The sequence below is a fragment of the Lynx rufus genome, unplaced genomic scaffold, assembly GCF_022079265.1.
Source record: "Lynx rufus isolate CCGP_SWC_20201006 ecotype Redwood Valley unplaced genomic scaffold, mLynRuf1.p SCAF_17, whole genome shotgun sequence".
NCBI classification, from domain to species: Eukaryota; Metazoa; Chordata; class Mammalia; order Carnivora; family Felidae; genus Lynx; species Lynx rufus.
The window spans coordinates 13169194-13417179 of record NW_025814831.1 but is presented as its reverse complement, the minus strand read 5'-3'; the positions used below and the strand labels follow the sequence as shown (position 1 = coordinate 13417179).

Genomic DNA, 247986 nt, shown 5'->3' with positions numbered 1-247986 from the left:
TTTTGTGGCTTCACAGCTACTACCACCTCGCTAGCAATAGGTCTGTTGGAAGGTGTCTACTACAGTGCCCGGGCCCCCATATTATGCTAGAATCCACTCTAGCACCCTGGCAAGGAGTGGGCTCGCCCTTTTCTTTTATGCCTCCCACGGTGGGAGTCTCAGCCCCGTTCCTGGAAAGTTGTTGAGTGGATTCCTAGATTACCTGTTGATGAATGGCTCAGCTTTTGAAAGGCTGAGGAAGTACGAATTGAAGTAAAGGTAAGCCTTTTCTTCCCAAGGAGCAGTCTGTCCCGAAGGGGGTAAGTGGGTTCTGCTCATCTCCAGGCCCTACAGATGCTGGAGTGCAGGTGGAGGGGGGGCTAGATCCCAAGATCAAATTAATCTGGGAAACAGACACAGTATAATTACTCTCCTTGAGAGTCACGGGCACTTAACACGCTTAAGAACTGTGTTTTGCTTTGTATCATCCTGTAGTTCCCAACTTTATTTGACTTGAAGGGTGCTAGGCCAAAATATGCCACTTTGACATAAGGGTTCTTTTAAGTTAAAGGCACTTGAACAACAGCAGATACAAGAAGATCACTCTGACCCTCCTTTTTCTTCCTGCAAGTGGAAGATGAAACTCCCGAGTGAAAGATGTCTTCCCTATACTGGGAGGCAAGAAACATTCTTATCACCAGGGAGTAGAGGATAAAGGAAGTCTATACGCACAAACCTTGTGAAACTAACCCTGATCTTCCTAGTCCCTTCACCATTATCTGCCCCAGCTCAAGCCCCTTTTCCATTATTTAGCACCCTTTGTTCAACTTAGTATATAATGTTCATCTCTAACTGCTTCTTTGGATCTTCATTCTCCCATAAGGGCTGCTGTGTCCATGTGACAGATCTGTATGCTTCACTCCTGTTCATCTCTGCCAATTTAATTCTCAGTCCCAGCCAGAAACCCTAAAAGGGTGGCGGTAAAGTTTCGCCTCCCTTACACACCACACAACTCTCTTTCTGAGAGATGCCTGTTGCCATCCTGGGGAATTAGTGTTTCAACTCACACACTTTGATAAACACTGCTTAAAAGTCCTCGTACATTCACCTTCAATCATTTCTCTATTACAAATGTTTGCAAAGTTCTGTACTGTTTACACAAAGCTTTCACATGAGTCATCTCATTCGACCCTCACAATTATGATGTAACTGTTATTATCCTTGTTTTACAGTTGAAAATACTGAGAGTCAAACAAATGGTGGTTGCCTGAGTATAGAGTCAAGACCGACTCTGGACTTCAGACTCCAAGGCTCTTAAATATATATTATATAAAATGTGTGCGTGTGTATATACACATATGATGTGCTTTATTTAAAGGTCAAATGAGAGAGAGAATGTGTATATTTTCTCTGACACTTTGTATTAGAAAAACTCAGTTTCCCACCTGTTGTAGGGGAAAACCCAGTTCTTTCCTCCTGCATTATCTCTTGCCCGTGTATCTCCTTTACTCCTCATATAAAACATTTCATTTCCAGCATTTCTGGTCACTAAATATGTGGAGGTTTTCCCCCCACACCAAGTAATTCTCTGCAACATCAGATAGATGTCCCACAATTCAACTCAATTCTGACATCACTTTCCTGGAGAGAGCATCAGATCCCACAGGTGAAGCGTTCAATTCCACAAGACTGTCTTCCTGCACCCCCACCCCACCCCACCCCCACATCACATGCCAGGTTATCACCTGTGCTTCAGACCAACCAGCTATAGGTCAAAGTTTCCAATGAACCGCCCCCCACCTTGGGTTCAAGTAATTTGTTAGAGGAGCTTACAGAACACAGGGAAATGCTTACTTAGTTTTACCAGTTTATTACAGGATATGGTAAAGGATGCAGGTGAACAGCCAGATGAAGAGAGATACATAGAGCAAGGTCTGGGAGGGTCCCCGTGGAGTTGGGGTGCATCATCCTTCCAGTGTGGATGTGTTTGCCAACCTGGAAGGTCTTCAAACCCTGCACTATTGGGATTTGATGGAGGCTTCCTCACATCGGCATGATCACGTATTAGCCCCACTTCCATCCACTTTCCCCTCTGGCAAGTTTTTAATCGTGGTCTTTCTGGTGACCATTCCTCATCCAGGAGCCCACACAGAGTCACCTAGTGCTCTTAGTACTTGGAAATTTACAAGGATTTTAGGATTTCCTGCACCAGGAACCTGGGGCAGAGACCAATACGATAGATGATAGATAGATAGATAGATAGATAGATAGAGATATATCTATAGATAGATATAGATATAGATATAGATACATATATATTGTTTTTTATTTTTGAGAGAGAAAGAGAAAGAGAATGCGAGCAGGGGAGGGGCAGAGAGAGAGGGAGACACAGAATCTGAAGCAGGCTCCAGGCTCTGAGCTGTTGGCACAGAGCCCGATGTGGGGCTCCAACTCATGAACCATGAACCACGAGATCATGACCTGAGCCAAAGTCAGATGCTCAACCCACTGAGCCACCCAGGCACTCCTAAGAGACCGATATTTATTTTCTATCATCTCACACCCTTCAATAGAGCACATCCTTGGCTAGAAACCTCTAGCTGCACGTGTTAGTTCTCAAGGCGAGGGACCTTCACCTATCCTTTACTCTCCTGCAGCAACTGACATCATAATGTAGGGCATAAAAGTGTGGCTCAGATGTGCTGAAGGAAAAAAGAATGAGTGAATGCTTAGTAATACTTATTAACTGGACTGAGCCCTTGGGTCCCTAACCGAACAATCTTACCAACCTCCTCGCTGATGCCAAAGTCCCAAGAGAAAGCGCTCCCTGAAATGTTCTTCCTTTCCTTCCACCTTCCATCTAAAAAGGTGTCCTTAAAAGAACACTTCTGTTGACAAAGATAGTTCTTTGAAAACAATGAAACCGTGTCCTTTGTTTTCCTCGAAATGGGCCTCCTTCCTGTTCCAGAGGCAAGATAGGAATAAAGGATACTATATACCTTTCTCTGTGCCCTTGTGTTTTAAACTCTCCCCATAAAGTGATGGTTCTTGCAACATTCTGAGTGGCTTTTGTTGGCTTAGTTTTAATGTTAAATGTTAATGTTTAATGTCTTATACTCTTTGAAGCAGATCTGAGGAGAAAAATATAACCAGGTTGGTGTGGATAACATTGCTGCTTAGATTTTCCTACTCATATTCTTTCATTTGAGAGAGAAATCACCTCATCCCTGTCCCAATCCCTTTTCATTCATCCTGCATTTAGTGCAGTTTATAAATGATGAATGACTCAGTCCAGTCCTACCCCTTCAGCCTCCCCTCCACTACCCATTTTGGGGTACATTTTTGACTTTCTGAACCAACTGTTGCTCCCTCAATTGCCAAATTTGCACTACTGTCTCCCTTACCTCTATTGTATGGGTCTCAGTTGGCAAATTCACGTTCATTCATTCACGTTCGTATCACCTCTTCTGGAAGATGAAACGCCATAACAGCCATCCCAGAGCGGATTAGGTGCCTAACCCCAGCACTCCCACCACCAGCCATCCGTATTTCGATCATGGCACCTACACGATCATTGTGATTGTTGGCTTCTTTGCCCTCCTCCTACTAACCTCATCCTACGTGAGTTACCAAATAGACAGGAATTATAACTTCCTGAGCCTAGCACCTGACCCATAGAAGGCCTTCAAATATTTGTTGAATGAATGAGAAAAAAAGTCTTTAAAAGAATATGAATTCCTAGAGTGCTCGTGAAGTAATATCACAAATACAAATGGCCATATGAATAAAATGGAAGTGGCAGACAGATTTCTGCTTCCCCCCAAATTATTTTCTTCTCATTTTCTGCCTTAGAAAAGCAGAAGCCTATACATATTCATTCATTCATTCATTTATGTACTTGTTCAACTAACATTCTTGAGTACCAGTGGTACATCAGGAACAATCCTAAGCACTTGCTTCAGAGGGAAAGTGACATTTCAGCAGAGCCATGAATGCTCACCAAACTTCCTTTCCTTTTCCTGAACACAAAGCTGAATTACTTTGTCCTTTCCCCTTCACATGGGGCCAGTTCTCACCAATAGCATTTGAGCAGAGGTAGAGTTTTACTTCTGGGTCTAGATAATTAAGAACTGGTGAGTCTTCTCCCCACTCTCTCCCTGACCACCTTAGACCATTGCTGAAGCTGAAAATGTGACCAGATGGGAGGCCAGGTCCCTGATTGACTTCACAGAACAAAGCTCTCCCCACCACCCGCTAATCTTGACGGGATTGTGATGGGAGTGAAAAATAAACTTTATGGTGTGAACTCCTAACATTTAGGGATTCTGCTCCCCCCCCCACCCCCACCAAGCAGGTAACTTTACTTACCCTGATTAACACTGTCAGAAATGATGGCATATAGATTACATAAGACACCAGAAAATGTTGTCTCCTGCTCTAAGCATTGCATGGGAGACACGGAACATGAAAATTTTTCAAAGGTACTAAGGCCACAGACTTTAAGTTTGTCCCAATTGGACAAATAAATATCTTTATGAATCCACAGCTCTTTGTGCTCTCTTTTGGGTGGCCACCTGATCAGAATGCTGACATCTTGACCTGAACACTGGCATAGAGTCACCATCACTCAGCAGCCCTTGTGAATCTCTTTCCTGCACGTTGAAGAATTTCCCTGAGTGAGCTTCAGGAGGTCTGGTGTCACTCAGAGAATATAGTTGACTTTGAACAACACAGGTTTGAATTGCCTGGGTCCACTTACACGTGAATTTGGTACAGTACAGTGCTGTAAATGTATCTTCTCTCCCTCATGATTTTTAGTAACATTTTTTCCCTCCAACTTACTTCATTGTAAGAGTACAGCATATAATACATATAATATACAAAATACATGTGAATTGACTGGTTTTGTTGTCAGTTAGGCGTCCAGTCAACAGCTATTAGCAGCTAAGGTTTTGGGGAGACAAAAGTTATACCCAGGGGTGCCTGGGTGGCTCAGTCAGTTAAGCATCCAACTCTTGATTTCGGCTCAGGTATGATCTCACCATTAATAACATTAAGCCCCGCCTCAGGCTCTGTGCTGTTAGCACAGAGCCTGCTTGGGATTCTCTCTCTCCCTCTCTCTCTGCCCCTCTGCTACTCTCTCTCTCTCTCTCAAAAATGAATAAACATTAAAAAGAAGTTACACCCAGATGTTTGACTGCCCAATGTGTCCTATCCCTAACCCTGCCTTGTTCAAGGGTCAACTGTATATTGAGAGATAGAAACTAAGTGTGAGAAGTTGGCTCTGAAGGCTCTTGAGTATCCCACCAGGGAGTTTGTCTACTGATGAATAAACCAGGACTGTTTGCGATGGAGTGAGCTTCTTTTTTTTTTCTTTTCCTTCCCCCATCCTCTTCTTTCCTGGATAACTAGTACCCACCAAAGCTAGGGAACAGTGGGAAAATGGCTGGTCATAGATACTCCACCAAGAGACCTAGCATGATGAAGTCCTCTTTTCCCAGTGCCCTCGCCCCAAAGCCCTTCCCCAACACATCACCATCCTCCTCCTTCTCCAAGCCCCATTAATCAATGAAGCTTCAGAGCACCAAGAGGCTGACAGTTTCACGGAAGCCTAAATGAAAATTATTCAGCCCCTAGGACAAGAGGCAATAGCACCGCTGGGATCAAAGGAAGGTTATAAAAGAGGAAAAGAAGAGAGGATTCAGGAAAAAAAAAAAAAGGAGGATTTTCTACCAACCACCTCATCAACTCACCCAGACTGGAAAGCTGGTCTAAAGAGAAGGAAAGACGCGTGGAGCACATCATGTGGAACTGCCCCAGGATTCCAGAACAAATGCCCCCAGACTCCCTTAATGAAGGAGAGAAACATCTAAATTCCTACTTCCTGTGAACTTTGTACGGATTGGAAGAAATGATTCAAACCTAAAGTAAATGTGTCTGCATTCTTCTGCAGTCCCGTGTACAATGGCTTAAACTGTGTCAACTTGCTTAAGCTGTAACTACATCTCCCAAAATTTCTTTCCCTATGTATGGCTCTATGTTAGACTGAGCGCAAGAGGAATGTGGACAAGATCTGGAAAGTATAAATGAAACAGAGCTATTCCTCTTGGAAGACCCCCCAAGATTACAGTGGCAGACCAACAGAGATGCTGTCAGTTTCCACAGCCAGTCCTCCCAGGCCCTCCTCCAAAGCCTGGCTGAAGACCTACAGAGCTGAGAGCTATCCCTAGATTTTTCCACAGTTCTTCCGTGGAGTCTGCTTGTGCGACCAGGTGTGCCCGGTTTCCTAGATGCAGATTCTGAGCCAGTACGTTCACCTGCACCAGTACCTCATAGGGGGCCGTTTAGGCTTTGATCCTTCAACCCCACTTCCAGACCTTTATTCCCCCAAGTTTCTCCCATAACTCTGTAAGATCCTGTTCTTGTATCAGTAACACTTTAGTGCTTCTGCTTCCCCGGCTGGAGCCCTCTGGTTCGCCAGGCATGTCCTTGGCTGCCCAACAGGATGATTACATGGGTTATACTTTTCTTCCCTTCCCCTGTGAAAGAAAAAGTCCTGGTGTTATAAGCAGGAACTACAAATATTTGGGTAGAATCATACACCAACAGGGGTCTCCCCAAGAGAGGGTAGTTATTTAGTTGCTCACTGGCTTCACAGAATGACTTTACTGGAGTATGGAAACTGACTTTTGACTTTTCAAGCTTAGAAACTTGTGTCTTTTCACCATTAGCATTTTAAGCGAAATTCTGTTGAAGAAGAAGGCTCAGCCAAGCTCCCTAGGGACTGAGGTAGACAATAGATTCTACCAATATTAATAGGGCCTGTCTGTGAACAGAACATGAGACAAACAATCGCTATGGGTCCCAGATGCTTCTAGCTCATGGTCCAAACATTATACTATACCCTACAGAAACAACCGTATAGGAAGCTGAGTGATAATCAGAGGGTTGCCCAGGGAGAGACGTGGAACCAAAATTAGAGAAATTAGGAGAAATACTGAGGGCTTAAAAGCACCAAGTTATGATAGCCATCATCACTGCCACAGAACAGACTAGCATGTCCCAGTTGCAGGCGAGCAGTATGGTTTCACTCACCAAGAGTAGTCATAGAACTTCTTCTCTGTGACCGTTTACAGAATCAGCCCCAGCCCTTCATCCCTCACTGTACCCATACTCTTGGCCATGACTTTGAATTTCCTTCCACTCAAGGAGTGGACTAGATTTGCCTAGCCCTTGATTATGGGTTCAGCCATTCGGCTCGCTCTGGCCAATAGAGTGATACAGGACCAAGAGTGTTACATGTCAGCGCTTAGCTGAAAAGGCCTTGTATGTTGCTGCTTGCCCTTTGTGCTTCTGCCAAAGCCATGAGGAGATTTCGCCTGGGCCAAGCCAGGTGGTCCAACGAGGATGAGAGACATGGAATGAGAGTCATTCCAGATAAACCCAGACGAGATGAGCTAATCTCCAGCTGACCAGCAGACACATGAGAAACAATAGATGATTGTCATTTCATGCCTCGGCGTGTTGGGACCGTCGCAGGGCAATGGTTTCCTGACACACCCTCCAACCATGATTTTCTGTGGTGAGGTGGAGGAGAGCTCCAAACCAGTGTGCCCAGACCCCCTCTCGTGCCACTAGGGGGCTCCCGTTGGGCCAACGGTAAATCAGAGGATTCAGCCTCAGTAAAACTTTCAGTAAAATTCTGTTTAACAATTTTCTATCCTTTTGGTCAGATATGAAATCAAAATATGTGTCACAGCAGAAAAGAGAAAGATTTAAAAACTCTTTGTACGACTACATCTGAATATTAGTGGTTGTTTACAAATGCAACTCAAACTCACTATCTGAAATAAAATTTGAAGGCTATTATTTGTGATTTTTGCTTTCATCAGAATTTGAGGAAAACTCATACGCCCAGAAAAATCCCCAGGCAGTTTAGGATGCCAAGACTTTCTTTCCTTCTCTTTAAAACTGCTCCATAAGGACAATTCACGAATAAATGTGGTTTGCAGGTGAGCCAAATATCCAAAGACATATTCTTACGACAATTGCATCTTAATTTGTTAGTTTGAAGTACGCATTGATCTTTTTATTAATTAGAGGCATCGGTTGGGGGAGGAGTGTCTTCAAAACACTTTCAGTCCTATTTTCTCGGGCATTCCTTTCCCCTCCATGACTCCCTGCCTGTTGTTAGCTTCCCCCACCCTTCTAGTTTATGAGGGGACGGATGAAGTTGGGATCTTTCTTGAGGAAATGTGGGAGGTCTGCAATCCATTTCCTACTTGAGCCTCATTTACCAGAAGAAAAAAGAAAAACAACAACGCAAACACACTTCCAGCAAAACTGGACAGCAGCTCCGCACACTGGCTTTTAAAGAGCTATTGTATCACCCTGGGAGGTGACAGCACTCCGGGGACAGCACGGGGTCTGTGAGGGCCAATGAAGCATACCCTTCCATTCCTAAAAAACATCCCCTCAGGAAACAATTTGGCGTTTCCTGCAAAACATGAGCTTGCTTGGAAGCCCGACCAACTCATCACCGCTGTTCGTCTCATACCGCAAGCCTGATTAATAACAATAACTAGTCGGAGAACATAGTGGATACAACTTCAGTGGGAAAGAAGGCAAGGGGAACAAACAATATCCTTGCCAAACAGACACGCATGCCCACATGCCCACACACTTGCCCCCAGCGTACAAAGCCACTTAAAAATGTGAAGAAATGTAGGGCGCCTGGGTGGCTCTGTGGGTTAAGCATCTGACTCTTGGTTTCAGCTCAGGTCATGATCTCACGGTCTGTGGGTTCAAGCCCGGCTTCGGGCTCTGTGCTAACAGCACGGAGCCTCCTTGGGATTCTCTCTCTCTCTCTCTCTCTCTCTCTCTCTGCCCCTCCCCCACTCAAGCTGTCTCTCTCAAAATAAATAAATAAACTCAAGAAAAAGTTGAAAAACATAAAATGCCTCAATCAAAACCACTTTGCATTCCTGAGAACAGGGTTAAAAATTACTTCCCTTCTCCCATCCAAATACATTTGGAATGATAATAGCTGCCATTCTCTGCTGACATGCCAAGCAAGCACTGTTAATGGTATGTATGTGTGTGTGTGTGTGTATACACACACACACACACACACACACATGAATAGACTTATTTTTAATTCTTCCAACAACACTGCAGAGTGGGGATTATTGTCTAAACGTTATAGATGAGTAACTTTTCCAAGATCATAAGGAAGTGATGAGGGAGTCAGGATTTGACCTTAAGGCTGTGTGTGTGTGACTTTAAAGGTCAAGCTCCTTTCATTAAATCACAGGCTCGGTCAGCAAACTGGAAAGTCCAGACATAGGAGTTATGTTTACATAAATCCAATTCATAACTCAAGGCCCATTGAAATCGCCATCTCTTCTACGAATTCTTGACTTGTTCTAGACAGAGCTCCGATGGTTACAAGGAACAGAAACCCACTCAAATTAGTTCAAGTAAAAGACAGAGCATGGCACTCTGGGCAAGGAAACAAAGGGAACATACTTTTTCAGGAATCTCGACAAGTGAGCCCCAGGAAGAGCAGAACCCAAGGATGTCCAGACACCCTGTGGCCCCTCATCTCCCAGAGGCTGCTTCTTTCTGCATGCCTGCACACCCGAACCCGCATCTTGGGGTCTCTGACCCCTCAGAGCTGCAGCCTGCACCAGAGTCCATGATGCATGCCTTGGTGGCAAATCTGCTAGAACTTTGAGCTTAGGGCCTACCGCCCAAAAGAAGACACTGCGGCTCCCTTCAGATTCCAGCAATCTGATGGGCTCAGCTCAGACGTTCCAGACACAAGGCACAGGCTGCTGGCCGGTCTTCCCAGCACACAGTTGGGCACACTGGGTCAGATGTTGACCTTGGCTCAGTCAGAGGCAGCAGGGAAGGGAGAATCACATGATCTGCTGCTATACCTGGGCAGGAAGCACCCTAAAATCCAAGAAGTGCTCAGCTCTTATTCACTCTCCTTTTCTTTACAAGGCTGGCTTATGCACCTGGTTTAATTTTAAGTTGCTTCCTCTTGCTCTCCAAACGCCTTTCACTTTCTAGTTTCCTAGAGAACCACATCTTATCCTTATACCTGCAATGCCTAGCCAAGTGCTAAGAACACAATGGACACTTAAACATTATTTGCTTTGTTAGGGTTCATCGCGGGGCAGGACAATGCAGATGACCGAGAAGAATGTCTTCATTCTTTTTCTTGCCCACAGAAAGGCCAAAAGAATTAGATAGAGAATATAAAATGTGATCACAAGTCTTTAACCCCACTAGCTTAGCTGCAGCATAATGGAGAAGAAAAAGAATTTGACCCTAAGCACACAGATTATATAGAGTTTCGTCTCTCTCTCTCTTTTTTTAATTTTTTAACGTTTTATTTATTTTTGAGAAAGACAGAGACAGACAGACAGAGTGCAAGTGGGGGAGGAGCAGAGAGAGAGGGAGACACAGAACCCAAAGCAGGCTCCAGACTCCAAGCTGTCAGCACAGATACTGACGCAGGGCTCGAACCCATGAACCATGAGATCATGCCCTGAGCTGAAGTCAGACGCCCTAACCAACTGAGCCACCCAGGCACCCCAGAGTTTCTTCTCACTCTTACTAAAAGAGGCATCCAGGCCAATGGCCCTCAACCTAGAATAACGCTCCTATGTACCATATCCTTGTTCTGATTCTATCCCTTAATTACCCATTCAGAGAAGTCTAATAGAATTAAAATATATGACGGTTCTGCTATTATAGTGGTCAGCTTGATTCTGCTCTGATTTGCAAACAGAAAAAAAATCATAAATAGTTTCGAAACCTTGTTATTAAATTACTAGTAACAAATTATTGGAAACCATGCTACAATTGGTATTGTACTTGGAAGCTGTGAATTTAGGACACTCTACTGCCAACAGCTGAGATGACACTAACCGTATCAATGAGGATACTTATGGCCACCAGTAACAAAAAAACCCAACTGAAGTAGTCATAGAAGTAAGGAAATGTATTAACTTGTGTGGTGACTTAAATCATGTTCATAGTTCTTTGAAACTCCTCTCAAAGGTTGGGTTCTATATCCCCTGTCCTTTATGTAGGCTAACCATAGTGACTGGTTGACCAAGAGAATACTTCGTCAATTACAGAATGTGGAAATAACGAAATAGGACATCTAAGGCTAGGTCATAAAAGGCAGTACAACTTCTATTTGGCTGTCTTTGGGTGCTTGTTCTTGGAATCCAACCACCTTTGCTCTGAGGAAGCCAAAGCAGTTTGCAGAGAAACCCACATGGAGATGCCCACATAAAAAGAACCAAGGGCCAGGACCCTCTGATCCAACAGAGCCAGCACCAACTTTCCAGCTATGTGTGTGAGCCACCTTGGAAGTGGATCCTTCAGTTCCTGGTTGAGCTACCCCCACTGACACCTTATGGAGCAGAGATGAGCCTTCCTCACTGAACCCTGCCCATACTGCGTTTAGGAGCTAAATAATGATAAAATGTTGTTTTAAGCCTCTACATCTTGGGAAGGTCTGTTGCACAACCACAGATCATTGAAAGGAAGTGCAAAGGTAGGTTGAACTTCCAAGTCACTGTTTCCCCAATCTGATCATTTACCACCGAATGTTTTCTTCCCCTTTGCTCTGTTTGAGATTATGTAAACGTTACCCTAAATTGACCTCCCTCATGTTTCTATAATGGCTGACATGGACAATCAGACCTTTTTTCTTCAATTCAGATGAGGGGGGATAGAATGAATTCCCCAGAACCAATCTTGAGAGATCAATTGTTCCAGACAAACATCTCTCTTCCTGTCCCTTTGGTCCTCTACACCCTGTCCTCTACTCCAAACATGGACTTCCAGCAGCAGCTGCTATATTTTCCCATGATTTCACACCCCCCCCCCCGTCAGAGTTGATTGGCTCATGAGAAGGCACCTAAACCCCAAGGAACGTCCATCATCTTTGTCTAGGATATTTTTTTTCAAACTGTAACCAGAAAAGAGCAGTCAGTCCTCTGTTTTGGTGATGGAAGACCCTTTGGGGGCCATATCTCCAAGAGAGAAGTCAATATACAATAAAGGAGATATGCCAAGAGAAGCAAAAGTGGTATAGGAGGTTTCGTGGTTGCATTCAGTCCTTAGGGAAGATTCACCCTGTTTTTACCACTGTTCTAATACATAAGCCACACCAGTTATAAACCCACAAATTACATCTTTGCCTAAGTTAACACATGTTTGGTTTCTGTCACTCGAACACGAGACACTTAACGGGAATTCTCCAAAAACTAGGTCCTTACAAGATTCTTTGGAACTGAGTCTTTGGCATTTTCATTTGGTTGTCATGCGCATACATTTTCATTTGCTTTGCATGATGCTCGCCTCTCAGTATTGGTTTAAGGCATAACGTACTGGAAAAAACATGGGGTTTACAGGCGGAAGACCCGAGTTTAATTTCTGGCTCTTGTACTTTTTTGTGACAGTGCGAGAACCTGAGCCTCAATCTCTTTCCTGCAAAGTGGGGATAATAGTCTTTGCCCTAGCAACCTCTCAGGGTCATTATGATGCTCAAAAGAAGAAAATGGGGAGGGACAGGCCATATTTGTCCTTGTACTCCTAATGTCTACCAGAAAGTATTGGGACAGTGGTGTAGATACTGAACAAATATTCAATGAGGGAAAGAAAAAAATACAAAGCATTTTGTACACTAAAGCACTATTTAAGTGTGAATTAAAGTGATTAAGACCATGTTGCAATGGTGGAGTATATGTATAAAGATGTATGTTGGTGGGGCGTCTGGGTGGCTCAGTCAGTTAAGCATCCGACTTTGGCTCAGGTCATGATCTCACGGTCTGTGAGTTCGAGCCCCGCGTCAGGCTCTGTGCTGACAGCTCAGAGCCTGGAGCCTGCTTCGGGTTCTGTGTCTCCCTCTCTCTCTGCCCCTCCCTTGCTCATGCTCTGCCTCTCTCTGTCTCAAAAATAAATAAAAAACATTAAAAAAAATTTTTTTTTTTAAAGATGTATGTTGGCAGGTTAAGTTAATCTTTGGGCTGAACGACAATTTTGTACCTTCCATATAAGGTTCCTATAAACAAGATGTGAAGTGAAGGGAACTTGTGTCCGGTACGCCTCCACCCTCCCTTTGGTTATTCTCCCTCTTTTTGGTCCATGCAGTGTGTCAAAGTGTCTCTGGTCCCCAGTTCTAAATGTGGCCAATGCTTTGGAGCTGCTGGATGGTGTTGCAGAAGCATCAAGACGGAAATGATGGTGAAGAAAATGGTTGTTAAAAGGATCCAAGGCCCTTTTGCTTATGATTAGCACATAGAGCTTACCTCTCCCTCTGAAGCACCAACACAGCTAAGTCTCCCACAAAACTCTCAGGATGGAAATTGCCCATTTGTGACTCCTTTTTCCCTTCCTACATGCCTATTATAAAATTATACAAGGAAGACATGGGGATTTAAGAAGCACCATTGCCTGGGACCATTCAAGGTATGGACAAACTGACTTATACACCAATATTATAATACAGCAGAGTGTAGCCACTAATGTTTATAATGATAATCCTGAATCATCATCAAGTAAAACTTCCCATATGGCATAGTCCGGCTACCAGGACAAGAAAGTGGACAATATTTTATTTTTAAGATCCATCAGAATGACTACAATTATTTCAAAGTTTTAGTGCTTTAAAAAGTGTATTCTGAATGATCTGAAACACATCTCCCAAAATGATTTATTTTCCGGCTATTTAAGAGAGCCTTAGTTTTTGGGTATCATTGCTCATTCATTGGTTCAGTATGTTAGTTGCAGGTACTAAATGCCCATAACTTAAAGCTCCCAACCCTTAACATTGCACAGTAGGTGAAATGAACAGTCCCCCAAAACTAAGTGTATGCTGTTGGGACAAAAATGCTTTGCCCCACTAATTTTAATTTTTTGTATTTATAAGGGAAACTTGCCTTTGGCCAAATTTCCTATAACAAAGATTGTTGAAAAAATGTGAATTCTCGTGGGCTTTAGATATTTTTTTTAAATCCCACCAGTAGATCACTAACTTATTGTTAATTGAAACAAATTATCTTCCACTTTCCTTAATAGACGTAATATTATATGTGTGCTTGAACCTCTGCTGCTCTACTGAGCCATCCAGAAGAAACTTGCCTGGCATATCTGAGGAGCTGTAAGAGGGCCACAGCAACTAGAATAAGAGAAAGAGAGGGAGACGGGGAAATTAGGGACAGAGGAGCATAGGGTAAGGTTTGGGGCGAGAGAGATAGCATGGGCCATCAAAAAGACATTTGCTTTTATTCTGAATAGGCTGAGAAGACATTGAATGGTTTGGGGGTAGAGGAATGACATTAAAAGAGTTAACTTTTATTTGGATCACCCCAGCTATTGGGTTGAGAAGAGATGGCAGGGAGCCGGGAGGAAACGGTGGAAGCAGAAAGATTAGATAGTCAACTAATTATAATGGAAGCAGAACAGGAGGGTGGCTGGGACCAAAGTAGTAGGTGTGAAGGTGATGGGTGTGAGGGTTGAATGATACAACACGAGCAAAGACACAGCACAGTGATTGGCACAGTCAGCCCCCAGTAGATGCAGGATATTATCATGTACGATGGCATTCTGAACCCCGAGACTCATCAATACAGGGTTGGGTGATCACATGGCAGACCCAGCTGTGTGGTTACAAGTAAGAGTCAACATCAGGATTAGAAAAGGAACTTTTTGAACATTTCTGCATAGAGCAACCAAAATAAACTGAAAATGAGTCAAAACTAAAGAGTTTGTGCTCTGGGGTGCATGGGTGGCCCAGGTTAAGCAACCAACTTTTGATTTCGTCTCAGGTTGTGACCTTGTGGTCATGGGATCAAGCCCCACGTTGGGCTCTGTGCTGAGTGTAGAGCCTCCTTGGGATTCTCTCTCTCTCCCTCCCTCTCTCTCTGCCCCTCCCCTGCTTGCACTTTCTCTCTCTCTCTCAAAGTAAATTTTAAAAAATAAATAAACATTTAAAAAAGAGTTTATGCTTCCTCTCCTTGAAATGTTTGCTTGGATTGTTTAAAAAAATTATACACACACATGCACGCATGCACATACACATGCACACACACACACACACACACATGCATACACATGCACACATGAAAAACCTGTGATCAAAAGGTTGTTGAAATGATGCAATTGCCCAGAGTCCAGCCTGGCTTTGCAGAGCTCTTAGATATTAAAAATCATTTCTATGGTCTTACATTTTTTAGTTTAACAAGCACAAGAGGCCATGAACTCCAATATCTGAAGCAAACGTGTTAAACATCTGGGATCTGGCGTAAGTTTCTCCTGTGGGATGCATTGTTTGTGCAAACTTTTATTGAATAAAAAAAAAAAAAAGTAAGGGCTGAGTTTCAAAATATTCGTGTAACCTAGTAAGAATATTTCTCTGAAACCGGAGTCTAAACACAGAGTTCTTCAAACCATTGAATAAACTTAATTTAAAATCAGGCTAGAAATCAGTTCTTAAAACAGAGAGTGTCTAAGTGGAATCAAGCTTACGGATCCAGAGCTCTCATGCTAATGAGAAGATGGCTAGTCTAAATTAAGTAGATTTTTCCAGGCTAAAAAGGCTGAGGCTATCAACCACTCTCAGAAAGTGATAGCAAGCTCTGTCACATAAACACAGCTGATCTTGGACAATTTACTCCATCTCTGGGCTTGGTTTTCCTTATCTCCTATAAAAAATTGAAGAAAAACAATACTGCCCCCAGGTCTTGGAAATTTACAACCATAAAACAACAGAATACTAAGGGTGACAGAACTTTTAAAGCTGTCTAATAGTAGGCACATTGGAGAACTGGAAATACAGAGGGGGAGGGGGAAGAAGTAGAAGGTAAGAGATTGTTATCAGAACACGGGAGAGATTGAACCAGCTGAACAAAGCTCTGAATAAAGAAAAGCTAAGGGTGGTCTTCTGGAATGTTCCTCAAGGACAGGATAACCTCTTGTGTTCTTTGAATGTCTCCCCAGAGTGCCCAGAGCAGCGTCCACTGACTGACAGACAGACAAGTCCCTCTGATTTCTACAACCCACACCCTGAGCATTCTAAAGATGGGTGCAGGTAAAGAAGCCTAACCCACGGTCTCTGGCAGGCTGCAGAACAGGAAGTAGAAAAGAAATATGTCTCCCCAAAGGGGAATAGGTGTGGCTTTTTTCAATCCACATCTCCCTTCTAAGAGGGGCTGCTAGTCCCTGCAAAGTATTTTCATACAGCTAAGTGTCGGGAAGGGTTTGGCCTCAGTGGTGGGCTGGGAGCCGAGTTTGAGACCCAGAGTTCTGCATGATAGGGTAAGATGGATTTGGAATTTGGGGACTTCATGGGGAGAGGCGATGCAGAGGCAGGTTGAGCATGGAAGAGCGAGCCAGCAAAACAGCAGGCACAGAGAGCTACAATGTGCCTTCCTCTCTGCTTTGTCTCCACTCTCACGTCCTCTGTAAAGCTGACTGCACACCCAAATGAAAATGGTGTTTGTGTTAGTTTCCCAGGGCTGCCATAGCAAAGTACCATAAACTTGGCTAAAAACAATAGAAATCTATTCTCTCACATTTCTGGAGGCTCAAAGTCCAAAACCAATGTGTCAGCAGGGCCAAGCTCCCTCTGAAGTCTCTAGAAAAGAATCCTTCCTTGACCCTTCTAGCTTCTGATGGCTCCTGGAAATCCTTGGTTCTTTTTGATCTGTGGCCACATCACTCCAGCTCTGCCTCGTCTTCGCATGGCCGTCTTTCTGTGTATCTTTGTATGTCCTCTGTTTTTCCTAAAAGAACATCAGTCATTGGATCTAGGGCTCACCTTATTCCAATGCGACCTCCTCTTAACTTGACTAATTACATATCCAAAGACCCTATTTCCAAATAAGTTCACATTTTGATGTTCCAGAGGGACATGAGTGGGGGTGGGGGGGCAGACACTGTTCAACCCACTGAAGTGTTGTTTCATCTTGTTTTTCTGGAAATCAAGCAAGAGGCAGAGTTTTGTGTCAGGGTCAACTTGGCAAGGGACTGGGTTGGTAGTGAGACGGCCTATGAACCAAGCAAATTCAAGAGAAGTTCGGTGTTTGGAGTCAGAGGTGACCATGAAAATAAAAGCCCTCTCTATGTCCCATGGAAGTTTTCAGAAATCAGTGAGTGCTTTGGAATTCCATAGGGCATGGAATGAGAAGTTCAAGGCAATATTATCTAGACCTGGTAGACCAAGGAGACCACAGCTATCTTTTGGATTACCGATGAAACAAAGACCCATGGGAAAAGGAAAAACAGAGAGGTGGAAAAGAAGGAAGAACAAAAGAAAAAAAAAGTAGGGAGATGAGTAAGAAAGATGGGTGAGTCTTTGAAGGACAATCAAGGAGAGAGAAGCGTAAGTTCTTTAGAGTCAGGGTTAAGGATCTAGCACAAGACCTGGTGTATAAAGAATACTCAAGATAAGTTTGCATAAGAAAGAAAAGAAGAGAGGGGGAGGGAGGGAAAGAGAGAGAGGGAGGAGAGAGGGAGAGGTGTGCGTGGCAGTCCTCATGCACCGTCACCAAACATCGCCTCCACCATCACCCAGAGCTGTCCGTACGATGGTTGCCTACTCATGATCCTCCATGAACTCCAAAGACCAGAGCACCACATGGGAATGTTTTCTGCTTCTCTCTCTGTATCACAGATCCTTAGACTGAAGAGGCAGCTGTCCATTTTCCACCCAAGGCTTGTGAACTCTTGCCTTTTCTGATGATGAGTATTCTACCTCAACTCTAGCTGGAGCTGCACACACCTCTGGCCTCTATGTGTGTGGTTTCTGCTGTCCCTCATGGTGCCAGAATTCACCCTATTGAATCTCAAGAAAGGACACGAAAATGTCCTCAATTAGTGAAGGTCCTTCAACACAAACGAACAAGGAGAGCCCTGTGGATTAAGGAAATAGCTTTCCGGTTACTCGAGATGTAAGCAGTTAAAATAGTTTAGGATGAGACCCATTCTGTGGTCTAAGGGGAAAAGAACAAGACCAACAATCAAGAGACCTGTATGCCCATCTATCACCAGGTCACCAGAGCTAGTCAACCCCCCAGCCCCACCTCAGATCCCTCATTGTACACAAAGTAATTGGCCCACATAGCATAATTTCTAAATTGTTTCAGATCCATATGGTCTCTACAGGGCATCATCAATAAAATGCAATTAAAACCACCTCCCTGGTACATCCGTAGGGCACTGGAAGAGTGGAAATGTTGTTAGAAACCATGTCCCCAGTTTGTAGAACGTGTGGATGAAATGGGTCAGATTTCAAGTCTGAAGTGAAATGAAATGGAAATTGCTGAGGGTGTGCTAAAGCACATGGGGCCACTTTGGTCCTCCAAGTTCCAGGAATTGTTTATAAACTGAGTCATGGCTCGGGTGAATCGTGGCTTGGATATTCAGAATATTTGAGGCAAAGAAAGGCATGGGGCAATTGCTGTTTGCTAGAAGAGAAGCACCAAGCATTTCCACGCGTACCATCTTATTTCTCAAAACAACAAGGAGGTATCATTATCTCCATTTAACAGATGGGGAAAGTGAGGTTCATAAAACCTGAGCACCTTCTCCAGGTCACAAACTGCTAGGTGGCAGAATGAGGACCCAAATCCAGCTCTAGTCACCTCCAATCCCAGTGTTCCTCCCGCCTCACCAGGCTGACACAATTACATCCAGGGATCTGAATTTTATAGAATAAAATTCCTATGAAGAACCCAAGTGGTGTTCAGCTCACTTTTCCATCTGCTGGTATAAAGAACGCAGGCTGCTTTTGAATGGAGAGAGAAGGGTTATCTGGCCAGGGGCCAGAGCAAAGAGTTGTGAGAGCAGGGATTCTTAACCAGGTCAGAGCCAGGGCCAGATGAAAGCTGGATAAAAATTGAGGAGTTGAGTCAACACAGGATTCAGGGTTAAAATGTTCTGCAGGTCACAAAAGAAAGACCTTAGGCTCTGAGGGGGTCACGTGCCTTGCCCTAGGTTAAGAGAACCTCGAAAAATTCTCTTTCCCCAGAGGGAGTTGGCAAAAGAGCCAAGGATGTCTAGACTTCCAGACTAGCGCTCTTCCTACCACATTGCCATAACTCCTTAGGCCAACAGAATTTTTCCTATACATTTAATTAAATACAGTATACTCTGGGGGAAAATAAATGCTAGCCTCCAACCAGGAACATTTATTTGCCTAATAGGATAATTGGAAAATGACTCCGCTACTTCAAGAAGCTACTAGGTGGCATGGTTAATGCAATTTTCAATTTTCATATGCGGCTCTGAGTCACTTTGGTTTATCTTAGCATTCTTTCCTCGTATGTGGTTTGTACAGACCATGAGGATAGGCGTCCCATCACTCACTCAAGGAAGTGACTGGCTCTGTGACTGCTGTCCTAAGTGTGTTTGGTCATCTAGGTCAAAGACTGGATCCTCAAGTTTCTCATCTCCAAGGGGCCACCTCATCTACATCTCCATGGTCACTTCTCAGAAGGACCCCCAGGGTCCAATCTCTAGCACCAAATTTCTCTCTTTCCACACATGCTTCTGAGCATCTTCAGAATACCTCCAGTTGGCTTACAGTCATCGCAAGTTCAGCATAGTTTTCCTGTCCAAGATATCTGTGTAGTTGAGATCTATGCATTTATTCCGCTGTATGTAAGTTATACCTCAACCGAAAAATAGAACTAAAGAAGCAGGTTTAAAATGGAATTCATCAGGGTCACCTAGGTGGCCCAGTCAGTTAGGTGTCTGACTCTTGATTTTAGCTCAGGTCATGATCTCATGGTGGTGAGATTGAGCCCTGCATCGGGGCTCCGCACGGGTGTGGAGCTTCCATGGGGTTCTTTCTCTCTCTCTCTCTGCCCCTCCCCCGCTCATGCATGCACACACACACACACACACACACACACACACACACTCCCTCTCTCTCTCTCTCTCTCTTTCTTAAAAAAAAAATGGAATTCATTTAAAAAAGATATGTGTGTTGGGGGGAAGGGGGTACCTGGCCAGCTCAGTCTATAAAGCATCTGACTCTTGATCTCAGGGGCGTGAGTTCCAGCCCTACGTTGGGTGTGGAGCCTACTTTTAAAAAATGGAATTTACCTTTCCCCACTACCCAAACTCTTCTTCCTGAAGTATTCTTTAGCCTGGTTCAGGGTGTCTCTTAGCCTCCACACCCAATAAATCACGGAGACCTACTGATTCCATCTACTGCAATTCTCTTGAATCTTTCCCTTTTTCCTCCATTTTTTCTTGTCAATTTCCATGATCATGTTCAATCAAATGACACTGACCGCCCAGTTTGTGCCAGGCACTGCGTTAGCCCTTTAGTCTATAGTGAGAAGCAACACACCATGTCCTGAAGGAGTTTGCATTTTGGAGCTCCATGTGGTGACCACAATGCTGGAGATGCAGGTCATGCAGAAGGAGTGATTTACTCCACACGGGGGGGAGGGGGCGGGGGGGTGGCAGTGCAGTTGGAGTGTCGGGCATGGGTCTGGAAAGCTCCCAGAGCACCTGACCTGTGAGGGCAATGTTGCCAAAAGGCATTTGCCAAGTGGGTAGAGAGGAGCCAAGGAGGACAGCTCTAGCAAGAATAGCTGGAGAGAATTCATAAGCCTTTTCAGGTTTGTTTCGTTCGAAATGGCTTATAAAGGAGGGGCAAGAGGTAGGAGACGGAGCTGGAGAGGTAGGCAGGGGCCAGACTGAGGAAGGTTTCGTCAACCACATTCAGGTGTTTGAACATTCACCTGTGGGCAGAGTGGATGTCGGTAAAGAGTTTTAAGCAAGAAACTAGCCAGCTTCACTCTTTAGAAAGACCAGTTTAGAGATCATGATCTCTTATGTGAACAACTGCAATGATTTTCTTGACTTCTGCCTCTCCCATCTCCACACACCATTTCCAAAGGGATCTTCCTACAAATTAGACAGTGTCCCTTCCCCTAATTAAAAAGTAAAACAAGATCAAATAAGAACCCTACCATAGCTCCCCACAGCAGAGACAGCAACTCTCAAACTCTAAAGAAGATTGTTCCTGGCGATGTTGATGGTTGTTTTAGCTGGGGGGGTGGGGGGAAGGCAGACGTATCCCTTGTGAATAAGTTTGGTTAACCTTCATACAAAAGTAAACATGTTTCCTTTTATTGCAGAACTTTTCAGAGCCTTTCATTTTCTAATGTCATTTGCCAGTCTTTAAAGAGGAGATTCAGATTCCTCAACTTATTAAACAAGTGAATTCTTTTGTCTTAGAGTCCTGGTTAGCACCTCTGTGGACTAGTGTTCTGTGAAGTGTTGGCCTCCATAACAAAGTCCAAGTTCAGTTAGATGAACAGGGACATAAAAAATCTGACCTCAACTTCCATCGCTTCCTGCCATCCACATGCCCCTTTATCCTCTGCTCCAACCACACTGGTCTCCTCAGTGCCCTTCCCTCCCTATGCTTGAGGAATTCTTTAAGTCATAGCCAGATATCAACTCCACTGTGAAAAAGTGGTGTATGGGTGATCGTTGCAAGGATATATATTAGCCCGACTAAAGGCTACTATCCATAAAACCACACTATGTACCATCTGGGAGTAGTCTGGGTGAATGATTCTGCAGTCTGTGAATCTGTGAAGAGTGCTAGACTATGTTTTACAAAGAAAGTGAAGGGTTGTTATTGGCGCAGAGACTCTGGTCTCTGGAGACTGTGCACCGTCCCATATTTAAAGGGACTCCAGTCTTTCCCAGCCTCTCTGCTCCAGATTACATGAAGAATATAGGTGCTATGTCCAGCTACTAGGTGCCATGATGAACTAGGGACCAAGAGAGAGATGGAAAGATTTTTTTTTAATGGGAATGAGGGGGGTAGCCTGGCTCCTGGACAGGGGGTGTTGGAATAAAGGAGACTGACCCTAGAGTGGAGAGACTGGAGATGAAGAAGGAACCCTGAAAATGAATCCTTATGAAAAACAGCTGCAAGAAAGACCCAGGGTCACATCACCAGATGAAGATGCTTTCCTTTTTTTGTGCAGGGACAACAGGAGGAGAAGAAGGAAAAGGAGATCCCGGTTCTATTCAGGAAAGGGTGTTCTGGAGTCTGGGAGAAATTCTGTGTGCTGGGAAGAGAAGTCAAGAGGAGCTAGGTAGGAGGGGTACCTGGGTAGCTCAGCTGGTTAAGCATCTGACTTTGGCTCAGGTCATGATATCGTGGTCCATGAGTTCGAGCCCCGCATTGGGCTCTGTGTTGACAGCTCAGGGCCTGGAGCCTGTTTCAGATTCTGTGTCTCCCTCTCTCTCTGACCCTCCCCCGTTCATGCTCTGTCTCTCTCTGCCTCAAAAATAAATAAACGTTAAAAAAAATTTTTTTTTAAGAGGAGCTGGGGGGTTGCAGTGCTTTGCCCCCCAGACCCCGCTGTGCTCTCACTGGACAGGACCTAGCCTCGGCCACTTCCTTCCAACTTTGGATGGAGATTCAATGGCAGGGGTGCAGGGACAAGTCAGAGAAGGGACAAGGGGAGAGAAGAGAGGACAGGGAAGAATTGGGAAGAGAAAGTGGAAGGGCAAAGAACTTCCCCAAGCCTATTACCTCACTCAGGAGCATGGCAGGCCTGCCCCATCTAGACATGTTGCTCCAAATGAGGCAATCCACTCCTTTGTAGTGTCCCTTATGGTCCCCGAATTCTTGCATTATACCTGAGAGCTCTTCACCACCTACTTGTGGAAAGCCCTGGCTTTTAGGAGGAAAAATGATGTCACAGAATTTTTTTTTAATGGTGCAGAGAACCCTAAGAAGATAATACATTCCAAAGTCCCAACAGGAAAAAAGCAAAAAACAAAAAACAAAAAAACAGGCAGCAAGGGGGTCTATCTCTCCCCAACTATGCATAAATTCTGAGCTGAAAAGATCCTCTTGACTAACCATGGTTTTACTGGAAGTAGATTATAGTTTCAATAGTGCCCATGCACATAAAAATTCAGCAGTGTTATTGGACCATACATAGGTCTGCTTTTCAGAAAAACTGGCAAGAGGCTGTGTGGAAATGCCAGGCTTACAGTGGAAACCTCCATGGGGTATTTTTCTATGTGGAACTAGACAAAAGCAAAACAAAACAAAAATGTAAGACTACAGGTCTCTGTAAGGAGCTAGGTTACTTGCAAATGCCATAGCCTGGCCTTGTACCCATAATGGCTTTTTTGATAAAATTCTTAAGAACAGGGTATATTATATTTCACAAATATAACAGCAATCCATGCTCCTCTTGACAGATAAATTATAAATGGTTTGCACATTAAAACACAGAAGAACTCAAGGTACGTGTTTTAAAGCATAGTTTTTAAAATTTTTTAAGTTTATTTATTTTGAGGGAGACAGAGAAAGTGAGCTGGGAGGGGCAGAGAGAGAGGGAGAGAGAGAATCCCAAGCAGGCTCCACACCATGAGTGTGGACCCTACTACACAGGGCTCGAACCCACGAACCTTGAGATCATGAGTTGGATGCTCAACCGACTAAGCCACCCAGGGCGCCCTAGAGCACAGTTTTTAAGTACAGTTGCTCTCTTGTGATACAAGTCAGTTGTGCAACATCAGATACCTTGTGTAGAAGGGTGGATTGCAAGAATTAGAAAAAAGGCTGGGTTGAAACCAAAACAATCCTCCTGAAACAAAAACTACTTTTAAACGATATCAAGCTGTCCCAAGACTCTCTGGCTCTAAATCCGTAGTGATTAATTAATTAATCTTGACAAATTAGTATCCCAATGACCTTGATGTCTGCATCTATGTACAATTTACCTCTGCCTTCATTTTATACCATTGCTCAAGAATATGCCAAACTCCTCAGAAAACAGTGCTGTTAGTCACTGCCTGCAAATATGGAATTCCCTTCCATGGCAATTTACTGCCATACCCATTTGACACCTGTTTTCTTGCCCAGATGGTTTTTTTCACTGATGACTGGAGGCAAAGATTCATAAGGAGGAAGCATTAGCAAGTCAAACATTCTAACTGGAGGCTGTCATCCCCAAGAGCTACCAAAGTGATAAACCTTGCCTCTATGGCCTCCCTTTGTCCTAAAGCCTCCTGTTTTGCTTTGTTTGTTTGCTTTATTTTTCTTTAATCTTCAATTGCTCATGGATTCTAATGAAGATATCAGTCATTTGTTAAGTAAAGACACTAAGAACTTCAAGAACAAAAATATCAGTAAGAAGGAACAATCTGTGTATTTGTTTGTGGTTGATGAACATTGGCCAATTCCAAAATAATGAAAAGCTTTAAAAATTTTTTGCTTTTTTTTTCTCTTCTAGAAAAGAAAACATTGAGTTTCAAAGTACAAAGCGTATCAAAAAGAAAGAATATTTTCACCCAACACTGATTCTGTGTTTTCTTGCCATGTATGTAACAATTGTAAGCAGAGGCATTTTATACTAAATGTCAAATGTGTATCTATAGATGTTCATAAGAACTTTTGTTGTGTAAGCAAAAAGAATGAAAGCTTGCCATTTGCAACTACGCGGATGGAACTGGAGGGTATTATGCTAAGTGAAATTAGTCAGAGAAAGACAAATATCACGTGACTTCACTCATATGAGGAATTTAAGAGACAAAACAGATGAACATAAGGGAAGCAAAAATACTATAAAAACAGGGAGGGGGACAAAACATAAGAGACTCTTAAATATAGAGAATAAACAGGGTTGCTGGAAGGGTTGGGGAAGGGGGGTGGGCTAAATGGGCCAGGGGCACCAAGGAATCTCCTCCTGAAATCATTGTTGCACCATATGCTAACTTGGATGTAAATTTCAAAATTAATTAACTAATTGACTCATTTTAAAAAGAAGACTTTTTGTTGTGTAAAGTAGGTATGTCTTAGTAATTATTACATTCTTTTTTTTTTAATTTTTTTTTTAACGTTTATTTATTTTTGAGACAGAGAGAGACAGAGCATGAATGGGGGAGGGTCAGAGAGAGGGAGACACAGAATCTGAAACAGGCTCCAGGCTCTGAGCTGTCAGCACAGAGCCCGACGCGGGGCTCGAACTCACGGACCGCGAGATCGTGACCTGAGCCGAAGTCGGCCGCTTAACCGACTGAGCCACCCAGGCGCCCCAGTAATTATTACATTCTAATCAAAATCATTTTGTTGACACCGCTAAAAGGTACCTAGCATATTGTATTCCAGTTTTGTTCCACAGGCTGCGTAACCCTGGGGAAACTCTCTTATCCATGGACCGGACCGGATCTGTCTTGTTCACCTCTCTGAATCTAGAAACTAGAGGAACCGAAGTTGGGTGGCTCGCCCAGATGAAGCATTTGTACCCATTACAGTAAACAATCAGGCCACAGAAACACACCTAAAACCACCGCAAATGAAGTAATCAGACCTCCTTAAATGTTTTCACCATCTGGAAAAATCACACCCCAAGGGCCAAGACAGTTACCTAAGAACATTTCTAAGTACATTACCCAGGCCTAGAGGCAACAGGTAGGTGGATTCCGTGCCAATTAGAAAATGTTATGATTGGCAAGCCACGATGAAACTCTAAAATTGCAGTTTAATGGAAATGCTGGCTGTCATCCCCAAAGTACATTTCAAGGAATCACCAAGCTTTAGAATTAGAGGCAGCTAAATGGAAGTTTTCATCCATATCGAGCCCAGAAGATTAGGAGGTAACACAAGGATTGGTGCAGGTGTCTACGCTCTTAATCCGGTGCCGCTCCCACCACAGAACCCTTCATCCTTCAGGACCCGACGGAGCGGTCCGGAGCGGGGCTCATATAACAAGTTCTCAGCACCGCTCGGGGATGGGTCAAAGCTGACGATCGACCCCGATGGAGAGCCCAGGTATCTGAGCCGGAGGGAACAGCCAGCCCCATCAGACTCCAGAGAAGCACAATGCCGTGATTCAAAGAGCAAGCTTATCCCCAATCTTGTGAAAATAAGATTTCCCAAGGGGTGGGTGAAACCGACAGCTTTTCAGGTTCTGGGAGCCTCTAGAACGGTTTCCCAAATGTTTGGGGTTGGGCCTTACAGTCAATATACACTTTGCCCCGGGGCGTTTTTTTTTGTCCCTTAATTTTTAGGCCCCGGTGTATTTGAAGGTAAATTGATCCCACATGCTTCTGATTCATTTACACTGAATTCATCAGGCCATGTTTGGAAAGAGCGATCTGAGGTCCAAGAAGCTCTTTCAGCCTGCTTTTATGAGTCTCTCCGTGCCTTTTTTTTTTTTTTTTTTCTCAGAAGCAGGAAGCCACGTTTTGACGTGGACAAATAAAATGCGAGCCCCGGAGACTCGGGTCCGGTTCCAAATGTGGCACCTTTGACACCATTGGGTCCTCGAATCACCAAGAGACAGCCTTCCTGCCTTCTTTTTCTGACATTAAGGAAACCTTACCCTTGTGCTGTGTCGAGCCGAAGCGGGTAATTGAGAGCTGCCCGGTGCTGAGCTCACATAAACTGTCAGTGTTCTACACACACCTTTTCCTCGTCACCTAAGCCGCCCACACGAGCGGAGTCCCAGGCTCGGGGCCACCTCCTGCTCTGCGCTCTGCAGGGAGCTGAGCCGGGCCTGCATGCTGGCACTCTTTAGGAACCTGTTCTGATTCTTCCGAGCTCTGCACCCGAGGCATCGATGTTGTTAGTTAACGTCACTGGAAACCGGCTGCCCAACGGGAAGGAGCTTGGTTGTGCTTCGTTTTAATTAAAAAATAACCACAGCTGGGCGGCGACTGGGTCGCTCAGTCGGTTAAGTGTCCGACTTCAGCTCATGGTTCATGAGTTCGAGCCCCACATCAGGCTCTCTACTGCCAGCACAGAGCCTGCTTCGGCTCCTCTGCCCCACCGCCCACCTCTCTGCCCCTTCCCTGTTGGATCTCTCTCTCTCTCTCTCAAAATAAATAAACTTTGAAATTAAAAAACAAAAACACAGCTGGGAGCAAAGTCAGGTGCGCAGTACGGGTGAGAGAAATGCTCTCTGGGCAAGGGAGCCAAATATACTATTTCCTCTGCTAAAGAAACTTTCAACTAATCCTAGGAACATGCACAGTTCCTGGCACCCAGTAGTTCTTTAATAAATATGCTCCCAACGAGTAGAATGGGAATATCTGTCCATCTGTGTTGTGGACTGAACCTCATCAGGGAGTACATGCCCTCCTCCGGAAGCCTCAGGTCAACCCCTGGGACGCGACACAAAGGCAGCTGTCCCCACCTGTTCTCTAACCCGTGACTTGCACTGTTGACTCTCTCTGTCCCCTGCCTGGGGTTCTGACTCTTGAAAGGAAAGCCAGAGTCCCTGATCAGGAAATGGGCAATGAGCCCTGCAAATAGCTGAAAAGATGTTGAGGGCAAGGTGACCAAGGCTGGGCCATATTTGTCCCCCTCTCTTTATAGGGCTTATAACAGTGCACTCTGAACTCTGGCTGTTTACTACAGTTTTTAAAAGTGTCAATGCCGGGGGGCGCCTGGGTGGCTCAGTGGGTTAAGTGCCTGGCTCTTGATTTCAGCTCAGGTCAGGTTTTGATCTCATGGTGTGTGAATTCAAACTCTGAGTTGGGCTCTGCACTGACAGTGAGGAGCCTGCTTGGGATTCTCTCCCCTCTCTCTCTGTCCCTCCCCCTGCTCTCTGTCTCTCAAAATAAATAAATAAACATTAAAAAAAAAAGTCAGTGCCCGGGCCCTACCAAAGACCAATGAAACCAGAATTTCTGGGGGCAAAGCCCGAGACATCAGGTTTTTCTCTTAAAAGTTCCACAAGTCATCCTACTACACGGCCAGGGTTGAGGGCCACTGATTATAAAGTAAGGTGACTACATTTCGGCTCTGGAAGGGTACCTGGAAATAATCTACATGACAGAGGGAACAGTTAAAGAACAACTGTTCTCAAATGAACGAAACAGGATTCAGGCTGACGCTTCCTCTTACCTTCCCCACCTCCGTTTCTCTGCCCCCTACTCACCATCAGGTACCTGAGTTATAAAGGACCACGGGGCTCTCCAGGGAGTTTTCAAACCAGTGCACAATAAACGGGTTCAAAGAAAAGCCAGCCCCACACGCTGAATCATCTACGATGTCAAAATGAAGCAAACACAAGATCTCTTCAAATATTTAATCAGTTTAGAGACCTCTGCCTTCCAGCCCAGTTGGGTAAAAATTCTAAAGAAAACATGAGTAGGGGGTCCTCGAAGAAAACACCGGGGTAGAATGGAGAGGAGACTGGGTTTGGGAAGTCAGAACATAACATGTGTCTGAAGGCCTTCTTAAGGAATTCTACCACTTATTAAAAAAAAAAAAAATACTCAAAATGCACAAGAAAGGATTAGACAGTTATACAAATGTAAGGACAACTAAACCTTCTCTCGTGGCTGAAAATACCACACATGGTTTTGAAATAGACTCTGTGAAAACCCTTAGATCCTGCTGTGGTTTCTTTCCGCAGCCTTCTCTGTGCATACAAGCAGCAGCTAGCTACACCCCGCGTCCCCGTGAGCAATCCGGGCCTGGGCAAAGAAGCAATCAGCGACAGACAGCAAGAAGGCGTGGAAGAGGTGACAGGAAGCCGTTCACAGTCTTTGAACGCGGACTCAGACCCCAGCGAAGCTAATCTATTTCCTTTGAAAAATATGAAAATAAACTGACAGGCCTTGAAAAATCACCGTCGATCTCAGGTCAGGGCGCTGATAATACTTTTCGATAACTGCGTCGTAAGAACTGGGGAAGCATGTCCTTCAGAGCGACGGGTCTACAAGGGGACAGGCAGCGTCAGGACATTCGGGGCCGACTCCTCGGGAGGCGGTCAGCAAGAAAAGCGTAACATCTGTCCCACGTCACCCTCCCTCTCGTTTCTTCTCTTCTCCTGTCCCTGGGTGCTGCTGAGAGGCAGTGTCAGAGACCCCAGCCCGGGGCTCAGAACGGGTACTGGGACACATATATCCGCAGTCGGATCACAGAGCTGCCTCTGAAGTTGATGACCGTGTTGACCGTGATCATTTCCAAGTCCAGCTGTATGTCCCGCGGCCCTTTGATGGGGCGTGTCATCACCAGGGTGGCACTGATGGGGCCCGTTTGCTGTGGACAGAACCGGGGATACTGGTTAGAGAAAGGCTGGCCGGCGTTAACAGGGCAGGTGAGCCGGACTCCAGAAGCTGTCGAGCAACAGCAGAGAGGGTTGGGGACAGCTGTGGGTCGGTCGTGCCCCACACGACCACCAGGGCAGAGGGCCGAGTGGTCCGGCGGCAGCCTCCACCGGGGCGCCCCTCCCCCCCACCAGAGCACTGCAGTCGGACTGGCATCCCCTGACGCCACGCTCTCCCCTGGCCTCTGCCCACGTCCCACCCGGCTTTTTCCTGCCGACCCTTCAGGTCCCACCCGAAATGTCACTTCCTGAAGGAGCCTTCTCTGCTTCCCCCAACTGCACCCACTCTACTTTCCATCGCCGTCCACCCTACTTGGTCTACGTCTGCTGTCTGAGTCCCCGCCAGACTGTGAGCTCTGTAAGAGCGAGGACGGGGGTCAGGTTTTTCACCACTGAGTGCCCCCAGAACCTGGCACGGTTCCTGGTACAGGGTCAGTGCTCAGTGAATAGATCTGGAATGAAAGAAGGAATAATTGATGGAACTAACTGCTTGTCACAGGGCTGTCACTTCGCTTCTCCGGGCCTCATCCTCTAAAATGAGGGTTTGTAGGGGCACATGGGTGGCTGTCGGTCAAGCATCTGCCTTTGGCTCAGGTCATGATCTCACAGTCCGTGGGTTCGAGCCCCGCGTCGGGCTCTGTGCTAACAGCTCAGAGCCTGGAGCCTGCTTTGGATTAGGTGTGTGTGTGTGTGTGTGTGTGTGTGTGTGTGTCTGCCCCTCCCCTGCTTGCACTCTCTGTCCCTCTCAAAAATAAATAAACATTTAAAAAAATTAAAATGAGGGTTTGTACCAGATCAGTAGTTCTCCAGTCAACACCTGCCAATGCACCCAGAACACTTTTTCTTAAACCAACAATTCCAGGGACCCATTCCAAGATTTGCTGCTCAAGTGGGTGCTTGGATGAAGCCTGGGGAAACTGGTTCTGATGTACAGTCCGTGCTGGAGCTCCCATTAGACACTCTAGTCCCTTCCAGCTTCAGCACTCTGTGACCCTACTGCTGTAGTCCTAACGATTCCCTCCACTGAATCTCTCTCTAAAACTTTTGAACAGCTAGGGAGGGAGGACTGACATCCACTGAGCATCTACCACGTGGGAGGCACAGTTTTCAGCAATGCACTTATTTAATCCTTATAAACGCGCTGAAAGGTTCTGTTACTCAAAGGGTGGTCCCTGGTCCCTGGACCAGTACCACAGGCATCACCAGGGAGCAGGTTAGAAATGCAGGATCTCAAGCCCCACCTCTGGCTTACTGAGCCAGAATCTGTATGGTAACACAATCCCCAGGTGATTTGTGGGTACATTAATAATTGAGAATGGCTGGGACTCCTGATGGCTTAGTCGGTTGGTTAACTGTCTGACTTCAGCTCGGATCATGATCTCACGGTTCGTGAGTTTGAGCCCCTCATGGGGCTCTGTGCTGACAGCTCAGAGGGAGCCTGCTTCGGATTCTGTGTCTCCTCTCTCTCTGCCCCTCCCTGCTTGCTCTCTCTCTCTCTCTCTCTCTCAAAAATAAATAAAAGTTAAAAAAAATTTTTTTAATAAATAAATAATTGAGAAATGCTGATCTAAAAGCACAGGACCCAGTCTGGGGACCCTGCCTGTCCTACTAAAGGTATGTCTCATTATTTCCCCATTTTATAACTAAGCCAACCAAGGCCCAGTGAGGTTAAGTCATGACATGGGGTCACCCATGACAGGTAAGGGGAGGGCTGCGGCTTGACCCCAAATCCCAGGCCTCTTTCACTGCACAACAATTATCAGAAGAGGCTGCTGTGTGTTTCATTTCTTCTCCCTGGAACCATCTTTTAGGAGAGATGCTCATGGGTCAGGGCAGTGGCCAGAGAGTGGGCTCCTGGGGAGGAAGTAGCGTGAGAGAGCACGGAGCGGCCGGACAATCGCTCCCTATAAGCCGCAGAGCCCAGCGCTGTGCCCAGAAACTGAAAGCAACAGGCTTGCAAAACCAAGCAACTTGGCCTAGTTCAAGCCACACCAGGAATTTTATCTGTCTCCATAAAGGGAGGGCTCCCCATAAAGATCCGACATCCCCAAGAGTATGACAAGGGCGGGACGGGCAGGCAGGTGCCAGCCAGGTACCGGGACCTCCCCTGTCCCCTGGACTATCAATACAGCCATGCAATTTCCTCTTGGCATCCGCTCCCTCTGTTCCCATCAGCATCAGCGCAAGCGGTGCGTCCTCACACAGAAGATCGCTCAGACTTCCTTGTCAACTCTTGCAAAACCTGAGAGCACTGGGCCAGCACTTCAAGGGACAGCCACACAGGGAAATGCCCATGGCATTTACGTATACGAATATCTCACCAGCTTTCACTGTTTGCATGAACAAAGGCCAAGGACTGAAGACCTTGAGCCGTGGGCAGCCCTTGGGAGGGAGGCCTGCAAGGCTCGTGGTAATTGGTACGAAGCGATGACGGGGGCAGTGGGTATGAAAGTAGGCACTGGGCTATTTTGTACATCTCTTATTTAATCCCCATACCCTACAGTGTGAGTAGGTGACATACATTACATCAGGTCACCAAACTAGCACACTAGCCCCCCACTCCTGCTCTGACCGCTAGATCCTATGACAAGGTCTCAGTACATCTGAATTTCCGGACCATTCCGCTGCACTTACTCCAAGGAAGAATCGCCACTTTGCATTGTCAATGTTTGCCTGGTTGTTTGTCCCCTCTCCCCACCAGGGTGGGCAACTCAAGGGCAGAGGTCACATCCTGTTTGTTCCTGAACTCTCGGCGCCTGGCCCAAGGCTGCATACGTCCTGGTGCTGAATTTATGTTTGGTGACGGAAGAAGAACGAGTGCCCAGCACCTGTGCAGCCGACCGCAATGGTGGCAGGTGCAAACTGACCACCGGATGTGTGTTTCCTTGGCCTTGCTCGGACACATGCAGGGGTCTGTTCTAAGTCAGCCTGTGGGACAGCATCGTCTGACTCGCGGCCAGCAGGTCAGCTGCCCGGGGACCTGCCACCTGATCACACATGTCTCATGGAGTAAATATGCTCCTCCTTCCGGCCCTAATTGCGTCCTCGAGTCACCTGGCCAAGGCCAGTCACCAGTCCAGGGCTCAGGGTGAGGCAGGCTGCCGACTGTGTTTGTGAAAGGCACGTGTGTGTAAGCACACGTGCCTGTGTGTGCACGGGGCCACGTGTGGCTTGCCCGCTGTGTGCTCGCGACACAATCAGTGACCTTCCGCGTGGAAGAACCTGAATTCTGGCCGCCAAGCCGCACCTCCTGCATGATGCTCCTGTCACCAGCTCCAGAGCCCAGGAGCTCACAGCGTCCTGAAAACAGCGGCCGTCACAGCAGAAACAATGCTATCAGTCCAAAATAACTAACCCTTCCTGAACACCTTCTACTATTACTAGATGTTAAAGCAGCCCTTTCCTGTTATCTCAATTTCTGACCCCACATCCTAAAGAGAAGGTAAGTGTATGCATGGATTTCGATACCGGCCTGCCCAGGTTCGAATCCTGCTTGGCTGCTTCCTGGCTATGAGACCATGGGCACGTCCCTCAGCCTCTCTGTGCCTCGGTGCCCACGTCTATAAAATCGGGACGGTCACGCAGGTGCCGTGTCACAGGACTGTTGGAAGGATGAAGGGAGCGATATATGGAAAGCACCTGGCGCATGCCGAGCGCTATATAGGATTTGCTGCCGTCCGGGTAGTTCCTGTAGCTGCCATATCGGATTTGCAGAGCGGTGGCCCAGCCAGACCCGTTTCTCTCACCTTCAACATCATGGGGCATTCAAGACACTCACCAGCCCCCACCTCAAGCAAGAGGGCGGTTTTGAGAGAACCGTTCAGGGATGTGGGTCCTTTAAGAGTGCAGAGAGAGAGAGAGAGTGGGGCGCCTGGGTGGCTCAGTCGGTTAAACGTCCGACTTGGGCTCAGGTCACAATCTCATGGTCTGTGAGTTCGAGCCCCGCGTCGGGCCCTGTGCTGACAGCTCAGAGCCTGGAACCTGCTTCAGATTCTGTGTCTTCCTCTCTCTGCCCTTTCTCTGCTCACGCTCTGTCCCTCTCTCCCTCTCTCAAAAATAAATAAACATTAAGAAGAAAGAGTGCAGAGAGCAGTGGAGAAGTCTAGAGACGACAGCCAGCCCGGATACCTTGAACCATGGTGATGTAAGGAGCTGCTGGGGACCTGCCTGTTGGTGCCTCTGCTCTGCCGAGGCCACAGCGGCCCCTCCCCACCCGCAGAAAGTCTGTGTGAGACACATCACTGGAAAGAGGGTGCAAAGGTTCGGGGCGGCTTGTAGCCAACAAGGGGCCCTACTGGCAACAATCCAGTAAGAACCCGGTCCCGTCACCCTAACGCTCCCCTCCGTTATCTGCACCCCCCGCACCCAGTCCTGGAGAAGGAGCCTAAAACAGCACTGTCAGCGTGGGGAGGGGAAGAAGAAGCTGGCACAGGGGCCACCCCCACCCCACCCCTAAGCAGAGGAAGGGGAGAAACATTAAACACTGAGTAAGGGACAGAAAGGTGGACATTTCCACTGAAACCAACTTATTAGACTTGGTATGAGAAGGAGACAATTCAATAGTAACTCAAAGAACCTGTCAGTCCGAGGGATTAACCTAGATATCACCCAGGTGTGCACAGGTTGGAGCCAGCAAGGTGAGAAAAAGGTTACTGAACGTTTCACCTCTGCCAAATCCTACCTGTTTGATCAAAACAGTCATTCTGTGTTCCAGGCACTGAGCTAAGCAGATGATCTCATCTAATCCCAAGGTAAATACTATTATTATCCCCTGTTTACAGATGTGGAAATTGAGGCCCAGAGAGGTTAGGTAATGGGCCCAAGGTCACACAGCTGGTGAGTTGGTGAGTTGTAGAACCCGAATGAAGTGGACCAGCCTGGCCCTGGAGCCCACGGAGAACAACGACGTGTGGCCTCCTGATGATGGGGCCGTGCCTTGGAGGCTGGACGTGTGGAAGGCCCACCTTGTCCAGCAGATTTCTCCTTGTCTTCCTGCCCCATGCCCGTGGCTTCACAGGGCACCCAGACGGACCCTGTTTTCTCTTCCCGGGTGCAGCCAGGAGAGATGCCAGGAGCCACCTCCCTGTCCCTAAGTTCCTTCAGCCTCAGAGTCCTGACATCCTCTTCTGAATAAATAGTAAAGAATTAGGGCCCAACTCAATGTCCTGAGAGGGCGCAAGCATACAGCTCGGCTTTGTGGGTTTCAGGGGTCCCCCAGGGGCTGTGTCAACCTGAGTCCCAGAGGAAGCCTCCAGGAAGGATCCTCCCTCCCATCCACGCCACCTGTAGGACAATCTTCTTCCCCCACCATCACTGGCTTTTACAAGCCAGCCACCCGGGGAACATTTGGGTCTATAGGGATTTTAGCAGGTGGTGTTCCAGTGAGCGACACCTCACCCAGGGAAGGCCACCTTCTGAGGATCTTGTTTTCTGCGTGGGAAAAGGAAAAACGCGAGGCAGGTGGTATCAGTGATGGAATTTTAAATCCCCCAAAGGGGCATCTCTGTGCCCTATGATTGGGACCCGCTATGTCTGTACAAATGACAGAGGCCAAACTGCAGGAGGCCGGTGGGCTAGGCTTGTGCTCCCGAGGGCAGCAAGGCCACAGCAGCTCACAGATATGGGTTTCTGCTGGACAGCGGAGAAAGGACAGACATAAACACAGCTCTGTCTTTCTCACCTCACAGAAGTCCCTCTGCCTTCAACTCAGTCCATCTTTTTCCAAAGCCTCTGACCCTGTTGCACTGGCCTACAGATGCTGGCTCCGCTGACTGTGTTACACATGTGACCCGGTCCCGCTGGGGTCTTGCCACAAACTATCAGTGAGGATACAGGCATGATACCAGCCCCTGGAACCTTTTCTAAACTGTTCTCACCGCTGCTTCTGAGACGTCCCTGTTTTTAGACAGTCCCAGCCCCAGAAGCAAGGACTGGAAGGTTCGGCCAGGAGATAGGGAGAGGGAGGTAGAGACCTCAGATACAGGGTCCTTTCACAGGACTGCGACCGGCTCCCTTCAAAGTGGGTAAACTTCCATGGGCCCGTAGCTCCCCCACGATGCCCCTGGAGGACCACAAGCTGCATTTGTTACAAATGCAGATTCCTGGGCATAGTGGGCTGAAGGCTCCCAAAGGTATCGGGCCCCAATCCCTGGAACCTGTACTTGTTACCTTATAAGGAAAAGGGACCTTTGCTGAGGACATTAAGTTAAGGATCTTGCCATGGGGAGATTATCCTGGATTATGTGGGCTGGCCTTAAATCCGATCACATGTGACACACAGAGCGAGACAGGGAGGGTTGACACCCACAGAACCTGAGGCAGTGTGACCACTGGAGGCAGAGACTAAAGTGACGTGGCCACAAGTCAGGAAATGCTGGCAGGTGCCGGGAGCTGGTGGAAGCAAGGAATGGCTTCTCCCCTGGAGGGGAGATGGCTCTGTGACACCTTGGTTTCAGCTCGGTGAATGTGATTACAGGCTTCTGGCTCCCAGAACCCTGTGAAAATAAATTTCTGTTGGGTTAAGCCACCGAGTTGGAGTAATTTGTCATAGTAACCACAGGAAGTGGATACCCTAGGCCTCAACCACGGTCTTCTGAGATAGATTCTCCGGAGAGGAAGCTCTGGAATCCACTTTTTGGACAAGTGCCCACATTCACACTGAAATGTAAAAAACATTGCTCTAAACCGGGGGTATCCAAAGAGGTACATTCACCCCAGGGCTGCAGGAGATGAAGTGCAATAACATAAGGGTGCGGGATTATACGCGTATAACACAGAAGTGAGGGGCGCCTGGGTGGCTCAGTCAGGTGAGCGTCTGACTCTTGACTGTGGCTCAGGTCATGATTTCGCAGTTCGTGAGTTTGAGACCCACGTTGGGTTCTGTGCTGACAGCGTGGAGCCCGCTCGGGATGCTTTCTCTACCCCTCCCCGGCTCGAGCTTGTGCTCTCTCTCAAAATAATGAATTTAAAAAAAGAAGGGGCAAATACATTTTAGGATGTGTATTCTAAAATATTCTCCTGATGTGGATAAGTCAGTCCTATCCAATCAAACTTTCTACGATGATAGAAAGGTTCTCTGTCTGAGCCGATACAGCAGTCACAGGTGACCACTGAGCCCTTGAAATGTGGCTTGTGCTACTTTTTAATCTTATTTCATCATAATTCATTTAAATGTAAAGAGCCACAGTTGCACAACACAGGTGGGGCCCACTTCCGTGAGGCACGCTTTCATATTCACCACAACATAAGTGCTGGGAGGACAGAGATCTGGGGAAGCTGTGCTCACTGCTATATTCTCAGTTTCTGGAAGTGCGAAGTAGGTAATAAATACCTTCAGATGAGTGGATGGATAACTGGCTATGTGAGTGACTCCTCCAGGCAGGAAAACGATGGAAGATTGCATCTTGGCCTAACTTCTCATTGCACTGATGAGGGTCCTGAGGCCCACGGGGGAAAAGCAGCTTTTACAAAGCCATCTAGAAAGTAACAGGAATCTGAACCTTGAAGTCCTGACTCCCACCCACCCTCTCTTCTCTCTTCATACCCGCCCCTCCTGGCTGCTCTCCGAACTGTTTCTAGAAGCACGTGCCAGGTTAGACAACACAAGCATCGTTAAAGACGGTGACGATGCCCTCTTACCCGCATATAGAATTCTCGGCCCTCATTCCCAGACTTGATCTGGAAAATGTAATAAGCCCCAGGGTAGCGGGTCGTTGCTTGCATTTGGAAGATGTCAGCAGGAACGGAGCGTCCCGATACCACATCCATATCCCGGTACAAGATGGTAAAGGGCTGGTCTCTGCAGCCAGGATTCTCGGCAGGACACATACAGCGGCTGTTGGGAAGGGAAATCATTTGAGAATGCGATAAATCCTTTCCAGATGCTCGTTGTACCTACTTCCTCACTTAAAACGTTGAAAAGAGGCCACCCCATTTTTATCATCTGAATGCTGTCACTGATCCTCTCTGCTCCTCGGTCTGGTGTAAAAACTCACCAGCGTGTACGTGAGCGGTTTCCTAGAGAATGGCCTATTCTGACCAATCAGATCTTGTGGCTACCAGAATATAAACCTTAGATGTCTGCCTTTCAGAACACTGGCACGTTCTCTAATGTGCTTCACATCTGTCATGTATTTATTTGGCAAAATGCGTCCCTGGTCACATAGCCCTTCACTTCCCCAGACGTACACACTCATGAAGAAATTTTAAAAAGTGAGAAATGCCATTTAGCTTGACAGGATTTGGGGGGTCCTTGTACATTCTCTATGGCACTTAACACAGTCTGGGTAGAACGTGACTTAATCTTTCCATTTGACAAACAAGTTAGAACTCACTATGTTTAAGGCACAACATCAGACATTTTGGAACTGCAATAATAAATACGATCCTGACCTCAAATGGTTCACCTTCTAGTAGGAGAAGTAAATCACGGGCACAAATATCTCTAATACAGAGCAGCTAATTTGGAAGACTAGTAACAGTGTTGTTCATCATATGAAATCATGGACTCTCTTTACCAAGGAATGCCTGTTGTAGATACCCATTGATTTCTCCCTAACCACCCCCATCTCTCACCTCATCCCTGAGACTTCCCCTCTAGGAGTCAGAGCTGAGGAGAATGGGGAGGTCTATAGATATGTGCCTTGCTGGGCGGAACCGGGAGTCAGTCTTGTCTTGTTTCTGCTGCTCTCCCCAAACTTCTGATCTATCTTCAAAACTTACTGGTTGGTTCGATCTCCAAAATATAGTCCAGATCCAACCACCTTTCACCATCTCCTCTGTCACAGAACTGTCATTCAGGCCACCACCATGTCTCTCCTGGACCTCTGTGATGGCCTCCTAATAGGTCCCTCTCCCTTCAATCCATTACACAGCAGCCAGAGTGCCCGTCTTTGAACAAAGATCAGATTCTGTCTCTGTCCTGCTTGAAGATCCTCCGGGGGCCACCCCTTATAACTTGAGTAAAAGCTGAACAAAGTCTGGGGCGCCTGGGTGGCTCAGTCGGTTAAGCGTCTGACTTCAGCTCAGGTCATGATTTCACCGTCCATGAGTTCAAGCCCCGTGTCAGTCTCTGTGCTGACAGCTCAGAGCCTGGAGCCTGCTTCAGATTCTGTGTCTCCCTCTCTCTCTGCCCCTCCCCTGCTCGTGCTCTGTCTCTCTCTCTCTCAAAAATATATAAACATTAAAAAAAATTTTTTTTTAAACTGAACAAACTCTGGCCTCTGTCAATTTCCCTCAGATCACTGCCCACTTCACTCACTAGGCTGCAGCCACTGAAGACGTTCCTTGAAGACGTCAAGTTCACCACCACCTTGTGGCCTTTGCACATGCTGTTCCCTCTGCTCTTCCAGTCTCTGCCAACATCGACTCATTTTCCCATCCCAGCCCAAATGGCATCTCCTCAGAGGAGCTTTTGGACTCCCCAGTCTAGACCAGCTCCAGCCCTAATGTTCCTTTTATAAATTCCCGTTCCTCCTGCTCACAGCACCCATCCCAATCTACGATTATGCATTCATTTACGCGACAACCGGCTGAATGCCTTTCTCCTCCGCTAGCATAAGAGCAAAACCATCACGCCTGGTACTGTTTGCCACGTGATAAGAGCTCGACTAACGTTTGATAAAGGGGTGTATAAAAATCATTTGTAAAGTTTGGCTTTCTGAAGGCTGATCCAAATAGCCAAGTCAAACTGTCCCAGGTGCCCGAATGGCCCCTGAAAATGTCACGTGTCACACAGAAAAGAACTGCCTCCTAAATTAAGAAGCCCGGAGGAGGGCGTGACGGCTGGCAGCTGAGGAGGATCACAGACAGCTGGGGGAGATGGCACTGGAGCTGAGATCTGGAAGATGGGGCGGATCTGTCCCTGTGGCGGTGGAAGAAATGCCTTCCATATGGCAGAAAATGGGTGCGTGAGAGGCGGGAGGCTGGACGTTCCAGGGTGTGGGTAAAGGTGAGGGCGAGTCCTGCTCAGGTTGGCAGGAGCACAGGACCATGAACGAGGAAATGAGCTGGAAGGGGGTGGCTGGGGTCAGCCGAAATGGGTCCTGGAGGCAGGCAGCTTGCAGCGGCACGCCAGGGACCTCACGGGCAACACGAGCTCAGTGCTGTCATTGAAGCCGTCGACTCCCTGGCTCCAGACAAGCGCGGCCTGGAGGACCCCAGAGAGAACCAGAGAGAGTGGACACTTTGCTCCGCCACGTAGGACCCTGGAACCAGACACCAAAGGGTTGCTAGAAGCACGGCTCTGAGCAACAAGCCGAACTGTCCGTAACGGACCCGCCTGCCCCTGCTTCGTCCTCTTTGTCCAGTTTTTGTTCAGAGCAGGAAGCGCACGGGTAAGCCACGAATTGCTCTTAGATGCTGTATTCCTAGAGGCCACGGCAGGTGTGTCTGGTCCATCCCTTTGTCTCCAGCGCAAGGAGTGGGTGTTGCTCAGGGGGGAAACTGTGTGACTGAATGAGAGGAGGGCCCGGGGCGCCTGGGTGGCTCAGTCGGCTCAGGTCATGGTCTCATGGCTCATGAGTTCCAGCCCCGCGTCGGGCTCCGTGCTGACAGCCGGGAGCCTGGAGCCTGCTTCGGATTCTGGGTCTCCCTCTCTCTCTGCCCCTCCCCTGCTCACGCTCTGTCTCTCTTTCTTAAAAAAATAGAAAAAAAAAAAAAGGAAGAGAGAAGGACAGAAGGTGTGTGTGTGTCCGTGTGTGTCCAGCAGGCAAGAGGCTAAGTATCCTGACTCCCTGGCAGGGGCACCCTCCTTTCCCACCACACAGGCAGCTGAACCAGACCCCTCATCACATTCCCATTTCCCAAATGACTTACTTATCGCTGATCCGAAGATAAGGCTCCTCACAGCGGATGGGGTCAATGCACTTGAAGCCCCCTTGCAGATTGTAGCAAGTCTGCTGCAGGTTACACGTGTGGTTTCGGTGCTCACACTCGTTGATATCTGAAATGAGGGGTAGACAAGGGGCTGAAGCAGGACAGTGCTTCCAAGGTGCTGGGCTCCTGGCCAGGTGTCGGGGGTGGGGCGGCCTGGGTCTTTACTAGAGAACCGCTCTGTCCACCACGATAGCGACTGGCCACGTGTGGCTACTGGGCCCTTGAAAGGTGGCTAGTCCGAACTGAGATGTGCTGGAAGCGGAAAATACACACAGGTTTTGACAACGCAGTACAAAAAAGAAAGTGATATCTCTTCAAAAGTTCTTACATAGAGTACATGTTGGAATGATAATATTGTAGATGTATTGCATTAAATAAAATACATTCTTATAAGTAATTTTTCCTATTTTCTATTGCTGTACGGCTCCTCTTTGTAGCTGACTTTATATTTCCATTGCCCAGCCCTGGCTATGGAGAATTCTTGCCTGGTGTTCCAGTAAGGTAGATTCAAGGAGCTGAAATGGGTCAACGGCTCAGCCACCAGCCTCTCCATTGGCCCCATGGGGTGACCATGAGGCTGGGAATCAGCCCAAGTGGCCAATCTGAAGAGTAAGACCTACCCCTTCACCATCTGGGGGTCCTGACCCTTTGGGGGACACAGCAGTCTGATGTGTGAAGTTCCCCTGCCATCCATTTTCTAGGAAATCAGTAGAGAAACACTAACTGGGCTGCCCTCCAGGGCCCATGAGAAGGGCTGGACTGTGGTCCGTGAAGGGGGCCAGGCCACAAGGAGTCTTGGGGATGCAGAGATCTGCCTGGGGGTGGGGTTGGGCCACACAGCCTGACCACAGCCTGCCACTCTGGGAGCCACCAGAACCTACTCCTGCCCTCATCCCTGCCACCTCCCCCAGGGGAAGACCTCCAGGTGACCCCTTGAGCCAGCCCCACCTGACACCTCCCCCAGCCAGGTCCCCCTGGACAGCCTTACCCTGGCAACTCCGGTTGTCATCCAACAGAATGTAACCAGGGGGACAGGAGCAGAAGTACGTGCCGGGCTGATTCACACACTCATGCTGGCAGAGGAACTCAGAGAAGCTGCATTCGTCCATGTCTGGGGGTGACAAGTCACACCTGCTGTTTATAATTAGACCACCTGGGCGTGGGAGCTTAGCGGTTGTCTCCTCCGACTCCCACACACTCCTGATGCATATGACAGCTTTGTGGCTACCAGGTTGCCATTTTACTTCTTGCACACTCAGGTGACAGGGAGCTCACTACCTACTGAGGAAGCCTACCAACAACTGGACAGCTCTAGCTGCTAGAAGATTCTTTCCCCCAGGGAGCTGAAATCTGTCTCCATCAAGCTTCCATCACTCCTCCCTCTGGCTCGGCTACGTCATCTACTCACTACCGACTCGTTTTGCCCAACAGGTACATGTAACTTTCACTTCTGAAGGGGGGATTCTTTTGCCCATCGGAGTTTTCTACCGGCAGAGCTCTTTCCCCAGAGCCCCCAAAACCCCACATTCCCTGGCCCCCAGCCTTCTGCAAGGGCAACCTTACCAGCGCTGATTGCCCTCTAATCACCCCGAAGTTGAGAAGCAATATGCTTCCGAAAATCCCAACTCAAAGGGACACATCCGGGAGGCCGGGGGATGCGCATTACGGCGAAAGTTCCTTGTGTTCAAAGACCTCCTTGAAAGAGAAAGCTCTGGAGGGGCGTGGGGTGGGCCAGCGTACGGCCCCTGGCTGGCCCGCCTGCCTCAGGAGGTGGTCGGCACGTGGGAACCTGGAGCTGGGCCGCTCCCGGGCTGCAGAGAGGTGGGGACACGGAGGAGCAGCCATCGAACACGTAGGCCGGGGCAGCTGATGCAGAAGAGGGCGTCTTAGAAGGGCCAGCCCTCCTCACACACGGAGTTTGGCAGCAGAGCCCCATCTGAGCCTCGTTCGTCGAGCGCGCCAAAGAAAACATGTTTTTCTTTCATTTATTGTTTCCCGAAAACTTGCTTTCACCAGCTTCCCCATGTGACATGTCCTCGGATTGCTCTCTCGCTCACAGACCGCCGGTGGCCGGAATGACCCAGGGAGGGTGTCCGGGCAAACGAGGCGGCTTCCCCACCTCGGGATAATCCTGGTGTCGCCTGAGCCTCTCACATCGCAGGAGGAACAACTCCTTCCCAGCTCTCCCAGGGGTCTCCGGGCAGTGGGCTGGGAGCCGGCAGAACCGGATGTGCATGTGGAAAGTTAAAGCACGCTCATGAGGTAGGACGTGCTTCTGTCCGCCCCACCCCAGCCCAGCCCACCCCACCCCTGCTCTCCCGGGGACCTCGTAGGGTCCCAGGCCTCGGGCCCCAGCCCAGCACAACAGACCGTAGATTCTGCTCATACCTCTGGGAGAGGCGGGAGTAAAGCCTGAAGCTGTCAAGTGCTTGCTATGCACCAAGCGCTGGCTTAAATCCTTCCCATGTCTCATCTTACTATTTTTTTTTTTTTTAAGATTTTACTTTTAAGTAATCTCTATACCCAACGTGGGGCTTGAACTCACAACCCAAAGATCTGAACTCACAACCCAAAGATCAAGAGTTGCACGCCCCGCAGACCGAGCCAGCCAGTGCCCCATGCCTCATCTTATTTAATCCTCACCTCAGCCCTATGAAGGAAGTGTTATTATTAGCTACATTGTACAGAGGAAAAATGGAGGCTTACCGAAGTCAGGTAACTTGACTAACGAGTTAGGTAACAACTTACACATAAGGAGGAAGCAGTAAATCTCGGACATGAAGCTAGCCAGCCAGCCAGCCTCCGTCCGGCTCCTACACTGGTCAACACCATGCTGTGGTGTCTCCCTGAGCGATCCCGCTCAGGACTTAAAATCAGTGGATTTGAGGGGTCCTAAGGTCGGGGGCCTCCCCTGAGCAGGACTGGCCCCAGGGCAGATGGAGAGGGCAGCACGTGCCCCCACCTCCTGTTGGCTAGGGAGGGTCCCTAATAGGCCCACTCAGTTTATCTTGGGGTCTGCAATCCCCAGACTTTACTAGGGCTGTGGCTCCAATCTCCACCAAAAAAGCTGAAGTCCAAGCCTGGTTTTTGGCCAGGAGCACCCTTGAGGCCATTTTTCACTCATGCGAACCCGCCACGGTTTCCAGGATTAGCTCAGTTTAGCAAGTCCCCAAGAGATAAAGGGACACAGCCAGGAAAGGGCTGTGCTGTACAGAGGGGCCACACTAGCTGTGACGGCACCGGGAGTCACAGTTCCTGGGGGGAAATGAGAAGGAAGGAAGGAAAGAAGGAAGGAAGGAAGGAGGGAGGGAGGGAGGGAAGGACGGAGGGAGGGAGGGAGGGAGGAAGAAAGAAGGAAGGAAAGAAAGAAAGAAAGAAAGAAAGAAAGAAAGAAAGAAAGAAAGAAAGAAAGAAAGAAAGAAAGAAGAAAGAAAGAAGGTAAGTAGGAAGGGACAGAAAACAAACTCCCTGTGTCCCACTGTTATCCCGAGCCAACCTTAAAGCCTGAGGTGGCCAGGAGTCACTCTAAGTCTTAGGAAAGTGGGCACTTCATGGTGAGTGTGGAGGAGAAGACGGCCATTTAGGGTAAAATGAATCAACTGAAAATCCCTGCCAAACCACCGAGGATGTAAACTCTCTGAAAAGCCAGAAGTCTCTTACACTGACAGAGAAAATAAATTAATATGGAACGATGCTTAGGTACACCAGTTTTTTTTTTTAAGTTTATGTATTTATATTGAGAGAGAGAGAGAAAGAGAAAGAGAACCAGTGGGAGAGGGGCAGAGAGCAAGGAGGACAGAGGATCTGAAGCAGGCTCTGTGCTGACAGCAGAGAGCCTGGTGTGGGGCTCGAACTCACAAACCATGAGATCATGACCTGAGCTGAAGTCGGATGCTGAAATGGACTGAGCCACCCTGGTGCCTCGACGCCAGCTTTTTTAATCTTTAGGACCGCATGAGTGACGTGGCCAAGGAAAGCACTAAACAGCAGAGCTAGAATTTGAACCCAGCTCCATCTGGCTGCAGTCGCTCTACCATACCCCCTCCAGAGATGGTCAGTATACACCTGTGGATGTGCAGGGACTTTTGGAGAAACAACGAATCCCATCTCATGATGCTAAACTTTCTCCCTCTTAGTCCCTTGGCCCAGATTCCCCCAAGGAGTGCCATAGGAGGAACTGAAATCTAGGAAGAAAGTAGCTTTTCATGCCTGAAGGTATTTTATTAGTTTCTGGGACTGACATTTAATCCGTCTGAGGCTCTCTGTAACTGCCTCCTCACGGCTCTGGCTTTCCGGGCCCCAGGGGGAGGCTGCTCGTTTGTTCAGAGTACTCTGTCCCTAGAACACCCCGGACCTCAGTGAGGCTACCACACAAGTCCCATTCATGACCTGGGTCAGTTCCTGTCACAATGAAACCCGGGATTAGGAAACTTTCCATTCAGCGGGACAAAAAGATTTTCACGCCCTAGGGTATGGTTCGCTTACTTTGAAGAATACGGCGAAGCAGCGTTAACTTGAGCCGTGCTAATTCACAACGGCTCATGATGCCAACAGTCGATGCGATGGAGTTTACTTTAATCCAGTATTTACCAAAAAACAAGGAAAGAAGAAAAAGAAGGAAGAACGAAAGAAAGAATGAGCACATACGTGGCTCTGTGCAGGACGCTACATGGATTTATAGGAGTAAAATGTCATCCCTGTTCTCAAGGAGTTTGCAAGAGTTTACAACTTTCTTGTCCCAAGGTTTTAGGAAGAAAATTGTAATGGAGTCCGCAAGAAAGCCCTGGCAGAGAATCGCAGCTTCTGGGTCTTGGAAGGAACTTGTAAAAGGTCAGCGAAGTCAGCACATCTATGTTCTCACAAATTGTTAAGAATTAATTCATTCAACATTCAATCATTCATTCATTGATTTGAGGACTCTTGATTGTACGCGTGCTATGTGCCAGGCCTGGAGCTAGGAACTGATTCGTTACTTGTAGAGATTTTAGAAGTTCGCAAAGCATTTTCACTTACGTATATGATCTCATTCACTCAGTGCCCCTGCCAACCCTACCCTGGGAGATATGCTATTATTCCAAGTCACTTCACTCTACAAGTACGATGTATGCGATCCCCAGGACTTGTCAGTGCTGGGTAGGGATAGATACTTCAAACCAACACACAACATTGGGTCACTCTTTTCCCTCTTCAACCCCATGTCAGACCCTAAAAGGCAGCTCCGTCAGATTTTGCGTTAGGGGTCAAATGACAAGGGAGGGGACTCCACTCCACCTTTCAGGAAGTGACTCATCTCTGCTTTGTGTGGTTGTGACCCCACTGCTCTAAGAAATGTCCCCAAACTGGATATGGGTCTATGAAATGAGAGGAAACACCTGTAAAGGAAGCCCTTGTCCTCTGACCCCCCCCAACCCCTGGACCCCTAATACAGATGGAAGTCTCCAAATGGCAAAGCCCATTACCACTGCAATGAACACCGTCATCCTCAAGTTCATATCCTGGGTCACAGCGGCAGATGAAAGAGCCATAGGTGTTGACACAAGTTTGCACGCATGGGTTCTCAGTTGCACATTCGTTCACATCTACGGGAAAAGAAAAGCACGTCACTGAGCATTCCCACAACAGAACATCCCCAATGACCAGGCAGAAAATGCACCGGCAACAAAATCTACCGGCGCTGGGAGACCAGATTCACAGGGGCCAAGTATCTCCACCCAAGATCTCTCACATTCAGAGCTCAGACCCCAGAGCTTTCACCGAAGGACCAGGGTCTCCATCCACATGCCCCTCCTTGCTCACAAGTTGGGAAGGGCAGAAGCAACTTGTACATACACCATATCCATGCATATGCATGTACACACACACACCCCTCCTAGTCAGTCTACTCCCCAAGGCTCACCCACAGGAATTTCCAGGAAATATCTGCTTTCCCCCTCATCTCCCGCATTATATCACCGATTCCCTCTTCTCTCACTACTGACTCTAAACTTTTCAGTAAACAGGTAAATAACCATGACAACTCTAATAATAACTCTGTGATTGCTACGGACCTTATTATGTCCCTCCCCAAAATTCATAGGTTGAATCCCTAACCCCCAATGTGACTATATTTGGAGACGGGGCATTTGGGAGGTAATAAGTTACCTAGAGGCGGGGTCCTCAGATCTCACACTTACTGAATCCCTACAACAACCCAGCTTCGGGGCCACTGCCCCATGTTACAGGTTCAGGGGGTTAAGGAAGGGACCACAAAGGAGCACGAGGAAACTTTTACATAATAGAATATTTCATCACCTTGAGCGTGGCGATGGCTGCATGGGGGGATACATACATCAAAGGTAATGGAATAACGAACCTTTAATAGCGCAGGTTATTGTACACCAATTATACATCAACAATTTTAAGGTTCTTTTAAGGTTAGGAGATGCGCCCAAGTTCCCAAGCTAACAGGAGCACAGCTGGAGCCGGAACTTGAGTCAGAGGGCTTTCCATGATATCAACAAACTATTCTGCACAACTCATCGGGGTGAGGGGAGGGGCAGGCAGGAGCCCTTTTCTGCACTGGCACTGGCTGACTTGATTTAAGCACACCCTCTCCCAAGCCCGATATGCCAATGACCAAAGTTCCAGCTGAGAGCATTTCTATCCCCTTCAAAGTCCAGGTAAACCTCTCAAGGCTCTGAATAGAGATTTGAGTGTTTTCAGAGTGAAAAGCCTTCATCGGCAACAGCTTGAAAAGCTTTTCTTAACGGGGAGGGCTAATCCCATGCCCACACAGCGCCTGCTTCCTGGTATCCTCAGAGCTTTCAGAGGGGGAAAAACAGGGCTCTGCGGGGAGGGTCCACAAGGTACCATTCTCCCCAACAGAGCTTGGAGGCTCTGTGCCCTGGCAGCCTGGAAACACCATGGCGGTGAGTCTTTGAGTCAAGTCCAGGCAGGACGGCACCGCCGAGTATTAGGGCCGGTGTCCTTGGCTCCCGGCCACTCGCTGACCACGCCAAGACGAGTGAGCTCGGGTCTTGTCCTCCTGCAGCTCTCAGCTGCCTCTGCAGAGCAACAGGGCCCACAGGACGCTGCCCCCTGGGCCCCGGCTGCACTTGCCCGCCAGCCCCCGGGATCCACACGTGCACAAGTGCCCCCGTGAATCACGTGGAGCAGGCCACACCCCACTCTGACTTGCGGGACGGGGAGGCTGGAGCCTCGGTTCTCTCAACTCTGCCACCACCTGGCTGCGTGACTTCGGCCAAGTGGCTTCACGTTTTTGAGCTTCGACTTCCTCATCTGCAAGGCATGGCCACACACACCTGCCGAACCTGTCCCCTAAGGCTATTGCTGGGGTTCAGTGAGGTTAACAGAGGCGTCACTGCTTTGAAGAGCGCACAGCAGCCTTCCTCGCGTGAGGCGTCAGGACGAGAGCTCAATGGCGTAGGTAACATCCTGTACACCCGTGGCCCCTGCTGATGCAATATCCCGGTGGCTGGGTGCCCGTGTCCAGGCTTTACCACACCACGGCACCTGGCACGTGCCAGGTGTATTATCTGCTCCTTGTCACAGGCCTGTCCCTGAGAGGCCCTTTTGGCTCTGCTGAGCACGGCTGTTCCTTACGAGATGCTGATGCACCTTGCCAGCCTCTGGGGGAAACCTGGGCGGGCGCTACCACCCCCCGGTCTGGGCACGGAGAAGCCCGCGGCTGCCTTATGTCACTCGTCGCAGCGGCAAGGGAGCCAGGCGGCCTGCTCTCTACTCCGGTGGGAGAGAAGGGCCCCTGCTCTGTCGGGAGAAAATTACCTCCCCTGGCAAGAGGAACACAGCCGAGACTTCTTGGAACAATTAGCAGAACCAGTTCTGGAGAGAAAGACTTACAAAGAATCCAGGATCAGACCCTTTAAGCGCTGAGGCCTTCCTGTTTACTCAGTGATTTAGATATGATTAAATGAATGGAAACATGATATCCCCCGACTAGCTGGCCAGGAGCCTGCCCGCCAGACCTCAGATGGTGTGACAAGGACATGGGCCCTGCAAAACCTGGTGGCGGGCTCCAAACAAAGACCTCATTCTGAGGCCCCGGCACCGCCTCCACCCTGGATGGAGGGGCAGCTGCCAGGGACCGGAGGCCTGGGTGGGGGCCGGGGCGGGGCCGGGGGCCGGGCAGGACTTGCGCTAATTCCTTGGGCCTTGGGCCCCCAGTCACTTCCTGAGCAGAAGAAACTGCAGTAGGCATGCAGCTTGTTTTTCTTATCAGTATTTGAAGGGATCCTATAAAACCCAGAAAACGCCTTTGTTTCATTCCGGTTTTGTGCGAAACACTGCGTCGGAGGAGGAAATCATCATCCCCCCTGGACTCTCTGCTAAGGAACAGGCCCTCCCAGCGTAGGCTGTAGGCAACATTGGAGGGAGAGGCATGAAAATTGCCTGTGAAAGCCCTGCACAGAGTATGCGTCTATATGGGAATGCATCGGAGGTCAGATGCCCTTTCTGACCACCCCTCTTGCACATCGGGAACTGAACTCAGGCCACCGGACATGCGTGAAAATTTCTGATTAGCCTGGAAAGCTGGCAGGCCAACTTCTGGGAAGTAGACGCACAGAGAGAAGCAAATCCGTGAAAGCACAAGCCCCAACTGATGGATGACCGTGGTTCTCATCTCAGCCATACTCAGAGCACTTTTTGAGATATTTCCCATAACCTCCGTTCGGATCTCAGGTTCCTGTAAGCACCCAGGAGGGGCACACGGTGACACCAAGTAGGAATATGCGCCAACCACGTAAACTGTCAGATTCCGAAGAAGACAGCGTCTCGTGCTTTGCATCGTGTGCAAGTTGTCATCTGCATCACTTACCTTGGCAAGACCTTCCATCCTCATTGAGGGTAAAACCGGGGTTGCAGGTGCAGGAATAGGATCCAGGAACGTTCGCACACAGTTGCTGGCAGTAGCCATAGCGACATTCATCAATGTCTGGAAGGAGAAACGCTAGCAAGGTGAGACATCTCTCCTCAATCACCAGTGCCACACCCGGCATCACCATTGGCATCATTATGGCCCATCTCTCCTGGAGCAGGACCGCCAAGGGAAGGGAAGGGGAAGTAAAGAGAAGACAGTACCGACCGACTGAGTGTTGGGGGTGGTGATACCCTCCGGGGCTAAGGCTCAATCTACCTTTCTAACCTTTCCTGCCCCATCTCAGTCCCATGAACACCTGAACCCGAAAAGCTATAGAAGAAGTATCTGCTTAGGCTGGGATGTGGGGCAAGGCAAGCTCCGAGATTTTTATCCAACTCCAACATTCAATGCTAAAATGTATCCAACGTGGAGAATCAAATCTAGGATTCTATAGCAACCACCCACTGCCCTGGGAAGAGACAAGTTGGCTTCAAGTGTAAGAGGAATCCATAGCCTCGCTCCCATAGGCTGTTTGCCAGCTCTATTAACGATAAATCTGTCTCGGTGTGCCTGGGTGGCTCAGTCAGTTAAGCGTCTGACCCTTGATAGCGGCTCAGGTCACGATCTCATGGTTCGTGAGTTCGAGCCCCACATCGGGCTCCGAGCCGACAGCATGGAGCCTAGTTGGGATTCTCTCTCTCTGCCCCTCCCCTACTCACGTTCTCGCCCACCCTGCCAAGTAAATAAATAAACTTAAAAAAAAAAACCACAATGACTCTGTCTCCCTCTCAGGAACAAGAGTGAGTGTAGGCCAGGAAAGGCAGGGCAGCAGGGCCGTCTAGAGACCTATGAATCCAGTAACACGAGGATGCCAGAGTTCGCCTTGGATCTCCTCCTTGCACCAGAGCAGACATAAAACTCTGGATAAACATGCCCCTTCCGAGCCATGGCTGGCCTTTCCTGAGCAAGCGGCTCTGTGGGTGAATGGATCCTTTTAGCAGAGCTGGGCAGTATGCCCTCCCTGCTGACATGTACCAGTCAATGGGGAGCCTGATGTCATTGGGAAAGCACTTCCCAATACTCCAAGTTAATGGGCTGATGGGCAAGAGAATTCCCTCCTGTGAGATGGGACGCCTTGAAAGAAGCCTATAGGTGGAGACCAAGTCCCCACCTATACAATACCTGCTGGGACCAGCTGATCTGACTGTAGCCGTAACTGGTCCTTACTTACCCCCACCTCCCCCAGATGTTCTCTCCTGGGACCCCAGTTCCTTTGGAACCATTGTCCATCCAGGGCTCTGGAGACCAGCCCAGAATCTGTCTCCGTACCTGGTTTCTACCACCTACTGCCAGAAAGGACCCCATCTCCATCTTACCTATTGTTCAGCTGTTCAGCCCGCCTCAGAGCCTGTGCCCTGCCCTTGTGACTGAGTCATCTCTGAGTCGCAGCTACTTCTAACCTGGCCCACCCCACTGCCCATGGAGAGCGCTGCAGATCCTGCTTGGAAAGCACACTGACTTGTGCAGTTGCTGGGCCCAACTTTCCCAGGGTGCACTGGGACACACCGCCAAGGCCAGGGAGGCAGTGGTGGGGGTTAGGGAGTGGGGAGGGCATCCTCTGCCCAGGGGTACCTTGGAGGAAAGGCAGCCCCCAGCCCCTCATTTTTCTGCAAAAGCAATGTCTCCAAAGGTGCACAGGATGGGTGGTATATGACTGTGGAACTTGGGTTTGGAAAGAGAAAGAATTTGGCCAGGAGGAGGCATGAGGTCAACCACAAGTAGGAAAGGCCTTCACTTCAGATGTGAAGTGTGAGCGGGTTGCACATGTGGCACCACGTTAGGCCCCCAGGAGCATGTCTCCCTAAGCTTCAGGCCCTGGTGGAAGAGAACAGCTCTCCCAAGGAGATAAATGTCCCAGTTACCTGGCCCCAAGGGCTCTAGGACGGGGCTTGTGTTCCCATCACCTGGGCCTCTCCAGCGCCCCCTTGTGATGGAAAAAACTGGCCTGAGAGGAGCCAGATTTTAGACCCAACTCGCCTTGTTCAAAACGTTCCCCCTCTTTGAGTCTCAGTTTCCAACTCTATAAAAGTTGGATGACATAATATCTAACATCCCTTCCAGCTCTGAGAGTCGACATATTAAGTTCCTGTACAAATAACTCACTCACACTGATCTGCTTATGTTCAAATCAGTGGCATCAAATTTTCCAGAATAGCTGAGGTTGGTTAAAACACACAGCGACCCCCATATTCACAAATGCCATGTGCTGCCAGCGTTTTGGTGCACGGCTGGAAAAGAGAACAAGCCAAGTCCAGTCTGGCTTATCGGCCCCAAAGATGCTGCAGACGGAGCTCTAGAGCAGACCAACACTCAAGTCTTAATCAAGAGAGTCTTGGAAAAAAGAACCCTCTTCTTTTTTTTGTTTCCATGATGTTGTTTGGATTTGCTTCTCAGCTCCTCCAGGACTGACTTTTGGGCAACAGAACAGTGTCTTAGAGAACTTAAACTGGTAGGGCTTTTCCAAGAAAACACAGCATAGAAATCACACCCTAGAAATAGAAATTGAAGTGACAGCTAGAGATTGCTATGAATTCATTCACTTGGCTAAACCAAAAAACCAGAGCGGAAGAAAAGAAAATCACCCTCCAGTAAAAATAAACAGAGAGATCACAGAGCAGATGCCAATGGCAAGGGACAAAATTCTCAATTGGTGACGACTGAGTCCTTAAGAGTAGAAAGACCACAACTCGTGGGGTGGGTATTGGGAGGGGGTGTTAGAATCTACCGAGCCACATTTGAGACCTGGAACATTTCTGTGACTAAGAAGTGTTCCCTTCCCTTAGCAGGATCTCTAACTAAAATAGAATAACCCTCACTTCCACAAACTTCCTGAAGGCAGGAGGCAGGTCTAGGTGAAATGAATACGAGCCCTTAAACATTACAGTCAAAAACTCTGATAATGGCATTTGACCATGATGATCACAACTGGTTTGAACGGGCAGTGCTACACGCGAGCTGAATAGCCTTCTACCTCTCCCGCCCCAAGAAAATCCCACTGTCCGTGGACCACCCAGTTAGGCCCCCATTTCACAGTACCCCTGGCAACCATTCACTTCCAAGAGTCTCTGTGAGCCCCAGAGAGCCGTTACCTAAGCACTGGCCTTCCAGAAGCCAATAGCCATCGGTACAGGAGCAGGTATACCCTCCTTCGGTGTTGATGCAAATCTGGGTAGGATTGCACTGGTGAGAATCCGTTGCACACTCGTCCACATCTGTAACACAGACATATTCCAAAGAATGTCACCTACGTTTATCCAGAGCTCTAGAGCCACCAGAGTTGCCAGCTGCTTGCTTGTCCTTCTGGGAAGAAGGTGATAATGTCCATGAGTTACATCCAAGGAAAGGATGCACCTCCCTGATGGATACCATTAGGAGACACTGACCCTTTTGGAGGGAGTAGACCTAGTCTTCTCCCCAGAAATCCACGAAAGAAAATAGCCAAGAAGAGACCACACATCCTTGGGGACTCTTCTGACATCCTGTCCCATCACTTTCTGAAAGCAAGTCACCTTGATAATAACCATTACTTGATTTGGAAACACATTTTGTCTGGGGCACCTGGGTGGCTCATTCGGTTGAGCACCCAACTTTGGCTCAGGTCATGATCTCGCCGTTTGTGACTTCAAGCCCCACATCGGGCTTGCCGCTGTCAGCCTGTCCGTGCAGAGCCCACTTCCGATCCTCTGTCCCCCTCTCCCCACCCCTCCCCACTTGCACTCTCTCAAAAATAAATAAAACATTTAAAAAATCAATAAAAAGGGGTGCCTGGGTGGCTCAGTCGGTTGAGCAGCTGACTTCAGCTCAGGGCATGAACTCAGGGTATGTGAGTTTGAGCCCCACGCCGGGCTCTGTGCTGACAGCTCAGAGCCTGGAGCCTGCTTCCGACTCTGTGTCTCCCTCTCTCTCTGCTCCTCCCCCGCTTATACTCTGTCTCCCTCTCTATCTCTCTGAAAAATAAATAAACACTAAAAAAAAAACTTTTTTTTAATCAATAAAGAAAAAAAGAAACATTTTGTCTTAGGCTTATTCATGCATGTGTTAAACAGGGGTCTGTTGTGTACCTGCGCGAGAAACACCTCTGAGAACAGAAGAAAAACCAACATCTCCTGTCAAAAGAAGCCAGTAGTGGAACCACTTGATTGTATCTATCCACGAAAATCCTTCGGCCTGGGGCTCCTGCACCTTCACGAAGCTTCACGGAGGCTTCCGGCCTTCCCTCCGCTCCAGAGCTCCTGGGACTGATCTCTTGCTGCCTTCGGCTCAGCACTGGAGTTCCCCGCATGGCTACATGCCCATGGCTGTCCGTCTGGCAGTGGGCAGTCAGCCCCTTCTCCTTAATCAAGAGCTTCAGAGCCTAGAGAGCAAACTACATCCACGGTCACATCCCTCAAGACCTCCGACGTACACACTCAGCACTCAAAACTGTCGTAACTGCAACAAATCCTCCTGCCCTTTGTCCCCGCGCTGCACTTTAGAGGGGAGCGCTCCCGACGCCACACTCTCACTTGGATCTGGAGAAGGACACTTTCCCTAAATATTCATCTGTGCATTCCCGGCACAGGATCCACCGCGCGCCCTGGATCCGCCTGGCCCAGCACCAACCCCTCTCCTCGGTCAACCTCCCCTCCCCGTCTGTACCTTCGCAGGGCACCTTCCGTTTGCTTCCCTTATTACTGCACTTGGGGTTTGCTCATCCGCATCTTCCCCTGCCTCCTCCAAAGGGACCACGCACGGTTGGAAATAATATTAAAAGGTACTCACCGAGCACGTGCGTTGTGCATATGTGGTATACATATGTTACGTATGTCGTGCGCACATGTAGTCGGCGTGGGTCATGTGTGTACGTCATGTACATACGTGGAAGGCAAATGTAGTCTGTATATGTCGTGTGAGTGTGTATTGTATTATGTGCAGATATGACACCTCACATACACTACCGTATTTATTCTCACCATCGCCCTATGAGGGGGCCTCATGACGCCCATCTCACACATGGGAAAACTGCACTGATAGAGCAGATAAGTACCAAGCCAAGAGCTGAGCCCAGCTCCCTTCCCACCTGACTCCAAATCCCTCTATGCAGCTATGGCAGCGGTCACACTACCCAGGCCCAGGCAGGTTCAGAAGGGAGCTGGCAGACTCGGAAGAGGAAAAAGGGCTGGGGAGAGGAAAACTGGCTGCCTCTTGACATTGCAGACTGCAGACTGTGGGGGGCGCCTAGGGCCCCAAAGTGTGAATTCCTTGAGGACAGGGTTTTGTGTAGGACAGAGCTTTGCCGGCTACAAGCGCGGAGAGTGGGCACGACTGACTCAGTGAAACCTTCAGCCAGGTAAGCAACAGTTTCTCAGGGTCAAGCGACACCACCGTAATCCACCACCCACCTGAGACAAGTCAACCCCAATGACACCAATCGATCCCCACCCTGCCCCAGCCCGCCAGGTGTCTGGGCATCACGTGGATTCAGGCTTCAGGCCGCTGAACGCCACGGCCTCCAAGAACCTGGTTCCAAGGTGGTGGCCGCCTCCACTCCACCCCAACACGTTGACGATGTGCAGCCTCCGTGGCAAAAACCCAGCTGTTCTTGGCTGCAGGAGCTCATGCCTCTGCCCTTGGCCTCCCTTCCACCCCCAGCTCTGCCCACCCAGCAAAGCCTCCCAGGGAAACCAGCGAATAATGCTTGGCGAGCAGCCACCCCTGCTCAAATCCGCATCGAAGACTATGATAATAAATAATGCCGCTATCGGCCAGTGCATATTTACATTTTTTCTGGCGAGGAGTGATGGATGGCAATTGTACCCTGGGAACAACATCGCCTTAGGAATTCTGCTCTCTTTTTCCTGCCTTGAGGGGATTAAAGGGTGAGCGAGACCCAAGGGGAGAAGAGCCATTAGACTTGGTGGTAGCAAGTTCCCAAGACTCTGTGTTTGTGCGGCTCGCGACGCACACAATGGGCCGGCAGACTCCCCGCAGAGAGAAGCCGAACACTCGCCGGGGGACCAGACGGCTCAGAAGGGCACGCGGCACCTGAACGCGCACAGGTGCGCGCATGCGCAGGCACGCACACGGGCATCCGCAGCTATGTTGGCCGGAAACTACCCCTTTAAAGTTCATTGTCTTAACAAAAAAAAAAAAGAAAGAAAGAAAGAAAAAAGCAACTCCACCACTTTTACTGGGTTAAAGAATTAACTTCGTGATGCTCTACTTCTGTTGATGTACATTCGAAAAACTGTATTTTCAACTTTCACTCGCTCACTGAGTGGATTGTCAATACATGCGTATTTTCGAGAACCCTATAAATCCCTGGAGCTCTTGGAGGGTGTGTCTTGTCTTTATACGCTCAGAACATACCTGGTATAATTCCGTGTCCATAGTAAATGTTCAGTAATTATCTGGTGAATGAATGAACGAACACACGAATAATGAACATCAATGCCTTTAAGCCCCGACAAGTTTCCCCAGCCAGCGGCCGATGAGACCATTTCGGTGTGTGGACTGTAAAGGCAATCAGCGATCAACCCCACCGAAAACCCCCATCGGTTTACACACCTGGTGGAGCAGAAACTAGAATGTTCTCGCTGTGAGGTTCCACCCGAGGCTGAAAGACTCATCACACATTCCAGCTCACAGCTGAATTGCTTACATTAAATACATTTGACTTAAATAACAGAAGGAAAAATACGTTGAACCACTCCAAGGACATTCTTTGGCAAAGCTTCCTTTTCTGCATCAGTGGAAAAGTACAAGTTACAGCAACCTGAGTAAAGTGTCATTATCCGCGGATGCAAATCATGCCTGCTATTTCCTTTCCTGTGTGATATTCAGGAAGAGACTCCTAAGAAAGAACGCCGGGTCCATTCAGCCATCTATTCACTCATTCACTCATTCATTCTTTTTTTCTGCTGTGGCTCTGTGTGTGTGTGTGTGTGTGTGTGTGTGTGTGTGTGTGTCCTCCCAAACCTCCAGGCTATTTGGGAGAGCTGGCCTTGAGTAGAGCCCTCTAGCCCCGGCATTCCCGGAAGGAGACTCTGCTTAGAGGCCTCTGTGCACTCTCTGCCTCACTCCTGGGAGCTGTGGGCCAGTCAGCTGCCTGGGCACCAGGAGGATTCCACCAGATCAACCGTGATTCGTCCCTCCCCAGGCGGGGCAACGTCCACCACTGTCCAGGCAGCCCGCGCCCCAGCCAGTGGAGGAGAGAGCTCGCTCACCTCTCCAGAACCTGGCGGCAGTTTGAAGCCCAGAACTGTACCTGCCCGGGAAGCAACTGTCCTCTGCAGTGAGTGGCACAGCTCTGCTGACCCGTGCAGCTTTGTCCGAGCCGTCGCCTCTTCCTTCTGACATCCCCGGAGTGGCCTTCAATGAAAACATCCTCAATCTGAAACCACTGCTCACTTGGGAAAGTCACCAAAGTCAGTCACCCCCTTGACCCCCTCTCAGGAGGCTGCAGGCTGGACTGGGCTCCCAGGCCTTAGGACAGAGGCCCGCATATTAGGGACACTCACTGAGGACTTCATATGGCCAACTATGTCCCACGTCCCCAGCCAGCCAGACAGCTTCACGTGGGCAGGTGTGCTGAGACAGTGTGAATAAAGGATGTCTGCCAAGTAGAATCGAGGAAGCGGATGGAGGAACTGACCTCAAGACATCAGAAGACCACTGGCAGACGACCCAAATGACAAAACGAATGCGCTCCTTCAGGCTGACTCAAGAAACACCAGGAGGAGGAGCCACAACTCTTAGTGTTAACTCGCAGGTTATTATATAAAGAGATCTAAAGGCAGGCATAACAGGCTAAATGTACTGCCATAAATTGTGTAATAAATCGGTTTGTGTACAAATACTATGCATATGGGAGCATCTGGGTGGCTCGGTCAGTTAAGCGTCCGACTTCAGCTCAGGCCATGATCTCACAGTTCGTGGGTTCGAGCCCCACGCCAGGCTCTGTGCTGACAGCTCAGAGCCTGGAGCCTGCTTGGGATTCTGTGTCTCCCTGCCCCACCCCAACTCTTTTTCAAAAGTAAATAAACATTAAAAACATTAAATATGCCTATGTATGCCAGCTATTTATTGCTGTATATTTATTACATTTCCACATTTATTCCTAAAAGTTAAAGGGAAAATACTTAAACTGTGTTCATAGTACATGTTCTAATTGAAATTAAAGGTCTGTTAAAAAACTGGAAGACAAAACAAAACAAAACCCAACGATTCATCCATGCCCACGGGGAGAACATTTCCTAAGCCATTCTGCCCGCACTAAAGCCGAAGAGGAAAAAAGACCGAAGGGCCGAGACCTCCCCAGAAAGGGCTAATGGGTAAAAAAATAACTTCGGGGAGAGGCAGAGCTGGATGTAAATCCAGGCTCCTGCACTTGATAACTAAGTATTACTGAGCAAGTTCATTAGTCTCTCACATCCTATCACCACTGGCTGGCACATAGCAGGTGCCCAGGAAATTCTAGTTTCCTAAGTGAGGCGCTATTTCTAACAACTGTGAAAGATAGCGGGGAAGCATGGCTCCTGCCTCCACAGGCTTTGTTCTGGGATCCACCAAAGACACCAAGATGACAGCACTAGGGCTCAGTAAGACATGATTAGTCCAATGGTTCAACCATAGCCACAGCCGGGGGCCTCTCCCTGGTAGGCACATGGCAGGCGATTGGGACAAGAGTGAAAAAAGGTAGGGTACATTCCTTCATGGGGTCTCAGCCTCCACCTCTGCACTTTGGCATCTGTGGGTCCATCTATGACTCCATAATCGCAGACGTCCAGAAGCCTAGGGTCTTTGTGTCTTGCTGAATTCCACAGCTAACTATGACCAATCTCTACACCATCTACGACTCTTCCTTCTTTCCATGTCTTCTGTTCTCCAATACTGTGGACAAGCAATGGGTCATCCTTGTGAACCTGTGTATACAACCACAGAGGAATGTCTCTGTTCTTGTGTGAGAACGGCCATCAGCCAAAAGGAAACATTCTCACTGGGTGACACTGGGAGAAATCGTCCAAAAGAGTTTGGAAGACTACACCTTTTCAAAGGCCTTTTTTGGAAACGGCAAAATCATTTCCTGGGTAGTAAATTTTTACCCAGTGAAACAACATGTTTTCCCAGCCCATTTTTGTTCCTTCCTTGCTCAAGCTAATGGGGCTTGATAAGAAAGAAAATAACAATGGCACATTCCTACGCCTCCGATTGAAGCCAGTTTCAGGCCTGCTGCTGGGCTGGGTCAGTGCCATTTTTCAGCAAGACAAGCCCAGCCAAGGCTGGAAGCTACACAGGACCTACTTCCCAAACACCTGCTTAATTAAAGACCTCAGCGTTTGAGAACTCGCTTGTTGAAATCCAAGGACATCTGCACTCCATGTGTCTTATGGGTCCTGGGCAATAGTTAGGAACCAGATCTCTCTGTGTTTACAGCACTTTTCCCAATGCTTGATATTAAGCTTAGAATACAAAGCTTGCTCGTAGGGCGCCTCTAATTAGGCAACAGATATGTGCTCCGTTTTTCTAAACGACAAAAAATCCTTTCCTCTTGGATGAAACCAGCTAGAAGGCAGGTTTCAACTTCTCTGTGGATTCTATTTTTCTACCCATAAAGTGAGAGCTGGGAGGAGAGTTCTGGAAGGCCCCTTCTAGCTCTGACCTTCTACAGAAAAAAAAAAAAAAAAACAACTATGCAACTAATGGAGATCATATTGTTTTGGTCTTGGGTAATTATTTTCATCAGAGTGCTTGGAAAACATCAGCTGACTTTAGCTGCTTTCAAAATGGGCAGTGAATTGGCCAAGCCCATTCACCTTTTGCCAACGTATGAATGGTCACTGCAGTTGTGGGGGGGCAGGGACCAAGCAAGGGATGACACATATCTTCCTTCTTGAGTGCCATGCATCGAACTGTCCTGACAGTAAGGAGCCAAGACTGCTTACTACCAGCCTAGACGTGGTATTTTTTTTTTAAAGGGCATGAGGCTTTAGTTATTACCATGACTGTAAACCAAACAAACATGGCGCTCAAACTAGATTTCCACAGACTAAAATTCGTGCCATTTGCCCATCAACAGAGAAGTACTTTTGAACCCGTACAAGCCAGCAGTTCCCAAACCTAGCTACCCAAGAGAATCACCTGACTCGATCAGAATGCCTGGGGTTGAGGCTTGGAAAGCTGTTTAAAGTAAGCTATGTGATTCCAGTGCAAAACCACGTCTGGAACTTGCCACACCAGACCAATACTTCACATACTTTGATGTGCGTACGAGTCAGCGAGGACCTTGCTAACATGCAGGTTCCAGTTTGGCAGATTCTGCATTTCTAACATGCAACCAGGCAATGCCAATGCTGCTGCTGGCCCAGGGCACTTCGTTCTGTACCCGTGCAACCTGCTCAGAGTTTAAGAGGCTGTTCAAGAGAGGCTAGGAGAGAATTTAAGTGTTCAAATATCAAGCCAACAATTCCTCACTGGATATTTCTCTAAGATCAACCCTGCGGGTTACTGTAGTATTGTGATTTTTAGAGTCTTATTAAACAAGTTCGTAGCACAGTCTAAGCCAGGCAGGATGCTTTCCTGGTGTACAGAAACATCCATGATTCAATTCCACCCTGTAAGTGCTGGAGCGCCTACTGCTGCGATGCCTTGGGCGAAAGCACTGTGCGCCTTCCAAAGTTCTTCCCCGCTTCAGTTTGCCGGGGGTGCATGATTTCCTAGGAGTAAACTCAATTTTCTGAATATTCACTAAGTTCTTAGAAATAGTGCCCCTAAAGCGATGACAAAAAGTGCAAAAGATGCCAGTTAGAACAAAGGACGGTGGGGGACCTGGGTGGTTCAGTCGGTTGAGCGCCCGACTTCGCTCAGGTCATGATCTCACAGTTCATGAGTCTCAGCCCCGTGTGGGGCTCCGTGCTGACAGCTCGGAACCTGGAGCCTGCTTCGGATTCTGTGTCTCCCTCTCTCTCTGCTCCTCCCCACTCATGCTCTGTCTCTCTCTTTCTCTTTCTCAAAAATAAACATTAAAAAAAAGGAGAGGAAGAAAGGACGGTGTCTTTCCTCCAATGCAGACCATCCCTTTTCCACTGTCTAGGAATCACAGCTCTTAAATCTTAAAATCTCCATTGTGTCCTCCCACAGTCTCCTCCTCCTTGTCCCCTCTGAGCCTACTCCTGCCCCACACCCTGACTTCCTTGTCACCCTCAGTGTCACAGTCCACGATCTCCTTGTCCCTGAACCTCTTCCAATGCTGTCTCAGTTAAGGGCATCACTGTTTTCTAGTATCCTGGGCTAGAAACCTCAAGCATCCCTACAATCTTTCCCTAACTCCCTATTCTCACACAATTCTCCTTCTGGAAATCTTTCAAATTCTCCTCTTTCTTTATGTCACCTCAAACACTTCAAGGCTTCACTGTCTTTTCTCTGAATGATCGAAATAACTTCATTACTAGTCTGCAGGCTTCCAGTCTCTCCCCCTCGACAGCAAGCTAAATGCAACCTCCAGAACCATCCAAGACACAAAAATGATCATGTGGCTATACTCCTCAAAATTTTATATCGCCTCCTGAGAAACGTCAGAGCTTTCTTTTGGCACCTCAGCAACATAGCACATGAAGCCTACTTTCATACTCAAACATGTGCTAAGAACATCTAGCTTTATAGCACTTCATATTGTATTACATAGTTAGCTGTGTATGGCCCAGCTCCCTCCACTAAACCACGAGCTTCTTGAAAGCCAGAACTGGGTCTTATTCACATCTGTATCTTAAGCTCCCAACACAGTGCCTAGCATGATGGAAAGTATGGAAATGAATTCTATTTGAGTGAAGGTACTTCGTTTACTTAGAGTTTCCTGAAAGCAAGAGGGGAAAGTCAGTTAGACCACAGGGCATCAGAGGAAACCGGTTCCACCATCCATTCCTCTGGTGACTTGTATCTCATTCCCACGGGTTGAAGGATATCTGGCATCCAGCTTCAACTCCGGCAGAGCCTTAGGCCTCAGCCTGTAGTGCCTGGGGCTTTATTCCCATCCCAGTCTTTGCCCAGGGCTGATTTGAGAGCGTTCTCCACCTCTAAAGGCTTTGACATACCATGCGCTTGGCCCAATGGAGTAAGTTACATTTCCTCTTTCCTCTTAGAGAGCTGGATGTCTGGTCAAAGACAAAGTTTATTTTTAACCATCACAAGAAGGAGGAACACCAGAGAAGGGAAAAGATACATGTTCATTCTGGCCTGAAAATGGGCACCAAGCTCTTAGGGGACAACCAGGAAATCCTATCCATTTTTCAGGCTTGGGACAAAATCCTCAGCCTGGCTGCCTATGAGAATACCCAGGTGTGCAAACTCACCCCAAGGAATGAGTCTGTCGTCAGCAACACACATTCCCTGCCAGGTCACGTTCAGAACACGATAACGAAATCTGCATGTGTTTTGTTCCCCACACCTGAGGTCAGGAACCCTGCTACAGCTTCTGACATTTGCTTTCTTATCTCTGAAATGGGGCCACTACCCCTGCCCCCTAGTGCTTGCAGGCTAATGGGGAAGACTGACACTGAACAGAGACAGATGTGTGGAGGGCATTGCAGAAGGCTATGAGAACATATAACTGGGAGTGTCCCAAATCTGGGAGGTGAGGGCAGGTCTTGACACTGGACGATGATGCAGAGAAATGGTTCCTTCACACACATCTATTCCTGGAACCCCAGGACAAGGGAGGGAAGTAACAGATGGCTCCTTCAACATAACAAATTACAAGCAATAGGCCAATAGGTGATTAAGAATATGGACATGTCATCCTGGGAGCAACCCACTATGTCTCCTCTCCTGCCCCCACCCCTCCACCTGGTTCCCCATCTCTAACAGACAAGCCCAGCGCATCAGAGAATAACTGTTAAGGCTACAAGTCAAGAGGAAGTGAAACCTTAGGCCACAGGAAGAAGAAGAAGAGGTGACCATAGGGGAGAGTATGCTAGGGGTGCTGTCTCCTGGCTGAGGGGGGGGGCCACATATCCTGAGAGTCTGGAAAGGAGGGCCCCACCCCAAAAAGCACAGATCTGAAGTAGCCACACATGTTTCCCACCACCCTTTGGCCTTGGTAAGAGTTGAATTATATCACTTGAGACTAAAATAAATATTTGAACTAATTGAACACTTTTCAGGATTGCTTGTTTACTTAGCCAATGGAATAGGGGCTCTCCTTTTACATCCACCCTTCTGTGGTCACTAGCAGATTCTGGATTGCTTTAGTGTGGAAGGCAATGAGATAAAGGAGCTACATGTGGGGCCAACCAACTAACTTACTTGCCAGACCACTTTAGCACCTCCCCACAAAGAGCACAGTGCCCAAGTCCAAGGGTCAATAAAATTCTAAACAGGATTCGTTTATGCCACATACATTCACCACGAGCCAGTACTGCTATAGGTACTAGGGATTCAAAGATAAATGACATGGGTCACATATGTTTACAGTCTAGTAGGGAATAGTTACGGGAGCAGATAATTCCAATTCAGTATGGTCGGTTTCATAGCTAGAACAATGAATGGGGTCCCGTCCAGGAGGAACAGGCTTCCTGGAACAGAAGATATTTGGGTGGATCTAGACAGATGATGTAGCAGAGGTTGCCACAATTGGATACTGTCCTCCGATATCCATTCTCCCAACTAAAGACTGTATTTTTCAGCTTCCCTTACAGTGAAATGTGACTATGTGACTAAACTCTGGCCAGTGAAACATAAATAAAAATATGTGTAACAACTTCTGAGTCACGCTTTAGAATAATGAGCGTGGGGTCCTTTTGTCACTTCTCTCCTCCCTCTGGGATGTAGGTGTGGTGGTGAGGGCTAGAGCAGCCACATTGGATCCAGAAGTGAGAACCACATGTTGAGTTTGGCCAAGACACTCTACCATCCCTGAACCACCTGCCTCTGGACTATACCATGTGGGAAGATGTAAATTCTCTCTTATCTAGACTAGTATGTTGAAGGTCTTTTTGTTATAGCAGCCTAGCTTGTACCCTAATACAAATGAATAGGAATTAGCCCCAAAAAGTAGGTGGGCTCTGTTATGGCCCCATCCCACTAAACCCAGGGGTGGATGCACACTGGCCTGGAGTTCCCCTGTGACCCTCCTCCAATAAACCTAAAGGAACTACAAAAAGGGAAACAAACAAAGCCCAAAGCTAGTAGTATGAAGGAAATAATAAAGGTCATGGCAGAAAGAAATGGTACTAAAAAAAAGAAACTAAAAGTTGATTCTTTGAAAAGATAAACAAAAGTGAGAAACCTTTAGATAGACTCACTAAGTAGAGAGAGAGGACTCAAGTAAATAAAATCAGAAATGAAAGAGGGGAAGTTACAACTGATACCAAAGAAATACAAAAGGTCATAAGAAACTACTATAAAAAATGATACATCAACAAGTCGGACAACTAGAAGAAATGGATAAATTCCTAGAAACATGCAGTCTTCCAGGACTGAATCATGAAGAAATAGAAAATCTGGATAGACTGATACTAACAAGGAGTTTGAATCAGTAATCCAAAACCTCCTGACAAACAAAGTCAGGATGACTTCACTGGTAAATTCTACCAAACATTCAAAGAAGATTTAATACCTATCCTTCTCAAACTCTTCCAAAAAATTGAAGAGGAGGGAACACTTCCAAACTCATTTTATAAGGCCAGAATTACCCTGATACCAAACCCAGAAAAGAACACCACAGAAAAGATTACTACAGGCCAATAATCCAAATGAACATAGATGTAAAACTTCTCAACAAAATATTAACAAATTGAATTCAACAATACATTAAAAAGATCATACACCATGATCACATAGGGTTTATTCAAGGAATGCAAAGATGGTTCAACATTTGCAAATTAATCAGTGTGACACGCCACATTAACAAAACGAAATACAAAAATCATATGGTATATCAGTAGACGCAGAAAAAGCATTTGACAAAATTCAACATTCATTATGATAAAAGCTCTCAACAGCGCAGGCATAGAGGGAATGTGACATAATAAACATAATAAAAGCCATTTTTGACAAGCCTACATATAATATCACACTCGATGGTGAAGAGCTGAATGCTTTTTTTGTGAGATCAGGAACAAGACAAAGATGCCCACTTTTGCTGCTTTTATTCAACATAGCATTAGAAGTCCTAGCCAAAGCAATTAGGCAAGAAAAAGAAATAAAATGCATCCAAATGGCAAAATAAAAAGCAAAACTGTCACTATTTGTAGACAACATGATTTTATATATAGAAAACTCTGAAGACTTCACACATGAAAAAACTACTACAACTAATAAACAAATGCAGTAAGGCTTCAGAACACACTATCAATATACACAAATCTGTTGTATTTTAATACACTAACAACAAACTATCAGAAAGAGAAATTAAGAAAACAATCCCACTTACAATTTCATTCCAAAGAATAAAATAACTGGGAATAAATTTAACCAAGGAGATAAAAGACATGCACACTGAAAACTACATGACACTGATGGAAGAGATTGAAGAAGACACAAATAAATGAAAAGATATTCCATGCTCATTGATTTGAAGAATTAATATAGTTAAAATTTCCATATCCCCCAATGCAATCTATAGATTCAGAGTAATCCCTGTCAATATCCTAATAGCATTTTTCACAGAAATAAAACAAACAATCTTAAAATGTGTGTGCAACCACAAAAGATCCTGAATAGACAATGCAATCTTGAGAAAGAAAAACAAAGCTGGAGGCATCACACTCCCTGATTTAAAACTACATTACAAAGTTATAGTAATCAAAATGACAAGGTACTGGTATAAAAAGAGACATACAGATCAGTGGAACAGAACAGAAAACCCAGAAAAAAACCCATATGTACATGGTCATTTAGTTTATGACAAAGGAGGAAAACAGGGAAAGGACAGTCTCTTCCATAAATGGCATTGGGAAAACTGGACAGTTACATGCAAAAAGAAAAAAGGAAAAGAAAGAAACTGGATCACTATGTGACACTATACACAAAAATTAACTCAAAAGAAATCAAAGGCTTGAATATAAGACCAGAAACCATAAACTCCTAAAAGAAAACATAGATGGTAAGCTCCTTGACATTGCTCTTGGTGATTTTTTTTTTTTTTTTTGGATCTGATTCTAAAGGCAATGACAACAAAAGCAAAAATTATAAAATGAGTTATACAAACAAAAAAGCTTCTGCACTGGGGCGGCTGGGTGGCTCAGTCAGTTAAGCATCTGACTTCAGCTCAGGTCATGATCTCGCAGTTTGTGAGTTCAAGCCCCCTGTCAGGCTCTGTGCTGACAGCTCAGAGCCTGGAGCCTGCTTCAGATTCTGTGTCTCTCTTTCTCTCTGCTCCTCCCCTGCTCCTCCCCTGTTTGCACTCTGTCTCTCTCTCTCTCTCAAAAATAAATAATAAACATAAAAAAATTTTTTAAAGACACCTGCACAACAAGGAAAACCATCAACAAAATTTTTAAAAAATAAAAAAAAAAGCAATCTACTGAATGAGAGAAGATATTTGCAAATCATATATCCAATAAGGGGCTAATACCCAAAATATATAAAGAGCTCATACAGCTTGATAATAAAAAAAAGCAAATAAACAATCTGATTTTTTTTTAAATGGGCAGAGGATCTGAATAGACATTTTTCCAAAGAAGATATACAGAAGATGAAAAGGTGCTCAACGTCACTAATCATCAGGGAAATGCAAATCAAAACCACAATGAGATATCACCTGCCAGAATGGTTATTATCAAAAAGACAAGAAATAACAAGTGTTGGTGAGGATGTGGGAAAAAAAAGAACCCTGGTGCATTGTGGGTGGGAGTGCAAACTGGTGCAGCCACTGCGGAAGATACGATGGAGTCTCCTCAAAAAATTAAAAATAGAGCTAACATAGGAACCTTGTCTACTTCTGGGTATTTATCCAAAGAAAATGAAAACGCTAATTCAACAAGATATTTGCAACCCTCTGTTCATGGCATCATTATTTACAATAGCCAAGATAGGGAAACAATCCAAGTATCCATCAGTGGATGAATGGATAAGAAAGTTAAGGTAGACACACACACACACACACACACACACACACACACACACACACACACATATACACAGGAATACTACTCAGCCATGAAAAAGAATGAAATCTTGCCATTTGTGACAACATGAACAGACTCTGAGGGTATTACGCTAGGTAAAATAAGTCAGACAAAGAAAGGCAAACATGACTTCACTTATATGTGGAATCTAAAAAACAAAACAAGTAAACAAACAATACAAAACACATAGATACAAAGAACAGACTAGTGGATGCCAGAGGAGAGGGAGGCTGGAAGGTGAATGAAATGAGAGAAGCAGATCAAGAAGGACAAACTTCCAGTCATAAAATATACAAGTCATGGGGACATAATGTAGGGCATGGTGACTATAGTCAATAATATTGCACTGCATACTATGTAACTGTGACAGAGGGAAAGTAGACTACTTGTGGTGATCATGTCACAGGATACACAAATACAACATCATTACGTTGTACACCTGAAACTAATATAATGTTATATGTCAATTACACCTCAATGAAAACTTTAAAAAAGTAAGCGAGGAATGGCGTGTGCAAAGGCACAGAGGCACGAGAAGCACAGCCCATTCAGGGAGCCAAGAGCAGTTAAAATGGGTGAGCGCAGAGAGTGCAGGGGGATGAGGGACAAGGGCCCATTTGTAAAAGGGTCACATGCCATGCTAAGGATGCTGCAGGAGGAGGAAGAAATGGGAGCAGAAAGAACTGGAAAGGGGAAAATAAAAGGAAAAAGTGAAGAGACAATGAGGAAGGAAAAACAAGAGAGGAAGAATGAAAACACAGCTGTCCTCTCCCACATGTGGGTACTTGTGGCTCTCAATTGACTGCTATGAAAGTCCTAGCCCTTGTAGTTCTGCAAAACTTAGTATTAAGTTTTATGGATTAAAAAAAATTTTTTTGAGAGACAGAGAGAGAAAGAAAGAAATAAAGTGCACGTGAGATCAGGGGAAGGACAGAGAGAGAGGGAGAGAGAGAATCCCAAGCGGGCTCTGTGCTGACAACACAGAGCCCAACAGGGGGCTCAAAATCACGAGCTGTAAGATCATAACCTGAGCCGAAATCAAGAGTCAGATGCTTAATCGACTGAGACACCCAGGCGCCCCCATTAAGTTTTATGTTTTGATGAGTTCTCTGAGTTAGCTTAAACAGAACAATTTGACTTCCGTATTGAACACACACACACACACACACACACACACACACAAGGTGAGCCCAAAAAACTGTGGTCCCTGTTTCTAAATGGTTGGTAAATGCTTTTTTAATTAGACTTAGTAGCAGTCGTGAAGGAAACTCTAATAAAAAAACAATAAAAATAAATGGCCTAATGTAACTCCCTGGGGCCACCACATTTCTCTGTGCCCCCTACCACAGACTTCCTAGCAGTTGTCTTCAATCACTGCTCTGCTCCACACCTCCCACCCTCTCTCTAAGAGAGACTCCCATCAGACTTCCAGCTTTTTAATCCCACTACGGACTCTCTCGCCAAGGTCACCAATGACTTCCACAATGTCAAATCCAATGGCTTAGTCTTCATCCTTCGCTACTTCTCAGCCTTATTTGGCACAGTCAACCTCCCTCTTCTTCCTTAAAGACTTTCTTCCATGATCCCACCGTCTCATGGTCTGGGAACTTCCCTAAGGTTATCCTGATAGTAAGTACAGATGGTTCAGGACACAACTCGAGCCTTTGTATTTGAGCCCAGACTGCTCTCAACCCTCACACCCTGGCTGACCTGCAGGCTTGCATAGACAAAAAAAGTCAGTATTGGCTGAACCAAAAAATGCTGCCAAAAATATTACAATTAGAAAGAATTTAGGAATCATCTAAGCCAATATTTCTCTACCTGGACTGTACATTTTTATCACCTGGGAAGCTCTAAAATATATTATAGAAAAGGGGCACCTGGGTGGCTCAGTCAGTTAAATGTCCGAATCTTGATTTTGGCTCAGGTCATAATCTCACGGGTCATGAGTTCAAGCCCCACATAGGGCTGTGCACTAACAGCTTGGGATTCTCTCTCCCCCTCTCCCTCTCTGCCTCTCTCTCTCTCTCTCTCTCTCTCTCTCGCTCTCGCTCTCGCTCTCACTATCTCTCAAAATAAATAAATAAACTTTAAAATATATTATAGAAACCCACCCCAGACCAGATAACTCACAACCCCTGGGGAGGTCCAAGACAGATTTTAATGTGCAGCTAAATTAACTATTAGCTCAATGGTGTTCATTAGGAACACCTGTGAGTCTTGTTTTTAAACGTCAATAGAACTCTTGACTCAAGAAGTCTAGAGAGAGTCCCAGGAGTCAGTAATTTTAACAGGCATCCCAGCTGATGCTGGCACAAGTATTCACACTTGCAGAAACACTGGACTAGTTCAAACACAAGACCAAGTGGCTCAAAAGCAGGACCCACACTGTATTGAACTTTGCAGCCCCCTACTCTAAACATAGTGCCTGGCACAGAATATTCATTTAAAAACTAGTTGCTCACATTACACTGATTGGGAAGGAAGGAAGGAAGGAAGGAAGGAAGGAAGGAAGGAAGGAAGGAAAGAAAGGGAAGGAAGGAAGGAAGGAAGGAAGGAAGGAAGGAAGGAAGGAAGGAAGGAAGGAAGGAAAGGAAGGAAGGAAGGAAAGGGAAGGAAGGAAAGGGAAGGAAGGAAGGAAGGAAGGAAGGAAGGAAGGAAGGAAAGGGAAGGAAGGAAGGAAAGGGAAGGAAGGAAGGAAGGAAGGAAGGAAGGAAGGAAGGGGAAGGAAGGAAGGAAAAGGAAGGAAGGAAGGAAGGAAGGAAAGGAAAGGGAAGGAAGGAAGGAAGGAAGGAAGGAAGGAAGGAAGGAAGGAAAGGAAGGGAAGGAAGGAAGGAAGGAAGGAAGGAAGGAAGGAAGGAAGGAAAGGGAAGGAAGGAAAGGGAAGGAAGGAAGGAAGGAGGGAAGGAAGGAAGGAAGGAAGGAAAGGAAGGAAGGAAGGAAGGAAGGAAGGAAGGAAGGAAGGAAAGGGAAGGAAGGGAAGGAAGGAAGGAAGGAAGGAAGGAAGGAAGGAAGGAAGGAAGGAAGGAAGGAAAGGGAAGGAAGGAAGGAAGGGAAGGGGGAAGGAGGGAGGAAAAGGAAATAGCAAGTGTTGGTGAGGATGTAGAGAATCCGGCCCATTGTGCACTACTAGTGGGAATGTAAAATGGTGCAGACAGTATGGAAAGCAGTATGGTAGCTCCTCAAAAAATTAAACATAGAATTACATATGACCCAGCAATTACGTGTTTGGGTATATATACAAAAGAATTGAGAGCAAGGTCATGAGGAGATGTCTGCACACTCATGTTCATAGTAGCATTATTTACAATAGCCAAGGTGGGGGGAAGCAACCCGGATGTCCACTGATGAATGGATAAGCAAAATGTGGCATATATACACAATGGAATATTATTCAGCTTTAAAAAGGAAAGAAATTCCAACACCTGCTATAACATGGATGAACCTTGAGGACATTACACTAAGTGAAAAAAAAGGCCAGTTACAAAAAAGACAAATGTTGAATGATTCCACTTCTGAGATATCTAGAGTAGTCAAACTCCCAGAAACAGAAAATAGAAGGGTGGTTGCCAGAGACTGGCTGGGAGGAGAGGGGAATGTAATGGGTAGTTCATTTTTAATGGGTACAGAGCTTCTGTTTTGCAAGATTTAAAAGTTCTGGGGACTATATCACAACAAGGTGAATTATACTTACCATTTGAAGCGTACACTCAAAAATGTTTCAGATGGTAAATTTCGTGTTATATGTTTTAGCCTCAGTGAAAAATACCTATAAATCAAAGCATATTTATTCACTGGATTTCATTCTAAATTTTATGAGTTGTTTCTACCCAAAGACATAGTCCACTGTGATGTGAAATAAAATCTCAGTGAAGAAGCACATGGCAGTTTCCTGAGCAGCTTAACCCTCATCCCCAAGAGCCCACATCTGCTCTGGAGCCCTCTTCTCCACAATGGAATGGAGACTTGAGTCTCCCTGCAAGGGAGCAGAGAATCCCGAGAAAGGGGCTAGAGTGAGAAAGATGGAAATGTAGACGAGATAAGGAGGGAGGCAGGGAAGCAGGAACAAGACTGTTACATCGTGCATCTCAGACCTCTAGTAACCCAGTTCAAAGGAAAGCACAGCTTGGTGGGGATACAGGCTTTAGGGTTAGATCCCTTTCAAATCCTGCTGCCCCATTGTTTTTGGCTGTGTGGTTCTAAACAAGTATTTTTGTTTGTTTTTCTGTTTGCTTCTAGCCCCCAAAAGCCTTGGTTTCCTGGCTTTTCCCATGGTACACAACTCCTGGGGTTTCGTGAGGATCCCACGCAAAGAAAGCCTTTAAATCAGTGCCCAGCATAGGAATGGCCCTGGGTCAAGGTTAACTGTTACAGCTTCGTGTCAAGAAGTAGGAAGAGGAAGAAAGGGAAGATGGGGAAGGAGTCTACCTCCTAAAAGGAAGGGAAAAGAAGGATCAAAAGCCAGGTTCTAGTTCAGAACCTTCCATAGCTCAATGGTATCCTTCAGGTAAGTCTTTCTCAGCCTCTGAAAAGTGAGATCTGAGGTCTCTTCTATCTGGAAAGGCTGATGAATCTGAATCCTCTATGCTCCAGATGAGTTTCCTATGGTCATCACTCACTGTCAACACCTCTTACCTATGCAGAGCTAAGGAGGCCCTCTGGAGGACACAAGAGGAAAAGACATAAACAAGGCTAGGAGATGCCCACAACTTGCCTCTGCACGCAAAATAAGGACAAGGACTTTGTAGACCAGACTATTACAAAGGAGGGAGAAAACTCAAGGTAAGAGGGTGACCTGAATGAGGAAGGGCCTCTCACCTGGTGCCACTTAAAAAGTATGGGGAGCACAACTGACTTATTGACTTTCTGGTCAACCCCATGTCAAGTGTCTATTACAATATATAAACGTTATCACAATGCACAACCACTGTTACAGTATATGAACACAGTTGTCATATGTGAGTGTTGCTGCAATACGTGAATCTTGTTATAATCTATAAATATTGCCATCTTTCCTAAGATTTACTCCAAAATAAGAATGTTCTAATATTTCCCTCTACATTTCTTTCAAGACCTGTTTAATAAGCATCTTCAAAAGGCTTCTCAAAAGCTTAGGAAGACAGAGAAAGTAATGATTCACTCTCTTCACCTTCATACACCAAAGCGGTATTGATTCAAAAAGGAGAAAGTGAAAAAAATTAAGTTTTAAAAAAAATTTTTAAAGATTTTTAAAAGGAGAAAATGTACTCATCAAAACAAGGAATGTACATTCATTCATTCATTCATTTAACCAATATATATTGACTAGTGTAGAATGGATATGTACTTTTCACTCTTTGTCTTCAAATGCCCTTTTACAAGCAGAATTCACTCAAATGTTTTTATCTACTTATATTCTCTTAGGTAAGTCCAAGGTGTTACCTGTCTGTTGTTTTAAGGAATAAAAATGAGGTGGATATAGAGTGCTTGGGTGGCTCAGTCAGTTAAGCTTCCAACTCTTGATTTCGGCTCAGAATAAGATCTCATGGTTTGTGAGTTCTAGCATTAGGCTCTGGCAGTGAGGAGCCTGCTTGGGATGAGCTCTCTCTCTCTCTCTCTCTCTCTCTCTCTCTCTCTCAAAAATAAATAAACATTTTTTTTTTAATGAGGTGGAGATGGTCGGTGTATAGAACAAAAAGTACAGATCAGGAACTCAAAAACTCTCACCACTAACTAGGTTTAACATCCATTTTGCCATTTCCTAAATGGGGGTATCATGCCTAATTACTTTCAGGGATTCAATGAGATAAGAATTTTCCTTGCAGAAAATGTCATTTTACATGCATTTTTAGAGACTCTTACCATCAGAGAGGAAATGCTTTCCTCCAGGTAACGAGAGACACAAATGAAAAACCAAGTATCCAGTGCTATTACATTTAAGACTAGCCCTGATGGTCTCATGATACCAATTCTGCAAGCAGCCTTTCACCCACCCACTCAGTGTCTGCTTTCTAGGCCACAGGAGGAAGGGAGCAAGTAGGGTAGAAGACAATTTTGGAGGGCCATTATATTTTTGGTGCTTATTTACAAGGCTACTTTGGAATATGGAACGGACAAACTGGCTAAGCAGAAAGAGGTAATTCCTTGAATGCCTGGTCACTAGACATACATTCATCTGTCATTCATTAGATCAGCACATTTACCAAACAATTTCTACATTCTTGGCATTATGTGAGGCGCTGTGGATACCACAGTGAATAAATCATGTTCCAAACAAATTTTGCAGAAATCAGTATCACGCAGATCATATTCCCTAGTGACAATGCAATAAGTATAAATCAATACCAAAAAAATAAATCAAGCCCCACAAATGTGTAAAATTTAAAACTCGTCACTAAATAAATCATGAGCCATAAGAACTAATCACAATAAATCAGAAATTTCTTAGAACTTAATGGCAATGAAAATGCTATGGATCCAAACTTGTAGGACACAGAGAGAAATATTTAGTCTTCAATGCTAATAACATTAGGAAAGAAGAAAAGCTTAAAATTAGTGGGCTAGGCATCCAGCTTAAGAAGTGTGGAAAGGGACAAAGAAATCCAAAAAATTAGAAAGAAGAAGATAATAAACAAAAGAGGAGGAATTAATTAAATAAAAAGCAAAAAGTGAAAGAAGAAATAGAGGAGATCAACACAGCCAAAAGTTGTTTTTTTGAAAATGGCTAATAAAATGGATATGACTTTCGATAGTTTTTGAAAAGAACACAATACCAGGAATGAAAATAGCAACAGAACTACAGATTTAGTTGCGATTTACAAGATAATACAAAGAATGCCCCCCCAAAAGTTCGTGTAAATTAACCTGAAAATTTAAACAAATTCTTAGAAAAACATAACTTTGCAAAACTGACTTAAGAAGGAATAAAAAGTTCCAATAGTCCTATAACTGTTAAGGAAATTATATCAGTAGCTAAAAATCTTCCCATAAAAAACCCCAAACAATTAAAAGCCAAAAAAAAAAAAAAAAAAACCAAGAGATTTGGTGATCTTTAGGCAAATTCTAACAAACTTTCCATTAATAGATCATTCTAGACTTCCAGAAAATAGAAAAGGAAGAATATCTCACTCTGTCAACGTAATACATTGATACCAAACCCAGCAAAAGTAATTTTTAAAAAGGAATGTCACAGCCATTTTATTATATAATCATTGAGGAAAATATCCTAAACAAATACTAGCCAAATAAATCCAGCAGTATGTTTTAAGCAAATTATACTTTATCATGACTAAGTTGATTATCTTAGGAATGAATGAAAGGTGGCTTAATAAGAAAATCTATCAATGAAATTCCCTACAGAAGCAGATTTTTAAGCATATCATTATGTCAATAGTTGTAGGAAAAAAGCATTTCATAAAATTCAACACCCACTAATAATTAAAAAAAAAAAAAGAAATAAAACTCAGCAAAACTCATTCTTAATGAGGGATCATTAGACACAGTTCTGATATCATCAGAAAAAACACAAGGATGCCCACTGTCACCACCTATATTCAGCATTATTCTAAAGGCACCAACCAGTAAAGACATGAAAAATATATTAAAGGTATAAAAATTAGAGAAGAAACAAAATTCCCATTATTCATAGTGTGATTGTCAAAATAACCCAAAAGATTCTACAAATTATTGGAAATAATAAGAGAATTTCACAATCCATCTGGATGTAAGTTCAATATTCAAAAGCAAATAGCATTTCTATATACTAACAACAAAAAGGAACACTGAATTCTTTAAAAGATATCATTAACATAGCAACAAATAATATAAAATTCCTAGGAATGAATGTTCCTTGCACAAATATGTGCAAGACTTGTTTGGAGAAAATTATAAGAGCCTACTGAAAGATATTAAAGACGGTAAAAAGGGAAGAAACAAAGTGGAGGAACCTGTCTTATTAGATAATAAGACTTATTTTAAAGCTATAATAATGAACACTGAGTCGTAGTGGTGCGCAAATTGTCAATAGAAAAGAACAGAGAGAACAGAAAAATACAACAGGTGTGGACTTGAGAGGTAAAACAGGAGCCATTACAAAGCAATGGAGAGAGAAGGGACTATTCAACAAAAGGTGTTGAGGTCACTGGTCATCTTCCATATGCAGATAAGCGAAATTGGATTTGGCTTCTCACCATATACACAAATAAAATCCAAAACAATTTTTTTTAAAAATCCAAACAACTTCAAGATTTCTATGTGAAAGTTTTAAAAGACAATATATGAAAATATATTTATAATTTTAAGGTAGGGGAGGATTTCTCAAACAAGCCCTCCCAAAAACACTAACTATGAAAGAAAAGGTTAATAAGGGGCTCAGTCAGTTAGGCGTCCGACTTTGGCTCAGGTCATGATCTCATGGTTCATGGGTTTGAGACCCATGTCAGGCTCTGTGCTGATAGCTCAGCATTCTGGTTTGTATTCTGTGTCTCTCTCTCTTTCTGCCCCTCCCACATTCATGCTCTGTCTGTCTATCTCTCTCTCTCTCTGAAAAATAAATAAACATTTTTTAAAAATGAAAAAAAAAAAGAAAAGATTAATAAATTGAACCACATTAAAATTGGAAATGTCTGTTGCTCAAAAAACACCATAAAGATACTGAAAAGATAAGCCACAAATTGGGAGAAAATATTTGCAACCTATACGATTGGGAATGGATTAGTATGCAGATATATAAAGAGTCCATACAAATCACAAGAGAAAAGAAAAAGGAAAGAGAAGCCAATAGAAGAATGGGCAAAAGATATATGATCGGACAATTTCACAAAAGAAGAAACACAAATGGCCAATGAATATATTAAAAGATGATTAACCTCATTAGTGGCCCAGGAAATGCAATTAAGAACATGAGGAATAAAACATTTTACAACTACTAGATTGGCAAAAAAAAAAATAATGTCTGTCAATACCAAGGGTTGGTGATATCGTAGATCAAAAGAAGCTCTTAATCACTGCTGATTAGTGTGTAAACTGGTATAACTATTTTGAGGAACAATAAAGCATTCTTTTGTAAAGTTGAAATCCCGTAACTTATAGCACAGGTGTATGGAATCCAGAAGAATATCCACAGCATTATTCTTTGTAATAAGAAAAAACTAAACACCACCTAAATGTCTTTTGACAAAGGAGTGAGTCAATACACTGTGGTATAGGAGAGCCTTACAGTGAAGAAACATACAAAGGAAAAAGTAAACTGCAGCTACACACAGCAACATGGATGGGAATCTTAGAAGCATAACGTTAAATGAAATAATCCTCAGAAGACCTTGGAAGGAAATGCAGGGGGTGGTGAAGACCACAGGTTCTTAGGTTGGCTGCTGGTTTCTCCCATATGCATGGTTAATAAGCTTCTGACTTGCATGTGCTATGCATACTTTTGTGTCTCTAGCAAATATTGCACACATCCTTTCCACAATTCAGCTCGTGGTTTACTAAGACAGACTGACAACAGCTATAATACATTCTGATAAATAATGGAGCAGTTTTTTCAAATGCTCTGGAAGAAATTAGTCTTGTAGATTTTTTTTTTTAAGTTTTTAGTTAAATTCCAGTTAGTCACCATACAGTGTAATATTAGTTTCAGGTGTACAATATAGTGATTCAATACTTCCATACATCACCCAGTGCTCGTCACAAGTGCCCTCCTTAATCCCCATCACCTATTTCACCCACCCCCTCCGCCTCCCCTCTGGTAACCATCAGTTTGTTCTCTACAGTGAAGAGTCTGGAGGCGCCTGGCTGGCTCAGTCAGTGGAGCATGACTCCTGACTTCAGGGTTGTGAGTTCGAGCCCCACGTTGAATGTAGAGATTATTTAAAAATAAAATCTTTAAAAAAAAAAAAAGAGCCTGTTTCTTGGTTTGCCTCTCTAGTCCTATAGATTATAAGAACTGGAGACTCTACTGCATCACTGGTAATACTGTGAGATAGGCTGGGCTGGGGCTGTTATTCCCATTTTACAGAAGAGAAAACTGAGAATCAGAGAGTTTAAGACATTTGTCTAAGGTCACACAGCTAGTGAAGGGCAGGGCTAGGGTCAGACCCAAATATCCTGGCCCTGGCCCTGAGGTCTTTCTGTGGATGCTTCTCCCATTAAACACTTGCAGGGAAGATTCTAGTCTATTTCTGATTTCTCAGTACTATACTCCTAACATTTTCAGAAAAGCGTTATTCAATTGCTTAAGATTTTCTTTCTCGGTCATGGGCGGTGGTGCATCCCTGGGCCATCATCCCAATTTCAGAAGCCCTTAGAAGCGATCCTACACTTTGTAAGTGACCAATGGGACTTTTTTTAAAGGGCAGAAGTTAATGAGTCTAATGAAACACTTCTCAGGGACTATATGGCTACATACAGCCATGCGTCCTATCTTTTGAGCACCTTCTGTCGTCGTATGCTCTGTATTCATTCTCTCTTTTAATCCTCACAGAGAGGCATTACTTCATCTTACAGACAAGAAAGTCTAAGCTGTTTCCAAGATTTACTACAATAAGAGGCCAGGGGGATAAAGAAGGACCAATAGTAACACACGTGTGAGCATAGGCATTTAGAGGAAAGTATCACCACATTAAAATAAAATAGGATCAGAAACACACAGGTGCTTTGATGTGGAATGATGATAATGATGATGATGGTGGTGGTGGTGGTGGTGGTTATACATGGTAAGAATCTATCATTCTTTGTTTTTTATTCTTTGTTTTTCCTGAGGATAGTGGCACAAAAGATTCAAGCATGGCACTAGGCATTTCTTGACTCAAAACATTGGAACAGCCTGATATTTACTTTTTTTAAGTTAAGTTTAGTTTATTATTTTTTAAGTTTCTTAATTTATTTTTTTTGAGAGAGAGAGAGAGAGAGCAAGTGCACGAGTGGGGGAGGGGCAGAGAGAGAGGAAGAAAGAGAGAATCCCAGGCAGGCTCCATGCTGTCAGCGCGGAGACCAATGCGTGGCTTGAACTCACGAACCATGAGATCATGACCTGAGCCAAAGTTGGACACTAAACCGACTGAGCCACCTGGACACCCCCAAGCCTGATAGTTCTATAAAAAGGATTCGTGGTATTATCTCTCTAGCAATTTTTAATGGAAGGAGGAGTTAGTTGCCTTTGAGGGGCCGCGTGGGCACCTGCACACCTGAGGACAGGTGGGTAGCCCAGACGACAATCCCAGGCCCCTTCCTTCTTCACTGGTGACCATCCCTCAGTGTCACAGACGTGTCTGAATCAGCTGCTGAGCACGTCCTTCCTTGTCTGTCACCGTTGGCTCAGAACAAATCGACGGTCGTCTGTTTCTTCGGTTTCCATGGAGAAGCCAGGATTGCGGCTCCCAGGCACAGCTCTTGCCCACTCGACATCCAAGCTCCCGTCCTGTGGTCACAGCACCCTGATTTTCCTTTGAGGCGCCCCCTCTCCCCACTTGCAGCACATGTGTCCCAGGTTGCTTTAGCTCCACTGCTGGCTCCAGGGATGGATCTGTGACGCAGGCAAAGCCCCACATGTTGCCGGTCACAGCGATGAGCCAAGCTGGCTGCCAGAGTCCGACCACATCCTTTTGCTGGAGTTCTAGGGATCGAGGCATTCTCTCTGGGTTACTAAACTGATCAAACAAAAGCCTGCAGCTGCCAGGGGCTACCTCGTGAGAGAGCCTTCCCTGAGGATGAAGAAACCCTTGTATTTGGAGACAGGAGATAAAGACAGAAAAATACCCAAGTCCACATGATATCACTTGAACCCTTCGATCCAACCATGACTGGGGCTAATTCCACTCACGGCCTTCTCAGTTATGAAAAAATAAAGTATATGGGCATGTTGGGGGGGGGTGTGCATGCATGCATATGTGTTATGTTATTATTTTTTTGTTTTTGCTTAACCCACTTTAAGCTGGATCTCTGTTACTCGCGATCACAGTCAATACACATAGTATAATCAAATTGCCCTACAGCTTTACTGAACCACAAAGTCCTGATATTGGCAGTCACTGCCAAAAGCCAGAGCACCAAGAGTAATAACTAATGTGTTTTATTTTAAAAAGCAGACTGAGAAACCTGCTGTGTTCTGCGAAATCTCTGCAGAACACATCAGTCTAAAGCAGTTCTTCCTGGGGCATCTGGGTGGCTCAGTTGGTTAAGCATCCAACTCTTGATTTCAGCTCAGATCATGATCTCACTGTTCGTGAGTTTGAGTCCCGAGTTGGGCTCTGCGGGGACAGTGTGAAGCCTGCTTGGGATTCTCTCTCCCTCTCTCTCTCTGTCTCTCTCTCAAAATAAATAAATAAACTTAAAAAAAAAATTCTCTCTCTCTCTCTCCCCCTCTGTCCCTTTCCCCTGCTTGCATGCCCTCTATCTCTAAAATAAAAAAATAAATTTAAAAAATAAAGTAGTTTTTCCCAACTATTTTCATGTCAAGGCACAGGGAAAATTCTAGAAATGGGTAAGGCACAACCAGGAGAGCAAACGTGGCTGGTCCAAGGATTCAGGCACCCCATCAAGTCCCTGCCAACCATCCTCAAAGCTGAAGGGACCAATCTCCAGGCACACCTATCTCCCAGGTGCCAGTTGGGAAGTCTTACTAGAGGAAAGTCAAAGGGGGAAGGGGGGAACACGCTTCAAAACAAATCCTCAAACGAGTCTTCTCTTAACAAGATAGGTGACCTGCCTTATCTGACAGTACATTCCTCTCCCTTCATACCCCATTCTGGAACAAAGTGCCTTTAAATTATTAGCGTCGTTTTTCAAAATCAGCCTGCCAAAACCCAGCTGTTTCTGCACAGTCAGGCTTTCTGGGGTGTGTGGCTGTGGATTCGTGGGAAGGACCCCTCGCTCCGCTGAAGCTGCTTTTGCTCTTTACAGCAGACCCAGACTTTCAGCCAAGAAACAAGGGGACAGAAGGTCACCGGATTGGGGGTGGAGGGAGGAGTATCTATAGAGCTGGGCCCAAAGAATGCCATTATTCAAAAAATGATTGAAGAGTTTCTTCAAGACTGGCCAAAGGAGTCATTCTCTTTGAACTCTGGGGGTTTAAGAATGCTGAGCGTCCAGTCTGCAGATTCCTCCGTTGACCCATTGTGGTCAGACAAAGATAGAAAGGCAGAAAGAGCTTCTTTTCTTTATAAATCCAGGAGCTTGATTTTGTCGATGAGTGCACAGAATCTAAGGAAAGGCGTGTTGTTGTTGTTGTTGTTGTTGTTGTTGTTGTATTAACAGCCGCATCTTTCTGTGTATCCACCACTTACTACCCAACGTTCCTGGACAGCTGACCCATCAACAAGATCAACAAACGATATTGAACACGCTCTATATGCAAGACAGGAAGTAAAGGATGAGGAGAGAGGTACAAAGGTATCTAAGACATGGGGCTTTCAGACCCGGAGCACAGACACATTTCTAATTAAGTCTAAGGTAGATGATGATAAATACCCCAACAGAGGTACAAGCAAAATGTTCTGGGAACTCAAGGTAGGCTGGGGAGGAAACCACAAGGGGCTTGGGATGGATGAGGTGGTAGATGAAATCATGTATGGGCTGGTCATCAAGGATAAGAAAAAAGAATGGCATTCCAGTGGTCTCTGTCCTCAAAGCATCCTCCTGAAGGAACAGGACTCTGTCATATGTTATGGGCTGAATTGTATCCCTTCCAAATTCACATGCTGAAGTCAAATTTTGTCCCTCAAGATTCCTATATTGAAGTCATAACCCCTCGTACCTCAGAATGTGACTGGATGTGGAGAGAGGGTCTTTAAAAAGGTAATTAAGTTAAAATGAGGTCATTAGGTGGGTCTTAATCCACTGTGACTGGTGTCCTCATTAGAAGAGGGAATCCAGACACAGAGATACACATAGAGGGCAGATGATGTGAATACAGCCTTCTCTAAGCCAAGGACAAAAGTCTGGAACGGATCCCTCCCTCACAGCCCTCAAGAGGATCCAACTCTGCTGACACCTTGATCAGACTTGACGCACTTCTAGCCTCCAGAACTGTGAGAAAATACATGTCTGTCGTTCAACGCCCCAGGTCTGTGGTACTTGCTATGACAGCCCAACTAAACTCATACATTTTGTGTGCTTCCCTCTGTCCCTGAACATCTCCCACACCGGAGACTGCCACCCAGCCTCCCCAAGGGAAGCAGACCACCTCGTCCTCCTCCTCCCTTGACTGTTCTTAGGGTTCTTGTTGATAAGACCCTATCAGTGTGTGCATGCAGCTCACTGCACTTGATTCTAGAACCCCATACACTCTTCCTGGTCAGTAGGCTGCACTGGAATGTGATCCTGGCAAGCCTTCCCTCCTCATGAGAGCTAAAAGCCAAGTTGTACTATCTACTGTTGTCTTAATACTTTCTATTTTATTAACCCTGTTGTGGCTTGCCTGCCTGCTGATGTACCAGGGTTTCCTGCCTTTTTACTCCCCCCATCTTCAGAAGGAGAAAATGAATGCTGGCAGACAAATGTGCTCTATTTACGACTCTTTATGGAGCGCGAATGTGGAAAGAACAAAGCTCTATAACTTACAAAGATTAAGCTTACCTGTCCATGTGGCTTGGTTGGGGGCAAATTCTTGTGAAACCAGACTCTGGTTAAGGGAGCTGAGGCCTCTGCCATGAGCTCATTTTAAAAAGATAGTTCATTCCATGCCCTCACTCACCTTATCCTGACAAACACTAGCCTGGCCAAACTGCTTAGAATATAAAAGTGAACACAGGCAACAGAATCAGAGATCCCAACACTGTCGAGCTGAGATCCTGCATCGTTCATTTGTTACCCCCAGCACCTCACCACATGAGTATCTAATCTTAGAGATCGCCCTTCTCTTAAAGAGGATGAAGCCCAAAGTCACTCGGTTTCCGTATCCAGCCTCTTCCCACAGCTAAGTGCCATTCCCTGGGATTAGGAATCCAAAGACTTTGGGCTTTATCCCAGTTCTGCAAATGAGAGGTGACCCTGGGCAAATCACATTTCATCCCTGGTCTCCAGGTGTCCCAACTGAACCACAGATGTCCCTTCTGTGCGTAGACTTTCTTGACTCCCTTGGGCAGACTTAGTTGTACCCAGGGCAGCCATGCGGTGGTCTCCCCAAGAATTGGCAGCCTGCGGGGCACCTAGATGGCTTAGTCTGTTAAGCATCCGACCTCGGCTCAGGTCATGATTTCACGGTTCATGAGTTTGAGCCCCACATCGGGCTCGGTGCTGACAGCTCGGAGCCTGAAGCCTGCTTCAGATTCTGTGTCTCCCTCTCTCTCTCTCTCTCTCTGCCCCTCCCCTGTTCACACTCTGTCTCTCTTTCAAAAATAAATAAACATTAAAAAAAAAATTGGCAACTTACCCCCAACACACACACACACGCACACACACCCCATTTCCTGTGGGTCCTCGAAAGAGCCCTGCCCCCAACTGGAGGGTGAAGTGTCAACCAAACCCACCGTCAGTACTCTTCTGGTCACAGTGATACCCTCAGGGGGGTCTATAACCACCTCAGATCTCATCTCCAGCTCCCCTTGCCAGAAAAGATCAAATGCTACCCTGAAAACCTAACTCCAGTCTGGCAAAGCCTCAACTTTGTTCTTTTGAAACTAAAGGGTAGGAGGAGGCCTCAGACACTTGAGGGTTCTGAAAGCACCAATTTGGGAATTATGAGAAGTGGTCTGTGCAAATCAGTCATAAAATTTTAATTCACTTACTCAAAAAGTTCCCAAGAGGCTCACAGCTGTGGCGCCTTGGCTGGGCCCCCTAGTTTGTTAGAACATGGTGCTGACAAGCCCAAGATCAAGGTTGCTTCCCTTTGTGCCAATCTGCTCATCACAGAAGAAAGCCTGGAGCCACAGTTACAACCCACACTCCCTCATTTGCCGTGACTGCAGCTTGTTCTCCTGTAATTTGTCTTAAGACAGAAGAGTGAGGATACGTGAGCCCTTCCCCACCTGATGGCAGGTGAGGTGAGCGTCAAGGTTTAAGCACAGCACCAAGAGGGGCAGACTTGGAGACCCACACCTGGCCAGATGTCCCATGGCTTTTGGCTGGATTTCTGACAACCCTCCTTGAACCCAGAGAGTCCAATTCGTTCACCTGGGAATTTATGAAAATTGTCCGTGCAATCTTTACTAAAATTAGTATCGACCTTAGAAAAAGCTCAAGCATGGGGCACCTGGGTGGCTCAGTTGGTTGAGCGTCCGACATCAGCTCAGGTCACGATCTCACAGATTGTGAGTTTGAGTCCCTCACCGGGCTTGCTGCTGTCAGCGTGGAGCCCGCTTTGGATCTTCTGTTCTCTCTCTCTCTCTCTCTCTCTCTCTCTCTCTCTCTGTACCTCCCTGCTCCTGCTCGCACTCTCTCTCTCAAAAATAAATAAAACATTTAAAAAACTTAAAAAAGAAAAAAGAAAAAGCTCAAGCATGAAAAAAGTTCAAGAAAAAGGTAACAGAGGAGACGCCATCTGACTAAGTCAATTCCAGGGTTTCTGTCAGTGTTTGACTTTCTCCCTTACTGAGACTACAAAGTCTTCAGTCAATGCGCACTTAACAAATACTTGTCAAGCACCAATGACAGGCCAGGAACTAGGGGTACAGCAGAAACAAAGTAAGAGGTGGGTCAGATAATAAAACAATAAATACATCCATGACTCAGAAACAAGTTGTGTGCCCATCAGTGGATGAATGGACAAAGAAGATGTGTGTGTGCACGCACGCATGTGTGTGTGTATACAGGGGAATATTACTCAGCCATAAAAAAGAAAGCAATCTTGCCATTTGCAACATGGATGGACCACGAAGGCATCATGCCAAGTGAGATGAGTCGGAGAAACATGAATACTCCATGATCTCACTTATCTGTGGAATCTGAAAAAACAAACAAATGAAACAAACCCAAGCTCATAGATACAGAGAACAGATTAGATTGATGGTTACCACTGGCAGGGGAGCGGCGTGGGCAGAATGGGTAAAGGGATCACAAGGTACAAACTTCCAGTTTTACAGAGTAAGTAAGTCACGGGGATATCATATACAGCATGGTGACTAGACTCACTACCATATTGCATATTTGAAAATTGCTAAGAGAGTAGATCTTAAAAATTCTTATCATGGGGAAAAAAAATGCTGTAACCTTGTCGTGATGGATGTTAACTAGACTTATTGGGATACGATATAAATAGGGAATCATTATGTTGCACACCTAAAATTGATATAATGCTGTCTGTCAGTTACCCCTCAATAAAAATTAATCAATTAATTAATTAATCCAAAGTGGGTCATCAATCAGTGGTGCTCCAAGTGTGGTCCCCAGACCGGAAGCATCAGCATCACTTAGAAGTCCAGGACTTAACTCAAAGCTACTAAATCACTAGGAGTGGGACTCAGAAATCTGGTTGAAGTCCTGCAGATCATTGTGTGCACACTCAGGTTTGTGACAGATAATAACGATAAGGGCTGTGATGGAGAGTGAGTGCAGAGTTACTTTGGACTGGGCGGTCGGAGAAGGGCTCTTTAAGAAGGTGACATTTAAACTGAGCTGAGCCCTAAAAGAGGAGAACGAACAGTAATGTGAAGAGCCAGAAGAGAGTTCCAACAGAAGGAACAGCAAATGCACAGGCCCTGAGGTAGGGAGGAGCCTGATATGTCTGAAGAAGAGGAAGGAGGCCAGCGTAGCCTATAAGTAACAAAGAGCATCCCATCCAAAGAAGACATCCAGATGTCCAACAGACACATGAAAAGATGCTCAACATCACTCATCGCCAGGGAAATACAACAAATCAAAACTACAATGAGATATCACCTCACACCTATCAGAATGGCGAAAATCAACAACACAGGAAACAACAGGTGCTGGCGAGGATGTGGAGAAAGGGGAATCCTCTTTTGTTTTAATTTTTTAATGTTTATTTATTTTTGACAGACAGAGAGAGAGAGAGACAGAGCATGAGCGGGGGAGGGGCAGAGAGAGAGGGAGACACAGAATCCGAAGCAGGCTCCAGGCTCCGAGCTGTCAGCACAGAGCCCGACGTGGGGTTTGAACTCAGAGACCGCGAGATCATGACCTGAGCTGAAGTCGGACGCTCAACCGACTGAGCCACCCAGGCGCCCCGAAAGGGGAACCCTCTTGCACTGCTGGTGGGAATGCAAATTGGTGCGGCCACTCTGGAAAACACTGTGGCTGTTCCTCAAAAAGTTAAAAATAGAATTAGCATATGTTCCAGCAATTGCATTACTAGGTATTTACCCAAAGAATACCAAAATACTGATTGGAAGGGATACATGTACCCTGATGTTCCTAGCAGCATAATCTACAATAGCCAAAGTATGGAAACAATCCAAACGTCCATCAACTGATGAATGGATAAGGGAGATGGGGTACATATGGACAATGCAACATTAGCCATAAAAAAGGAATGAAATCTTGCCATTTGCAACAACATGGATGGATCTAGGCATAATCCTAAGTGAAGTAAGTCAGTCAAAGACAAATACGATATGATTTCATTCATTCGTGGAATTTAAGAAACGAAACCAGTGAACAAAGGGGGGAAAAGAGAGAAGAAAGGAAACCAAGAAACAAACTCTTAACTATAGAGAATAAACTGATGGTTACCAGAGGGAGGGAGGTGGGGGGGCAGGGGTGAGAATGGCGATGGGGATTAAGCAGGGCACTTGTAATGAGCACTGGAGAGTGAGTATGGAAGCACTGAATCACTGTTTATACACCTGAAACTAATATCACACTGTATGTTAACTAACTGGAATTTAAATAAACACTTTAAACAAACAAACAAACACGACCCACAAAGAATATCTTCTGGGAGGAGTTGGGTCTGAAAGTCAGCAAGCCTGCACTCGGTCAGCCTCTCCCACGGGCGAATGGGGGGATACTGGGACAGTCACAGAGCCTTTCCAAGTATTCTGTAAAATGGGGAAAACAACATCGAGCCTGCCTAGTGGGCTGTTGGAGTATTCAGTGAGTTAGTGGATATGGGAAAGCGTTTGGAAAAGCAAGAGGCGGTGTTCAAGTGGGAATTATCACATTTAAGGGAGTCGATTAAGGATAGAACCTCAGAATCCAGCCTCCCACAGTGAGAAGCCAACAGCCCACAAGCCAGCGCCACCTGGTCCCTGGCCAACGCCTGCTCTCCGGAGCTAAGTAAGATTGAGATGATTCTCTAAAAAGGGTCTGTTTCGGAGGGCTGAGGTGGGGGACTTCCCAGAAAGGCCTGATTGTGAAACTCTCACATCTCCATCCCACTGGTCAGTCTAAGAGGACGCTTGGCTTCATGAGGAGCTTGTGCTGGGCCCCAGCTGCTTGCAAACTCTCCCCAGGTGTTACAAAGGCACTGCCAGATTTCTTACGGAACCAGGCCACGTGCTTTCATCACGGTCAAAGCTGATTTCATCGCCGTCCGTGGATGCCCTTTTTCTGGAGGGACTCGGAAAAAGGCTCGTCTCTGCCTCAAACTTACAGGAAAGCTCCAACCAGGACTCTGAGAATGTGGAGGTGACATCATTATGAGACGGCCCAGTAAGCAGTCTCTGGAGCTTGGACGAAATACAAAAAAAAATCACTGCCTCGGATGGAAAAGATGCTATCTTCAGAATCTACCTGCTTCCAGAAGCCACCCTTCACCTGGTTGTTGTAAGCACTTTCCTGAGTGGTCAGGGCTAGAGAGAGCCCTAGAGACTGGGTTCCAGGCCTTCTCGTACAGATGGGGAAGTGGAGCCCAGAAAGGGAAGGGACTGGAACCACCACCGCCCACTGAACTTGTTGTAGGACTAAGGTCATAGACCCCAGCTCACTGGGTGCCCAAACCAGGAAGCTTCTTCAAACAGAAGTCACACACACACACATATTCAAAAACCAGCATTCACGGAATAAAGCCCAAGCCCTTGGCCAGGCATTCAAGGCCCCCATGTCTAATTCCTGCCAACTTTCTTTTTTTAAATTTTTTTTTCAACGTTTATTTATTTTTGGGACAGAGAGAGACAGAGCATGAACGGGGGAGGGGCAGAGAGAGAGGGAGACACAGAATCGGAAACAGGCTCCAGGCTCTGAGCCATCAGCCCAGAGCCCGACGCGGGGCTCGAACTCCCGGACCGCGAGATCGTGACCTGGCTGAAGTCGGACGCTTAACCGACTGCGCCACCCAGGCGCCCCATCCTGCCAACTTTCTTAGCTTTATCTCTCACTCCATGCCTGCCCCACCCCCAACCCACTTCCACGCTGCGGCCACACTGGGTGTCAAGAATGGGCGGGTGACTGACGGGCTCATGACCGAGGCTGGCCCTCACCGGTATTCCCGCCACCACGTCTGCACGTGTGCTGTTTCCTCAACCCAGAAAGCCCTTTCCCATCTCCCACAGGAAAACCCCACTCCATCCTCCAAAGATGCTCTTAATGGCATCACTTCCATTCCCAGAGAGGAAACCCTGTTCCCCCTCCAGCACCTGGCAACGCTGCTTTCACTGCTTCTCACACTCCGGCTCGTGTAAAGACTCGGATGATTTACGTACAGCCACGCTCCCCAACCCCTACTCACCTCCACTCAGCTGCGAGATCCTAAGGGCAGGGATCAAGGCTCATTTATCTCTGCAAACCCTCTGAGCACTTGGCGCCTGGCCCACAGAAGTGCTCAGTGAGCGTCCATTCAATCAAATGAATGCACAGCTATGTTCCACCTGTCCTTATGGAAGACTTCTATGACCACCAGCCAGGACAACACAGCACTGCTAACCTGCTTTGGATGCTGTCCCATGACATCAGGCGATAATTGACTAGTATGTGTTGGGCTCCCCATTTCCTACCCCACTACCATCCCACCCCAACTTCCGGCCACCGTGTGCACTCCCCAGGGCAGTGATGGTGCCTGATTGATCTTTTGGCTGCCCAGCACAGACCCCAGCACACAAATGACAAATGAATAAAGTCCATGAGCGACAGGCGAACCTATTTGGACAACTGAGACGTAACCAATTTCCCTTGCTCATTTGAATCCTACACATACGATTCACCGCGTAAGCTTTCCTGCTTGTTCAACAAATATTTATCAGGTGCTAAAATCACAACAAGTTCCTGCTGGATACAGGGTTGCTAAATAAATAATCACAAACGTCTATTTATCGTAGTTATGGAGAATGAGCCAGGGTACACAGTACAGGACGCTGTAGTCATTGCTAAGTTCGCCCTGAGTTCATCACTTGCACTGGTGGCCCTGTCTTATCATGCTTCACTGTGGTCACAGTGACCACAGCAGAGATGGCCACCCCTCACCCAGCTCAGATGCAGAAAACAGATGATTTGTCTTCCTCCCCAATGGGAATGAAGCAGAGTCTGGGTTTTTGTGTCTTTGCATTGCTTAATATAACCCCCCCCCCCCAATTATTATCCCCTGCTTCCCATGGGAACTGTTGACAATGCCAATTTCATACTGATTCCGGATGCAGTCTGTTCTGTCTGACCTCATTGATTCCTGGGGGATGTGTTAAGACCTGTGAAATATGTGAAGCTCATAAATCAACTCTGGCTGGGGTTCTGCAAATGTCTGAGCTTGAAGGAAAGTCAGACGGCACTGACAAGTCCCCCCGGCCCTGACCCGCCCACCGTCCCCCGGAGTCTGTGGATGCTGGCTGCCTGGGGCAGGGCTCAGCACTGGCTGTCCCCATCTCCCCTCTGGCCCAGCTCCGACAAGCCGGAGGGGAATGGGAGGTCAGTCCTTGACATCCAGTCTGATGTCTGAGGCCCTCTGGAGGGAAGGAATCCTGTGAATGTCCTCTCCCTGCCAGCCCCCAAGGAGATGGCCCCAAGACCCCTCCCCAGGCATGCTTCTCTGCCTCCAAGACAAACAGGAGCCTCAGGCTCAGGGGTGTGCCCCGAGTGAGTGATGAGAGGTTGAGTTAGGAAATGAGTGAAGGCTCCCCTCTCACTGCTTGGGTTTAACAGTGCTCACACTCTCGTCCTTCGCTCATTCATTCATTCATTCATTCATTCGACAATCACTTGTTGAGCACCCACCCTGCCAGATACTGTGGATAAACAGTGGCTCCTGGTGCGATGCCTGCAGCTGAGGAAACCTTCCAGCACCCCCCCCCCCCCGCCAGTTACCGCATCCACTGCCCCAACCCCCTCCCCCACCCACGTCCTGATGAGGGCACGTAGGCACCTGCCCGCTCTCTGTCACACACCTGGGGGCTGCTGGGAGCCCGTGAACTTTCTGCCTCCAAGAAGGAGGGCAGCTGGCCTGCTGGGGAAGGTTGTCCGACGAGGGGTCAGCCCGGCCCACCAGCACTGCCCCGGTCACAGCCTGCCAGCCATGTGGTCTGGAGTCCACCTCTGTCTACATGTCCACGTGTCCAGAGAAGCTGGCAGCCAGACAGCAGAGAACAGATGTACCCATGTCACTCCTTGGCACTTCCAGAGCTGCGACGGCCCCAGAGAAGGGATCAAAGGCAGCCTCTCTGGAGGCTCGGTCCATCTCTTGACTTGGGCTCCAGTCACGATCTCACGGTTCATGAGTTCGAGCCCAACATCAGGCTCTGCACTGACAGTGCGGAGGCTGCTTGGGATTCTCTCTCTTCCTCTCTCTGCCCCTCCCCCGTCTCAAAATAAATAAACTTAAAAAAAAAAAAAAGGAAGCAGCCTCCCTGGCTCAGTGGAGTCAGGGTGGAGAAGGGGGGAGGTATCAGTGGTCATAATCTAAAAGGCAGCCCCTCTCTTCCCTCCCTTTCAATGCTCCCTCCTCAAACTTCCCCACCTGGGACAAGCAGCCCGCTGTCTCACCCGGTGCCTGGGCGAGGATTGGTAAGATGTGAAGCACCCAGAGCTGCTGTTCCTACAGGGAGGGTGGGGGTCTGGGCAGTGACAGCCGGGACTGTTTAGGGAGCACACCTGACCATGAGACACTCGGCATATCCTCTGCTAATAAGCTTCAAAACAACCCCACAAGGGAAGTATTATTACCCCATCTCGTAGACGGGACATGCAAAGGGTTTAACACCCTGAGCTGGACAACGGCACAAGGATGGGATTTGAACCCCAAATATCTGAATCTACAGCCCATGCTCTTGCCCCCCCATCGGACTATCTCCCACTGCTCTTTGGCCTAACGAACCTCTCCCTCCAGGTCCTTCGAGAAACTAAACATCTCCTTTCTTTCCCCAATAGCAGATATTACAACTTGAGCCTTTCAGAGGATATTTACATGAGGCTGTGGTCAATAACATTGAATGTGATTGCTAACGTATTGTTTTAATCAGTTTCATTATACTCGTGCACATGCTCTCTATAAAACTAAGGTTTTGCATCCATATGATATTTTTGTTTCTTTATGTCATTTAATCCATTTCTGATAGCACAAAGAGCTCCCAAATCACTCTGTTTCTTGCCTCATGCTGGGGTAGGGACAAGAGCCACAGATGCCCTTTTGACACCATGCACACAAGCAGATAAGAACATCAACAGAAGCCGCCAGTGTATACAGAACCTATACGAGTGATTCTGTTCTAGAGTTGGCCAGTGGTGTTCAATCCACTTCCATCAAAAGGATATTTGAGGAGCACCTGGGTGGCTCAGTTGGCTAAGCGTCTGACTCTTGATTTCGGCTTGAATCATGATCTCACAGTTCATGGGCGTGAGCCCCACATTAGGCTGTGTGCTGACAGCATGGAGCCTGCTTGGGATTCTCTCTCTCTCCCTCTCTCTTTGACCCAACCCCCCTCCCCCTCTCCCTCTCCCTCTCTCTCAAAATGATAAACTTTTTTTTTTTAAAGGATATTTGAAAAGAAATCTACAACTAGCCTAGAGGCACCTGGGTGGCTCAGTCGGTTAGGCATCCGACTCTTAATTTCAGCTCAGGTCATGATCTCACAGTTCTTGAGTCTGAGCCCTGAATCAGGCTGTGTGCAGTGTAGAGCCTACTTGGGATTCTCTCTGTCTCCCTCTCCTGCTGTTCCTCCCCCACTTGTGCTCTCTCTCTCTCTCTCAAAATAAACTTTAAGAAAAAAAGAAATCTACGTCTAGCCTTGATGACAAAAGATATAATCACCTTCTTCCACTGCAACACATTTGGACACATCACCCCTCTATAGCAGCACCATAACACGCACCTCCCACCAATTTAAAACACACACAGCTCGATGGTCTGCTCAGCCCTGGCCCCGACAGGTAACTGCGCCCTCCTGTCCTCCAGCAGGCACTGTCTGGAGACCCGGTCGTGCACCCACCTTGGCCAGAACCATCAGGAGCAAAGCTGAATCATCCGGCTATTGAAAGTTCATACTTCTTCCATCCTCTTGCAATACCGCTTGCTTTTCACACACAACTGGCTAATTCCAGCATGGAACATAATTGAAAGAAATAGGACCAGACCAAGGAACATAAGGTGAGAGCCAAGACAAATTTGTAGGTCATTGAGAAATTTGCTATGCCGGGCACTGGGGAAGTGCCTACCACACGAAGGCACTGAGGGCTGGGCGTATCCCACTGTGGGTGCCCACCCAGCACTGAGGCCGGTCAGTGCGCTGGACCTCGCCGCGGACTAGGGCCAGTTCCCAAAGGCAGTGACAGCTGTAGGTGGGAGGGACTCCCTCACAAATGGAGAAGAGACACAGTCCTGCCAGATGTCATTGAGCACGTGTGCTGGTTGAAACACGACATAGAGAAGGGGGCCACATCACTGAGCAATCTGGACGAGAACAAGTTAACGGAAAATCCAGACTATCTTCCTAAGGACTGGGAAGATTTGGAAAAGCAGAACATCCTCAAATTGGAGGAACCCTGAGAGATCATCTCACCCAAGGAATTTAAGCCTTTTGTGTGTATCTCATGAACCCATTTTACAGACTGATGAAGCCCACGGACCCCTGCTCAGAAGAATGCTTTGAATTGCATGCGATGAAATTCACAGGATTGCAAAAGAGACCAATTACATTGAAAGGCTTATCAAAATATTTTTTAAATGGATGTGTAAGATAGTAATATATATGCTTCCTTATCAGTGCATTGAATAAGATTGGACAGCAGCTCTAATACCCTGTACAATTTTGAAGTAGCAATAAGTGAGAACAAAATTTCAAGATATGCCAAATATTTCAACATGCTTCAGAATAACTGCTACAGCTGTGATGTGATGTATAAATACCGTGTTTCTTTTTTTGGAATGTTTTATTTTTTGAGAGGGGGGCATGAGTGGGGGAGGGGCAGAGAGAGTGGGGGACAGAGGATCCGAATCAGCTCTGTGCTCTATGCTGACAGCAGTGAGCCCGATGCAGGCTTGAACTCACAAACTGTGAGATCATCACCTGAACCAGAGTTGGACGCTCAACTGACTGAGCCACCCAGGCACCCCTATTTAGTTCTTATCAATGTCCTTTATAAATGTCCCTTTACCACATGGTCTTTATAGGCTTTAAAAAAATTTGGGGGGTGGGGGGAAGGGTCGTTTTTAAACAGAAATTCAAACAATATGGGAATTATATTGAAAAAATTAAGTTTTAAGGTTTCTTTAAATGCAGTCCTAGCTAAGAATAGACAGATGGAAGGAAGCCTTTGCAAAAAAAAAAAAAAAAAAGTGTGGTTCTGGGACCAGCAGCGTCTCCCAAGGGCTTATGAGGAATCTGGAACCTCAGGCCCCACCACGGCAGACTTGCATTTCCCAGGAAAAGAGCTGTCCTGATACTTCCCAGAGTCCCTTCTCTGCTTAGGTCTCCTCGGAGGCCTCTCATGCCAAAAAGTAGCTAGAATCCAACCCTCAACCCTCTGAAAGTCACGCACTATTAAACCTAGTTCCCAGGGGAAATAACAAACGCTAACAGAATAACAGGATTAGGGATTTGAAGCAGGAGAATTCATAATGGAATGATTAGATCCGAAATCATGAAAACAATCATCGTAGTAAGTAAGTGTTACTAGCCCTCACCACACGCCAGCCTCCACGCTAGACCATTTATATGCGTATCTCACTTAATTCTCACAAATATCCTACCGAAGTTGGTACTGTCATCCCCTGTTTACAGATGGAAAAACTGAGGTTCAGAGAGGCTCTGCTGCTTGCTCACTGTCCCAGCCAACGACCGGGAAAGACCCGAAGCGAGAAGGGACAGCCTGAGTCAGGGGAACAAACTTGCTGAAGCCTGCTTCACAAGGACGGCTGAGCAAACCCAACTGCGGAGCCCCTGCCTCAATCCTGGTCCCCCTTCTTCCCGGGCCAGCCTAATGCCAGTGGCCTCAGCAGCTGAAGAACCGAGTGGCCTGTGCTTCCTGCATTTTCCTTCTGGTCTGATCCCTGAGGACTCGGTTTCACGTTACAGCCCGACATAAAAGCCTATATAAAAAAGAGGAAGAATGGGGCAACTGGGTGGCTCAGTCGGTTAAACGTCCGACTTGATTTTGACTCAGGTCATGATCTCACGGTTCATGAGTTGGAGCCCCGTGTCGGGCTCCATGCTGACAGTATAGGGCCTGCTTGGGATTCTCTCTCTCCCTCTTGCTCTGCCCCTCCCCTGTTCATGCTCTCCCTCTCTCTCTCAAAATAAATAAAGAAACATTAAAAAAAAAATAGGGGGGCGCCTGGGTGGCGCAGTCGGTTAAGCGTCCGACTTCAGCCAGGTCACGATCTCACGGTCCGGGAGTTCGAGCCCCGCGTCAGGCTCTGGGCTGATGGCTCGGAGCCTGGAGCCTGTTTCCGATCCTGTGTCTCCCTCTCTCTCTGCCCCTCCCCCGTTCATGCTCTGTCTCTCTCTGTCCCAAAAATAAATAAAAAACGTTGAAAAAAAAATAGGAAGAATAGCCTGCAGGAGCTCCTGCATTGGGAGCTAAGTGAAGTTGCTGTGTGCTCTTGTCCTTGTCTTATCTGCTGGTAATAAACATCATGTTGGAAAGACTTCTCATTGTTTTGTTTCACAGTTTAAATAACTAGGTTTATTCGCTGGCATCTCAAAGCAGAATCTGACTGAAGTCTCATAAGGGGCCGAACTGGGCAAAGTCCCGAAAAGTCTGCAGGGTGGATATGTACAAAGCTCAGTTTTAGGTCATTTTAAAGGTTTTAAGGAATTAGGCTCTTTAAAGAATTCAGACTCTATGAATCTTCCTATAGGTTATCATCTCAAGACCCTAGAATCTTTCCTGATTAACACGGACCATGTGATACTCCGTGCAGACACGGGACAAGGTATTTTTGTATGTTCTCTGCAAGTTAGACCTTGTTATGCCCATTTTACAGATGAGGAAACTGAGACCCAAGTCTCACAGCCAGGAAGCAGCCAAACTAGGGTGGGAATCAAGGCCTATCTGATGTCCAAGTTCCAGCCCTGTCCATTCCAGAATGCACAGCCTTCCCATCTCTGACTTCTCTTACACATCTCGGAGACCTATCACAGGACACCTAGTATTTCAGCCACTTCTTTTGCGTCTAATCTCCCTTCCTTGACGGTAAGCTCTGGAGACAGCCCCAGGGCCGTGCCCAGACACCCTGTCCCCTTGGTGCCCAGACCAGAGCCTGGCACCAATAGATGCTCTGTTTACACTGGTTACATTCAACACTGGCTGAATAAAAACTGGCTGTCCTTCAAGAGAAAGCCTCAGGCTAGCACCATCCATCTTCCAGAAGGATCCATATGTGTCCCTACCTGCCTTCTCGTGCGCTTTGATCAATGAGAAATCCCCCGGGGCCAGGAGGGAGAATAAAGGCATTGCTCCTAATTTCACAAATGACCAGAAGATCTCCTGCAGTCCCTGGGGTAGCACGGCTCCAGGAAAAGGCTGCTAGCTCAGTCGCAGAACATTTCGTGAGCATGGTGAAGTCACTGACAAAGTCCCTAAATTTGCCACTAAGCCAAGTTAACTGGCAAAGCCAGAACCAAGAATGTCCACCCAGAGAGGTGACACATCGAGCCCCAGTGGGGACACATAAACAAGTGACATCCACATTCAGGGACCTTGGTCAAAGGTCTGAGGCAGTGCACTATGATAGGAAGGTTGCTGAGTCGGGGTTCAAATCCTGGGTGCTCCGGCTCCGCAGCCCAGCTCCCCTCTTCCTAAGACCTCGGCACCCACGCTGTCAACCCCATCCCAGTCTGCTTCTACAAGGTCCTTTGGCCAGCTCAGAACCGTTGCTAGTGTTTGATTTTACCTTTTGTCTGCGTCTGGGGTGCACCCAGGTAGGTATAACTTCCCCGCAGCAGCACGGGGGTCTCCTGGCCGACTAACCATGTCCATGTGGCTCTCCATCGCTAGAGAAGCAGGCCACCGATCTCCCAAGGGTCCAGGATCTGGAGGACACATCCCAACCAGCCATGAGTCCCACCGCCCTCGTGGAGGTGGCTCCAGGGCCGAGCACCCCCAAGCCAAGATGCCAGCTTTCTGGATGACACAAAAAACTTTCTTGTCGCATGGGCTGCAATTCATGGGTCACCGTTCAGTCTACAAGTGTCCCGGGTGATCCAAATTCACAGCTAGGGGTTGGGGGACTCAAATCTGCGGCCAAAGTTTGTTCCAGAAGAAGCAGGGTCTAGTCACCTCCAAAGAAGAACCCAAAAGAGAGAAGTCAAGAAGGAAACTCAAGGGCACAGGAGACCTGTACACTGAGCCTGGCCCTGTCTGGCCTGCAGAAACAGGTCACAGTCCAATCTGGGTACAAGGGAGGAACCCACTTCTTTGAAAATGGGTCCAAAACTCAGGAAAAGGGAAGCCATGGTGAAACTGTCCACTTGTTTTTTAAGCAGATTGTCTTATAGTTTATGAGGAGCAACCAGGGCATAAAGGGGACAAAAGATCAGAGTGTTGCCTCTAAAGCGGTTTGCCAAAAAAATTTAATTTGAACTGGATCAGGTCTCCAGATCTATTAACAGTTTACAGAAAAATAGAACGGATGAAGGAACATGTTATAAAAACGTGGTGAGCCAAATGTCAAATGTAAGGAATTCTACAGGACAAACCACCTCTTCAACTAAGCAGCAAGACAAACAAAAAAGATTAAGAGATATTACCCACCAAATGCAATTTGTAGACCTTACTTGGATCTGATTCAAACAAACCAACAGAAAAGAAGACATTTATGCCACGGCCCAGGAAATCTGACCACCTGGATATTTAATGATAAACAGGAATTAAAGTTGATTTTTGTAGGTTTGATAATGGCCTTGTGGCTATTTTTTTTTTTTTAAGAATCTTTGTCTCAAGGGGTGCCTACGTGGCTCAGCCAGTTGAGCATCCAACTCTTGACTTTGGCTCAGGGCAGGATCTCACGGTCATAAGACCGAGCCCCGTGTGGGGCTCTACACTGTGTGGAGCCTGCTTGGGATTCTCTCTCTCCCTCTCTTTCTGCCCTTCCCCTCCCCTCCCTCTCTCTCTCGCGCTCTCAAAATAAATAAATAAATAAATAGTAAAAAAGTAAAAATAAAGAATCTTTATCTCTTAGAGATACATTCTGAAGTATTTAAGGATGGAGTTATACGATGCCTGACATTTGCTTTAATTAATCCACTGGGGGAGAATAAACACCAGCAAGGCTGGTCTGTGCTGAGAATTACAGCAACTGAGTGATAAGTAGGTAAGTGTTCATTATGTTCTCTGTGCTTTTGTCTAGGTTCAGGATTTTATAAGACAAAACTTTTAATTACAGAAAAAAAAAAGGCAAGAGAAAGCCCTCATGTTTAATCAGGGCTCCAACATAGACTCTCTGGGAGGCTTTAAACAACCTTAACCTTGCTGAGCCTCATCCAGAGCCTGAATGGCTTCAAATCCTGGCTCATCCCCGTTGGCCTTGACCCGATTTCCTAACCTGTCTGTGCTCCGGGCCCTTACCAGTAGGACAGGAATGATGACAGTCCTACCACGCAGGGTGGAGGTGAGGAGTGAACGTGTTAATTCACATGTAAATATTCACAGCGCATGCAGCACGGTGGAAGTGTTTGCTGTTACTACTGATGCTACCGGTGATCACTCTTATTATTTTCATCTCGATGGGGAAGAGAAGACTCTTTTGGAGAGGCTGTCCTCCCTCCTAGGACACCAAAGGTCCAGAAATGTTTCCCAGCTCTTCCTGATGACGCTTCCTCCACAAGCTCAGACCTACATTCTCCTCTTCTAGGAGGTGAGAATTGTGTCCTCACTTCCTCCACTTTTACTGACAATGTCCCCTCTTGGTGCGTCTCCCCTTGGCCCGTTTTCAAGCCCACCTCTCGCATTCTTGTTCCTGGAGGGTACAGTGGGCGGAAGCAGCCTCCCTTCCCCACCCCTTCTCTCGCCCTCTCCCCTGGGACGCCACCTCTTACAATGCCCAGAAGGACCTCTGTAGATCAGGAAACGGTGGGGTGGAGGGAGGGGAAGTTAGAAAGAACTCAGAACTTATGAATGCATAAATGCTGAACTTTTTGGAAATGGATGGGCCCAGTGCCAGTCCTCGCCAGGGCTCCTTGATTCTATTCTTTTTACAAAAGGGCCATTATGAAGGCTCTGCATCTCCCGTGTGACAGGTTGGGAGCCATAAAACTGCATGACGTCACAGGGACCAGGCGATGAATAGGTTTCCCAGCCATGTCCTTATTCTCAAGGGCACTGGGATCCTGGAAAGAGGTCTGTGGGAGGGAGGCGGCCACTTCAGGGGGCCGTGCACCAGTCCCAGCTGCTCCACAGAGGGGCCTCCACGGCCCCCCGCCCCCCTGCCCCAGACGTCAGGCAGAGCACCCTATATCCCAGCCACCCGAGGCCGCCTCCCGAAATCCTGGAGCACCTTGGTGGGTTACTGTGCCCCCGTCCTCACTACAAGTCAAAGCCAGGCACTTGGCGCATCGGGCCCCACAGGACATCCTGGAAGAGGAGCACCGCCCCCCAACCTCTCCTTCTGCACATTTCCTTTTGGAACCATTTCTTTTCTATCAGACAAGAGAGTTCGTGCGGCCAAGTTAGGAAAGCGTATGCTGGCAGTCAGGCCAGTGGACTCCCAGCCTACCTGTGTCATTACTAATTTGTTGGAGTCCCTGTTCCCTTTCCTGTAAGACAAGGAGGCTGCAGTTAATTGTTGAAGTCCTTTCCAGTTACAACGGTTCTGCTTGTTTTAAGGAAGTGCGTGCCACTCCCTCCACCAAACCGTGCCCGTGGCTCGACTGGGACCCATACTCTTTGCCTTTGCCCACTCATCTATATTCAGAGTGACCATCAACCAGCTCTCCCCTCCCTCTCCCCCATCTCTCTCTCTCTTTCCTTCCCTCCCTCTCTCTTTCTCTGACACACACACACACACACACACACGTCCCTTGAGACCAGTAAGAATGGAGAAGTCTGGGTCCAGGTGTATCCAATTTCCCCTTGCAGCTCTGAAGACACTCATTTGCATACTATTTCCATGCATCCAGATGGACATGGACGTTCATTTCCATGAACGTATAGAAGACGTTACAAATAACCAGCACAACTTCTCTGACAGCTCAATACTTCTGAGCCCTGAAATGGGACCAATAAAAGTCTCACTAGGTACACCAGTGGTCTCCTGAGGCTTTGGGGTATAGGAAGAAAGTACTAGAACTTCAATGCACACTTATTTTTATCACATCCTCTAAAATGTTCTGTTTTAATGTATGCTTTATACTCTTCAAACCATATTAGTATACTAGGATATGTAATACGCATATCATGGGGCTCCAGGCTCAAAAAGATCTTATATATGGGGTCCATGCTCAGAAAAGGCTGGAGCCATCATCCTTCTAGACCATCCACCAAAGCTGGAAGCAGTTACAAAGCAGTTACAAAGGTTTTGGTCCAACCATCAAAGCTACCATCCAGGTAACCCTCCACCAAGACCACACTGGCCACAGACACCAAAGAGCGCATGGGTCCAACCACCTGCCAACCCCCTTGGGGCCTCCTGGCATGTGGTGTTGCCTTCCCCGCAGAGGTCTACTCTTGCTGTGAGTTCCCATAACTGAGGCTCACTTTAGCCAAAAGAACATGGGCGCCCACCCAAGGAACCCACTCTCTTTCCAGAACAGTTGGCCATGGCCTTCGAGACTTCTTTTATTTCAAGAGCATACATTCCATGCAAGGGTGAGGGGTGTTTGAAGAGAAAGTGATGGTATTTCCAGATCTTCTCTCTGGGATTCACTGAATTAGACCAGATGCATTTACTATTGGACAGAGAAAACATAAGCTTGGTCTTTAGACAGATGATGGACGAAAATAAAGAAAAAACAAACTGGCTTTCTGGAGAACTGTCACGTGACTAGGGTCGGGAGGGTTCCCAGAGACACAGGCCGCTAAGAGTGAAGGAACTTTGTAGAAGGTAAGTCATTGTTTGATGGGTTAGGACTTCATCGTTGCCGGACTAGGACTTCACCGGAGCACAGGGCACAGGGAGCCTGAGATGCTGGGATACTCACCCACACACTGGTTGCTTTCATCCATCTGGTATCCAAAGCGGCATATGAGAGGCCTCGAAATCGTGGGGTAGTTTGGAGCCGATAGCGGTGGGGCCGCTGCTGGGTACGGACCTGAGTAGGGGTTCGAGTAGGGGTTCGAGTAGGGCCCTCGGTACACTGGGTTTGTTCGGGGGATGCATAAATACCCGCCATTTTGGTTAACACACATCATGTCTCCTCGGCAGGCCTCAGGGATGGTCCGGCATTCATCAATGTCTGGAAGGGCCACAGAAGAGGATGAGAGTTAGTGGCTCCCTGGCCACACCGTGCATGGTGCATATTGAAGCAAAGGACCCCAAAACACTCTTTACCCCAGCACCTGCTCCCAAACAGTGAGGGCAGACCGTGGCTCATCACCGCAGGCATTCCCAAATGTTGGCTAAATTGAATCAAGTTGGCCAGCGTCACCCAGAGACCACATCACGAGCTGGACCACATCCACAAAACCCAAGCAAACACTACCAATTAACATAAATAGAAGGTGACAGTAGCAATGAATATATAACCACTAAAATAAAGAGTGTTTTATCTGTGAGTGTACCATCTAAAACCGTCTCTGGTGCTCCCATGTGCCCATAGGACGCTCGGGAAACACCGCGACGGACCTAATTATTGTTCCCACTTCAACTCCAAGTGACAGCTGGGCAGGGGAGAGAGTCCCTTGCATCAAGGAAGACAAGGCTTGGCTGAGAGCTAGTCACTTGTTAAGAAAGTGGAGGCTTACTTGGAAGTCAGCTCACACTGGGCCACCAGAAGGGCCCGTTTCCAGCCCAGGCTGGTGTTCCGCCCGGAGCAGGAAGTAGGTTCCCTAGAAAATCAGCCACGCTAGGCTGGCACGGGGGACGCCTGGCCTCTGGCTCCAGCACGGGCAGCCCACTGCCTGAACCCGCACACCGGGCCCTCTCACCATCCTTGAGGTCGTTCCATGGGGGAACAGAGGCTGGGGGAAAGACGCCTGGGTCCCAACGGCTCACCCCAGCCGGCTCATCCGAGAAATGCACCCCAACTCTCACCTCAGGAAAGGGCAATGTGGAGGCTCAGCTGCCCCATTCTCTAGCTGTAGGCCTGAGACCCTCCGTAAGTCTGAAGGGACAGAAAAAAATGGCCGCTGCCCCCTCTCACCCCTTGGCCCATCCTTGTCCCCCAGCACCTGGACTCAAAGTGCAAGCCTAGATTTTCCAGGGTTCTCACCACTCGTCATTTTTTGGAACCATCCATCGCCCCTCCGGTTCTCAGCTGATGTGAGCTCAGGGAAGACAAATGATCTGGCTTCAATCAAATGTAATTAAAAAGCTAAATTCATCCCGGAGGTGGGGACAGGTGGGGCTGCCTTATTATCTTTTGACATATGCTATGCTCCACCCGCAACAAACTATGCTATACTCAACGTCCTTTCCACCCCTGGTCTTTGCTTCTGCCGTTCCTTCACCTGGAATGCGGTTTCTCGGGATCCTATTCGTCCGTCAGTGCCCAATTCAAGTGTGGCCTCCGTGAAGGCTTTCTTTACTGACCCCTGACATAAGACCTCACTCCCTCCCCTACTTTTGCAGGGCCCATTGCTGTCACCTTAACTTTGCAATGGCTTATTCCACCATGTACAGAGTTCACTCCCGCCTGGGTCTGCCTCTCCCACGAGATGACGTACTAGGAGGATAGCCCCCGAATGTCAATCCTAATCCTCGGAACCTGTGACTGTATCAGGTTACCTGGCAAAGGCGAATGAGGCAGCAGGTGGAATTAAAGCTGCTAACCAGCTGGGCTGACCTTCAGACGGAGGGATTACGTGGGTGAGCGCAGTGTAATCACCTCAGTCCTTAAAAGCGGAAGAAGAGGAGGCAAGAAGGGTTGATGATGTGGAGATGTGACGATGGGAAAAGAAGAGATCCCAGAGCCCGTAAGGGACTTAACTCACGGTGGTGACTCTGAAGATGGGCGAGGGGACCATGAGGCTGGGACTGAGGAGGCCTCTTGAAACCGGGAAAGGTCCTCTGCTGACGGCCAGCAAGGACACAGGGGCTGTAACCACCAGAAGCTTAATTCTGTGGGGCCGTAAACTGGTGCGGCCACTACACAAAACAGCATGGAAGCTCCTCAGAAAATTAAAAACAGGGGCACCTGGGTGGCTCGGTCGGTTAAGCGCCCGACTTCAGCTCAGGTAATGAACGCACAGTTCGTGGGTTCGAGCTCCACGTGGGGCTCTGTGCTGACAAGTCAGAGCTTGGAGCCTGCTTTGGATTCTGTCTCTCCCTGGCTCCCTGCCCCTCCCCCACTTGCAATCTGCCTCTCTGTCTCTCAAAACTAAGTAAACATTTACAAAAATATTGTAAAAAATTAAAACATAGGGGAGCCCGGGTGGCTCGGTCGGTTGGGCATCCGACTCTTAATTTCGGCTCAGGTCATGATCTCACAGTTCATGGGGTTGAGCCCCATGTCAAAGGATTCTGCTTGGGATCTTCTCTCTCCCTCTCTCTCTCTCTCTGCCCCTCTCCCCCGCTTGTGCGCTCTCTCTCTCTCTCTCTCTCAAAATAAATAAATAAACATTAAAAAAATTAGCAACAGAACTACCATATGATCCAGCAATCCCATTTCTGGGTATTTATCCAAAGGAAATGAAAACAGAATCTCAAAGAGATGTCTGCACTCCTGTGCTCACCGCAGCGCTATTCACAACAGCCAAGGCCTGGAAACGAGCTAAGTGTCTGTCAGCAATGAATGGACAAAGGTGGGTTTATAACCAGATACATAGCTTCACACACACACACACACACACACACACACACACACACACACACATTTATACACACACTCAATGGAATATTATTCAGCCATGAGAAAGAAGGAGATCATGCCATTTCCGGCAACATGGATGGCCCTGGAGAGCGCTATGCTAAGTGAGATTAAGTCAGACAGAGAAAGACAAACACTGCATGATCTCACTTACATGTGGCATCAAACAGAGCTAAACCCATAAAAGTAGTGAGTAGAATGGGGGCTGACGAGGGCTGGGGGCTGGAGAAGGCCGGGAAAGGGACAAACAAAGAAGATGGGTAAGTGCCCCCGTACAGTCACGTGTAGCACTGGGAGGACAGTGGACAATACTGAACTGCATGCCTGAAAACTGCCGAGAGAGCAGATCTTAAATGTTCTCATCATAAGAAAAGAAACGTCATTACGTGCTGTGACGGAGGCGTTAGCAAATGCTGTGGTGGTAATCATATTGTGGTACAGAAGCATATCAAATCAAGTTGTGCACCTTAAACTCATACAACGTTAGGTGTCAACCATATCTCAGTTAAAAAAAAAAAGGGAACTGGGGCGCCTGGGTGGCTCAGTCACTTAAGCATCCGACTTCGGCTCAGGTCATGATCTCGCAGTCTGTGGGTTCGAGCCCCGCGTCGGGCTCTGTGCTGACAGCTCAGAGCCTGGAGCTGCTTCGGATTCTGTGTCTCCCTCCCTCTCTGCCCCTCCCCCCACTCATGCTCTCTCTCTCTCTCTCTCTCTCTCTCTCTCTCTCTGAGATAAATAAACATTAAAAAAATCAAAAAGAAGAAAGAAACTGATTTCTGCCAACAACACACATGAGCAAAGGCAAGGATTCTCCCCTAGAGCTTCCAGAAAGGGGAAAAGCTTTCCTGGCCCCTCGATGTTGGCAGGATCTACGAAGTGCTACCCCTGTAGCACTTCTGACCTACAAATAATATAGACAACGATCTACAGATGAGCTGTAAGATCACTTTCTGTCGTTCAAGCCACTCTATTTGTAGCAATCTGTTACGGCAGCCACAGCGGACGAATACAGATGGAGAGCCCCTCGGGGACGTGGCCCAGTTCTCGCTCATCTTCGCCCCCCACAGGCCTCAGCCCCGGGCTGGGCACACAGAAAAGGATGGATAAAAGGGCATTATTGACTTCAAGCATTCTGTGGCCCTGTTTTCTTCCATAATCCAGGCCAATACAGATTTGATAACATCGAGCAACAGCTGGGTAGGAAACAACCCGGCAATCAGTCTGTCCCTGAACGCCCCACCCGGCACAGGATCCTCAGTGGCCTCATACCTAAACACTGTCCTGACGAGCGGTCCAGATCGAAACCGTTAGTGCATTGTTGCTGCAGGAAAGGAGAGAGGAGAAAGAGGTAAGGCCAATTTCTTGGCTGTTTTTTTGTTTTTTTTTAACTATAAAAGTATTACAAGGACATCACAGAAAGTTCAGGAAATGAAGTAAAGAAAAAAAAGCATCCATAATACCAACACCTGTATTATAATACCTATTTGCCCGCTCTTCTTTGGAGTATTTTCTTATAATCATTTTACACTTAGCATTCCCCTTTAACCGCCACCCCCCCCCCCCAACACACACACGCCATTGCCTCAAAACTCCCAATTTTAGCAGATCTGGGACCATTTCCTGGCCTAGTTATGAAGAGCAGCAATAATTACACCTAATCTGCCTGTCTTTCTGGGAATGGATAGGACTGCTTTTAAGGGCAATCACTCTCTTCCTCTGGGTGCCATCCGACCTCCTCCCCTCCAGGCCCGCTGTGGGTGCCCTGCCCCCTGTGAGATGCCCTAACCTAATCCTCTAACCTAAAAGCTACACAGTGAGGCAGTCAGTTTTCTACGAAAACTAGAATTGGGGAAATCTCTCCACTTCAATCTCAGCAAGACAATTACACAAAGATGCTTCTAGAAATAGATCTCAACAGTCCCCACAGGGTGCGGTTTTCACGGGCAACTTGAGTTACAACTTTATGAACTTCGGAAAGTGTCACGGGGGCTGACAGTAGGCCTCTGGGGAAGACCCTGGAGACAGACATTTTATAGGAGTACAGGGAAAAGGAATGTTTCCGGCCTCAGGAACCCCGTCCCTGGCCGTCCCTGAGCTTTCAGGGGTTTGGCTTCTCTGAGCTCTGGGCTGGTTTGTGGAGATGATAGATTTGGCCGGCATTCATGGGAGTGGGCTCAGGAGTGTTAGGTCCCCGGGGCAGAAGAAAAGGAGCAAATGAGCCAGGAGGCTGTGCCGTCCAGCTTGGGAAACCAGGGGACCCAAGTCCAGCCCTGGATCATCAACTAAGCACCAGTGGGGGGTTCGATTCCGCCAGCCCGCCTGGCTTCAACTTCCTACTCCAGCCGCTACTCACCATACAACTTTCGATGCCTCCACATCCTCACCTTTAAATTGGGGGCAACAGTACTCACTTCGGGGCGGTTGTAACGACCGGAGGTGTTGATGTATATGCCAGGTGCCCAAAGCCCAGTAAACACAGTACTGGGACCATCACCCTCCCCGGGACTGAATGTCACCACCTGTCACCATGAGGCTGGGTCAGAGGACTTCAAGGTCCTCCCAAGATCTAAGTCTCTGTGACTCTTCTTTAGATCCTTTCCATCCCCAATAGCCTGAATCCATTTCGAAATTCTTAACAGGAAGGGAAAGAACATTCCCCCACCTGCCTGTGGGCCCTCAGCCCTGCTCAGTGAGGCCTTGAGCCAGAGACAAAGAGGCTGCTCTGGGTTTTCAGGAAGGATGTGCCCACATTCTCAAAGGCTGACACAAATGTGGCTTAATAAAGTCTCGGTGCTACAGGCCTCCGGGGCCTGACTCCACCACCCTCCACACTCCCGCCAGGGGGCTCCGCCCAGAGGTGGGTCCTCTGCCCACCTCCTCCCGCCAGAAATGGGTCTGTGGAGACACAGAGACTCACGTGGGCACCACCGCCCTCAAGGACTGCAGCACCTTTGACTTTTTAACAGTTACCATAAATCGAGACCCAAGGGACACAAGTAAGGCAGCAGATCCGATCAGAAGTCCTGGATTGGGAATCAGGACACTGAGGTCCCAGCCCTGCCATCTATAAAGTACGACCTGGGGCAAGCGTCAACTTCTCTGAGCCCGGCTTTGATCTCTGTACGACCCAGAGCTCGGCTTGGGTGAACTGCAAAGCCCCTCCCAGCCCCACAATCCTAGGATTCTGAAATGCGTGGCTGGACACCCTCACCCTGATTTTTAGCACGCTTCTAGATAATACACAAAATAAAAATCATACCTGTGCATTCCCGGGACTCGGAAGACAGAGAGCCAGAATGGTAACGGTGAGTATCCTGGAGAGCAAAAAGCCGGTATGTCAATGCCCAAGAAACTTCCAGAATCAAGGTCTGGGGATAAACATGGGTCTCATGTTGCCCATGCATTTGCAATGGTGACTCCACCGGGTGCTTATATATGGTGCCCCAGAGGTCAAAGTGGACTCCAGATGCCCCCAAGCACCCCAGACAGAACCTTCTTCTACTGGCTTCCATATGTTGGGATAATGTGTTAGATAACTTTTTTTTTTTTTTTTTTAGTAAAAGTTTTGCTGCTTCAAAGACAAAACTCTAAAACCCACCGCTGTGGCACACACTAAGTCCTGACCAGCGGCTTGGTCTTCACTTCTGACACAAGGAGATCTGCCTGAGTTTTGAACGTCTTTATTCCGAAATGGTTACCGAGAGAACAAGCCTCAAAGGATGCAAGGAAACTGCAAATGTGAAGCACCTGAGTTTCTATGGAAGAGAAGGGTCTCGAGAAAGTCGCCTAATCCCAGGGCATGTGTCCCACAGGCCCCGATGGCGAAGAGGGGCTGGGGCACCTCGGCAGCTGGGAGAAGAATGAACACAGAGGCAACGCTTGGGAGGAGGAGTCTGGAAGCCCCGGGTCAGGCTGGCTCTCCATTCACAAGCCAGCAAACCTCTCTGAGCTTGCGAGTTCTACCCTTCACCACCCACAAGCTTCTATCCGATAAAATCATGGTCACCAATACGCTTTCAAAACACAAAATAGTGGGGCGCCCGGGGGGCTCAGTCAGTGAAGCATCGGACTTCGGCTCAGGTCATGATCTCACGGTTTGTGAGTTCGAGCCCCGCATCGGGCTCTCTGCTGTCAGCGCAGAGCCTGCTTAGGATTCTCTGTCTCCCTCTCTCTCTGCCCCTCCCCCCTCAAAAACCAACAAACATTTAAAACATATACAAAATAGATACCACCTCACATCCATCAGGACAGCTGTAATCGAAAGAGCAGAAAACATGTGTTAGCAAGGACGTGAAGAAATTGGGGCCCTTGGGCACTGTTGGTGGGGAGATGATGCAATCTGTAGCCGCGGGAGCAGCGCCCCAGAATATTAGAAATGGATTCACCATATGATCCAGCAATTCCACTCCTGGGGAAACACCCAAAAGAAGTGAAAGTAGGGACCTTAAGAGATATATGTACACTCATGTTCATAGCAGGTAATTCACGACAGCCCAAAGGGGAAAACAACCCACGAGTCCGTCGACAGATGAATGAATAAACAACATGCGCATCGGGATATTATCCAGCCTTTAAAAGGAAGGAAATTCTCACACCTGCTGCCGCATGGATAAACCTTGAGGACGGTATACTAAGTGAAATAAGCCAGTCACAAAAGGATAAATTCGGTATGATTCCATTTTGACGTAGAACAGTCAAAATCCTAGAGACAGGGGCGCCTGGGTGGCTCAGTCGGCTAAGCATCTGACTTCAGTTCAGGTCACGATCTCACAGTTTGTGAGTTCTAGCCCCCCATCGGGCTCTGTGCTGTCAGCTCAGAGCCTGGAGCCTGCTTCAGATTCTGTATGTCTCTCTCTCTCTCCCTCTCTTAAAAATAATAAATAAACATTAAAAAAACTTAAAAATCATATAAACAAGGAGCAGAATGGTGGGTGCCAGGGGCTGAGGAGAAGAAGGAATGGGGAGGTAGCGTTTCTTGAGGACAGAGTTTCAGTGTTGCAAGATGAAAAGGGTTCTAGGGATTGAATGCACAACGTGAAATGTACTTAACGCTACTGAATGTATGCTTAAAAATGGTTACAATGGCTTTTAAAAAAAAATCTGTGTATGTGAAGGGCTTTATTTATTGCTATTAGTGCTCTTAGCGTTTAGTTCAATAGTGATTTCTCTGGGCAACCACCACTTGCCAACACAGACCCCTAGACGGAAGAGCTCCCAAAACTATGACTCAGTCGCTGCCGTGGGGAGCTGGTTGTAGAACCACTCGATAACGTCTCTACGTTTTGTATAGAGGGACACTGGGAGAAACACCCAGCGAGCACCATGACAGCCAGGCTTGAAGCAGAGACAGGAAGGTCAGAGAAGGCTTCCTGGAGGAGGTGATCTTGAAGACCTGCTCGTAGCCATATACACCTCCTCTTTAAAATCGCTCCCTTCATGAAAAGAATGTTCGATACATTACAAAGCTCACTCAACCCATGACACAAGGCCCATCTCGATCAGCAACACTGGGTACTTGGAGGGCCCCAGGATTGAGGTGACATCCAGAGGGAACAGAACCCTGATGTGGTGCTAGAAGACGCAGGCCCGCTTCCTTCCTCTGGTCCCTGATCCAAAGAATAAAGACCCTGAGAGTCCACACGCTTTCATTTCGTGTAAGTGCCTGTGCGAGCCAGGTTCTAGAACGCCGGAGACAGCTCTGACCTTATAAAGTGCAGAGCCAAATCCGAGGGTTTTTTGATATTTGCGACGGCCAGATTTATATCTGGAAGGAATGAAAGAACAATAACAAATTTATTTTCCAAGCTGTATATTATGAATTTCAATGTTTTCCTGTTTCTTCACATGAAGTTTCCTTTCGCTTGGTTATAAAACCCTGTCTCGTTTATGTTGGAGACAGAACAGCCTGACTGAATGCAGTGGGCTCCAAGAGCGAGTGGAAAAGCCATGCTAACCCCATTTCTCCCCCTACTCCCGCCTGCCTGTTCCCTTTGGCCGGAGGGCAGCTCCGGGACAGGGCTCCTCTGAGAGGTCCAGCCTGCAGCCCAGCCTCCTGGGAGAGCCCCAGCCAGGTCCTGAGGGCCAAGTCAGTTCCAGGCTGATCGAGAGGGTTTTCCGAAAATGAAAGAACCCACGCCCTTCTGCTCCCACGGTCTCTCAAATAGTTACACCTTGTCACGAAGAACTCCAGAACACTCTAAAAACTATAGGAGTTCTAGGGGAGCCTCTGAGGTTCCCAACTGGTCCCCGGAACTTTCAACATCAGGTGGGTCCACCCATTTTGTGCACCAGCCTAAACTGCAAGGAAAGCCAGAGCGACCAACGGTATCTCAGGGCTGTCTGTCACAGAAGTGCTGGTGGCCAGGACAGGCATCACACACACACACACACACACACACACACACACACACACACACAGAGTTCATGTGTCTAAAGCAAGCCACATTTTCAAGAGTTCCATAGATAAAAGACTGTGCAGATATAATCTAAAGTTCTTCAAGGTTGAAGGCTTACTTGACTGGAATTGCAATTTCCTTAAAGAACAGCAAAACATTTGCTTACATGTATTTCTGTCTGTAGTCCCCGCTTCTCATTGGCTTGAAACTTCTGGGTCGCATGCCCTTTGTGAATCCCACACAGACATAGAGCAAACCCAAGTTGGGGATGTCCAGCTAGCCCGGCCGCTTGTCCAACAGCCAATGCGACAAAGTAATTGCTAGTAATTGCTAGCGAACTAGCAATTGGCCCCCCAACTTCAGAAACAGATATATATCCTAAAACGGCTGCCCGTTGGGAAAAGAAAGGAGAGTCGGGCTCCGAGGGTTCTGCAGCTCTCTCCGGGACGCGGACTTCTGAAACCGTGTTATAAAATACCCACTCCCGAAAGAAGGCTTCAAGATGGAAATTACAAAGGCGCAGCTTTTTATAATTAACAATATCATTGCATCACTAGCTAATGCCTTTTCCAACATCCTGACACAGCCTGAATCCCAGCCATAGCCATTTTCCACCCCTCGGGTTTTTCAGTAAGCTTTCCAGACCCTGGAGGAAAAAGTCCTGAGCGGGGAGGTGGGGGGGGGGGACCTACCTTTTTAATCCTGGCATGTCCAAGATGCGGGAGCGGGAGCGGCAAAGGGGAAACGAGAAAGCTGGCAGCGCGGGACCTCGGAGCCGGCCCTGAACTTCAGCTCCCTCTGGGCCCGAGCGAGCGAGCGTGGGGCTGGCCGGTGTGTTTATTCCAGGGGGACGAACCAGTCGTGGGGAGGACGAGGGGAGAGCCTGGGTGCTCCGAGCCACTGGAGAGCCCACAGAGAAAGCACCTGGTTTTGCTTAGCCCTTTTCAGTAATTCAGCATTAAACCAATTGGAGGAGGAATTTTAAAAATGAACACTTCATTTTCTAAGTATGTTAAACAATGCAAATGGGGCCTCAGTCTGGACACAGCTGGTTCAGATTACAGCGCTCACCAACTGGCTAGACTCCTCACAACAATCTTGGGGCGTCTGCCAGGACCCAGCGCTGGGAGGAGAGCCCTGTCCCGCGCCCCGCCGGAGCAGCCGCACTCGGGCTCCCCGCATCTCTACCGGAGGCGATTGGCGGGCAAGTGCGGGGGGGGGGGGGGGGCTGGGAGGGCCTGTTGACCCTTTACTTCCCACCCCGCGAGGACGTCCCTGCCCGGCTGGGCCGGTCAGGCCGAGGCGGTGGCGGGTGGCGGGTGGCGGGTGGGGGGTGGGGGGTTGGGGGCGGTGGCCTGGGGACGCCCCTCCTCCGGGAGACGGATGCCTTGAACTCACGACAAGCACGGCGACGGCGACGGGGACCAGAATCTTATCAAATATTGGGAAGCCAGACCCAGGGAAGCGGAGGCCTGGGGGCAGCGACAGGAGACTCACGGTTTTCCAGAAGAAGGGGTGGAGAGCACGACGGGGTGGGGAAGAAGAGGAGGATGGGATCTGGCCGATGCTAATGGGAGACAAGGAGCTTGTGCAATGCAAACCTTCGCGAGGACGCTCGCCCCGCCCCGCCCTCACCCCCTGATTCTGGAGGGGCATGTTCTGACTTCAGTGAAAATATCCAGAGACCGTGCACCTTACACGTCCTCAATGTGACATCTCAATCCAGCTGGGAATTTTTTTAATTAAAAAAAAAAAGTCCTCGACTCGAAAATGATTTTAACGAGTGAAACAGATTTGAGAAGACAAAAAAGGACAGTCAGGCAAAGCAGAATGATGGATAAGAACAAGAGGCATGATGTTAAGTGTTTTACATTCGTTGTATCAGTGGTTGCAAACTATTCCTTCCTTTCTTTCTGTTTTTAAGCATTGGAATCTTTCTGTGGAATGAAGTCTTCTCAAAGACACTAGTCTATGAAAGAGGATGGTTGGATCGGCAGTAGTCCAGATTGTTCCTCTCCTCCCTGCATCTCCCCATGGGCCCCTCAACAAAGCCCTACTTACAGCTGGGAAGGCACTGATGAAGTCCTTTCTCCTCACCTGAACTCCGTGCGGTAGGGATTAGTATCTCCGTTGCAGTAGAGTGAGATGAAGAGAGGTTCCTTAACTCCCCCATGGTCACACGGCTATTCACTGAGACAGCTGAGACTCCAAAGTCTACATAGTTAGCCTTCCCAGAGGCCAATCTTTTTAGTAAATAAATGGAATCCTACTCTAAACATGCATTCAGGGAAGCCTGGCTGGCTCAGTCAGAAGAGCATGCTACCCTCGACTTGGGGGTCATGAGTGTGGGCCCCAGGTTGGATCTAGAGATTGCTTAAATAAAAATAAAAATGTTAAATTTTTTTTAACGTTTTTATTTGTTTTTTAGAGAGAGAAAGAGAGAGAGACAGAGCGTGAGTGGGGGAGGACTGGAGAGAGGGGGAGACACAGAATGCGAAGCAGGCTCCAGGCTCTGAGCTGTCAGCACAGATCCGATGCAGGGCTCGAACCCAGGAACTGCAAGATCATGACCTGAGCTGAAGTTGGACGTGTAACTGACTAAGCCACCCAGGTGCGCCAAAAACTTCAAAAAGTAATAAAAGTAAGAGTACATTCAACAACAAATAGCAGAATACTAATAGTTCTTGAAGCCATGTCCATTATGCTCTCCTATTTACTTTGTGTATGTTGAAAATTTCCCATAACAAAACATTGTTTACTTCTTTTTTTAAGTTTATTTATTTATTTTGAGAGAGAGAGAGAAGTGGGGAGGGGCACAGAGAGAGGCAGAGAGAGAGAATCCCAAGCAGGTTCCCCACTGTTAGCACAGAGCCCGATGCATAGCTAGAACTCATGAACCGTGAGATCACGACCTGAGCTGAAACCAAGAGTCACATGCTTAACCAACTGAGCCACCAGGAACCCCAATCAAACATTTTTTAAAAATACATTTTATTGGGCCACCTGGCTGGCTCGGAGGGAGGAGCACGAGACTCTGGATCTCGGGGTCATGGGTTTGAGCCCCACGTTGGGTGTAGAGATTTCCAAGGTTGTTCACTGATCCCACTTGTGAAAGTTTATAAAGAGCCTTAACATCCTTCAGTTGGGTACCAACAGGGTTAAATAAAGTAAGGGACTTCCCAAACTGGACAATTATGCAACCGACAATAAAAGCTAGGTAAATAAGCATACATACTGGATGACTCCTTTTATATAGAATTCTGAGGGAGGTAGTGATTGCGAAGGGCATTTCTGCTGATAACATTCGAATTATCAATCTGGGTAACTGGTTACACAGTATACGCTTAGGACTTGGAGGGTCTTATGTATGTTACCCATTTTTTTAAAGGACTAAACCAGCTCCTTGCATGCTAACATTGAAGGGTTTCCAGTAGAGTCAAACTGGCAGAATGTTAGTGATTTCACATAGCTTCATCTAATGTAGCAATACGTATAAAAGCAAGTTGTAGAACTGTATAGAGCGTGCCACCATTTGAGAAAAAAAATATATCCACAAGTTCTTGCTTGTATATATAGAGAAAAGACGTTTCCTGAATGATAACGTGAGAAACTGTTAGCATTTTTTGTCTTCTTTTTTTTTTTTTTTAAATTTTTTTTTTCAACGTTTTTTTATTTATTTTTGGGACAGAGAGAGACAGAGCATGAACAGGGGAGGGGCAGAGAGAGAGGGAGACACAGAATCGGAAACAGGCTCCAGGCTCTGAGCCATCAGCCCAGAGCCCGACGCGGGGCTCGAACCCACGGACTGCGAGATCGTGACCTGGCTGAAGTCGGACGCTTAACCGACTGCGCCACCCAGGCGCCCCGCATTTTTTGTCTTCTAGGAAGGACGTTTGGTAGGCAGCTAGGGAAAAGAATTAAAAGGAAAATTCACTCTCCCCTGCTCACCTTTGGGTAAAATTTGAATTTTGGACCACAAGCATATATTACGTATCCAAAATATGAGGTTACTTTAATATACACATATATTCTATTTATGTGGAGCTATTTGGGGGGTAGGAGAGTTTTAAATGACTTAGTTCGTATGCCTCACATATTCTATCAACCCTCTTTTTTTTTAAGTTTATTTATTTATTTTGACAGAGATGGAGAGAGAGAGAGAGGCAGAGAGAGAGAATCCCAAGCAGGCTCCACACTGTCAGTGAGGAGCCTGATGTGGGACTCAAACTCACGAACTATGAGATCATGACCTGAGCCAAAACCAAGAGTCAGACGCTTAACTGACTGAGCCACCCGGGTGCCCCTACTATCAACCTTCTAGAAGGAAAAGGAGGGAGAGAAAATCAATATGCCTGTTGTCTACATGAGCAAATTGAGGATCTTGAAAACAAAACTTTCCAGGCATCCATCTTGGACCAGAGATTGTTTCCATTTAAAACTCTAAGTTTCGAAGAGGGAAGAGAGTTAGGGTTGCAATGAAAGGCTTGGGTCTTTGTCTTGGTTTTGCCACCTACCTGTTGGGTGACCTTGGGTGAATCACTTCACCTCTCTGCATCTTGGTTTCCTTATCTGCAAAATGGAGATAACAGTTACCTCTCAGGGTTGATGTGAGAATAAAATAAAAGTGAGTTATCCTCATGAGTGTCACTGTGCCCAATTCCTTACCCTATACAATCCCCCCCAAAATATCTTTAGTAACCAGCAAATAATCAGCTTCCACGGACAAGGAGAATCATAACCTCATAAAACAGCCCAGGTATCTGTTGAACAGCTCAGACTGTTAGAAAGTTCTGTCTTGAGTTGAACTCAAATCTGCTTCCCTATATGTAACTGCCTCCATGGGTTCTAATTCTCCCCTCCACATGGGCTATTCACCTTCTACCACCTTCTTTTCATGAAAACAGCTCCACCTCTTGCCAGTGCTGGTGTCCCCTTCCTGGGGGCTGAGCACCCCCCAGTTCTTTCAGCAGCTCCTCACGGGTCACGTGACCCTGCTGCTGCCTACTCCAGCTTCTCCTCCAGTGGCTGCATCAGCCTTCTGGCTCGTACTGAACTGACATCAACAGAAACAATCCGTGATACACAGGCTGCTTAACACCTTCGCTTTCATCCTGTCCTTGGACTGCCAGTCCTCCTTAACAGAGAACAAGGTTTTTTATGGGCCCCTCTTAAATTTTCATCCACTGTTCAAGATTTTTTTCTTTAAAAACATTTTTTAACGTTTATTCATTATTGAGAGGCAGAGAGACACAGAGCGTGAGCAGGGGAGGGGCAGAGAGAGAGGGAGACATCGAATCCGAAGCAGGCTCCAGGCTCTGGGCTGTCAGCACAGAGCCTGACGCGGGGCTCGAACTCACAAACTGCGAGATCGTGACCTGAGCCAAAGTCGGACGCTTAACCGACTGAGCCACCCAGGCGCCCCTCAAGATCTTTTTCAACATGAATTTTACTATGTAAATTATTAAGTATCACCCCAGCTTTGACAGCTATGTTATCTGCTGACTGTGACTTACTTGACTTTATCAGAGTTATGAATAAATAATTGACCAAGACAGGTGCTGGAGTGATGTGCTCTGTCCAGGTTGGCACCGACCCGCTTCTCTTTCTTCAACATTTTGGGGCCACTCCACTGGTGGAAGGCCACCAGCTTACCTGTCCCTGGGACCCTTGTTGGCTCCTAGAGATCACCACTTCCCTAAGTGGTTTTCCTTTTCTTCGTTGCTGCCTAGAAATCCCAACATCTGCCCCTCCCGCCATCATCAGAATCAGGTACAATCACAACGATGAAACAACCTCACAAAATGTACATTGCAGTGAGCATATGAGAGTTTATCATCTACTGAGTGGGACCTTCCTGGCTCCAATGAGGGTCAATATCTTCACTGTGTCGTAAATTGGAAGACAGTTGGGCTATTTTTCTTCAAAAAAAAAAGACGATATTAAAATTAGGGGGGAAATTCACAAAATTATACATTTAACGATATCTTTTGACTGTTAATATTAAATTGTTTGATGTTTTACTGCCCCAAATAATCACATCACAATGCCTTTCTGGAAGCAAAAGCAAAACAGGGAAGAGGATGTTATTGAATGTCTAGACTCCACACAAACCCTCTCCTTTGACCCCCTTAATAACCCTGTAAAATAGGAAACCCTGCATTATGCAGATGAAGAAAAGACCCAGGGAGATTAGGGCCCTGTAGACAATGAGCAGTCCAGATTCCAGCCCACACCAAGCCTATTTGGCTCCAGGGCCCTCATTCTTTCCAGTTACTGAGATTTGCTTTCTCTGACTTGCTCCTTACATGGCTGCTTCCCTCCTAGCTGCCCACAAATGCTTAGAACTCCATGGTCCCTCCCATCATTACCTTTTCTTCTTTTCTTAGCATTTGTAAAGGCTCTCACTTCTTACATTAGCCTTACTTGGCCCCAATCAGAAAACTAGAATAACCACCAGTGCCCAAGGAAGGCACAGGTCTTCCCAAATGGTGGAGGGGGGAATTTCTATTGTCCTGATGCCCCTGAGTCCTGATCTCCTCCTCCTCTCTTTCTCAGCCTCCTCTGTGTGTCAGCCGCCCCCTCACCACCTAGTCCCACCTTAGCCCTCCGACTTCCCGCCATGCCCCACCATTCACTCAAAATGGTACTTCCTGAGTTTTCCAGTGATCTCATGGCCAAATGCAATGAACTTTTCTCCATTCCTGATGGTTCCTTTGACCCTCTGAAGGATTTGAGCATAATGACCTATCTTCTCCTCTCCTGTCTTGAAGACTTTAAGTTATCCTGGCTTGCCCACTATGAGTCTGCATTTTCTCCAGCCCCCTCTCTTTCTCCTCCTCCCTAACCAAAGAGTCCCCCAAAGTTAGATCCTGCTGCTCAACTCTTTCCCACTTCCGTCCTGGGAATAGTCACTGGTCTCAGACATAGGTCCCATAAACTGTCAGCATTATGCAGATGACTCTTGAATAAAGCCCTCTCACAACCTAGCATCTCTCTTGCTCTGCAGACCCAAATGTTCAACTCCTTATGGGCTCTTTCTCCAAATCCATTTCCTCTCCTGACTTATCAGGCACCACATCAAGGTAATTAGTTCACTCTCTGTGAACTAATAAATAAATGAGTCAAAAGGACTCCATCCTAGTGGTTGTTTTTGGTTTGGGGTTGTTGGTGGTGGGGGTTTGTGTTGATTTTTTTTTTTTTTAGATAGAAATACCTCGGGGGGGGGGCGCCTGGGTGGCTCAGTTGGTTGAGCGTCCAACTTTGGCTCAGGTCATGATCTCACGGATCGTGGGTTTGAGCCCCACATCAGGCTCTGAGCTGTCAGCACAGAGCCTGGAGCCTGCTTCGGATTCTGTGTCTCCCTCTCTCTCTGCCCTTCCCCCACTCATAATCTGTGTGTGTGTGTCTCTAAAATAATAATGATAATAATAATAATAATAACTTTAAAAATATCCCTTTAAAGCACCAGAGATTCAGGCTCCAACTACCTTGTGCTTGGCAATCTCTAGAGTGTTGACCTCCCTCTACTGGGTCCAAAATGGCGCACCACCATCACACTCACATTTCAGGAAGCAGGATAGAAGTTGAGAGAAGCACCTAGCCACAAGGGACACTGGCTGATGTAGCCTGTGTCCTGAGAGATCACCAACCGATTCACCTAAAAAATCTGGAGTTCTCTCACTGTGAAAGCAGAGAACAGACATCAGAAGGCAAGCAGCAGCCTCTGCCAGAAACCCTAAGGGGCATCGCTTGCTCTCTCTACTTTCTTTGCCTATTTCTATTTCTAAAGTAAAGGTAGTTCTCCATTGTCATCTATGTTACAAATACTTCCCTCAGTTTGTCTTTTGCCTTTTAATCTAATGAAGTTGTCTTAATGTTTATTTTGTGTGAGAGAGCAAGCAAGGGAGGGGCAGAGAGAGAGGGAGACAGAGAGAATGGAGCAGGCTCCCTGCCGTCAGTGCAGAACCCGATGCAGAGCTTGAACCTGCAAACCGTGAGATCATGACCTGAGCCAAAATCAAGAGTTGGACGCTTAACCAACAGAGCCACCCAGGTGCCCCTAATCTAATGACGTTTTTTAAACCCATACATTTTACATATTTATGTAAATAAATATGGATGTCTCAATGCCATCCTTCATGGTTTCTGCCCTGTGTCATGTTCATGTTAAGCATATAGTGAGCTTAAAAAAATTTTTTTTTCAACGTTTATTTATTTTTGGGACAGAGAGACAGAGCATGAACGGGGGACGGGCAGAGAGAGAGGGAGACACAGAATTGGAAGCAGGCTCCAGGCTCTGAGCCATCAGCCCAGAGCCTGACGCGGGCTCGAACTCACGGACCGCGAGATCGTGACCTGGCTGAAGTCGGACACTTAACCGACTGCGCCACCCAGGCGACCCTATAGTGAGCTTTTAAAATATTGGTTCTGCGGGCGCCTGGGTGGCTCAGTCAGGCGTCTGACTTCGGCTCAGGTCATGATCTCGCGGTCCGTGAGTTCGAGCCCCGCGTCGGGCTCTGTGCTGACGGCTCAGAGCCTGGAGCCTGCTTCGGATTCTGTGTCTTCCTCTCTCTGCCCCTGCCCCACTCACGCTCCGTGTCTCTCTCGCTCAAAAATAAGTAAAACATTTAAAAAATAAGTAAATAGAAATAAAATATTGGTTCTGTTTCTCTGGAGAACCCTGACCAATACAGGACCCTAAGTAAAATTTTTAACTTTGCTGAGAGCTTCAGGTTTCAGCTATAAAAAATGGGGCAAAAATCACATCATGGTAGCTGTAATGAAGATACGTTCAAAAGTACCCAGCAGGTGCCAACGCACAGCAGGCCCTCAATAGAGGTTTTGGAACTCCCACCCCCCCCCCACCCGCCCCATTTCTCTATAGTGGAAGTAAGTTTGCATTGGCCAAGGGAGGGCACGAGGAAGAGTCCCCACCAGTCTTAAGAATGTTAAAAAGGACGTTGCCTGGAGGGGGTGACCGAGTCCTGAAACTTATAAATCATTTACTGTAACCCCCTAATTTTACAAATGGAAAAACAAAAGCCAAGAGAGACTAATTTAATGAAGATCGTAGAATTAGAGGCAGAACAGAAATTGGAACCCAGATTTTCAGGGCTTCTTCTCCTATCACATGGGGTCTCTAACTGTACTTTAAGGTAATGAACTTGTTGAAGGATGTCAGAATTTTCTGTACATGCTTGGGATTCTCAGGAAATTCAGCAAATTGTGAAAACACCTGGGCTTTTCTCGTGGATTATTTTAACTGGCTATGGTTTAAACATGTAACCATGTGAAAAATATGGGATATCTACCATAAAAAAGACTTTAGGCAGGCACACCCTTTGCCACGGAGTCCCAGAGTCATGCTCACGAAAAATAGCTAATGGCAATCTGCTATTTGCCATCTCTATTTCGTTTTTGTCTATTTGTTTCCTGACACTTAAAGTGACTTGAGTTTAGGGGCAGACATAATATAATTTTATGATGGCATGATGTTCAAATGACCTCATTTCCTATTTATAATCCACATAAGATTATCGGTTCCCAAATCCTTCAATTTACCAGACCAGTAAAATCAACACCCTCAAAGATTAGAGAGAACGATATTACCGGTCAACTTTGAATTTTGCCAGAAAAAAAAAAAAAACACACACGACTGTCACATATGTCATCATACTGCATGAAAGAAAGGACTTGTAACACCAAATGTAGACTTTGCAAGCCTATGTATCCAGATGGGATGTCAAATTTTAACAACACGCTGTGGGAGAATTCAGGAACAGAAGCAGCATACATTATTCGATCATCTCCATTGTCCCACACAAAGTAACAAAATTGGCTCCTTATTTGTAACAGTTTTAAGACATGCTGTGCGAGAACGCTTTCAAAATAAAAACAAGGAACAAAGTGGCACAAGATGAAGCCGGAAGTGACAGACCCAAGTTGATAATCATGGAAGCTGGTACTGGGTACATGGGCTCGTTTTGCTGCCTCCTCTGCTTTCGTGGGTATGTTCAAAATCTTCTCTAATAAAAAGTTTAATTCCTTAGAAAATATTATGACGTAATGTTGGGGTGCCAGGGTGGCTCAGTTGGTTGAGCATCTGACTTCAGCTCAGGTCATGATCTCACAGTTCCTGGGTTCAAGCCCTGCGTCAGGCTCTGCGCTGACAGCTCAGAGCCTGGAGCCTGCTTCCGATTCTGTGTCTCCCTCTCTCTCTGCCCCTCCCCCGCTCATGCTCTGTCATTCAAAACGAAATTAAAAAAATATATATATGACATAACGGTAAGATTTGATAAGGCTGGGTTATGAGTATGCAAATGTTTATTCTGTATCCTTTGGACATGCTTTAGTTTTTTGTTTCCATACTTTAATGTTTGTACTTGCAATCACTGCTTGCAAGATTTTGTGGGCTAAATCCAACATTTGAACTTTTAACAGTTTGGTCAGTTTCTTCTGACTGCTTTTTTCCTGAGCACGGGTCATGCTTTCTTCTTTGTATTACTCACATTTTCTTTTAATTGAACTCTGGACAATTTGGATTATATTGTAGCCACTACAGTATTCTTTTGTATTTTTTCTGATATTTAAAACTTGATTCGATTGAAACTGAGGAAATCTGTCTCCCCCATGGGAGAGTGCAGCTGTGATGTCTCTGCTGTTTTTATATTCTTATTTCTGTCCCGTGCTCTGCTTTCCCGAGGTTGCCCCTACATGGCTTAATGGTCAGCAGAGACTTTGCTCATTAAACACCTTGAACCCATGTGGCTCCCATCCATGGCCGACGGACCTGTGTGGAGTGAAAAACGCTCTAAGACCAGGTCCTCCACGGCTTTCTCAGTTCCAGAGTCCCCCTGCTAAATGTCCAGTGGTCGGCTCCTCGCCCTATCTGGAGTTGCAATCTCAAGCCTAGCAAAGCTGAGTTTTCTCCAGTTTCCAAGTCACAGTTTTTGCACAGCCTACACCTCCCACCGTGAGTCCCTCCCCTCAGGCAACAAGGCTGCTGGTTTGCATGATTGGCTTGGTGCTGGGAAAACTGGGGAGAAGGGGGGGGAGGGGGGTTGGAGAGCCAAACCTTCCCTCCCAGGCAGGAAGGCTAGAGACTCCAGGGGTTCTCATCTGAAGCTCTAGATGTTTTTCAAAAATCAACAATTTTCAGTTTCTTGCCTGCCTTTGGTCAATTACCAGGGCCCCAAAATGGTTATTTTTTGATCATTTTTGTTTCTTCTTTTTTTTTTTTTTTTTGCAGAGAGGAATTATTGGCTGACCTCATCACACTGCCATAGCCAGATGTCTCTAAATATCCTTATTGTCTATTCTTAAGTGTTTGAAATATTTGGCGCACACACACACACACACACACTAAAAGATGACAGTAAAAAATTATTTTTCACCAAGTAAAACTAATGTCCAAAGGGAAAAAAAATACAAGCGAAAAGACTTCCAAAAACAGAAGTCTTCATTTCTCAAGTAGCTCTGTGGAGCATTGATTTTTTACCATCATCGATATTTTTCAACACGGGGGCTACAGTTGGCAAGGGCAATTGCAGGGAGAGCGGTGTGGTTGAACACACGTATCTAGACTACCTCTAGTTAGTTAAGTCTGCACGTGGTATGGTAAATACTTCAGGGAAATGACTTTGAAATGATTCCAAACATTTCCAAAGACTGCACATTCCATGTAAGTTTTCAAAAATAAAAAACTACCTCATTAGTCTAGAACTCCATCACCATCACCCTCTTTTTATTCAGGGCCAGTGCCTGAAAATCCCTTTTATAAAAGGGATTAACATGTTAACTCACGATCACACCGCTGTTCTTTAAATACACTTCAGTGGAAGGAGCTGCGCAGGAGACCTGAGGCAAATTTAAATTACGTTGTTTCCAAGCCTTTTCTTTAAAGGAGATGATGTTTCCCTTCACCAACTGGGATGGACCTTGTCCTCTGGGAAGTGTTTCCATTTGCCCTGGGTTGATTCCCCATTGCTAGAGCAAAGTGTCTCACAATATAATGTCCAGCATCTACATACCATATAAATTTTTTTAAGACTTTATATTAAAAAAAATTTTTAATGTTTATTTTTGAGAGACAAGAGAAAGAGAGAGAGAGAGAGAGAGAGAGAGAGAGACAGAGCAAGTGGGGGAGGGTCAGAGAGGGAGACACAGAATCCGAAGCAGGAATCCAGGCTCTGAGCCATCAGCACAGAGCCCGATACAGGGTTCAAGCCCATGAACTCTGAGATCATGACCTGAGCTGAAGTCGGACGCTTAACCGACTGAGCCACCCAGGCACCCCTAAGATTTTATTTTTTAAGTCATCTCTACACCCAACATGGGCCTCAAACTCAAGACTCTGAGATCAAGAGTTGCACACTCCACCAACTGAGCCAGCCAGGCGCCCCTAAATGCCGTGTATTTTAGAAAAAAGTGTTGCTTACCTACATTTTTAACAGACCGAAGATATCCAGGAAGCAACTTTACCAAACTCTTACGTTATGTTCACAATATTTTCAATTGACGTTTAATTTTTGAGTGTTGGAAATAGTTAACGCTGAGAGTACTCTTGTAAAAACAGTCACAGACGAAAATTATCAAAGTTATAATATCATGATAGAGCAAATTATCCATTTCTTAACCCCAGGAGGGCTGAAAGACCAATGCACAGTAATAACCAAGTTATTGGTTCAAATATTTGAAAACCAACTAAGGTTCAAATATTTGCCTTAAGTCTTATTTAACATTCTTCAATTTTCCTTTATCTCCAAAACAAATACTGTTGTAATTATAATGAATTATTAACTTACTGGATGTATTAAATTATGGCAAAGGCATGCTGTAAAACCCTCAGATATATCATGTGTTCACATGACCTAAGTCCCAAGGACAGGAAAACAAGGGTCAGGTTAGTAACATTTTATATCCCATGAGAACTGGTTAGGGGAAGAAACGTTTGACTTTTATCTGACATTTAATTTGCCAGCTTGCTTTCTTCTAGAGCTCAACTCTTGCTCTAACACGTGCTTAAACACCATTCCCCCTGCTCCTGTCTGCCTGCCCGTGAAGCCCCCAAGCACTTGGTACTCTCCCACTTCTCCAGTGATCTGGACACGCGTCTGTCTCTACCAGTTGACTGGATTTCTCATGCCTCAGACCCTCCCCACCCCATCATTTTCAGCAGATAAACTCCTTGCCAACCTCACCTAATTCCCACAACTTCCCTCCACCCTGATGCACCTGCCATCCGCCTCTGCTCTTTCATCACTCCTGTCCCAATAAAGGCATCTTTCCTCTCTCCCAACCCTCCGAGTTCTGATTCTATCAGCTCCCCCTTCTCAGGAACTCTCCACACTGTCTTCAGCCTCTGAGCTTTAACACAACTCTCCCTCCACCCCACTCCTCGCCTACTCATGTCCTCTTTCCCCTTCAAAGTCTGACTTCTCCGAAGAGTTGCCTACAAACACATCTCCATTTGCTCATCACCTACTCAACTCACTTGACAATATGGGTTTTCTTTCTGCCACTCCACTAACACTGCTCAAACTCAAAGCCAACAACTTCCAGGTCCCTAAATCCAATGGATTCTTAAAACTTATCTTCCAGGTGCAGCAAGCACTTCATACTTTTGATCTCTCCCTACCTTCTTGAAACAACCCTAGGCTTCAGTAATACCCCACTCCTGATATTCTTAGCCACTTTGGGGCAGTAATAATCACAACTTCTAACATCTGTGTAGAACTATAGATTTTGTAAAGCATTTCCACAAGTGGTACATGTATTCATTCAATATTGTGAATGAATGTGTCATTTGATCATTTACTATGTGGGTGTTATTTGAGAGATGAAAAAAAAAATCAATCTCATAGCCAACGCAATTTTGTTAAAGGTCGCAAAGAAAGGGTCAATCAAAATCAGTACCTCATCTCTCAACTTTAAAAGGCATGCTCCTTAAAGACATGAATAGACACTTTTCCAAAGAAGACATCCAGATGGCTAACAGACACATGAAAAGATGCTCAACATCACTCATCATCAGGGAAATGCAAATCAAAACCACACTGAGATACCACCTCACCCCTGTCAGAATGGCTACCATTAACAACTCAGGCAACAACAGATGTTGGCAAGGATGCAGAACAAGGGGAACACTTTTGTGCCGCTGGTGGGAATGCAAACTGGTGCAGCCACTCTGGAAAAAAGTATGGAGGTTCCTCAAAAAATTAAAAATAGAAATACCCTACGACCCAGCAATAGCACTACTAGGAATTTATCCAAAGGATACAGAAGTGCTGATTTGAAGGGGCACATGCACCCCGATGGTTTACAGCAACACTATCGACAATAGCTGAAGTATGGAAAAAGCCCAAATGTCCATCAACTGATGAATGGATAAGGATGTGGTATATAGATACAACGGAATATTACTCAGCAATCAAAAAGAGTGAAATCTTGCCATTTGCAACAATGTGGTTGGAACTAGAGTGTATTATGCTAAGCAAAAGAAGTCAGAGAAAGACAAACATATGATTTCACTCGTATGTGGCATTTAAGAAACACAACAGATGAACATAGGGAAAGGCAAGGAAAAATAAGATAAAAACAGAGAGGGAGACAAACCATAAGTCACTCTTAAACACAGAGAACCGAGGGTTGCTGGCAGGGTGTTGGGTGGGGGGGGGGGTGGACTAAATGTGTGAGGGGCGTTAAGGAAGGAGGGCACTTGTTGGGATGAGCACTGGGTGTTATATGTTTAAGTGGTGAATCACTAAATTCTACTCCTGAAATTGTTATTACACTATATGTTAACTTGGATTTAAATTTTTAAAATCTTAAAAAATAAATAAAAGCCATGCTTCTTCCAATACTACCATCACACGAACAGTTAACAATACTCAAGTGCCGCATCTCAGGAAAAATGAAGACATAACTGATTATCTTGCAGAAAAACCAAGCCCCGAATGAGCATATTACCTCTGAAAGAAAATTAAAAGGCTGGCTAAAACCTCTCAGATCCTTTCCACACAAAATCCTCAGCATCTATTAAATTGTTCATACTTAACATTTCCAAGGCTCACATAGTATCCTAACAGCCACATCCGGGGAACACTTGAAGACATTAGCTTCCGTAGTTCATCAACTGCTGCTATAAACAACATGTGTAAGTCATTTCTCCCCCTTCTAAAGAAAAAGTCAGCAGCTGTTTGCTAAAAAAAATTTTTTTATTGTGGATAAAGACATTGCCAACTTACATATATCATTTTTATTTGGAGTATTTTTTTTTTTTTTTTTTGCCTTGCAGTGCTCCTGAGAAATTCAGAGATGCATTGACTTTAGCTCTATAAAACACAACCCAATATTAAGGTTGGGTTGTAAATTTCCCACACTTAGATATTTCCCTAAAAACCAAAAGACAACTTATCAATTTTAATTAGAGAAATCTTAATAAGTTAAAAAGCAAAGACTGGAAAATAATCACAAATGTCAGAACATTAAAATACCATTACTTTTTCCATAGGAATATAGAAAATAAATATCAGTTATACTTACTTGATATTTACAAAATTAAAGATAATTTTTGTTGATGGAAGACGTTTTCAATACTTTGATATATGAAAACCTTTGTTAGCTTTAAAAATCAGATTCAAATGCTTTAAGTTTGACGCAATATGGCACTTCCCCACTAATTCTTATCACTCCCTATCCCTGAAGACATAGTTTGTTTTCCATCTACTGACTGGATAAGTATTTTGAGTCTTTTGTCCCCCTTTCAGTTAACCATTAGAAGGTTAAAATACACAGGAGGTTTTATTTGCAGGGGATAGCTGAAATTGGAATTCACTAGTTTTAAGAAAGTCATTCCTTCTCCATGTTTTTGTTGTTCTGGTCTTATTTCCTTTGGTTTTTTATTTTTTTCTTTTAAAAATCAATAATGGTAGGGCCTGAAACTCGACCAACCGTGATACAGGACTCTATTAAAATCAAATTCAATGGCTGGATGGCTTTTCTACCGTATTATAGTGGCTGAAAACCATTAGGAATGCTGTGAAAGCCTGGCAGCTAAAGCAAAATTCAACCACAAATTCTAGTAAGTTTACAGAGAAGTAAACAATAAAACTACTGTAGTTAAAATATTGCAGTAAAAATACTGTTAGCAATGGCCTCTTGCTAACATTAGAATGATATGCTTCATCATCGTATGGTTACTAAGATGATTCCTTGAGCAGATGGTTCATCTCTGACTCAACTTCGTTTCAGAAAAGTGGATGAGTTAAGTCTGCTTTGGATCAACAAACACTTAGTATGCATACCAGTGAGCTATAGTTTCAACCCCGATACAACTGAACCATTAGGTACTACAGCTTGAGGACAAGGTCACATACTTATTTAAATAGCAGCCATGTAAGGTCATGCTGTGAAGTTTAGATATGCAACCCACCCAGAACAGCTTTCAAACTTACGTTAAACAAGGGGTGGGAGGCGAGGCTGTTTTGAGCAGGGAAGGAAATACTCAAAATGTCATAAAAGGCATTTAAAATATGATATGTTATTTAAATATGCACCATGCATCTCCTTTTCAAATTAAAAGACAAAGCTTTTTTGCATGTTCTGTTTCTTCAAAATGAAGGATCATGTGTCTTTTTTTTCTTTTAACTTAGAAACTTTTATTTCAGATGCTCCACACTGAAATGAAACTTCAATGGCAAGCAGCAAATAATTTAAGATGGCCAGTGAAAGTATCTTTGGAAAGATCATATAAAACCGAAGGGTAATAATTTCATAAGAAATAATAATGGGCAAAACGGACATGAGGCAGTCGCCCAGTCCTAACATAGAACCTGGACGACAGCTTCCTTTAAAGTATACTAAATCAAGAACGGCAGTGTAAATACATTAGCTCAGGAGACAGGTGATGTTCTGAAGCAGCAATGTCTCAGCTACTGCACATTTCAGAGAAACAAGTTTTACCCATCTGTACGCGAAGACTTCCAATCTTCCAATCTAAATACAGTACACAAAGTATACAGTTAATCACAGCAAAATTTACAATCAAACTGAGCTCTGGCCAGAGCCAGGCCTATTTACATATTTGGATTAGTATTATTTTCACCTTTCCTTGTTACACAGATGTTTCTATGTTAAAGACATACTGAAATGTACAAAATTTGCAAGACATGTCTTTAAATGTACAACTTCAACAACTAACACAAACATGAACGTCTTGATATAATTAAGTTCCAAGTCAGGGACTGAATCTTATGACGGGTTTATAAAAAATTAAAGACCTACTCCCTTACTCTTAAGTTCCAAACACCTGGTGCTGGTGTTGCTGCAGTGACGTCACTACCTTCAGTGACCGTGAGGGTGAGAGGACAATGGAGAACTACTGGATCTGCGTACCTCTCCCTTCACGCCTCGGACAGAGGCAGGAGGTATCATGTTTAGTGATATTGCTAATTATAGGTACCTAAATGCAGCCGTGTGACTTAACACTCACATGAAAGTTGTGTGTCTGTGTGTGAGGAAACGGTTTTAAGAGGATAACTTGGCTCATAAAACTAAATCCTATCTCCGCAGTATGTACTCATGTCAAAAAGGAACAAATTACCCATACGGGCAACAACCTGGATGGGTCTCAAGGGAAGTGCACGGAGTGAAAAAAGCCGATGTCAAAGGTAACAACATACCGCAGGAGTCCATTTACACAGCCCTCCCGACGTGACAAAGTTACAGAGCTGGAGAGCGGTCGGTGGTTGCCAGGGGTTGGGAGGGGATGTGCGTAGGGAAGGAGGTGGCCACGATTATAAAACATCGCGGGGCAGCACGAGAGACCCCTGATGAAACCATCTGGTCTCTGTATTGTAGTGGTGATCACATCAATCTACACCTGGGATAAAATTGCATAGAAGCAAACAAACACACATTCCACCTCAGGACACCTACAATCTCCCAGGGACAACCGTGTTGCTGGCCTGTCGACACAGAGCCCTCTCAAGATGAATATATGTTTCAGCACTTAGAGAAAAGCCGCTACTTGTTTTCTTCTGCCGCTTCCTCTTTTTCTAAGTCTCTTGATTATCTTTAAAAGATAGACCACGCGTCTCTAACTTAAATGAGCTTGAAAATCATAGGAAGAAGTAAAGAGCTGATATAAGCTACTAGAAATTTTTATCTTTATCTTTTTTATTATTTGTAAATTAAAAAATAAAATGTTTCTAGCTTAAATTAAAGGTCAAATCAGAGAAGGAAAACAGCATGTATTATAGCAAACACTTCCTCCTGGGACACCTGCAATTTCTAAAAGCAATAAGAATATTTTTATTAAGTTTAGAGAATATACAACTGCGAACAATTACATGACTTTCTCCAAAAGGCCACTTTGTGATAAAGTACACACACGTAGTGTTCATGGTTTCTTTAAAGTGCCACGTGTTTGTCTCTGGCTTGGGAATCATCTACTGCTTTAAAAGGTCTTTCAACACAACTCCAGCACTGTTGTCGGGTGACACTGGCAAGGGTGTAAACGTGGGCAACACATCGGAGATGGGTTTCAGGAGCAGATGCCCAGGCCCACCAGGTCCAAGTCCCGCCGGGTTCATAAGAGGCACAGCCGCAGAGCGGGGAGCCAGGAATGGATTCACATCTGTTCTTCTACCAGATCTGGATTCTGTGCCATCTACATGATAAAACACAAGCTGTTCAGTCGCCTATATGTGATTTGGTTAACGGTGTACATGTGTTCTCGGTTCCTAGATTGGGCCCCCAAATAAATTTAATTCTTACGCTGCTGGGTTCTGGATCTGCTAAGCAGAGTCTACGACACATAGAGGGTGAAAGAAGACAAACAGCAAGAGAGATGAACGGACAAAGAACAGGGAAGGGATAGGAATACCTATATATACAGCCAATACTTTATGAAACGCATTAACGTTGTTTGACACTTAAATACCACTTACATAACTGATAAACTTCATTTCCTTTAAGAACTGCCTTTTAGAGGGCGTTTTCTATGTTACGATGCACGCAAATTTTGTAACTACTTACCATAAAGATGACAGACTTGAGAACTTGTTTTCCCCCAATAATTATGAAGGCCATGAAAAAAACTGGCACCAACACCACAGTGGTAACAATCAGATCTGACATTAATTTACCCAAAGAAAAACAAGATATACATTATGTTACCTGATCCTCCTCTTTTTAACATTCAAAGGTTTGAAACAATTCTTCCTTAGATTATTTCTCTATAAAGTTAGGCTGAAACTAGTTTTTATGGGAAGAGGTATTTGTTTATGCCCTGATGTCTTGGTGGATAGAATTCCGCTTTGTTACCCGAGACCGCTAACCACGTCACTGTTAAGAGACAAGCACCACTCAGCAATGGGAAACTCAAATGAAGAGTAACCTCTAGAACAAAGAAAGCATTGAGACAAATTCATCAAATCAACTCATCGTCAAGTAGCCTGGGTCTCCAAGCTTTACTTCCGTGTGAATGACAGCTTTCCAAACTCTGGAAAAGCTTCCGGTGCCCCTTAGTAAGCTCTGACCCTTGCCACATACTTCTGAATCCAGGATTAAAGAGTAGGCTTGCTTTTCTTTAAATGCAAACCCTATACCAGCTCAGAACATCACTAGCTTTGGTCTCTGATCGATCCAAACCAAGCTGGGAACATAGCCTGGTAAGTGGAGAGGAGGAGAGAAAGAAAGAGGAGGAGAGGGAGGGGCAGAGCTGGGAGCAGGAGATCTTGCCGCAATGAATTTTGGAATCCACGTGAAGACACTACAACCTAGTGTAGCAGGAAGAAAGCATTTTTAGTAAGGTCTTGATGACTTTTCACTAAATTTAGTGGCCAAACCTTTTCCCAAAACAGATTTTACCATTTCTCTTTTTATCAAAGTTCAGGAAAATAGAAACAGCTAAATGACTTAAGGCAATTTGTTTTGAATTTCAGAATATAAATTCTTTAATATTTTATTCAAATTTACGTATCTGATGTGATATGAACTTGGGTATAAAGTAACACACACCTTTATAGTCCAACTAGCAAACAAGTTAGTCTGTATTAAAATATGTAGACTTCAGATAAAAGAGAGACTTTCTAATCAAGAATCTGTTTATAGTCTAATGGATTATACTTCATTTTCAAGAAAATTTCACGCATGCCAAAATAGGTGATATAAATATAAATAAGACCCTTATGACCTAGTGGGATAGAAAGCTATGCATACAGATCATACAACCACCAGACCATTTGCTTCTAGGCAGACCGTTTAACACATAAGAATACTTTCAATACATTCTTGGATGTCTAAGCCAGTTTACTGTACTGCTCTTATAAGTATTATTAACATACCACGGTTTGGTTATTGAGTGTAACACTTAGATGTCCACAGGGAAAAAAATCTTTAACTATACACTTTTAACTCTAATTTAGCAATAAGTATCCTTAGTAGGAAGGAAAAACAGGTGACCAAGCAAAGGTTTACCAGTTCACCAGCACTTCCAAAAAGAATTCAAAGTGGCTTATGCAGACAGAATTATTCCAATATACAAAAGAAAAATACTCCACACTGTTTAAGCTAATCCAAGCCAATTAAGCATCATCAGATTGCTGTAAGAATATATGAGGCAAAATCTAATGCCTTACTGGAATGTTGGGAGAAGTCACTGTACATTTTCAGAAACACTAAAAATTTAGTTAATATCACTATAAACCATAATTATATATTAAACATTCAATTTTTTAAACTGTAGAAAAACTAAGTAAGTATCTGGTTTTACCTTTAAAACTTTCTGGCACATTTGTAACTGCCTTTCTCCTTCCTGGTGAATCCAGAGGTTTCAGATCATGAACAGAAAGCTTTGGTGGTGGAACAGATGGGTGAGATTCTGTTTCTAGAAATTTAACAAAAAGTTCTGAAAAAGACTAAGGAAACAGTATTTGGGTTAATTAGGCAGATATTATAAATTACATATATATTATATTTCTACAATTAAGAAAATGTACCAGCTACTCCAAATATCAAAAACAAATCATGCCTTCTGAATCATTTTTTATAAGTAATATGAACAATTAATGAAACAATTGTTTATATGAACAAATAAAACTACTAGTGCTTTAGTTACAGATCAATTAAAATCTTTAGCAATGTAATCAATGATGTTTGATCAAACACTTGTTACCAACCTCACAGTCATAATTAGCTACCCGATGGCACTTCAGACATCAAGCCTTAAATCATTTTAATAACTGTTTACATGGACATGAAACACTATATTGATGGAAAACAGTATTAAATAGTCATATTTTTCTAAAGTAACATCCAATCGATGAATACACAGCAGCAGCTCACCAGTAAGATTATCAGATTAACACAATGTAGTTGTAGACTTTTCCTTTAAAACAAACTTTATGCCATCCAATTTAAAATAGGGTATTGTTTATCTTCAACCAACTCTGGGTATATCACCTAGCATCAGTTTCCTCTTTATTAAAAAACAAAGTAAAATAAGAAAACTCCACATTCTGATTCACAGAGCTACTACTCAATTTATTGTTTTTATTTTTAAATTTTTTTAGTTTTTATTTAGTTAAGTAATCTCTATGCCCAACGTGGGGCTCAAACCCATGACCCTGAGACGAAGAGTTGCATGCTCTAAGCCAGCCGGGCAGCTTGAGCTACTCAATTTATCAATATTCATGAAGACTAGTAGGCACTATGTTTTCATGTTTATTAATGCCTCCTCCTGCCAAGATGTAGATCTGTGGAGGGGAGGTGCTTTGTCTTCTGGTTTGCTGGTGCATCCCCCAAGCTGAGAACAGTCTGGTACAGAGCAGGTGCTCGGTAGTAAGTGTTCAAGGACTAGGTGGACACAAACATGCATAGCCTCTGTCTTTAAGAATCTCGTCATTTAGTAGCAAGACAAATGGCTGTGTGCCTATAGCAGTATGATCAAATACAAAGGAAAAAAATACTTAGTACTTTGAAAAATAAAAGTACCATATAAATAAAAAGTTAAAACGAAACATATATGAAATAAAATTATTTAAACTGGCTTATGATCCTTACGCTAATCTCTCCGGAGATCTCAGTTTCCACAATTCCAAAATCAAAGGTCTGTATAATAAAATAACGTAAAAAAGAAATCTGGTTTTTGCGAATGAATGTGATGTACAATCATTGCACCACTCATATTCAGCAAGAATAAAATTGGCTCTTACACTGTTCAGCACAGATTGCTGATTTGGTCTCAGAGGTGTGTTGGGGACGCTTTTGGATCCTCCTCCAAGCCATCCAGTCATCCACCTGGTAACACCACCCTGATCTTCATGAAGCAACTGAAAGATTATTTTCAAACAGAAAAATGTTATCAATACAAGAAAAGAAAAAACTATTTTTACATGATTTCAGATGGTAGCGAACTATGCTTTTCAAGTCCAATTCCCAGTAAATGTTTCCTAGTGAGAGAGGCTACCAATACAATAAAATGTCATCCCAAGCACTATCTCAAGTAAAAGTTGAGGACTGCCATGTCTCAAAATTTCAGCCCTCTGATAGGAGACGTAGTTACGGAACTAACACTATACAAACTGAACAAATTCACCTCTTCACTACAGTATGAAACGGTTCCATTTCCACGTTACTGAGAAAAATGAAAAGTTACCTAATACTGAGTAAAGAAGATAATTTTAAATGATGCCACTATGTGAATTATGAATATATTCAGAATGACTTCCAATTGTTTGGTTACCTGCTCCATTTCCTCCCTCTTGATACCCAGGACGCTTCCCATTAATCGTAACACCTCATGGCGCTGATGTTTTGGTGTATGGAAATGTCCAATGAAGAGGTTTCTCATGAGGACTCTGTGAAAATAAAGGCAGAAACAGCTCAAGCTAACTCAACACTTATCCCAATACTTAGTGTCCCCAAACAATAAACACTGAACATATGAATATTTAATTATACTTAAGCAATTGTTACAAAAAACACTAAACGATAAAACGTTTTAAAGTACTTAAAAAAAAATCTTGACAAGTCTAATGGAGAATATTTCGAACAACCTAAAAAACGGATACCTTTTAAAACATCATTTATTACCCACTCATTTTCTCCAACAAATAAATCAATCAACTGAGACAGCGCCTAGGTAAGTAACTTTCGGTGCCTATCTGGGCTCTACTGTAAGATACTTAGGATTTCTCCCTCCCCACCTTAAGTGGTGACGACACTCCTTGTGCTTAACAGTTACGCTTATACCTCCCCACTCACGTTTATTAAAAATTTGCTAATAATATCTAAATCTTTAAAACATTAATGACATGTTACATATATACCTAGGTTTCAGACAAGGTATGTTTATTTAAGGACAGCTAAAGAGAACTAAAAAGAATGATAAGAATAAAACTTTCTATTTTCTAAGTGCTTCATATTATGGTGGTGTTTTAACTCTTCCATATGGTTTCAAGAAAAGTAATTTGAGCTGGGAGAAGTCTTTAAAAACCAAGAGAAGTTAAGTTATTCTACTGACGCCTCATGAAAACGACCTACATCTCATCACCATACAAGAAAAGGCTTTTAAAAAACTTAATCACACATAAACATCTACATGTAGAAGCTGTTTTCACCATAAAGGTAATCTCCATAAAATACATAAAAGTTAATAGGCAGAGCATACTTGTCCACTTTTCCTTCTGTGCTGTTGACTAAGTTCATCAATTTCTTTTGTACATCGTCCAGCATTTCTTGTCGGAGCTCATCTGTTTTAAAACATGTGAATAAAGAGAGTCGTTAATGGATTAAAATAGCCTGGATGAATATATAATGAGGTTTATAACATCTTTCCTGCAAAATCTGCATACATACACTTACTCTAATTAGTGACATTCAATTAGTTCCATCTCTTCTTGGTTCAGGAAACTAGGCTTTCTGGTATAGAAATTACCTAGCAGCCAGAGTATGCACTAATTCACATGGTTTATCTGCCCCCCCCCCAATCAATTGTTTAATAGAAAATTTAAAAACCAAAAAAAGGGTTTCATTCTCTTCAGAAACTTAATAGCAAAAAAGAGATTTTTCACCACTGCTTCCTTGTATAAAACATTTCCAGAGCCACTCTTTAATGGGAAGAAATGGAAAGGACAATTTTAGATTTTCCTTTTTCCATTTTCCTGGCTGGACTGGTTTCTGGTGAGCTAAGAAGAGTATTTAACACAACTAAGAGCATGGCTCGGATGCAGCTCCTAGGACAAAGTATTCTGAGGCACAGAACTTGCAAAATACAACTCAGATCACTGGTTCTAACACACTAATCAAGATGACTGTAGCTTATACGACTAATTCAGAAGGATGCTGGACTACTTTATAATTCTCATTTGTTTAAAAAGGAAGCAAAATCTGTAAAATCTTGGTGAAACAGCTGGAATCCAAGCAGTATTATAGGCAAAGTCTAGAATTACAACAAGAGTACCCTGTTCATATATCCGGCCGTGCCGTGGGGCCAACGATCCCCAGACTAAGGAACGCTCGGCCACGCCCATGGGGTGTTGATACCTGCCACCTGAGAAATGGAGAGTTTGAGCTGAAGGAGATGCCTATCCAAGTTAGATGACAAGTTTGGATCTGAAAGAAATGAAGAGGCGACTGCTTTGCAGCAGAACTCTACTTTTCGAATCGAGAAACACTCCAATCCAAACACTGGACTCCGATCTCTTTCCACAAACCTACTCTTTGAATTATGCTGCATTTTCCAGGTAGTAGCTGGATACAAGTCCCTTGTCAGATACAGAACTTGTAAATATTTTCACCCATTCCGTGGGATGTCATTTTGCTTTCTTGATGGCATCCTTTTATTTACCAGAGTTGTCAATTTTGATGAAGTCCAATTTATTTTTTCTTTTGTTATTTGTGCTTTTAGAGTCACATCTAACAAATCAATGCCTAATTTAACATCACAAAGATTTACTCCTATGTTTTGTTCTGAGAGTTTTAGAATTGTGACTTTATTTTTTTTTTAATGTTTTTACTTATTTTTGAGACAGAGAGAGGCAGAGCATGAGCAGGAGAGGGGCAGAGAGAGAGGGAGACACAGAATCCGAAGCAGGCTCCAGGCTCTGAGCTGTCAGCACAGAGCCCGACGCGGGGCCCGAACTCACGGACCGCGAGACCGTGACCTGAGCCGAAACCGGACGCTTAACCGACTGAGCCACCCAGGCACCCCCCCCCTTTTTTTTAATGTTATAATTGTGACTTTAAAATGCAGGTCTGTGATGCATGCTGAGTTAATTCTCACGCACGGTGTGAGGTAAGGGATTGATTTTGTTCTTGTGCATGTGGACATCCGGTTGTTCCAGCACCATATGTTGAAAAAGTATTCTTTTGGCACGCTTGTTGAAAACCAATTGATCATAAAAGTACGGTTTATTTCCAGACTCTCAATTCCAACTATGCAACCTCTACCAATGTTTTTTCTTCTACTTGAAAAGCTCTTTTCCATCAGCACCTCCATATCTAAGGTCCTAGGGTCACTTCCTCAAAGTTTCATCTGAACCCTACAGATTAGGCCAGGTCCATCTGCTTTATGTTTTCATTCTGCCTTGCACAATGCCTAATGTTCTGATTTAGAGTACTAAACGCATATACAAAAATGTTCAGTTTAACTGTTTGCAATGGCTTGTGGTCCTTCTAAATTGCAAAAATCTAAATTGCAAAATGTAATTCATATAATAGGCTAACTTTACCAAAATAGAGATGGTTGCCATAACCATATTATAAAAGCAAAGTTTGTGTTCGGAAAATCTACTACAAACGTTTCCTTTCCTGTCTTACCAGTAAGGAATTTAAGCTTGGACATTAAAACAAGAGAGAGAGAGAGAGAGAGGGAGAGGGAGAGGGAGAGGGAGAGGGAGAGGGAGAGGGAGAGAGAGAACAAGATTATTATTAAAGTTTGAGTCAGTAAAAGATTTTGGATTCTCAACAGGCACATATATACAATGAACACATGGTACTCTTTGGGCCCTAACACTGCATTCTGAATGTAAATAGAATTCTCAACTATGAACAGTAAGTAAACTAATCTCGTGTCAATGTTCTGAATCTATCATCCCACTCATGAGCTAAAGCAAGAGCCAGAGTAACAATGAGCACAGTCTTCTGTTTCACCCTCCCCCACTATGGAAAGGTAGCAGAAAACCAGAGGTCAAGCTTACCTCCACCTTTCTCGTCTCTCATATTTCCCTTCTCCTATCTAACTTTTTCTAAAATTAAGGATTTTTTATATTGATTATATATCAAAATTATAATATTCTGGATATACTGGGATATATAAATTATGTTACTAAAGTCAACTTCACCTGGCTACTAAACATTATTAAATTATACATGTGGCTTGCATTATATTTTTATTGGATAGCACTGCTTTGGAGCATAACCAGGATATAACCACTACAGTATATCGTCTCTTATTAAAAAAACAAAAGAAAGATAAAACTGAACGACAGACACCTTCAGAGTAATATGCACAAAGCAAAGAATTGATTCTGATTAAAATTTTAGTAAAATTAGAAAAATTTAACCTTGCTCTATAAAAAACAGATCAAGAAATCTGTCTTAATAAAGTTCAAGTCAAAAATATTTTCTTGATGAAAATTCATCAAGAATGGTTATAATTCTGATTAAAATCTCTGTTCTGAATGGTAGGGTCATAACATCCTCATGGCCAAAATAATAGGGTAAAAATTTCTCAAACTCATCAGAATATTAAGTTAGTCCTAAACTAATGTGACAGAATTGATAACCCTGCATATGCTTGCAGGCACGCCTGGAACGGTTCAAACTCATGTAGTACTTTCAATGTATTCTGGTATTTAAGTCTAGGAAAAGACCCTCAGAATTTTGGGGGAGGGCTTGGAAGAACCGTATGAACTAGGAAAGGTTTAGGACAGAAAGGCAATACTGACTTCAAAGGCCCCTATGGACTTCTCTCTTTCTCGAGGCACCCTTATTTTCCTCCCATCAGAGATCCTGAAGATTTCTCCACAAAAACTGAACACTAATTCAAACCACAATTTGAAATCAGAACTGTATTTATATGGGCAGACAAAATAACGGTTATTCAGAAATGGGTTTTTAGCCAAATATAATATCCCTGTGAAATAATCTAACATGCCAAAATAATTCTTTGGAAGTTGAAAACAATAAAAAAAAAAAAAAAAAAAAGGCAGGGGATACACTTGAGAGTTGAGCAATAAAGCAAGTGAGATTAGTCTAGTTTAGGGGAAGAATTACTCTAAGTATAGGAGTTCCTCAAACCTGCCAGATCACAGCCTCTTCTCTGTGAATGCCTAGAGAGGACACCATGGTCTTCATCACTTGATTTACAATCAAAATTGAACATAAAATGTAACTGACTACAACAAATCGGCTCGTTGTAACTTTACATTTTATTTGTGATGAGTAACACTGCACTGTAATACTATCTTCACAGCACATCGTAAAATTAAGTCACACTCCTTACAAAGTCATTTGGCTATTGCATGACTTAGCTCTCTTGGACAAGACTCAAGTCAGACTTTTTAACAGTCACCTGACTGAGAAAAGTGATTGGAACAGGACTTGAAGGTCAGGAGAATATATGAATCACGGTCCTGTAATAAGACCTGGATAGGAACCACGGTCCTGTCACCGGGGCCAGACTTTGTTGCCTATTTTGTAAAATATGCATGCTTAATCTCAAAGGATTTTGAATCTACTGATTAAATGTGACTTTTCTAAACAGTGAAGTGCTATATAAAGCATTAGGACTCATTCATCTGATTTCTTAAAATAACAAAATAATCCATCTTTTAACCTACCCCTAACCAATACCAATAATGTATCACTTTGGTTATATTAACATCGATAATTTTGCCTCCATTTTGTCTTATCCTCTTTTTGAACCAAGGCAAAGGAGCCACGCGAAGGAAGAAAAAAATGTTAGATTATTTCATTTACAGGTGTGTTGGTAAATAAACTTGAGTCTAGTGTCTTACTTGCACTACACTACCTAAAAAATAAATTTAAATCTAATACATGAAATTCAATATAAGGAAACGTAGCCTCTTTGTTTAATATTTAATTAAATATAATTAAGGCAAAGGCTGGAAGTTAGATGGTCTTTTTATTACAGAATGTCAACTTAACATACAATCATTTTCTTTATAACACCAAAGAAAACTTTCTAAAGAAATCTTATATTTAACACGTGAAGTTGAGACATACTACATCTGCTTTGTCTTTTAACTCCATTCTTTTCAACCATATGATAGAATTTTAAGGTCTAGATAGAGTACATGGCAAGTGCTTTCTCATTCCATAACTGAAATTACTCAGTGATGAATGAAAAGTAATTTTTGAAATTCCACTTCCTCGCAATGAACGCACAGGAAAAGAGTTTTATTAATACAGTATAACCTCACTAATTTGAATTTCACTAGATCAGAATCTGGACTACACTGAAATAGCAACATTGAGGTCTCCTGGATTATTTGTACAATTAAATTAGAGTTACCATGTGCATTTAAGAGATTTTTTTATTTATTTATTTATTTTTTTTTTTTCAACGTTTATTTATTTTTGGGACAGAGAGAGACAGAGCATGAACGGGGGAGGGGCAGAGAGAGAGGGAGACACAGAATCGGAAACAGGCTCCAGGCTCTGAGCCACCAGCCCAGAGCCTGACGCGGGGCTCGAACTCACGGACCGCGAGATCGTGACCTGGCTGAAGTCGGACGCTTAACCGACTGCGCCACCTAGGCGCCCCAAGAGATTTTTTTTTATATAAACGTCTTTAATGGAACCAGATCAAATTTATTTTCCCCCTCTACCCCCCTTCCTCAATCCTTCAGTGTGAATTCAAGTAATTTGTACTGCATTTTTCCATGTCGAAACAAAAGTTTTTCAAAAGACAATACCGTGAATCAAGTTACATATTTTCATTTTAAAAGGTTCACACAGACTAGCCAAATCCCAAAAGAAAGGGCCGCAATTTTGTCAGAGAAAAGTCAAGTCATTGTAATAATGTTGCCACTTACTGAGTATCATCATCACTATAGAAAACAATGACGAAACGCTAAGCGGCAGACTGAGCCTCAACTCGTTTCTGAAAGTTCCCTGTTGCAAACGAGCACTGACTCAATCTGGCCCCCCAAAATGCTTTTTCAGCCCACACAGGTTGTTTTAAATTCAGCGTCACATAGAAAACTGGAATATTTCACACAAAAGTCTGCATTTCCAGTGTCTCTTGAAGGAGCCGGAGATTTGGCAGCGCTGGGCCTACACGCCTGCGTGGCGACGGTCGGGTGGAGCCTCCGTGAGGAACTCTCCGATTCACCACTGTCTCTCCTTGGTCCTCCTTGCGCTTTCACTGACTATGACTTGGCCCCCAGTTTGTAAGTTGTGTTTGTGATCCACACTTACAGTTTCGTTTCTCCACATTAACTACCCACTTCCACCTCCGCCTTCCCTTTGGTCGTTACCGGTCACCAGATACTTCAGCCAGTTTCAGGTATGTGAATTCCTCCCTCCGTCTAGAACGCTCTTCCCCAGCTTCCTGCCTGCTTGGCTGGACCTATTAGTCACTCAGGTGAGGTCCGGTATACTGTACCTTCTCCACCCTTCCACATTACCATCATCAAGTAGTATGAATCGTTCCTTCCTTTTGAAATCTGTTGCCTATTTGTGATTACATGCAACCTTCCCCTTCGTGGCTGACTAGAAGCCTCCTGAAAGTACCGGTCCCCTGTCTTTCTCTCTCCAGTGCCTATCCTGGTGCCAGGGACACAGCAGGAAACAATGAATTTTTGAGAAGTAAATGCGAGACTGATTCATTTTTCTCTAGGAAGGGAGAGGATCTGGGAAGACCAGAACACAGGACAAAAAAGAATACATGATTTATGTTCTGAATTACCCCATCCATATGAGGGAAAATACACAAAACACATTAACTCAAAACATTCTCATCTCTACACAATATACTTTTCCCTTTGTACTTAGAAGAATTAATAAAACACACATTTAAAAATATGACCATTAAGTTTAAAAGGGCTTATTTACCTAATTGATACTAACTTTTTTCTTAACTAAAATCTTGGCATTGTCTAGTATACCCCCAGATGTTTATATCATCACAAATAATTTTTTAACCATTTATGGCAATTCAGAAAACTGCATCTGGTATTTCTTATATGTTTCCTCTAAAATCACCACTTCTGCCAAAAACATCTATAAAGAAATCCCTCAAAAGGTTTGGGTAACAAAGCGTCTGGGAATGTATTTGGCCTATGTTCAACAGGACATTATATGTTTTCTTGTATAAATCATGTCCTGGAAAACGGAATGTCTTTATTTAAAATAAAAACTCTACCATCTAGCACCATAAAGGTAGTTCCATGAAAAACATTTTAAATCTCTTTTATATTTGTAGCTTTAAAACCTATTTTTATGCTTCATATTACAGTAGGTTTATTGGGACTCATTTTATACATTCTTTTAGATTTCCTTCAAAAAAAAAAAACACAACTACACACTGTAATTTTCCATTCTCAACTTATACATTTTTTAAAAAAGCAGTCACCAAAATTTCCTAAAAAAATTTTTAAATGAACCAAAACCCTTGACAACCTCACCAAAGAAGATGTATAGATGGTAAATAAACGTATGAAAAGATGTTCCACATTATTCGTCTTCAGGGAAATGCAAATGAAAATAACACGGTATCACCACACACTGTCAGAACGGCCAAATGCTGCAACCCTGACAACAGCAGGCGCCAGTGAGCAGGAGGCGGGATGCAAAGTGGTGAGGCCACTCTGCAAGAGTCTGGCGCTTTCTTACAAAACTAAACATGCTCTTACCATACGCTGCAGCAACCACACTCCTCAGTATTTACACAAAGGAGCTAAAACTTACATCCACACAAAATCCTGCGCTCGTAACTTTATAGCATCTTTATTCATAATGGCTAAAACTTGGAAACAACCAAGATGTCCTTCATTCAGTGGGTGAGTGGATAAATAAACCGTGGTGCATCCAGACAATGGAATATCATTCAGCGCTAAAAAGAAATGAGCTCCCAAACTATGAAAAGACACGGTGGAACTTTAAATGCATATTACTAAGTGAAAGAAGCTAATCCGAAAGGGCTACATACTGTCTGCTTCCAACTATATAATGTTCTGGAAAAGGCAAAAACTATGGAGGCAGTAAGAAGATCAGCGGTTTCCAGAGGTGAGGGTAGAGGGAGGGGGAAAGAGACGAACAGGTGGAGAGCACAGAGGACTTTTAAGGCAGCGCAAATCCTCTGACACTATCATGATGTAATTCATTAGACATCTGCCCAAACCCTTAGAATATATAACACATAGAATACATAACACCGGGAGTAAACCTTAAGGTAAACTGAGGACTTTGGGTGATCATGACGTGTCACTGTAGGTTCATCCTTGGTATATAAACCCAAAAAGTACCGTTCCGGTGACTGATGTTGATAATGGAGGGAAAACGGTTACATGGGAAACACCTATACCTCCCTCTCGATTTTGTTGTAAACCTAAAAGTGCTCTAGAAGATAGTTTTAAAAAAACACACACCAACAAAACAAACTTAGTTATGGGGTCCTTTAAGGCGCAGCCATAGACAGGCAGACATACCAAAAGATATTTCCAACTCTAGAATCTAAATTTGTATTGCTTATGAAAACTTCTTTTTCTTCATGTATCGTAACATTCACCATCCTTCTGAATAACTTATCAAAACAAGAACTATTTTGTGCTTTCTACTTCAATTTTATCCCATCTTTTCATTTAAGCAGGAACTGACCTCAAGGATGAAGGTGGAGAACAAGAAGTGAAAGAAGGAAAATGTCAAATCTGGCCATAAATACAGCAAGATCACAGATCTTTTAATAGTTCAGCTGTAGTCTAGGTTTCCCCAGGTGCACACTTCCCCGTGTCTGACAATTCCACAGAAATTCTGAACGCTGATCAGTTCAGAACAGTGAATGAAAGACACTGTCATCCTATTTGCTTCACAGAGGACCAGTGTCATAAGTTTGAAAGTCAGGAATACAGGATGGTGTGCAAAGTAAGTCTTTGGAACTGTATTGAACAAAAACACTTGCAGGTAAAATGCTGAAAGAACAATTTATAGCAAGAAGGAAAGCAATAGATCTTCTACCAGCCAACATTCTCTATGAAAATATAGCACCTATAGGATCATAGGGTTTCCTTTCAATGTTATTTTATGGAGAAAGGGGTCACACTAGGAGAGCAAGGGAGAGAGACGTTCTTACATGTTGGGGGTGAAACCCTACTACTAGTTTAGGGCTCTGCTCAAGATCCTTCCCTCCACAGAATGCCCTTGACCCTCAATGAGATTCTTAGAGAAGAAAATACACACTCTTTTATGACCACTGCAGCACATCACTGTCTTACTCTGTGAACCTATTCTGCATCTACGCTACATGTTACTTAACTAAACTCCTTGGAAGAAAGGATCCTATCTAGCATCTCACACAGCATCTAACATGAAGCCAAGTCGTCGGTTCTCATTAATTACTTAATGCCTGATAAGGCACCTTCATACATTTCACACAAGGCCTGCAAATACCTGGAACCTAAACCTACTGTTGCAAGTACTTAGCACTAACAGTTGTGACTCTAAGAACGACTGAAATCATCAAAGACCTACTGCTTTCATACTGGTGTTATACGTAATAGCTCCCTTTTCATACGTTTGACCAGAATGAATCATCTCATCTCTGGTAGCAAGAACATAACCAAGCATTTTGAGGAAAATACCACTTTTAAGGTGAGTTTCCCAATATTGTTTAAATGCTGAAACTGCGTATAAACTAATCATCAGTCTACAGATGTTTAGAAATAAAACAATGCTTTGCTTCTACAATTCAAGTCTCTATGTACTTTCTTGCAACAAAAGTCAATCTGTCTTTTTCAAAATTGTTTCTCCTGGCAAATATTTTCGCTGTCTGGCCAAGTTTTGTGTTAAAAATAAAGTACAGTATTACAACATCAATCAACATTTAAAGTACTTAATGATCTATGAAAGAAAATATACAGTGATTCTTTTGAAACAACCAAGCCAATCAAGGTCTTATTTATATTATCAAATCAAGAGTGCAGCTTTAAGAAAATAAAATCACATTTGTGTTTACAGATAGAAAAGCAATATTAAGCACTGAGGTAATAAAAGAAAACAGACTGTTAAGAAGAGGCAAGAATGTAAATGGCGAGAATGACTTAAAGACACAACAGAACTGTCTCTTCACTCCCCTTCCCGTCTGTGCAACACTGGCCTCCTGCCTGACCTCTCAAATACCTGCCTGACCTCAAGCATAACCAGAGCTTTCCTGAAGCTAATATTTACTCCACACAAAATGAGTCCAAAGTTCCTACACATTCACACTGCATGACTGCATGGTAACTGTAGCTTTTTACATCAGTAGGGACCGAGGCCACCCAAGCTTTGTCAGATATAATCTGAACCTGATATATTCTACTACTGGGAGTTTAAGTGAGTGTCTGAACAAGTCCTAAGTAGCACAGGGACTCATACTATTTAGCAACTACAGTAAGACACAGAATCTTTAATCTTACCATCATCTGCTGGAAATGACTCAGGTAGATACCTAAAAGAGGATGTGGCCTTAAATATTACATAGCAGCATACCATACAGCACTGGCATGTCCCAGACCAATGAGTTGGCTTAGAATACTGCTTTTTCACTTCCATTAGTCCAGCGCTACCCTAAGCTGTCAGTTCTCTGGCCAATCCCTGGGGTACCCAGTGTGTCCTCTCTGGGTTGGCCGTATGTCTTCAGATAATGCTACAGTTGCTCTGGCATTTTCCCAATAAATATGGCCTTCCCATAGGAGCGATCTTTTCGACATGTAGGGCACAGTACAGAGGATGCTGCCCTATCTTTAAAGGAGACGGAGATATACAGAACAAAATAGAAATCAAACTATAAATAACCATCTTCCTGACAGGACAAAACAAAGTAACATGGAAAGATATGAGCTTTGGTCAAGGGCAAAAAGATCAGAGTTTAAGGGTTCAAATCTCAGTTCCTTTGACTTATAAAATGGAACTCGTATCACCTACTTTACAATTGCTTGTGAAGAGTAAATAAGAGAAGACTAAATGTGACGGAGTATATGTTACATAAAATGTTCATGATGCTCCATCTTGAATTGTTTCCTGGCTGCCCAGCCCCGCCCCCTATGAGATTTAGAGCTCCACGGCTGGCCAAGTTCAACAGAGCAGACACAGGACTTTCAGTTGGGCAGTGGTTTGCCTCAGAAATCATTATCTTGAGGACAACGACCTCACATCATGTAGCTTCCCGTCTTTCATATTCCTAAAACTCTCTCATCTGCTGTCTGTCGTTAGTTTAGGACAACTTCCTTTGGCTTGGCTCGTCCTTTGGTACCCGTGCTTCGGTGGCTCCTGCCTGCCTGCCTCCTTCGTGGCCAAGTCGCTGTTTCTGTCAGCCGGCAGTGTCTCTTTCTGCTGTGCCATCTCCTCCTAATTTTGCCTATTTCTAATTTCTATTTTACATTAATAAAACATTCTGAGGTACCTAATTCCTTTAATTACGTGCCTTGGTGCTACCACACCCAACCCAGATACTAAAGGTGGTACATTTCTAGGCTCCACGGTCACCTTTCTGATAACCTGAGATCACCACCTACTGCAGGCAGCCCTAGAATAGCTTCAACTCTCCGGGAACCCTTAAACCGGAGACTGAACGATGAGATGCCAACTTAGTCAGCGGTTAGACTCAACAAAGCATTATGAACCCCCTGATTACTTGAGGCCCAACTGACAATCCTAAGCACAAGACTCACCTTAGGGAACTGGCAGGGCTCATCTTATAAGCATCACACCATTATATAAATGAGTGTCTATTTGTAAAGCATCATCCATAATCATAAAAGGCTAGTTATGGCCGGAGGTTCAGTCCACAAGAAGTTACTCTTTGGCTCGAGAATACTGTCCTAACACGTCCGAGGGCTTTAGGTAGGATGAACACAGAATGATCAGGGACGCCTAACCATAAAAAGTCAGGTCAGTAAAATCATTTCCCTTGATGACCGACAGGGTGACACCCAACACAACTGGACTGCCTCAACATCCAGGAAAACTAACTGGATAGGCAAGGCCAACTTTTGACTCTGGTTTCACGAGGACCGTGTTAAAACTGAAGCAAGCTGGTCGCGGGAGATGGAAATAGAAGTCACACCCAGTGGAAGCTGGTCTCACTCAACGGCACCAGTGCCTCTGAGAAGACTACACCTGATTCAGCACTAGTGTTGCCAGGAAAAAAAGGAAAAGAAAAAACACCTACTTTGCTTTTTAAGTTCTTCAATTTGTTCTTCCTTTAAATCTAACTGTTCTGTAAGTCTCGATGCCGAATCCAACGCAGCATTTGCTTCATCGAAACGCTCCTGAGGAAGAGAGAAGTTCGTTAAAAAGCAGCCTGGAAGAACTACTTCACAAACTACATGGCTGGAGGACAGAGTCTATCAACCCTCTTCTATTCAGCTGATGAAGTTGTACCACTGTGACCTCAGGCAAGTTCACACAGTAAGTATCAAAGACAGAACTGGTACTTCACAGCACAATACTAGCTCCCTTAGTAAGTAAGTAAGTAAGTAAGTAAGTAAGTAAGTAAGATGCTACTAAAAGATAGTATGGTGACAAAAGGGGGAAAAAAAGCGACAAGAAGAGAATAAAAACTACAAAAAGCAGATATAAAAAAAGTCAAGAAATGTAACAAATGGTCTTTTTAATTTTTGCAAGCCTGATGAGTATAAAATGACATGTCATTACTTTATTAATTTTTATTTCTCTACTAGTGAATGTGAGCATTTTTCTATGTTTATAGGAAATTCATAGGTTTTTTTTTTTAATTAAAAAATTTTTTTAATGTTTATTTGCTTTGAGAGACAGAGAGCGAGCAGTGGAGGGGAAGACAGAATCCCAAGCAGGCTCCACACCATCAGCATGGAACCTGATGCGGGGCTCGAACCTATGAACCGCGAGGTCATGACCTGAACCGAGGACCCAGGCTCCCCAAGGGGTGCTTTTCTGTGAAAACTTCTTTGCATACCTTGCCCATTTCTCTACTAAACTTTCTCTTGTTGTTTGTAAAAGCACCTTGTAGGGTAGACGTGAACCCTTGGTCACCAGTGCTACAAGGATTATTTGCCAGATCTGTCATTTGTCTATTGACTGCATAATACCTTTTGCCATGTACAAGTGTTTAAACTGTCTATAGTAAACATGTCCTATTTTGCTTTCAGATTCTGGAGTTTTAGTCTTGCTCAGGCTCCTCCTTGCCCCTAGACTCTACATGTGGTCTTCCAGGTTTCCTTGCAAAGTTGTTTTAATATTTACACCTTCCAAACAGTGTTTCTCAGTAGGTGTGCTTTTGACATTCCTGGCCCCCACCCACTAAATGCCAGAAGACCCCAACCAAAACCAGCCCCAGGTTTCCGGCACCACTCCCAGTTGAGAATGCAAGCTTTAATACAATTGGAATTTACTTTCGTATATGGTATAAGATAGGGATCCAATTTTATTTTCTTCCATACAGACAGCCAGCTGTGGCAACGTCGTGTATCAGTTGGATAACCTATCCTGTTTCCATGAAGTTGAAATTAGTTTAGGGCTTGGTTTTAAATGCTCAAATGTATCCTAAGCTCTATTTCCGGATTCTCCTTCTGTTCTACTCATCTAGTCAATATTTGATATTTAGTAAGCAAGCCCCTCCTTACTGTTGCTGTTTCACACAATTTTCTTGGCTATCTAGAGTACTCGCCCATGTAAATTTCAGGTCAACTTTTACCTTCTTGAATCAGAGGGACAGTGTTTTTGATGTGTCATCTTAGATAGACGACAGCCCCCAGTTATGCAATCAAACATAATCTAGATGTTGCTGTGAAGGTATTTTGCAAATGTAATCAAAGCCCCTAATCAACTGAATTTAAGGAAGGCATTTATCCTGAATAATCAGGGTGGACCTGACTGAGCTAGTTGAAGCAAGGCTGAGCCTTCCCTCAAAAGGAGAAAAAATTCTTGCTGTAGACTGCAACATCAGCCCTCCCCATGGAGTTCTGTCCTGCTTGTGCTGTTCTTTCTTGACCATCTGTGGAGAATACCTTTGGCCTATGCCTGTGGGTTCCAGCCTGCATGTGATGGGATCTTCCCATTGTGACTACCAACTCCCATAATCACACTGCCAATTCTTTAGAATAAACCTCATAGGTGTGTACCTCTACATATCACATATATCACTGTGGGGGTGTGTTACACACCCCACACCCCCTACTGGTTCTGCTTTTCAGGTTGAACCCTAACTGATACACAGAGGGACTGAGCTAAAGATGTTAAATAAAAAATTTAATATTTGAAATCCACAAAACTAAATTTAGTATAAAAGAAATTTAAATAAACCTTCAACCCCATAATTTTTCAACCCCATAGCATTTCTATTTAAGAAATTATTAAAGCTCAAAACTATGCTAAGACTCTCTCTCAAATTAACACTTAGACTTCATGTATATGTATTATCTACCATTTGTTTGGGTTTTATTTCACTAATTTCAGCTCTTATTTTTACTACTTCCTGCATAGTTTTTGTTCGTTTTCTAAGTATATGTTACATTTTAAACTTAAAAAAATAAACGAATAAAGCTGGTTTAAAAAAAAGATCTGGACTTCTGACAGTATCAGAGACGTGATTCTCTGGACCCACTGGAAACAACTCAAAGTGTTAGATAAAATATCTGTTTAAATGTATTAATGAGCTGACCAGGAAGTAAGCATAAATGGCCAATAAACATATTAAAAGATGCTTGATTTTGGGACGCCAGGGTGGCTCAGTCAGTTGAGGGCCCAACTTCGGCTCAGGTTATGATCTCACAGCTTGTGAGTTCAAGCCCCGCGTCAGGCTCTGTGGTGACAGTTCAGAGTCTGGAGCCTGCTTCAGATTCTGTGTCTCCCTCCCTCCCTCCCCCCCGCTTCTCTCTCTCTCTGACCCTCCCCCGCTCACTCTCTTAAAAATAAAAAAAAAAATTTTAAGATGCTTGATTTCATTAGCAGTCAGACAAATAAAAATTAAAACCACAGGAGGACAGCCCTTCCCACCTAGTCCATTGGCAAAAACTAAAAATACTGAGAATGCCAACTGTTGCTAACGACACAAAACAAGAACTCTCCGGCACCACTGGTAGGAATACATTAGCACAACTGCTTTAGAAAATAACTTGCCATGACTGAATAAAGTTGAAACTGCCCACACATGTCTCAGGACTCAGCAGTTGCAATCAAGATACAGATAAGATAGCAGATAATGGCAATGTCCTTTATCAGTAAAATGGGTAAATAAATTATACATTCATGCAATAAATGCAGCAGTGAAAACAATAAGCCATGCACCCACAGGAACACACAGTAAAATGGCTAAAACTCATCAATATGATAGAATACTAAGTGAAATAAAGCAACTTGCAGATTTATTGAATTTACATACATTTCAAAATTGCATTTATACAGAGTTCAAAACTATGCAAAACCATACAGTGTACCATATGGAGATGCAAACATATGTGATAACCATACAGAAAAACAAGGGGTGTTAAGCATAACGTTTTGGACTAGTGGTTCTCTCTGAAGTAGTAATGATGGGAGGAGATATGGAGGATGCATCAGGAACTTCCAAGGACAACATTTCTTTCCTTCTACCGGGTGGCAAGGGGTTATCTGCAGTATTGCTATTCTTATATTGTATATGTATTATCTAAATACTGTTCTGCAGCCACTCGGTAATTAATAAAAATTTCAAAACTTTATGTCTTCTTTTATTAGGAATTTAATAGACCTGAACAACATATTTACTACTAACAACAGGTAAACAAATCTCATTACTTTCCACCAGCTATCAACAAAGTCTACTTATAACTTAGAAAAGTTCACCTTAAATTCTTAAAGTAAATCACTTTCATGTCATCTCTCTTCATGGGGGTTCATTTTATCTACATTTTATATATGATTCTTGTACATATGAAATCTAATAAAGGTACTTTATTGTTATTTTTTTATTTTAGAGAATGCACACATGCATGTGAGCAGGTGAGAGGGACAGAGGGAGAAAAAAAGAGAGAGACAGAGAGAGAGAGAGACAGACAGAGAGAGAGAATCTTAAGCAGGCTCCATCCACACTCAAAGTAGAGCCCAATGTGGGCTCAATCCCACGACCCTGGGATCGTGACCTGAGCCAAAATCAAGAGTCGGATGCTAAACTGACTGAGACACCCAGGCACCCAAAAAAAGGACATTTTAAAGGATTATGCTGCAAAAGAAAAAGATCTAAAGGATAATCTACATTATTTTAATCCATGTGAAATAAAGTGCTCAATGTATCTAGTTGAAAAAAGAAAACTATAGTTACAAGTGTAGATTAATTTTTTTAGTGTCCCCTAAAACATTCATCTATGCTAAAAAATTAAAATTTCCACCATCTTGGGGTGTCTGCATGGCTCAGTTGGTTAAACATCTGACTCTTGACTTCGGCTCAGGTCATGATCTCATGGTTCGTGAATTCTCAAGTCCTGCATCAGGCTCTGCAATGACAGTGCACGGAGCTTGCTTGGGATTCTCTCTCCGCCCCACCCCTGCATGTTCACTCTCTCTCTCCCTCTCAAAAATAAATAAACGTAAATAAATAAATAAAAGTAAAAATAAATACAAATAAAAATTCCCATCATCTTACATGTGTTTTGTCTCCTCGAAACTCTAAGTCACACGGAGAAAACCCTGAATAGCCCATCCATCATTAGGCCAAAACATAGGGTAACAAGTAGCCACTCAAACAACATTTACTAAAATTAACTGTTTAGGAGATTATTTCTAAAACAAAAACTCTACAATTGTTCATGAATAATAATACATACAAGAGAAAATTATTTTGACCAACCTGTAATGACATCAGTTTTCCTTCTAAATGTTCTGCCTTTTTCTTCCATTCAGCTATAAGCTGTTTGTGCTTTTCTAGTTCGGCAGAATACATAGCTTTTTCCTCTAAGGAGAAAAAAAAGTTACATTAGTATTTGGCAATTATGTGATAAAATTAGCATTTTAAACCACTTGAAAAGTTTTTTTTAACACGTATACTTTTATTTATCTTTGAGAGAGCGTGACAGAGAATTTGAAGTGGGCTCCGTGCTGACGGCGAAGAAGCCAATGCGAGGCTTGAACTCATGAACCGTGACATCATGACCAGAGCTGAAGGCAAACGATTAACCGATTGAGCCACCCAGGTGCCCCCAAACCACTTGCAATTTTAATAGTTCAACAAAAACAGTTCAAATGTCTCAACAAGAAAATTATATATGCCCTAGTTTTTACTCTGCCATAAATCCTTCTCCACTTTGTCCATCATGCAAACTCTTCCCTCTTTTCAGAACGCCACTCAAATATCTTCTCCTTGGCAAAGCCTTCTCTATGGCCATGTAACTCTGTACACATGTCCATTCTAGTTAGGTATAGCCGGCCTAGATACTTCTTATTTTAAAATTCAAGATTTCGGGGCGCCTGGGTGGCTCAGTGGGTTAAGCAACTGACTTCAGCTCAGGTCGTGATCTCACAGTTCGTGGGTTCGAGCCCCGCATCAGGCTCTGTGCTGACAGCTCAGAGCCTGGAGCCTGTTTCGGATTCTGTGTCTCCCTCTCTCTCTGTTCTTCCCCTGCTCGTTCTCTGTCTCTGTCTCTCAAAAATAAATAAATGTTCAAAAAAAAATTTTTTTTTAATAAAAAAATAAAAAAATAAAATTCGAGATTTCAACCATGAGTAAGCCTGAAGATCTACATATGTATGAATTTAAAAGTGTACTTAGGCACAAAATTATAACCCCTGTTACTTCATAAGCCTCATATCCCCTAATCACCTGCCCCTCACTAGCAGTTAATTCACTGCCAATCACTGCTGAATGTATGAATAAACAAACGGATGGGTACAATGAAGGACCTAAAGGAGGTACATTTGAGGATGGTGGGTAGATATGAAAAAGCATATTTGGTTATCAGCATAAAACTGCTCTATGGTCATAGCTACCGTGTCTCCAGAAAAGTATTTTCCACCCGGACTAGAAACTGTAGTTACCTCAAAGTCGAGATGAATAACTGAGAACAAGCTAATCAATATTCAAAGGACAGTGATTCCCAATGATTAATTCTCTGAAGCATATTTAACCTCTGACCAGTATTTCAAAGCTTAAGCATTGTTTCTAGTGATCCTTTCTTCATCACATGATCATCCTTTCTATGTGACTTCATCCTTTCCCAACTCTCACCTTCACGGATCATATGATACCAAAACATGTTTTTAATAATTACCATATGGAGTTCATGTTCTCCAGGCCTAACCATAAAAAGTCTACATTGACTGGTTTCCTCCTACAAGTGGGTAACCTTTCAAAGACTTCCCCATGCCTATTTTAAAATAGCACCAAAATAAGCCCAAATTCCCAGGAACTACAATAATTTATCTTCACTGAAAGCCTGACCGCACAACTCACCTTGCTGGAAATGCTCTAGCACCATCTGCAGGTTGGAGAGCGACAGAGCGTACTGCTTCACTTGCTCCCGAGAGACGGACAGCTGCAGGGCGGTTTCGTCCCTTTGCCTGGAGACCACATTCAGCTGCTCCTGCAAGGACTCTACCTGCAAACTGGCTTGATGGCTTCAAACAAAAAGAATGCAAGTCAAGTTGTTTCTGTTTACTTTAACCACATAAAACATCTTCCCTACTTCCAATCGAGCCACCCAAGTGCCTCCATTTTAACCATTTTTAAATGTGCAGTTCAGTGGCACTAAGTATATTCGCACTGTTAGGCAACCATCACCACCACCATCTCTAGAACTTCATTTCCCCAGGGGACGCTCCACATCCGTTAAACAATAACTCTCCACTCCCAGCAACGATCATTCCACTTTGTCTCTATGAATTTAACCCTCCTTACATCTTATTGCATTAAACTCATGTTAGATTTCAAAGAAACTTGAAGAGTCCCTCTGATCTTTGTTCTCCCTGTTTTGTTAATTCACTCATTCTTCCCATGAAAATGACTTTGAACAAATGGCAGTCATTTTAAAGATTAGAAGCTGGACTAAACAAGAAGCGTCAGTATAATAAAAATTTACAAATAAGCTGGACTAAACAAGAAACACCAGCATAATAAGAATTTACAAATAGCCTGCAACTTTCATGTTTCCAGGCTAAAACTCTAAGATGTAATTTACCATAAAATTGTAAGTTGCAGGGGGCCTTGGAAGTTATTTTGTCCAGCTTCCAACCCAACAAGCAATGGATTCTGACACCTCCTTGGCTTTTGACACTTGCACTTATGGTGAACTCACAACTTCCCAAAGGCTATCCCATTGACAAAATTTTCTGATTACGAGTTAATTCCCTTTACTATCGTCTTTCTTTCTCCTTACGTTAAATAAAACAACTCCTACCCCCGCCACAAATAATCAATCGGAGATTCTGAAGAGATTTATGTAGCACCTACCCAGGCTTAGGTCATTGATGTACTTCCTTGACGTATAATGATTGCAAAAAAAACAAAAACAAAAACAAAACACTGCAATAGCCTTTCCTGGGTTTTTAATATCCAGTTAATAAATTCTTATTCAAGAGCAGTCCCTTAGAGCCCACTAAGGGGCAGCTCACTTTGAAGAAACTTTACACAACTGCACCCCCTTGTGGGAAGAGTAGTAAATTAATAATTAGGAGACTGAACTCTGCCCTCAGATGTTCCCGGACTTTATGCAACGTTGCTGGTTAGCATATCACTCAACAGTGATTTTAAGGATGAGATGAGCCATGATGTCACTCAAAAAGTTAATACCAGGTGTTACTATAGTTAGGTAAGGGCTCAAAATACTACAATCTGGTTTATAGATCTGAGTCACTCATTCAACAAGTACTACTGAACATCTATTAAACTACATGTAAGAACATGTGCTGCGGGAAGGTACAAAATAAAGGGCATCATCCTTACTCCCAGTGACCTTACATTCCACTGGATGGGTGATGACAGAAGATGGGTCAACAATGACCTGTACCCTAAAGTAAAATAGAAGTGTACTACCAAAGACTCAAACGAAGCACTATGCAGATTCAAAAGAAAAACATCACACCAGGGTTTGGTTTTGAATTGGAGGAGTGGGATGCTAAATGAAGCATTTTTCATGAAGGAAATGCTATTTGAAGAGGTGGGATTAACAGAAGTGTTAGGAATCAGGCCCGCTCTTCAGGTGGAGGAACATAACGAAAAAGCAGAAGAAACAGGAAAACGGTAGCCCTAACTAAAGGACTAAGACACTTTGGCTGCATGGAGATGACAGTGCGAAATTAGGCTAAGGTGGCAGAGAGCCCAGAGACAGCGTGCACGTGCACAAGCAGTAGAGGGAGAGAGAATCTTTTTTTTTTTTTTTAAACATTCAGGAACTTTTTTTTTAATATTTATTTTTGAGAGAAAGAGAGAGAGAGAACGCATGTATGTGCGTGCGTGAGTAGGGGCGAGGCAGAGACAGACAGGGAGACAGAATCCGAAGCAGGTTCCAGGCTCTGAGCTGTCAGCACAGAACCCGACATGGGTCCCGAACTTACAAACCATGAGATCGTGACCTGAGCTGAAGTCAGATGCTTAACCGACTGAGCCACCCAGGAGCCCTGAGGGAGAGACAATCCTAAGCAGGCTCCATGCCCAGTGCAGAGCCCTAAGGGGGGAACTTAATTTTACAACCTGTGAGGTCACGACCTGAGCCGAAATCAAGAGCCAGACACTTAACTGACTGAGCCACCCACATGCCCTCAAAACTATTTTAATTAGAGAAAAATAAGGGCCCGAAAATTCGAAGATTATCAATTTTATAGTCTGAGGATGTTTTCCCATTTCTGCCAATGTGAAACACATGCACAAATGTTCACTCATTGTTTTAGTTCTCATCTGAAGTAAGTCTTTCTGAAACTAAAGGTACAATAGTATTCCCTGCAAAGGTGGGGAGTTCGTCTCAAAGTGTTGCCTCTACTGGCCTACAATCTCTTCGCAGACAGAGGTAATCTGTGATCTCCTTAGATCTCCCTCAGCATCATACACAGTAAAAAAAAAACAAAAAAAAAAAAACAAAAAAAAAGAAAGAAAGAAAGATGTATTTACCACTAATGGAAATATACATGGACATGATTTTCTGGAAGATTATTTGCCAGTACATCTCAAAAATTTTAAAAACGCCCTTTGAACCAGAACTGCCAGTTCTCAAAATTTATGCTAAGGAACTCATTTGTCATTAACACAAAAATACCTATCTTGGGATATCATGGCAGCACTCTTAGTAATTTTGAAAAGTTGAAACATTTCTAAGTGTCCAATAATAAATGACTGGATTAAAGAAATTATGGAAAATCCAAATAATGGTATACGATGTAGCCATAAAATGGTATTGCAGAAACATGTGCTTTGTGAAACAAGGTTTAACTCATATTATTAAGTGCAAAGGTTACAAAACAGTATGAATAGTATGATCTCAACTTTGTTTTAAAAATACATATATAATATGTACACACATGTACAAGAAGCACGTGAAAGCATAAAAAAAGGATGATCTCTGGGTGGGTGGGACAGTGACTTTATGATCTTTTTGGTTTATGAAATTTCCCTGAAGTGGAAAATATGTTTTGGTAATAAGCAGGAAAAAAAAAAAAAACAAAAAAAAAACCACACCTCATTGAGAGACAGAACATTTTAAAATATGTTAAGCAGGGAATCAATCATGTGGGTGTAATGAGGCCTCCGTAAAAACTCACAAAGAGAGGGCTGATGAGTGGTGGGAGATGTGGAGAGAGGTGCTTGTTGGGAGAGAGCTAGAAGGTCTCTCCCAAGAGAAACCAGGCCTTACCCTACAGATCTCTTCCACCTGGCAGCTTCTGAGTTAAAACCTTTTATAATAAACGGCATTCTAGCAAAAATAAAATTTTGGATAAAAACAGAAGTACGGAGGGACCTAGTAACTGAAAATTTCTAACAAACCAAGAGTTAATTCATACTGACCTACTTCTTCACCTTGCTACTTCTTTCACTCTCTCCCTTCTAATATCCAAAACCTGCTCAACCTTAGATCATTTGATTAAGAATAAAATCACACAAATCAAATTAGTTCTTTGGGAGCCTGACAAAGCTAATTAAAATCAGTCAGAATTTAAGTCTAAACTCCTAAAATGATGAGAGGCAATTATCTCAATAGTTAGATTCAGAGAGAGCTAGTACACTTATGAAAAAAAAAATAAAATGTTTTGGTTTTTTGGTTTTTTTTAAAAAAAAAAAGGGGGGGAAAGAAAGATTCAGAGAGAGCTGTCTGAATGCCAGATACGGTCAAGAGTTCCACACCTTAGTGTAAAACCCACACACATACTCTGAGCCTGACCTTGGGCAGGTTACTAAACCTCTCTACCCTCTGTATCTTCATCTGTAAAATGGAGATAATGACTCTGTAAGAACAAAATTAAGTAAGCTAGGGAAAATGCTTACTAATCCTGACGCTCAAGAAGTGTTCAGTTAACGTGAGTGCTATGAAGGGGAAAAGTTACCTTGCATTTTCCATCGCATTAGAAGATGAAACTAGCTTTTCCTCCAATACTGTGACTTTTTTTCTCAGTTTGGCCTCTCTATCTTCTGCAGCCAAAGCTTCACGGGTGTAAGAATCCTCTGATTCTAAAAGATGGTTACGCAATCTCTCTAGCTCCTGGTTTAAGCGTAATTCTTTGTCGCGTAAATGTTGAACCTAGGCAGAGGACATGTCTTTATTTTTCTTCTATAAAATGTTCCCCTTTCCCCTCTACAAGCCACTTTGTTATCAGATCTTCTGCCCATTACTGAAGTCTATCAATTATATACTAACTTCTCATATTGTAAGATGTATTTGTATTAGAAAAAAGTCTAAATTCACCTTGAATACTCATCTGGAAGTTTTACTTTGTAAGATCTCATCCCCTGTGGCTATAATGGAAATGGAATTGTGCAAAGTACTGGGTTCTTTGTGACAGATCGCCTTTTCAGTAAAAATCTCATTTTTACATACGTTTTGGGTGAGAAATTTTTAATTTTTTTACACTGAAGTGTATTTAACAATGTTATGCTAGTTTCAAGTGTATAATACAGCGATTCAACAACTCTACATTCTACTCTGCTCACCGTTAAGTGTACTTATCTGACACCATACATTACAATATTATTGACAATACTCCCTATGATGTATTTTACATCCCTGTGACTTATTTACAACTAGAAAATTTTACCTCTTAATCCACTTCACCTAATTCGCCCCTCCCCTCTAAAAACCACCAGTTTGTTTCCCATATTTATGACTCTGTTTCACTGCTTTGTTTTTTTGATTCTACATAAGTGAAATCACATGGTACTTTCTTTTCTGCATCTGACCTATTTCTCTTATCATTATACTCTCTAGGTCCATCCACACTGTTGCAAATATCAAGATCACATTCCTTTTTATAGGTAATATTCAACTGTGTGTGTGTGTGTGTGTGTGTGTGTGTGTGTGTGTTGTATCACATCTTCTTTATCCACTCATCTATCGGTGGACACACTAGGGCTGCTTCCGTACCTTGGCTATTGTAAATAATGCTGCAATAAACATAAGGGTGCATGTATCTTTTCTGAATTTGTGTTTTCATTTTCTTTGGGTAAATAACCAGTAGTGGACTACTGGATCGTATGGTATTTCTATTTTTAGCTTTTTGAGGAACCTCCGTACTGTTTGCCACAGTGGTTGCACCAATGGGAAAATTTTATTTTATATCCAAGATATGCCATGGTTTTCACTTTTGGAAACTGAAATAAAATGCACTCCAGGAGATCAAAATCAGACCATAGCACGTCAGAGGAAGACTTAGAAAAGAAATCATCTAAGAGAGAAATTAATTTTAATTGATAAATCATGCTGCTTTAGCTGCTTTTCTTACTTAAAAGTTATTAAGCTTATTGCTTAAATCACTGTTTCCTTAAAGAGAAAGCATACCTCGTTCTGTAAAGCAGTGTTTTCCATTTGTTTCTGCTTCAGGGCCAACATGACCTGGTCTCTCTCCTGTTGAAACTTAACGGTCTTCTCTTGCATCGACTTAACTGCATTTAAAAGCTGATTTAACTCCCCAGTCTTGCCCTTTTGGAAAGAAAATAACTTTCACTTTAAGAAAAATACAGAGACATTTTCTTCATTAAATAATTCTGAAATATAGTTAACCATGTCAAGGTCATCAAAAAACTGTCACCGTCTAGAGGGGCCTGAGGAGGCGTGACTCTAGACATAATGCGGTGCCTGGGTGGCGTCATGAAGAGAAAAAAGACTTTGGGAAAAAAATTCTAATGAAGTATGAACTTTATACTTCAAAAATGTAATAATGATGTAATGATTGATGTAAAAATGATGTAATAATACATCAATATTGGTTACTTAGTTGTTACAAATGTACCATGGTAACTCAAGATGTTAACAAATACGGGAAACCGGGTTTGAGGCATACGGGACTCTACTCTCTTTGCAACTTCTCAAATAATCAAGGTATTCTGAAAGAAGAAGTTTATCAGAAATGTTTTTAAAAGAATTCAAAAGATACAATCTCTTCAAATTTACCCCGTGAACAACAAAGTGTTCCCAGATCCCAAAATCCCTCAAGAGAGGATGAGTATGTGCGTGTATGCTCATTCACTGGGCACACACACCTGTCACTAGAGAAAGCACGAGTCACTGGCGGTGAAGAGATGGGAAAGTCATTTCCACAGTTCTGTTTTCTGAAGAAAATTATTAATTGCTACTAAGCTCTTTTTTTTCCTACTTAAATTAACCTGTTGCTAAAACATATTTGGAGAGACACAGTAATTTGGGGGAGAAACCCTCCAGGTACCTGTGAGAAAAATTCATTTAGAACTAATCACAAGAGCTTGAGATGAGTATTTCTCAATCAACAACTTCACATTCCCCTTCAAAGACAATTATCAATGAAGTCAGTTGACCCGCTGGAACCCCTCCTCCCCCCCAATTCTCTCCTACAAAACTCCACCCCCAACACACCTGCTCTTTTTCTTTCAGTAGCTGCTCAAAAGCAAGAGCCTTTTCCTTCATTGAATGGCACTCAAACTCTTTTTCTCGAAGCATCATGGAGAACTTCATATTAGTCTCCTGTAAAGCTTGATACTCCATTTCCTTTTCCCTGGTTGTTTCTACTATTTTTTCATTTTCCTCTTTCAGTTTACAAATGTCCATCTCTAAAATCAGTATCCGCTCCTTCAGGTTTGTTACCGCCTGCCTCAAAAGTTCATTTTCATTCACTTTGTTAGTGAAATTTTCATTCAATGAAAGTAACTGATCGCTTTTGGCTTTGATTAAGAGGTCTTTCTCCTTAAGGGACTTTTGTAAAACATCTTGTTTCTCCTTTAGCTGCTTAATTTCTGAATCGGTCTGTTCGTGTTCTTTTCTTTCCAGCTCTGAGGAGGCAGCAATCGAATCGGACAACCTGTGATTATTTTCCTGGAGCGTTTTGATTGTCGCATCTTTTTCCTGCAGTGATTTTCTTAGTTCTTCCAGCTCTCGTGTAGAAGCCTCGCTCGATGGGTCGGGCTTGACTGTTCGAAGAGACTCTGCTGACTGGGAAGAGAGCGATGATCCCGAGGACAGCTGAGGCGAAATAATATCAAGTTTCCCTAACAGAAGATCTTTGGTGTTGCAAAGCTGCCCTATGCTGTGCTGAACTTGTGCTAATTCCTGCCCAAAACTTCTGAGTTTGGTTTCATTCTGTTCGTAACTCTGGATCAGGCCAGTGTAGTCCACTTGTAACTTAGAATTATTATCGCTGTCAACCAAAACTTGTGCCTGAAGCTGATGCAGTTCTTCCTGAAGTTGGGCGGACTCGTGCTGCATATTCTGGACCGTGGTCATCACCTGCTGTTTCCACTCTTCCATTTTCTTTACTTGCTGTTTCAATTTGTCCCGTTCCTGTAGGAGCTCCTCGAACTGGTTACTATTGACACCTCCGACCTCGTTACCAGTGCTGGATGTTTGTAAAACCGTCAACAGGGTCTGGCATTTCTGACTCAAGGCATCTATTTCAATGTCTTTTTCTCGAATGATGCGTGATAAATTCTGCACGGTTTCTCTGAACATATCTTGACCACCACCTTCGGATCGAGCGGCCAATTTTTTATTTTCATCTTGCAGCTTCACAAGAGCTGCTTCTTTGGCAGCAACTATATCCATCATTTTGTGGTATTCTGTTTTCAGCTGGCTATTTTCCCTGGTCTTCTCGCTCAAAACAGCTAATACTTGTTCCCGCTCCATAGCATAGGCCTGCAGCTGCTGCTGAAGGTAAACGACATCCTGGGTGTAGGAAGCCGAAGAAATTCTAGCGTGAAGAGCTTGTATCTCCACGTCCTTCTGCTGGATGATCTGCGTTAGCTTCCCCACCTCATCTTTGGACAGCTGATCGATCTGTTTCGTTAAGGATATGTTCTTTTCATTTAGGAGCTTAATCTCCAATTCTCGTTCTTTTATTCCTTTCACTAATCTCTCCGTTTCAGCTTTAGATAAATCATGCTTTTCGCCGCCATTTTCTATATTGAGGCTCCGTACTTTTGTTTCTGGAAACAGATCAGAATTCTCTGTTTGAACATCCTGCCTTTCTTCATGCAACTGGGTTTTGATGTGTTCAATTGTTTTGTGCAAATTCCTAATCTCCTCATCTTTCTCCAAAAAGAGCTGGGTGTGTGTGACAGTCATTTGCTCGTGCTGGCATTTAAACTCATCCATTTCCTTCTTCTGTTCCTCTAAAGACTGAAGCAGCTGCAGTTTACTCTGGTTTTGATCTTCAATTACCTTTTGATGATGTTTTATTTCCTCCTCGAGATTACCCTTTATCACATTCAGCTGCAACACTTCCGACTCGAGCTCTGTGACGCTATCGAGGGGCTTAGGCTCCGCCACAGGTGCAGCTCGACTCTGCTGGTCCCGGAGTCGTTCCAGTTCCTCTTTCAGATGATTGTTTTCTTCTTTCATGGACCCAAGGCTTCTGTCTTTTTCCTCTATGGTTTGCTTTAAAACTTCATTTTTTCTTAAGGCCTCAGTATGTTTATCTAATTCCTCCTGAAGCTCTGAACCTCTTTCTTTAAGTTTTTCAATAAAAATTTCCTTCTCGCTTAGAAGCTGTGTCAATTGCTTCTGCCCTTCTAGACTAGATGACAAAATTGCCTTCGTTTCCTTACAATCAGTATCCATCTGTTCAAGGTTCTTTTTGAGTTCTGCTATTTCAAAGTCTTTCTCTTGACTGAGTTTCATTAACTGCTGCTGTTCCAGCTGTAAAGCAGAGGTACTCACATCACGTGCCTTTGATAGTTCTTTAATCATCTGCTCATACTTATTGGCTTCTTCCAACCGCCTCTCTTCAGCCCGACTCAATTCCGCTTCTAACTGTCCTTTTTCCATTTTTAGAACCTCCACAATAGTGTTTCTTTCCAGAGAAATCTGACTGCTACCAGCAATGGATTCCTCCAACTGACGTCTTACATCCTCACACGCTAAAGCCAACTTTTCATTTTCCATTTTGAGATCAAAGGCAACTTTGTTTAAATTGTCATTGAGCTGCTCTATTTCTGAAAGACTTTGCTTTAAGCTTCTGACTTCGGCTTCCCTTTCTTTAAGTAAGTCAACCTTAAAATCACTGCCAGAGTCTCGATTTAGAGATTGAGTTAACTCATCCCTGACTCTGGAAAGCTCTTCCTCGTTTTGTTTAATATGCTCCTTAAGTCCAAAGTTCTCCTTCTGCATATTTAAATTACTTTTTTGTGATTTATTTAGCTGATCTACTAAATCTTCTACTTTATCCTCAAGCTTCTGCTTGGCTAAGTGCAGATCATTCAGGACCAGTTCACTTTGAACTAACTTTTCTTTCTGCACATCCAACTCTTTAGTCATGTTCCTTTTATCAACTTCAAGTTGATGGACTCTCTTTTTTTCATCATTTAGATCTTTTTTCAGTTTACTAATGATGTTGTCTTCCTCATTTTGTTGTTTTGATAGCTGATCTTTCATCAGAATCACGTGCTGAAAAAAATAATTTGCATGGTAACGTTACGGCATTCTCTCATTTTGGTCACCTAAAGAAAATTTTGTAAAATGTCATAAATAATAGAAGAATAATCTTCAGATATTTCTAATCCTTCTTAAAACAATACTTTTTAAAAAAATCTCAACAAAGGTAAATGGTATATGTTGTTCATCTTCAACTCGTAAAATACTGAAGCAGGAGTCAATAAACTACAGCCCAGGGCCCAAATCAGGCCTGTCACCTGGTTTTGTAAATCAAGTCTTATTGAAACACAGCCACATTCATTGTTTACATACCACAAGGGCAGAGTGGAGCACGACCGAGAGCACTAAATGGCCTGCAACACCAAAAATATTCACTATCTAACCCTTTCCAGAAAAAGTTTGCCAACCGCTATGACTAGATTATCAATGAAGCAAAATACCGATTAAATCACAAATTTAAATCACACCCATCGCTTTTGCCTGTTACCCCAGTGTTCAGTCTACTGAGAACAATGTGCTGCCACGTTGTTTCTAACATCATGTACCTGTGTGGCTTCTTGGTTCTGTCTGTCTAATTCCTCTAGCTCAGCTAGCAGTGTTTCCTTCTCGGTAAGACTCTGACTGAGTTCCTGTTCTTTTGCCTCCAAAGTCAGCCTTAAATTGTGTAATGTGGAATCCAAATCCATGTCTCTTCCAGTTGTACTTTTAATTACTTCATATTCATTGTTCAATTTTAGAAGTGATGCCTGGAGTTCTTCCTTAAATGACAAGGGAAAAAAACAACATACACTGTCAGTTGGAAGAAAACACCAAAAGATTACTTCTATCTATGCATCTATATCTATGTCTATATCTATATCTACCTATCTACATACACGCGCGCGCACGCGCGCGCGCACACACACACACACACACACACACACACACACACCCACCCTTGGCAATCTATTCCCAGATGCCTGTGTCAGAAACATTACTGAATAACACTTCAGCAATGATATAGAAAATTCAGCAAACCAGACTTCCCTCACGTGCAATTTTATGTGCACCTTCAGGCCAATATTTCTATAAGATCAGAAATAACATCGGACAAGATGGAATGGCTGTTTAAGTTTCCAGTTCCAGCTTCCTCTTTACCCAAAAACTTTCCCATTTGGGAGCCTTCCTGATTCCACCCCCCACTGCTGTCTTCTCTTCTGTCTGCTCCTTCCCTCCCACCACACACAGTTTTTAAAACGTCCCACATCTTCTGGGCCTCTGCACTTCCTTCCCCTAGCGGCCAATCACCAATAGCCACAAACCACATAAAAATCTATAAAATTCAATGCTCATTCGTTCTAAAGTTTGTCCTCTCTAATTAGAACACAAAAGGCTTCTTTTCCCTCATAAAAGGAATTTCCCTTATTAAGGGGTCCTGTCAGAACATGAAACTTTTGTATCATCCAAGAAAGTAGACTCCTTCCTTCTTTTCCCATCTAACTTGAACACAGACTAGGTTCCCCTCTTGGAAGCCTAACATCCCTAAAGATCTATCTATAATTTTTAAACTATATCTTATGTTCTGTTCTACTGGTATTTAATGCTTTTCTTCCAAACTCCAGAAGTGGAACAGTTCTCTTTGCTTCAACACTTTCAACCTTAGATTATGATATCTGTGGTACAACAACTTTAGAATCTTCTTTCATTGATAGAGAAAACTCAAACTTCTTTTTTTTAAGGTTTACTTATTTATTTTGAGAGAGCGAGAACAAGCAGGGGAGGAGAAGACAGAGAGGGAGAGAGAATCCCAAGAAGACTCTGTACTGTCAGCATGGAGTCTGACGCAGGGCCCAAACTCACGAACCCCGTGAGTTCATGACCTGAGCTCAAACTCACAAACCCCATGAGTTCGTGACCTAAGCCCAAACTCATGAACCCTGTCAGTTCGTGACCTGAGCCAAAATCAAGAGCTGGACGCTTAACCCAATGAGCCACCTAGGCACCCAAGAAAAAGAAAACTTCTATGGAATCTACTTTAAAGTAAGAATCTCAAAATTCTACAAATAGACTATACATACCTTACCAGGAGTTCAGCGAAAACTAGACTAGAACAGCTGCCTCATGATTCCCATTTCTCTTCCAATTCAAAAGTTTATTCTGAACTATAGTTGATGAAAATAGCATTCTCTTATCTTTCTAGATTTATATGTCAATCAGGAGAACCCCAAAAAGTTTTTTCAGGTAGACGTTATGAACATACACAGCCTTGCAGTTACATTTGGCATTCTTTTTTTCTTTCTTAACAATTAAAAAAAATTTTTTTTTAACTTAAAGTTTGTTTCTTTATTTACTTATTTATTTATTTGGGGTGGGGGGGAGAGAGAGAGAGAACGAGTGCAAGAGCCAGTCGGTAGGGGCAGAGACAGAGAGAGAGCAAATCCTAAGCAGGCTCCGCACTGTCAGCACAGAGCCTGATGCAGGGCTCAAATTCATGAACTGTAAGATCATGACCTGAGCCGAAATCAAGAGTTGGATGCTTAACCAGCTGAGCCACCCAGGCACCCTGGTATGGCCTAGCATTCTTTTTTTTTTTAATTTTTTTTTTTAACGTTTATTTATTTTTGAGGCAGAGCGAGACAGAGCATGAACAGGGGAGGGGCAGAGAGAGAGGGAGACACAGAATCTGAAACAGGCTCCAGGTTCCGAGCGGTCAGCACAGAGCCCAACGCAGGGCTCGAACTCATGGACCATGAGATCATGACCTGAGCCGAAGTCGGACGCCCAACCGACCTAGCCACCCAGGCGCCCCTGGCCTAGCATTCTTAAGCAGTGAGTTGATCCCTATCAGAGATAATGAAAGGAAATATTATGAAGGATTACTTAACATCGAAAGAAAGGAGCAAGAGGGACCAGGAACGGCTGCAGAATCCGAAAATATCAAGAGAAGGTCACAGACCCTATCAGGTATGTGCAGAGATCTGCAAACTACAAAGTATACCTGGGCCAATTAGAGAAAGGAGTAACTGAAAGAACAGAATGCAAAGGGAGGAGAAAAGAGCAAAAAAATTATATATCTAATACAGGAATAAAAAAAGACTGGGAGACACTACTGGCTCTTAGTGGGTAGAAAGAGTGGGGGGGCAAGGACCCCACAATGCATATGACAGTACACAGAGCTAAAAATTTTCCTGTCTACATGCCAAAACGTCCCTTTGAGAAGCACTGCCTATACACTAATGTGGAAGGACGCTGAAAACATGTTAAGGTATACATGAATATATGTATAGTATGCTAACAGTTTTTTCAAATCTATTTAAATAATCATACATACTTAGGTGTAGTCTGAAAGGATGGACATATGAGAAACTGGTAAGAAAGACTTCCTTTGGAAAACAGGCCAACCAAGGGAGGTGGAAAGGATATTCCCTTTGTACTGTCTAAAGTTTTTCGGTATGAATTACCGTATTTGTACATCAGTGAGTATGTGTTACCTTTTAAAAATTAAGATTTTAAATTGAGTTAAGACACTAGCCTATAAATTAATACCAGCCATGGGGCGCCTGGGTGGCGCAGTCGGTTAAGCGTCCGACTTCAACCAGGTCACGATCTCGCGGTCCGTGAGTTCGAGCCCCGCGTCAGGCTCTGGGCTGATGGCTCAGAGCCTGGAGCCTGTTTCTGATTCTGTGTCTCCCTCTCTGCCCCTCCCCCATTCATGCTCTGTCTCTCTCTGTCCCAAAAATAAATAAACGTTGAAAAAAAAAAAATTAAAAAAAAAAAAAATACCAGCCGACAACTATCCTCTGTTTAAACACCTACCTTAGCCAAGAACTACCCCCAAGTAGTACAAACATAAAAATACCTGTCCCGATACCCAACAGTGCATTATAGAACCTCGTTCCAACCTTGCTTCCAATATACACAAAGACCTTATTTCTACCAGTGAGATTATATCCCCTTTATCTCTCACCACTAAGAAACTCCTGTCCACAACAGATACGTTCTGGGACATATCTGCAGCTACGGTTTCTGTAAGATGCCAGTCCAAGCTCGCGACCCACCTGTGTATGTTGCTGCTATCAGGACTTCATCAGAAACCAAAACAGAGCCTTTATCTTTTCTGCTCATATCTGTATGCCTAGTGGCTTATCTGTGTGTAAACGTAAACCCTGGCCAGCCCTCATACTCTGAACCTTGCCCAAGTACTTGAACCTGGTCTGACAAGCATCAATGAGATCAGCTTTATTCTAAGGCCTCTCAAGACCTAAATGCTCCATTTATATAAACTGGCCCTTGGCTTGATCTGTAATACACACAATATTTTAATTCTGGTCCCATTTTTATCGCACCCACCTTTTCTTGACTCAATAAGGACTTCTCTTTTTCTAAAATTTCAACACGCATTTTAAGTTTCAAATTGTCTTCAGTGAGATTGTTATCCTACAAAATGTTAAAACAGAGTTTTCAGATAAATTTCAAGTTTATAAAAAAGTAGGCAAGCCATACAAGTGTGCATTTCAACTCAGCATTTCTCTAGTGATATATAAAAATTATAAGCATACAACACTAGACCATCTAAAGTCAGTCACTCATTTTACAAACATTCTTATAGATATTTTTTTAATTTATTTAAAAGCATACACAAATATACATAATACATAAATACATTTACAAACTAACCTGGAATCATTAGCACTAGAAACAACTCTAAATTCCTTAAGGGAAATCAAAATGCATTCCTTGGTTGGTGGGAAATCTGCTTCCACTCATATACGTAATATAATGTCTGTCAAATTAATCTTGAAAGTGATATACCTGCATTTTCCAATTATGTAACTTTAAAATTATGACAATTTATGGTTCAAAAAATTACCATTATCAGCAAACGTAAAATTACTAAGATGCAAGTTCCCAGGATAAGTTCACGTGAATTTGTAAAAAACACAAAACAATCGGGGCGCCTGGGTGGCGCAGTCGGTTAAGCGTCCGACTTCAGCCAGGTCACGATCTCGCGGTCCGTGAGTTCGAGCCCCGCGTCAGGCTCTGGGCTGATGGCTCGGAGCCTGGAGCCTGTTTCCGATTCTGTGTCTCCCTCTCTCTCTGCCCCTCCCCCGTTCATGCTCTGTCTCTCTCTGTCCCAAAATAAATAAAAAAACGTTGAAAAAAAAAAAATTAAAAAAAAAAACACAAAACAAGCAACTACAATAACCAAATACTTTTTCTCGATAAAAGCTAGAAGGTTTTTCTATTAGCATTAGTTTACCTGGTTTAAAATACTCAGTCTCATAATTTCATTTTCAGCATCTGCAAAAACAAAGAATCTGACATTAAAATACTTCAACTTCTTACCTATGTAATAAACTCAGAAATAAAGCTCATTTAAAATAAAGTGTATTGGGGCGCCTGGGTGGCGCAGTCGGTTAGGCGTCCGACTTCAGCCAGGTCACGATCTCGCGGTCCGCGAGTTCGAGCCCCGCGTCGGGCTCTGGGCTGATGGCTCAGAGCCTGGAGCCTGTTTCCGATTCTGTGTCTCCCTCTCTCTCTGCCCCTCCCCCGTTCATGCTCTGTCTCTCTCTGTCCCAAAAATAAATAAACGTTGAAAAAAAAAATAAATAAAATAAAATAAAATAAAGTGTATTTATAAGCACAATCAGCAAACCCTAATGGTACTTACTGAAATGTATTTTTGTTGTTTTACATTTCTATTTGACTATACTATAGAATTCATAACATAAATGCCAGTTAGAAGCTCCATTAAAATGTAATTCTATGAAACAGTACAAGAAATAAGTATAATCATATCTGGATGAGTCATAAGTTATTGCCTTGATAAAAACACTAATAACAATGTTTCAAAATGAGTTGATTAGCTTTTGTACAGGAAAGAGTAAAAGGACTGAGAATGAGGGAAAATGGCTAAAAACAAGAATACATATTTATACCACAATAATACAATAATCTCTCAATTCTTTATTTTTTAAAATTTACTTATTTATTTTGAAAGAGAGAGAGCAAGAGAGTGCAAGAGTGAGCAGGGGAGTGGCAGAGAGAGAATTCCAAACAGGCTCTCCACTGTCAGCACAAAGCCCGACATGGGGCTTGAACCCACAAACCGTGACATTATGACCTAGCCGAAATCAAGAGTTTGACATTCAACCAACTAAACGACCCAGGTGCCCCAATTCTCAATGTTTACAGTGACTTAGAAATGACAGGGGAGCCTGGGTGGCTCAGTCACTTAAAAACCTGACTTTGGCTCAAGTCATGATCTCATGGTTCTTGAGTTCAAGCCCCATGTCAGGCTCTCTGCTGTCAGCACAGAGTCCACTTTCAGATCCTCTGTCTCACTCTTTCTCTGCCCTTCCCCTGCTCATGTGGCGCACGCTCTCTCTCAAAAATAAACAAACAGTAAAAACATAAATAAAGTGACTTGGACATGACAACAGATAGAAAGGCCGTTCAAGCTGGTATTATGGATAGATCCATATATAGAAATAGTTCTGGAAGAACACAAAGACAGAATACTTTAAGTCCAGCTGAAGTGATTTATTCAATGTTCACTCAGATAATACTGAACGTTTACTGTGAGGTCAGTTGCTAGACAACCAGATGAAAACCTTTAGTCCTTGCTTGCCCTCAGGGAGCTTTCTATTCAGAGGAAAGACAAACAAGTAAACACGTGACCACAGTACAGTATGATACAGGGAGTGCAAGGTGCTACAGGGAGCAGAAAGGACAAACACCTGCTCGATCTGGGGGTGGGAGAGGGGTGAGGGGGGCTAGGAAAGCAGCAGCATAGTATCTCCCAGTAGATATGATACCTGCAATGAGTTGTAATGTACTTAAGAATTAGCAGAGAGAAACAGAGACACTCCACACAGAGCAGCAAATGCAAAGGTGACAGACCTAATAGACAATAACATCATCGGCTTAAGGAGATGTATAGAAAGTTCAGTACGGCTAACACTTAGCACGTGAGGAGAATGGGAAGAACTGAAATTAAAGGGGGAGACAGGGACCAGATCATGAAAGACATTTTATGTCAAGTATGAGGTTTAGACTTTATCCTGAAGTTCACAAGGGAGCCACAAAGTATTGCAATCAGGGAAGTAAACTGTTTTGAGTTTCTGAAAAACCATCCTTGCTGCAGAAAGAAAAAAAAACTGATTCAAGGAATCATGGAGACCAGAAAATAATAACAGCTAACACTTCTGTAATGCTTACTACGGGATAGCCATTGTTGTAGAGAGAACTCTGCAGGTAGTAACTCAGAGAATCCCCATTACTACTACTGTAACTATGGAAGATCGTTATCGTTATCGTTATCGTTATCCCAACTACACAGATGGAAAAACAAAAGCATAGAGATGGTAATTAAACTGCCCAACGTCACTGAATTAGTGACAGAGCAGGATTCTAGCACAGTCATGTACTTAACTACTGTGCTATTCTGCTCCATGAAGAAACTACTACAGTTAATCAGGCAAAAGAAAATTGATCGGATGAAGTTATTCAGTGGCATGGAAACTGGAAAAAGAGGAAGGACTAGGGCAGTAGGTTTGTTTTTAAAGCAAATGAATTCATCTGTGTCACCCAATATGTGGAATAAACAGATACATTTATTTTGAAAAGAGCAGAGATACTCTGAAGTCAAACAAGAAAAAGTCTAGATCCCTAGTCAACAGCCTTCTCTTTGCCTTCCTGGCAGCTCCTAGAATGGAGACACTTGTGAGAAACCCTAGAATGCCTCTGAAAGAGTACCAAGCCAGAGATGCTAAGGAAATAGAACCTTCAGGATATGCTAGGTGATGACTTCAAATTCTCTGTTTTGGCGAACTGGTAAATGCCACCAATCACTAAGGCTGGGAGAGAAGGAGGAGGAGGAGGAGGGGGAGGAGGAGGAGGACAACGACGACACGGTGACCCTGAACCTAACTTTAATATGAATTTATAGAGTTGGCCATCCAGGTCAGGCACTCAGGATAAACAACTAGGCAAGTGAGACAGATTGGAGGCAGGGATCGGGGAGCAGAGCACCCAAGGGCTAGAAACACCCTCCAGAGCAAGAATCAATCAGTTCATAATGTGAGAGTTTATATTGTGAGAAGACAAAAATGCAAAATAAAACACATCTTTGCAGCTAAAGAGCTCCTATTATGTTTTCCTGGCATGAACGAATACTGGTGTTTGGCCTGTTTCATTCAATAACTTATTTTTTCTAACACAGAACACAGGTATGGTAACGAAGTACCAGCTTCAGCATGGAAAATGATAAAAGACCTATGGTTATCACTCTTGTGTCTGCTTAGATACAGGACATCATTTCAAAAGGTGATACAGAATTTTAAAAAAGGGAGGCTGCATTCCCTAACTGGAGGGTCTGGACCCTAATGAGTTCCAGAAAGTATTTGGTTCTACACAGATTAACAGAAATACACCCACACCTCCTCCCAATAAACAGCTACTAAACATTTCCCAAAAATCTACACTGCCTCCTAGAGCAATGAGTCCCCTGTAAATACTTAAGAATGAGGCAGGGAGTGAAGCCTTTTTAGTAGAAAATTCCTCTTTGTTGTCCGTTAATTATGGCACTGAAGCGAAACCAACAATTCGATTCAAATTCTACACAGTCGTTTCCATGACTCCTCCATTCCCATACAGTACTCAGTGTGCCTCTAAAACAACTGGTACGCAATAAAACACCCATCATCAATAAGTTCCAAACATTTTATACCAGACAGTGCCCGCTGGAGTTTGAGCACTTCCTCTTGCACCGATGCACCCTGCGACAGGATTCCTTCTCTTCCTGTCACAGCATCGCCCTGCCTCACGGCATCAGGCTGCAATTTACTACATTCCCGTTTCAAGTTTTCACACTCTTCCGTTATCTGTCTGTTTTCAATGTGCAGGCGTTCTTGTTCCTTCTTCAAAACATCTCTGTCATTTTCTGCAGAAGATAATTTTGTATTTATGTCCTTTATTTTATCCTCAAGTTCTTCAATTTTTTTTGTAGACGCTACTTTCTCAGTTTGTAGATCCTGAATAGTTTTTTGCATCTCATGGATTTTCAAGTGATCAGTGACTGCAATTCCTGAGCCACCTAGAACATGAACAGAAAATCAAGGACAGCAAATGTCAGCTACCAAGAGATTAGTAGCTTGCTATATACAGCTACGAGATTGAACAGACGTGAGAACCTGAAAATCTTTGTAAGTTAAGACAACGAGATACCATTACACTCCCATTAGAACGGCCGAAGTTCAGAACATGGACAACACCAGATGCTGATGAGGATGTGGAACAAGAGCTCTCGTTCACTCTTGGTGGGAATGCAAAACAGTAGGGCCACTTTGGAGGACAGTTTGGCAGTTTCTAACAGAATGAAACATACCCTTACCATATGGTTAGCAACTGCACTCCCTGGTATTTACTCAAAGGAACTGAAAACTCTTACCCACATGAACACCTGAACAATGATGTTTATAGCAGCTTTATGCATAACTACAAAAACCTGGAAGCAAAGAGGTCCTTCAGGAGGTGAATGGATAAATTGTGTACATCCAGGCAATGTGATACTATTCAGCACTAAAAAGAAGTGAGGAATCAAGCCATGAAAAAACATGGAGGAACTTTATTTTTTTTTTTAATTTTTTTTTTTAACATTTATTTATTTTTGAGACAGAGAGAGACAGAGCATGAACGGGGGAGGGGCAGAGAGAGAGGGAGACACAGAATCGGAAGCAGGCTCCAGGCTCTGAGCCATCAGCCCAGAGCCTGAAGTGGGGCTCAAACTCACGGACCGTGAGATCGTGACCTGAGCCGAAGTCGGACGCCCAACCGACTGAGCCACCCAGGCGCCCCAACATGGAGGAACTTTAAATGCACATTACTAAGTGAAAGAAATCAATCTCAAAAGGTTACATACTGTATGATTTCAACTATGTGACATTCTAGAAAAGGCAAAACTATAGAGACAATAAAAAGACTGGTGGGGAGGGCAAGTGGGGGGTGAGTAGGCAGAGTAGAAAGGGTTTTAGGGCACTGAAACTACTCTGTATATTATGATGAATATGTGCATAAGTTTGTCCAAACCCATAGAATGTACAACACCAAGAGTCAACCCTAAGGTAAACTATGCACTTTGAGGGATCGTGATGTGTCAATGTAGGTTCATCTTTGGTGGCAAATGTGCCATTCTGCTAAGTGATGGTGATAGTAGGGATGGCATGCGTTTGGGGGCAGGGGTATGTGGGAAATCTCTGTACTTCCCTCTCAATTTTATTATAAAAACAAAGTCTTAAAAAATTACAATAGGGACGCCTGGGTGGCTCAGTCAGTTGAGCATCCAACTTGATTTTGGCTCAGTTCGTGATCTCACAGTTTGTGGGATCAAGCCCTGCGTTGGGCTCTGTGCTGACAGTGTGGAGGCTGCTTGGGATTCTCTGTCTCCCTCTCTGCCCCTCCCCCCCTCTCAAAAATGAATAAACTTTTTTTAAAAATTACCATAATAAAGCATTTTTATTTTAAATTTTTTTCCCCTGTAATCTCTACTCCCAACATGGGACTCAAACTCATGACCCTGAGATCAAGAGTCACATGCTCCACTGACTGAGACAGCCAGCTGCCCTCATAATAAAGCTTTTTAAAAATAAACAGTCGAGGAAAAATATTATTTGAATAAACTACTAAAAAGCCTACGTATATGAATTTAAAAGAGAGTGAAAATAGTTCTATTGGTTTTTAAGGTTTTTTTTAACATTTATTAATTTTTTGAGAGACAGAGACAGTGTCAGCAGGGAAAGGACAGAGAGAGAGGAAGACACAGAATCCGAAACAGGCTCCAGGCTCTGAGCTGTCAGCTCAGGGCCTGAACCCACGAACTGCAAGATCATGACCTGAGCCAAAATCGGATGCTCAACCAACTGAGCCACCCAGGTGCCCCAGAAAGTGAAAATACTTCTAATCATTTATTACCAAAGTACCACCACCAAACGATACAAAGAAATCTATGTATTGTAACTATCTGTCACAAAGGCAAATGGACCTTTCCATTTCTGCATAATCTTTCCTTTTTAAAAATTTTTTAAATGTTTATTTATTTTTGAGAGACACAGGGTGCAAACAGGGGAGGGGCAGAGGAGACACACACACACGAAATCTGAAGCAGGCTCAAGCCCCAACACAGGGCTTGAACTCATGAATCTGAGATCAGATCATGACCTGAGCTGGAGTTGGACACTTAACCGACTGAGCCATGCAGGTGGCCCAATTTCCACATAATCCTGATAATAGTGATGCCACTGCAAATTTCCGGCAAGTGAACAGAACTAGTCATTCACTCATTCTTTAGAACTTAGTCCAAGTTTACATCAGTGTCTTGATCACACATCACTAGGCTGGTCTTTTAATTATATCATCTAACACATTAAGTTAATAAAAACTAACAACCTTGTTGTAACAGCTTTTCCAGTTCTTCAATTCGTTCTTCATAGTCACTTAATTCTTCTCGATGCCGACGACTTATTTCTGTCAATTTCTGTTGATGTGCATTCTGTAACACTGACATTTCATGTTGATGGTCATCAATTTCCTGACTTCGGTTCTGTTTAAGTTCCTTAAAAAATAAAAACAAGGTTAACCCCATTTATAATCAATGATACACCTAAGCTATTTCATTGTGCAGAAGTGTGTATTAAGAATAATTCTCTGAACACGCTATGGTTGAAGAGAATTTAAACACAGCCTCCAAATCTGGACAATTCTGACTCTACCCTTGCCTTTCTTGGGTCTTAAGAACAATTTGAATATCTTTTTTTCTTCATATCTGTGACCATGAGCTTCTCTTGCTAGTGACATATCCCATCGATGCCAGTGCCAACCTTCAGTCCGTAGCTGGTGTCCTATTACTCCCATCTCTTGCTCAGCCCTTCCTTCCACCAGTCTTGATGGGACTCCCAAACTGTTAACCAAGGCACGTTGCTACCCAAGTTGAGACCACCAGTCTCTCTCCTAGGAATCCAGATCTTGAGCAGAGTCCTTCAAAGAGGGAAATTATTTGGACCAGAAGCACTGTGATAGCTACACCCAGAAAAGTTGGTCCACTGTGTCCCACTCTCTAGATCCCCAATGCTATTCCCAATCCTGTCCATCCTAAGACCAAAACGCTCAATACTTCTTTCAATCCTGTGGACAGACTAACCTGGGTCCTTCCAGTAAATCCTCTTTCGCTTTACTTTGCCAGTAATGATTTCTGTTGCTTGGGACCCAAGAATCCTAATCTATAAATTAGCTTCTACTTCCTGAGAAGACAAGTAAGGTTGTTCCTTAATCCTGTGCGCTTACTTCAGTGCCAGCGCTTGGCAAGGAGCTTTACGTTTAAACTTTAACACAATCCTACAGGGAAGGTATTATGAAATCTACTGTACTAAGGATAAAATGGAAGCTTGGAAAGATTAAGTAACTTGTCCAGAGTAGAACAGCTGGTAAATAGCAGAGGCAGGATTCAAACACAGGTCTGACTTGGGAACCCACCCATGTTAGTATTACAATAATAATAAAACCAAAAACTAAAAAATTCTATATCTGACAATAATTTATACACTAAAAACAATTCAGTGCCATATGATAATTTTATGTAACTAAAATTTTTCTTGAATGAAATAATAATGGACACAAACTAGCAAAATCCCACCATTAAAGGAAAATAATTAGTTACAGTGAATAGTATTAGCATTTTATTTTGTCAATATCCTTTAAACCCTGAAAACTTCAGCAACCTTGGGATTGTTTTAATAAAGACCATTTTACAAGATATAGTAACTAGTACAGACTAATGAAATATACTTAAAAAAATAAATGTTCAAAACCAAACAATTTTGAAGAGACATTTTTATACACCTTACTGTCATAAAGAACGAAGATACAAAATGGAAAAGAAACAATCATACTCTATATAATTAGCTTTATAACTGAGCCATTAATTTAGACATATATTTTTAATAAGCCAATTTTAGATGTATAATAGCCATTGTTCCAACAACCTGTCTTACCTTAATGATACTTTGCAGTTTGCAGATTTCACTTTGATCAGAGCTATTTGATCCTTGTGGTTTAGAAGTCTAGATCAGAAAAACAGAATTAGAAAATAATTGTATTGATTTTCTTGTAAAAGAGAAAGTCACAAATTAATTTTATTAAACGACATCTTTCAAAAAAGGGAGCATTTCCCAAATTCTGATTAAAGAATGCCAAGCACTTTTGAAGAACCCAGTCCAATTGTAATACACAACAATTAAAAGATAATTTTCAGGAGTCTGTTAACTAATTAGGGAGACACTTTTACAAAATAACTGTTAAGAAGGAAAACACCAGAGAATATTTTACTTAGCTTAACAAAATGTAAATTTGATAATCAAACAGCTTCCTAGAAGAGAATTTTTCAAAATGGAAAGTTATCCAACATTAATTCTAACCATAACCCAGCAAAAATCTTTCTAAAATGATTTTACCTGGATCTCTACCCCAATACAGAACAACCTTTAGTTTAACAATTAAAAGAACTTTTGGATTTTTCTCTTCTCATTCAAAGCTGAATGTTGTTCATTTATCTTTTTAACATTTACTATACAGTGTGTTAGGGAACAAAAAGCTGCTCTCTGGATAAAAAAAGGAACAAAGTATACCAGAAACTCCAGGATTCAGAGTCAAAAGATGTCTGGTTGAGTCACAACTTACTCACTGTGACAATATGTGTATTAAACGTTTACTTTGTTTATCTGTAAAACAGAGGTAATAAATACCTCACACAGTTACTAAGATTAATATATATTAGGATAGCACATATACAAACATCTTGTAAAATATAACACAAGTTTTACTATGCCTTGCTGAAAAATTAAGTCCTGTGAAAGATCCCAATTATGCCTTTTCCACCATGATATCCTACTATAGGTAATACAGTAAACATTCAAGATATGCTTATATATACATACTCAAAAAACACCTCTTCCCTATGAAATCTTATGTTTCTTAAAATACGTATCAGAATCACCTGGGGTATTTACAGTTTGAATGCAATTTCCAAGGCCCTAAAATAAGCTACAAAATCCTAATCTCTGAAGGTAGGACAGGGAATCTACAGTATTATAGCAGCTTAAGAGCTACTACATTTTTAAAGATAAAATGGACAAGCTGATCATCCTAAGATGTATTTTGGGTATGGGAAATGTCTAGCAACTTGAGAAGCAAAAAAATAATTGGTAGGGTTTCTCCTTTATATAACTAGATCACACTCACAAAAAGAAACAATTTCTTTACTTTTATACTTTTTCTCTACATTGAGGAAATTAAATCCAAATGTGCAATGTTCGAGTTTACTTCGGGTCTCACATCTATTGACAATATCAATAGTATATAAAATTTGATATATAAGATGGAAAGCGTTCCTTAAAAGAAAGTTTACTGTCCAAATAGCAAAGATTTAATTTCTACTGCACAAAAAATAATACAAAATAGTTTAATGTATTTTATGATACCAATGATCAAATTTTCATCTTACACGTAACTAATGATAAAGGAACTTCAGAGAACATCTCTGCAAGTAGTTTCAATCTGGTATCTCGGAGCCCTGGCATTGCCATCAAAGAAGCCTCAGGGACTCCCGGGGAAAAGATGGCTAGTTCAACCATAGCATCTCCATTTTTATCTCTTTTAAGTCCTGGACTTGTAACTTTTTATTTAAAAGAAAAAAAATTTTTTTTTAATTATGGAGAGAGGTGCGTGCAAGCAGGGAGAGAAGCAGAGGGGGAGAGAGGGACAGAGAGAGTGGGGGAAGGAGAGAGGGAGGGAGGGAGGGAGGGAAGGAGAGACAGAGATAAAGAGACAGACAGAACAAGACAGAATCCTAAGCAGGCTACACGCCCAGCAAGGCGCCCGATGCAGAGCTTGATCTTACTACCCTTGGATCATGACCTGAGCTGAAATCAAGAGCCAGACGCTCAACCAACTGAGCCACCCCGACGTGCCTTTATTTTATTCTAAAACATAGTTCTGTTGCTCTAAACTTTTTTGAGAATTTCTTCCAAATATTTTATAGAGGGAGGAAAAAACTAAGATGAGAAAGAAAGATGATCTGATCAAAATCACTCAGAAAATCACTGGCAGGATTAGAATACAGGTTTTCAATTTCCTAGTCTGGGGTTCTTTCTGATACCAAAAGTTCTACATTCAGAACCACTCTCTTTACTAAGAACGTTCAAAAACTCATGGCAATTTTACCAACCTGAGCAATATGCCTCCAGTGGCCAACTTCAGACTCAAGTCTTGAAACTTCATTTGACAATCTGTTTATTTCTTGTTGTGATGAAATTATGTCACCAAAGTCCATGTCGTCATCATGGAAAGCAGCAGCATGACGACTGATGCCATAACCAAATGAAGACGATGCAGGTGCTGCTGGTACTCGGCCAGCTCCTGAATTTACTGACTGGGCAGCTGACTGAAGCTTCAGCACCTGATCCTGTAGTGCGATCTGTCTTGCTTTAAGATGGCTGATTTCTACCTATACATTTATAATCTGCGTTTTAGAGAACGTACTTTAAAACAACCACATTGATCTTTTTACAGATTCATAACATTAAAAGTTATAATGATTTAAAACTATCCAATGATGGTAACTCTACCAACTGAATCCTAGTATTTTATAATAGCCTAACCACACATTTTGATTTAAAAACCAAACATGAAAAAAAAACAACATGATTACCAGTTAAAGCACAGATAATATTTCAAATAGTGCGAAGATCAGAATCTCACTCATATGTTAACTGAAGCAATTAAATTCTCAATTAAACACGGGTTTACTATTGTCGATGTATCAGGTAGTACAGGCATATTCCGAGGGTTCTATTTGTGTTATCAAACTCTAAGTGAAGAGAAAATGAAAGCTGCATCAGCCTACGTATCAGAAGTTTCCTTAGAGCATCTTTGGAACAGTCTTATATAACTGATCATGGCTGAATTTAGACTTAAAACGCACCATGAATCAGAGGTAACTTTCTACTGGTCTGTACAACAGCTGGAAGACTGCTTTATTAATCTAATCTTAGATAGCACAGTGAGCCTGTGGTTATTAGCCCGTGAGTCTTAGGAAAACATCATACATTGAAAGAGGCCTTTGCTTTAGCCTTGGCAAAAAGGAGCCGGTGAAAATTTGACTTTACTCAGGTAAAGAATAGTACAAAAATACTGAAACCTACAGAGGAGTTTTGACTGAGGGTTGGCAATACCACCTCACTGTCCAAAAGAAATTACGGGACATACCATAATGCCAGATCCATTTCGGGTGAGAGATTACTCAAAATATAAAAGTGAGTAAGATAGGGAGAATTGAGATAAGCTTTCTATAAAATACCTACTCCGGAAGACACCCCGCCACGACAGAGGAGAATCTGATACTGGGAGTCAGCCAACAATATTTCTATGCACGTAAAGCCAAGCAATTAGACAAACAAAAACCAAACACAATGACGTCAAATATATTAACAAACACGTTTCTCATAAGAGCCTCTTCTCTAACAGAAATTTATAGCAGTGCACATATTTCATTCATTTTTCCATAAATGTCATGACATGAATTGCATCTTTAGGGATTATGAACATCACAATGACGGCAGAAAACAGCAGATCTTAAGTATAGTCACATATTGTCTTTCATTCTGGTAAAAAGTATGGAAATTCATAATTTTTTCAAGCATAGCTTTAACACAAAGCAAGTTCTGACTATAAAATGGACACATATCAAGTTGTAGAGTTAAAAAATGCAAGCTCTAATAACAAAGAGGCATTTCTAAACTTAAATGCCTAATTTGCCCTCTAATATTCAGTTAAGTAGAAAATTAAATGCTGAATTTTCCACAGCAGTGTTTTCAATTAGGATGTGAGTATCAGAATCACCTATAAAGTTTTTGAAAAATGCCAATACCAGGGCCCCTTCCCAGGACACTAAAATCAGAATCTCCTGGAGGGCATAAACATGTGTATTTTTTTAAGGTATCATGGATGATTCAGCTGTAAACCCCTGGGTGGGAACCACTGCTCTACTGTAATACCTAGAAGTCACTGCTGCTCAAAGTGTGGTCTGTGGACTATAGGCATGAATGTTTACTACCAGTCCATGACAGGTACAGGAATAGAAAGAGTAAGGCCTAAAGTCTTTTAAAGCAATTTGACAGAGTAATTTTATAATCTGTTAAATCTTTTTAATAAGTGGGCCTTCAGCTCTAACTCGAACCTGTAACTCTGCCTTTTTATATTCATTTTATTTTTGAAGTAATTTTATTGTATTTTATGGAATCAATTCCCAACAGATTGGAAATTTAACCTCTTTTTTAAATGTTTATAATTATCTTTAATGTGGCTTACTTTCATTTTTCATCTTAGTATGTCACTAAAAGAACTAAAAAACAATGTATTTAAATTTTAAAAACTCATACAATGAAATTATGGTAGAAATGAACATTTACTCAACAGACTGAAGAGAGCCCAAATGATCTGGATAAAACAAGAAACAGTTCAATTCAATAGGAGCATTTACTGAATTCCATTTACATACTAAACACTGAAGAAAATTCAACAGAATGAAATATGGAAACATCATCTGTATTTTAAGGATTCATGATAACACTGGTTAAATTACAGAATATCTATTACCAGCACTGCAAAAAGATAAGCCAATTCCAAAATAAACATTTCTAACAAACTAAAGGGAAAAAATATTTATAGAACAATGTAAGTCAACTTAATATACTTAATATTCTATTTTCCCATGGAAAATCAAGCAAATGCCAATTCAATATATATTAACACTAGTAGTCAAAATCATTTTTAAAAAATGTCATTAGCAATTATCACACTGATTGACAACTTAAAGTAAATAGATGAGAAATTAGGTTTCATAAAATCAGAAATTATAAGCAACAGATGCCTAAAGATATTTTATTGAAAGAGTTTTCCTCTTTGGGAAAGTAGAAATTAAAGGCTAGCTTATAAAATATAAATATAACAGAAAAGCTTAGAGTTCCTGTTAAATTACTGGTATCAAACTGAGTTGGGGATTATTAACTTCATCACCGTTTCAATATGTTTTTCGATCTGTATATAGCTTGATTTATAACTCTCAAAAACCCTCCTAAATACATTAGAGTGAAATAAATATGAAGTAATTGTAATAAATTTTACCTCCTTCTGCTGTAGCTGATTTCGGTAAATTGTAGATTGCTGCTTTATTTGAAGTTCTGATGCTTCATGTTTCTCTTCTAGATCAGTACAAAGTTTTTTGAGTCTCTCATTCTAGAAGCAAAGAAAAAAGTATTTTCAACAAAAAGACTAAAGTAAAACATGTTAGTAACAGTTATGTGTATGGCATCATGAAAAATATATTGCTTCACACAGAAAATGATATAAAATATAAAAGTTCTCAGAATTCTGGGCTTTTTTATTTTTTTAAAGTTTATTTATTTTGAAAGAGAGAGAGAGAGAGAGAGAGAGCACAAGTAAGCATGAGCAGGGGAGGGGCAGAGAGAGAAAGAGAGAGAATCCCAAACAGGCTCCGTGCTGACACAAGGCTCGAACACACAAACTGTGAGATCCTGACCTGAGCCGAAACTCAGAGCCAGCCACTTAACTGACTGAGCCACCCAGGTGCCCCCAGAATTCTGGCTTTTAAAGTACACTTTCAGGGGCGCCTGGGTGGCGTAGTCGGTTAAGCGTCCGACTTCAGCCAGGTCACGATCTCGCGGTCCGGGAGTTCGAGCCCCGCGTCGGGCTCTGGGCTGATGGCTCAGAGCCTGGAGCCTGTTTCCGACTCTGTGTCTCCCTCTCTCTCTGCCCCTCCCCCGTTCGTGCTCTGTCTCTCTCTGTCTCAAAAATAAATAAACGTTGGAAAAAATAAATAAATAAATAAAAAATAAAGTACACTTTCAGTTAAAGCTACAAGTGCAATAGCCATGTTAATAGAGATTATGCAAAATTCTGAACCAAAGTAAAAAAAAAAAAAAATGCTGCTTATTTGATTTTCTGCTAATAAAAAGCCAATGATCAATGCTTCCCCCATCTCTGCATATCCAGGGTCTAGCCTATAGTACACAATATATGTCAAGTTAACGAATAAACTGGATTACATGTCTCAACTTCTGGTTTCTCCCCAAATAGAACTTTTTAATAGAAATCATTTCAAAAAAGACTTGTTGCTGAAGTACAGGCAGGAGGCCAAAGCACCTTATTACTTGTCTGCCTGTCCCCCAGGTTCCTGAGGCACTTCTGAAAAAAACAATTTGAAAAGCATACTGAAACTCAGTTCAAAAACTAGTTAGAAGCTGGGACACCTGGGTGGCTCCGTCAGTTAAGCGTCTGACTCTTGGTTTCGACTCAGGTCATGATCTCACAGGTTCCAGCCCCACATTAGGCCCTGTGCTGACAGTGCAGAGCCTGCTTGAGATTCTCTCTCTCGTTCTCTGTGCCCCTCCACTGCTTGTGCTATTTCTGTCTCCCTCAAAATAAATAAATAAACTTAAAAAAAGTTAGTTAAAAGTACATGAAATATTCTAATTCAATGAATCCAGACATTATAGTCTTTTAAGATTTTGGAAAACATGTTTAAAAAATTAATTAAATTTTGGGTACTCAAATATTAAATTACCATTATGTATTATCATTCCTTGAATTTGAATGAATAAGCACATAATGGAGCAAGATAAATGGACACTAAAACTTTCTGCAAAAGAATTTACAAATTATCACAGATAACTTTCTAAGAATTCTAATACCTACAAACACAGGTTAACAATGATAACGGAGAAAAAGGTGAATGATGTGGTAGGGAAAAAAAAAGCTCATGATAGAAGGTGAAGACTTTTTCACTTTGAGAAGGTCACCTGTTTTCTTAGAGTCTAGGAATTTCTTACATCAACAGATGTGAAAATTATGATCCAGGGAGATTGGATGAATTCGCAGAGAAAATCAAAGGAGTAAATCAACGGAAAAATTACAACACACACAAACCCTAGTTTGAGAGTCTGTCTCTAGAAATCTAATATAAATCTTGGTTATCTTGAAGAAATTTAAGACACAGGCCCCAAAGTCACACAACTAATTACCTTCTATTCTACTGGCTGCTTTTGTGTGACTTTCTGTAATCTTTTAACATGAAAACACCATGCGTACTTAAAGCAACACAATATACTGAAGTCAAAATCTATTCATAACAGTCCACTCCAGGATTTTTCAGATAAAAATAATTCAGGCTATTTGTTGAACTCTGGTGAGAATGAGAACTTGAAAGCTTCCAATTTGGCCAATAGTTGTGTTTCTGCTCTCATCTCCCTGTCCATATGAGAGTCACAAAGACGGACAGAGTACATGAAGGACAGATTCTCTTCATGCAGCTGATCTGTAACATATCACTTGTCAGTGGCCATATTTTCTAGAATATGAAATATGGAACCAAGAGGGCTGGTCTGAAAGGATGAAGAATAAACACATGCAAAGAAGAACAAAGAGGAGTAAAAATGAGAGACAAATCCCTGGTGGTCTGCAGTTCTGTTTGCAGCCCCTTTCTAAAGTCTGGCTATGATTTCTGCCCTTGAAATCTACGACATTCTCATATCCTTAAATTATTCCATCCTGATCAACCCTTGTTACACCATCAAGGTCGGAACCAACTTTACTCAGTGAGTTTCTTTGTTGAGCGGTCCTAACTATGTGTAAGGACAGATATTTATGACTTTTACTCTTTCTTAGATGTCCTCCAACAAAGAGAGAAAATTTACTTATTTTTTTTCTTAAGTTTATCTATTTATTTTGAGAGAGAGACAGAGAGCGAGCTGGGGAGGAGCAGAGGGAGAGACAGAATCCCAAGCAGGCTCGCAATGTCAGCACAGAGCCCAATATGGGGCTTGATCTTGTGAACCATGACATCATTGAGTCACCCAGGCGCCCCACTTATTTTTTAAATAAAACAAAACTTGGGGCACCTGGCTGGCTCAGTTGGTGGAGTGTGCAACTATCGATCACGAGGTTGTGGGTTCGAGCCCCACACTGGGTACAGAGTTTACTTAAAAATAAAATCTATAACTAACTAACTAAATCTCATTCTATCTTGTCATTATCATAAGGGGATATCGGGCCCTTTAAAAATCTAACAACATTCATGAGATTGTAATGACCTTGTTTTTTCTGTACTTGAAACATTTTGATTTTTTTATCATCCTAAAAATTTTCTTTATCATTATTCATCAATTATTCTCAACTAGGTTAAAAAAGTCTTATGTAATAGGAAAAGAGAAGACTGACAGAATCACCCAGTGATTAGTGAAATAACCAGTTTTCTGACTGCAGTGTCCAAAGCATTACATCATCTTTTAAAAAGAAAAAGCTAGAGACACCAACTTTGTGGTGTCTCTTTTATTCTGTTGTGTTTTGCTTTCATTGAACATAGCTGCAAATTCAGAATTTTCATTTCAACAAAGAGAAGAAAACTGACAGAGGAAAACGTTTCACAATTATTAAGACAACACAGAAGATAAATGTGAAGAGACAGAAAACAGCTCTCCAGAGTCTAATGGTTGTGAACAGGTTGTAGAGGCAAAATCCCAACCAAGTCTTCAAATAACAATATCCTAGAACAATTTTCTCAAACTCCAGAACTGATGAGTGAACAATATATTTCTAAGAACAAAAAAGAAACATGGTGTTCTCATCAAGTTAGTCATTCAATAGGAAAAGATTTTATCTCCCAATATTTTGTGACAAGGACCTGAGCCATCCCACTTTGCTAAATGGATATGTGACCAAATTCTTTCATTATACATGATATTTGTACACTGAAGTTTACTTGATATAGTTCATACACTGATAAATGCTGCAGGCAAGTGTGTATACAAAGGTGACTGGGAAGAAAAAGACATAAAAATGGAAAAAATTCAGTAGCCTGATCATTCTAATTGGTATTTATAAATCTAATTAGTATTTATAAATTGGCTTTGTAATTATGGAGCAAAGATGATAGCTATCATCTCTTCAACAAAATCATGAGCCATCAAAGTTGTCAAAAATATTGGTTTTGGGGGTACCTGGGTGGCGCCGTTGAGCATCCGGCTCTTGATTTTGGCTCCAGTCACAATCCCAGGGTCGTGAGATCAAGAGCCCCATGTTGGGCTTTGTACCGAGCATGGAACCTGCTTGAGATTCTCGATCTCTCTCCTTTCTCTCTCTCTCCCTCCCCCCCCCCTTTATTCCTCTCCCCCACTCGGGTTCTTGCTCTCTTTAAAATAAAATTAAAAATGGGGGCGCCTGGGTGGCGCAGTCGGTTAAGCGTCCGACTTCAGCCAGGTCACGATCTTGCGGTCCGTGAGTTCGAGCCCCGCGTCAGGCTCTGGGCTGATGGCTCGGAGCCTGGAGCCTGTTTCCGATTCTGTGTCTCCCTCTCTCTCTGCCCCTCCCCCGTTCATGCTTTGTCTCTCTCTGTCCCAAAAATAAATAAAAAATGTGGAAAAAAAATTAAAAAAAAAAATTAAATTAAATTAAAAACAAAAACCAAAAAATTGGTTTTAATGACACAAGTCAAGAAGAACCAGAAGTCATGATCAACTAAACTCTATTAGAGATACAACTGAAATCTGGAACCAGTATTTACAAATAAGATGCATTTCAGTTCATGCACAAGAGTTAATAAGCAGTCGACTACATTCAAAAAACACTGCCTATTTTGAGTACATATTTTCAAAACCAGAAACATATGGAAAATATCGATTTGCTATATTCTTTTTTTTTTTTTTAAATGCTTTTTATTCATTATATTTTTTTTTTTAAATTTTTTTTTAACGTTTATTTACTTTTGAGACAGAGCATGAACGGGGGAGGGTCAGAGAGAGGGAGACACAGAATCGGAAACAGGCTCCAGGCTCTGAGCCATCAGCCCAGAGCCCGACGCGGGGCTCGAACTCACGGTCCGCGAGATCGTGACCTGGCTGAAGTCGGACGCTTAACCGACTGCGCCACCCAGGCGCCCCACGATTTGCTATATTCTTATTAAAATTTCTAATCGGGGGGACTCCTGAGCAGCTCAGTCGGTTAAGCGTCCAACTTCGGCTTAGGTCGTGATCTCATGGTTCCTGAGTTCGAGCCCTGCGTCGGGCTCTGTGCTGACAGCTCAGAGCCTGGAGCCCGCTTCAGATTCTGTGTCTCCCTCTGTCTGCCCCTCCACTGCTTGCACTCTGTCTCTCGCATTGTCTCAAACATAAATAAACATTAAAAAAATAAAAATAAAAATAAAAAATTTCTAATTGGGGCGCCTGGGTGGCTCAGTCAGTTAAGTTCAGGTCATGATCTCACAGTTCGTGGGTTCAAGCCCCATGTCGGGCTCTGTGCTGACAGCGTGGACCCTGGAGCCTGCTTCAGATTCTGTGCCCCCTCCTTTTCTGCCACTCCCTGTTCACACTGTCTCTGTCTCTCTCTCAAAAATAAACATAAAAAAATTTTTTTTTAATTTTTGTAATAAAGTTTTTCATTATCACCTTATTCCTACTTCTATAAATTACTCACAAAATGATTTAATATAAAAAATAAAGAGTTCACTGGATCCAGATGGGAATCGTGATGCCTATTTTTCTTGGCTCAGAGAATTAAATTGAAGAAATCTAACTAATTCAGTCCACTTCAAGTATTAATGTCTGTAAGCAAATCTAATTTCCTCTGGAAAACACAACACCCTCTGTCTATACTAAAACTTTCTAAATAGAATTTTGTATTTTTAGTTTCCTGCTGGCTTCAATCATAGTTCCACCTGAATCTCTTATTGCACAATCAAGTAAGGGGTTAGAGTATGAAGCTCTTTTGTGCTGACACATGGCAAGGATCAAAATCACCTCAGAAAACAAAGCCCTTGGGAATTCCAACAGTCTCTTTTCCTCTAGTATTTGAGCAGCTCATGCTACTGCGAATAAGCAGCAAATGAGGAAGGTGGCTTTCATCTGGGGATGCGTTATATAAAAAATATTTTTTTTATTTTTTTAATTTACATCCAAATTAGTTAGCATATAGTGCAACAACGATTTCAGGAGTAGATTCCTTAATGCCCCTTACCCATTTAGCCCATTCCCCTCTCCAACACCCCCTTCAATAACCCTCTGTTTGATCTCCATATTTAAGAGTCTCTTATGTTTTGTTCCCCTCCCTGTTCAAAAATATTTCTAAATGTTAGAATCATGCTCGCCATAGTCCAGTGATAACCCTATGAGAGATTAGAACTTAGATCGACAGAGGGACACAAGATCTTTCTCTCTCTGATCTCAAGCTGAATAAAGAGCAGACATTCACTAAGCAGGCTAACTCTATTTACTTTTTCCCCCAAATGTACATGGGTGAATTTACCTAAATTAATGCCACTAAACACAACTCTACCATTTAATTTTTCTGGGTGGGCCAGTACTAATGAGTGCCTTTGTAAGGATTTCTTCAGGGATTACAGTAACACTTTCCTATCTTGGCCGTACAAAGAAAGAAGCTATTAAGTTCGTCTGTCACCGAAGCATCTACTTATTAGGCAATTATAGCTAAGGACTCAGGTGTCACCAAACTGCCATATTCTATTGAGACAGAATACCATGATAGTCCCTCTTGAGACATCTCTCTACCTCCAAATTCCACAGTCTTGCCTCGGTATCCTGGGCCAGAATTTACTAGTGCTTGTTAGTAAATATTTTCTGATATTTTAAATTCAATTTTCTCTGTTTATGGACTCAGCAAAGAGGAAAACGTGCTTAACACCCTCACCCCTCACCATTCTTATCCAAAGGCTAACTGAGTGTCATTAGTACTTTACAATAGATCCCATTTTAAATCATTTCACTTTCTTTATGGCTTTCCTTTGAACCCTTCCCAAGTTGTCCTCATCCGCATTAAGTATAATGTCCAGAGGTAGTCACCACGAGGCACTAACAACAGGAAGAGAAATGGTGAGATTAATTTGGTATACCTATACCCGTAACTTCTTTGTATACAAATGTCACACTTTTTTTAATGTTAGCAAATTAGAGAAGTCTAGAACGAACAGAATTGCATTCTTCGCATGATACTTGAACAAATGCACTACTGTAACTGAACACACTGTGAGAACATGGTAACTCCTTGATCAATTGTTGCCACCATGATGTCTACACGTGGCTGTTTTCCTACATCCAGCATAGAGAAGCAGAGACAGGAATATAAAATAGCAAAGTGCAGCAACATATATTCTTCATCTAAAAGAAGATAACACTGAAAAAAACCTGAGATAAAGGGGAAGAGATAAAAGTGGTAAGCAGTGCAGTAAAAAGAACTGAAATACAGTATGAGTCACTGTCATGCCTTCAAAAAAGAAAAATCTAAGTTCAATAATAGTCTTTAATTTTCCTTACCTCTGATCTTAAGATTGCATGAATGGCTTCAATTTCCTTTCTCCTAGCATTAGGTAATTCTGCTACGAAAGAAACAGCATACACTGAATATATGATCAACACCGTGTGAATAAACAGGCATTTTAAAGTACATAGATTTCACTGAGCTTTCATCAGAATGGTATGATCTGGGATCAAATTCAGAAGACAAAGATCACTTGATTTTTACCACAACTTCCTATTGTCACAAATGTTCTTTATCGTCATGTAAGTTACTCTTTTTGCCTATCGTCTGCACCTAGGTAGAACACCTACATTTCCCCCTTGGAGGTGTTCATTAAAATTTTATATGGATAATTGAGTTTGACAAATTCAATCTCTCTCTGTTGGCTTAGTATAATTTTAGATGAAACTTACACAACTAGGGTTTAGGCCTTATTTCCAACTTCTGCTCCCAACACTGTAAAAACAATAATGACCTATAAATGAAGAATAAAAATGCACTAAAACAACACTCATTTCAACTAAAACGGGCACAATTTATTTAAAACGCAAAGGAGCTCACTCTGCTTTTGTACATTTTCGTTTAAAAGGAGAGTCAGAGATGGAGCCTGGCTGGCTCAGTCGGTAGAGCATGCAACTCTTGATCTTGGGGTCGCCGAGTTCAAGCCCCACACTGGGCATAGAGTTTACTTTAAAAAAAAGTTTTAATGAAGAAAAAAAAATTTTTCTTTAAAGGGAGTCAGAGGCCAGCAGTATCAAAATGGCACTGTTGATGCTCCCAAAAATTCACCATCCACACAGTTAAGATTTTTTCCTAGGCAGTAAGGTTTTTCATCAGCCACAGCACTTCAATACTATAGAAATAACTTCTCTGATTTACAGTTTAAATAAAAAGAAAATACAAGTGACATCCAATAAATAATGACAAACCCACTTTTCTGGTTTTGAAAATCACCAGGTGCGGTTGCTTCTGTGGTTGTTTATACATCTTGCTTGAAACTCTGACAGGACTGTCTAATTGCTACTCAGAAGAGAACAAATTATAATCTAGTCTGTTTAGGAGGGTCATTGTTAGAAGCAGCAATTGTTTCAAAGAGGGATAAAAAAAGGTTTATGCAGCCCTCATCCCCTTCCACCCACAAAAAAAAAAAAAAAATCATGGCCTTTTTAAGAATAAAGGCGAGACGTTGTGCAGATCAAAAAATTCTTCCTTGCTGAGGGAAAACAAAAATAACAGTTACTGTTTATTAATGCTTACCATCTGCTAGGCATTTTACACTCATTTCACTTAATCCTCCTAACCTCATAGTAGGTATGATTATATCTATTTAGCAGATAAGGAAACTCTGCCTACAGAGGTTAAGTAAGTAAAACCTTGGTTTACAAGCATAATTCATTCCAGAAACATGCCTGTAATCCAAAGCACTTGTATGTCAGTGAATTTCAAGAACCAATGGCTTAGTTGTGATCATGTGACATCCAGCGTCACGTACTACTCGTGGTGCAGGACATTGCTTTTTTATCAAGTTAAAATTTATTACAAATGTTTGCTCGTCTTGCGAACACTCAGAACAAGTTACTCGCAATCCAAGGTTTTACGGTATTTAATAATTTGCTAAAGATCCCACAATTTGAAATGCATGAAAATGGAATTTATCCATGTCTAATTTAAAAGCCCAACTCCTAAGCCTCAATAAATCAGTACAGTTTTTGGTACAATAGCAACTTTCTGATATTGTAAATATGGAGGATTTTCAAGCTGTACCAACAGTGCTATTGTCGAACTGTTATCTTGTTCACTGCTGGCACAAGGTAGATAATTACTTGTTAAATGAATACGTGAACTGGCCCTGTTTTTAAATGATTTACAAAATCAGTAAATTAGGTTCAAGCAAGTCCTATTTTAATAGAAAGGGAAAATAAGAGAAGCATTAAGCAACTTAGCAGATTTTTAATCACTCGGCAATTTTTTTTTTACTAAGCATCTACTATGTACCAAGGAAGGAGCCAAATACTAGTAATATAAGGACAAATAAAATATAATCCGTACCCTGGGCATCAAGGAAAGAGGTAAATCATAACCCAAAGTGGTAAGTGCTCTCCAAGAGAGATCCACAAAGTTATGTTGAAACACAGATGGCATGCAATCAACTCAGCCTACCTGCCATGGACTGAAAATGGTTTCACCAAGTACCGGGCACATGAGCAGAGTCATACTGGAAAAAAGTGTTTTCCAGGCAAAGGAGGGTAGAGGAGGAAGTAGAATAGGAAGGGCTTTCCAGGCAGAGGCTTGGAGTTGTGCAGGTAGTTCACAAAGTTCCATGTGGCAAACGCTCTGGGTGCAAGCAAGCAAACCGCGCATGTGTATGTAAGCGTGCACATGTACAGCAATGTGAAGAGAAGAGGACGTAACAGCTAGGACTAGAAAAGGGACGTTGATCATAGCGAGGCTAGGTTTCCAGTGTCCCAAAACTAAGAGGTTTGGATTTTATCCTGTAAGGAACAGAGCTAAAAGATTTTAAAGCACTTAATGTTTTAGAAAACTGGCAACACGCAGAAAATGGGAGTGGAGGAGGGAGAAACGGGTGACGGGATGGGAAGGACAAAGTACACGGGAGAGAAAAGCGCTACTGAAATAGAGAAAAAGGGAGAATTAAGGAAAGGACAAATATAAGAAACAATTCTGGCACAGGATGAACAAGATTTGATGACCAACTAGAAACAGGAGATGGAAAAGAAAGGCAAAATAAAAGTGACAAAGACTTCGTGTTTAGGAGATTGGGCAGATGATGAAACCATTAAAATTGAGAATACAGAACCACATCTGGTAGGAAGAACAAAATGAATTCCACCTTAAGCCTACAGGACAGTCATGTCAGAGGGGATGCTATTTTCTAGGAATAGCCAACTGTTTTCCCCGAACTAGGATACAATGAGAGACTAGTCGCTTCCCTTGTTATCCAGCCCTTTTCTGTTCTAAATTTCAAAGTCACATGACCCTTTCCTTTCCCTTTCATCCCCAACCTGTCCCACCTAATGTACCTCCCACCCAAAGTGTACTCCAAGCAGTAAAATGATTTCTGCAGCTCTCCAAAGTTTCTCCCTTGTAGAAAGGCAGAAATTCTAAATATACTTTCTTTTTATCAAACTTTCTTTTTATCAATTTATCAAAATTGGGTTTATTTCAACCCAATAAACACAAAGGCTCGATTAAATCAGGATAAAAAGTTAAACCAGAATGCTAGTTTATTAATTTATAAGAAATAAAATTATCCAAGGAAGTGCTCTCATCCAAAAAACCAGCCCATCCTCTCTCTGGAGGCAGACCTACACTGAAATTAAAGTACTCTTTAGATCTAAATACTACTTTCGGGAAGAATATCAAGAAATCGAAATATTAGTTAACATAACTATCGATTACCACGTAACTCTGGGTCACTCTTCATTAGTAAAGCAAAATAAGGACTTCAAAAATGAGCGAAAGTTGCCAAGGATACCCAAATGGGCTATCTTCCTTATTTTACTGTAGAAATATGGGTGGAATGGTAGGTAGGCACAAAAATACATTTCAGCTGGAACGTTTTAACAACACGTTCAAGTCAGAAAGGGCTTAAGACTCTGTGAATATTTTAATGAGTTGCTTCAACTGTTAAAAATCGAAGGAATACAGTGACTATGTGTGAGGCACAGATACTTTTTAACCGAGTCAATACAAAGGAAAAGGATCAAGATCAGATCCGCCCCCAAGTTAAAGGCAAAGTAAGCGGTGGGCGTGGAAGAACCAAACAAAAATAAACTACTCGATGCAGGAACAGTTTCATTCTGAGGTATACAGAGTAATCAACCAGAACTCTTCCCCAGACCCCAGTGGTCTTTCATCAGAGAAAATCGGTTAAGAAGAGGCAAAAGTGTAAAGAAAAAAGGGAGTGACACTCCTGACGGATGGAAGTGGGAACCAAACGGGAGCTCCCACGGTCCCAGGAAAACCCTCCCTCCCATCGCTCCAGCTGTTACCTTCCAGTTCCTCCGTGCCCTCCATCAGCATATCCTTCGTAAAGTTTGAAATCTGGCCAGTGAGGGAAGCCAGGCTGCCTCCGACTTGACCCAGAGACTGGCCCAAGCCGGAGCCGAGGCCCCCAAGCCAGGACGACATCGCTGCAGGTTAGAGAACGACCCGGTCCGCTCCGAGCAAAGCGTCCAGCGTCGTCGGACGACCCCGCCAAATGTCCTCGAACCACCGCCTTCGCGAGGCTAGTCCATATCAAAACACTCAAGATTGGACAACACAATGAGGGGTTCCTAAGCAACGCCGGCTTCGGGGGGCTCCCACCAACGGCCCGACTCTGCCTAGAAACGCAGAGGCCTGGCCTGGGACGTTACCAGGGGCCCGCCTCCAGTGCCACAGTCAACCCCGCGAGGCCTCTGCTCATTCCTACGACTTCCCACCGTCCGGGATGGGCCACTTCTTCCTCTGCTTTAGTGACTTTCCCCAGTTCCGAAGGCAACTCCTGCCAACTCGACGCCGACCGCCATGACACCCACTCTAAACGCGGCAATGGATCATAGAGAGGAGCCGCGGTGGCATAGAAGGGCTCTGCGGAGCCGCCGGACGCGTCCTTGGCGCAAGGGAGCGTGGGATCGCGGAGGACCGAAAGCGGCCGGCCAGGGCAAGGTCAGCCTCCACGTAGCGCACAGGCTTTGGCCGCTGGGGGTGTGGTCTCATGAACAAGGGGTGACGCAGTGGCGGCTGCTCCTTTCACCTGAGCTTCAGGCAGAGCCCTCTGCGAGTGGTGCCTTTCGAAGCCAGAGCGGCCCGGAAAGCTCCTGGACCCCCCCACTGTGTCGGTGAAACCTGAGTGTTTAATTTTAACTGTACCACGAATTCAGCATCGCAAGGGCACTTGCGGGGTCGCTCCACTGTGCAGCAAGAGGCTTTACTTATCGGTTACTGTGTCGCTTCTTCTACAGCTTGTCGGGCTGCTCTGTACCGGACACTAGGGTAGGAGTTAAGGATACACAAGTAAAAAGGATGGGTTGCGAACTCTTGTTCGTGCAGGAAAAACATGTTGGTTACTTTCTATAGTAGTGATTTTCCCTGGTAGCTTTACAGCTCGTAGTTGAAACCCTGCGTTCTTGAATATACCAAGAGCTTTGTTCAAGAAGCCGATTTAACCCATGAAGTTTAAAACGCAGACCACCTTAAAAGCTGTTAAATGAAGAATTTGCATCCCATTCCGGAGGTGTTTATCAAATGTTTTCCGTGTATTTTTTTTTTGGAAGACATCAGTGCCGAAGAGCTAGGTATGCAGACTCTGGGACCTGACTGCCTGGATCTGTCACTGGCTGTATGAGCGTGGGTAGGTTACTTAACCTCTCAGTGCGTCAGTTTCTCATTTGTAAAATGGAGAATGATGGGGTTGTTAGAATGATTAAATAAGGTAATAGTTTTTAAGTGCTCGGAACAGTGCCTGGTGCCTGGTGAGTTCTCTTTAAGTGTATGTAAAGTTTCAAAAATGTAGCACACAGATGACCTGAGAGTTGGTATGTCTACCATTATTCTGGGCACTGGGGATACAGCAGGAGAAGACATACGTAGTCCCTGGTCTCTGGAGCTTGCATTCCATTGGGAAGGGAGAGCTGATAAACAAAATGTAGTAAATATAAGACAGGTGACTGCTTGAAGAAAACACACACACACACACACACACACACACACACACACACACACACAGGGTAAGGATAATATGGAAAAGATATGAGGAGAGGGGACACTCGTAATGTTATAGAAGGCAGTCAGGAAAGGCTTCACTGATAGAGTGATACTTAAACAGATACTTGAATTAAGAGAATGACATATATCCGGGTGCCTAGCTGACTCAGTCAGTAGAGCATGCGACTGTTGATCTCAGGGTTGTGGGTGCCTAGCTGACTCAGTCAGTAGAGCATGCGACTGTTGATCTCAGGGTTGTGAGTTCAAGCCCCACATTGGGCCTAGAGCTTACTTAAGGAAAAACAAAGTGAAATATGTGGGTGTCTGGGAAAGAGCAGTACAGGCAGAAAGAAACAACTGATGCAAAGGTCCTGAGGCAGGAGAATCCTTGGCAGGTTAGAGGATTACCAAAAAAGCAAGGATGGCTGGAGCAGAGTGGGGTGGGGAAGGATGATAAGGGATGAGGACCAAGAAGTAGGAGTGGGAGGACAGAGATCACATAGGGCCTGGTAGGCCATTGTAAGGACTCTAGCTTTTACTGAGTGGGATGGGGCACCATTATTGAAGTGGGAAACTGCTTTGAGATGAGTCACATGAACATAGGACCTAAGTGGGTTTCTGGACAACTGAAAAGTTTAGCTAGTGTCAATCAAGCCTGTGTTTCCTACAGCTGTAAATTCTCTGGAGCGCTGTCCTATAAATTCATGTCATGCCATAAAGACACTGCCATTAATGAAAGACAGTGCAATTAATGAATATGTTTTTACATCATTTATTAAGTAATTAACACAAAAAGCTATGTTCTAAAAGTTTCTTATGGGGGATTTTTTTTTTTTTCCTGTGGGATGAACTATGGCCCAAGAGACTTTAAGAATGATTCTGATAAATAACATGATATGATGTTTGGGATCTTGCTTCAGTATAATGGGAGCAGGGCAGATGAAATAAGAATTGTCAGGAATTGATCATCGCTGAAGCTGGGTGATGAGTACATAGGGGTTCACTATACTAGTCTTTTACTTTGCATACATTTGAAATGTTTTATAATAAAAAGTCAAAAGACATCCAAGTTTGATGAAGTTTGGGCTGACGAGGTCGCTTCCTTTTCCTGCCAAATATCCCTGGAGCTAACACACAACTGAGTAGCAAAACCAACCCCACACAGGAGCCCATAAATGTGAGTGGCTCCAGGCAATGAGGTCTAGGCTGCTCAGCTGAAATTCTGAACCCAGGATTTTCTTTTTTCATTTTTAAAAATGTTTATTTCTTTTGCAGAGAGACAGAGAGAAAACATGATCGGGGAGGAGCAGAGAGAAAGGGAAAGAGAAAATCCCAAGCAGAGTCTGCAATATCAGCAAAGAACCGGATGTGGGGCTCGAACTCACGAACTGTGAGACCATGACCTGTGCCGAAATCAAAAGTCGGATGCTTAATTGACTGAGCCACGCAGGCGCCCCTGAACCTTGGATTTTTGAAACCTCAATGGCTAGCAACAAAAAAAGCAAATGAAAACACTATCAGCTGAAACCTGGTTTCTGTTTCTCAAGAGGTGGGATCATCGATACTTCTCTAGAAAAAACAGTTCCTTTGTTGTGAGAAACCATCTAAATGAGTTTATTTATGCAAGTGTAAAGCAAAAACCCATTTTATTTTTTAATGTTTTTAAAATATTATTTATCTTGCCCCTGAGGTTTTTTTTTTTAAGTTTTTTTATTTTGAGAGAGAGAAAGAGAGAGAGAACATTAGTGCGTGTGTGAGTGGGGGAGGGGCAGAGAGAGAGGGAGAGAGAGAGAATCCCAAGCAGGCTCCGTGCTGTCAGTGCAGAGCCCGACTCAGGGCTTAAAGTGGGGCTTGATTTACCCAAACTATGAAATTTGAAGTGGGGTTCATGGGCAAATGGCTAAGAAAGAATTCTTGAGACGTTTTTGGTGCAAAGACGTGATTTTATTCAAGCACAGGGACAGGACCCGTGGGCAGAAAGAGCTGTACGTGCAAGTGGGAGGGGTGGCTAATGATGTAGTTTAATTTGTGGAGGGAGGGGGGTAGAGGTAACGCAGGTCACTAAGGAATTTTTGTATGCTGAAGTCAGGGTCTTACAGGACCTTGGATATTTGGCTTTTGTCAAGATACCATTATTTTCAGTTTTTAGTGAAGTATAAACATTAAGGCATTAAGGCAGCCATGAACTTCTCAAAGAATGTCACACGCTGCACGTCTCAGGTATCAGTGGGCTTCAAGCTGTTAGGAGATTTACCTAAAATACATTTTTCTTGCCTTTGTTCTCCTCATCATTTCCCCCCCTGAACAATTTTGACCCTTAAATCTTTAAGGTTGCTGGGGGTGGAAGGCCTTATCTTCTGTAACTTCTTCCTGCTGAATAGGGGCGTAGAGATGTTCCTACCTATGGGTCAACATTGGTCAGTTAAGGATGTGGGAGTTAAGAAAGGGAGAGGCAGCCAAATCCAAGGTGGATTGGATACATGAATCTCCTTGAGTAGAAAGGATCATCTGTTGACTTGCAGTTTTTGTAGTGATGGAGTCTTGGGACCAAGCAAAAAACAAAACAAAACAAAACAAAAAAACATTGAAGAAAACAGCATATTAGAATTAAAGCAGTTGAGGCCCCTGGGTCTCAGTTGGTTAAGCGTCTGACTTTGGCTCAGGTCATGATCGTGGTTTGTGAGTTCAAGCCCTGCATCGAGCTCTGTGCTGACAGCTCAGAGCCTGGAACCTGCTTCAGATTCTGTGTTTCCCTCTCTCCCTGGCTCGCACTCTGTCTCTCTCTCTCTCTCTCTCTCTCTCTCTCAAAAATAAACAAATGTTAGAAAAAATAATAAAGTGGCTATAAGAATGAGAAGTCCAATAAAGAGACCCTTAATAGTTTACCTTAGTTCTCCCTCCAAACCAGAAACTTAACCAGTCATTAAGAGAAAGGGAAGGATTTTGTAGAGCCTCAATTTGAGTATTCATATCTTTTAGTAGTCCTGTGACATTTTTATGATAATCTGGGATGTATACACAACATTCTGTTTTAATAATGGCACATGTGCCTCCCTGTGCCATTTGTTTTGCAGAACTGCTTTGCACATTTGTGCAACTTCAGTATTGAGTAAGGAGATGCTGGTTTGTGAATCATTGGGTGCCTTTATGGTATATTTGTTAAGGGCTTCCACATGCCAAATTATACTTTCTAACCCTGCAGATGGTGCAAATGTGGATGCGAGTGATCATGCCAATGAAAAACAGACCATATCCATCTTTGTTTTAAATTGGGAAGATTAGCCGGGGTAGTGATGGTTTTATTAACATGCCCATGAATCCAGGCAAAAACCAAGGTACGATGACCTATACACCCTGGAGAAAGCCAAGGCCATTGATTAGTTCCACATAACCAGTGGGTTCTGTTTGGAGCTAGCCATCTGACTCCAGGTGGCTGTATTCAAACAGAAGCAAACCAGTCAGCCTGGAGTATAATGGTCCAAGAGCATGTTTCTAGAGATAGCCACGCTAGATGTCATGTGCCGTTTGCCCAGGTGTCATGGGTATGATTTCTGTGTCCCCAGCGTAAAAGTGCCTTTTGACTGAGCTGTCCAGTAGTGGGTGTGAGCCATAAATATGTATCCCAAATTTGATATATACCCTCCTCAGTTATAGCAATAAGTAGGATTTCATAACTTAAGACACTCACTGGCAGGCATCAATTTGTGGGCTTGCAAAGTCAGTTAATATTTTAATAGTTTGAGGGTCTGAGAAAATCTGGGAACGTCCTGGTAAATTCCATGTCTTACTGATCATGAGCCAAGGAGAAACATTCCCATTAGTGATAGATTTATCACAAAACAGGCTATCATTCTATATTATTTCTGAAGAATAAGTATGTAGAGAGTGCCAATCAGTGCCCTGTAATGGGGAAACCCACCAGGGTAACCTGGATGTACTTGACACGGGCAAGGCTCCACATAGCCAATAAGTGGTTTGATTTTGTAGCTCAGCGTAATGCTGTGTCCATTGTAGAAAGGAATTGTCAGTTCAAATAGGTGAACAGAGAACAAAGAGAAAATATACAGCCTTCCTTGTCATTTGAAGAGGAGCTTGAGGTCTCCTACAGGTTCACGGGAGTAAGAAGGCATGTTAGTTTGCTCATTGGTTTCCTGCGAAGGAGGTACAGCTTTTCTTCTAGGTATAGGACTCTGGGAAGGGTGCCCTTCTAATTTTACTGCAGCGCAAATACATATGACCCAATATGGACCTTTCCATTTTGGATTTAAGTCCCCTGCTGTCCTCGATTTCCAGTTTTTTAAATAAACCATGTGTGTCTCTGGAGCTTACACGGGTGGACTTTCAGTTACAGTTGAGTCAGGTTTTGGAGGCATGTGTTAGGTATATTCATTAAGTAACTTATGAATTAGACCAGCCTCGAGTGAAGAGTTTAATAGAGCATGGTAATCCTCATCTAACAAGTCCACTGTGAGAAGTGGCTTTCTGTATAACTCAGAAGGGCTAAGTCCTTGGAGCAGCTCTCATTCTGAGAAGTCCTATTGTGGCAAGAGAATAACCCAATTTTCCTCATTCTGTAAACTAAGTTTAGTTATGGTGTCATTTACATTTTTTTTCAATGTTTATTTATTTTTGAGAGAGAGAGAGCTTGAGAGGGGGAGGGGCAGAGAGAGAGAGAGAGAGAGGGAGACGCAGAATCTGAAGCAGGCTCCAGGCTCTGAGCTGTCACCACAGAGCCCAATGCAGAGCCTGAACCCACAAACTAGGAGATCATGACCTGAGCCAAAGTTGGACGCTTAACTGACTGAGCCACCCAGGCGCCCCGTTTTAAAGCACGATCAGCTTATTCTGCCTTCCCATAGGATTGTGGATGCCGGGCTGAATATAGAAAATATTTAATTTTTAAAGGCTGTGCTTTTTGTTGAGTTATTTGTGCAGTAAAAGTAGGACCATTGCCACTTTGCAAGGATTGTGGAAAGCCAAATCTAGGAATAACTTCTCGCAACAAAACTTTGATTACTTCCATGGCCTTTTCTTTTACAAGGAAAGGCCTTGATCCATCCAGTGAAAGTATCAACAAACACTAGTGGAAACTTAGAGCCTTTGCAAGGAGGAATTTGTATAAAATCAGGCTGCCGGTCCTCTCCTGGATATGTTCCACGCCTTTGGACCAGTTTCAAAAGTGGAGGAGGGTGAGCTGCGCCTTCTGGATTTACTTGTGCACAAACAGTACAGGATCGGCAGACCTGTTTAATTGTGGTTGTTAAATTTACCCCATCAAATATATTTTTAATTAGGGGTGCCTGGGTAGCTCAGTTGGTGAAGCATCCGACTTCAGCTCAGGCGATGATCTCACAGTCTGTGAGTTCAAGCCCCACATCGGGCTCTGGGCTGACAGTTCAGAGCCTGGAGCCTGCTTGGGATTCTGTGTCTCCCTCTCTCTCTGCCCCACCCCTGCTCATGCTCTGTCTCATTCTCTCTCTGTCTCTCTCTGTCTCTCTGTCTCTCTCTCAAAATTAAATAAACATTAAAAAAAATTTTTAATATATATATCTAAAATTATATGTTCTAAGGCATTTTTGCCCAAATGAGTAGCCTGGTGTAAACCCTCTATTACCTTCCATTGGTTATTTTTGAATATAAAGATTTTTCCTGGGGCGCCTGGGTGGCTCGGTCGGTTAAGCGTCCGACTTCGGCTCAGGTCATGATCTCACGGTCCGTGAGTTTGAGCCCCACATCAGGCTCTGTGCTGACAGCTCAGAGCCTGGAGCCTCATTCTCCCACAGAATGAACAGATTCTGTGTCTCCCTGTCTCTCTGCCCCTCCCCTGTTCATGCTCTGTCTCTCTCTGTCTCAAAAATAAATAAACATTAAAAAAATTAAAAAAAAAAAAGATTTTTCCTTTTAACAAGCCGGTCCTGTGCATTTTTGGATATCCCCATTCCTGTACTATGTGAGCCTCTTGGTCTGAGTAGGCTGGAGTTATGGACTTTACTGGAGTCAAAACTGGTATAAGACTTAATATTTATTTTGTGCTGCCTGCTTGGCTGCATGGTCTGCCAAATTATTTCCTTTAGATTCTAAAGTAGGTGTACTGCCTCACGGGGAGTAATGATTTCGGGCCCATATTTGATTGGGTAGTTATGGCTTGATAATAATTCCCTTTCTTTCCAGATTGCCCCATGGGCATGTAGTATTGGGAAAGCATATTCAGAGGCCTTTTGCTCCTTGAAGAGCACAGGTAAGTGCTATTAATTCAGCCTTTTGAACAGAAGTATTTATTGGAAGGGCTTCTGCCTTAATGGTCTTGATTAAACTATAGCATATCCAGCTTTTCCTTCTCCATTATCCAGGATGCTACTGCCATCAGTCAACTAATTGTCATCTGCATTTTCAATAGGGGAATCTTTTAATTCAGGTCTACCAGAGTAAATAAGATCAGTAATTTCTGAGCAATTATGTTCTAACAGAGAAGTATGATGGTCAGGTCCAGGCTTAAGGGTAGCTGGATTTAAAGTCTGAGAGGTTTTAAGTACTATTTCCAGTGTGTCTAAACGTATAGCCTCCTGTTTAGTAAGTTGGCCTCCCGTCATCCATTGGTGGCCTTTGGTCTCTGAACACTTTGAACCTGATGTGGAGTCATCACTGTCAAGGACTGTCTCATAGTAAGTTTTGAAGCTCCTTCTACCAGGAGGACTGTGGCAGATATTGCTCAAAATCAGCCACTCTTGAGCTACGTTACCAAGTGACTTTGCAAAATATCCCACTGGCCTTGTTTCATTTCCTAACTTTTTAAATGTTTATTTATTTATTTTTGAGAGAGAGAGAGAGAGAGAGAGAGAGAGAACACAAGCAGGAGAGGGGCAGAAAGACAGGGAAACACAGAATCTGAAGCAGGCTCCAGGCTCTGAGCTGTCAGCACAGAGCCTGATAACGAGGCTTGAACCCACAAACTGTGAGATCATGACCTGAGCCGAAGTTGGACTCTTAACCGACTGAGCCACCCAGGCGCCCTCTCGTTTCCTAATTTTTTTTTAAATTTTTTTTCAACGTTTTTATTTATTTTTGGGACAGAGAGAGACAGAGCATGAACGGGGGAGGGGCAGAGAGAGAGGAAGACACAGAATCGGAAACAGGCTCCAGGCTCCGAGCCATCAGCCCAGAGCCCGACGCGGGGCTCGAACTCACGGACCTCGAGATCGTGACCTGGCTGAAGTCGGACGCTTAACCGACTACGCCACCCAGGCGCCCCAATCGTTTCCTGATTTTTGAGTAGGAATTCGCAAAGCTTGTCTCTGTTTCTCTGCTACTTATAAAGTGAAAGGTTCTTCTAAATTTGGTAGAGCCAAAGCCAGGGCTGTTGAAAGTTTAGTTTTTAATGTTTGAAAGGCCGTCTGCTGGGCTTTTGTCCAGAGTAAAGGTTCTTCCTCGGGGCCTTTAATTGAATCATATGATCGTTTGGCTAAGACCCCAAATCCAGGAATCCACAGGTGATAAAAGCCTGCCATACCCAGGGAAGTGCAGAACTGTTTCTTTGTAGCTGGAGGGGGTCCAAGATCTAATATAGCCTTTTTTCTGTCAGTAGACAAGGTACGATGTCCTGGTGTTAGTTCATATCCCAAATATTGCAATTTTTGTCTAGATATTTGTGTCTTTTTAGGGGAGACCCAATACCCTCTGTCTGCTGAGAAGTTAGGTAAAGTTGTAGAATTACTATCAGACGTTTCTTTACTGGGACTACAGATTAAAATGTCATCCACATATTGAATTATAGTCCCTTGTGGTGAGGAGGTTCCACGGAGGTCGTTGCCAAGTGTGGCCCTGAACAAAGGAGAATTTTTTCTAAATCCCTGGGGCAAAACTGTCCAAGTCAATGGGGCAGCCTGTGGGTTTGAAGGTGAAGCCCGTTCCAAAGCAAATGGCGGCTGTGTTTGCTCACTTAGAGGGATGCACAAGAAGGCGTCTTTTAAACCAAGTACTGTAAACCAGTTGGGATCACCAGGGACCTGGGTGAGAATGGTATATGGATTTGGCACTTTGGGATGAATGGCTCTTAAATCTCGTACCATTTGGCTTCTTTTACTGGTCAAACTGGAGTGTTATAAGGAAATTGACAAGGTGTTTGAGAATACCATGTTTGAGAAATTTGTCAGTAAGTGGTTGTAGCCCAGCTTTTGCCTCAGGTTTTAATAGGTATTGCTTTTTTAAGAGGTATAATGCCTGGGTCCTTTAAGGTCACTTTAACTGGCTGGGCTTTAAGAGCCCATCCTGGGACATCGCAATCCCAGACCTGTGAATTTACTTCCTTCCAGATATTAGAAGGGATACCAGGATAAGGTTTTAATTCCCCAGATGTAAAAGAGAACAAGCTGTCGTCTTCTTTAGTAAGAGCAAACCTGCTTCCTAGTTTATACAGTAAGTCTCATCCAAGTAATGGAGTGGGACAAGATGGAAGGACTGAAAAACATGAGCTACCAAGTGACAGTCTTCTACTTACGAGTTAAAGGCATTGTTTGGTGGCATGTTTTAGTTTCCCCCACTATGCCAACAATTTTATGGCTAGAAAAACAGGTAGAGCCAGAGTGCTGAATAAGAACACAGTAAAGTGGCTCCTATATCAATAAGAAAATTGACAAACTTACCTTCCACATCCAGGGTAACCCGGGGCACAGTCATCTTGATGTTAAAGGGAGCCAGACCAGCCCCAGGGCCCCATCATGCCTCATCCTCTGGTTCCTGCTCTCAGGCAGGGAAGCGAGTTCCTGCCTTCCTCTCTTCCAATGTCACTGGTTTTTTTGTTTTGTTTTGTTTTGTTTTTTTTGTTTTGTTTTTGTTTTTGTTTTTTTACAGACAAGACATGGCCCCGGGGGAGAGCCTTTGTTTGGACATTCTTTTTGTTTGTTTGTTTTCTGTTTTTCTTTAAGTTTATTTACTTATTTTGAGAGAGACGGCTACAGTGCAGGAGCAGGGGAGGGGCAAAGAGAGAGAATCCCATACAGGCTCGTTTGCTGTCAGCGCAGAGCCTGATGCCGGGCTTGAACTCACAAACTATGACAGGGCTCAGACTCACAAACTGAGATCATGCATGACCTGAGCCAAAATCAAGAGTTAGATGCTTCCCTGACTGAGCTACCCAGGTGCCCCTGTTGGAACATTCTCTACTCCAATGTCCAGTCTGGCCACACCCATAGCATGGGAACTTAGCTGATTCTTTGTCTGATACCGGTTTTTTCTTTGACCCCTAGTTAGTCTGATGTTGTAGGGAGTACGCGATAGTGGCAACCAATATTTGAGCGTGTACTTACCCTGCAATTTAGCTCTCTGGTCCTTTCTTGCTTTAAGACCACATCTCTATTACTAAAGACTCCGGTGGCCACCCCTAGAAGGCACTGGGTGGGGGTTTGAGGGCTGAGAGCCATTTTAGTCCGTGTTCAGCAGATGTCAGGTGCCAACTGACATAAAATGCGTGTTTAGTATAGCTGTTCCTTCAGGTGAGGTTGGATCCGGATTTGTGTATTTATGGATGGCTTCTATTAAACGGCCCTGAAATAGAGCTGGATCCTCATCAGTTCCTTGAGTAACTTCTTGAATTTTATCATGGTTTACAGGTTTAAAGAATCCTTCTTTCATTCCTTCTATTAAACAAGTGATCATATGATCTCATCTGTCCCTTCCCATTCTACTCTCTTGGTATTTCCAGTGTGGCTCGGTGTTTTGGACAGCAGCGCCACCTATTGGATAACGTTCCCTGTCTCTCATTGCCAGTTCATCAGTGAACTTTTTTTTTTCTTTTAACTTGTTTTATTTTTTATTTTTTTTTAAATTTACATCCCAATCAGTTAGCATCTAGTGCAACAATGATTTCAGGAGTAGATTCCTTAGTGCCCCTTACCCCTTTAGCCCATCCCCCCTCCCACAACCCCTCCAGCAACCCTCAGTTTGTTCTCCATATTTATGAGTCTCTTCTGTTTTGTCCCCCTCCCTGTTTTTATATTATTTTTGTTTCCCTTCCCTTGTATTCATCTGTTTGGTCTCTTAAAGTCCTCATATGAGTGAATTCATATGATTTTTGTCTTTCTCTGACTATTTTCACTTAGCATGATATCCTCCAGTTCCATCCACATAGTTGCAAATGGCAAGATTTCATTCTTTTTGATTGCTGAGTAATCCTCCATTATATATGTATACCACATCTTCTTTATCCATTCATCCATCGATGGACATTTGGGCTCTTTCCATACTTTGGCTATTGTTGATAGTGCTGCTATAAACATGGGGGTGCCTGTGTCCCTTCGAAACGGCACACCTGTATCCCGTGAATAAATGCCTAGTAGTGCAATTGGTGGGTCATAGGTAGGTATTTTTAGTTTTTTGAGGAACCTCCATACTGGTTTCCAGAGTGGCTGCACCAGCTTGCATTTGAGCCCCTGCCCAGATATGGGTTTTTTTTTTTTTTTTTTACTCCCAGGTCCAGCAACAAGTTAATATGATATATATATCTTGTCAAGTCAGATCAAATATAATAAATGCTTAGCCCTCAATAAATTGAGAAGGGCTTTCGGAATATTGTCCTAATTGTTGTTTTATCTGAGCCAGATTGGCCATCGAGAATGAGACCTGGACTCTAATTGTGCCCATTTCTCTATTAGCAACCTCCCTAAGAAGATACGATCCAAATTTAGTGAAGCTCCTGGAAGACAGGGAGTTCCACTCCTAGTATGTCCAGGTGGGCTGGGAGCAGAGGGGTCTTGGGGCTTATAAAGAAGGGGGCTAGTGACAGGGCCAGTGTCCTGTTTGTCTGGACTGGCCAGTAATTCCTCCAGATTTGTTAGGTGGCATGGTCTATTTAGACATTCATCATCCAGTATGTCCAGACGGGGGTTTGTTAACCTGGCTAGTGGATAGACACATTCTGCAGGAGGCCCTCAGGTCTGGATCCTGATGTAGGGCCGTGAAAGCCTGGACATAGGGTACCTCAGTCCATTTGCCCTGTTTCTTGCAGAAGAGATGTAACTGATAGATTGTATTAAGGTTTAATGTTCCATTAATGGGCCATTTCCCTCATCTTCTAAGGAGTACTGAGGCCAGGCAATATTACTAAAGAAGATCAGGTTTGTTTTCTTCCCTTGGATCTTGCAATCCAAATTGATTCCAGTGGGTTAAAAGGCATCCCAAGGGAGAGTCCTTGGGGACTGAAGAAGATCTCATATTCCTAGAAAAGCAGAAAATGTCCATGACCAAAAATCCCCCCTGATTCCCAGGTAGCATCCCACACAGGATATTTAGAGGTTCCAGCTATCAAAGGCAATCAGAGGTGTCCTTTGAATATAATTGCTACTGATCACCATTCCAACATAAAGACCCCACGGGAGGGATGCCGGCGTCCCCCCTACCCTGCCCCATTGCATCCTAGGCTACAAATGGGTGCCTGGTGAATGGAGTGAAATATCGTGCCTTGCCTTGCCTTGAAGGCTATGCCATGCCTTGCCGTGAAGGCCGTGCTGTTTTTTTTTTTTTTAATTTTTTTTTTTCAACGCTTATTTATTTTTCGGACAGAGAGAGACAGAGCATGAACGGGGTAGGGGCAGAGAGAGAGGGAGACACAGAATCGGAAACAGGCTCCAGGCTCTGAGCCATCAGCCCAGAGCCTGACGCGGGGCTCGAACTCCCGGACCGCGAGATCGTGACCTGGCTGAAGTCGGACGCTTAACCGACTGCGCCACCCAGGCGCCCCAAGGCCGTGCTGTTTTTAACCCATAAAAAACACTCAAAGTTTTACAAGAGGAAATTATCCAATTTGGTAACCTCAGTAGTGAGTAGGGGACACTGATGAAAAATAGTAAAGATAGAAGTCCATCATGTGGACTTCTAAGTGACATTCCAACACATGTAGTTTGTACAGCCAACTTCCCTACGAAATGGTCCCCGATTGGGTTTTAATTCAGTCCGGTACTGGTTTCAGCAGGCTCCCGGTGGAGGCCCCTCGGCCAGAAGCCGCTAGACCAGAGGTGGAGGGGATCACGTTAGGCCAATGAGGAGGAAACCTCACAAGGGAGTCTTTAAGATTAGCAGCCGTCCTAGTGACTTAGGTGGCTGTCCCGTGCCCAAAAGACAGACAGCTTTGTATAAGGACAGGGAGAAAGAGGGGGCATCAAGTTTCTAGGTCTTACTACCATTCTGGCCAGGGTACTAACTTCCAGCCAAAAAGCAGGCTTTCTCCTCCCCATACAGTAAGTAGCCACAGGCTGGAGGATTGCAGCCTGAGCACTCGACTTGAAAGTGTTCCAATGAGAACACACTCCTTGAAAAGCCCCTGAAGTGAGAGTAAAGGAAGAGGAGAGAAAATACTCACCAAGTTCGCACTGAGACTCAGAGTCCAGATAAAAAGACTCGAAGCCCCATGTAAAGGCACCAAAATGATGAAATTATAAACTGAGGTTCATGGGCAAATAGCTAAGAAAGAATTCTTGAGACGTTTTTGGTGCAAAGACGTGATTTTATTCAAGCACAGGGACAGGACCCGTGGGCAGAAAGAGCTGTATGTGCAAGTGGGAGGGGTGGCTGATGATACAGTTTAATTTGTGGAGGGACAGGGGTAGGTAGAGGTAACGTAGGTTACTAAGGAATTTTTGTATGCTGAAGTCAGGGTCTTACAGGACCTTTTAGTTTTTAGTGAAGTGTAAACATTAAGACATTAAGGCAGCCGTGAACTTCTTGAGGAATGTCACGCACTGCGTGTCTCAGGTATCAGGGGGCCACAAGCTGTAAGGAGATTTACTTTAAAATACACTTTTCTTGTCTTTGTTCTCCTCATCAAGACCATGACCTGAGCTGAAATCAAGGTCGGACGCATCACCGACTGCACCATGCAGGCACGCCCCAAAAGCACATTTTAAAGCATCAGTCTGATCTTTCCCTCTGAATTTCTAAATAAATGATGCTTAAAATTGCCACTTTCTCATTAATTTTCGACATTGTCTACTGACTTTCTATTATGGAAAGTAAGAGATTTAGTACTTTTGTACTAGCCTCTACCTCTGATTTCCTTTGAGCTCCCAGGACAGTGATATGGTAATTATCGGTAAATTGGTAATTGATGTTTACCTTATGTAACCACATCAGCATTGTTCATCACTGAGCCAAGTGGTTGTATTAAGATTACATTTCTTTAAAAAAAAAAAGAAAGAAACAAAAGAAAGATGGGGCACCTACCTGGGTGGCTCGGTCGATTAAGCGTCCAACTTCGGCTCAGGTCACGATCTCACAATTCGTGAGTTCAAGCCCCGCATCAGGCTCTGTGCTGATAGCTCAGAGCGTAGAGCAGGCTTCGGATTCTGTGTGTGTGTCTCTCTCTCTGCCCTTTCCTCGCTCACACTCGGTCTCTGTCTCTCTCAAAAATAAATAAACGTTAAAATAAATAAATAAAAATAAATACAATTTTTAAAAGATTACATTTAAAATTTTTTTTCAACTCTATTTTTCTGAGGTTAACAGGTTCCATATTTTTAAAAATGTTTATTTATTTATTTTGAGAGGGAGAAAGAACAAGCATGAGCAGGGGAGTGTCAGAGAGAGAGAGGGAGAGAGAGAATCCCAAGCAGGTTCCACGCTGTCAGCACAGAGCCTGAGGTGGGGCTCCATCTCATGAACCCTGAGATCATGACCTGAGCCGAAATCAAGACCCAGCCACTCAACTGACCGAGCCAACCAGGTGCCCTTCCATATTTTTTAGTTTATTTATTTATTTATTTTAGTCATCTCTACCCTCAGCATGGGGCTTGAATTCATGACCCCAAGATCAAGAGTTGCATAATTTTCTGACTGAGCCAGCCAGGTGCCCTTCCCCATCAGATTCCTTATTTTTAATTTGCACATTTTTCTGTTACCACAGAATTGCAAGTCCTTCTAGAACGCATCAGGAGAATTGTAAAACATGCTCCTAATTCTGTTTGCAAGAAAGCATCAAGAATTCTATTTGCTTAGACTCAATCTCTCTACCTAGACCTCTGTGCTTTCCTGCTCTATTTTTCTCTGATTATTCTCTGTGCCTTGTTTTTTTACCTCTGATGCTCTGAAATTAATGAGTTTGTTTGTAGTGTCGTTCATTATGTCGGGCATTCGGCAGACCCTTTCAAAAGCCATGTCTTTTAGTTCTGCCAGTTTTTAAAAGGTTTTTTGTTTTGTTTTGTTTTAATTGATGAATGCCTTCTTTTTGGGGAATCTATTTTCAGAGACCTTTAATTAATCCTCCTGATTTCAGTCCACATCCTACCCCCACCTTTCAAGATAGTTGTTTCTTTAGTGTGTACTGTTGGGTGTACTTCTCGTTAACAATTCGTATTTAATTTCCTTATTTCCTTTCCTTGTCTATGCTCATTCCTGTATCAACTTTCCATCTTCCCCCAAAATGCTACATCTTGCTTTTGCTGTTGCCTCACCTGGCAGTGACTGCTAATTGTTCCTCAAAGTCTGTTCTCCCCTTCGTGCGTGGTTATCAGACCCTAACTTTTTGCCCGCATAGATGCCATCGCAGAAGATGCCAGTGGCCCCTCCTGGTCCTTTCACCCCTTTACCACTTCTGTGCATACTTCTTCCCGGGCTGCTTTTGCTCCCAACAACCAGCACCCATTTCTGTCTGTCAGAGAGGATTGCCTTCAAGCTGCCAGAGCCCCCACCGCGTGTGTGCCCAGAGAGCTGAAACCTTGTTTAGTAGTATGTAAAATGACGCAGATCCCCTGCCCATGTTGTGACAGCTCTGAGATGGTCAAGATTTCCTCTGCCTAACAGCCAATCGGAATGCAAGAACCATGAGGGCACAGTGTCTTATTCATGACTGTTTCCAGAACTCAGAACCATGCCTGGCACATGGGAAGTGCACAAATGTTTTGTTGAATGAGTGAATGAATGCCACAGCAATTATTTCTCTCTAGCAGCCAGAGACAAAGGGTAGCGGTGGTTCCTGACACAGAAAGAACTGGAACAATCTTGGGGGAGAGCATGGCACAGCAAAGGTGGGTAGTCCCAGTTGAAAGAGTCCTCATAGCAGGGGATGGCCAACACACTTCAGGGGCAGGAATATGAAAACAGCAAAGGAAAGGGGGCAAGGAGAATGTTATAGAGCCCCGGGGGCGGGGGAGGGTGGGGAGAGCACAAGGGAAATGTCAAGAGGTCAGCCTGACCCAAATTACTTAAAAAATGAACTTGTGAGCATTTGGTGACATAGATACAAAATGGTTAAAGGGTCCTCAAACATGCAAATCTTTAGGATAAAGACAACCCTCACATTCCCTTTATAAAAGATAAAGTTAAATTTTTTTTTAATGTTTATTTATTTTGGGGGGAGAGAAACACAGAGTGTGAGCAGGGGAGGGGCAGAGAGAGAGGGAGACACAGAATCCAAAGCAGGCTCCAGAGGCTCTGAGTTGTCAGCACAGAGCCTGATGCGGGGCTCGAACCCATGTGCTGTGAGATCATGACCTGAGCCAAAGTCGGCTACTTAACTGACTGAACCACCCAGGCGCCCCTAAAAGATAAAGTTTTTAGCTGATATATAAAGTTTTAGCTTTGAATCAACGTATTTCTTAGAGCCCACAAGTAGGTGTTGGTGAGATCAGAGCCATTTGGTGGCATCCAAATTCAATGAAATGGTCCTTCTAAGCATTAAGCTATGAAGTTTTGCTAAGATGTACATGATCAATTTGAAACTTATATTTCAACATTTGCACCCAACCGCAATTAAGGATAAAATGGATATACCGCCCTCATTATGATTTGAGGATTCTAGAATTCTTCATAGGTCTAAGTGGATTCCCATCACTACAGCTGGATTCTGGTGTCTAGAATTGGATAAAATGAAAAAACAGTACTCTTAAAAACTGTTATTAATGTGCTTTGTTTGGCCCTCAAGGTTAAAAAACAATTGAGAAACCACTTAAAAACCAGATTTCAAGTAAAAATTTGGAATTCTTAGCGTCCCTTGGAAAAGACCAGAGGATCCCGTAATAACGGGCCCTTCGGCAGCAGTTAGCTGGAACTGAGTGTCAGTGCCAAGCAGCCCACAAAACAGCTCCTCTCGAAGTTGAATCTCTGTGAATTCCCTGGGGGATCTTGTGAAAAATGCAGGTTCTGACCCAGTAGCTGCGGCCTGAAGCTCTGCATTTCCGAAAAGCCCTCAGGTGTACAGAAGCTGCTGGTCCCTCGGCCACGCTTTGCACAGCGAGACTGGGAATTAACAATCAGCACAAACGGAAGCAGAAATAAAAAAGCAAACATTATCTTTATTTAATAATCTTTGATATTTAAAATACAACTCATTGAACATCCACATTAACAAGAGAACCGTCAGTGTTCAACAGTGCTTTGGAAGCCCGGCTTTTCCGAGGACCAGAGAGGAAGGCCTGTGTGTGTCTAGTAACCGCAAGAGAGCTCAAGAGGGAGGAACACATCCCGAGGGCCGCACAGTTGGGTCCTGAGCAAACGGCAGTGCCTCAGTGCACTTGTGTCTCGGCCAAAAGACAATGCTTTTTCGGGTGTGTTTTGTACTTGAATTTCAAATAATTTATACACAACAGTAATTTTTAAAAAGTTATTTCTAGTAGTCCAGTGTTGTAGAAATTCTATTTTTCACATTCAAATGTACGTTTTTCTCTTTTAAAAAAAACTTTAAAAAATTCCTGGAAACATTCACCTTTGAACTATGCAAGAAACAAGTGAAGCGCTTCCTAAATGAATCAGAAATTTCCGCATATATTTCACTATTGCTTCCCATTCCTTGTCTATGAATCCGGTCTTAAGATATTTACTGATACACTATTATTAATTAAACATGCGAGCCAAATAACTGTAAATTTAGAAGTGATGTTACTAGCATTAATTCTTAAAATACCAGAACATTTGGGGGGAACAAAAATGCACAGATTTTCTTCAAAAAAAAAATAAATAAATAAAAATTCAAGAATTAACCAACCATATCAATGTTTTCATTCATGAAAGCAAAATGAACAAAATATTTTTGTTAACGTAAGACTTTAAAATATAAGCCAGTTCCTTTCTTTAGCAAAAAACACTGGTTTATGAAGAGACCAGGAATAAAGTTTTCTTTTTGAAAATATGAAAAAACGATCGACACTGGTGAAATGATTAGTTGGTCCAATCTGGTTTTTCTTAATTAAGATCACATATACAATATCTCCATACTTGTTAGGGCTCAGATACAACAATTTAGAATAGTGGCCGCTGGGCTTCCCAGTTGCAAATAAAGTTAATAGGAAATCAACATAATATTGATTATTGAGTCCTCTCGAGAATTTAAAAACATAGATTTATTTCAACTGGAGACATTTTAATTTCTATCACTATACTTTGCTTATGCACTGACTCAATCTTTTTTGAATCTGCATGGATCCAATGGGCCAATTTTAAGACATTTAATAAATCTTGGCACTCGCATGATACTATTTAAGGAGTATCAAACATGCAGACATTAAAAATGTAATTGAGGCTCTGACAGGAACAAAAATTACTTTATTCAACTTAAGTGAAATAACACAGACTATTGGTAGTTTTACCTGTAATGATCTTCAACCAGTTTTGAGCTTTTTTCCGTATTAACTTTGGCATGAATAAAGTCTTAATTAAGAAAAATCAAGTTTTAAAGAAAAAAAAAAGCACCTCCTTACATATTCTGTGAATTGTAAATTATTTGACCAAGATCTTAAAAGTTAAAATAGAGTTTACCTGCAGAAATCTTTTCAAACAATGTACATTATTGACATATTTGTTATGTTAATTACTGTAAAAAGTGTTTATTGATGGTTTTAGATCGGAGGTTAACTGCTGTGAATTTTTTTTAACTACTGTGATTTTAAAAACATAAATAACTACTTATTAATTCCATAACCTCTCAAAATATGAAAGTGGTGTTTCCAAAACTTGTTTAAACTTTAAACACTAGCATAGCCACTGTAGGTATTTTATCCTGGTAATGCAACTTATACATTAGAAAAATGATACCAATAGTTTAAATATTAAACATTAAGGTGCTCCCAATTGGCAAAACAGAATGGAAAGCTTTATATAGAGTTCTTAGCAGGACAGTTTTTGTGAATTTCATTGTTTCTGACTTTCTTGCAGGATGATTCCGGTAAATAGCAGTTCCTGATGTGTGACCTATACTTTTGTATAACTAAGTTTTCTGATACTGTAGTTACAGGCATTGGCATCTTTTTCATACTGGCCAATCGATTAAGAAACGGAATCTAAATTAAGTTTAAGCCAATTCAAACAAATTGGCAGTTCCCTAGTCATTCTGGATCTGCCTGCCGAGTAGAACATTCATAAGAAACTAACTAAATAAACACATTCACAAATGTATCCAGTGTGTGCTCAGCTCTGCTTTAAAAAAAAAAAAAAAGAAAAAAAATCCCTAAATGAAGATCAACATGCTATATCTCCTTAAGTGCTTTAATAAAGGTGTGTAATATAAGAACTTTATAAACTCTAAGGTTAAAACTTTCTGCATATTTCTTTACTCATTTTTATATTAGGTAGCTCATCCATTTAAGTGTATGAAAAGTCGAATGTAATTTTTCAATGGGAAAACGTAAAAGCCAAATATCCATGGAAAACAGGACAAGCATACTGGGGATAATGGCAGAAATGGTCACTCTTAAAATATTTTGGTTTGTAAATCTTGAGAGAGCAGTACTAAACTCCAATGTCTCTTACAGTTCTAAAGTTTAATAACTCTTCTGAAAACGTTTCGATTCTCAAAAGAAAACTTTAGATTTTAAAGTAAAAGTGTCTAATTTTGCAAGGGAAACTTCAGAAAACTTTATTTGGCACAAAATAATGACTAAAAAGAAAACCTGTCTCTATCCAAAAAAAAAAAAAAAAAAGCTACTTCATAATCATAAAAAGTCATTTTCCCATCTCTTTTCAACTCAGCCATAAATCCTAGATCAAAAAAATTTCCCTGATAAAATGTGTACAGCCATACACTAGTCATGGCAACATATCATCCTTTAATTTTCCAAGCCGTCGGCTGAAATTTCCTAACTTTTAGCTTATGAACAACTCAACATTCAAAAGAGCTTCAAAAGGGGGATGGAGAATGAGGGATGGGGAATAAGTGACGGAATCCGAAATGTCCACTTCAGACAGACAATTAATTTCCACCAAAATCATACCACTATATTGACCCAGAAACAAACTCTGTGCATCCCAATCAAAATGTTTATCAAAACTAAAGACTTTCGTATTTACAGACCCAGTAAGTACTGTGTGACTTCTGTAATTCTTTAGCTACTTAAACATGATGCAAGTGTCAAATCACAGTATAAATTTAAATGTATTTTTGTTAGTAGATTATTTTCACGTTCCAGACCATCATCTCTGGCTAGCTATCTATCCTGCTACAAGATGTACATCAGAAGCAGACATCTACGCTCCGTGACTCCACTGTAAACAGAACGGAGAGCTCCAGGCACAAGAGAGAAGAAAATGAAACTGCAAGTAAATCAAAAGCCAGACTTTGTCTCTCATACATTCATGGTGGGTATTATTTGTTAAATCATACACGGAATGAAACTTGCTTGCATACCGTGCTTCTCCTATTTTTCTCAATTGGAGAAGACAAGGAAATATCAAGGTGCCAGAGAAAGGGTTACAGCAAAGCTGTAAAGGTCTGACATAATTGAGAAGACATTCATAAAGCATCTGGAAAAGGATGTGCTCACATCTTTAAAAAATTCTCATTTCTTCTCAAATATTTGTGCAGAGTTGATTTCAGAGTTGAGGAATGCATCAGAATCACGAAACGATGATCCCATCTTAGAGGGCTTAGGAAGCAAAACCTCAAGAAAGATTACCAGCTTTCAAAAGAGTTGTAGAAAAGTAAGGAAAACCACATCCCAAAGAAATTGTGATCAGAGAAAGTAACAGGAGAAAACATCCAAGGGCACGCCACGTGATTGGAGGGAAAGCAGCTAATCCTTCTGGAACCGTTACTCCTATCAACATAGAAAAGACACTGTCCTAAAAGGTTAACTTGGTTAATGAGAAATAAAAGCAACTAAGAGATGATGAAAAGTGAGCCAACCGACCAGACCAGAAAGGATGAAAAGAAAATGAATGGAAAAAGTTCTGTGGCAAGAGCTAATTAGCTGGTCTGCAAAAAGATCCAAGAAAAACGCCCTAACTTTAGACATGTTGGATATTGCACACTCAAAAAGAAAAGGAACCTCTAGAAAACCATTTTCAATGTCTTTAATTGCTAAATGCCTCTTTGGCTAGTGTTTGGAGGATCGTTATTTAGTCCTACAACTGACACATTTTTCCATTTTCTCATCTTTTTGTTGCAAACCGCCTAAAGCCTTATTTCCTCTGTTGAACGTTGTTCCTTGGACACATTACTAAAATGGACCGTCTATGCTGTAATCACCCAGGATAATGCTGGAAAGTACGAAGGTCTAAATGATTTGTAAAAGCTATTATTTTTTCCCTTCCGTTTTGAAGTTATTTCTAACAACTTCTAAAGACATGGTCACAGCTGCCTGAAGCATGTCTTCTTCGCTCATAGCATCTCCTGCTGGGAAAGAAAACAAGTGTTATCTCTTAGACATTTCGGGAAAATTCTCAAAGTCATCAAAAGGTAAGCTCCTAGGGGCGCCTGGGTGGCTCAGTCGGTTAAGTGTCCGACTTCAGCTCAGGTCATGATGTCGCGGCCCGTGAGTTCGAGCCCCGCGTCAGGCTCTGTGCTGACAGCTCAGAGCCTGGAGCCTGTTTCAGATTCTGTGTCTCCCTCTCTCTCTGACCCTCCCCTGTTCATGCTCTGTCTCTGTCTCAAAAATAAATAAACGTTAAAAAAAAAAAAAGGTAAGTTCCTAGAAAATGTATTTCGGTCTGACCACTACAACTGCCTATTTTGATTTGTAATAGTTGCATAAAGTCACATGCATTCATTTACTGTTTTACGAGTTCTGACAAGTACACAAAGCTGTATAACCGCCATCACCACCCAGGCGCAGAACTGTTCCACTGCCCTCCAAAATTTGCTTATGCTGCCCCTGTGTGGTCAATCCCCAAAATACATTTATTCTATATTTCAAAACAAGGGCATTATGCTGTGAAAGAAAATTGAACTTAGTTGTATATATACGTAATCTGTTCCTTAAACTTTGTTTTGAAATAATTGTTTATTTACAGGAAGTTGCAAAGATAGTTCAGAGCGGTCCCGTGTACACTTCAGCTCAATTTTTAACTCAACAATTAAACTCAATAATTAAATCCTATGTAGCTACAGCTCAAACCCAAACTTGGATATGCCATCGGTACAAAGTTGTGTGTCGTGCCGTGCTATTTCATCATACGTGTAAGATTTTGTGTCACCACCAGCACCACTATCAGGATGGAGAACTGTTCAAGTGCCACAAAGATCTCTTTCCTGCTCTCCACTTCTCTGCCCCGACCTTCCCTAACTGCAGGCAGCCAACTAATTTGTTCTCCACCTCTACACATTTGTCGTTTTTAGAAGGTTACACAAATTGAATCACACTGTAATGAGAGCTTTTGAGATTTTCTTCTGCACTCAGCATAATGCCCTTGTTGGTGCACGTATCAACGTGCAAGTTGGTGCACGTATCATCCAAGTTGGTGCACGTATCAACAGCAGGTTTGTTTTTAGTCCTGAGTGGTATTCCACAGTGTACTACTGTTTGTTTGACCATTCATCTTCCTGTAGCACAGTGTGATTGTTTCCGGTTTTTGATTGTAAGAAATAAAACTGCTTCTATGAACATTTGTGTACAGGTTTTCACATGGACGGTTAAGTTGTCATATCTCTGGGATAAACGCCCAGGAGTCTAACTGCCAGGTTGTATGGTTAGTACTTGTTCAGTTTTTAAAGAAATTGACAAATTATTTTCCAGACTGGCTGGAATAGTTGAAATGTAGAAACTTCACCTCCTTTTACATCCTTTACTCTCCCAATATTTTCTACATATACACCAAACACCAAATCAATGTTCTAATTCTTGCTTCAATCATTAAACATAATTTAGAAAACTCAAAAGGAGAGGAACATCTATTGTTTACCCATATTTTTACTCTTTCTACTGTTCTTTTCCTTTCTGAGGTTCCCAGATGAATTCTCTTATCATTTCTGTTTAGAAAGCTTCCTTTAGCCATTATTGTAGGGTGGGTCTGCTGGTGAGAAATTCTCTTAATTTTTCTCTTCATTCCTGAAGGAAATTTTCAGTGGGAATTCTTGGTTGAGAGTGTCTTTTCAGCACTTGAAAAATGTTATGCCACTTCCTACTGATCTCCATGATTTCAGATGAGAAATCTGCTGTCATGCAAACTGCTGCAGGCAAGATGTCTCTAGCTGGTTTCAAGATTTTCTTCTTTTGTTTCAGTTTGCAAAAGCTAGATTATCATGTCTTGGCATAAATTTCTTTGGGCTTAACTGTTAGAGGTTTTCTCAGTTAAATCTGGAGTTTTAGATCTTTTGCCCAAGCTGGGGTTTTTAGCCATCATTTCTTCAAATACTTTTTCAGCCCACCCTCCTTATCTCCCGAGATTCCCATGGTGCACACCTTAGATCTTTCCACTATGGTCCCACGGGTGTCCAAGGCTTTGTTTGTTTTGTCCAGTCTAATTCTCTCTGTTGCTCAGAATGGGTACTTTCTATTGTTCCGTCTTCAAGTTCATGGATTCTCTCCTCTGTCCTTCCATTTACCTTTGGACCCACCCATTACATTTTTATTTTTATTTATTTATTTTTTTAATAATAAAGCCTTTTATTTTTTTTATTTTTCCTAATTTTTTTTTTAACGTTTATTTATTTTTGAGACAGAGAGAGACAGAGCATGAACGGGGGAGGGGCAGAGAGAGAGGGAGACACAGAATCCGAAGCAGGCTCCAGGCTCTGAGCCATCACCCCAGAGCCCGATGCGGGGCTCGAACTCACGGACCGCGAGATCACGACCTGAGCCGAAGTCGGACGCTTAACCGACTGAGCCACCCAGGCGCCCCACCCATTACATTTTTAAATTTTAGGTACTGTTATTTTTCAGTTCTAAACTTTCCATTTAGTTCATCTTTGTATCTTCCTTCTTGAAGCTTTCTATTTTTTCATTTGTTCTAAGCATGTTCACAATTGCTCAGTATAACATTTTTATGATAGCCGCTTTAAAAATCCTTGTGAGGGGCGCCTGGGTGGCTCAGTCGGTTAGGTGTCCAGCTCTTGGTTTCAGCTCAGGTCATGATCTCCTGGTTTGTGAGATCTAGCCCCATGTCAGGCTCTGCACTGACAGTACATAGCCTGCTTGGGATTCTCTCCCTCCCAGTCTGTCTGCCCCTCTCTCGCTCATGCTCTCTCCTTTCTCAGAATAAGTAAAATTAAAAAATAAAATAAAACTTCTTGTGAGATTAATGAATTCTAACATCAGTGTCATCTGGGTGGTGGTGTCGATGAATGGTCTTTTCTCAAACTGAATCTTTCCTGGCTCTTGGTATGATAAATACTTCCGATCAAATCCTAGACATCTGCTATGTTGCATGTTACAAGACTGGGTCTTCTCTTCCAGCAGGCCTCTTCTGACACAGTACCAGTGGGGGAGAGGGTGCTGCCTTGCTATGGCCAGAGAGGGGGAGCGTGTGTGCGATCATGACTGCTGTGCACACGTGGGACTTCTGGCTCCCCACTGTCTTCCATGAGATCTCCCTGACTGGAAGGGTAGGAATGCCTCCGGACTGCCTCTCACCGACGCTGTGGGTGTGGCCTCGTTACTGCCTCAAATCACTGCCTCCGGATTCTCCACTAGGCCTCTTCTGAAACTACCCTGCAGGAAACCAGAGGGACGCCTCGTATGGCTGGGTGGAAGTCTAGGCTCCCTGTGACCACAGACCCCATGGGAAAGGGCCCCTCATTCTCTCCTGGAGGAAATGAAAATCCCAGTTCCTCATTTGGCCACACCACCCTGGCCAGGCAAGTGGGACGTTCAGCTCGTGCCTGCCAGCTGGGGATGCCAGTCTATGCTCCCACCTGGCCCGTGCTGATGCGGTGGGGTGACGATAAGGCCAGTTCGTGACCCTCTTTGGCTGGACTAGAGTATTTATTATATAAAAGATTATATAAAAGATTCTACTTGCTCCGCAGTCCCTTTTGACTACACAGAGCAGGCTTACTGGGTCTGTGCCATAGCTTCTTCACCAAATCCAGGGTGTGTGAAGCAGAGAGAACCCAGGCCACATGCCACTATGTGATCCCTCTGGTCCTGAGCCCCCTAAGCAGTCTGTCTCTTCTCTAGCTTTCAGAATTTTCTTATGTTCTTTTGATGTAAGTGTCCGTGGTTGTTAGCTGTAAATAGCAGGAGGAATCGGGAAAAACACCAGTTCGTCCCTTTTTATAGTTAAATAGTAGTCCGTGGTTTCCAAGTACCACAGACATGCATCCATTCACCAGCCGAAGGACAACTTTTGGGTAGCTCCCAGTTTTTCCCAGTAGGAAGCTGCTCTAAGCATTCACATACAAGTTTTCCTGTGAACCTAAGTTTACTTTTTTTTTTTGCTTACATACCTCGAGCGGGACCTTTGAATCACATGGTTAAGTGCACATTTAAGTTTATAAGAAAATACTAGGGGCGCCTGGGTGGCGCAGTCGGTTAAGCGTCCGACTTCAGCCAGGTCACGATCTCGCGGTCCGTGAGTTCGAGCCCCGCGTCGGGCTCTGGGCTGATGGCTCAGAGCCTGGAGCCTGTTTCCCATTCTGTGTCTCCCTCTCTCTCTGGCCCTCCCCCGTTCATGCTCTGTCTCTCTCTCTGTCCCAAAAATAAATAAACGTTGAAAAAAAAAATTAAAAAAAAAAAATAAACAAAAATAAAAAAAAAAAAAAGAAAATACTAAACTATTTTTCAAACTTTTACATTCCTACTAACAGTATAGGAGTGTCATGGCAACGCTGATCCTAGTCAGCACCTGGTATTGTCAATTTTATGGTTTTATGAAGCCATTCTTATAATAAGGTGTGTAGCTTTAATTTGCATTTCCCTAGGGAAACCTGGGGGGCTCAGTCGGTCAGATGTCCGACTTCAGCTCAGGTCATGATCTCATGGTTTGTGAGTTCAAGCCCTGCTTTGGGCTGTGTTGCTGACAGCTCAGACCCTGGAGCCTGCTTCGGATTCTGTGTCTCCCTCTGTCTCTGCCCCTCCCCTGCTCATGCCCGCTCGCTCGCTCGCTCTCTCTCTCAAAAGTAAATAAACATTAAAAATTTTTTAATTTGCATCTCCCTAACGATTATTAATATTGATCGTATTTTCACATGCTTATTTGTCAACCATGGTGAAGTATCTGTTCAAATCCTTTGCCCCTTGAGTTTTCTTATTTCAGTTTTGAGAGTTCTTCACATGTTCTGCTTACAAGGCCTTGGTCACATAGTTGCTTTTTCACTCAACTGGTACTACCAGGAACTGACCAAAGTTTAAGACCTATTAAACCAAGGCCTGATCACTAACTCTCGATTTCCTATTATTTAGACTACATTTGGGCGTTTTCAGTTTTCCAGGTGGTAAAGCATATCTTCCCCCTACCGATATTCTTTATCTCCGAGGAACTTTTGGAGGGTGTATTAATTACTGTGAAGTCACAAGTATTGTTTAGAATTTTAAAGCAACATATCCACTGAATGCTCTAGTCTGCCTGCTTCTTAATCTGAGGAAATTTAGTAGATTCCAAATTCATACATGAATTTCAGTGTAATTCAAGAGGGGAGAAAAAAGCCTGTCAAGCCAAAAACCACATGGAGCCCGTGTCAAACACAGCACAGTCAGGGAGGCATACCTGGATCGCTGCCCAGTGCACCTGAACTTGTGGTTGGCCTCTCGCGTGGGTGGGAAAGCTGTGCTGGTGGATGCTGCTGCTGCTGCTGCCTGAAACACGTGAAGGTGAGTGTATGTTAAAACCCAAAGCCGAAGAATAAATATGCCACGAGAAACACTGTGCGTGGAAACTAAATGGTTCCACAAAACAAAAGAGTCACTGTCATGACCTCCACAAAAGAAGGCCAGAGCAATCACTCTGATATATATTACTTAAAAGTAGCACAGTGCGGATCCTAGGAGACCCAGATATAAAATCTGAATTATCAAATTAAGAGGTAAAGATTTTCACCGTGAAATAACACATAAGCAAAAGCATTCGCTGGCAGGTAGGTGTTTTGACTTACAGATCCTTAGTATTGTTGGAAGTCGCTGGAAATAAGCACCTTTGAGAACATTAAGCATCTCAAATTACCATGCCAGTTAACATGACCTTCCCACGGCTGCCTTCTTCTTGCCGTCCAGCTCCGAGCTCCAGCATGTCCTCAGAGACACCGTTGCTGACCAGCCCACATACAGCAGCCAGCAGCCATTCTCACTATCTCCTCACTTCCTTTCAATTTCGGCGTCATCTTAGCACCATCTGATACTCTTGTTTGTCTCCCTCTTCAAGCTAACAAGAGCACAAACCTTATCTCACTTCCCAAGTGCCTAAAACACTGCCCGTCACACAGTACGCATCCACCAAATACTTGATAAAGGGAAAGAAGTTAAAATAACTTTTTAAGATGCGTTATCAAGTTGCAGTACCATCTATTATATTAAAATAAATTTTCCCTGGATTTTTTGCAGAAGGGAGAGCGACGTCAGAAAAATCCACGTTTGAAAACATTTAAACACGATGGTTATGATGTAAATATGTAGGGCAGTGCCCTTGTACTTAAAGAATATACACTAAAGTACTGAAATGTAATGGCAAGTCATGTCTGCAAGTTATTCTCAAATTCCTCAGAAATGTCCACAATTAGGGAATTTGGGTGAGTATAAGGAGTTCTGGGAACTAGTTCTGCTTTTAAGTAAATTCAAAATTGTTTCACATAATACATACATAATATGTTTAAAATTAAAAAAAAAACATAAACAGCTGACACTCTGCAGTGAGAAGCCATAGCTTTCAAAAAATGCATAGAAGGATTTTTAAAGGAACCAGAATTTTAAATTTGCCAGCAACTCTACAAATAGAATAGCACACGATGTCTTCCAGAGTCTCAGTCTTCTGTTTTAAATATGAGCAACAAAGAAAACCCAAGCATATTGCCGTCTGCCTCAGTTTACTCTCAGGCGTGCGTGGCTAACAGTGCACAAGAGGGCAGGTTCCCAGCAGCCCATCCCGACAACAGGGTGTGCACGAGAAAGCAGTCCATCCCGGTAACGGGGTCCGCCTCTGCAAGGCAGGAGGAATCAATCCTGGCACATCAGATCTCTCCGCCCGCCCTTTTCCCCCTCCGGCCAAGCCAACATGTCAGAACACAAGAGAGTGGTGGGTGAGACAGCAGCTTCAGAGGGACAGTCTTCATCTACTTTAAATTTATGAAAAGTGAGAAGTAAAGGAATTGCCAGCCTTGAAACAGTCCTGACCCCTCTCATATTTGCTGACACAATAAGATGCAACATGTTCAAACAGCAAATCAGTACCCACTCCCACTGTGTCTTCGAATGTGCCCTCAGAATCAGAGGCTAGAAAGCTAAAAACACCACCGGAGGTCACTGTACAGCTAGGATGCTGGTAATCAACCGAGCGCTCGCAGAAATGAGGCACGACCATCTTCCTGCTGCTTTGGTGGTTCTCTGCGGGCAAGTCAAGTCACGGAGCCGGTCCCAGGATGCGGCTTCCCGGCAGCCGCAGTGGGGGCTGACTTCCTGTTTCCATGTCTAGGCAACCGTGGTGGCAAGCTTCCAGACCCTAGGATCACAGCTATGGCAACGTGTTCTTGAACTCCGTGTCCTGATTTCCCATCCTCCCAACCGGGGCGGTTGGTTGCACTCTTCCAACAGGCTGGTCTGTGGAATTCTGGAAGCCTGGCTACAGCCCGCACCGCCCGCTTGCTCTTCCTAAGACTGCGTAAGCCCTGAGTCTCTGTATTAAAACCTTTTCTGCTCAAAATACCTCTAGCAGCTTGTTTCTTAAAGTGAATCGCATTATGCCGTGCCACCAAAGCAGTGGCTCAGGTGTTAGACAATTAAAAAATCATAGCAATCCGCGACCATGGAAACAATGCCCAGTAACTGCCTCTTTGTTGGGTAACACTTTTTTAGTAACAGAAGGAGAGAATCTGCATCATTTCAGAGCTACACTTGGAGAAGACGATGATGCTAACACATTTGTGGAATACTTTACGGTTTACACAACAGTTGTACATGCACTAATTCAATTTGTGAATGCGGTAGGTTTTATACTGACACTGCTGGTGTAGTAAGAGTTTCACTTGCGCTTTTATAATAGGTAAAATGGATTGAGAGATTACTACTGGAAAAAAAATACGGCTGTGAAAACATTGCCTGACACTCATTCATAAACTATGACTTTGTAACAGGTAGATTTTTAAACAGTATTTTTATGTTTGATTAAGCATGAATACAGCGGTTACTACATTAGGCATGAAGCTTCAAATAGTCTATAAGAAAAAAAAACTATTAGAATGTGTAACAAAATAAACTATTTGAATAATAATAAAAAAAAAACAACCCTGAATTTGAATTCAAAATTTGTTTGAATAACAGCACCAGGGTCAGTTTGGAGAGGGTCAGAGGGAAGAGCACGATAACCTTAGAGCCAAGTTCCCAGAGACAGAAGCTAGAGAGAACCTGTAGGCCTAATAATCAGGAATTCTGGTGAAAGGCCTAATATTTGAAACTACAGCTGTTCCTCAGCCCCTTTACTACCGAGTCTAACAAGACTCTGGATGCTACGCAATGGTGGACAGAAACACCAAGAAGTTCGTTCTGAACTCTTCTCAGCAACTTGTGACTCTATAAGATCTTCTCTAGTTCTCAAATTCCCACCGACATTTCGAAGGTCAGGCCAGGCTCAGAGGATGCCGCTGGAGCTGGAAACCATCACTGCCCACGTTCCTTCCCAATCCACTGTCCTCCAACCAGGAAGGAGCCCCACTGATGCTCAAACATTTAAAGAAATAAATTTTTTTTTTTTTAAATTTTGAGACATAGAGAGAGAGCATGCGCACATGATGGGGGAGAGGGGCAGACAGAGAGAAAATCTTAAGTAAGCTCCAGGCTCAGCACAGAGCCCCACACGCACGGCTCGATCCCATGACCCTGGAATCACGACCTGAGCCTAAATTAAGAATTGGATGCTCAACCGACTGAGTGACCCAGGCTTTTCCAACCTAAAATAATTTTTTAAGTAAAGAAGGGATTTGTTTTTCTACTTTAAAGATGTTTTCCTTTTCTTAGATCTACTTGTGAATCTTGCAGTTTGTCTATAAGGTAGGTCTGTTTGGACCAATTTGTTCTGGCAAAAAATAGAATGTGAAATAAGCATGATAGAAGTATCATTTGAGAACCGTTCTGGAAAGCAGTTTAGAAATCCATACCAAGACCTTAAAAAATATTTCTGTCCTTTAACCCAAAAACCTCAGAATAACTGGAGAAAATGGTGAGAAATTTGAGGCATGGCATCAGTACAGGATTGTTCACTGCACTATTAATTATATAATTTTTTTTAACATTTATTTATTTTTGAGAGAGAGACAGAGACAGAACATGAGCAGGGGAGGGAGGGGCAGAGAGAGAGGAAGACACAGAAGCTGAAACAGGCTCCAGGCTCTAAGCTGTCAGCACAGAGCCCGATGTGCGGCCTGAACTCACAAACCGTGAGATCGTGACCTGAGCCGAAGTCGGGCTCTTAACTGACTGAGCCACCCAGGCGCCCCTGCACTATTAATTATAATAGCAAAAATCAGAATATTACAAAGACTATTTACTATTATGGGAAATGGGTGTAACTAATAACACCATATACGTGAGTCTGTGTGAGTAGAAGAGAATGTCTCAAAATACTAACATTAGTTATTAAAATTTTTTTTTTCAACATTTATTTATTTTTGGGACAGAGAGAGACAGAGCATGAACGGGGGAGGGACAGAGAGAGAGGGAGACACAGAATCGGAAACAGGCTCCAGGCTCTGAGCCATCAGCCCAGAGCCCGACGCGGGGCTCGAACTCCCGGACCGCGAGATCGTGACCTGGCTGAAGTCGGACGCTTAACCGACTGCGCCACCCAGGCGCCCCTAACATTAGTTATTAAAATAAAGGATTTTTAAAGTTTATTTATTTTGAGAAGAGAGGGGAGGAAAGAGAGAGAGAAAGAGAGAGAAAGAGAGAGAAAGAGAGAGAGAGAGAGAGAGAATGTAAGCGGGGGAGGGGCAGAGAGAGAAGGAGAGAGGGAATTTAAAGCAAGCTCCTTTCTGTTTCAGCACAGAGCCCAACAAGGGGCTTGAACCCACAAACTGTGAGATCATGACCTGAGCTGAAACCAAGAGTCAGATGCTCAACCGACTGAGCCACCCAGGCACACCAAAAGTTAGGATTGTTTGATTTTGATATATCTTAAAATAAATTTTCTCAAATGTAAGTTTTTATCTAATTAGTTTCACTTTTTTAAGATTTTATTTTTAAGTAATCTGTACACCCAACATGGGACTCGAACATGGGAGTCGCATACTCCACTGACTGAGCCAGCCAGGCACCCCTTAAGTTATTTTTTAACACTAACTAGACATTTGATGACATTACAGAATGATTAATAATTATCATATGATAATTATTAACAGTGTGACGACAGCATTTGGCAATATTAAAAAAAAATGGATGAAATGATACAATAATTTAGATCTGTTACCAAATAATCCCAGCTTGGGGGTGGGAGAGTGGAATGCATGAGAGATGGGGTCACAGAAAACCAAGCCTGGCCACGTGCTGGCATTTGTTAAACACGAGCAATGGGTAAACGGGTTCATTATGCTGGTTTCTCTACGTTTATAGATATTTGAAGTTTATCATAATTAAAGAATTTAAAAGTTCACTTTAAAATTTGAAAGGAAGTGAAAAGCACTAATAAGCACAATTTTGAAATTTTATATATAATTAAATCCATTAACCTATCGCTGAATAAAGACTAGAAATATCTCACATTAAGAGGATGTCAGTTGATCAGAACTTTCCTTCATATACTTCTGAGTTGTGACTTAAACAAACAAAACAAAACAGAAAACAAGGTAAATATTATCTTCATTACACCATCATAATGCTCCACTATTTCAGCTCCCACTAATACTGCCAATTATGATTGTGAGATGCTTCTCGATTATAGAGATGTTGAACTGGGAAAATGCATACATCTCAGAATTGATGAAATACAGTGAACAGGCCAGATTCAGCTGCTGGACTTTTGGTTTCTGACCTGGGATCCGAGGATCTGTACAGTCTCTCTAAATACTACCTTGTAACCTCTTTTCTTTTTCCCCATTAAAAAAAGAAAAAGGGAAGACGAGTTGTGAATGGTAGTTACTGGAAAGGATGATAATTTTTATTTTCTAGTTTGAGAGCACTGACAGATTTAGGTTTTAGGATTTATGGTTTGCCCCATGTCCCTGATGCGGACAGGCCTGCAGTAACCCCTGAAGTGGCAGTAAGAACAACAATTAACCACCGTCTGTATCTGGGCGTGTGCTCCCCGACCACAGTGCTGTTTTCCCTGTTAACTGACAGCAGAACTTTGCGAGGTTGCTCAGGTCACCAAGAAGCACATCCAAAGGCATTGTTCTTGCTTTGGTCCAATTCCATTTTCGTTTGATGATTTACATTTGACTGGGTTTCCTTCACCCTATTTCATATAAACCCTATAATTAGTATTGAGGCAAAGACTTTCCCTAAAACTACGTATCATTTCAGTTTATTTGCTCTAAATTAAAAACAAAACAAAACTCAGATGTCCACAGGGTTCAGATAGTAACCAATCTTTTAAAAGGAGAGAATCTTAAGTAAAATAGTTTAAGCCAAAGCTCTATATGTAGAGATTGCAGACAAAACAGACAAAGTACACGTTAAATATGCAATTTTAATATTGTACCAACTACTTTACTTTTCAAAGTAGGCTTCTCTTCTCTTCCGTAGCTCTTCTGAAGTAAGATGTGTACCTGATGTCTGTGGAATATCTTGGGACACATTTCTGGAACTACCTGAAAAGAAAACAGAACAAAAAAAAGCAATCATTTTATTTACCAATTCAAGCGATGCTATGTTTATGCTTTTTGAGCAAGCTTTCACAAAAGTTTTTTTCTTAAAAATATTGTGCTATGTTGTAACTAGAAGAAAGTCTCATGGACAAATCTGAATAAGGCAGTTCAAATATAACCTGTGTCCACACCCATCTGTGACACAGTGGACGTAAGGATGTGAGTCCAACAGCCAACCCATTAGGGAGAGCCATCAACACCACACTTGTGTTGCCCTCTTTAACTTACTAGAAATGCCCCAGCACTTTCCACGAGAAGCAACGAGAAGCGGGTGACTGTAAACCCATTCTCTATATTCCGATCTCCTACGATATTTGCATGCTGTAACAGCTCAAGTGTGTGTCCCAGAGATCCTGCCAAGATTGTGAAATAAGGTGGGAAGAAAAGCAAATGACGCAAAAATATCTAAAATTATAAAGAGCTGTTGTCTGTCCATTACTGGGCTAATCCAGCAGGACTCTACTAATCAAAAATGGGACCGCACAGATGAAGCACTCCGAGCTGTGCCAGGAGGTGTGAGAAGTTCAGGACAACACACAGGATAAAAAGGATAATCTTCATAGTAATGGAACCTCAATTTTATTTAGGTATTTAAGAAATCCCATTGAATCATCTCATGAAGAAAATAGAAGGCTTGGGGCGCCTGGGTGGCTCAGTCGGTTAAGCGTCCGACTTCGGCTCAGGTCATGATCTCACAGTTCGTGGGTTCAAGCCCCGCACTGGGCTCTGTGCTGACAGCTCAGAGCCCGGAACCTATTTCAGATTCTGTGTCTCCCTCTCTCTGTTCCTCCCCTGCGCTCACTCTGTCTCTCTCTCACTCTCTCAAAAATAAAGGTTAAAAAAAAAAAAGAAAGAAAATAGAAGGCAAATTTCCACATTAATTAGATGAAAACAAAACTGCCAAAAACCCACACATACTTTTCAGTAAGCTCTTTGAGCTACCTGCCAGACAACTCCCGCTGCCTGGATTCCCGAGGGGAGACATCTTCACTCTCCTCTGCTAGTGAGTTTATGTCACTATCACGGTGGGTCCATGAAGTGGGCTTATGCTGTAAGGTACATGGCCACTAAGTGTTACACTTTTGAAATATTTTCTGCCCAGGCCTTTTGTATCCAACAGCATACATTTACAAAATAGCAAGTCTGGGTAAGAGCCCCCCCCCCCAGCCCCCCCAGCCCTCCCCAATCCCCCCCCACTTTTGCCCACAAAGATTAACCTCAGGTTATTATTGTTCTGTTACTACAGTTTTTTGACCAAACGGAAAAACCAGACTAAAAATATATCCAATCCTAATATAACTTAGGTTGTTAAAAGGTATTTACATTATAAGAAAACTAAACAAACAGCTGATCGTCGTACGTCCATAGTCACTGCTTCTAGAGTAATTGTCAAAGAACTTCTACCAACAGTACATTGACTTCCGGGGGAACTAAAGATGATCTGACTCAATCCTTCAACAACAAATGAAGGAGCGGCCGAATGTCTGTACCTTGCATACTGAGCTGAATAGCCCTGCGGAGATCTGCTTCTTCATCTTCCATGTCGATTTCCTGGCGACTCAGTGCCAGAGCCCTCTGCAAGTCTTCCTCATCTTCGTCTAACATGCCTGACCCATCATTTGCTTCTAAGACTCGTTCCAGATCTGTTTTCTGAACTCTAAAGAACAATAACACTGATGGTAACTGCAGACCAGTCTTCTATTTTAGATAAAACAGAAATATTTATAAACCAAAACATTTTTTAAATAATTTTTTAAAAAAGATTTTATTTTTAAGTAACCTCTATATCCAACGTGGGGCTTGAACTTACAACCCCAAAATCAAGAATCGCATGCTGCACCAACTGAGCCAAAGGGGTCCCCAAAGATTTTATAGAAGTCAAACATTACACACATTTTCTGGCAGATAATCTAACAACCTAAAGACTGTGCTGTGCTGTGCATCTAAGTAAATAAAGTAATTCAAATAGTCAATTCAAGTTTGGACCAATAAACTTCACTAAAAATATAAAAGGTCTAAAAAAATCACCAACAATAAAAGGACCACACATTCAATGTAAGCAGGAAAACGTTATTCTTGGGGCACTTGGCTGGCTCAGTCAGTAGAGCATGATCTTGATCTTGGGGTTGTGAGTTCGAGCCCCATGCTGGGTATAGAGATTGCTTAAAAAAATAAAGTCTTGAAGAAAAGGAAGGAAGGAAGGAAGGAAGGAAGGAAGGAAATGTAATTCTTATAATGAAATATGAACTACTATCATATACTCCCTACTGCAGGGTTCATCTCACCTCTGTTCTTTCAGCTGTGCTAAGTCTTCTCCAATGAGTTTTGGTCTGTGCATCTGTTGGACCCTGATCATCTGTAGAAGTTGGTCAGCTTCACAATCTGGCAGATCACCCTTCACAACAAATATAGAATAACCTAAAAAGAAAAAAAAAAGGCAAAAATAAACGAAAACAGCCAGTAAGAGATTAAAAATAGATTTAAAATGATAGCAGATAGAAAGGCAGCACAGTCTAGTGGGAAGAACACAAGTTCAAGAGTGAGGAAGACCTGGGTTCAAATCCCGACTCTCGCTGATCTCAGACAAACTACTGAAAGCCTCTGGGCCACTTCCTTCGTCTGTAAGATGGGAACAGCCATCTCACAGAGTGACTGTGAGAAATAAATGGCATAATGTCCACAAAGGGCCCCTACCAAAACAGTGTGTGACCACATACTCTGCTCACTAAACGGTATCGGAGAGGCGGGTGAAGGAGTGGGGAAGAGCAAGGAATTCGGAATCAGATTGTCAGGGTTTTGGTCCTAGCTCTTCCAATCCCAAGACCAAGCATGGTCTCTGGTAAAACGAACAATCTATAGAAATAGCTGCCCCCCCCCCCGACACATACTCTCTCTCTCTCTCTCTCTCTCTCTCTCACACACACACACACACACACACCCCTCCTTGCTGAATATAGGAGCTGGGAAACCAATGGTCAAAATCTAGCCAAAATGTTGATGATGTGGTTCATATTTTCAAAGAATTATACTGATTCAGTGAATTTTTTATAAATGTCATCCTAGAAAGCCAGAGTTTTCCCAGCTAAATCTTCTACACAAAAAATGAACATGGGTAGACTATACCTAAGTCATTCTGATCAATTTAAGCTTTTCTACCATAAGTTTTTCTTAAGCTTTGGTACTTATTACTGGATATCTTTTGTGAGTATTAAAAGATAATGAAACAAAGAACAAAAGAACTATTAATGGAAAAAATACAAAACAGCACATTAATATTTATTTTTTCAACAAGACATAATACGATTAATATACTTTATTTAAACAAGAACAAATGTGCTCAGAGTTCAGATGGTCTAGAACGTTGTACGCCAGTAAAATTGTTTCTAGACCCTAAAGTAAATGTGTCAGCACCATGGCAGTCCGTGAGGAGCATCATGAAGAACAGACACTCAGTCTTGGTTAGGTGGCACAGTAAATACCTCTGGTTTTATTTGAGACATATGCCGGTGAAGACACCAAAGGGTGGTAAGAGGGTGTGCTGTAATATGCATTACACTTTTTAAAAAGCACTCTGGGCTGCTTTATCAATATAACGTATAGGAACCAGAGTGCAAGACGACAGAACCTTACCAAAACAGAAAACCTGAGGGACAACATATATAGGGAAAAGAGACATAAATTTTTTCCAGACGTGTTCAGTTTGAAATGCTTCCCAAGTGGAGACATCAAAGCCAGGAGTCTGGCGTTCAGGGTACATGTGTAGGCAGAGGATAAAAGTTTAGGAATTATGGGCACGTAGATTTTATTTAGAGATGATATTTAAATTTTTTTAATGTTTATTTATTTTTGAGACAGAGAGAGACAGAGCATGAACGGGGGAGGATCAGAGAGAGAGGGAGACACAGAATCGGAAGCAGGCTCCAGGCTCCGAGCTGTCAGCATAGAGCCTGACACGGGGCTCGAACCCACGGACCGTGAGATCATGACCTGAGCCAAAGTCGGACGCTTAACCGACTGAGCCACCCAGACGCCCCTAGAGATGATATTTAAAATAACAGGACAGCAAAATAAAAATAATAATAGGACAGCCCATAATCAAGAAATTGTCCAAGGATTGTCTCTAGGTCACTTCCAGCCATAAGAAATTGGCAACAGTAAGATCCACAAAAGGAAATCTGAAAGAAGAAGCCAATGAGATAGGAGGAAAACCAGAGCATAGTGGTCTGGAAGCCAAGTGTGGATAGTGTTTCGAAAAGGAAGGATATACTTAGGAACGGAAGTTTAGGCATGAAAGGAAAAACATACTAGAATATGATATCAAAGAAGTAAAACTACTATAACCCTGAATGTGAATTGGAAAGAACAACATGACAGACAACCAACCCAGCAGCAATAAGCACGCTAGTACCCAGACTGAGCTTTACACATCATTATTAAAAGTTAAGGCAAGAAACATACAAGGTAAGCCTGAAACATCTTGTCTTATGAGAAAAAAAGCCTTCAAAAAGCTACAGTGGTCATTTCAGAAACTGAGGAGTCAATTTCAAAAGGTACCCCCTCATGCAAGTGGCACAATTTGAGTACCGATATGAATAATCACAGTGGACTGAAACACACGAACTACGTTTTGATGGATTAGTTTACCATCACAAATCAAAACCTCCAAACTAACAGGTTATCTCTGAATGTTTTTTAACTTTTTTTTGAGAGAGCGCAAGCGCACGTGCACGGGTGAGGGGTAAAGAGATGGGGACAGAGGATCCAAAGCGGGCTCCGTGCAGACAGCAGTGAGCCTGATGTGGGGCTCGGACCCACTGACTGCATCCCACCAACTGCGAGACCATGACCTGAACGGAAGTCGGACACTCAACTGACTGGGTCACGCACGCGCCTCCCCCTTTTTTATTTTGTTAACTGGTTATCTTTGGAGGAAGTGCACTATGAAACCAACTCATCTTAAAAACCTATAAAACGGAAGAATATTTATTCTGCTTTTCCTATATGAACTATACTTCAGGAGAACCAAATAACTGATGAAAGTTTATTTGTATAAAAGTATGCAGCGAATATGTGAAGACATCATGGGAATCTAACACCACCATTTTGCAACCCTGAATGAAATAATCGATCCAGGCACCGATCATCAGTGGTTGCTCAAAACACAAAAAGAAAGCCAACCAGATGTCAAGTGTCACCCCATCTGTGAAGTTTTCCAAGGTCTCCCCACCCTGCCCCCAAATCAACCTGAATCTGATTAAGCCTCAGTTCTAAAGACCAGATTGTTGGGTATTCAGGGCTCAGAGCAAAATAAAGATGTAATCAGCAAAATTCAGAGTGTGGGGAAGAACAAATGACCCAGTTTTTTTTTTTTTATAAGTTTATTTATTTTGAGAGACAGAGAGAGAGAGAGAGGGAGAGAGAAGATCCCAGATAGGCTTCATACCATCAGTGCAGAGCCCAAGGCAGGGCTCGAACCCACTAACCATGGTATCATGACCTGAGCCAAAATCAAGGGTTGGACGCTCAACTGACCAAGCCACTCAGGCACCCCAACCCATTTTCTTCAAAATAAATAAATAAATAAATAAATAAATAAATAAATAAATAAATAAAATCAAGGGGAAAAAAGATGTAAGGAAACCTACAGTTAGACTTGGAAAACATATCAATCAATGAATGCAATTAGTGAAACTCATTTCAACCTAGTTAAACTGTAAAAATCCTAAGACACAACCAAGGAGACTGGAGATTTGAACAGACTGGGTATTTGATGTTATTAAAGCACTGTGGCTCAATTTTTTGCGTGCTTATAGTACTGTGGATATACATATATTTATATACATACACACACACACACACACACACATATATATATATATATGCACACACACATATTTATTTAAGAGTGTTTGCTTTTAAAAATTTAATTTTAAAAAATTTGCAGAGAAAATAAGATGCTCAAAATTAGCAGGGGAAGAAAATGTGTATAATAAGATTGACCATGAGATAACTGTTCAAGCTGGGTAAAGGGTACATGAGAATTCATCACATTATTTTCTCTACTTTTTATTTGTTTGAAATTTTCAATGAAAAAGTTTTGTTCTATTCTGCATGAGGGTATACTCAACTCCACCCTCAAGATGAGGTCAAATAAAAAGAAGACTGAGAACCGAATACAAATGTGGAGGTCACTGATGAATTGAGAAGGCAACTTTTTGGTGAAATGTTGGCTATGACAATGTAACTGGAATGAGTTCAAAAACAGGAGACAGCACACTAGAGGGGACTCTAAGGAGAACATAAAAATGGGAGGCAGCTGGCCTTTCCTGGAGTAAAGAGAAGCTTTTTCTTATTTCTCTGCTGATAGGAGTAATACAGAAAGAGGGGGACAGTGACCATGCAGGCAAGTAGAAAAGACAAAAGCAAGAGCAAAGATCCTGAATAGGTGAGAGGAATTGGGATATAGCCCCAAAGTGGACAGGCTGGTCTTGGTCAGGAGCAGGGGACAATTCACCTATTTTAATAGGCTCAATGCACAGGCTGGGATACAGGCACGTTGATAGATTGGCATAAAGATGGAGTTCTCTTTTCGTTGTCTATTTAAAAAAAAATTTTTTTAATGTTTATTTATTTTTGAGAGAGACAGAGACAGAATGCGAGTGGGTTGGGGCAGAGAAGGGGAAGGCACAGAATCCAAAGCAGGCTCCAGGCTCCGAGCTGTCAGCACAGAGCCCGACGCCGGGCTTGAACTCACAGACCTTGAGATCATGACCTGAGCTGAAGCCGGATGCTCAACCAACTGAGCCACACAGGTGCCCCTCTTTTCATTGTTTGTTTTGTCAGAATACAAAGGAAGGTCACAGCTAGGGGTCAGGAAGAGGTGAGTGGTTAGAGATTTGAAGAGAGGAACTGGAAAATAACCATCTTGGAGAGTGGCAAGTGACCTTACTATGAAAACACAGTAGCAAGGTCAAGTAGCCCTAAAGGATCATTTGAAATTTGTCATCATAAATTTAAAGCAAAATCAGTCACCCCATTTTACGTAGCCATGTTCAGCTGCTCTGATGCAGGAATGGACAAGCCCAAGATCTAGTTTTAACCAGGGCTGGCATTTTGTCATGAAAGTATAATAGAGGGAAGGAAAGAGGAGTGGAGAAACGCATCAGATTGATTATAATGATGGGTTACAGAAATAAGCAGGGTCAGACAGGAAGCAAGGATATAAGGGGAATGTTTGGGTAGGGTTTAAAGAATTGTTGGATGCAGAAAACGGAGAAAATATGGTATAAAGATAGGCAATTGTCAAAGACTAAAATGCTTGTAATTGGGATTTGAAGGTGATACCGTTGTTGGTAATGGCAAAGGCAAGATGAAAAAACTGGTCTTTGAAAATAAAAATGTACGGAATCAGATGGATTTTTGTGTAGAAATCACTAACAATGATGAAGAGTTCAAGTTGAGAGAAAACAGTGAGTCAGACCCTAAAATATTCCATGGAAAAAGAGGATCACAGGTGAATGGAAAAGAGCAGGAGGCAGAGTTTACTCTCGTGCCAGGTATTTTAGAGAAGCTGGAGTCTTTAGGCAAGAACAGTGGCCTGAAGAAGCAAGAAGCAAGAAGCAAGAAGAATACCCCCACCCACCCGGCCCGGCCATGGAGTCCGTGGGGTCTGGAAGGAACAAGAGCCATTACTTAGTGGGGTTGCTAAGGCAGGAGCAACCTCAGGGGAGGGCCAAGTGTCAGTGAAAACTCTAACTGGATGCATAGTATCATGCAAATCACAGATTACAGTTCACCAAGAAAAACATAAAGATGATTTCACTGCCCCTGCCATAAAGACAGTATTGTTATACTTACATCTAATAGAGCTGGTTTTCTTAAGCTACTTTGAAAGACAATATTATAAAAATTTCAGTCTTTATTTACCTTCCTGTTGTAACTGAGCCAAGAAAAGTGCAAGGTATGTGTCTGATATCAATTCTGGACCCGTCAAGAGAGAATTCAAGTTGAACCACTGGAAAAAAATTTTAAGTATTTAAGTTAATGTACATTATAAGTAATAGGGAAGTTCCATATGTTAAGAATAAATACAACCCATCTAAACTTACTAAGGCTATCTAAACACTGAAAACATGTCAAACCAAGATTTTTAAAAAGTAATTTAATAATATGATTTTTAAAAACTGAAATAAATGTTGCAGATTTACCAGTATTAAATGTTTTAAAAATAAAATTTTGCAGGGTGCCTGGGTGGCTCAGTCAGTTAAGCATCCGACTTCAGCTCAGGTCCTGAGCTCATGGTTCGTGGGTTTGAGCCCTGCATTGGGCTCTGTGCTGACAGCTTAGAGCCTGGCGCCTGCTTCGGATACTGTGTGTCTCTCTCTCAAAAAATAAATAAACATAAAAAAAAATTTTTTTTAATTAAAAATAAAATTTTGCTTGGGGTGCCTGAGTGGCTCAGTTGGTTGGGTGGCCGACTTCGGCTCAGGTCCTGATCTCACGGTTTGTGAGTTCGAGTCCCGCGTCAGGCTCTGTGCTGATAGCTCAGAGCCTGGAGCCTGCTTCAGATTCTGTGTCTCCCTCTCCCTCTGCCCCTCCCCTGCTCATGCTCTGTTTCTCTGTCTCAAAAATAAATAAAACATTAAAAAATTAAAAAACAAAATAAAATAAAATAAAATTTTGCTTTAAGTCATAAACTTTGTATCTCCCACCCCAAAAAAGAGTACAGAAATTGATACTACTTTAAAGTATCTTTATTGATAGGTATAATCAAATCTTTTTTCAAAGTATCAGCCCAACAAAACCCTAATCACATTATACTGAAGAAAAATGAAACCAACACAAAGTCTTCCCACTACTGGTAATTTTGGCCAAAAGATTCCAATTGTGAGAAAAGCAGACATTCCAGGAAGGGAATTCAAAACCGCCAAATGATTTTACAAGGATCACTGAGCCACTGTCACATGTAATTAAAATCACTTAGTCACTATTTTATAGGATTCCCAATATAACCCACAAGATACAAAAGTTTCCAAAGTTACTGTCAACATCATGACCAACTACTTTTCCTGGATTTTGACAGAGATTATAGTACTTTTCCAGTCACCCAATTCTCCAAAGAAGACATCCCAGATGGCCAATAGACACATGAAAAGATGCTCAACATCACTCACCATCAGGGAAATGCAAATCAAAACTATAATGAGATATCACCTCACAGCTGTCAGAATGGCTGACATCAAAAACATAAGACTCAGGTGTTGACAAGGATGTGGAGAAAGAGAAACCTTCCTGCAACGTGGGTGGGAATGCAAACAGTATGGAGTATGGAAACAGTATGGGGTTTCCTCAAAAAACTTAAAAATAAAACTACATTTCGATCCAGTAACTCCACTACTTGGGTATTTTCCCAAAGAATAAAAGCACTAATTTGAAAAGACATATGCACCTCTATGTTTATTGCAGCATTATTTACAACAGCCAAATTATGGAAGCAGCCCAAGTGTCCACCAATAGATGAATGGATAAAGAAGATAGGAGATACACACACACACTCTCACTCTCTCTTTCTCAACGGAATATTATTCAACCATAAAAAAGAATTAAATTTTGCCATTTGCAACAACACGGATGGATCTAGAGAGTATAAGGCTAAGTGAAGTAACTCAGAGAAAGACAGATACCATAGGATTTCACTCATATGTGGAATTTAAGGAACAAAGGGAAAAGAGACAAACCAAAAAAGACTCTTTTTTAAAAAAAAATTTTTTTAATGTTTATTTATTTTTGATGGAGAGACAGACAGAGTGTGAGCAGGCAAGGGATAGAGAGAGAGACAGACACAGAATCCAAAGCAGGCACCAGGCTCTGAGCTGTCAGCGTAGAGCCTGACACGGAGCTCGAACTCACGAACTGTGAGCTCAGGACCTGAGCCGAAGTTGGATGCTTAACCGACTGAGCCACCCAGGCGCCCCAAAAAACAGACTCTTAACTACAGAAAACAAACTGGTGGTTATCAGAGGAAGGTGGGTAGAGGACAGGTTATATGGGTGAAGGGGACCAAGAGTGCACTCACTGTAATGAGCACTGAGTCATGTACAGAGCTGCTGAATCACTTACATGTACATCTGAAACTAATATAGCATTGTATGCTACCTATACTGGAATTTTAAAAAATATAAATAGGAAAAAAAACGTTTCCAGTCATCTTTTTCATAATACAAGGACCTCTAACAAAAGAGTGTACAGTGAAAAACATAACTGTAAACAAAAATATAAATTAGAGCCAAATATAATAAGTTAAAATTGGACATTTCTTGTATTTATAAAAGATTAAGTAATTTAAAATGTGAAAATTCAATTTTAAACTAAAATTTGTAAAATCTCTCAAAATAATGATGCAAGTTTACATGCAAATCACCAAAGGAACTTCTGGAACCTAAGTCTTCAGATCTTAAAAAAAAAAATCCAATGATTATACAGGAAAGGTAAAGAATACTTGATCATAATTTTTTAAAGATATAAATAAAAGCCGAAGGTTAAATAATCTCGGCAGTGTCCTCTCTGCTTTCTCCTTGGAGCTGACCCCCACTCAGGTCAGCCTCTACTGCAACGTACCTCCTTACTTGCTCTTTGTACAACTCAGGAGGGACCTTTAGAAATAATCGGGTCACAGGACTTAAAAGGACTTAAAACATAATAGCAGTGTTTCTATTTTTGAATTATCTTTTATTGATTTAATCAGTGCACTCATTCTTGATTTCATTTTCCTTTTTGCTTCATATTATTTTATTTTCCAAAAGTTTTGTGGAGCTATAACTGATATGCGAGAAACTGCACATACTTAAAAGTGTTCAATTTGAAGCTTTAACATATGTGTACACCCAAGAAACCATCACCACCACCGAGAGTTTCCAGGGCCCTTGTGATCCTCCTCTCTCACTGCTCCTCACCTTCCTCATCCCCAGGCAACAGCTGGTTAATCTGCTGTCATTACAGATTAGTCTGCAATTTCTAGACTTGTATACAAATGGAACCTTACAGTACATAGTATTTTGTATCTGGCTTCCTTCACTCAGCATAATTATTTTTAGGTTCACCCACGTTGCTGAACGTATCAATAAGTTCATTTCTTTTTATATTGGACCATTTCTAATATTCCTCTTTCCAAGATTCAAAACATTTTTTTTTAATTATTTATTTTGAGAGAGACACAGACGGTGTGAGTGGGGGAGGGGCAGAGAGAGAGGGAGAGGGAGAGAGCGAGAATCCCAAGCAGGCTCCGCACTGTCAGTACAGAGCCTGACGAGGGGCTCCAACTCACGAAACCGAGAGATCATGACCTGAGCTGAAACCAAGAGTAGGCCCTTTAACCGACTGAGCCTCCCAGGCGCCCCAAGACTCAAAATTCTAATAAAAAGGGCTTTTTTCTTAAGTTTATTTATTTTTGAGAGACAGAAAGAGTGTATGGGGGGGGAGGCGCAGAAAGAGAGAATCACAGACAGACTCCACACTATCGGTGGAGAGCCCGATGTGGGGTTCAGACCCACACAAGCGAGACCATGACCTGAGCCAAAATAGAGTCAGATGTTTAACCAACTGAGCCACCCAGCTGTCCCTAAAAAGGACTTTACATAATTGTTTCAAAATAGTGTCATGTATCCAAAGATCTTTGGTAATTATCTTAAAAAATAACACCTTAGGTACATTTCTTGATCTTAAGAAAGGCTTGTTCAAGACACATTCCGTGTTCTTTTAAAAAAATAGTTTTATGTAGATGTACGTATTATATCCACATAGATTTTATGAAGCCTTATGTATTACATGACATTTTGGAATGTGGATAATCTTGATATGCTAAAGCAAACATGACTGAAAACTTTTTATTCATGCTGGATGCTATTTCAGGCTTCATGACGCTACTGTATGCCGAGAACACATCTATAAAGTCATAGTTAACTGGAAGAACATTTTTATCCCATAAAAACTCACTAAAAGTGACCCCTTCTGTACTGTATTAAATAGAAAGCTTTTCTTATGTAGTTAAATTGTACAGTTGACCCTTGAACAACGTGGGGGTTAAGGGTGCTGGCCCCTGGCACAGCTGAAAATCCACGTATAGCTTGACTCTTCAAAAAACTCAGTACTAATAGCCTACCGTTGACTGGAAGCTTTACTGCTAATGTAAACAGTTAACACACATTTCGCATATGTACTGTATACTTTTTTTTTTAAGTAGGCTCCATGCCCAACGTGGGGCTTGAACTCACAACCCTGAAATTAAGAGTTGCATGTTCCATCGACCAATCAGGCACCTATGATATACTTACTTTCACAATAAAGCTAGAGGAAAGAAAATGTTACTAAGAAAACCATAAAAATAAAAGGAAGATCAGAAGGAAAATACATTTATAGTACTGTACTGTAAAAAACAATCCACGGATAAGTGGACCCATGTAGTTCAAATCCATGTCGTTCAAGCATCAACTGTGCATGGTTGTTACAAATAAACCTATAAGGGAAACTGCTACTGTCTTTGAAAAGAGAAAATTTCCGTTAAGATTAAAACCGTACCACACACACACGTTACTGGTAAATTTCTTCATCCGGGAGGTATCGATCCTTTACATTTTAGTTGCAAATGGAGGGCAAAATGAGAAAAAAGACAAAAGGAGAAACATTACCTGTTTTCCTAATTTTCGAACTGTAAACCAGTGTTCTTTGTAATTGCATATGAATGATCTTTCATTTCTAGAAAAAGAAAAAAATGCATACACAATATTAAGTTGAAATAACAGAGTTCACATTCATTTAGTTTACCTACTAGCAAGTATTATATAAAACATGATAGTTTAGGATTGTGCTTACAGTGAAGCATCACAGATTTTGAGAAATTACAAAATAGCATTAAAAACAAAACCAAAACCAAAACCCAAACAGTAGAAATCTCTCTGCAGGTTAGTGATGCCACATGCAAGAATGATGGCACCACACACCCTTTAAGGATCAGTCCTGTGCTGCCTGACACCGAAGGGAGGAGGGGAGTTAATGGGCAGATGTGCACGGACATCCCCAAAAGGTGTCACAGCGAACTCTGAGGGAATGAAACAGGGAACATCAAGCAAGACAAAAGCATTCAAAATATGCTTTGCTTCTTTAAGAAATTATAACTTTAAAAATCAAGTTTAGAAAAAGCAATGTGGAAGAGCAAAATAAAATCTTACATGGGATCGATCCTGAGCCTCTGATACTCTGGACTGTTGAAGAGAATTAGTTCTAAACCCCAAACCTTCAAGGCATTGCTTATAACCTGTTTAAAAAAAAAAAAAAAAAAAGCAATTTTTCATGAGCTAAACCATTCAATTCCAAATTAAGTAGCGCAGCCATGTTAGTTGCATAAACAACTGTACTTCATAATTTTCCCTAGAAGGCTATGCTTTTTAAAAAGTATGTGTATAAATACATCACTGAATCCATAAAAAAAAAAGTACCTATAAAAGAGTCCTTTTTACACTAGGTTTCTGGAACATTCCAGAGAACCACATAATTCCAAGATAAAACTGTCTCAAGAATCCAGATGTATATTCTACTCAGTATTCTTCTTTTTTTTTTTTTTTCAATGTTTATTTATTTTTGACAGAGAGAGAGACAAAGCATGAGCAGGGGAGGAGCAGAGAGAGAGAGAGAGGGAGACACAGAATCCGAAGCAGGCTCCAGGCTCTGAGCTGTCAGCACAGAGCCCGACGTGGGGCTCGAACCCACGAGCCGTGAGATCATGACCTGAGCCGAAGTCGGACGCCTAAGTGACTGAGCCACCCAGGCGCCCCTAAGTATTATTCTTCAAAGTAGTCCACTATATACACACAATAATCTGGCTGCTCCAGGTCCTGCTTTAGAAAAGTTATATTCAGGGCGCCTGGGTGGCGCAGTCGGTTAAGCGTCCGACTTCAGCTAGGTCACGATCTCACGGTCCGTGAGTTCGAGCCCCGCGTCGGGCTCTGGGCTGACGGCTCAGAGCCTGGAGCCTGTTTCCGATTCTGTGTCTCCCTCTCTCTCTGCCCCTCCCCCGTTCATGCTCTGTCTCTCTCTGTCCCAAAAATAAATAAACGTTGAAAAAAAAATTAAAAAAAAAAAAAAGAAAAGTTATATTCAACCTCACTACCTGGTATGTCAGTAGTGATGAAAATTTTGTCTATGAAAAATGGATTCTTCCTGGGAATTTAAACTGAAGCTTTCAGACTTTGAACTACCATCATGGGTTTGTAATTCGTAGGAAAAAATAAATAAATAAGCCTGATTACTTCCAACTGTCTGGGGGAGAAAAAAGGACATTTCTGAAAATTCACTCTCCGCCCTCCGAGGCAGCCAACAGAGCAGCAAGTGAACCAGGTGCCAGCTAGCACAGATAAACAGTGAACACAACGCAGGGGGCAGACGTGAACAGGCACCAAGACCAGCGTCCCAGGGTCGCACAAACAGGCAACAGCAAGCGCAGGGCCCGCTCGAGCCTCCTCTAGCGCTGCGGCAGCTCTCACCAGGTACCGCCCATGTGGAGCAGTGCCGGACGGAGAGGCTACTGAATGAGGGGTCCAGGAGGACAATACAGGGGGACGGAACAGGCTCCTCGAGAGAGCTTCTGGAAGAACTCTGGATATACCTCCCGGCTGTTAGAATGAAAGACCCATGGATAAGGCAAAAGAATCTCACAAGTACATACACATTCACCCACAGAATTCAAGGGGAGCCGAAAGTTTAAAAAAAGAAAGAAAGCAAAAGCCACAGACCGTAATAAAGGAATCCAGTCCTGGTACGCGGATTTAAATGGAAGGTAGTGAGGTGCTGCATTTTCTCAAATTTATCCAAGATGTAGCAAGTTTGAAATACTCTTATTGGAACTACGGTTAACAGCATCCAAATGTAAATTACATAGTCTTCTTTCAAAACGCCCTACTCTAAAATGAAGTTTCTACAATCTTAATTTTCATGTTTATCTCTATAAAAATCTAGTGCTCTAGAGTATGATCTTACACTTTTTTCCCCCAGTTTTTTCCTTGTGTTCTATGGCTTTATTTTTATTTTTTAATAATCTTACACTCTTAGACACAATCTACTAGAAGGACCGCTGAAGGTCACATCATTACAGTGACCGTGAAAAGAGATGCTGCGAGAAGAGATGCGTATTGACCACATCCTCAGCGCGATCAGTGCCCGGACATCAACAGCCCTTAGTACATGCTTCTAACCACTTACTTGAATAGAGAAAAAACCACTGTCGTCCATATTTCCCGAGGGCTGCTGTTTATTTCGGATGGGTCGTTGAGGCGGGGGTGGAGGGTGGGGAGAGAAGGATAGAAACCGTCATTGGTGTGCATATTTAAAATAACATCTTGCGCGGTCCCGTTTATGAAGTCAAGAGCATAGTTATAACCGACAAGTCAGATCCCCATAGAAAGAATGCTTCATCCTTTTCTAAAGGGTACCCACATTTTTTCAGAACCTGATTCGGTGAGTTGAAAGTCAGTACCTGTAAAAAAGTGCGATAGTCCTCACTGGTGACTCCTCCTTCTGCCATTCTCATTCTTTCCTCTTCGTCCAGCTGATGGGCAATGGAAGACAGCTCCACAGGGCTAAAATATTCTCCTTGCAATAGGTTATTCAAGCAATGTTGAGCACAAAGTGAGCCTTCTTGCTAATATTTTCAAAAGAAAAAATTCAAATGTGATTTGCTGAACAGACTTGTACAGTGTCTTCCTCTCAAGAGGAATTTAATCACTAACGCAGCCAAACCGAGCCTTTTTGGCTTTCAACAGCAATGATTTACGGAAGTACCTGAATTTTCATTTAACACTTGTTTTATAATTTTACCATTAAGGAAACTACAATTATTTAGCTCTATGATCAAAAACTTGAGAATGACTTATATAAACAAACAGCATTCTCTACAAATATGCCAGATTTCACATTTCACTAGAAACTACTCTATAAAAACATTAGCACCTCTCATTTTCAGTACCTAAAATATATCTCTTTGGAGGTTCCATGGAAAATTACTAACACTGTAAGCGAAATTTTAATCCCTAGAACATGTGTGTTCTTTTAACAAGATAATCTACTCGATCAAGAGGCCTGAGTGGCTCAGTCGATTAAGCCTCTGACTTCGGCTCAGGTCACGATCTCACGGCTTGAGTCCGAGCCCCATGTCAGGCTCTGCGCTGACAGCTCAGGGCCTGGAGCCTGCTTCGGATTCTATGTCTCCCTGTCTCTCTGCTGGTGCCCCGCTCACGCTCTGTCTCTCTCTCCTTCAAAAATAAATAAACATTAAAAAAAAATTTTTTTGAAGATAATCTATCGATCTAAATGCTTATTCAAGGAGTTTCAAATCAATGAACAAAAGTATCTCAAGAATTGATACAGGTAGGAAAGATCCCGCTCGATGTTAATGAAGACCTGTAGCCAACCGAACCAAGGTTCTCTTCGGGGAGCTCTGCACAAAATGTCTATGCAGTATGTACAACAAGCAAAACTTCCCCAAACCACACCTGGAGCTCGTTTCTGAACAAGCCAGCAAGGAGGACTGCATCCAAGGAGGCATCACTGGCTTCGTATCGTTGGGGGGGTGGAGGGAGTACAACTTCCCATGGGCCCCAGGGTCTTCAGCTGCTGGGCAGCTGGCCCTCACACAGTTGGCACCCCAAATGTAAATCCGAGCTGCCTCGGGCGCCTGGGGGGCTCAGTCGGTTAAGCGTCCGACTTTGGCTCAGGTCATGATCTCATAGTTGGTGAGTTCGAGCCCCACGTCGGGCTCTGTGCGGACAGCTCAGCACCTGGAGCCTGCTTTGGATTCCGTGTCTCCCTCTGTCTCTGCCCCTCTCTGCTTGTGCTCTGTCTCTCTGTCTCTCAATAATAAATAAACATTAAAAAAAAATTTAAAAAAACAAATAAATCCCGGCTGCCTGGCCCTGAACAGTCTGCTTATCACCCTGCTCCCCACAACAATGTCACTTTCCCATGCTTGCCCTGGAAGAAGGGAAACTCACTGGTGAAGGAGATCCCTTCCTGTGAACACAGACCCCTCTGTGGAATGATGGCAGAAGATGAGAATACTTTCTTCTCCCACTAACCCTGGCCCTCTAAGTTCTCCTTTCCTCCACTAAAGTCTATGCCTTAACCCAGCCTGTCTTACCTTGTACGATTTGCTCTGTCACTCAAGAGTGACACAGAACTCTTTGGTGACTCCAAAGAGCAACACCTGGTGAGACACATATTTCTCCTGGTTCTAGGAACAAAATTCAGCTTCAGAAAATGATACAGGGTATATGTATGCAATGGAATAGGAAGGCAGCATTGAGAGAGTCTGAGCGCAAGATAGGGAGGGGGCAAGATAAGCTTATCTTCATATTTTGGTATAGAAGTATCTTGAAGCTGAAGACAGTATCCCTGAAGTCACAGCCACATAGTGCAAGAGAAAGTGTCTCCACCTCTTTTTCCTTCTACTGTATTCCTACCTCTAGAAAGAAACTTCCTCTGAACAATACAACGTGAACTGAAGGAATACACAGCCATCCTGCTTATATTCTACTGAAAAACAGGCAAGACAAACAAGTATTCACAAACAGACAAAAAGATGCTCAACGTCATCAACCATCAGGGAACGATATATTAAAACTGCAGTATGTTACTACTATACGCTCTCCAAAATGGCTAAAATGTTGGAGATTAGAGACATCAAAATACCACTTGTGGACATGCAAATTAGTACAACCCCTCTGGAAAACTATTTGGAGTATCTACTAAAGCTTAACATATACGAACCCTGTGGTCTAGCAATTCCACTCTTAGGTACATAATGCCAACAACAGAAACGTAAACGTACATTCATCAAAACACATATAAAAATGTTCCTAGCACTACTACTGGTAATGCCCCACCCTGAACCATCCAGATGCCCATCACAGAATGGGTAAACTGTGCTCTTTTCACAAGGGAAAACTATACGACGATGAGAATGAATTCACTACAACGACCTGCAACAACACAGACGAATCAACGTTAAAGAAGATAGATTCAAAGAGCAGCCGCTGTATGATGCCATTTATAAAAGCTCAAAAACAGGCCAAACTCATCCATGACGTTAGAATTCAGGACAGTGATCACCCTCACAAGGGTGAAGGTGGGGTGGAGGGACAGTATCTGGAGGAAGGCCTAAGCGGAGCAAATAAATATTCTGTTACCTGATCTAAGAATTATTTACACATGTGTTCACTTTGTGAGACCTCACTGAGCTGTACTCTTATGGTGTGTGTACCCTTAACGTGTGTTTGTTACAGCTAAAAAAGTTCAAATAACAACCACAACAACTCTGCTAAGATACAGGTATTTCACATATCAAGAGCTTCCTTTTTTTACGTTTATTTATGTACTTAACTTTTTAAAAGTTTATTTATTTTGAGAGAGAGAGAGAGAGAGAAAGGCCACACACGCATGAGTCGGGGAGGGGCAGAGAGAGAGAGACAGAGAGAGAGAAAGAGAGAGAGAGAGAATGAATCCCAAGTAGGCTCTGCACTGTCAGTACAGAGCCTGATGTGGGGCTCAAACTCACGAACTGTGAGATCATGACCTGAGCTGAAACTAAGAGTTGGTCCCTTAAATGACTGAGCCACCCGAGCACCCCATGTTTATTTATTTTTGAGAGAGAGAGAGAAAGCTCATGCAAGCAGGAGAGGGGCAGAGAGAAGGAGACAGAGGTTCCAAAGGGGGCTCCATGCTACCAGCACAGAGAGAGTCTGATGTGGGGCTAGAACTTACCAACTGTCAGATCATGACCTGAGCTAAAGTCAGACGCTTAACCGACTGAGCCACCCAGGAGCCCCAAGAACTTCCTACTATGGTCACCAGACACCGGATTTTCTGGGAACAGTCCTAATGCAAATTTTCTGTCTGGCTGTCAGGTTACATGCCTCAGTTTGGTGCTCTCAAACTATGGCCGTCACATTTAATACATATATTGAAATAGTGAAGCCAACTATTTAATAAAAAATTCTCTCTCTAAAAAACTCGCTTTGGGGTGCCTGGGTAGCTCAGTCACTTGGGCAGCTGACTCTTGGTTTTGGCTTGGGTTGTGGGATTGAATCCCACGCTTGGAAAACTCTCTCTCCCTCTGCCTCGATTCTCTGCTCGATCTCTGTAAAATAATTTAAAAACCTAGCTTTGAAGTACAAAAAAATAAGCACTTGATATCAAACTTTGTCTAAGTAAACTGTCACAGGAAATAGCAAGTTCTGTACTTCTAATATGATTTAATAGAAGAAAAGAACAAATTGTTCAGTCCAAATTTAAAATCACTTTTTAAACAAGGTGAATCAAATTCTACATGAACCAAAAAAAAAAATTGTACAAGTGCCCCACCTAATATTATCCATTCCCAGCCCACCAATTTATCCCCACCCACCTCTTCCTCATGGAGCTTTAAACCAAAGTTGGATAGAAGTTTATATGTGCTATGGTCAAAGTTCAGTAGCATTGAAATGCCATGATTTTAGGCCCAGACTTCTTGTATTGGGATCAGAGGATGAACAATCTGTATGTTCAGCTTTACCGAGGTATTTTACAAAACCACAGAGGGTTTTATAAAATACACTTACACAGAGGGTAAGTGTAACCAAATCATTCTCTCACCGTCCTTAAAGTCTTCAGGACCAACCTGCAACGAGTTCAAATTCCCACAGACACTACTGATTACAACGGAAACCAGGCATAAACCTTCAGGTGCACTCAGGATCGGCCTAAAGTGCCCACACAATCAACCTATGACTACTTCTTCATCTCATCTCAGTGACGCTAAGCTCTCACCCCCTATGGCGAGGTCCAGCAAACACAAGTATCTGAGTAACAACAATGGCCGGCACTTCCCTAGTACATGTGCCAGGAAGCATTCCAAGTGTTTATAACTGAGGTAGACACTTCATTATCCTCACACCACAGAGGAGGAAACTGGAGCACAGAGAGATAATGAGTAACTTGCTCAGGATCGTATGGATTGTAAATAGCAGAGCCGGGATTCAAACTCAGGCAGAAGTGAAGTCTGTGCTATTATTACTTCCTCGAGCCACTCATTTGGAATTGGGTTGTCCCTAGACCTCCACTATCCTCAAGACAGCTAGAAACCAACAATCACAAAAAGGCCAAATGAAAAGCATCAAGTCAAAGCTCAGCATCTTCTGGCATTTTCATTAATTTTAAACACAATCCCAACAAGTGTGGCTACACTCTCAATTTACATTAAAAGTACCAATTTGGATGGCACTGTGCCCACACCAAGAGCAGTTAGCAATAGAAATGGTAACAGAAATGACAGAAAGCAGACATCAGAACTAAAACAAACACCAAAACACCGGGCAGTTAGTGGCCATTTAGTATGAGGGTTTGTTAGGGCTTGGCAAACTCTAGCCAATAGGCCAAATACAACCTGCTCCGGTGGCTAAGAGTGGTTTTTATGATTTGAGATGGTTGGGTAACACACCCACACACAAACAAGAACATGTGAGAGGCAGTATGTGACCTGCAAAGCCTAAAATACTTACAGAAAAATGGTTTCTTTTAGATAACTACCACCATACACATCTTAGAAGCTCAAGAAACTCTCTTAATTCACTTAAATATTTATTGAGCAACTATGTGCTAGGCACCATCTTAGGCACTGGGGATATACCACAGAACAACTGTTAAGTTTACATCCTAACTTAACAAAGGGCACTCAAGGTGGCGCCACTGTGAAAATGGGGAAACCAACATTCCCAGAGGAAGTAGTTGCAAGGCAGGCATCTCTATATATACAGCTTCCTTACGGCCAACGCTGGTGCTCTGACAAAGGTCATATGTATGCGGCAGACGGGGAAAGGAGGGTGCTGAAAAACGGCATATTAAGCTCAAACATTCCCAGAATGGACTGTGTATGAGATTCACGACGGGCCCTGTGGTTATAGGTATTTTCCATACTCTTGAAATATGCCTAAAAAACTTCAAAAGCCCTCATCTGTTAAGTACATATAAGTTGATAAGGATAAATGTATTTTGTAAGTACCTTTAAGCCTACACAGATGTTGATAATCGAGAGTGACTTCTTTCAGGAAAAGTAGACCTTTATGAGGCTAGCACCCAGCTACTAAACCACCCAGGTTTAGTAGTTACCTTCACTGAAATCTATCCCAACAGTGCCAATGGCTGTCAATCAATATCTGTAAAAATATGTAACTCTCAAGAGGTGGTGTGGAAAAAGTTTAAAGTCTTCCATTTGAAACATCTGGTCCTATACCAAAGCTTTTGAAAATTAGGAATAAAAATATGTATATGGAGGGTTCTCTTCATTCAATCTCCTTAGCCAGGCAACTAACTTTCTCTTGTCCAAGATTCATCAATCACGTCAATCAAGTCAAAAGATTAGTGGTAACTATAGGAGTCCTTCCTCCCCCCCCCCAACATAAAAACTGGTCTACTCCAGTGCCAAAACGTTCTAAAATGTTTTCTATAAAGAAAAGCATTCCATTGAACAACTTGTTTAGATCTATCCTGTGTCTCTTTTGTCTTTGGTGGCTTTGTGTGAATGGATAAATGATCATTTACAAGTATTTAACAAAACCAAACCCTGCTGCTCCTACTAAACAAAAGCCTCCCCGACAATCCTTTCCAAACACGAAACTATTATGAAACAATGTATCTATCATGTGCCAAAGTTGTCCTGAGGAAGGTTTCACTCACACCCAAATAGCTTGTTTCTCCACATGCCACCAATGTATCTTCAAGTGCATGGTCGTAAAGAATAAAAGCAAAACAGGCTAGGTGAACAACAACAAAATTATTCCAGTCTAGTCCTGATAACTAATAAGGAAGCTGGCCTCCTGATCCGGAAAGATGCAACTACCAAAAGAAACGAAACCTAGACATCCCGTAACAAAAACTCCTGTGACGACTTCCCTGTTCAGGGGCGCTCAGGATTTCCTACCTCACTTCCCCAAGTGTCAGGCCCTACGTGGGACGAGCCAAGGTCCCCGCCCTAGGGAGGCTCAGGGACCCGGTGCAGGAGGACAAGAACACAACCCCGGAGATCTAAGTGTATGGGAGGTTCCAATATAGAACAGAGTTGCCCAGAGGAGGAAAAGTTAATTCTGCCAGAAGTGGGACTGAGGGAGTGGGGTGGAGTTGGGGAGGGTCGAGGGAAGGGTCCAAGAGGTGACTAACTAGAACCTAGAGAGACTGGGGGAGAAGGGAATGGAGAGTGAAGCCCACGGAAAGTGGAAGGGAAGCGCGGAAGCTAACCCATTCGGTGCCACCACACTCCCGTGCCCCCATGGTGTCCCCGGCCCTGCCCTCACTCCCTCCCAGCTGCCCGGGCGTCCCGAGCCCCGGACACCTCGGGCACCGGCCTCTTTGGCAGAGGGTGCGGTGGGGGCGTCGGTGAAGCTGCCCTCCCTACGAAGTTCCCCCGCCCGGCGAGGCTGGGATGGGGGCGATCGGGCCCCCGCCAGCTCTGCGGGAAGAGGCTGTACCGCGCCCTACCGCAGCCACGGCACAACAGACAGCTCCCCACCGAACGCGGACACTCACTTTCTCGTGGAAGATGGACTCCATGTTTATTTGTCTGGAGCCAACGGCCCCCGCGCCGAACCACCCCCCTCCAGCCCCGCCCCTCGGCCCCACCCCTCCGCCCACCCTGTCCCGCCCCGCCTCGAGCCGCCCCTGCCCACGTGCCTCGCACAGACCAATCATCTCCGAGGAAGTGAGTCACGTGGCGCGAAGAGCTAGTGAACGCCGGGGCGGTAAATGCGAGGGCACGTGACCTGTGTAGCGCGTCCTGCGATCTCCCTTTATCTAGCCAGCTTGGGGGGAAGTGGGGGTGTTGCAGCGCCACCTAGGGTCTGGAGGATCTCCGCTTCCCACCCATTGCTATGGATTTTTAGGCTATTAGAGGTCTGGACAAGGAACACCTGGGTTCTATGTTCTTTTATGTTTTCCACTTTGTATTTTATGCTTATCATATTTGCATTTAATTATTTAATATCTTTCTCGTCCTCCCCCACTGAAAGCCGGATTAAGAAAAAGACATCATTGCATCCCCCAACACCTAGCACTTGTGTAAAAATGTAGTTAATACTTATACAGAGCTTACTGTAGGGTAGGCATTATTCTCCTTAAACTACTTTTGCATATATTAACGAATTTAATACAACCTTTGATGTAGGTGTTGTTATGATCCCTATTTTACCTATGAGGACACTGATGCACAGGGAGATTAAGAAAAGAAGGGTGAACAAAGTCAACTGGTAAGTTGCTGCGCTGGGGTCCAAATCCATACACCTTGTTATTAGTGTCTGTGTTCTGGCCCTGAAGAGGAAGCATGAGTTGGAGGAACTGAAAAATCCAGTAAAATGGGGGGAAGGTATTTGAGGAAACTGAAGGAGTAGGGAAGAAGCAGATTTTGCACCTTGAAATTAAGAAAGGTATGCTTTAAAAATTTTTTTTAACGTTTATTTATTTTTGAGAGAGAGAGTGGGCGAGGGGCAGAGAGAGGGGGACAGAGGATCTGAAGCCGACTCCGTACTGACAACAGAGAACCCAATGTGGGCCACCCAGGTGCTCCCAGGAAGGTATGCCTTTTAAAGGCAGTTAGGGAGTTAAATACAGTTTTTAAAGGAGAAGAGACATGCTCAGATTTGCATTTTATAAAGATCACTAGCTACAGAAAAGAGCTGACGCTGTCGAGGGAGTCTTAGGAGAGCTGATGGTGTTTGGACTAGAGTATTGACCTGCAGTCGAGAGGAGACTGTTTTGAGAGATAATGAGGAATCGTGGAGACTCAACAGAACTTGGTGACCGTGGGAAGTGAGGGACATAGAAACATTAGGGATGGGGCGCCTGGGTGGCGCAGTCGGTTAAGCGTCCGACTTCAGCCAGGTCACGATCTCGCGGTCCGTGAGTTCGAGCCCCGCGTCAGGCTCTGGGCTGATGGCTCAGAGCCTGGAGCCTGTTTCCGATTCTGTGTCTCCCTCTCTCTCTGCCCCTTCCCCGTTCATGCTCTGTCTCTCTCTCTCCCAAAAATAAATAAAAACGTTGAAAAAAAAAATTAAAAAAAAAAAAAAAAAAAGAAACATTAGGGATGATGTCTGGGTTTCTGCCCTAGGCAGCCACTGTGGCAGGAGCAGGAGGAAAGGCAAGGTTTGGGAAAGAGAAGATAGAGGTTACCTCTTAGAGATGTTGAATTTGACAAACCTATGATCCATGAGAAAAGTAATGGGTGGGCACATAGATAGATGATAGATAGATAGATAGATAGATAGATAGATAGATAGATAGAGGCACCTGGGTGGCTCCGTTGGTTGAGCTCAGGTCATGATCTTGTTGGAGCCCCACTTTGGGCTTGCTGATGTCAGCCTGTAAGTGCAGAACCTGCTTTGGATCCTCTGTCCCCTCTCTCTGCTCCTCCCCCGCTTGCACTCTTCCAATAAATAAGTATTTTTTAAAAGATAGATAGTCTGGAGTTCAGGGTTTTGGTTTTGCTATAGAGCAGGGAGTTATTCACAGGAGTGAATAAAATCATCTAGGAGAAAAGGAAGAGCTTGAGAAGAGGATCTAAAGCAGAATCTTGAGGGTAGAGAAGGAGTAGTGGAAGAGAAGGGAGGAAAAAGCAGGGGAGTGTAAAGTTATCAAAGCCCTGAGAAGGGAACGTTTCAAGGAGCAGTAAGTATCAGTTGCTGCCAAGAGGTCCAGCAACATCAGGACTTAGCAAGATTCCACTAAACTGTGTTGCTATGGAGACTATTGTTGACTTTGGTGAGTGCAGGTTCAGAGGAACACAAGGGGCAGCAGGAGGTAAGGAAATGGAGAGTCCAGTGAGGACCGGGTGCTCTGGGATAGGATTTAGTTATCATTTATCAGATGATGCTGTGTGCACAGTCCACAATCCCATATTGGGGAAACAGTCCATGCATGTTCTTAAGGAACTGTGGACTGGGGAAACAAATCATGATCTCACGAAGTGAAAAAATATGCAAACCACTTTTTTTCCTGATTTTTTTAAAAGAAAGTTTGTGTCTATGTACAGAAACATGTGTTTACTTTTTTGCTTATATACATTACAAATCTCTGGAAGACTATATAGGAGACACAGAGGTTACCTACATGTTTGAGATGGGAAGGGAACCAGGCAAATAGGCAGGGGTGGGAGGGAGACTTTTCACAGTATACAATTTTATTCTTGATTTTTGAACTATATTGTATTACTTATTCAGAAAAAAAATGTGATTATATTCATTTTATATGGCTACCGCAGCAAATCATCACAAACTTGGTGGCTAAAAACAGAAATGTATTCTCTCGTTGTTCTTGAGGCCAGATGTCTGAAACAAAGGTGTCAGCAGGCCCATGCTCCAAAGCCACAGGGAGAAATCCTTCCTTCTTCCAGCTTCTAAAGGCTCCTAGCATTATTAATTAGTTGGCTTGCGGTTGCAGAATTCTAACCTTGGCTTTGGTCTTTACGTGGCCATCTTCCTTCTGTGTGTCTCTGTCCTCTCATAAGATACCAATGATTGGATTTAGGTCTTACCTTAATTCACGCTGCAATCTTTAACTAATTTCATTGGCAAAGAACCTACTTCCAAACAAGGTCTTTGGTTCTGGGTGGACTTGAGTTTTGGAAGGACATGCTTTAACTCTCTCTAGTGAGTAACTGCTTACTAGGATGAACAATATGCTGAAGGACTCATTGTTTCGTTCCCTCTTAAATCCTCCCGGCAATATTCAGTGATGTTGAATTAATACTAATCATTTCATTAGGGCTTCCCCACCTGTTGAGCATGTGATTAATAGGGAACATTGTAAAGTGAAAAGACTGATGCCTGGGTTTTGGCT

General features: G+C 43.4%; 3 protein-coding genes across 10 annotated transcripts; all 3 read right to left on the bottom strand.

Moving 5' to 3' along the window:
- Positions 1 to 28894: 28894 nt before the first annotated feature.
- FBLN5 (fibulin 5) lies at positions 28895 to 108334 on the bottom strand. Its single transcript, XM_047079917.1, has 11 exons — positions 108318 to 108334; positions 104490 to 104544; positions 102500 to 102551; positions 98405 to 98659; positions 52026 to 52148; positions 48835 to 48951; positions 45458 to 45577; positions 40987 to 41109; positions 39939 to 40065; positions 36762 to 36957; positions 28895 to 29056 (listed from the first exon to the last, which is right to left on the bottom strand). Exons 1-11 carry the CDS (start codon positions 108332 to 108334, stop codon positions 28895 to 28897), a joined length of 1347 nt encoding a protein of 448 aa, XP_046935873.1.
- Positions 108335 to 125913: 17579 nt separating this feature from the next.
- Positions 125914 to 188772, bottom strand: TRIP11 (thyroid hormone receptor interactor 11). 2 transcript variants are annotated; one of them, XM_047080209.1, is made up of 21 exons: positions 188264 to 188772; positions 184268 to 184329; positions 177054 to 177164; positions 174097 to 174375; positions 171866 to 171934; positions 170265 to 170430; positions 167551 to 167916; positions 164080 to 164120; positions 163170 to 163256; positions 159386 to 159598; positions 155832 to 158852; positions 154782 to 154922; positions 153334 to 153527; positions 149258 to 149421; positions 147659 to 147762; positions 143027 to 143126; positions 131300 to 131381; positions 130373 to 130487; positions 129843 to 129959; positions 128402 to 128546; positions 125914 to 126295 (listed from the first exon to the last, which is right to left on the bottom strand). In XM_047080209.1, the coding sequence occupies exons 1-21, from the start codon at positions 188400 to 188402 to the stop codon at positions 126075 to 126077; spliced, it is 5937 nt and encodes a 1978-aa protein (XP_046936165.1). In that variant the 5' UTR covers positions 188403 to 188772; the 3' UTR covers positions 125914 to 126074. The 2 variants fall into 2 exon arrangements, with proteins under 2 accessions (XP_046936165.1, XP_046936166.1); XM_047080210.1 differs by having other exon boundaries at positions 184268 to 184326.
- A 17441-nt stretch (positions 188773 to 206213) lies between these two features.
- On the bottom strand, positions 206214 to 244751 carry ATXN3 (ataxin 3). 7 transcript variants are annotated; one of them, XM_047080202.1, is made up of 11 exons: positions 244687 to 244751; positions 237611 to 237775; positions 237337 to 237381; positions 235311 to 235396; positions 234771 to 234837; positions 230014 to 230101; positions 224373 to 224505; positions 223578 to 223744; positions 221934 to 222030; positions 215793 to 215881; positions 206214 to 210543 (listed from the first exon to the last, which is right to left on the bottom strand). In XM_047080202.1, the coding sequence occupies exons 1-11, from the start codon at positions 244708 to 244710 to the stop codon at positions 210446 to 210448; spliced, it is 1059 nt and encodes a 352-aa protein (XP_046936158.1). In that variant the 5' UTR covers positions 244711 to 244751; the 3' UTR covers positions 206214 to 210445. The 7 variants fall into 7 exon arrangements, with proteins under 7 accessions (XP_046936158.1, XP_046936159.1, XP_046936160.1 ...); XM_047080203.1 differs by having other exon boundaries at positions 206214 to 210540; XM_047080204.1 differs by having other exon boundaries at positions 237337 to 237378.
- Between the last annotated feature and the right edge of the window lie 3235 nt (positions 244752 to 247986).

What these genes read in the sequence shown, in the direction of transcription:
- ATXN3 (XM_047080202.1), bottom strand. Translation starts at nt 244,710, where the DNA reads ATGGAGTCCATCTTCCACGAGAAA. An exon ending in GCACAGCTGAAAGAACAGAG is followed by an intron (nt 223,745 to 224,372) that starts GTGAGATGAACC and finishes ATTGTTCTTTAG; the next exon opens with AGTTCAGAAAACAGATCTGG. An exon ending in TGCACTGGGCAGCGATCCAG is followed by an intron (nt 210,544 to 215,792) that starts GTATGCCTCCCT and finishes TTTCTTTCCCAG; the next exon opens with CAGGAGATGCTATGAGCGAA.
- FBLN5 (XM_047079917.1), bottom strand. An exon ending in CGAGTCCCGGGAATGCACAG is followed by an intron (nt 102,552 to 104,489) that starts GTATGATTTTTA and finishes CCTTTCCTGCAG; the next exon opens with CAACAATGCACTAACGGTTT. An exon ending in TGAAAGCAACCAGTGTGTGG is followed by an intron (nt 52,149 to 98,404) that starts GTGAGTATCCCA and finishes TCTGTGTTACAG; the next exon opens with ATGTGGACGAGTGTGCAACG.
- TRIP11 (XM_047080209.1), bottom strand. Translation starts at nt 188,402, where the DNA reads ATGTCGTCCTGGCTTGGGGGCCTCGGCTCCGGCTTGGGCCAGTCTCTG. An exon ending in GACTGAGTATTTTAAACCAG is followed by an intron (nt 163,257 to 164,079) that starts GTAAACTAATGC and finishes AACATTTTGTAG; the next exon opens with GATAACAATCTCACTGAAGA. An exon ending in TGAAGAACTTAAAAAGCAAA is followed by an intron (nt 131,382 to 143,026) that starts GTAGGTGTTTTT and finishes GTTTTAAAACAG; the next exon opens with ATGAGCTCCGACAAGAAATG.